The sequence below is a fragment of the Mustela erminea genome, chromosome 5 (assembly GCF_009829155.1).
Source record: "Mustela erminea isolate mMusErm1 chromosome 5, mMusErm1.Pri, whole genome shotgun sequence".
Lineage (NCBI taxonomy): Eukaryota > Metazoa > Chordata > Mammalia > Carnivora > Mustelidae > Mustela > Mustela erminea.
The window spans coordinates 30,485,873-30,770,653 of record NC_045618.1 but is presented as its reverse complement, the minus strand read 5'-3'; the positions used below and the strand labels follow the sequence as shown (position 1 = coordinate 30,770,653).

Sequence of the window (284,781 nt, the reverse complement as noted above, 5' to 3'; positions counted from 1 at the left end):
AAACTCCCCTCCCCCACCCTGAAGGCCTGGCCAGCACTTCCCCCCCCCCCGCCAACCCCCCGAGGGACCCCTGGCTGTCTGGGGTTTCCCCAGTGGGGTCGGCTCTGGAAAGAGGCTGGGGATGGCGATGCGTCCTCCCTCCTAGCTAGTCGCTCTCCACCAGCAACAGCTGCCTCTGGTTTTCTCCTTTTAAGGACCTGAGGGCAAACTTTCTTCCCTACTGGGAGGACTTCTTTCCAAAGATCCCAGAGTGGGAGTGTACCCCCCAGCTTGCTTGAGGCCCTGATTTTCCTCTGATTAAGATGACCTTGACCCTCTTCTCTGTGGACAGATCGGCCCCTCTCTGTTTTATGCTGAAGGTACCTTCTCTTCTTCCAGACCCGCTCAGTGTCCCCACGGAAGCTGAAACTGCCTCCTTCCAGCCTCTGACTGTCGGCTCCTCCAGCCCAGGGTTCCCTCTGAGAATAGGCCGCAGTGGGAGATGTGTGGGAGGGGCCGCCGCAGTCCCTAGGAGACCCTACTCAGCGGCTCCAGGCTTTGGCATCCAGAATAGGGACCATCTCCCACTGCGACACTGACTGGGGGAAATGGCAGCCGTCAAATCAGCGCAGGTTTGCCCTCCTGGAGGCGGAGATGGGTGTATCTGGAAGGGGTGATGCATTCTCCTAGGGAAGGTCACAGGAATGCTGAGGCCTTTGTGAGGTCTTGCGGGCCCTGTGACTGGGAGTGGAGCGGTGCGCAGAGGTTTGAGGGCCCGCCTTCCAGCGCTGCCCTCCCGGCTGACAGCTGAAGAGTGAGAAAAGAGGCGAGTGGCCCAAGAGGGCGCGGCGACCGAGTCAGGTCTAGAACCCAGGGCTCCCGGCCCTCTCTCAGGATAGGAGGCTGCATGGGCACGTGACAGATTCTCCCTCCACTCCTGGAAGGGCAAGGATGGGGCTTCCTGGTGTCTTACGTCAGAAAGAGCCCTCAGGGCTAATTCAAACCTTCCTCCCTTCCAAGGCCTCAAACCTAGCTGCTGCTCTTGGATTCACGAGGTCGGTTCTCAGAGATGGGCACTGGGGTCCTGGCTGGATGCCTTCTGGCTCAAGCCGAACAGTGTCACACAGGTGTATGTGTCTAGATCAGAGGGGACTGGCTGCCACCAGACAACCACCACCCTTACACTTTGCAGGCCTGGGGCAAGAGTCCATATAGAGTTCCTACCCATGGCTGGCTCCCTTTCTCTTCTGAGGCCCGTTGTGTAGCCAAAGGTGGCAGCCACAATGCATCCCAGCCCTCAGACTCTCCTCCCAATGTACTTGGACAGTTGTTGCCTTGAGTGGCAGCGTCTGTACACCCTCCCCTCTCTTGCTTCGACAGCGCAACTGATGTTATATGACTTCTGCAACTGGATCCCAAAGGACGATTCAGCTTCTGCCTGATTCTTTTTGAGACTCTTTCTTTTGGACCCACAGCTGCCACGCTATGAGAAAGCCCAGGCCTCGCCAGTGGAGGTGGAGGTCTCTGACCACAGCCAGCATATGAGCGAGCAGCTTTTGGGTTGACTGTCACCCCAGCCACAATCTCCCGGCTACCATATGAGACCCCAAAATGTCTTTCCAAGTCCTCTGCCCATTTGTAAATCAGGCTGTTGGATTTTTTGGTATTACATTGTGTTTGTTCTTGATATGTTTGGGTACTAACTCCTTACTGGATGTATGACTTGCAAATCTCGTCTCCCATTCAGTGAGTTGCCTTTTCACTCCGTCAATGGTTTCCTTCCCTATGCAAAAGCTTTTTAGTTAGATATAATCCCATTTGCTTATTTTAGCTTTTGTTGCCCTTGCCTGAGGAGACCGGTCCCAAAAATATTTTCAAAATCTATGTCAGAGGGGCGCCTGGTGGCTTAGTCGGTTGGGTGTCTGCCTTTGGCTCAGGTCATTATCCCGGGATCTTGGGATCAAGTCCCACGTCAGGCTCCCTGGTCAGCCAGGAGTCTGCTTCTCCCTCTCCCTCTGCGTCTCTCCCTGCTCATGTTCTCTCTCTCATTCTCAAATAAATAAAATATTTAAAAACAAAACAAAACAAAAAATAAAACGAATGCAGAGAACTGACTGGCTCTGGTTTCTTCTAGGAGTGTTATGGTTTCCATCTTTCATTCAGGTCTTTCATCTGAGTTTCTTTTTGTGTCTGGTGTAAGCGAGTGGTCCCGTTTCATTCCTCCCCATGCGCTGTCCAGTTTTCCCAGCACCATTTGTTGAAGAGCCTGTCTTTTCCCCATGGTGTATTCTTGCCTTCTCTGTCATGGATCAGTTGAGTGTGCATGGGTTTACTGCTGGGTTTTCTAGTCTATCACATTATTATGTGCCTGTTTTCCTGCAGTACTATACTGTTTTGATTTCTTTAACTTTGTAATGTAGTTTGAAATCAGGGAGTGATACATCCAGCTTTGTTCTTCTTTTGCAAGATCGCATTGGCTCTTTGAGGTCTTTTGTGGTACCATACAAATTTTAGGATTCTTTGCTGTAGTTTTGTGAAATGCCATTAGTGTTTTGATAGAGATTGCATTGAATCTGTAGGTTGCTTTGGGTAGTGTGGACATTTTAACAATATTAATTCTTCCAATTCATAAGCATGGTGTATCTTTCCATTAATTTGTGTTGTCATCAATTTCTTTCATCAACATCTTATAGTTTTCACAATACACTTTCCCAACAAAAACATCCAGGTGGCCAAAAAGCACATGAAAAGATGCTCCACATCACTTGTTATCAAAGAAATGCAAAGCAAAACCACAATGAGATACCCCTTCACACCCGTCAGAATGGTTAGAATCACAAAGATTAAAAAAATACCAAATGCTGGTAAGGGTGTGGAGAAGAGGGAACCCTCAGGCACTATTGTTGGGAATGCAAACTGGTGCAGCCACTGTGGAAAACATTATAGAGGTTCTTCAAAAAATTATAAGTAGAACTACCATAAGATCCAGCAGCTCAGCTCCTGGATTTTCTTTTCCTGAAGAAAAGAGATACATGCCCGCTATGTTCACTGCAGCATCATTCACTGTAGCCAAGATACGGAAGCAACCTAAGTAACCACTGATAGAGAAATGGACAAAAAAGATGTGATAGACATAAACATTACTTACAGCCTTGAAAATAAGTGCGTGGGCTCCCCAGAGCTCCTGTCCATACTCTCCCCATGTCCTCCTTACAAGCAACCACAATTGGGCACCCCTCGGGCCTAGATGTGCTGGTCTTTCTGCCTTTGGGAAGACAAGCAAGGGCTGAGGCCAGCTCAGGTCCGGGAGGTCGGCTTGAGCAGCGGACCCACAGTGTAGTCAAGAAGGGGGTTGTGGGCTCCAAAGGGGTTCTGTGCTTGGTCCCAGCAGGGTGGGGAGCAGGCGGAGAAGGACCAGAATGAGGCCCTCCAAATCATAGGGCCCAAGCAGAGGACCGCTGCCAGGTTAGGGTAGTCGTGACCAAGTATTTGTCTGCATCATCTCTCTCTCTCTCTCTCTCTCCCTCTCTCTTTTTTTTTTTTTTTTTTTTTTAAGATTTTATTTATCTACTTGAGAGACTGAGAACAAGCGGGGTAAGGGGCAGAGGGGGAAGGAGACTCCTCACTGAGCGGGGAGCCAGGAACAGGGCTCGATCCCAGGACCCCGAGATCATGAGCTGAGCTGAAGGCAACTGCTTAACGACTGAGCTACCCAGGCACCCCTGCATCATCTCTTAATCTTTCCCCAGCTCTGCCCTCCTGGGTTCATTGTCTTCACCCTGCGCTGAGAACCGAGAGGCCGAGAATAAGGCTCACGGCAAGGGCGCGTCAGCTCCAGCCAAGGCCAGGCCCTCTGCTTTACACCACAGGGCTTCCAAGGCCCTCCCTGCTCCAAATCACTTGATTGAGCCCTTCTTAGAGTCTACTTATCTTTGCTTTAAAACAAAAAAAGACTGTAACAGCTTTAGGCTGAAAGGCGAGGCCCAGGGAACCTGAAATAGGAAGACCCAGCCTTGACCATGGAGGAGGATTCTAGAACCGAGGGCTGGAGGCGTCCAGCTGCCATCCAGCCAGGAGACCGGTCATCTTGGAGGTCATCAAACAAGCGGACAGAGACTCATTTATCTCTTTAGCTCCCCACCAAGGGATCTCTTTATCGCCTGCCCAGCCTTTAAACCCAATGTCTACCCCCAAAGAGTGTCTTTTAAAACCCTTTGGCCTTGAAAGAAGCAGTCTACTCTTTATCTCTGTTTTGTTCTGTGTTGGCTTCCTGGAGGGTTATCAGGGGAGGCTCGGGTTTCTCTGTCTCCTGTTATCTCCCTGCTGTGTTTCAAAGCTGCCCTCGCAGCAGCTCCGGGCTTGAGCTGGAGCCTTACCCCGCAGAGGCCAGCGGGCCTTCTGAGTGCAGGGTCCCAGCTTCTGGGACCTCCCTGTCCCTTGCCAGCCTGGGCTTTCATCAAGGCTGTCCAGGTGTCACTTGTGGCCTCTCCAGGGAACTTTATGATACCAGGCAGAGCTTTGATTTGGAGAGTTCACAGACCACCCACTATATTTTTTAATTAGGGAAACCGACGTAGGCTTCTCACTTCACTTTTGTATGTATGTTTATCTATTTGCCAAATACGTTACAAAAAGTAGATTTTTAAATTTCTTTTTTTTTTTTTAAATATTTTGTTTATTTATTTGACAGAGAGCTGAAAGACCCCTGCCCTGGAGAGTCCCCTCCCTTAAGAGATAAATAGGATGGCTTTAGATGTCCTGACAGCAGCCCAGGGTGGCACATGTGCAATTATCAAGACAGAATGTTGTGTGTACATCCCAGACTATCACAGGACTAATAAAGGATATGAATGCCCAGATTAAGGCTCTACAAGGTCCCTCTCTCTCTTTTAGTGGTTGGTTAAGTTCCTGGCTTGGAGGAGGGCTATGGCCAAATCTCCTTCTCGGGCTTCTCATTCTTATCGCCTTATTAACCTTAATATGTTGCTTTGTTCAGTGTTTCTCTACTTGGTGCCGAGACTCCCTTGCTGCAATGACTTCACCACGGCAGATGATCCTTACCACGCACAAAGTCACTTCTTCACTGTCAGCGCTGGATTCAGCTGCCTCCGCCTTTCGTAACTCCCCTATACATTCCTCCACTGATCAATGTTGACCTGAGTAGGTAGGGACAGCTCTACGCCCCTATTCAGCGGGAAGAAGTTACAGAAGATGAGACCTTCCACCTTCAACCACCTTAAAGATTTAAGGGTCAAAATTGTTCAGGCGGAAATGATGAGGGAGCAGGAGGCTGGCTGAGGATGGAGAAGGGGCTGATGCCTTGCACCCCCTCTCCACCCACTCCCCTTGGTAATATGTGTGACATTCCTCAGGCACCCCTGACTGCCATAAAACGATAAATAGTTAACTTGCAGAGATCACAGTCCTGCAGGACAGGAGTCTCCCTTGGTTTACAAATTTCCTTGGGATTGCAACGGGGAAGTTACCTTATCAATAGCCCTAATGTCACCCTCCCCTCCATAAAAACCGAAGGAGGTGGAAGTGGAAGGAAAAGTAAATAAAGTTAAATTTCTTCTAAACCTAAATCTCATTAACAAGGATGCTTGATAGCAGGAATGTAACATTCCACCAGGAGACTCCCAATTGTCTTTACTTGATAAGTAACCAGGCCTTCAATATCCTGGTAGTGCTTTTTTCGCATGCATGGGCTAACCGGCCAGTTCTGCTTCTGTAAGATTGCTTTGTCTGCTTTTCGCGCGGGGTCCCCTGACCCAATCCACTGACGCCAAGTATGCCTGTTCAAAGGATCAATCAATCAGCCCCGTCCCCACCCAAAACTTGTTTGTACCTGTCTATATAAACCCCACTTTCCCCTCGGGTCGGTGTGCTCGGTTAGCTGGAGCTGCCGACCACCCGCCGGTACCTGCGCCCCAATAAACCTCTTGCTGTTTGCATCCAGTGGCAGTGTTGGATTCTTGGGTAAGGGGATCCGTGGGTCTTTCAGAGCGACATAGAGAGAGAGGGAACACAAGCAGGAGGAGTGGGAGAGGGAGAAGCAGGCTTCCCGCCGAGCAGGGAGCCCAAAATGGACCTGGGATCAAGACCTGAGCCGAAGGCAGATGCTTAACAACCGAGCCACCCAGGTGCCCCCAATTTTTTTTATTTCTTAAGAAAGAAGGGACACTTTAATTCCCATTGAGTGGGAAGGCTATTATGTCAGATTAAAATGATTGTGTCCCCCCCTTCCAGCCCCACCCCCTGCAATAAAGGACAGCTGGCATCCTCACATGACCCCTGAAGCCTGGGAAAACCTTGTCTGGCTGCATGGGCCCATGCGCGGGTGTTAAGGCCCAGCTCTGAGAACACAAGGCTCTGGGAGTTTCACAGAGCTGCCAGGTCCTCGCACACGTTGTGCTCTTTCATGGCCCTCACTACGGCTCACGATGCTTCCCCTGGCACGCTCACACTCATCCTTCAGACTCAGCTCAGGCACGTTCTCCTTTAGGCAAAGCCAGATGCAGGGTGGTGAGCTCTGGGCAGTCCACACAGGGCCCCATCCTGCCTGTGTTGGGTCAAGGGGTCTGCTATTTGCCATCTTGAAATCCGAACAAGGGGCCTTGAATTTTCATTGTGCCCTGGGCCATACGAATTATGTAGTGGTCCTGCGTCCAATAACATCTTTCTGACATCACCTCTCACCCTGAGTTGAGTCCACTGCCTCCCCTGGGATGGCACAACCCCTCTTCTCCCTCCCTCCCTCACACCCCAATCAGCCCTGATTCACTTATTTGTCTCCCAACTAGACTTTGAACCCCAGGAGGGCGGGGCAGAGTTTACATGGACCCCCCCCCACCACCACCACTGTATGTATTTAGCACAGAGCAGGTGCTCAGTAAATGCATGTTGAAGTGAACAGTCCTGATGGTTGAAGGCCTGGCCCACTTCCCTCTATGATTCTGGCCAGAGCTGGGCTTCAACCCATTTCTCTTGCTTTGGGGCCAAGACAATCCTCCCTGCCCTCTTGCTCTCCTGACCAGTGGCTGAAGGCCAAAACCAACCCAGACCAAAGCCAAATATAAATTTGTTTTTCTGACCTAGGACCCAAATTAATGTATTTTGTTTTTCCCAAAGGTACTCTACCCTTTTCTAAAGCAGTTAAAGTCAACTAATCCAGAACATCAGAACATCCTCAACTATCCAGCGCTCGGTGGGGTGGAGTTGGGGTGAGGACCAAAATACCACCCAAGGAGGACTGGGAGCCCTGTTGGGTCATGCGGGACTCACATTAGGCCCCAGACACGGGGAACTAGTGAGGTCCGGGCCATCCGCACTCTTGAATGTGTGAGGCAGGAGGAGTAGCCAGTGTTGAGGCCGACTTTTCCAGCAGGAGGAAAGGGAGGGTATGGCTCATACCAAGCCTGCCAGATTCACACACAATCTCCTTACAGCCTTTCATCCAGCTATCCATCCCCGTGGGGCTTTTGTTGTCTTTAATAGCAGTCCTCTCCTGGCTCTGGGACGCAGGTCCAAGTCCAGAAGCGAAGTCAGGGCCAGTGGTTATCTAAGTGTGCAAGGGGCAATACTGGGCGGTGCTCTGAACTTCCCCCATTAGACCCCAGGGTCCTTTCTCCTCCCTCTTCTGTGTTCTCACCCAGCAGGGTCTGGGCCCCATCTGACCAGTCACTAGTGGAGAGCAGACCACAGCCACCAGGTGTCCCTTGCTCATCCTGAAAGCCATGGCCACCAACAAATGCTTGAACATGGTCTGGACACCCAGCTCTGAGCTCTGTTACCCTGAGGAGGGTATATCAAGCTCCAGAAGCCAAGGGCCCTGGTCTGCCTTCTAGAGCTCTGGTCCCCCAGTATCTCAGAGCACCTGATTAGGAGTTATTGGGGAAACAAATGACCGGGCTGGGCAGATTCAAACTTCAGGATAGTTTGTGTGGTTTTTGTTTTTTTTGTTTTTTTTAAGATTTTATTTATTTATTTGACAGAGAGAAATCACAAGTAGATGGAGAGGCAGGCAGAGAGAGAGAGAGGGAAGCAGGCTCCCTGCTGAGCTGAGAGCCCGATGCAGGCCTCAATTCCAGGACCCTGAGATCATGACCTGAGCCGAAGGCAGCGGCTTAACCCACTGAGCCACCCAGGCGCCCAGTTTGTGTGTTTTTTAAGATTTTACTTATTTATCTGACAGAGATCACAAGTAGGCAGATAGGCTGGCCGAGAGAGAGGAGGAAGCAGGCTCCCTGCTGAGAGCCTGATGTGGGGCTCCCACGGAAGACCCTGAGATCATGACCTGAGCCAAAGGCAGAGGCTTAACCGACTGAGCCACCCAGGCGCCCCACTTCTGGATACTTTGAGCACAGATGATCCCTGCGTGGCTGGTCAGCAGTGGAGGGGGGGGGTTGTCGGGTGTGAAGGTCAAAATAAAAGGTTTCTATTTTCTAAATTCAAAAAAATAAAAGATTTCTGCGCCCAAGTCCCAAGATGTGGACAAAGCACTATAGATCCATTTAAAACTTGGCCCAAACAATCACAGACTTCTTCACTTGTCCCCCTGAGAGCCAGCCAACCAGTGGCAGTCTCATTCCAGTGTCCACCCCTCTGAGAGCCAGCCAATGAGCAAGAGCCTTACTCCCTAGCAGCGCCCCTTCTGAAAGTCAGCCAATCCCTAAGCTCCAAGGCTGAAAGTCAGCCAATCTGTAAACAGACCAGCTTCTGAAAGTTGGCCAATTGCTGACCAGCCTGCTCTCCCTACTCTATATAAGAACAGCTCTTGGCTTGCGGTGAGTCTGTGCTTTATTCTGAGTAGGGCGTCTGTCTGTTTTTGCAAGTTAGGAATTCCGCTTCAGTGTTTCAGATACACATTCCCAGCGAGGAGGGCTAGCACTCAGCATATGTCCCAGTGGCTCCTGGGGGCATCTGTGGTACCGTCCCCTCACCGCCACTGCACACACACCAAGGCTAGGGCAGACTCCCTAGAGGCCTGACTCGTGGTTTCAGGACCTCCTGGTCACTTCTCTAAAATCCTGTCCCCTTCTTTCCTGAGCTGTGTCCCGAGAGGGTGGGGGAGGGAGGCTGTGGCTGAGGAGGGTGTGTGGAGGGGAGTTATCTCCATAAGGTCTTCTGTGGGTGCCCAAGGCAGGAGGAGAGGTTCAGCCTAACGGGGGTCCACTGACAGGAGACAAAGCTTGCTTTTGTGTCCTCCAGGGCTGGTCTGAGAGGGACAGTGACGGATGGGAGGACACCCATGATATCACATCTGTTTGGTGTGACATGGTTTGATAGGAGAGGCAGGATACCTTAAGAGCACTCAACAAAACTCTAGAGCCCCTAGGCCACATCCAGTTAGATCCCTCTTCCCTGGACCTGTACTAAGTGCTGAGAGAAGTCAAGAAGTGAGGGTAAGTCGAGAAAGGCTTCCCAAGGGAAGTGAGGCTGAGGAGGATGTGGGACTGACCCTAGCAGGCACTTAAGGTCAAGGGAAAGAAAAGGACAACACAGCTCACCCCTTTCTGTCTTCTCCCACTCCTGTCCCCCAGTATCCTTCAGGCTAAGTCTCTGGTGGGGTGAGCGCAGAGCAGGAGATCCTTGAGGAAGAGAGCTTTTGTGGGCTGCAGGTAGGGGAGGGAGGAGGGCAGGATGGGGCATTTAGAGTGGCCATAAGCAGAATCAGCCTGCTGTGAAGTTTCTTGCCCTGTTTGCCCCTTTCTTCCCCTCCCCACAGATGCGTATCTCTGCAGCTCCCTTTACATCAGAGCCTCAGTCTTCCCATTGTGTAGTGGGCACAGCACCCGCTCTGTCCCCTTCCTGCAGTGTGGTTACTGGTGCCTTGTCACTTGGCCTCCCAACCCCCATCCCATATAAACCTCCAAGAGGTTGTTAGTCCAGAGTCTGTTCTTGAGCTGGCCACAGCTTCCCCTTCCTTGGCCCCAACCCCCTCTTGGAGGGGAAGCTGGAACAGGTAGGAAGAAAGTTTGAAGTAGGTAGGACTGTAAGATGAACCTGAGACTCAAGGAAGGGAGGGGAGCCCCCACCACATGCCAGAAACTGAAAACCATGTTGAAGGGCTCTCGTTGGTTCCTGCAGAAGGAACCAAGCTGGCCAGGCTGTGACTGGGACCAGTGCTGATGTGAAACCCAGAACTCTGAGTTGAACTTGGTCCCAGAAGGGTCTCAAGGACTCTGGGAAAGGCCAGGCTGGCTGGGAAAGGCCAGGGTTTAAATCCCAGGTCTCTGATAGGACTTAACTGTGAAAAGGGGGGCTACTGTAGAACCAGGAGAGACAAGGCAGTAGAGGTCCCCAACCAACTGTGTGTGCCCAGTGAGGGGGTGTGTGTCCCCCAGCTGTACGCCTGGGCCTCAGGACCTGGCCAGGCAGTGGGGTGACCTTGTTCCTCTCTTGGCCCTGCCTGTTCTTTGCTCTGCAGGTAGTTTTATCATTCCTGACTCCTTAGGTATCCCTCCTACTTTCAAAGTGCATCCAGAGCCCAAAACCCACTCCATGCCTGGGTCGCTATTTGTGGTCTCAGAAAGTATCTTCTGTGAGTCTGGTGGAAGGAGAGGCTGTCCCTGCTCCCTGGCCCTTCTGGCGATCAGATGGCAGGGGTCTATAAGGCAGTTGGAACCCTGCCCGTGTTGTAGGGTGAGTGCCCTTCTCTGGGGAGGTGCTGAGCCAGAGCTGGGCTGTGTGTGTGTGTGTGTGTGTGTGTGTGTGTGTGTGTGTGTGTGTAGGCGCTCCTGGATTATTCCAGGCCGGGCCTTCTGCATTCTTTGCGTGGCTGGGAGGCCTGAGCTCACTAGACAAACAGCACCTTGGCAGCTGGCCTGTAGGGTATTGTTTCCAGGAGGTGCTTCCTCACTTGGATCGGGAGAGGTGAAAAACAGACAACAAGGCTGAAGGTTCTGAGCCCCACCAACCAGAGTGTGCAGTGATCCCAAACTCTCTGCCTCCCCTATAGTTCTCCTCCCAGCTCTCCTGGGGCTGAGGAACTCCCAGGACAATCTGGACCCAAGCGGCCCCCCTGACTCTTAGGAGACTTCTGATTGGCAGGCTTGGGCCTCGCTTTGGCTTGCCTCCCTCCAGTGACGGGGAGCTCAGTGTGCCCCCAGAGAGTATGAGGGGTAAAAAAAATAGAACAGACTTTGGAAATAGGCTGAGATGATCGTCTGGGGAGGCTGGAGGAACATGTGTTTAAACCGGAACTGGTGAGGAAGACCCCACAACCCAGGCCCAGCAGCTTTGACAGTAAAGGGGAGCAACATGCCACCTTGGAATGTGCTTCAGTGTGTAGGGTATTTGAAGCTGGACATTGCGGGGTCAGCAGACTCGGGAAGGGCTTTTTACTTCCTCCTTAACTGCCTAAAACAGTTCAGAGGGGCACCTGGGTGGCTCAGTCATTAAGCCTCTGCTTTCAGCTGAGGTCATGATCCCAGGGTTCTGGGATCGAGCCCCACATTGGGTTCCTTGTTCAGTGGGGAGCCTGCATCTCCCTCTCCCCCTCCACCTGCTTGTGTTCCCTCTCTTAAAAAAAAAAAAAAGAAGAAGAAGAAGAAGAATTTAGATAGGGGCCTGTACCAAGAAGAGGGCTCTTACCAGAGATAACTTCTTTTTTTTCTTTCTTTTAAAGATTTTATTTATTTGCTTGACAGACAGAGATTACAAGTAGGCAGAGAGGCAGGTAGAGAGAGAGCGGGAAGCAGACTCCCTGCTGAGCAGAGAACCTGATGCTGGGCTTGATCCCAGGAGCCTCGGATCATGACCCAAGCCGAAGGCAGAGGCTTAACCCACTGAGCCACCCAGGCGCCCCAGAGACATAACTTCTTACATCAGAAAGAATTATCTGCAAGGCATGGCCAGCATCTGCTTACCAAATTTTTGCTCTTCCTGTCTTCCTGTGAATTGTCTTCCTCCACTTTGAAGTCCCAGAACCCTACCTACCCCCTTAGTTCAGAATAGCATATAAGCCCTGCTTATCTTACTACCATTGGGAGTCTCCTATTTTTATGGGGTTCCCATATTTATGAAATTTGTTTTTCTCATGCTAATCTGGTCTTATGTCAATTTAATTATTAGACCAGCCAAAGAAACTAGAAGGGAAGAAGAAGAAAGTTTTCTGACATTACAACAGTGTCTGGGGTCCACTGGCCAATGAGGTAGGTCCCAGGGAGAAGGGGTCCAGCTCAAAAAAAAGAAAGACCTTCTCTCAGCAGAACTGGAGGCCAGTGATCTGGGGCATTAATGAGCCTTCTGTCACTGGAGGAGTACAGGGAGAGAGTAGCCCACAGGCGGGGCTGTAAGGGCTTCCGGAAGGGCCCTTCCTGATGGGACTGGCCTCTGCTGACAGAGACAGGCCTGGTCCAAGGACCCAGAGGGGATCCAGTAGGACTAGCCAAAAAGGTCTTTGGCTTCATGCAGGAGAGAAGTCAAACACGAGCCCGGAGGAAGTGAGAGCAGAGTTTATAGTGATAGTAAGCAATAGTGTACAGCAGATGGAGGTTCTGGAGACTCAGAAAAGGAGAAGTGAGGCTCCCGGCTGCTTGGGGTTAAGTAGTTTATATTGGAAAGGGGTCCTTCAGGAACCCAGAGTAGGGTCTGATCAAAGGTGAGTGTCAGGTGAACAATAGGTGTTTTTCCATAAATCACCGAAGGTAAGGGGGGTATTGGTGCCAGTGTTTACCGAGGTTTGTTCAAAGCTACTGTCCTGGAACATGTTTGGGATCCAGTTCCTCTTAGATGTTATCAGGTATGTGGGGGCCTAGGATGAACCTTAGAGAATGGTTAACTTTCTTGTCTCCCCTTGGAGTGGGATCCTAGCTGCTTTGCTTTACTCAGATATAAAATCTAGAGCATTAGTAAATGGGACTTAGGAGAGAAACAGCAGAAGGGAAGCCTTTTTCTTTGTTAAAAAAAAAAAAAGATTTTATTTATTTATTTGACAGAGATCACAAGTAGGCAGATAGGCAGAGACAGAGAGGGGGAAGCAGGCTCTCCACCAAGCAGAGAGCCTGATACGGGGCTCAATGCAGGGCTCGATGCAAGCTTCGATGCAGGGCTCGATCCCAGGACCTTGGGATCATGATCCAAGCTGAAGGCAGAGGCTTTAACCCACTGAGCCACCCAGGCATCCCAGAAGGGAAGGCTTTCTAAAATGGAGTCCCTCTGGGGCACCTGGGTGGCTCAGTGGGTTAAAGCCTCTGCCTTCAGCTCAGGTCATGATCCCAGGGTTCTGGGATCGAGCCCCGCATTGAGCCCCATATTGGGCTCTCTGCTCGGCAGGGAGCCTGCTTCCCCCTGCCCCTCTCTGCCTACTTGTGATCTCTGTCTGTCAAATAAATAAAATCTTTTAATAAATAAATAAATAAATAAAAGGGAGTCCCTTCAGCTTCTCTATTTTACTCCTCTGGGAAGATGGTCTGGCGTATCCCAGCTGACCTGTCTGAGAGAAGGCTGGGGGCTAGAGGGATAGAGTGGGGGAACCTGGGCGTTGCCCACGTGGCCTGCTCTCAGGACAGGCCCCTCCCCCTGGGCATCAGTAGTTGGCCCTTGGCTTCCTCCCCAGGTCTGTTTCTGTCCCAGCTCCTGTCACGACTCAGCAAATTCTCACAGCCAGGTGAAGGCAGGATGGTGAAGGAAACAACCCCCTCCCCCCTCACCTCCCCCATAATGCCGGCAGGGAGCAGAGCATGCCGAGCCCTCAAGACTCTTCAGGGCTGGGCCTCACCTCCCTTTAGGACCTCTGGGACCCAGCTGGGTGAGGGGCCTCCCTTCTCAAGGCCCAGACCTGCTGTACCAGTGAAGCGTCTGGGGTCTGATTAACAGAACTTGCCCCTCTGTGCTGTCAGCCGGGCCTCTCCCAGGGAGAACTCCATCAGAGCCAGGCTCTGGGAGGGCCCGGCTGCCTCACGGACAGGCACAGGCGCTGACTGATAGGAAATGCACAGGGGAGGTTGTGGGGGCCAAAAGGGGTCCTCCTGAGTCCTAGGATCCTATAGGTGGGCCTGCTCTGGGTGTGAGGCAGCAGGGACGCATTCAAACAAGAGGCAGATCACCCCACAGTGCCCCAGCCAGTCTCAGAGCTACCCCTTCCTCTTCCTCCTGTTCTGGGAAGCCACACTGGGTCTGAGTGGCCACCAAGGAGGCTCAGAGTTGGGTCAGGCTCTTCCCCTCAGCCTCACCCTCAGGCGAGGTTCCATTCCTCCCAAAGCCTCAGTTTTCCCACATGAACCCATCTCTAAGGGAGCTTGTCTCCAGTGACCTGAGGCTTTCCAGTCAGGCCCTGGGGTGAGGTGGCATAGGGCTGGGGAGGTCTTGGAGGCCAGTGAAAGCCAGAAGCAATCTGGATCTCCAGGGCCTGACATCCTAACAATGCGGCCCGTCAGCCTCCAGCTCAAAGGTGAAAACCCATGGGCCTGGGGGTGAGCACAGTTTGTGCTAGTGGTATACAAAAATCAGGATGGTGGGAGCTGTACACCCCAACCGCAGGCAGTAAGGAGGGCCATCATATGCAGGGAATTTAAAACAATAATAAAGTCCATCTGCCTTTTAATTTCACCCTGTGCTAGCAGTTTTTAAAAAAAAATTTTTTTAATAAACATATAATGTATTATTAGCCCCAGGGGTTCAGGTCTATGAATCGCCAGGTTTACACACTTCACAGCACTCACCATAGCACATACCCTCTGTGTTAGCAGTTTTAAACCATGTCAGTGATAAAAGAAACACTCCTCTCTGGAAGGCCTTTATTGGTCAAAGTTCTAAACAATTGCTACAATTACTACTGAATTTTTATAATAAATCAAATAAGTTCAAATTAGCACCTTTGCTGCTTATTCATGAATATTGTGTCACACATCAAAGTTCACTCTGAGAATTCCCTGTTGAACACGTGCAGACCAAGCCGCCAGCAAACGTTTGCAGTTCCTGGGTTCCCACCGCCCTTTCTGGGCCATTCCTGTCTCCAGCCCCCGAGAGACAGAGTGCTGGGTGTAAACTGTGAATTCCACATAAGCAAGGGTAGCCTGATGATTGCAAAGACAAAGGAACAGACCTCGAGTGCCTTCAGTTCTGTCACTCTGGGACAGCTTAAAAGGTCTTATTTCTGTTTGAAATTTAAACTAGTTAAATTGTGCAAAGAGGTGTAATAATTTTTTTTTTTTAAGATTTTATTTATTTGAGAGAGAGCGAGAGCATGAGCAGAAGAGAGGGGCAGAGCAAGAGGGAGATGCAGGCTCCCTGCTCAGCAGGGAGTCTGATGTGGGGCTTGATCCCAGGACGCTGGGATCCTGACCTGAACCAAAAGCAGATGCTTAACCCACTAAGCCACTCAAGCGCCCCATGATTGTTGTCTGATAAAAGCAAAGTTTGGTTTATAGGGAATATATTCGTTTCATTTCATCATCTTTGTGGTATTGTTACGTCAAGGAGGAAAGTATTAAAGAATGGCCCACTCTGAGAGTCAAATGTGCTTGAGATGCCATTGGCTTTAGCAGGTCTGCAGATGGGGACACGACTGCTTCTCCACCTGGGAGACCCTGACCCCATGGGGAGGGCAGGAGCAGTGATCAGCCTCCCCAGACAGAGAAATGGCCTCTGCTGCCCTTCCCAGCCCAGCAGTAGGCACCTCCCCCGTTCCAGCTGTGGGTGAGGTTCCCCAGAGTAGCCGGAAGCCACCCCATTGCACCAGGTCAGAGGGGCAGGGAATGGAATGGCTCCAGCTTAGCCCTGAGCGAGCTCTGATAAGGGGCAAAGGCCCCAAGTGGCCCAACCTCAGCCAGGGAGGGTAGCCTGAAAGGCGTCTAGAAAACTGAAAGTTGCCCTCCCGCTTTGGCCTATATCTCCCACCCTACCCCACCTTCTCCTGTGTCTGATTGGAGGGGTGTAACATACGCCACTGGGTCATAAGGATTATTCTGAGCTGAAGATATCTGAAAATCAACACATACAGGAAGAGGCTCCCCCCCTCCAACTTCCCTTATCTGCCTAAAATCAGAACCTCCCAAAAGAATTCAAGGGTCATAAATCCCCTCCCCAGAAGTTTCACAACCACAGAAGATTGACTCCTGTCACCTGAAACCAGGATAAGGAGTCACCTAGACCAACAGTATCACAAAATGACCCTATCTCCATCTATTCTAGAGGCCCATTTATCTTCCCTGAAAGTTATTTGTTTTCCCCTCAGTGTTGTTACTCCCTTCCCCCTTCCTCTGTGGAGATGGTATCTACTATCTGGCAAGGGGCAAGTATCTGAAATACATAAAGAACTCAAGAAACTCAACAGAAAAAAAACACGAACAATCTGACTAAAAATGGGCAAAAGACCTGAATAGAGATTTTTTCCAAAGAAGACATCCAAATGGCCAACAGACACATGAAAAGATGCTCCATATCACTCATCATCAGAGAAATGCAAATCACAATGAGATGTCACCTCACACCTGTCAAAATGGCTGTCATCAAAAAGACAAATAACGATGATTGTGGGCGAGGATGTGGAGAAAAGGGAACACTCATGCACTGTTGGTGGGAATGTAAATGGGTGCAGCCACTTTGAGAAACAGTATGGAGGGTCCTCAAGACATTAAAAATGGAACTGCCGGATGGCTCAGTCGGTTAAGCTTCTGACTCTTGATCTCAGCTCAGGTCTTGATCTCAGGTTTGTGAGTTCAAGGCCCACACTGGGCTCCACGTTGGGCATGGAGCCTACTTTAAAAAAAAAATAGAATTACCATATGATTCATCAACCCCACTCCTAGGCATGGATACAAAGGGAACAAAAACGGAATCCCCGAGAAAAGCCTGTGTGCCTGTGTTCACTACAGCATAATTCAGAATAGCCAAGACACGGAAACAACGTTAAGTGTCCATCGATGGATGAAAAGATAAAGATGTGGTACATATGTATAATGGGATATTATTCAGCCATGACAACATGGGTGGATGATGAGGGCATTATGCTAAGTAAAATGTCAGGCAGAGAAAGACAGATACTGTGTGATATCACTTTATGGGGAATCTAAAAAGCGGAATTCATAGAAACAGAATGGGGTGGTGGTTGCCAGGGGCTAGGAGGATGGGGGAAATGGGTAGAGATGGTGAAAGGGTACAAATTTTGAGATATAAGATGAGTAAGTTCTGGGGATCTAATGTACAGCATGGTAATTATAGTTAATAATACTCTATTATATACTTGAAATTTGCTAAGAGAGTAAATCTTAACTGTTACCACCACAAAAAAGAAATGGTAATTATATGGCGTGATGGGAGGTGTTAGCTAACCTATGGTGGTCATCATTTTGCAATACATAATTGTATTAAAATCAGCACCTTGTACCACTTAAACTTACACAACATTGTATGTCAATTATATCTCAATAAAGCTAGAAAATAAAATAAGGTGACATATGAGCCCCCAATTTTTTTTTTAAAGATTTTATTTATTTATCTGACAGACACAGATCACAAGTAGGCAGAGAGGGAGGCAGAGAGAGAAGGAGAAGCAGGCTCCCCGCTGAGCAGAGAGCCCGATGCGGGGCTCGATCCCAGGACCCCGGGACCATGACTCGAGCCGAAGGCAGAGGCTTCAACCCACTGAGCCACCCAGGCACCCCCTTTTTTTTTTTTTAGATTTTATTTATTTATTTGACGGAGTGAGAGAGCACAAGCAAGAAGAGCAGTAGAGGGAGAGGGAGAAGCAGGCTCCCTGCTGGGATCCTGAAGTGGGGCTTGATCCCAGGACCCTGCAATCATAACCAGAGCCAAAGGCAGATGCTTCACCATCTGAGCCACCCAGATGCCCTATGAGCCTCATATTCTAACTGCTTCTTTGAGCCACATTCCCATGAGCTCCTGCCTTAGTACACAAATAAACTTTATCTTTTCTCTAGCTCATCTTGTAGCCTGTCAGTTTAATCCACAGGTCCTCAATCACTGAATCTAAGTAGGTAGAGGAAAATGTTGTCCTCCCCAATAGGATTATAATAAAAATAGTACTAGATCACATTCGTTGATCATGTACTTTATACCAGGCCCTGTCCTAAACCTTTCTTGGTGTTACCTAATTTAATCCTCTCAATATCCCTTTGAGGTGGATGCCACTGTAAGCCCCCACTTAATAAAAACAAAAATTAGGGGTGCCTGGGTGGCTCAGTCGTTAAGCCTCTGCCTTCAGCTCAGGTCATGATCCCAAGGTCCTGGGTTTGAGCCCTGCCTTGGGCTCCCTGCTCAGGGGGAAGTCTGCTTTTCCCTTTCCCGCTCCCCCTGCTTGTGTTCCCTCTCTCACTGTGTCTCTCTCTGTCAAATAATAAATAAAAATAAAAACAAAAATTAAGACATAAAGAGGTTCACTTGCTCAAGGCACAGTGGAGCTGGGATTTGAATTTAGTCATACCCAGAGGTCAAGGCTACAGAGCTGGGGCGGGGCAACACGTGCTGGAGTCCTGCTTCTGGCTCTGCCACCACTGGCTCTGTAATTGGGGCCTCAGTTTCCTTGTCTTCACAGTGGGGCAGTCATTCCCTCCTAGCTCTGAGGGTCATCAGTCCCGAGTCACTGGGGCTGACAAGGAAGACACCAGCTTGAGTGTGATCTGTCTACATGGTTCACCGAGGCAATGTCATACTACAGGAAGAAGCCAGTGGCTGCAGGGGGAGGGACTCTGGGCTGAAGCCCTAAGGCTTTTTTGTGCCACCCTTTTCTGTCCCTGCCTTGCTGTGGACCTCTGGACCACTTGCTTCTCCTCTATGATTCTCAGTGCCTTCATCTTTATCTACCTGGTCTTGAAGATCTGAAGAGAAGGTGTAAACTATGTAGAATATACTCAAAAAGTAGAGTGTATCGGTGCATAACTTAGGAGTCCCAGTGATGGTTTTTTGCTTTTGTTTTTTAAAAGAATTTATTGATTTATTTGACAAAGAGAGATCACAAGTAGGCAGAGAGGCAGGCAGAGAAAGAGGGAGAAGCAAGCTTCCTGCTGAGCAGAGAGGCCAATGCTGGGCTCGATCCCAGGACCCTGATATCATGACCTGAGCCGAAGGCAGAGGCTTAACCCACTGAGCCACCCAGGTGCCCCAGGAGTCCCAGTGATGTTTTAACCACATCTGAGCATCCACATACGATGATTGCCTAATTTGGATATTGATCAGACCTACAGCCAGATTTGAGGGATTTGTGGAGTCTGCATACGTGCCAATCCTATCAAGGGGAACACCTCAAGTTTAGCTAATTTGCATATTGCCCATCATAGTGAAGAAATGAATGGCAACTCCCTTAGGGGAACTGTGGGAAGATTAAAAAAAATTATATATGTATATGATATGTTTTATGTGATATAATATATGTAGTATGTATCTACACTATATATATTCCTGGTACAGACTTCCTAAAACTCTTGGAACTTCCTGATAGGAGTGTCTTTTGTTACTAATAACAAGCTCTTGGACTAACCTTGAATTTATACTAATGTGACTTGGGGTGGGAGGCCCCTCAAATAGTTCAGGATGGGGGCTGATCACAAGGATGGGGGAGGATCACCACCAAATATGTGCATAGAGAGTGGGAACTTTCAGCCACACCCCCACCCTGACCTCGAAGGAGGGGGAGGGCTGGCTACTGGATTATAAAAACTATTTTTTTTAAAGATTTTATTTATTTACTTGACAGAGAGTGAGAGAGCCCAAGCAGGGGGAGAAGCAGAAGGAGAGGGAGAAGCAGACTCCCCACCGAGCAGGGAGCCTGACTCGGGGATTGATCCCAGGACCCTAGGATCATGACCTGAGCCAAAGTCAGCTGCTTAACGGGCTGAGCCACCTAGGCGCCCCTTTACTGTTTCTTTATATACTTTATAATGAGCCAGTAAATTTAAGTCAAGTGTATTCCTGAGTTCTGTGAGTCATTCAAGCAAATTATTGAAGTGGGGGGATGGGGGCAATTGTGGGAACCCAAGCTCATAGCCCACCAGAAGTGTGGTGGGCTATGGTATCTGAAGTGGGGGTAGTCTTGTGGGACTGAGCCCTTTAACTTGAAAGATCGGACACCAACTCCTGGTAGACAGTGTCAGAACTGGGATGACTTGTTGAATGACAGTTGGAGAATTGGTTGTTGGTGTGGAAAGAAACTCTACACAGCAAACAATTATACAGGAAAGGAGTTCTCAGAGCACCTGGATGCCTCAGTCAGTTAAGCATCCGACTCTTGATTTCAGCTCAGGTCATGATCTCAGGATCCTGAGATGGAGCCCCGAATCCTGTGTGTGGGCTCTACACTCAGTAGGGAGTCTGCGGGGGATTCTTTCTCTCCCTCTGCCCCTCCCCCCCCTCAAATAAATAAAATCTTTAAAAAGGCAGAGAGGGAGTTCTCCGCTGCTCAGAGTAGGAACCCTGAGTTTCCTCAACCCCATGCTGGAAGCACGCTGTCTCTCAGCATCATGCACAAGAAGGTTTGAAATAAAGGGCAGATCTCCATCAGGAGACTTTCACACCAGAGCTGACGCAGAAGAACATTCTAGGCAGCCACAGTTAGTGAGAGAGAGCATCTATCCCAGCAAAGCAGGCCACCATGGGCAACCACCTCAAGCCCGCGCTCCTTTTTATTTCTGCCCTAAAGCAAGGTGTATGTGTGGCAAACGTCTTCATAGAGACTTTCCTCTAAGTAGGTGGAATGATTCTACTTTCGCATCTTTTATGTTGAATAATCATATCATAAATATGGAAAATGTAGAAATGCTGCCCATTTTGTCCTGGGGCCTCTGAAAACTATAGTTTGCTGCAAGGACCAAGGTGCTAATGCTTTATTCGGAAGATGAGGGGAAGGGAGTGAGGCCAGGAGCGCTGGGCTGCAACATAGGGCTTGTGGCTGGAGATCCCTACAGCTAGCTTCACAACCAACAGGCAGGGTGCTCTGCCTGGGGATGTGGCCAGAGGGTCACAAGGAAGAGTGGCACCTTGGAGTAGTCCAAGGAGGGACAATGGAGGGAGAAGATATCTGCCCAGCTATTCCCCAGCTCCTATTTCCCACCGGTCAAGTTTCACCTCAGTTGGAATGAAATCGCTCATAGGGGTTCATGGTGAGATCCATGCATGGGATGTGGTGTTTTATCCAGTTCTGAAAGTGGAGAGTGGCCTGGTGCTGGTGGCGCACCAGAGGAGAGGAGGAAGGCACATTGCTGAGTGAGTCGGAGTAAGCACCCGAGGTCTGCGCCTGCAGGGAGTTCCGTTTGGGTTCCCAAGCTGCTTTGAAGCCAGTAAAACGAGAGCCATGTGCCCACTGCAGGCTGACGTGCCGTGTCTCCACCTGTAAAACGAGGGACTGACTGAGGATGACCCTCATGTCCCCCTGTTCCAATTCTGACCATTTCTTGGGGAGGTAGGCGACCAGGGGCCCAGCACAGCTCACTCACACCTCTGCCTGCTGCTGCCTAAGACCACAACTCCACAAGCCCTCTCCTGGCCCAGCCCAGCCAAGGCCCAGTAACGGAATCCACATTCCCCAGTCTCACCAGAGACCCACAGGTGAATCACACCCTGTCTTCCTGTTTGATTGCTAATGATCATAATAGCCTCCCCTATTAACATCTGTTACTGTAGCAACAGCTGTGTGTCTGGCATATAAATGTGAACATACACACATGCATCTTGTTTAATCCTGACCACAACCTTGAAGATGGGCATCACTTTCTCATTTTACAGATGGAGAAACTAAGGCTTGGATAGTTCTCTGGGATTTGTCCAAGATCACTGAGGAGTAAGAGGGGCCTGGGGTAGACTCAAAACACTCCGTAGTTTGAATTTCTATGGGGAAGCCAATTGAAGAACATGCTAGAGGGGTGCCCATTTTCCCTTAATCAGACAGGTTTTCTCAAGATGCTATCAACTGGCTTGTAGCTGGTGTCCCCGCAGACACTTCAGGCTAAGGGTCCTAGGCGACTTCCTGTCTGAATGGGTGTGTGTGTGTGTGTACACGCTTGGCTGGAACAGTCTGGCCCTTTGCCCCCTCTTCAATGCAGCACAGCCGGAGAGCTTGAGAGCTGAGCTTGGGCCCCCATGGTGGGTCATCATCCAGACAGAGCTCAGGGGCACACAGCTCACAGGCTGAACTTGTGTCATCAGGCTTTGCCCATACTGTGTGGCCCTCCTCCGTGAGGAGACGCCCCCTCCAGCAGCTGGTCTGGAGCATCTGGCAACGCCTGAGAAACTGAACCCAAACCACCCTGGTCTGGGGCTAGTGTGGTATGAAGAGTGTCTCTTCCAAATCCTCTCAGTCAGGAAGTAGCTGCCTGGGACACCACGGTCATTCCCCTCAAGGGAACAAACTACCATACTTGATATGTGGAAATACTTTGTAAGCCAAGAAACTGCTGCTCTAAATTTGCTAAAACTGGGTCAATATTTGGCTTCAATCCCCAGGACAAATACCAGTATGGAAAAGGGTTTTATAGCTGTGGATGCTCTGTAGACCAATGAATGTAACCCGTCACATGTTGTCCAGATGGGCAGTGAATGGGGTGTTTGACAATGTTATCTCTCATTTGTTTAGAAGCAAAAGAAACATTTTTAGAAAGTATTTTCAGAAGGAGCAAAGCAGCACAATGCAAATGGAAAAGATGAGGCCCGGTAGCTGGGTGATCAACGTTCCATAACAAAACTGTGTCTTTGTTTGTTTAACAAGTTCTTGTCCACTTGCAATGCCCTGTGAGTGCTTTCCCAAGTGCGGAAGCTTTCTCCTAGGAGGAAGGGTTTGGGAAGCTCTTTGGCCTCTCCTCCCCTCAGGATCTCCCCAAGTATCTCCCAATTAAATAACACTGCAGTTCCTCCTGGATCCTGTGGGGGCATCCTTCCCTCGCTTGGCAAACATGCCCTCAGGGTCCGAGTTGAGGACCCATGGTTCAAGGCACTGGGGTCTATCTGCATTTAGAATTCTTCACCATTTTAGCTTTGAATTTGTGGAAGTGAACTTCCGTGGCAGTGATGGACCCGATGCAGGGGCTCACAGAAGGCCCCCACCTCCCTGCCTCCCTGGACTGAGTTGTTGGCGGTGGCTCACTTATGGTGCGGTGCACCTGCCCACCTGGGCTCCTGCTCCTCCCCACCCCGCAGCCTCTGGCCCTCCTTCTCCAGACTCCCAGCAATAACATACATCTGGTGTAGCGACAGGGACAGGGCGAGCCTCTCTCCCACTGCTATGAATATCCTGTCCTGGAGATTGGGACCTGGGTGGGGAATCCCAGGCCTTTGGGTCAGAAGATGGCCTGATTTGACTTCCTGGGGCAACTGTCTGGTGGCTGGCAGGAGGTGCGACCTCCTAGTCCGTGGGTCCCATGTGAGCGTGCCGTCTTGGGGCTCATCCACTCCCCCACCCTGCCACTGGCAGGTCTGCACTTGCCCTGTGAATATCCCCACACTGGAAGGAGTGCACCGTTCACTAAGTAAAAAGAACATTATGGTGGGTTGAGAGAAAAATCGCAGAAAGAAGGAAAAAGCTTTCCTTCTGCACTTTTTGAGCAAAGGACCCTGTAATTTCATTTCGCACTTGGCCTGGCAAATTATGGAGCCAGTGCTGTAGGCAGTGTTGTGCTGGGGCCAGCAATCACTGGCTCCCAGCTCCATGATCTGTGATGTCATGTTAGAAGCTTGAAAGAGCCACGGTGATAATACTAACAATACAGAAATCAGGCAAATGCTGCAAAACAGGACAATACAGAAATCAGGCAAATGCTGCAAAACAGGACTTTTTTTTTTTTTTTTTAAGCTGGTTGTTAAACATTTACTAGCATACTGTTGCACAGAGCATTAAATAACACAGGAAACTTCTTACTCTTGTTCTTTTCTCTGACGAAACCTGTAGGCCCAAACTTCTATGGGAACAGTGCAGAGCCAGGCAAGGAAGGCTAAGGGAGAAAATGGCTCACTCAGTGCCACGACAGACCCAAATCACTTCACTACTGTCACAGGGATGAGGAAATAAGAGAAGTAATGGGACTCACCCATGGAAACACAGCAGGATAGCTGCTGAGCTCACGTTTGGACCCGAAGTCCTAGCTGTTGGGATAGGCTCATTAAGAACCTCACAGCATCCGTCCTTGCACAGAGCTCAGCACGGGGTTCCGAGTTTCAGGGGTAAACTGGGATGAGGGTGCTCAGAAGGAGCAGGCAGGAGGGGAGCTGGGGGAAGGACCCTGAAGTCCCAACCCTGCAGTTTTGTCCTCTTCCAGGATCTTCACAGCCTGAGGCAGAGGTCTGGACAAATGAGCAACAGGACAGAACGTTCCAGCACCCACTGACTACATCAGAGGCACAAATATTTGCTAAGACCAGGGGCCTCCCAGACATGCTGGCAAGATTGGGGAAAGCAAGTGTATGGAGCCTCTCCCTCTGGGGCCAGGTAATCCAGAGAAGGGAGAAGCCCCTTGAAGGCGTGTCCCTGACTCCATTCTCTTTGTCATATTTGTATATGAGTATCTCACACCCATAAGTATGTAAAGTCCTATCACAAAACACCTCCTCAGCCATTAATGGAACAGAGAGCTGACCATTTTACAGACAAAGAAACTGAGGTCCACGAAAGGAAGAGAATATGCAAAAGGACTGGGAGATGGGAGATCCTGAAGTGGAGACAGGACCAGAGAGCTGACATCCAACCAGTAGTCTCCCACCTGCACTGGCTCTGCAGCTCCCCTACTCAAGAACTTCCCTTGAGGGGTGCCTGGGTGGCTCAGTGGGTTAAAGCCTCTGCCTTCGGCTCAGGTCATGATCCCAGGGTCCTGGGATCGAGCCTCGCATCCGGCTCTCTGCTCAGCAGGGAGTCCGCTTCCTCATCTCTCTCTGCCTGCCTCTCTGGCTGCCTCTCTGCTGACTTGTGCTCTCTGTCTGTCAAATAAATAAATAAAATCTTAAAAAAAAAAAAAAAAAAAAGAAGAAGAACTTCCCTTGAGCCTTGTGGGCTTGGACTAATTGCTAGTCACTGACTGACCCCCAGACCGTCTTCTCTGGTCAGACACCCCACCCCCCGCAACCTTGCTTCTTACAGCTCCCCTGGGCTCTCCTTTCCAGAGGAACCTCTCTTCTCTTCTGACCTCCCAGCTCAGGGAGCCCTTCCAGCCCCATACCCTCTCCCAGTCTTGACCCTCCCGCCTTGCCTCACCTTCCAGTCCGGAAGGCTGCCACGGGGCTCTTGCCCTCTCAGGAGTGGGATCATGAAGGACTGGGAAGCAAAGGTCTGGATCCCAGTTGCAGCTCTGTCACCAACTCGCCCCGTGACCTGGGGCTACCGTGCTCTCTCTGAGTCTCACTCAGATCGCTTGTCTGGACTCAGCTCTCCTGTCTCACCAGGGGAATGAGAGTCTGGGTGGGAGAATCCTGGCAATGGACAGAGGCCACAGCTGCTGGGGTTCTTGTTGGCATCTGCATTCCCCAACTTGGGGCTCCATCCAGATCCATTGTCGTCCAGCCACACCTTGTTATTGACCTCTGCCTCTTCCCAGGCCATGGGGTGGGGGGTTGGGGGGGTGGAGAGGGGTGAGGTAGAGGGATGGGTGATGCTATGTCTGGCCTGAGAGCTCAGCTGGGGTGGGTCCCTGCTCTCCTCCACTGGCCCCAAGTGAGCCAGACCTGGGCATGGGGCTGGGGGCTGGAGGTTGGGGGCAGGGTGCTACAAGCAAGAGAATTTGGAGGCCACCTTGAGTCCCAGTCCTGAGGGTTCTGCCCTTCAAAACTCCAGGTTGTTAGCAACTTTTCCCAGGCAAGAACAAACTCCCTCTTGTCCTCTTCCAAGATCTTGTCCTCTTCCAGGATCTTCACACCGGCAAAATTAGAAAAAGCCCCTGGGAAATGCTGGAGTCCCCCCCCACCCCACCCCCGCAGACTCTTGGAGGGCTCAAAGAAGTGCTCCCCACAATGCCTAGAATCAGAGACCGTCGCAGCAATGCCCTGCATTGTACAGATGAGAAAACTGAGACCAAAAGACATGAGGGGACTTGCCACCACCGCCGTGGAGACGCTGGTGTGTTCAAATGGAGGGTCCTTGTCTTGAGGCTGCGTAGGCCTTCCAAGCACCAGCTTTTTATTTAGTTCGAATTTTTTTTTTGAGGTGTTTTGGAGGCTCACGCCCTTTCGGAGTCGCCGCCGCCACTGCTCCGGGTCTTTGCATGTCTAAGGCGGAAAGAGGACCAACAGCCGCGGGCGCGAAGCGACCTCCTGGAACTGGTTCCGAGGTTTCGGACTTTCGGATCTCCCAGGTCTTGGCCGCCCTCCCAGAGCAACCGGGGCGGGCTCGGGGGCGGGGATATGGGGCGTGGCCGGCGGCCGTGACTCCACCCCCCGGGCAGGCCCCACTCGAGTAAACAGGCGGCCGCGGCGCCTGGGGGCTTCTCCTGCAAGCCAGGCGCCGAGTTACATCACAGTTCCCGGGAGTTTCCCGCCTCGGCGGCCAGGTCCCCGCGGCCCTTGCCCGCTCGTCCGCCCGCCAGCCCGCCGCCGGTGTCCGAGGAGCAAAGGGGACCAGGAACCGCAGGGCAGGGAGGCCTCTGCGCTTTCTCCGGAGGCCCCTGGGACTTCGTGGAAATCTGGCTCCGCTCGAGGGTGGGGGCTGCGCCTCAGTTTCCCCATCCGAAACCACGGGGCTGAGTTAGGACTGTGCGTCTCCCAGCTGGGGGTAGGGGGTGGGGGCGGAAGGATGCGCCCTGAACCCAGGAAGAGTGGCGGCCCCTGGGGTGGGCCGTGACTCTGGCCGGGGTTTCCATTTTGGCGGGGTGGTGGGTGCTCTCTGAGCGATGTAACCCAGAACGCAGTTTCCCCCCGCCCCGCCCCCGCCAAGGCCTTAGGCACCACTCAGCCGCGCAGGGGACGGATGACTTTGTAGTATCCTAGCATCCCCCTCTCTCCACTTGCTGCGGACACAGACCCTCTAGGTAAAATGAAAAACGTAGTCACAGCGTGCCACCTTCCTGCTTGTTCGTGCCGGCTTTGTAAAAGATACTAGATTGCACAAACAGGAGGCAGTTTTCCGTGCAACATCAACAGCTTCCCCCTTGAAGCCTGAGAGGAAAATGCTGCTTAAGGAGTCAGGGGCCCCTCGCACTTGGGAGACACTCAAGCAGAATGTGGGCCAGAGCCCACAGGAGGGTAGTAGAAAGGATGCTTGCTGTGATCTCCCCAGGCTGCAAAGTCCTGGGGCTCCAGGATTTGGTGATTCTGCAGCTGCGCTGTCCAATAAGAAAACCCCTAGCCACGTTTAGCTACTGAGCACTTGAAATATGGTCAAACCCCCAGAGCTGGCATGATTATTTTAAGACCTTTGAGAGTCAACCAATGCAGAAAACAGCTTCCCTTATCTGACCAAAAGGATCAACTTCCTGGAAGTGAGGCTACATAAACTCCCTCTTCAAGAGAGCTTTGTGGCCTGGAAGAAGACGAGAGACCATTCAGACCTATACAGACAAATATTATCACAAAATTTCTTACCTTTCTTATGTTCTCCTAAAAACCCATTTGCATTTCCTAAAGAAATCTGTTTTTCCCATTGAACGATTTCTCCCCACTCTCTCTTCCCTACTAAGGTATGTAAACCTCCGACTGTAATTAAGGAGACTGCTGCTTCCTTGGTTGGCTCTTGTATGCCCAGGAAATACCCTTTTTTCTCCAGTTAATTTTCCTTTTGTCAATTTAATCTGTAGGCCCCAGCAGCTGCACCTCTGAGGGTAGGAGAGAAGTTTTTTCCTCCCCTACAGTGGCTAGTCCACATTGATAAGTGCAAGAAGTGTAGAATACACACAGGAGTTCAAAGGCAGCATGAAATAAAAGAATGTAAAATATAGGGGTACCTGGCTGCCTCAGTGGGAAGAGGATGCAACTCTTAATCTCAGGGTCATGAGTTCAAGCCCCATGTTGGGTGTAGAGATTACATAAATAAATAAAACTTGGGGGGGGGGGGAGAATGTAAAGTGTATCATCAATAATTCCATATATTGATTACATGTGAAATCATATTTTGGATAAATTGGCTCCAATAAAACATATTATTAAACTTAGTTTCAGCTGTTTCTTTTTCCTTTTTTCCTGTCTACTAGAAAAACTTCAAAAGATATATTGGGGGGTGCCTGGGTGGCTCAGTTGTTAAGGTCTCCTTTGGCTCAGGTCATGATCCCAGAGTCCTAGGATCGAGCCCTGCATCGAGCCCCTCATCAGGCTCCCTGCTCGGCAGGATGCCTACTTCTCCCTCTCCCACTATCCCTGCTTGTGTTCCCTCTCTCACTGTGTCACTGTCAAATCAATCAATCAATCAATCAATCTTTAAAAAAAAAAAAAGGCAAAAACATATGGGGTTGGTATTATATTTCTATTGGAAAGAACTCCTAAATGTCAAGTAACCTTGTGTCTTTGGGTTTACTTTCACCAGGCAACCTCACAAGGATTTATTAACTGAATGTTCTGTGTCAGGTCCTGAGCCGCTCTGGCAGTTGCGGGGTGGAGAAGGAGGAGGCACGGTGCCAGCCCTCAGGGAAGCTGCCAAGCCCCTCTTGGCTCTCAGCTCAGCCTGGCTGGGTCCTCCTCCCCTCCTCCACACTCCACAGGACATTCAGGCCTGCCCCAGGTTGGACAGAGGGTTCTGGGGCCTGCCAGGGCTCTGGGAACTTAGGGAAGGAGCTTCACGTGGGCCAAGGGTTCAGAAGACAGTGTGGCCAGTGGCTAGGAACCATGGCTGGCCTTTGAGAGCTGTTCCCAGGCCAGGACCACAGACAAGCTGTTCAGCTGCCCAGTCCCCGGCCTCACTGCCCAGCAGCCCCCGGCCGTCTTCTCGTGGCAACAGAGCCCTCCACCTGCTGTGCCAGCACCACCGGCTCACTCATTCTCTCTGACCCCTCCTGTTCCCCCCAGGCTCTGTTCAATTAAAAGATGTTTCTGATAATTATTCATTCAGGGGTACAAGCTGCAGTCTGGGGACAGAAGATATCCTGGACTCAAAAAAAAAAAAAGAAAAAAAAAGAAATTAACATCACCAAAGCTGCAGCTGGTGTTTCTGATAGCAGCCCACACCTAGCAATTTGGAGGGACGGTCCTGCCTGGTGTGACCCAGGTTTAACCCATGCAGCTGATAGGCATGTGACAGCTTTACAGCCCTATAAAGCTACCCAGTCCTGTCCATAATTAAACAACCTTATCTAACTTTCCTGTTTCTTCTCCTATATAAACTTGCTCATACAAATAATAGCAGACACTCATCATGCTTGTAGTGTCCCAGGCTCTGTGTTAGTAGCTTACAAAGCTTAATTCATTTAATTCAGTAAATATAAATTTAAATTAGACAACAACTCTGTGATGGAAGTAGTACTATCCTCCGTCACTCATGGGTAAAGAAACTGAGGCACAGATAAGGAAGGTCACACAGCCAGAGAGGCCCAAAGTGGGATTGAAACCAGGCAGTCTGGCTTTCGTGTTTGAGCTCCAGATTACTTCGTTACACACCTTCTCCCAGGATGCTGGAGGAATTTGTTGTGTTTTGTTCTCCACAACAGGCTCCTCTGCTAACCCGTTTATGATAAACCCATGACACACACTCACAGTCTAAAAAGTCTCCGAGATTGGCTTCAACAGATGAAAAATGTTGAGATGGGGGAAAGAAATCAGACTTGTGGGGAAAGAAAAAAATATCTTTCTATATCATTCTTTGTCCATTTTCCCATGTGGGTAGCAAGGGCACCCTGACTAAGAACGGGTGAAGATGTGGGAAGGTACAACAGAAGGGTGCTCTGGCCCGGGTTCCTAGGTGCCCCCAGCTTAGCAAAACGCCTGGCCAGGCTCAGAAACCTCTGGTTTGCACATATGGGTGGGGTGGAGGGTTAAACTGCTATGAGTGAGGACAGAAGGACGAGTGTTTCAGAAGGGCCCAAACACACAGCGTGGGTCCTGGGCTTCTGCTCTAGACCCTCCAAAGTAGGAGAAAGCCCCATGGGGACTTTCCAGGCCTTCCTTATCCTGACCCTTGACTTAGTCTCCCGCTTTCTTCTGAGGCCTCCCTAGGCAACCTCCTCTGGACAGCCTGCCTGTGCAAGTGTATCCTATCTGTGGGCCCTCAAAGACTCAGAGATGGGGTAGCAATAGACTATGAGTAACAGGGGCCTCTGAGCTTGTAACTAGGGTTTCGTATTATTTTAAGAAGTTAGAGCCGCCTCAAGAGTTTGTTCATTTATTTGTTCATTTGTTCCTATTTTTTTTTAAGATTTTATTTATTATTTATTGGACAGACAGAGATCACAAGTAGGCAGAGAGGCAAGCAGAGAGAGAGGAGGAAGCAGGCTCCCTGCTGAGCAGAGAGCCTGATGCGGGGCTCCATCCCAGGACCCTGGATCATGACCCAAGCCGAAGGCAGAGGCTTTAACCCACTGAGCCACCCAGGCGCCCCTGTTCCTATTGTTTTATTGACCCGTACACCAAATACGTTGGTTTTCTAATTTAGTGTCGCAATGTATCTCTCTTGTTTGTTTTTTAAGGAGGCTCCACGTTCAGCATAGAACCCAACGCAGGGCCTGAACTCACAAGACCAGGAGCCAGACACTCAACCAACAGAACCAACACAGGTGCTCCCATATATATATTTAGGCTGTTTTTTTTTTTTTTAATTTATTTATTTGACAGACAGATCACAAGTGGGCAGAGAGGCAGGCAGAGACAGAGAGAGGGGGAAGCAGGCTCCCCGCTGAGCAGAGAGCCTGATGCGTGGCTTGATCCCAGAACCCTGGGATCATGACCTGAGCTGAAGGCAGAGGCTTTAACCCACTGAGCCACCCAGGCGCCCCAGGTATTTTTATTCCTAAATTACCGATGAGGAAATTGAGAGGCCATGGGTAGCTGGTACCCAGCCCCTGCCTGGATTCCGGCTCAGCAGGGGTGAGGCTGGGGCAGCCTGGGCTTCAACCTTGAACTGGATGAGGGAAGCTGGGTGTGCCTGTGGGCCACAGACCCACAGATGTGCCGCAGCCGGCAATGAGGGGCTTGTGAAAGAGAAGGCAGCTGGAGCTCGCACAAATATGGGAAATAGGGAGAGAGGGAGTAGGGGGCTTTTAAGGGCCTTGCAGAAGCAGATAGAGGCTAGAGGGATGAGAGGCTGGCGGGTGCCCAGTGGGAACCACCGGCAGAAGTCCCCCGGCACAAGGTGATGGGACTAACTTGAGGGTGGGTGTCTTCTCCTCTGAGCTGAGCAGGAGGGAGGGACTCCAGCTGGGTGAGATAGGCCTTCCTGCATGCTTCGGCACTGTCCATGGTGGTTGTCTGTATGGGGACCACCTCCATCCCTGGCACGTGGGAGTGGATGAGCAAGTGAGCCTCTCGCATGGCATTTTCATTCAGGATCTCCTCCCTTCCTCCCTTCCACAATAAGAACATAAGAAAGGCATAAGCAGGGATGCCCGGGTGGCTCAGTCAGTTAAGCATCTGCCTTTGGCTCAGGTCATGGTTGCATTGAGCTCCCTGCTCAGTGGGGAGCCTTCTTCTCCCTCTCCCTCTGCTCTTTACCCTGCTCATGCTCTCCTTCTCTCTCTCTCTCTCAAATAAACAAAATATTTTTAAAAAGGAAAAAGGAAGTGGGCTGACCATGTCCAGTGATGTGCTTGTGGTCACAGAATTAGGCTGGGGTCCAGTGAGGAGGCAAACTCACCTTTGCTGGTCTGGTGGAGGAACTTGGTGCAAAGCCCAGACCAGTGAGTGCCAGGAATGGGGTGGGGAGCAAAGCCAGAGAGCAGGGGGAGAGGGTGACTGAGCATCCCCACCCCAATACCCACCCTCCCAGCCCCTCCTCATTCTGAGCCAGGGCCCTTTCTTTAGGTCCCTCTTGTCTTAGGTGACCAGTGGTCTCTGTGGGCACACATGGAGGTCACGCACACCTTGGCCTCACATGCACCCTGAGAAAGCAGATGAATGGATGAGGGCAAGAATGCATGGAAAACTAGGTCTGGAGGTCTGTCTGTACACAGGGGTGCTCCTGCTTGAATGTGGCAGCCTTGTCCTTGGTCCTCTCAGCTCCTGGGAATCCTGCCTGGCCAGAAGGCCTCCATTCAGAAGGCAGGAGCCTTCTGAATGGCAGGAGCCCAGTGTTGGGAAGGAAGAACCCTACACTCACCTGTCTCCTAGATCTGCAGCTTCCTGGTGTGGGGACCTGGGGCAAGTCCCTTCGCCTTGGTTTCACCCTCTGCACTGCAGGCCTATGAAGCCGGAGCTCAGGAGAGGGCTGTGCAAGATAGTGCACTCAGCTTCGTGTGCTCTAAGTCTGCACGGGTATTCTCCTCCTTAGAAGAAGAGTCAGCGGCCCTGGATGGAGTCCACAGGCGGGGTGGGGGGAGGACAGGAAATGGGCCAGGTAGAGGAGGGAAGGCTGAGCAAGGGCTGGAGAGCAGTGCACACCCCGGGCAGGCCTGTACGGAATGGGTGCTCTCGCTCATCCCAGGCCAGACCGTCCCCCACAGGCATGAGCGCCGCCAGCTGCGTAGCCCAGTTTGGGACCCCCCGACCTCTTGGGGCACCTCCTCCAGGAGGTGAGCATTGTTGTATCCCAGCTCATGCTGGGGTCCTCATGTTCACAGCCTCACTTAGTCTGCCTGATTGTCCCATGACGGTGGTGACAGTTATCCTAATTTTATACCTGTATGAACTATGCTTCGGGAAGGTGAAGTGACTGGCCTAAGGCAAGGAAGTAGCAGATGCGGGATCTGAGCCAAGGAAAGGCCCCATCTTCCCTGGCCGCTCCAGCAGGAGCGTGGCCCCCTTCCCTCCAGTGCCCTGGCCCCAGGAGTACATTCCTGAGATGAGGGAGGGCCCTCATTCTGCTCTGCGAGGCCTGTCTTGACTTGTCACGGGGTGGGGAGAAGCACATCGGGTCACAGTGACAGTCCTGGCTCCCCAGGGTGTGGCTCCTGAGCCTGAAGCATGAGGTTAGTCCATCAGGGAGCCCCTCAAAGTCCACAGGGGTGCTGGCCACCTGAGGGGCTGCAGGAGGGGCTGCCGGAAGTGGCCCAGCTCTGGGCAGCTGCCGAGGAGGAAAGAGGGCTGTCCGTGGGGAAAGCTGTGGTGGGGTGGGCCCCCAGGGTTGGGCCAGCCTCTCCTGTCCAAGCCCAGACCCACTTCTCAGGTTTACCAGTGTTCCCTGCCACCTCCCACGGTCCCCAAAGCCCAGCAGAGTCTCCCCAGCTCCCTCAAAAGGCTTTCTGAACCCCTTGCCCTCAAGGGCTTCATGCTGCCGCTTCTGGATACAAACAGGGACCATGGTCACAGGCAGGGCTCAGGCTGACCATAGCCTCTGCTGGCTATGATTAGTGTGGCTCGAGTCAGGTCGCAGGAAGGTCGCATGACTCCTGGACAGCATTTCCCATCTCAAAGCCTTTTATCCCTATTAGGGCTGTCCTGGTGTGTTTGTTGGTTGTTGTCTCAGAATTGAGATAGGAATGGGGACAGAGCTGGGACTGGGAACCAGATGGGGCTGATGATGGGCGGGGCAGGGCTGGGGGCACCTGGGGCCAGGAGCCAGAGGCTTGAAAGCAGGAGGTTTTATTGGAAGGACTTACCTGGCCCCGCTACCCTCCAGCAGCGAGCCTTTGCAGGGTATCTGCCTCTCCTGCTGCTGGGGGAGAGGTTCCTGACTGACCACAGCCAGCCAGCGGCCCCAGGTGGCCTCCCTCTACAGCCTCAGCTTGTGGTGGGTCTGACTTCCTGATAGACTGGGTCCCCTGTGCCTTTCACACTGGTTACTCAGGCCTGACACGCCCTTCTTCCCTGGAGCCTGAGCAACGGAACCCCCATTCCCTGGGCCAGAGCTGCTCTGAGTCTGGGGGAGGGAGATGAGATGTGGCTTCTCTTGCCTCTCACCCCCTGCACAGTGCCCCTGCCACCTGCCTCCTGCTCCCTCAACGCTATTGCTCACCCCACACCCTGCCTCTTGTAATCCTTTCTGGCTCCTGCGGGCTCTTAACTTTTATTGTCCCTGTGATGGGGAAACTGAGCTCAATCAGGGGACATCTCCGCCTGCGCCTGACCCTGGAGACACTCCAGTGTCCTGTGACCCCACACACTCTGACAGCACCTCAGGACTTACCACCTCCTTTTGTCTCTTGCTGGAGGCCTTCTCTGACCCCATCAGCCACAGGCCAACCCTCACCCCCCAGCTCCCTGATGGACCCCAGCTGGTTGTACCTCCTTCCCTAGGGGAACTTGGAGACTTGGCTGTTGCCCTACCCTTCCCCACTGCCCATCTGTGTCCCCGATGCCTTAGCCAGCCAGGGGTCCCTGCATAAGCAGAGCTGGAGAGGAGGTGGGTATGGGTGCAGATATGCGATCCCAGGGGTTGCTGGGAGAAGCCCTGTCCCACCCGGGGTTCGGCTGCCTCCCAGCTGCCCTATTCCAGTCTGTGAGGGGTTGGTTCTCCAGTCGGGTCCACTGCCCTGTGCAGGGGAAACCCATACCAGTGAGTGCCAGAGGGCATCTGTAGGTGCCGGGAGACCCACAGGGGCCTTTCCGTCTGGCCCCTAGGCCTGTCAGAACTTGCCTGAGCCCTGGGCCCCTGAGGTCCCAGAGACCTCCTGAAACCCCTTCCCAGAGGGCTGTTCAAAGGCAGACAGGCCTGATGAGGTGCTAATTACGGAGCTAATTGGAGCCCTTGTGAGCTACAGATGGCCTGGCTGACAGGAGGCGGGGCCTGCGCCAGGGGAGGGGGCTGCCCACGAGGGCAAGGAGGGCAAGGAGAGAGGCCCAGGTCCAGGAGCGGGCTGTGTTTGTTCAGGAATTGTTGACTCACTAGTGCTGACCAGCTGCTTTGAAATGCAGCCCGGTCCCCTCCATCCCTTGGCCCTGGCTTTCCCTTCACAGAAGGACTCGTGTTCTGAGTTGGAAGGGTTGGAAGGGTTCTTCATGGAGCACTTTGCGGGGGCAGAGGGCCCTGCTCTGGGGCGTCCTTAAGGAGAAGGAAGGCCCACCACCCTGTCCTGGGGCCTCCAGGACCCCGGCAGCCCAGCCAGATACCGGGCTGGATGTCGTTGGAGGCTGCTTGTGAGAACAGCGGGGACATCACTGAGCTGGGTCATCCCAAGGTGTCTGGGTCTCACCCCATGCCAGCCCTGATTCTTTCTGGACTTTGGTCCAGGCCCTGCCCCAAGAGCAGGCCCGTAGAGCCTCCTGAGGGGGCTGGAGAGCCTGGGGAGATGGACTTGTGCTCCGTGACCACAGAAACCTCCCAGATCAGGGATGAGACTGACCCCCAGAGAGAGGGCAGGGGAGTCAGTGGGTCATTTTGCTGCAACCAGAAAGGCAAACAAGTAGCACCCGCCTTTCTCCCGCAGATTCCCTGCTTCAGCTCCCCTCCCCACTGCCCTGCACAGCATAGTCGATCTCAGCAACCTGGAGCTACGGGGCACTCTGGTCACTTAGGGCCAGACCCCAGCCTCAGCAGGGCTGCTTGCGGCTATCACTCGCATCGGCCTATGACTCTCAGCAGACCCCAGCTCTAGCCCTGGCTCCCCATGGCTCCTGACCACAGGCAGTATTCCCTCTGGTCTCCTGACCTTTGTTAAGGCTGTTCACCCCACCAAGCACCCCCTCTCTGCTCCCTGCTGCCTAGTTAGGTCCTCCCCACTCTGCCAGCTCTGGCTCCCTCTGGATCCCAACCTGCTCCATGACCTCCAGCTTGACCCACACCCCAGCCATTGCTCTTCCTGCTCCCCCACACCCCTCACCTGGCCCAGGACCCACACTCATGTAATTGGGAGAGAGAGCTGAGAGGATAATGGTCCCCAAACTAAAAGAGATGATGGGGGCACCTGGGTGGCTCAGCAAGTTAAGCCTCTGCCTTCAGCTCAGGTCACGATCTCAGGGTTCTGGGATCAAGCCCCACATTGGAAGCAGCAGGGAGCCTGCTTCCCCCCACCCCCTGCCTGCCTCTCTGCCTACTTGTGATCTCTGTCAAATAATAAATAAAATCTTTAAAAAATAAAGTAAAAATAAAAGAGATGATGGATATGAAAGGTAGCGATACATCTGCTCCAAGTTTCTAAGTCCCTATTTCTGGGCCACACGCTGTGCTTGGTACTTTCTGTACATTGCCTCTTACGGCAGCCCTCCAGGAGCTTTTCTTATCTTCACTTTCCAGGGAAGAAACAGAGGCTCAGAGAGGCCAAACCACTTATCCGAAGACACACAGCAACTCAGTTGACAGTCTGGCAACTCCCAAGTCATCCCCCTCACAAGGAGAGAGGGGCTGTCGTCATTTTTTTGCCAACCTGTTTCTTTGCCCTTTCCCTCTCCCTCCCTGTTATCCTCTACCTGGTGAGTTTGCATCACTACTAGGGCCCCCTGGGTCCAATTAGGGGGCCTCCCCAAGGGAGCTGACTGAGGCAATCCCTACCCCAAGGGGGCCTCCCCGAGTCAAAGTTTTAATTAGCCATCACTGCTCTTCCTGAAACTCTGACCTGCCCACGGCTACACCAGCCCAGCCTGGCTTTGCCGCAGGAGGTGGGCCTGGCATCCAAGCCAGTGGCAAAGCAAAGCAAAGCTGCCCCAGCACGGTGAGGGGGCGTGCCTGGGCTCCTGTCCCACCGCAGCTCCCCAGGCATACCTCTGCATCACCTCATTTAATCCATTACATGGATTAATAAATGGATTAAGTGACTTAATCCATTAAATGGATTAAATAAATTAATGCGCTAATATTTGTAGAGACTTAAATCAGTACCTGCTCCCTAGCAAAAGGCTATAGGAGTATTCAGTTGAAAATGCAAGGCAGCATGGACTGCTTGGGGGAATCGAGGAGTAGGGTGGGGTGCAAGGCTATTCTTGGACATGAAGATGGAACGTTCCAGGGTCACCCGACAATGGTGGCCAGTGCGAGGGCTGTAATGCTTGCCCCCTTGTAATGTGGGAAGCTTGGGGCTTGGAGGACGGGCATGGACAGGTGTGGAGAGGAGGCTCTGGGCCAGGCGCTCCTCTGATCATCTTATATACTGCACACTGCCCTATGAGACAGGGGCTAGCCTCCCATTCTACAGATGAGGCAACTGAGCCTCAGAAGAACAATTAACATGTCCAAGGCCACATAACCACGAGAGGTAGGGCATGATTTTGACCCAGTGTAACCCAGAAATACTGGGCCTGCACACTGGGAAATCTGACTTCTCATGCCCCGCCCCCCATCAGGCCACAGGGTGGTGGTAAGGTCAACAGGTCACACCCCCAGTCCCTAAAGAGGGAAGCCCGCTACCCCTCAGCTTCCCGCGACCTCCCAGAAACCTGAGGGCTCTGAGTATGGCTGTTGGTGTGGAGGGCCATGAGGGGTCATGGAGGGGCAGCTGGAGGCCCCTCTCCTGGGGCTGGGTTGTGAGGCTGAGCTTCGGTAATGACTAGGAGTTCTGAGTTTGAAGGCACCACCCCCCACCTCTCCGGGGAACATGAGGCTGTGGACCGTGACCCTGGCCTCAGCCGGCCAGGCCTCACGCCTCCCCTTCAGCAGCAGCAGACACCAGTGCCAGCCCCAGCCAGAGCCAGCCCTCCCAATGCGGTTGCCTGGTAACCGGCCCTAAGTGACGGAAACCCCAGCAGGCCACTAACGAGGGGGCAGCGCCAACCACCTGGCCCAGACCCCGCTGCCCCAGCGGCCTGAGGAAGGTTTCGATGGACAGTCCGCCTGGCCTGCCCACGGTAGGAGGGGATGCACTCTGGCACTGGGGGAGGGGGCCTGGGCAGGGCCAGGAGCAGCTGGGTTGGCAGCCCCCCCAAGACCTCTGAACTGGGGAGCTGCTGGAAGGGAACTCCCGATGGAGGCCGAAGCAAGGCAGGCACTGGGCAGGAGTCAGGGCTGTGGGCACAGCCCGCCCAGGCCCAAACCACCATCCTGGAAACAGCTGTGCTGCTCTGCCCAGGGCACAGAGGTGGGGGGAGGGGATCCCCTGAGAGAGGCCCTGGCTGGGGAAAGGGAAGGAGGTGATTAGGAAAGCTGGCAGAAGTCCAGGCTCCTGCAACACGGAGGGGAAAATGCATCAGCCTCTCCTCTCCTCACCGAGCTCCCCCTCCTCTTCTCCTCGCACCCCCAACCCCAGGCTAGGGGCCTCCAAGGAGGGACTGCAGGCAGCTGGAAGCCCAGGTGGAGCTCAGCCAGGTGTTTTTCCATCCTGGGTCTGGAGATGGAGAAGCAGTGTCAAAACAAGACGGAAGCTGGTGTGCAGACCAGACAGGTCTTCGGGAGACCTGGGTTCAAGGCATGCCTGCTCCAGCCCCTAGGCACGTGGCTACCCCTCTCAGGGCCTCGGTGTTTCCATGTTGGAATGGGCGCGGGCAGGGCAGAGGATTGGTGTCACGGGTCCTGAGAGGCTGGGGCGGGGCGGTGCAGGGGCTTTAGGGGAACTTTTGGCTATAGAGGCTTTCCTCAGGCTCTCATCTCTGGGCCAAGGCAGATTTTTCTGCCCTTCTTTCTACTCTTCAGACCAGCCGAGTCCTCCTTTTTGCCATTAATCCTTCACTCCCTCACCGTGGCCCAACTCCACCCTGTGCTGGGCCCTGAGGTGTCTGTGTTCAGGCGGGCCCAGGCCCTGCCCTGGAAGGCGTCAGTCCCCAGGCTTGTGACCCGGCCACGTTAGCACAGGGAGCTGCGGCCAGGCTGATGAGCTAACGCAGAGGGGAGTTTGGGAGGCTATAAGGCTCCAGAATAGGTGACCAAACCCAGCCTACATCTCTGGAAGTTTTCCTGGAGGAGTGGGTCTGAGCTGTCTTGAAGACAGGTTAGCAAAGAAAGAGCTGGATACGCGGCAGAGGCCAGTGCTCTTGGCCGAGGAGAGCATAATCAGGAGCACAGAGGTAATGCCCAAGTGAGGACCTCAGGCCGGCTCTGGGGGGTGAGTGGAAGGCGGCGGGAGAGAGCCAGTCAGGAGGCAGGCAGAAACCTGACCGGGAAATTGGATCCTGAGGGTACTGGAGAGCCTTGGGAGGCCACCCCACCAAGCTGAGGGTGGGGTTTGGGGATGGGTTACAGGGTGAGATATGGGCATTAGAACGACCTCCCTGGAGGTAGGAAGGTAATGTTTCCCACTGCTTCCAGCACTAAGCCAGACAGAGCCCGTGGCTTACTCCGGCATAGCCAGAATGGGGGACCCTACCCTGACTCAAGGCTCAGCACCCTAGTCCTCAGGCCTCTCTTGGGCAGCCCACCCCTACACAAGCACTCATCACCCGGAAATGCCAGGGTCCGTTTCACATTTGTTTCTTTAACTGCACTGGAAACAGCACCAGAAGCAAGGATGGGAAGGATGGTTAATCTACCCCGGCTATTCATTAATCAGAGGGCTCCTCACTCCCCTGCACTAAGGTCCCCAAATTATTGTGTCTGGGCTTTTTCTCTCTGGCCAGTAGGCTGGCAGGCATCGTCCTGCAAAGGAGCCCAGTGAAAGCCCATCTCCCTTTCCTAAACTTGGTGAGCACCCTCTGAGAGACTCTGATTTCCTCGGGAGATAGCTCTCCGAATGGTTCGGGATCACACAGCTCTTTGTGGGGAGTTTCAGCTCCTCTGTTTCTTGGCTCTGTGGGCGACCTACTACCCCCACTTCCTCTAGAGCTATCACCGCTTAAGGTCTTACTACAAAGCAAGCTGTGAACTCATTGGGTCTGCGTGAGACCTGAGATAAGTTCTCATTCTGCCCGTTGGACTGATGAGCAAACTGAGAGGTTAAGGGGCTGCCTTAAGGTCACACAGCTCAATAGGTCAAACCTCAGTTGGCCTGTTTGTCAAACCCTGACCTCATATGATTGTGTAAGAATTAAGTGAGAATTAAGAATTAAGTGACTAGCCCAGGGCCACACTCCAAGTAGGAGCTACTTGCCTAGCCCATCCACCCACACAGCTGTTCCTCTACTGAGTGGGAGCACGGAAGGGAGGAGGAAACAGAAAGGGCAGAGAGTTGCAACAGCAGTCAGAGGGCCTCCCTGGACGACACAATATATATCGCTGAGTCCGGAAGGATCAGAGAGAGGATTGCTGTGTGTCTCAAGGAAAGGGGCCTTGCTTCCCTGTTTGTCTGCCTATGCTGTGGCTGCCAGGGCCACGTCTCCCTCCTCTGGGGTGAGAAGCTCCTGGGAGGAAGGAAAGAGTTTTGTAAATAGCAAGTGTGGCCTCATTAGAGAGAACGACATTATTAATAACTGTAGGTCCAGCTGAGGTTCGGGGGGCTGACCTTTTACCTCAGCTTCCCAGAGAGTGGGGGGGGGGGAGTTGGTAATCAGTGTCTGGGGTGGGGTGGAGGAGGGCAGGCTTGGTGTGTCGGGGTGTGTGTGTGTGTGTGTGTGTGTGTGTGTGTGAAACCTCCCTTCCAGGTTTTTCTATGTGACTTTTCTTTGTTAACCCCACCCAGGAAGCCCACAGAAGGACAGACTGCTCCCTTCTCTGCTTTTGTTAACACTGTCCCTTCCAGCCACGATACCATTTCTCCTCTCCAAGATCACAGCCTAATATTACCTTTCTCCATCCGACAGATGCCTGAGAGAGCCACTTTTCTTCACAGGCTCTGCACATACATGACCCTCGGGATAGAGAAGAAAAGGACAAGGTTAGAGCCTTCAGGAGCTCCCAGCTGACACCCTACAGAGCTTTTTATCATTTGCAAGTAATTTCCCACCCAGTTCCCACGAGCAACACTCACCTCGTGGTTCCCATTCTGCAGATGAAGAAACTGAGGCTCAGAAAGTTACAAAGTGGCTCCCAAGTTCTCCTTTCTATTATAGTGCAAGGTATTTAGGTGCTGCCGAAAAGGAATGAGCAAGATGCCGATTAAGGGGGCTACTGTCTTTGTGAAGGTCCTAAGTTAAGGCAAGACTCAGAATGGGGCCGCAGACTCTTAACTGGCCCCTAGGGTCTCCACCAGGTTTATGTGGGCCTGGGTGTGTCCCATTCAGGCTCAGCGAGACTGGAGAGAACACCAGGTGACCTGAGCACACAACCTGAGAGTCCTAGGCCCTAAGAACTGAGAATACTGCCCTCTTCCCACAACCCCTCACCCCTGCCCCACAGCAGCAGCAGCAGCAGCAGCATCAGCTCAAAGGTGGGCAAAGGTGGGAGACAACGAGTGTTGTGCTAAAGAATGGAGAGGGGGAGGGCAGAGTGGTGAGGAGCAAAAGTAGGGACAAATAGCCTGTGATCTGAGCCTTGGGCATGACCACTAGTTGTCACGCACAGGTGTACTTTCCTGATGTGAAGATGTGGGAGCCAGGAGATCTGAGTTTTTATCCCAGCGTGCTGTGTAACCCTGGGAAAGCCCCAACCCTCTCTGAGTCTCTCCTCCTCAGATCACTCCAGACTCTCAAGACCCTGCAGCTCTCAATTGATACTCTCTCCCCTCCCCCCAGGTGACCTCCACTTCCTCTTCCTTTTCTTACCTGCAGGGTCCAGCCCCTCCTCCTCAGCTCCAGCTGCTGCCTGACTTTCTGAACTTAAGGCCTCCAGCCTCCTCTGCCCTCTGACTCAGGCAGCCCTGACCTTTGGGATCAGACTGGGTGGTTTTGCCCCATGAACTTGCTCTGACCCTTGGCATGTCCACCTGTCTTCCTCCTCCTCCACTGCACACACCTGTCCCTAGTCCTTGAGCAGCCCAGGAACTGCTAGGGACCAGGTTTCTTTAGAGAAGGTAGCAGCACCGAGGGCCTTCACATCCAGAATTAGATGGCCCAAGGAGTCTGGGCAGATGGAGACAGCCTGTCCACCCCTCCAGCCCCTCTCTCTGCAGCATACCATTCCTGGTTGGGAACACTCCACCCTATCCCACCTCCCAGGCTGTTCAGGCCTGTCTTAGTGAGGGAGGTTTGCCAAAAAGGTTTAGGTACCCACTGAGACCACTTACCAACCCCATTCCCGGCATACTATAGTGATGGAGAAATCACCCCTTCCTCAGACACAGGTGGTACCCTAACAGGGACTGAGATACATTTGTCTGGAATTTGCCCTCCGGGGCCGCACTGAGATGCCGGGACAGACTCAGGAGCCCTTCCCCAGCTCCCTAATGCAACTAGTACCTGCCAAGGGAGCCAGAACACCTACCGCGTGCCAGATATCTTAATACAACCTCTTCCAAGCCTTTACACCACTACCACTACGATGTAATTCCACTTTTACTAAAATAAGGAAACTGAAGCCCAACAAGGTCAAGAGGCATGCACGAGGCCACGTATCTAGAAAGTGGCAACGAATGAATGATCTAACGGAGTGAATGAAGGCGTGTGCTGGGCGCGCTGAGCCACGGCTCAGGGATGCGGTGGGTACAGACGGTGCGCAGCACGCACGGCCGTGTTCTTGTAGACTTGGCCGCCTCAGGTCCTCCGCACACCCGGGGCCCAGGGGATCGCGGGTTCCCAGAGGCGCGGCCCGGCTCAGCCTACACCGCGCCGGCCGCCCCGCCCCCGCCCCGCCCCCAGCCCGCCCCGCCCGGGACCGCAGACGGCGCCCAGCGGCGGCGCGAACGGCCGCGAGGAAGGTGGCTCCGGCCTCGGTGCTCTCCGCGACTACCCGCTCAGGGCCCGGCCCGACAAGGACCCGCCGCCTCCACAGGGCGGAGGATGCGGCCGCAGCCCACGGCAGCAGCATCGAGAAGCCTGGCGCCCTGCAGGTAGGAGCTCGCCCGCTCGGGCGCGGAAAGTTGGGCCGAGTTTGCGGGCGGCGCGTGGAGAAGGGGCGGGTGGCGCTGCCCCAGGGCGCCCCTACCGGCCGGCCGGGGCATGGAGCGCGCCGGGCCTGGGCCGAGGTGCTACTGCTCTGGGCTGCGGCGGGCCCCGGGCTGCGGCGGGCCCCGGGCTGGCGGGCTGCGGGGCGGGGGGCGCGCGGCTGCTCCGACTTTCCCCGGACTTCGAGGGCCCCGGGGCCTGGGAGCGCCCCGCAGCGTTAGCAAGGCTTTGGCGCCGGATCCCGCGAGGGACTAGCGAGAAGGAGACCGGGCTGAGCCCTCGGGCCTCCCGCGGGGCCCGGCTCACGTGGACTGCCGGGGCGGAGATGAGGGGGCGGTGGGGGGCTGGGCCTGGGGGGGCTGCGGCGGGCGCTGAGGCGCCGCGGGGCCCTGGACGCGCCCTACTGGGACCGGACGGCCCTGCGGTTTCCTTGCTACGGCTTGACTCACCCTCTGGCCGCAGCCCAGGCTGGCGGGATCGCCCCGAGGCGGTGGCTGCCCGGACACTGCGGCCAGGCCGCCCCCTGCTCCTGTCTTCCCTCCAGTCTTTGGGTGTCGGCCCTCGGGGCTGGGTGCGCGGGCCTTGCTGTGTGCACACGTGTGCTGGGCCCGAGCGAGGGAGAACGCAGTTCTGGAGGGGCGTGTGTGCAAATGTGGGCCGTGCACGTACTTGCAGGCACGGGGTTGCATGCGTGGCTGCGGCCTATGGATCAGCCTGCTGGGGTGCACGTGCGCCCAGCGCCAACGGACAGAGCTTGGGGACACCCGGAAGCGCGCGGGGTCAGGCGCGGCGGCAGCCCCAAAGCCAGGTTGGCTGAGGGCCCCAGGCACCACCGATATGGGCGGGGCGGGTGGGAGAAAGGTGGTGGAGGCCTATCCTGCGACCCTTCCCCTCCAATGGAGCCTAGGCTGCGCCAGGTTCTGTAGGGCCCAGAGCCTCAACTGGGGAAGGTATGAGTACCCCGGGAGGGGCCCTGATCCAGCGCTCTAGGGGCCGGCCCCAGCCTGGCAGGATGGCTCTCTTCTTCCTGGTCTTTCCCAACTCCCAACATCCACTGGCCTTAAGGAGAGTCGCTAGGAGATGGAAAAGCTGTTTGCTTCCCCTGATGCTTAGGGCAGGGAGGGCACAGTGGTGGTGGGCTCTTTTCCGGGACCCTGCTCTGAGCCCTGGCGGAGGTTGGTCCTCCCAGCCCTCAGCCAACAAACAGCTTGGTGGCCCAAAGGGCAATGTGACCCTGCTCCCTGGGGTCCCCCCTTCCCCAAGCAATTGCTTGCCTCTTCCTCCGTGTGTGTGTGTGTGTGTGTGTGTGTGTGTGTGTGTGTGAAGGAGGCACCTACATTTTGGCTACTGGCTTGAGTGGGGAGGGGCCTCCCTCAAGGGAGTGTACACTGGGCTTTTTCTACTGACAGGAGGTAGTAAGGTCAGCCCCATAGTCTTCCTAGTTCTCTGCTGATTCCCTAGAGCTCTGTCTCTCCCTCAGAGACTTCTGAGGGTCCCACATGGCTTCACCTCTATTGACTGGGTCCCAGGGTGGAGGGGGAGGCTGTCTCAGGAAGTCTCCAGGGCAAAGGGCTCGCAATGGGCAGAGCCTGGGGGGAAAAAGACTCCAGGGGCTGGGGTGGGTGTGGAGCAGGCTCCTAGGGGCATGTGGGGGAGGTGAGACCAGAGCCAGCACTTAATTAATCCAGAGCTCCCCGTGGTGGAGGGGGGGGGGAACACTTACTTAGCACCCCCAAAACCATACAACTCCTTCTTGCAAGGTTGCTGTGCCCCAGGATGGGGCTTTGCGTCTGGGATGCAAATCTCTGTCGTAGAGCATTGCTATCAATACTATACCCTGATGTCCCTTCTGGTCTCTCCTAGGGAGCATCCCCTTCTCTAGGCTGGCCTAAGGTGTTGGATTCTGGCCAGGAGAGCCAACTTTTTCAGAGTCCCACCTGGCTTCCGTGGTGTGGTTAGGCAGGGATGAGAGTGGGCATTGGCCCTCCTACTACCCTTGGCTTTTCTTGTCCACAAGATGTGTTGGTCTCCTTATGAGCCTGTGGTTGTCATTGGCCACCAGCCAGAAGGGAGGAGAGGGCTGGAAGAAGGGGCTGGTCATGGCTTGCACCTGACCCATGGCCTAATCATAGCAAGAGGGAGCTGATTCATCCTTTCTAAGCCACCTGAGGGTTTCGGGAACAGGGTGCTAGGGGAAGTAGAGGCAGGATGATGTGGCCTGAGAAGGCTGGCCTCAGATAACCCTTCATGGGTCATTGGGTACCTGCTGCCTTGAGAAAGCCCGGGCTTGACTTCTCTGGGCCTGGGTCCCAATCCTTGCTTTCCCTTGCTTCAGGGCCTTAGTCTTGCTCTGGCATTCAGTGTTTCAGTGGGGGTAGTAGCCCTAGCACTCTGTGGTCCTTGGGGACTCCCTCCCTGGACATTTGAATTCTCCCACCTCCCTACCTTCTTGTCCCTGGGGCCGTGCTGCTGCCCTTGCATGCCTTGAATAGCCAAGGGCAGCTGAGGGGCTGGGATGGAACACAGGCTCTCCTCCTGGACACTTTGGGAGCTTCCTGCTGGTACCACAGCACCATCTACTGGACAGCCTCGGCTCTCCTGCCGGGGGGGGGGGGGGGTGGGCAGGCCCGTGTGAAGCCATGTTGCCCACTGCTTCTCTTGGGGTATAGCCCTACCCTGTGGAAACGAGCCCGGTATCTGTGTTGCTCTGGGCCTAGAGACCTGGGTTCAAGGCTCGGCTCTGACATTTTTGCTAAGATTGGCCACTCAGACAGACCTAAAGAGTGTCTTGGGAAACCTGAATGCATAGACAATGTCCAGTTCCACATCTTGGCTGTAGTGGGCATCTTGGGATCCCTGTGGCATTGGGAGTAAGAGCTGTAGGGGGAGGTAGGAAGCCTTCCTCTTGTCCCATCTCCTTTATCAGTGACTGGGATGAATAGGTCTCCTCATCGGTGTAGGGGGAACAGGGGTAGCCAAGCGAGTGGATCTTCAGACTGCCTGCAAAGTTGGAAACCGCAGGAAAGGGGTCTGGAGAGTCACGTGGGGAGAAGCTGAACAGAAGGGGCTCCTGGAGTGGGACTAGGGGGAATGAGTTGGAAACCTCTGTGTTGTCTGACTCATGCATTCATTCATTCATAGGCTTTATCGAGCATCTACTAAGTGCCAGGTTCTGAGGTGCGGCGATGAGCCAGTGAGAGCAGCAGCCCTCACTTGCCTGTAGCCTGTTCTAACAGCCCCTACCTTTCTCTCTCTCCCAGGTCAGCAATTGAGTAGCTGGGGCCCCTGAGGGCTTGAAGCCTTCACAGTGATGGCAGAGAAGCGGCCCCTGGGGACCCTAGGGCCTGTGATATATGGCAAGCTGCCCCGCCTAGAGGCAGACTCCGGACCTGGGCACAGCCTATCCTCTTCTGTTGGTAACCAGGACCCCTGCAGCTACAAGGGTGCCTACTTCTCCTGCCCTATGGGGAGTGCTCCCAAGGCAGGGTCTGAGCGGTTGGCATCTTGGACCCCATATCCACCGTTGTACCCCACCAGCATGGCAGGACCCCCTCTTCGGACAGACAGCCTGTTGACCAGTTGCCTGCTGTACCGCCCAGCAGCAGAAAGCTCTGAGAAGGTGCAGGACCCTGGCCCTGTTGAGCTCCTGCCCTTTGGTCCCCAATCTCATTCCTACCCAGGCCCACCGTTGGCAGCACCCAAACCTGTCTACCGCAGCCCTCTGTGTTACGGGCTCTCAGCTTGCCTGGGGGATGGGGCAGCGAAGAGGCCACTGGATGTTGACTGGACGATGGTGACCGGACCCCTCTTACCCCCGGCTGACCCGTCTTGTTCTCTGACCCCAACTCCTGGCAAGGGCCAGTCCGTAGATGGCACCTTCTTGCGTGGTGTGCCAGCTGGAGGATCTGGCAAGAATTCAGTGAACTTCTCCTCGTGCCAGGCATTTCTGGAGAAGTATCAGACCATCCACAGCACAGGCTTGCTGGCCTCCAAATATGCAGGTCCTTACCCTGGGGACCCCAAGCAGGCATTGTCTGATGGACCTCCCAATCCATGGACCCAGCTGGCCCAACCCCTGGGGCCAGCCTGCCAGGATACAGTGCCTACCCACTACCCGCTCCCTCACCCTCCACAGGCCCTGCCTTGCCCACCAGCCTGTCGCCACCCGGAGAAGCAGGGGAGCTACAGCTCAGTGCTTCCCCTACAGCCTCTGGGAGCCCACAAGGGGGCTGGGTACCCAGCTGGTGGGCTGAGCAGCCCTTACCTGAGGCAGCAGGCTGCCCAGGCACCCTATATGGCCCCAGTGGGCCTGGACACCTTTTCCTATTCCTCTGCCCCACTCCCCGCACCCTCACCAGGCCTCAAGCTGGACCCACCTCTTGCTCCCCGGTGTCCAATGGACTTTGCCCCCCAGACACTGGGCTTTCCTTATGCCCGGGATGACCTCTCTCTCTATGGAGCATCCCCAGGGCTTGGAGGGACGCCGCCTTCCCAAAACAGTGTACAGGCTGTGCCTTCCAGTGTGCAGCCCAGTGCCTTCCAGCGAGCATGCCAGTCCCTGCCTGCCAGCCAGCCCTGCTCAGAGCCCGCAAGGCCTGCGGAGAAGCCAGTCCAGGAAGCAGAGGAGAAGGTGTGGCTGCCCAGCTGCAGGAAAGAGCAGCTCCAGCCCCAGCTCGATGAGCACCCTGGGGCACCCATTGTCATTGGGGATAGCCCGGTTCCACGCACCCCTCCGGCGCTCCCACCATGCGCCCAGGAGCGCCAGTCTCTGCTGCAGAACAAGGGTGCACTGCCGCCCGGCTCTCCACCGATGCCGATTATTGACAATGTCTTCAGCTTGGCCCCCTACCGTGACTATCTGGATGTGCAGGCTCCCGAGGACTCGCCTGAGCCTGACCCAGCCCCAGCCCCCAGTGAGAGCCCTGCCAAAGACTGTGGGGGGACCCTGCCTGCCCAGGAGGCCCCTTCAAAGGCTCCCTGCTCACTTAGAGAGGAGGTGGCCCTGGACTTAAGTGTGAAGAAGCCCTCGGCAGAGGCTCCTGTCCGGGTTCCTAGTCCTGAGGTGCGTGCCAGGCCCACGGCAGCCCTGGATGTGCCAGGTGTGGGGAACACAGTCTCGGATCTGCCAGAGCTGGAAAAGATAGTCACGGAAGCACCAGGGCTGCCCGGGGTGCCGGCAGCCACCGAGGCCACCACCCCAAGGACCAACTTCCACAGCTCCGTGGCCTTCATGTTCCGAAAATTCAAGATCCTCCGGCCAGCACCTCTGCCAGCAGCTGTGGCCCCATCGGCGCCCACCCCAGCCCCTGCGCCGGCCCAAGCTGTACCCACCCCCACGAGCATGCCCCTTGGTCTCCAGATTCTCACGCAGCCCTTGCCAGTGGCCTGCTTCAACGTGGCGCTGCCCAGTCCTCCCGCTATGGCCGCGGCCCCCACTCCCGCGCTGGCCCCCTTGCCTGCCCGGACCCTGGCCCCGACCCCGACTTCAGCCTCTCCCCCAGCCCCAGCAGACTCTCCAGAGCAACGCTTCACGGGCCTGCACGCATCCTTGTGCGAAGCCATCTCGGGCTCAGTGGCACACTCTCCGCCTGAGAAGCTGCGGGAGTGGCTGGAGACCGCGGGGCCCTGGGGCCGAGGGGCGTGGCAGGACTGCCAGGCTGTGCAGGGGCTGCTGGGCAAGCTGCTGTCGCAGCTGCAGAGCTTCGTGTGCACGCAGCGGTGCCCCTTCCCCCACGTGGTGCGCGCCGGCGCCATCTTTGTGCCCATCCACCTGGTGAAGGAGCGCCTCTTCCCCCGGCTGCCGCCCGCCTCCGTGGACCATGTGCTGCAAGAGCACCGCGTGGAGCTGCGACCCACCACGCTGTCTGAGGAGCGTGCGCTGCGTGAGCGGGCCCTGCACGGCTGCACCTCTCGCATGCTCAAGCTGCTGGCACTGCGCCAGCTGCCCGACATCTACCCCGACCTGCTGGGCCTGCAGTGGCGGGACTGTGTCCGCCGCCAGCTGGGTGAGCATGGGGCGGCCCCAGTAGCCACCGGAGCTGTGTGAACGAGTGACAGGTGTGTGAGCTGTCTGAGTGGTCACAGCCGGGCCAAGGGACTGCCTGGGACTCAGGGCAGGGGAGCCCAAGAACTGGTGCTGGGGAGGGGCCTGGCCATCCTCGGGGGGCCCTGTGGACTCCCACCCCCACTCTCACCCCCCATCCCTCCTCACCCCGGTACCACCAGGACCTTCATGGCCTCTTCCCTAAGCCTCTGAGCAGGCCTGCTGCTCTGTCCCTGTGGAAATGTCTCTTAACTTTCCCCGATGCTGCGGCTTTCCAGCTTCCCTCTTCTGCTGGGCCTTCTCCCACCTCAGTATAGACTTCTCCTTTGGGTTCTAGGGCTCTGATGAGGCCCTGTTCTCTATCTGAGGTCTCTTCCTCCTGTGTCTGTGTCCCACCCAGCTTCCCTTCTTCTGAGCTTGAGCCCTGAATTACTAAGTGCATGCTGGCCTTTTCCACTGAGTATCTCTCCGACCCTTAACTCCTCCCAGACCCACACTCCTAAGCTTTCCCCTAAATCCTTTGCCCCCAACCCCACCTTCTCCCCCTCAGTAAATGGTACCTGATTCCCGACAGTAGGCAGGGGTCCCCTTCTCCCTCCAAACACGGTTGCCTTTTGAATGTGCCGTGTTTCAGTTGTCCCACTATTTATAGTCACAGAAGCGCCCCCGTAAGTGGGAGCGATGTTTCTGGTTTGCTTTTCCCCTACTAAATGACGTCTCGTGCATATTGCTCTCCAGCTTGCTCTTTTTCTGTCCTGGAGCATCATGAGCTTAGGTCGCTTGGCCCTGCTCTGGGCAGCTGCTGCGTGCTGTGTGCACTCACTCCTGCCGGGACTTTGGTGATGGTGCCAGGTGTGCCCATCATGGCCTTTTGTGCATCAGTACACCTGGCACATGGAGGCCTGAGGCCTGTGACTTGCTTTATAGCCTTCCCTCGCTGCTCCGCCATCCTGCCACCAAGCCTCTGTGTCTCTGTCTCCACGGGAATGGTTTCTCGTCCCTTCACCACCTGGCAGCCTTGCCCTGGGCCCTTACCTTGTCCTGGCTCCACATCAGGGTGGGGAAGGCGCCCAAGGCAGTGAGGCATACATGTGGAACTTGGGGTCTAGGTGACAAGCATTGCTGACTCCTGAGCACTTAAGTTGGAGCATTTGCCCAAACAGGTGCAAAGAGAACGTACAAGGGAGTGTTGTTGAACCGGGGGGGTGGGGTGGAGTGGAGTGAGGGGTATCATGTGTGGCTCAGAGGCTCCAGCCCAGTCTTCTCCCTCGACAGCTGGACTGTCAAGCCCAGAGAGGACAGGGCCGTATTTTCCAGGCTGCCTGCTGGGCACTCCACAGTCCCCTCCTGCCCTGCCCAAGCTTGGAAGAGTCTGGGGCCTAGTGCAGAACTGACTGGGACCCAGGTTATTCCTGCTGCTGGCTGGATTTGGCGCCCCAGGGAGGGGCCAAATTTGGCCCCTGAGCTGTGAGTCTTCCCCCGATCCCGGGGGGGAGGTCCACCCTTCTGTGGGTGTCCTTTGTGTTCTCCCTGACAGCCTCACTTGCCATGAGGTGTGCTCTTGGTCAGAAGCCCTCTCTTGCCCCCTCTGCTGCTTCCTCTACTCCTGGGCCCTGGGGGTGGTCTGGTAGAAGGATGCCACTCTTTAGGTGTAACAGGGCCCTCCCTCTCCATGCCCCAATTTCCCAGCCTCTACAGGCCAGTGGTTCCTGTCTTGTTGGCCCTTTTCCTTTGGTTCTTGGACCAGATTCTTTGCCTGAGCGGTACTGTCATCTGATAGAGCCCTGGCGTCACCTGGGGAGAAGCATACCTTTCGGCTTCCTGCACACGTGGGGAAGTCATTATGGCCGTGACCCTGCTGGGGCCCTCCAGGCCTGAGGCAGAGTGGAACCACTGGTCTAGGTGGCTTTGGAGGTCAGGAGGTGGGACCTGAGGGTGTTGGGGTCTGCAGCCTGACTGTGTGTTCATTTTCCAGGTAACTTTGACACTGAGGCTGGATCTGTGCCCTCCTCAGAACCCACCATGGCCAGAGATGAGCCGGAGAGCCTAGCCCTGGCCTGGAAGTCACCTGTCCCCAAGGCCAGGAAGCCAGGGAGGAAGCCACCAACCCCTGGCCCGGAGAAAGCAGAGGCAACCGCTGGGGAAGGGTCCCATGGTACCTCCCCTACTCCTGCTGCCAGCACCAGACCCCCCGGCCCCACACTAAGAGCCCGCTTCCGCAGCCTCCTGGAAACCGCTTGGCTCAGTGGCCTAGCACTCCCCACTTGGGGCCACAAGGCCTCAGGGCCGGACCGGTCTGTGCCCCACCCACAGGTGCTGGGTGGCCAAAGCCATCACCTATAGCCTTGGTGGCTGTTTGGACAGCTACTGTATGGGGGTCACTTTCTGGACCCCAACCTTTTTGTAAGGCCAGCTGCCCAGGGCCAGGAGTGGACATGCCATTGGAGCTTCTCCTGCTCTGCTGCCCCCCACCCCCACCCCGCAGTGGGCTGAGAGCCCCTGAACTTTTTACTTGAGGGCCTTTATTATTAGAAAGGACTACTTCCTGTTTCTTCTTAGAGAAAATGTGTGGGCTTTGGAGCTCAACAGACTTGGGCTTGAATCCTAGCTCCTGTGTTCTTGCTGTGTAACCAGGCAAGTCACTTCCTCCCTTGAGCCCTCAGTTCTCAGTTTGTAAGATAGGACAACGCAGCCTACCTCACAGGGTTGTTGTGGGGGTGATGCCTGACACACACCCATTAAGGTTTGCTCTCTGCTCCCTCCCCAGGACGGGGGCCTAGATCCCAGCCAGGGCCTAGAATAGGAGGCTAAGGCAAGTAGAACCTTCTAGAAAGTCTTTTTGTGTCATAGGACTTGGTTATTTAGGGTGGTACAGTGTACAGTGTGTATGACTTAACACTTTCTAGAGTCATTTCCCAGGAAAGCCTGGGGCTATGCCCTAACATCTGGGGTTGGGCCCTGACCCCCCCAGCCTGGAAGCTCTCTGGGGAGCCTGCCCCTTCCCTCCTTCACTACAGGGGGTGCCCAGATACAGCCTGGGGCTGGCATCCTTGTTCTGGGCCTGCTGCTTTCACCTCTGGGAGGCCCCAGGCCTGTCCTGAATTGATACCAGTGACTTCCCTGAGCTGCCTTGTCCACCCTGGTGCATCTTCCTGAGAAAGTGGTATGTTTGCTAGAAGCCAAGCAGCTGCAGGGACTCAGGGACTAGACAAGACAGGCTGAATGACAGCTGGATCCTGGGAGGTCTCCGAAGATACGGACTGGGGACCCTGGCATTCCCCAAGCCAGAGCCCCATCAGTCACGCCTGCTATGAGTGACCTCCTTGCAGAGTACTAAACTGAGCCAGAGGCTGGCAAGCTGGGCCCTTGGCCTGGCTAAGGTTTGTAAGAAGGCTGTGGGCCCGGGAGGCAGGCCATTAAACATTAAAGCATTTGGGTTGTTTTTGGACCTGAGGCCTGGCTGTGTATTTGGGCCGGGGGGTGTGGGGTCTCAAGTTTAATAGGCCATCACCTAGTCCTTGGCAGTTCCTGCTCCCAGCCCAGAAGGTGCTGAGGCTCCCTGGCACCATTGTGCTGGCTAGCTGTGGCCAAGTGGGTCATGGTCACACGCCCGCTGGGTGGCCACTCCCCTGCTCAGGGAAAACCCCCTCCTCGCGAGACCCTTGGGGGTCCTGGTGGTCTTTGGGTCTGTGGCGCACTGTCCCAGTGAGAAGTGCTGGTCACTGCTCCCTAGCATGTGCCCCTCTCCAGCACCAAGGACGTGCTCACTAAGGCGTCCCTAGAACAGTGCTGTCACCCCACCCCCATGCTGGTGACTCCATCCTGCGGAAGGACAGTTCCTCACACCTTAGCTGGTGTGGGGAGATGCTGGGTACACCCTCCAGAGACCCTGTCTCTGCTGGGCTCTCCCTGCAGAGGTTTGTTCTCGGGGCTTGCTGGGGTGGCTTCCTGATTTCCCATCTCATCTAGACCAAGGGCCAGCCCACTAGGACGGGTCAGGCCTGCCGGGTCAACCCCAGTCTTTGTGAGCCTTCCCGGAGCTCAGTTACAGCATCCCTCCTGCGCCTGCTGACAGCTGGAGCCTGGCATTGCATGAGGCCGTTGACTTGCTGGTGACTGCCAGGATGCCGAGCAGCCGCCACCATTGCCCTGCTGCCTGTGCGGGCCCGAGGAGTCCCCCAGCCCGAGAAGGTCACAGGCCAGAAGAGCGGCAACTCCCAACATGTGGTCACCACAGTGACAGAACCTGGGGAAGCGGGCTGTGGAAGCTCGACAGGGGCCTGACCTAGCTTGGGGACAAGGAAGTGTCCCTGGATCCCAGAAGAGATGCTGCCGGTACTGGGCCTCGGAGGCAGGGAGGAAGAAGGTAAAAGCGAGGGAGAAGTGCACCAGGAGTACAGTGAACAGCGTGTGTGGAGCCCTGGGGGAATATTTGGAAAGGGGAAAGCAGCCTGCTCAGCCCTACAGCCTGGAGGCTAGGGGCTATAGGGCGCCTGTTTCCCAGAGAGCTGAAGTGAGGCCTGTCTGCTTCACTTGAGGCTACCTGAGTGGGGAGCATAGATGGGGTGACAACACGGGTCAAGTCACTGAACCTCCAGGCCCTCTGCCACCCCGTCAACTTCATCCACCTTATTGTCAAAACCTGGATTTGGCTCTGTTTCTTTTTTTTCTCTTCCTTTTTCCTTTTCTTCCTTCCCTCCCTGCCGTCTTCCTACACTTGCTTGCCCACCTACCATGCCCCTGCTCCCCGGCAGGCACACTTCTCACCGGCAGCCGCGGGCGGGCTCCAAGGCCTCGGCATAGGCAGAGCTGCTCAGCACCCAGGGGCACCTGCCTGTCCGCTGTGGCACTACAGGGCCTCCATGGTGCAGAGGCTGGGTTTCAGTGTTCTGGCCCTGGACCTTGCTGGGGGAGGGGGCTGCTTCCAGGAGATAGCTCTGGCCTGGGAGCCTTGGTCAGGTGGGGCAGGGATGGCACTGCCCAGGACCTCGCCTGTGGGAGGCTGTGCTCGCGCCCCTCAATGAGGGTTTTCACAAGGCCTATTCTGCGCCTCAGTCAGGGTGTGGACGGCTGACAGCGGAGGTTGTCAGTGGCCCTCACCTCTCAGCGAAGCTAGATCGGGCCCACTCTACCTTGGCTGATCATGGCTCTTCAGGCCCTGCAGCTCCCCTGTAACTGTCCAAGGCTTCCGAGCTGGGGTAACTCTTCTCACATGGAATCACCTGGAAAATGTTTGCCCCCCATCTGGAAAATATTCAGGTCCCGCCAAGAACCCTTCAGCAGAGCCCAGAAAGCTGGGTTTGAACCCAGCCCCAACGGTGATCCTGAGTCAGGTGTTCAGGGATCCTATTGAGTAATGCTGACAACTCTCTTCAGGTGACAGATAAGGAAACAGGTCCCCTCACTTGCTGCTGGTCACATCAAGTCAGGAGCTGTGTCAAGACGCCGCAGATCCAGTGCTGGGTTTTTGAGCCGGCCAGGAGGCCAAGAACGCTTTGCACCTGCCACTACTTCACCCTAGCAGCTGAGCTCAGACCTGCTCACCGGGCTATTCTCCGCCTCAGGTGGCCTCACTAGACAACATGTAGGTCTCTGGCCTGAGTTGAAAAAGGGAGAATAGCGCTCAGGTGGGCCTAAGGCCTGAATGAGGCCCTGTCTCCTGGTGGCCCTACTTGGCGCTTGGACCCAGTAGGAGGCAGAGGAGCCCAGCCTGCTAAATTCCCCCCAGGAATTAAGCCTCAGGCCTGCAAGGTAAGTGACACGGGGCAGCTTTGTCTCCAGCCTGTGTCAAGCCTGTGTTGGGTCACTGGGAAGGGGAAGGAAGAGTGCAAGGCTCTGCTTGACAGGGGATTATGAAGACCCCCTTGGTAACCTTCAGGTGCTTCCAGCCCTGCCTAGTTCTCACTAAGGGGGTTGGGGTGAATGGGCTGGGTCTCCCGAAATCCCCATAGGGGAAATGGAGCAGGGTCCAACCCACCTGCCTGAATGTGCCTCTTCTCACCCCATAGTCATGCCAGAGGTGGGAGTTAGTGGCTCCAGGCCCTGGGCCACCCCTCACCCATGCCTGCTGCTCCTTCCACCCCAGCCCCAGCTGAGGAAGGCCACAGGGACACCCCAGTCAGAGGGCACTGTGCCCTGCTGCTGGCTCTTGTCCTGTGTGCTCTCGAGACCCCTTTCCTGAGTACCTATCCCAGCCCAGCGGGTGCAGCCCTTCCAGGCCCCAGGGCAGGGGAAGGTGGGGTAGACCCCCTCCTCTCTCATCTCTAGCTGGACAGGCTCTCTTGCCTCTGCCTCAGTCTTGGAGGGGCCCAGCTTCCAGGCTTGGGGCAGTGAGAGCCTGGGCTCCTGGGAAGAGGGAAGAGTGCTGAGCCCCTGAGTCCCTTGAAAGACCCTCAAGAGGCCCCTCCTATGATTACTAGACTGGAGCAGAGGGTCCCTGCTGCTTTCTTCACTGGCACCAGATAAAATCTACAGACCTCTCCTCAGATGGGGGTGATGGGGACAGAGCAGGTTCCCCTCCTACCCTCCAAGCTTGGCAGTGGCTTCTCAAACCGTATAAACCTCCCAGACCCGAGCACCCTGTCAGAAGAACAGGAGCTTTGGTCTGGGGCCCCTCAGCACAGACGTCAGAGGCTTTCATCAGCCCCCGCCCTTCATCCTGAAGCATCCTTACTCCTGAGTTCCCATCCACCTTGAGTGGGCAGGAGAAAGCCCTGACTCAAAGAGGCCTGGGTCCCCCCAACAGACCTGGACCCTGCCTACCTTTCTGTGAAGCTTGGCACCTTGCTGGTATAGGAGAGCCGGGGTCGCCTTGTCCAGCCTTCACTGCCACCCCTTAGCTTGCCACCTGCTGACAGCAAGGACACATCAGGTCTCCCAGCCCTGTCTGCTACCACCCTACCACTCTGGCATCACCAAGTCAGCTACGGCAAGGGTCCCCAGCCATAAAGGACTGGTCCTCACCAGATCTGCCTGCTGCTGCCCTAACTCTGCCTTGGAGCTCAGGAGGCATTCCAGGCCTCCAGCTTCTGGTACCCCAGTCCTTTCTGGTTGTTGCCAGCTGGACGTGTTCCATCTGGAATTAGCCTAGACCTTTCTGGTCTTGTTGGTGCCTCTGATCCCAAGGGCCTGGTCTACCAGGACGAGTGAGGAGGCCTCTCCCACTTCCACTGATCCCATGCCCTGTACACCAGGCTTGCTTTCTATGTACTGCCGTTCCCTTGGGGCCTCCAGACCCCTGCCGTGTGGGCCCTAAACCTTTAGCTGGGCCCACCCCTGCAGAGGAAGTGCCGAGGCTTCTGCAATACTTCCTCTCATGGTGGGCTGTGTAAGAGGGCCTGAACCAGAGTGTTTGGGAGCTCCTCTCTGCTGACCTTCCTTTCTCCTTGGCCTCAAAGAAGGCGGTTTTCTCCATGTCCCCAGCATGTACAACACCGCCCCTGGTCTTCCCATCCCTAGAAAGCATTATCCACTTCCCTGTGCGACTGACAGCTTTGCTTTGCCCTGGGATCCTTGTGAAATGTGGTTATCCTTGCTTTCCTCGTCAGAGGGTCAGCTGAGGTGGAGAGGTGGAATGGCTCCCCCATGGCCCCAGCCCATCTCTGGGTGGTCATGTCAGGGGGTGCCAACCTTAGGGGCTTCCCTCAGCAGTCTTCTCTCAGGCATGTGCTGTCCTCACGCTCATCTTCCTAAAAGCCAAAGTCTGTTTCTAGTAAGTCTTCTTGGTTCCATGGGGTGGATGGGGCTCCAGGCCTAGGGTTAGGGCCCTGTCTGCCTCTCAAGCCCCTTTCAGATGAGGGAGAAGACGTGGGCCTCCATTGCTACTGATGTCCACTAGCTGCCTCCTCTCCACACCTATTCCCTACAGCCAGAGGTCGGGCTAGGCACAGAACTGGGTGGGGGTCTAGGGGGAGAGTCTGCCCACCAGCTCCTACCTGGGCCCTGTGGCAGCCACCAAGTGCCAGCTCATGGGCCTGGCCCCACTCAGCCCCACCAGTGAGTGGGAGGACACTCGCTATCTTCTAGGACATGACCACCACACTTCGTACCTCCTGGATTCCCTGGCAGACCTGTTACCCACCCCTCTAACTGTCCTGAGCCCCAGCTCAAATCTTCCCTGCCCACAAGAACCTTTTCCTGAAGGGTCATCCCCCCACCCGTACACCCCCTCCCTTCAGAGCTTTGGGTGAGGGTTCCTGTGAGGGTTGGACGTCAGGGATGGCCTAAAAGCATCCGGAGGAAGGCACAGATACCTGTAATTCCCACAGGGCTAGGCCCTCCTCTGCCTCCACCTCACCTTCCAGGACAGCCCATTGCCCTGCTTCCTTTGGTCATGGGCCTGCTGGGAGTTACGGTTGTCCTTGCTTGATTGAGCTTCCAAGGCAATACTGACCTCACCGTGAGACAGAAGGGAAGACTGGCCTGGCAGGAGTTGTCCTGGGTGACCACAGCGTCCTGACCAGGAAAGGGTCAGCATAGCAGGACCTGGGTATTGGCACAAGGTGGCCGGAGATTGGTGTGTGTGGGGGGGGTGCTGGGTTCAAAGTCCCAATGCCCTTCCAGTTTTGTGCCCAGCAGGGTATATCCAGAGCACCCTGAGCCCAAGAAGCTGCTCATCACCTTGGTGGTCCTAGAATCAATGCCCTGCTCATGATGAAGGCCAAACCCGCTGAGTCCTGAAAGTGGGTGGAGCCCCTCCACCTTCCACAGCCTCTGAGGTGGGAAGATGTTCCTAGAGGCATAAGGGATGGGAGCAGATTGGGAGTATGGGCTTCTCAACCTCAAGGCTCCGTAGTCTGTCCTCCCCAGGGGAAGCTTTGAGCGCCAGGGGTGGGACCTCTGAACCTAGCCCTTCTGCTGTGAGTCTCCTGGCTCCAAAAAAAGAGTGCTTGTTCAAGGTCACCATGTAGAGAGGGTGGAGTGGGACTTGGGCTCATCCTTACTCAGAAACAACTTTACGTCCCCTCCCTGTACAAGCAACAGATAACCAGGATAACCTCTCCACTGGGATTTCACCTTCATTTATATCTGGAAGGGGTGCCACCTCTTGTCCCATTGGAGGACAGATGCCCTCCGGGCTTCAGCATGAGTGGCTCATCACTGGGACTTGAGTCTTAGAGTGCTCCCATGTGCTTCTTTTTTATTATTATTATTTTTATTTTTTATTAACATATAATGTATTATTAGCCCCAGGGATACAGGTCTGTGAGTCGCTAGGCTTACACACTTCATAGCACTCACCATAGCACACACCCTCCCCAACGTCCATAACCCCACCACCCTCTCTATGCCCCCCTCCCCCCAGCAGCCCTCAGTTTGTTTTGTGAGATTAAGAGTCTCTTATGGTTTGTCTCCCTCCCAATCCCATCTTGTTTCATATTTTCCTTCCCTACCCCCAACCCCCCCAACATTGCCTCTCAAATTCCTCATATCAGGGAGATAAAATGATAATTGTCTTTCTCTGTTTGACTTATTTAGCTCAGCATAATACCCTCAAGTTCCATACACGTCGTCGCAAATGGCAAGATTTCATTTCTTTTGATGGCTGCATAGTATTCCATTTTGTGTGTGTGTGTGTGTGTGTGTGTGTGTGTGTGTGTGTGTGTATCACATCTTCTTTATCCATTCATCTGTTGATGGACATCTATATTCTTTCCATAGTTTGGTTATTGTGGACATTTGCTGCTATAAACATTCAGGTACATGTGCCCCTTCAGATCACTACATTTATATCTTTAGGGTAAATACCCAGTAGTGCGATTGCTGGGTTGTAGTGTAGCTCTATTTTCAACTTTTTCAGGAACCTCCATGCTGTTTTCCAGAGTGGCTGCACCAGCTTGTAGGTGCACGGTTGGTGTACCACCCACAGTGTAGGAGGGTTCCCTTTTCTCCGCATCCTCGCCAGCATCTGTTGTTTCCTGACTTGTTAATTTTAGCCAGTCTGACTGGCGTAAGGTGCTATCTCATTGTGGTTTTGATTTGTATTTCCCTGATGCTGAGTGATGTGGAGCACTTTTTCATGTGTCTGTTGGCCATCTGGATGTCTTCTTTGCAGAAATGTCTGTTCATGTCCTCTGCCCATTTCTTGATTGGATTATTTGTTCTTTGGGTGTTGAGTTTGATAAGTTCTTTATAGATTTTGGACACTAGCCCTTTATCTAATATATCGCTTGCAAATATCTTCTCCCATTCTGTCAGTTGTCTTTTGGTTTTGTTGACTATTTCCTTTGCTGTGCAAAAGCTTTTGATCTTGATGAAGTCCCAATAGTTCATTTTGCCCTTGCTTCCCTTGCCTTTGGTGATGTTTCTAGGAAGAAGTTGCTGTGGCTAAAGTCAAAGAGTTTGCTGCCTGTGTTCTCCTCAAGAATGGATTCCTTTCTCACATTGAGGTCTTTCATCCATTTTGAGTCTATTTTCATGTGTGGTGTAAGGGAATGGTCCAGTTTCATTTTTCTGCATGTGGCTGTCCAATTTTCCCAACACCATTTGTCGAAGAGAGTCTTTTTTCCATTGAACGTCCTTTCCTGCTTTGTCAAAGACCATAGAGTTGAGGGTCTATTTCTGGGCTCTCTATTCTGTTCCACTGATCTCTGTGTCTATTTTTATGCTAGTATCATACTGTCTTACAAAGATGACAGCTTTGTAATAGAGCTTGAAATCTGGATTTGTGATGCCACCAACTTTGGCTTTCTTTTTCAACATTCCTCTGGCTATCTGAGGTCTTTTCTGGTTCCATATAAATTTTAGGATAATTTTTTCCATTTCTTTGAAAAAAAAAATGGGTGGTATTTTGATAGGGATTGCATTAAATGTGTAGATTGCTTTAGGTAGCATAGACATTTTGACAATATTTGTTCTTCCAATCCATAAGCATGGAACACTTTTCCATTTCTTTGTGTCTTCTTCAATTTCTTTCATGAGTACTTTATAGTTTTCTGAGTACAGATTCTTTGCCTCTTTGTTTAGGTTTATTCCTAGGTATCTTATGGTTTCGGGTGCAATTGTAAATGGGATGGACTCCTAATTTCTCTTTCTTCTGTCTTGTTGTTGGTGTATAGAAATGCAGCTGATTTCTGTGCATTGATTTTATATCCTGACACTTTACTGAATTTATGTACAAGTTCAAGCAGATTTGGAGTGGAGTCTTTTGGGTTTCCCACATAAAGTATCATATTGTCTGCAAAGAGTGATAGTTTGACTTCTTCTTTGCTGATTTGGATGCCTTTAATTTCTTTTTGTTGTCTGGTTGCTGAGGCTAGTACTTCTAGTATTATGTTGAATAGCAGCGGTGATAATGGATATCCCTGCCGTGTTCTTGACCTTAGCGGAAAAGCTCTCAGTTTTTCTCCATTGAGAATGATATTCGCTGTGGGTTCTTCATAGATGGCTTTGATGATATTGAGGTATGTACTGTCTGTCCCTATACTTTGAAGAGTTTTGATCAAGAAAAGATGCTGTACTTTGTCAAATGCTTTTTCAGCATCTGTTGAGAGTATCATATGGTTCTTGTTCTTTCTTTATTAACATGTTGTATCACATTGATTGATTTGTAGATGTTGAACCAACCTTGCAGCCCTGGAATAAATCCCACTTGGTCATGGTGAATAATCATTTTAATGTACTGTTGGATCCTATTGACTAGTATTTTGGTGAGAATTTTCACATCTGTGTTCATTAAGGATATTGGTCTGTAATTCTCTTTTTTGATGGGGTCTTTGTCTGGTTTTGGGATCAAGGTAACGCTGGCCTTATAAAATGAGTTTGGAAGTTTTCCTTCCTTTTCTATTTTTTGGAAGAGTTTCAGGAGAATAGGAATTAATTCTTCTCTAAATGCTTGGTAGAATTCCCCTAGGAAACTGTCTGGCCCTGAGCTCTTGTTTGTTGGGAGATTTTTTTTTAAAGATTTTATTTATTTATTTTACAGAGAGAGATCATAGGTAGGCAGAGAGTCAGGCAGAGAGAGAGGGGGAAGCAGGCTCCGCGCTGAGCAGAGAGCCCAATGCGGGGCTCAATCCCAGGACCCTGAGATCATGATCCGAGCTGAAGGCAGTGGCCTAATCCACTGAGCCACCCATGCACCCCTGTTGGGAGATTTTTTGATGACTGTTTCAATCTCCTTACTGGTTATGGGTTTGTTCAGGTTTCTATGTCTTCCTGGTTCAGTTGTGTTAGTTTATATGTCTCTAGGAATGCATCCATTTCTTCCAGATTGTCAAATTTGCTGGCATATAGTTGCTCATAATATGTTCTTATCGTTGTTTGTATTTCTTTGATGTTGGTTGTGATCTCTCCTCGTTCATTCATGATTTTATTTATTTGGGTCCTTTCTCTTTTCTTTTTTGATAAGTCTGGTCAGGGGTTTATCAATCTTATTAATAAGGTCCTAGTTTCGTTGATTTGTTTTTTTGGTTTGATTGTTTTTTTGGTTTCTATTTCATTGATTTCTGCTCTGATCTTTATTATTTCTCTTCTCCTGCTGGGTTTAGGTTTTCTTTGATGTTCTTTCTCCAGCTCATTTAGGTGTAGGGTTAGGTTGTGTATGTGAGACCTTTCTTTTTTCTTGAGAAAAGTTTGTATCACTATATATTTTCCTCTCAGGACTGCCTTTGCTGTGTCCCACAGATTTTGAATGGTTGTGTTTTCATTATCATTTGTTTCCATGAGTTTTTTCAATTCTTCTTTAATTTCCTGGTTGACCCATTCATTTTTTAGTAAGATGCTCTTTAGCCTCCATGTATTTGGGTTCTTTCCAGATTTCCTCTTGTGATTGAGTTCTAGCTTCAGAGCATTGTGGTCTGAAAATATGCGGGGAATGATCCCAAACTTTTGTTACTGGTTGAGACCTGATTTGTGGCCCAGGATGTGATCGATTCTGGAAAATGTTCCATGTGCACTAGAGAAGGATGTGTATTCTGTTGCTTTGGGATGGAATGTTCTGAATATATCTGTGATGTCTATCTGGTCCAGTGTGTCATTTTCTAATCCCTCACTTTAAATCTGGAGGTGTCTTTGGGTCTAAAATGAGTTTCTTGCACACAGCATATTAATGATTTTTTAAAATCCATTCTGATACCCTGTGTCTTTTGATTGGGGCATTTAGGCCATTTACATTCAGGGTAACTATTGAAAGATATGAATTTAGTACCATTGTATTGCCTGTAATCTGTCTGTTACTGTATATTGTCTCTGTTCCTTTCTGGTCCACTATTTTTAGCCTCTCTTTTTGCTTAGAGGCCCCCTTTCAATATTTCCTGTAGAGCTGGTTTGGTGTTTACAAATTCTTTTAGTTTTTGTTTGTCCTGCAGGCTTTTTATCTCTCCGTCTATTTTCAATGATAGCGTAGCTGGATATAGTATTCTTGGATGCATGTTTTTCTCATTTAGTGCTCTAAATATATCATGCCAGTTCTTTCTGGCCTGCCAGGTCTCTGTGGATAAGTCTGCTGCCAATCTAGTCTTTTTACCATTGTATGTTACAGACTTCCTGTCCCAGGCTGCTTTCAGGATTTTCCCTTTGTCACTAAGACTTATAAGTTTTACTATTAGATGACAGGGTGTGGACCTATTCTTATTGATTTTGAGGGGGATTCTCTGCACCTCCTTGATGCTTTGCCGTGTTAGGGAAATTCTCTACAATAATTCGCTCCAATATACCTTCTGCCCCCCCCCTTCTTCTTATGGAATCCCAATTATCCTAATATTGTTTCATCTTATGGTATCACTTACCTCAAATTCTTCGTTCATGGTTCAGTAGCTGTTTGTCTCTCTTTTGTTCAGATTCTTTATTCTCCATGATTTGGTCTTCCATATCACTAATTCTCTCTTCTGCCTCATTTATCCTAGCAGTAAGAGCCTCCATTTTTTATTGTACCTCATTGATAGCTTCTTTTTTATTTTAGCTTGGTTAGATTTTAGTTCTTTTATTTCTCCAGAAAGGGCTTTTATTTCTCCAGACAGTTTTCTCTAATATCTTCCATGCCTTTTTTGAGCCCAGCTAGCACCTTAAGAATCATCATTCTGAACTCTAGAGCTGACATATTCCCAATGTCCATATTGATTAGGTCCCTAGCCTTCTGTACTGTCTCTTATTCTTTTTTTTTTTTATGGTGAGTTTTTCCACCTTGTCATTTTATCCAGATAAGAATATTAGAACAAGAAAATAAAATACATAAAAGGTGGCAAAGAGCCCAGAAAAATGTGTGTTAACCAACTCAGAAGAGACCTTACAAATCATAGGGAGAAGAAAGGGGGTAAAAAGAAGTTCAAAAAAATTTTTTTTAATTGAATAAAATATATATATATAGAGAGAGAGCCACCCACTTGATTTGGGGTGTATTTTGGTCTCTTGAAGGAACTACCTCCCAAAATTTTAAAGAAAGAAAAAAAAAATATATATATATATATAAACACACACACATAAAAAATATAAGGGTAAACACAATGAAGGGATAAAATATGACTGTGAATATGAAAATTTTAAAAAATTCTAAAAAAGGTGTTGATAAGATAAGTTGGTTGGGGAAAGAAAGAAAAAGAGTGGAGAGAATTTGCTCAGGCTGGAGACTATAACAAAGCCCTGTGCTAGATTTAGTTTATATTTTGATCTACTAGAAGAAGTATCCCAAAATTTCTTAGAAGAAAAAACCCTATATGTATACAAAAAATAATGTTAGATATAATATAGGATAAAATATGACTATAATAATAAAGGTTCAAAAAGATTTTTTTTAAAGAAAGGTATTGTAAAATAAACTAGTTAAAAACATTAAAAGAAGAATGAGTAAAAGTTTTTAAAAAATTAGAATAAGAAAAAAAATAAAATTAAAAAAATTTTAATTAACTTTGCAAGACTAGAGAATCATGAGGCGAAAGCCACGAATTCCATGCTTTGCTTTCCCCTCCTCTGGGATTCTGCTTTTCTCTCTGATCAGTGAGCTTGTTCTTGGCTGGATGTTCTTGCTGATCTTCTAGGGGAGGAGCCTGTTGTAGTGATTCTCAAGTGTCTTTGCCTGAGGCGGAATTGCATGTCCTTGCCAGGGGCTGGGCTAAGTAATCTTCTCAGTTTGCTCTTAGGAGCTTTTGTTCCCTAATTGCTGCCGGTAGAGTTGTGAAGGACGGGAATGAAAATGGCGGCCTCCCAATCTCCCGCCCAGAGTAGCCAAGAGCTCAGGGCCCCACTCTTCAGTGTGCCCTTGTAGAAAGGCACTCAATCACTCCCATCTCCCTGGTCTCCTGCCATGCTCTGAGCTCACCTGACCTGTGACCAAGCATCTCTGTCTTGGGCACACAGCCCTGTTTGGAGTCTCCAAACCCAGCAGATTCCTGCCTCCAGAGAAGGAAGGTGAGTCTCCCCGGATCTGCCACTGTGGCATCCCTGCTCAAAGAGCAGTGGCCTGACTGTGCCACGGATCACGATAAGGTAATCCCAAACTCAGAGCTCACTCCTTGGCTCCATCTCTTAGCTGGCTTCCCCACTCTAATACCTGCGAGCTCTGCTACACTCAGACACCCCTGATCTTTCTGTGACCCTGTGGGACCTGAGACCACCCTGTCCCCACGAGGGCACCACCCCCGCTCAGCCTCTGGAGCGATGTCCCTCAGTGGAACAGACTTTTAAAAGTTCTGATTTTATGCTTCGCTGCTCTGCCACTTGCCAGGAGCCGGCCCCTCCCCCCATGGTCTATCTTCCCGTCGCTTCGGATTCACTTCTCCACACGTCCTACCTTTCAGAAAGTGGTGATTTTCTGTTTCTAGAATTGCTGTTCTTCTCTTTGATCTCCTCTTGGGTTTGTAGGTGTTTGGAATGGTTTGAGAACTATCTAGCTAAACTCCTGCAACTTGATGTCATCTCAGCCTGCTACTTTTCCACCATCTTGACTCCTCCCCTGCTTTTTTTTTTTTTTAAAGATTTTATTTATTTTATTTGACAGAGAGAGACACAGTGGGAGAGGGAACACAAGGAGGGGAAGTGGGAGAGGAAGAAGTAGGCTTCCCGCTGATCAGGGAGCCTGATGCAGGGCTTGATCCCAGGACCCGGTGGTCAGGACCCGAGCTGAAGGCGGATGCCCAAAAACCAAGCCATCCATGTGCCCCTCATGTGCTTCTTCATCCAGGTGTCCAGGACCTTGAATCTGTCTCACTAGAGTTTCTCATGCCCCCAGCCTTGGGGCCTTCTCCACTCCCAGTCCTGGAGGATCTCAGAGCATAGCCATCCCCATGGCTCCAACACCAAGACAGGCTTTGGCCACTGTAGTTCCCCCTGGAGCCTTAGGCCATTGCCCTGCCACTGTCCAGCCCCTGGAGGGACACTTGGCTATAGCTCCTGGGCCCTGGACCAGATCTGTACATCCTTCTGTCCCGGATGAATCATCTTGGCAGATTGGACACAGCTTTGCTGGATGTCCTGGGCTGGGCTAGGCCCCTCCCCACCGTGGTGAATCTTTGCCTTGAGGCCCCAGCAGGCTCTGAGCTGAAGGTGGGGTGGGATCTGATGTCAGTGGATGAGATGTCCCAGGACACCTGCTTCAGTTCTTGGCCCCTGTGGTCTCTTTTGGGCATTACACCTTATCCCGTGCAATTTCCTGCTCTGGCCACAAAAGCCTTCCCTAGCACCCTCCCTACCTCAGGCCAGTGTCAGGACATCTGCCATCCCAGGCAGAAGCCCAAGGACAGAGCCAGGCTTTGGGAATTGTCCCCGGGTGCTGACGGCCCTGGCCAACCAGCCATGGGTCCACGCTCCCTCATTGTGGCTGGTGAGTGACACCCACTGCCCTTCCCCAGCCTGCTGTCCCCCTAGGGGGGCCAGGTTTGACCCCACCAGATTTTTGTCCGCTTTTAGCCTCTTCTCTGCCCACCAAGTTCTCAGGTGAATGTAACCGTCCTGCCTATTTCCTTGACTGTCCTCAACAGGAAATGTATAGAGCCACTCAGAAATCACATCTTTTGTCAACCAGGCCCTTGCCAGAAACGTGACCTCCTCAATAGGCCTGGGGTCAGGCTCAAGGTATCCAGAGGTCATGTTCTCCTTCTGGGACCTAGCCCCAGTGGCTCCCATAGACCTTTCTCTATCCAAGCAATGTCTTGATGGGCAGCTTCCCCTTTTCCAGTGCAGAGCGCCTTACAAGGGCAGGAGAGTGGGGAGGAAGGTCAGGCAAGAGCTCTGTTCCTGCCTCCCCCATTTAAAGTTCATTGGAATTGAGGTGTCCATCCCTGTCTACCTCCCCCTCCCTGGCCTACTGTAGGTTCCATTTTGAGGTTCCTAGTGAGTGTCAGAAGTATGGGCGGTGGTCCTCGGCCTCAGCATTCCTCCTGACCTTCTGGGCCTGGGCAACCACTGGCCCAAGAGAGCCTTGGCCAGCTTGTTTCCCACACTGCCACCTCCCAATGCGTGGGCTACATGCTTTGTCCTCTGGGTGAGCAGAAAGAAGTTGCAGAGTTCCTACCTTTTAGGTTCAGATCCTAGTAAATTCCCTGCCATGGGAATGTGGTGCTGAAGAATGCAGGTTCTGGGGTCATTCAGACAGTTGGGGTTTGAGCCCACCCCAGCCACTTTGTGACCTTGGGCAAGACACTTCATTCCTATGCCTCCCCTTCTTCAGCCATTCTATGGGGACCAGAGCGCCAGATTCACAGGTACTTGGGGAGTACTAGGCTTTTGGCAAGAAAGGAACTCTGGAGGAGATGGCAGGCAGAGTGACTGAGCCTCTTATCAGTCTGGAGAATGAGGTTGCATGGTGCCAGGATTGCTGCGAGAATGTTCTGTGTGCTGCTGGCAGTAAGCCATGGGAAGTGATCCTGCAGCCCCATCCTGCCCAATGGGGAAATCCCACTTAGGAAAGACCCCTCATGTGTATGGGGGACCTGGTATTCCCAGCCCCAGGCCAGACCCCTCCACTGACCTCTAATGGCCCATCCAGCTGACCCTAGTGGTGGCTGTCCCACTCGATGGCCATCTGGGTGACTCACCTGTCCAGGTGGACCCTTCCCCCTTACACATTGCAGGTAATATCATGTCACCTCCAGAGAAGCCAGGCCTCTCTGAAATGAAACAAATTGAAGATGACACAAATAAGAAGATGTACCCATGCCCACGATTGGATTTTAACAGTAGTATTTATTGTTAAAATGTCCATACTACCCAAAACGATCTGTAGATTAATGCAATCACTATCAAAACACCAATAGCTTTTTTTACAGGACTAGAACAAGTAATACTAACATTTGTAGGCACCATAAAACATTTGTATGAACAATCAGAGCAATCTTGAGAAAGAACAAAGTGGGAAGTATCACAATTCCAGATTGTAAGATACACTACAAAGCTATAATAATCAAAACAGTATGACACTGACACAAGAATAGACATACAGATCAATGGAACAGGATAGAGAGCCCAGAAATAAACCCACAATTATATAGTCAATTAATCTACGACAAAGAGGGCAAGAATATACAATGGAGAAAAGACAATTTCTTTAACAAGAGGTGCTGGGAAAACTGGACAGCTACATGCAGAAGAATGAAGCTGGGGCAGTTCCTTGCTCCCCCCAATAAATAAATACCTAAATGTGTGACCTAAAACAATAAAACTCTTAGAAGAAAACATTAGCAGTAATCTCTTTGACATTGGTCTTAACAACATTGTTCTAGATATGTTTCCTCAGGCAAGGGAAACAAAGGCAAAAAAAAAACAACTGGGACTAAAAAAGATCGCACAGTGAAGAAAACCATTAACAAAATGAAAAGGCAACCTACAGAATGGGAGAATGTATTTGTAAATGATATATCTAAAAAGGAGTTAATATCTAAAATATATAAGGAACTTCTACAAACCAAATCAAAACAAAACCAGCTCAATTTAAAAATGGACAGAGGAACCAAATAGACACTTTTCCAAAGAAGACATACAGATAGCAACAAGCATGTGAAAAACTATTCAATGTCTCTAATCATTAGGGAAGTGCATATCAAACCCACAGTGAGATGTCACCTCACACCATTTAGAATGGCTAGTACCAAAAAAAAACAAGAAATATCAAGTGTCGGTGAGGATATGGAAAAAAAAAAAAAAAAAAAAGGAACCCTCGTGCACTGTTGGTGGGAATGCAAACTGGAGGAGCCACTGTGAAAAACAGTACGGCTGTTCCTCAAAAATTTTAAACTAAAAATATCGGGACACCTGGGTGGCTCAGTGGGGTAAGCCTCTGCCTTCAGCTCATGTCTTGGTATCAGGATCCTGGGATCTAGCCCTGCATCAGGCTCTGCTTCCCCCTCTCTCTCTGCCTGCCTCTCTGCCTACTTGTGATCTCTCTCTCTCTGTCAAATAAATAAATAAAATCTTTAAAAAAAAGAAATACAATATGATCCCATAATTCCATTACTAGGTATTTACCCAAAGATGGGTACCTGGGTGACTCAGTCAGTTAAGTATCTGTCTTCAGCTCAGGTCATGATCCCAGAGTCCTGGGATCAAGCCCGGAGTTGAGCTCCCTGCCTCAGCAGAGAGTCTAGTTCTCCCTCTCCCTCTACCCCTACCCCCCTACTCATGCTGTCTCTCTCTCACACACACACTCTCTCTCTCTCTTAAATAAATCTTTAAAAAAAGAGAATGAAAACCCTAATTTGAAAAGATACATGCTCCCCTATGTTTATTGCAACACTATTTATAATAGCCAAGTTTTGGAAGCAGCCTGAGTGTCCACTGGTAAGTGAATGGATAAAGATGTGTATATAGACACGATGGAATATTACTCAGCCATGAAAAGAATAAGATCGTGCCATTTGCAACAATGTTGATGAGACTAGAGGGCATTATACTAAGCAAAATAAGTCGGAGAAAGGAAAAACCAGGCCTGTGAAATCTAAAAAACAAAGCAGAAGCAGACCCATAAATACAGATGAGTATTTTGGTAGTTGCCAGATGAGTTGGGGGGAATAGCCAAAATAGATGCAGGAAAGGGGGAGATACAGGCTTCCAGTGGTGGGATGTGTAAGTCATGGGGGTGAAAGGTGCAGCATAACAAATAGAGCCAGTGATACTGTAACAGTGTATGGTGACAGATTGTAGCTAAATTTGCTATGGGAATAGCACAACACCGTAGTTGAATCACTATGTCATACAGCTGAATCTAATGTAATATTGTGTGTCAACTCCCATTTTTTTGAAAAATTTTTTTCATTTATTTGGCAGAGACAAAGGAGAAGAAGGGACACAAGCAGGGGAAGTGGGAGAGAGAGAAGCAGGCTTCCCATTGAGCAGGGAGCCTGATGTGATACTTATTCCCAGGACCCTGGGATCATGACCTGAGCTGAAGGCAGATGCTTAATGACTGAGCTACCCAGGTGCCCTCAACTGTCTTTTTTTTTTCTTTTTCTTTTAAAGGTTCTATGAATGTGGTCACTCTGTCTCTCAAAATATCATATTATATTTTATCACCCTTCTTGTGATGACATGAGATGATAAAATGCCTATATAATGACACGAAATGAGGTGAACATCTTGGACACTGTGAGGTAGCATTAAACTACTAGTGACTGACATATGGCACGATCATCTGCTTCCAGTTTATGCTTGACTACAGGTCAAACTGCAGAAAGTGAAAGACATACACACACACAATGAAACTGCAGATGGTGAGGGAGAACTGTATGCAGTTCATACATACAGCACATTCATGTATGCAGCACACCCAACCATCTAAATGAGGATTTATACTTTTTTAACTTTTCTTTTTATGGAAATTTTCTATCTATATAGAGATAGAGAAAATAATGATCCCATCACTCATTTTCAAGCATTACCAAATACAAGTAATCTTGCTCCCTCTATACTCTCCATAACCAGATTCTACTGAATTATCTGAAGCAAATCCCAAGCTTCATATAACATCGTCTATAAATTCTTCAGTATGTGTATCTTCAAGATAATGATTATTTATTTATTTATTTATTTTTTATTTTTTAAAGATTTTATTTATTTATTTGACAGAGAGAAATCACAAGTAGATGGAGAGGCAGGCAGAGAGAGAGAGAGAGGGAAGCAGGTTCCCTGCCCAGCAGAGAGCCCGATGCAGGACTCGATCCCAGGACCCTGAGATCATGACCTGAGCCGAAGGCAGCGGCTTAACCCACTGAGCCACCCAGGCGCCCGATGATTATTTATTTTTTTAAGATTTTATTTATTTGCTTGACAGAGAGAGAGCACAAGCAGGGGGAGCAGCAGGCAGAGGGAGGGAAGAAGCAAGCTCCCCACTGAGCAGAGAGCCCGATGCAGGACTTGATCCCAGGATCCTGATATCATGACCTGAGCCAAAGGCAGATGCTTAACCAACTGAAATGGTCAGGTGTCCCGATAATGATTCTTTTTAAACAAAATAAACAAAAGTATATGACTATTATTAGACCTAAAAGGTGAAATTAACAATTCCTTAAAATTATCAAATGTCCAGTAAGTCTATCATGCAAAGTTTCTAATTTTTGTCTCTTTTTGCTCCAGATGAATATTCAAATCAAGATTCTTTTTTTAAAAAGATTTTATTTATTTATTTGACAGGCAGGGATCACAAGTAGGCAGAGAAGCAGGCAGAGAGAGGAGCAAGCAGGCTCTCCACTGAGCAGAGAGCCTGATGTGGGGCTTGATCCTAGGAACCTGATATCATGACCTGAGCCAAAGGCAGAGGTTTTAACCCACTTAGCCACCCAGGTGCCCCTCAAATCAAGATTCTTAAAATATTCTTAAAATATCCTTAAAGATATCCTTTATATAAATATATACAATGGACTATTACTCAGCCTATCCTTTTATTGTATAAAAGGATATTTTAAGAATCTTGATTACCACTGTACTTTTTGTTTTCTACCCACTTTGAGAGACTTACATTTACGAAAAAAAACCCACAATTATTAGTGTAAAAGCTAGTGTGTTATAACTTTGGGTGGCTGACTGAGCCACCCAAGCTCCACTAAACAATACACTTTTAGACAATCAATAGATCAAAGACAAAATCATAATGGAAATTAGAAAATACTTAGAAGTGAATGAAACTGAATACCCAAACTTACTAGATGAAGCAGAAGTGGAGCTAAAGGGGAATTTGTAGCTATAAATACTTACACTAAACAAGAAAGATCTCAAATCAACAACCTAATTAACAAACAAATGAACTAAGTCCATAACTAGTACAAGGAAGAAAGAATAAAGACTAGAGCTAAGAAAAATGAAACAGAGACTAGAAAACAGAAAAATTAATGAAACCAAAAGGAGGTTCTTCATAAAAATCAAGAAAGTTGAGGGACTCCTGGGTTGCACAGTTGGTTATGCATCTAACTCTTAATTTTGGCTCAGGTTGTGATATCAGGGTTGTGAGATCAAGCCCTGCATTGGGCTCCATGCTCAGCAACGAGTCTGCTTCTCTCCCTCTCCACCTCCCACTCACCTGTGTGTGCATACTCTCTTTCTCAAATAAATAAATAGATCTCTTTTAAAAAGGTGACAAACTTGGGGGCGCCTGGGTGGCTCAGTCTGTTAAGCGGCTGCCTTCGGCTCAGGTCATGATCCCAGGCTCCTGGGATTGAGCCCTGAATCGGGCTTCCTGCTTGGTGGAGAGCCTGCTTCTCCCTCTCCCTCTGCCTGCCACTCTGTCTACTTATGCTCCCTCTCTCTGTCCAATAAATAAATAATATCTTAAAAAAAAAAAAAGACACTTATCTTTAAAAAAAAAAAGTTGACAAACTTTAACTAGATGGACTAAGAAAATAAGAAATAAGACTCAGATTTCTAAAATCAGAAATGTAAATGGCGGGGGGAATGCCTGGGTGGCTCAGTCTTTTAAGCATCTGCCTTTGGCTCTGGTCATGATCTCAAGGTCCTGGGATCCAGCCTCATGGATCCAATTTAGATGCCTTTTAGTTCTTTTTCTTGGCTGATTGCTGTGGCTAGGACTTTCCAGTAGTATGTCGAGTAGAAGTGGAGAAAGTGGAAATATATGTTTTGTTCCTGATCTTAGAGGAAAAGCTGTTTGTCTTTCACCATTGAGTATTATATTTCTTGTGGGTTTTTAATATGTCACTTTTATTATATAGAGGTAATTTCCTTTCATTCCTATTTTGTTGAGTGTTTTTTATAATGAAAAGGTGTTGAATTTTCTCAAATGCTTTTTCTGAATCAACTGAAACAATCAAGTGTTTCCCCCTTCATTTTGTTGATGTGACATATTGATCAAGTTTCATGTATTGAACCATCCTTGCATTCCAGGAATAAATCCCACTTGGTCTTGGGGATATATCCTTTTAATATGCTTGCTGACTTCTGCTTGTTAGCATTTTGCTGAGAATTTTTGGATCAATGTTTGTGAGGGATGTGGGTCTGTAGTTTTATTACAGTGTCTTTTTCTGGCTTTAGTGCCAAGGTATGCTGGTTTCAGAGAATGTGTTAGGAAGGGTCTCTCCTTTTCCATTTTTTGGGAAATGTTTGAGAAGTATTGATATTAATTCTTATTTAAGGTTTTGGTTGAATTCAGCAGTGAAGCCATCAAGTCTGGGACTTTTCTTTGATGAGAGATTTTTTACTCCCGATTTAAGGTCTTTACAATTTATAGGCCTATTCAGATTTTCTATTTCTTCATTAATTAGTCTTGGTAGGTTTTGTGTTTCTAGGACTTCTTCCATTTCATCAAGGTTATCCAATTTGTTAACATACAGTTGTTCACCATACTCTTACAAACCTCTTTATTTCTGTAGAATTGATAGTAATGTCCCCATTTACATTTCTTTTTTTAAGATTATTTATCTATCTATTTATTTATTTATTTATTTGAAAGAGAGAAAGAGAGAGAGAGCATAAGCAGGGAGAGGGACAAGGGGGAGAGAGAGAAGCAGACTTCCTGCTGAGCAGGGAGCCCAACATGGATAGACAGACTGGATTCATGAAAATTAAGAGATTTTATGCTTCAAAAGACTACTATCCACAGAGTAAAAATTCAATCCACAGAATGGAGAAAAGATTTGCAAATCATGCATCTGACAAGGGATTAACATCTCAAATACACATTCTAAACTCCTAAAAGTTTAGGAACTCCTAAAACTCAACAAAAAAACAACCTGGTTCAGAAGTGGGCAAATTACCTGAGTAGACATTTCTCCAAAGAAAACATACAAATGGCCTATAAACACATGAAAATATGCCCAATATCACTAACCATTAGGGAAAATGTAACTCTAATCTACAATGAGATATCACTTTTTTACTTATTAGGATGGCTACTATAGAAAAACAAACAAACAACCAGAAAACAAGCGTTAGCAAAGATGTGAAGAAATTGGAGCCCTTGTGAACTGTTGGTGGGAATGTAAAAGTGATACCACTGGTGTGGAAAGAATATGAGGATTCTCAAAAAATTTAAAAGAGAATTACCATATGATCTAGCAATTCTACTTCTGGGTATATATTCAAAAGAATTCAAAGCAGGATCTTGAAGAGATATTTGTACTCCCATGTTACAAACTAGCAGCATTATGCCCAGTTGCTAAAACATGGAAGCAACTCAAGTGTCTGTGGACAGATGAGTGGGTAAGCAAAATGCAGTATATACATACAATGGACTATTACACAGCCTTAAAAAGGAATGGAATTCTGCAATATACTATACCATGTGAACCTTAAGGGCATGATTCTAAGTGACATCCACTCTCCTATTTGGTAATGCTAAAGTATAATTTATACAGGAGGCAGGAAAAAAATACTTGATTCTTTCCATTTTATTTACCAGTTTTTACAATAAAAGTTGGTTCACTAGAATACTCCAAAGTCAACCAACTTACTTTTTTCTAAATAAATAGAATGGCAGACTTAGTCAACTATCAATTCAGAGCAGTCATAGATTCTTGACATATTTTATGTGTTTCAATTCATTGAATTTATTTTTAATGCTTGAAATAGTCTTTCTTTTAGGACGCCTGGGTGGCTCAGTCAGTTAAGTGTCTGCCTTCAGCTCAGGTCATGATCCCAGGGTCCTGGGAGTCTTGCATCATGCTCCTTGCTTGGTGGAGAGATTGCTTCTCCCTCTGCCTGCTGCTCCCCCTGCTTGTGCTCCCTCTCTCTCTCTTTCTCTTTCTCTGACAAATAAGTAAGTAAATAAATAAATAAAAGAAATATCCTCTCTTTTGCTAGTGAGAGGCCATTCATAGCCAAAGATAGGTTTTATTTATTATTTTTTAAGACTTTACCTTTTATTTAAGAGAGAAAGAGAAAGAGGGAAAGCCAAGGGAGAGTGACATGGAGATGCAGAATACCTGGTGAGCAGGGAGCCCCACACGGGGCTCAATCCCAGGACTCTGAGATCATCACCTGAGCCAAAGGCATACACTTAACTGACTGAGCCACCCAGGTGCCCCCTAAGACAGGATTTAAAGAAACTCTCTTCTCCCACCCCTGGAGAGTAGACTGAGTAGGAAATTGGCACAGAAATGAATCATAAGTATGGCAGAACTGCAACAGAAACTGAATGATCAACTGTAATGGGTCTCCTATCCTCGATTCATTTTGGATACCTTCTATTTAAGTTCACTGCCTTCAGGTTCACTGATCTTTTTTTCCTGCAGTGACTAATCTGTTAATCCCACACATGTGTTGACATTTTCTTGTCTCTAGAAATGACTTTTTAAATATCTTCCATTTATCTCTTCTCATCATGTTCAGATTTTTCCTTGCCTTCTTGAACACATGCAATATATTTATAACCACTGTTTTTAAATGTCCCTATCTGCTAATTACATCACCTTTATCATTTCAGGGTCTGTTTCCATGGATTGATTTTTCCCCTTGTTATGGCTCCTATTATCTTCCTTTTTTGCATTCCTGGTAATTTTTGACTAGGTGGTAGACACTGTGATTCTGATGTTGTAGAAACTGAATTTAGTCATTTTCTTTCAAATAGTTTTGAACTTTGTTCCCACATCATTTAAGTTACTTTTAAAAAATTAGATCTATTCAAGGCTTGCTTTCAAGCTTTGTTAGGAAAGTTTCAGACCAGCCTTTATCCCAGTGCTATTTGAGCACCCCTGTTAAGACAAAAATTTTTAAGGATTCTGTTCAAAGTCCTGTGTATTAGGAGGTGTTCCTATTCTGGCTAGAGAAAATAGGAATTATTTCTAGTCTCTTGTAAGCTCTGGGAATTGTTTGGTCTTCTGCTTTCCAGTTTTCCCCTCCATACTTGTTTTCTTTCACATGTGTATATATCAGTACTGAGCCAAATACTTCAGGCATCTTCTGTAATTTTCCAGAATGTGCTCATTCATGCTCTCTCTCTGAAGTGTCCTCCTCTCTGGTATTCTGCCTCAGATTCTATCTGCCTTGATCTTCCTAAACTCCATTCTCCCATCTCAACTCAGCAAGAGAGCTGGGCTTTATTTGGATTCCCCTTCCCAGGGTTGCAGGCTGTTGGTTGCTTATAGCAGTAAAATGAGGAAGATGTAAGTTTCACCTTCTTTTAGAAATCATAATTCTGCTCTACCTACTTTCTAATGTAGGTAGAGCAGGATTATGATTTGATCATATGATCATTTGATCATATGATCTGAGAGCTGTTTTGTCCAGTTTTTCTAGTGGTTCAAGGGGAGATGTAAATCTAGTCCTTATTAATCCATAATGGCCATAAATAGAAGTTTCTCCATTTAGTCTTTTTAAAAAAATATTTTATTTATTTATTTGACAAACAGAGATCACAAGTAGGCAGAGAAGCAGGCAGAGAGGGGGGTGGGGGAAGCAGGCTTCCCACTGAGCAGAGAGCCCGATGTGGGGCTCAATTCCAGGACCCTGGGATCATGACCTGAGCCGAAGGCAGAGGCTTTAACACACCTAGCCACCCAGGCACCCTCCATTTAGTCTTAATCTGTATTTTTTTAAATCAGGGAGACTGAGCATCTTTTTCTATGTGTCAGGAGAATTGGCATTTTTTTCCTTTAAACTTTTATATGTCTTTCCCATTTTTCTTTGAATTGTTGGTCTTTATTTTCTTTTTTAAAATGGAATGAATAACAGTACTTCTGATTGTGACCATGATAGAATATTGATTATAGCCTCCCATCATAAGACTAAAAAGATGAACAACATGTATAAAGACATGCTCTTCAGGCATTGGGCAATAGACAGTGCAAGGTTACAATCTCTGAGAGAAGGCAATAATATGAAGTGGGTTTCACATATTTTTGCCCAGAAGACATTTCCAAGCCCCAAATGATGGCACAAGAAGGTGGAGTTCAGGTAGATAGCATCAATCCTGCTTGATAGAAGAAATAGAGATATTTCTGGAATTCAGGGCTGCCAAAATGTGTATGGTAGAGTGCCAGAAAGAAGTTACAAAGAAGGAACCCCAGAAATCTTTCAGGGATTCTCCTCAGCCCTTTGGTCAAATTCTAAAGAGTGAATATGTGACCCAAGACTCTGTGAGGCTTAGCAGAAAACAGTTCCCAGGTAGCTGAGAGTGAAACAGAGTGAAACAGGATCCTGTTCACAAAGAGTGAAACAGGATCCTGGGGAGACACTGGAATTCTGACCCAGCTGGAGTGGAGAGGTCTTGGTGAACATCCCAGACATTCACATGAGGGTCTAGAAGGCTATGCTTTTGGAGTAAGGAAGATTCCCTAGGAATAAGGGTAAAATGGAAAAAGACACACCCTAACAAACCTAAAACCAAGCCTTGATATACATGATCAAATTAATCCATCAGTAATTTAATTGCCTTCCAAAACAAAATTCAACACTATTTAGAGGAAGATAACATAATCTAAATTTTTATAATGTATAGTCACAATGTTCAACATATTAAGAAATATTTACTAGACATGTGAAGAAGAAAATGTATCCAAAAATTAAGAGAAAAACTAATCAACACAAGCAGACCCATAAAATAGCTGAGTGTCCTACCATTAATTAAATTCTGACACTGTATACTGAGTTAGCATCCGAACACATAGGTTAAGGTCTCAGTCCCACAAGACTGCACCCACTTCAGACAGCAACTGAAGTAGTGGGTTTCATGGTTACCTGCATTCCTGTCTGGTTGGCTACGAATCAAGGTTTCTACAATCCCCTCAAGTGAATTTGCCACAACAGATGACAGAAATTAGGGCAAACATGCTCACTGATTTACTATATAATAAAGGGTGTAAGTGAACAGCCCAATGAAGAGATACATAGGGCAAGATCTGGAAGGGTCCCAAAAGCAGGAACTTCTGTCTCCATTGAGTTGAGATAAGCTACCACCCAGCACCTGGAAGCTCTGTGTGGTTCAGATATTTTTATGGAAGCTTTGTCATGAAGGCACTACCAATCATTAACTCAATCTCTAGCCCCTTTCCAAGCTTCTCATCATGGTTTGGTATTCGTGACCAGTCCCCATCCCAAAACTATCCAGGAGCCCACTACGAAATCACCTCATTAGAACAAAAAGGCTCCTATTACCTATGAAACTTTAAGGGATTTAGTTGCTCTCTGTCAGGAACTGAGAGCAGAGACCAAATATCTATTTCTTATTATGTCACAGTTGCATGTGCATGGGGGGAAGAACCCAGAAAGTGTTGTTAGAGCAGGTATTTGGGGAGAGAAGAAGTTTACTAATTTTTTGTTTGTTTATTTAACTTTTCTATATTTTGTGACTCTTTAAAAAGATTTTATTTATTTATTTGACAGAGAGAGACACAGTGAGCGAAGGAACACAAGCAGGGGAAATGGGAGAGGAAGAAGCAGGCTTCCTGCTGAGCAGGGAGCCCAATGTGGGGCTTGATCCCAGGTCCCTGGGATCATGACCTGAGCCAAAGGCAGCCATTTAAGGACTGAGCCACCCAGGTGCCCCTATTTTGTGATTTTTAATGACTTTTTATTTCAAAATGAAAAATTTTTTAGGTTTTAATTTTATTTATTTTTTTAAAAGATTTTATTTATTTATTTGACGGGGAGAGAGAGCGATCACAAGTAGGCAGAGAGAGGGGAGAAGCAGGCTCCCTGCTGAGCAGAGAGCCCGATGTGGGGCTCAATCCTAGGACCCTGAGATCATGACCTGAGCTGAAGGCAGAGGCTTAAACCTCTGAGCCACCCAGGTGCCCCTAGACTTTTGTTTTAATCTCCCACTATTCATCACAACAAATGCACTCCTTAATCCCCATTACCTTTTTTACCCAGACCCCAACTTTCCCTCTGGTAACTATCATTTGTTCTCTGTAGTTAAGAGTCTGTTTCTTGACAAACCATAAGTGACTCTTAATCTCACAAAACAAACTGAGGGTTGCTGGGGGGAGAGGGTTGGGAGAAGGGAGGTGGGTTATGGACATTGGGGAGGGTATGTGCTATGGTGAGTGCTGTGAAGTGTGTAAACCTGGCAATTCACAGACCTGTACCCCTGGGGATAAAAATATATTATATGTTTATAAAAAATAAAAATTTTTAAAAAAAGAGTATTTCTTGGTTTGTCTCTCTTTTTCTCCCTTTGCTTACTTGTTTTGTTTCTTAAATTCCACGTACAAATGAAATCATATGGTATTTTTCTTCCTCTGACTAACTTATTGCACTTAACATTACACTCTCTAGCTCCGTCTGTGTCATTGCAAATAGCAAGATTCATTATTTTGTATTGCTAAGTAATATTCCATTATATATATATATATATATATATATATATATATATATATATATATATAATGTCACATCGTTTTTTAAGATTTTTTTAAGTAATCTCTACATCCAAAGTGGAGCTTGAACTCGTAACCCAAAATCAAGAGCCATTCTTCACTGACTGAGCCAGCCAGGCACCCCTTCTCATCTTCTTTATCCATTCACTAATTGATGGACGTCTGGGCTGCTTTGGTAATTTGGCTATTATAAATAATGCTGCTATAAACATAGGGGTGCATATATTTCTTTGAATTAGTGTTTTTGTATTCTTTGTATAAATACCCAGTAGTGCAATTATTGGATCATAGGATAGTTTCATTTTTTCTTAAAGATTTTATTTATTGATCTGACAGAGAGACAGCGAGAGAGGGAACACAAGCAGGGGGAGAGGGAGAGGGAGAAGCAAGTTTCCTGTTGAGCAGGAAGCCCAACACGGGGCTGGATCCCAGGACACTGGGATCATGACTTGAGTGGAAGGCAAAAGCTTAATGACTGAGCCACCCTGGTGCCCTGATAGTTCTATTTTTAACTTTAGAATAAAACCTCCATACTGTTTACACCATGATTACACCAGTTTGCATTCCCACCAACAGTGCAAGAGGGATGCTTTTTCCATCTTCACCAGCACTTGTTTTTTCTGGTGTTTTTTATTTTAACCATTCTGACAGGTATAAGGTGATATCTCACTGTGTATTTGATTTGCATTTCCCTGATGATGAGTGATGATGAATATCTTTTCATGTATCTGCTGGCCATCTGTATGTCTTCAATGGAGAAATGTCCATTTATGTCTTCTACCCATTTTTAATTGGATTATTTGTTTTTTGAGTGTTGAGCTGTATAAGTGCTTTACATATTTTTGATATGAAGCCTCTGCTGGTTATGTCATTTGCAGATATCTTCTCCCATACTCTGGGTTGCCTTTTAGTTGTATTTTGTGATTTTTATTATGATATTCATGTTTAGTTATATAATTTTATTTTTATTTCATTTTTAAAAAATTTTATTTATTTATTTGAGAGACAGAGATCACAAGTAGGCAGAGAGGCAGGCAGAGGGAGAGAGGAGGAAGCAGACTCCCCGAGGAGAAGAGAGCCTGATGCGGGGCTCGATCCCAGGACCCTGGGTTAAGCCGAAGGCAGCGGCTTAACCCACTGAGCCACCCAGGCGCCCCTTTATTGCATTTTAAATATTTTATTTTTAAGTAATCTCTACACCCAATGTGGTGCTTGAACTCCCAACCCCGAAACTGAGTCACATGCTCTACTAAGCCAGCCAGGCACCCTTAGTTATATAATTTTAACGTATTAAATATCATTTTTAAGAAACGTGAAGCCTTTCCTTGTGATCTAGCCAAGACTGACTATAGTTGGAAGAATCAGGAAGGCTTCCACGCATAAGCTGGGCTCTCTGCCTGGACACCCTCACCCTAAGTTTGCTCCCACTGCCCCCTCCACATTCACACCCACCATCGTCATCTCCTATGAGTAAGCGCCCCCCTTTCCCCCAGCCCTGGGTGCCCACTCTCCAGTGGCTCTGGTTGACCCAGAGCCTGGCATTGAGAAGTGATCAGTGGGTATGTGGTGAGTGAGTGAGTGAGTGAAGGAAGGAAGGAAGGAGGGGCTAATCCTGAAAGAGGTGACTGCCTATGACCTTTCCCCAACAGATGGAACCAGTTCCCCTTTCAGCAGCCCCCTGGGGAAGGACCCCAGAGTAAGAGTTGGAGTGGATACAAAGCTCAGTGTTTTCTGCAGTGGGTCTGGGGGTGGTCCTGCTGCTGTGCACAGCAAGGAGGTAGAAGTCTCAGGAAGCGCTCATCCCTGAAATCCCCCCAGGACCCCCCAGAACCCTAGAGCACCCTTGCCCCCAGACATGGCTCTGTGGTCCAGGAAGGCCCAGCTGATGGTGAAGGTGCACTGGAGCTAGTTTGTGACTGGCCATCTAGTCCAGCCCAAGGAGCTGACCTGGCCCCGGTGCTCCCAGTCCCCCAGAGCTAAGGGAGACACTCACGGTTGATGTGGGGGTGCTTAACTGTGGAAGCCAGCTGAGATAAAAGGGAAAGGTGAGGTGGGGTTTGGAGTTAGAAGCCAAAAACTCATCCTGGCCAGAGGCTGGAATGGCTTTCGACCGCCATCTGTGAACCAATTGAATAGGGTCTTCAGCTAGTCTCAGGGTTCCTGGGTTCTGGTTGGAGTCCTCCCCTCATGGGCTCAATGGTTTGGACTGACCCTGCCCCTCCTCCAGCCTCACTTTCATAAGGCAAACCAGAACTGGGCCAGGGCTCTCAAGACCTTTCAGTTGGACCTCTGGTTTCCTCGCAGGCTGATAGGAAGTCAGACAGATATGGCCTGGGCTCCCCTGCTTGCATCTAGCTCTCCACCTGTGAGGTGGATGGGGCTAGGACAAGTGAGTGCTTACCTGTGGGTTTCTGACTCTCCTCTGCCCCAGGTAGGCCTGGAAAGCCTCACGCAATGCTCCACCTCACACTGCTCCCCCCTCCAACCCCCCCCCCCCGGCCCTCCCGTTCCCCCTGCCGTCCCAACCTCCCCCCCGGGCAACTGGCATTCTGTGACTTCTAGTTTTTCTTCAGGTGCTTCTTTTGATTTTTCAGATAGACTGTCATCTGCAAATACGAGTTTTTTTTCTTTTCTTTTCTTTTTAAAGATTTTATTTATTTATTTGACAGAGAAAGATCACAAGTAGACAGAGAGAGAGAGAGAGAGGGAAGCAGACTCCCTGCTGAGCGGAGAGCCTGATGCGGGACTCGATCCCAGAACCCTGAGATCATGATCTGAGCCGAAGGTAGTGGCTTAACCCACTGAGCCACCCAGGTGCCCCACGAGTTTTTTTCTTTTCCAACATTTATGCTAGTGGTTTTCCCATGTTTTATTTATCTAGAATAGAGTTTCTTAACACCAGCACTATTGACATTTTTGGCTAGATAATTCTTCATTATGGGGGACTGTCCTGAGCCGTGCAGAATGTTTAGGAGATCTCTGGCCTCTGTCTTCTGGAGCCCAGCAGCACCCCCTAGTGGTAACAACGAAAAATATCGCCAGACAATACCAAATACCCCTGAGAGGCAAAATCACCCCCAGTTGAGAACCACTGGCCTAAGCATCTAGAATAATGTTGGATCACAGTAATGCCGGCACATAACTGCTCCAGACTTTAATGGGTCCCGTCTAGTATTGAATTATACGAGTATTTCCTGTTCAGGGCTAGTATACTTTCTCAAAGTTTAATCTGCAAAAAGTAAAAAGCATGACTGTCATTCAAATAAAGAAAGAATGAGTGTTGAATATTTAATCATTGAAGGCTCAGGGGGGCGCCTGGGTGGCTCAATGGGTTAAAGCCTCTGTCTTCAGCTCTGGTCATGGTCTCAGGGTCCTGGGATGGAGCCCCGCATCGAACTCTCTGTTCAGCAGGGAGCCTGTTTCCCCCACCCCCCTGCCTGCCTCTCTGCCTGCTTGTGATCTATCTCTGTCAAATAAATAAATAAAAATCTTTAAATAATAATAATTTTAAAAAGAAGGACTCAGTAAGATGGTAAGGCAAGTTCAAGTAACATTTTGAGAAGCATTTCTAGTGTGCCCAATCAGAAAATCTGTTGATGTCTTACAGGGCGATAACTGTACTCTTTGGGATTTTCTCCTAGACAGAAATCTATAAATGATCACATCATAACGTTTCAGGTATGTTTTCCTACATTAGTGGTTTTCAAAGTATAGTCCTCAAAGTGGAAGCATCAGCATCACGTGGGAACTTGTGGAAATCGCACGTTTTCGTTTCCTATCCCAGGCTTATTTAATTAAAAACGTTGAGGGTGGGACACACCTCTGTCTCCCCAATCCCTCCTGGTGATTTTGACACACTGAAAAGTCAGAGAACCACTGCTCCAAAGAGTCAATCTCTATTTATGAAACAAATCTGTGAGACAATGTTTCAGTATGACATTAAAAGGACACCCTTTTGCCTGGTTTCCAGATTTAAATACTTTGATGTTAAGTCTCATGTTTGGTCTTTTATTTTTCAAATACTCTGATCAACTTAAGACAGCTTCCACCTATTCCCAATTTTTCTTTTTTCTCCCTTTGAATCAAAACTGGTTTTCCAAGTCTTATCAACTATTAGTATAATGAAACAGAAGTTGGGCCAGTCTTATAATTCTTAAGATGAAGTTTTTCTTTGACATAGTGTAGTATTTTAACACATTGTTGACTTCAACATGCTGATATTTATGATTTTTAAAAAGCTTTTTATAAATGAGATCGATTTTGGCATGGATTGGGAAGCTTTCATCTTTTTCTATTTATGGAGCAGTTTAATTGCGATGGGTTCTGTCCTTTGAAAGCCTGAAAGGCTGCAACAATAAAACCAGCTGGGCCCGGTTTATGGGGGGCTAGGATGTGTAATCGAAAAGAGATTGTTCAATTTCTTCTTTGGTTTTTTTAGTCTATTCTCTAGGGTATTTTTTGGTGCTGTTGCTGGTTTGTGGGTTTTTTTTTTTTTAACCTCTTTAAGTGAATATTGGAAACTTAGTTTTCCTAGTCCATCTTCTGTTCAAACTCACCAGTAAGCAGGATAATACCACTTAAAACAGCCTATTTTTCTCCTATTCCATTGAGAAAAACTAAGATAAAGATCTAATGTTGGTGAAGCCACAGGCAGAGTTCTGGGCATGTCAATTGTTACAGCCAACTGTAACTAAGGCAACTAAGGGGAATTCATCAAAATGAAATCAAATACTCAGGCACTCGAAGGAGCTATGCGGCTTACTGGTAATGTTTCCTTATATGTGTGCTGGAGATGTGGGCTGTACAGTTTATGAAAATTCATTTAAGCTTTATACTTACAATACGTCCAATTTTCTGTATGTGTATCATATTTCAGGAAAATTTTTAAAACGCCTTTTGCCACAGTCCATAGGTATCGATTAAGGGCACGGCTTACTGGCGGGGACCGACCTGAATACCCCTTCACAGGGGAATCATTCCAAGTGCTCCGGGGTCCGGACTCCTCTCTTAAGTCGAACACATTCAATGACTCGCACGCCCTCTTTTCTAACTAAACCGGGTCGGGGAGGGGGAATTGACGCCGGTCACCTCCGGGAAGGGGTTCTGGGGAGACACTGAATTCATCAGCCTTCCCCGCGAGCTCCAGCCGCGGCCACCCGCGCTCGCCCTGGTCCCGCTCCCGCCCCCGCCCCCGCCCCCGCCCCCGCCCCCTCCCCCTCCCCCTCCCCCTCCCCCGAACCGGCCCTGCCTGCTCTCGGCCCGCCCCCGGCCCGAAGGCCCCGCCCACACCACGTGACCGTCGCGTCAGCAGTGCGCGCGCGTCGGAGAAGAAGGCGGGTCGGCTTGCTGGCGCGATGGTGAGGGCCGCGCGGTGACGGTGCGCCGGGGCGGGCTGGGGGGGCCCCGACTCTCGCCTTTGCTGCCACCGGAGACTGAGCGCCGGGACGGGGAGCTGGAGGCAGTCCCGGCCCCTCGGCAGACACCTGGGTGCGGTCGTCCGGCTGGCAGGACGGGCGGGCTGGGGGGCCGCGAGCTTGGAGTCCCGGTGCCTCCTCCGCGGGAAGGAAGGGCCCGCACCCCCCAGGGCTGGAAGTGGATGCTGCCTGGAACGGGTGCGCTTCCAGGGCTTCCTCGCCCCCGGACGACCTCCCAGAGGTGCCCTCTTCCCGGCCCTCCTGTGTGACCTGGAGAACAACTTGCATAGAATTAGGCTCAGTCTTACGCCCAGTTCGGAAGTCTTTCCATCCTTACCATAGCCAGAAAGGAGTAGACGTGGGGTTGGGACTTCTCAACAGCTCCATCCATTTATTCCTTCAACAGACTTTGAGTGCCTACTCTCCACCATCCAGCGTGCCAGGCACTGAGGCTTAAGCTGCAGGAGGCTTGACTTGGCAGGCATAATTAAGACTTGAGGGGAGGGGACCTAACTGTGCCTTGTGTGTACCGTTAGGAAGGCTTCCTGAGGGTGACAGCAACCGGAGGGCGTGAGGGCAGGGAAGAGAACTGGCCGGCTGCAGTGCAGATTGTGTACCAGGGGTTAGGAGGCTTGGGAGGGGGCCCTCTATCTTCAGAGAACAGCATTCAGGTGAGAGAGAGCATGGCTCACTAGGATGCACGTAACCTAGCTGGAAGGGTATCACCTGGACGTTAGTGAAACATGAGGCTTAACAGGTAACAAAGACCCAAATCCTGCTGGGTCCTGAGAGCACTGAAAGGAGTTTAGACTTTAAGAAGAGGGTCCTGGGAAGCTAGGAAAATCCTCTTGGCTGACTTGTGGAGGGAGCAGGAGGGGAGCAGACCCCCAGGGGATGGTGGTGACCTGAGTTAGGGCGGAGAGAGTGGAGATAGAAGTGGGGAAAGGCAAGAGGGAAGAGGGAGAGCGGGGTGACTGGGGTTGGCTCCTGGGTGGTGGTGCTTCAGTGGGGTGGAAAACATAGGAAGGGGAGCAGGTTTCAGTGCGAAGACCAAAAGTTAACTTTGATGGGCGGCTCTGTGTGAGGTTTCTGCTAGCCATCAGGTGCAGCTGGCTAGAAGACAGTCTAGATTTAAGGGTCTAAGACTCAGAAGAGAAGCTACAATGCAATTATAAATTGGGGAGTCAGCACAAAGATGATCCTTGTAAGCCTAAAAACATGTAACATCTCAGTGATGTGAATTGGGAACAGAGGACCCAGCGCAGAACCTAGAGAAATGCCAGCATTTTAAGAAATTACACAAGGAACACATTCTTGTAAAAACTGTAGATAACGCAGAGATGGTAGATGACTTCTGTGAGTAGAAGTCGGGGCCCATGAACTTAGGAAAAACCTCACATCTTAATTTTCACTAACTTCAAACTGAAATTTAGCATTTCCTTCCATTATGAATGTTGGCAGCTAACCCCAGTTATTCATAGCACCTCTGACTTTGTCACCAATAGAAATTAGTTATTTTCGTATCATATTACAGCTGGTGACATTGTTCACATATTTATGCAGATCATTTTAAGTTACGGGTATTAGACTTGAAACATCACATCACCAATTTGACTGTCTTGACTTAGTTTAACTTAGTTTCCTTTGCAATCCTGTGTATTTTATGCATTTAAAAACATGGTTTTGAGAAAGTCCTATAAGGCTCCACCAGATGCCAGATGAGGCTATGGCAGAAAAAGGTGAAAAACTCCTGAAATAGAGACAGAAGTGCAAGACTATCCTTAATGCCCTGTCACCTCATCAGTTGTCCCAGGCCCCTGCCCCAGAGTAATGATGCAGGCAGTGTGCAGAGATCACCATTTGGGGGCTGGGGGAAGGAGGGTGAGCCAGCAAATGAGACCGAGGCAAGGACAGGGAACAATACTCTCCTGTATGCTGCTTCACCAGGGAGGACAGGTTCATGTGGGATGCTGCTGGGGAGTTGGGAAGAGGAAGGCCAGATTTAGTGACAGTCATTTGGGACCACGGCTAGAGGACTTTGTGGGAAGCCCACATACAAGCACCAGTGCTGGGGGTTCAGGCGAAAAACAGCAAGAGAGCTGGTGGTTGAAGGATCGTGGAGCAGGTCTGACATGACCGAGGTGACTGGTTGGGGCAAGTAGGGGACATGGTGTTGCCAGGCTACTGAGGGCCCAGCAGAACCAGGAGAATGTGGGTGTCCTTGGTTTGCAGGGTTTTGTTCCCAGCATTTGTAAGCAGCCTGAATGTAAGAGGTGTGGGAAGCTGGCCATGTATGTTGCTGTGCTCTGGAGCTTTGCCGGGCACATAGGCCAAAGGACAGTTGATCCAGGGAACGGAGAATATTGGCAAGATGTGGCCAGCATTCTAACAGGAGACAGACCTCGAGGAAATAATAAATGTGATGTCTTCTGTGGAGATCAAGAAAGAAGGTTAGGGACTAAAGCATGATGGAGAAGAGCTATTTTATTTTTGAACAGTTTTACTGAGATAAAATCAGTAATAACACACGTTTATAAATGCTGAATAAGTTCTGAAATGTATATGTTCCCACGATCAAGATAATGAACATACCCACTGGCCTCTGAAACTCCTTTGTACAAGGGGCTGTTTTAGAACAGGGGTGGGCAGGGGTGCCTGGTGGCTCAGTTGGTTAAGTGTCCAACTCTTGGTTTCAGCTGAGGTCATGATCTTCAGAGTCCTGGGACTGAGCCCTGGGTCAGGCTCTGCGCTCAGTGCAGAGTCCGCTTGAGATTCTCCTTCTCCCTCTGCCCCTCCCATTGGTGTTCTTGTGCTGTCTCAAATAAATAAGTAAATCTTAAGAAAAGAAAGAAAAAAGAAGGAAGGAAGGAAGGTCAGAGAAGGCCCATCTGAGCGGAGACCAGAAGGAGGTGAGAGAGCAGGGTGTGCAGAGGGGCAGCAAGGACAGGATGGAGAGTGCCTGGTGTAGCCGGAATAGCAGGGAGGCCAGTGTGGCTGGAGCTGGCGGGGGGAAGTGATAGGTCTCTGACGTCATGACAAGGACATTGTTCTGTTCTGTACTCCCAGCGCTTAGAGTGGGGTCTGCCACAGAGAAGTTTGCCACAGTCAGTGTTTCCTGAGCACATGAATGCCTAGGATAGGCAACAAAGCAAGGTTTGGTGGCAGGTGGGTCTGTGAGGGGGTTCTCTAAACAGCCTAGTAATAGGAAAGAACAAGTGGCCAGAGGCATCCATCTTGGACAGGAAGCATGGATCCCTGAAGAGCAGTAATGTGGGAGACCCCTGGCCACACTTGAGCCCTGAATCCTGACCGCCTGCCTCACTCCTGTGCAGAGGTTCCGGTTCTGTGGTGATCTGGACTGTCCTGACTGGGTCCTGGCGGAGATCAGCACGCTGGCCAAGATTGTTGAGTGCACGGGGTCTTCTAGGGTGGGAGGCGGGGATTGAGGGTAGGGGCTCTGGGGAGGGAGGGTGGTGAGGCTCCTCTGAAGTTGGGGCCTCAGTGCCCTCAGCTTGTCCTAGCCTGCTGTGTGACTCTAATATGTGGCCAGCCCCCCAGCATGGAGGGGTGGGGTGGGCCAGTTTGGCTCATGCAAGGCCTTCCCCTCCAGTCCTCCGTGAAGCTGAGGTTGCTGTGTAGCCAGGTGCTGAAGGAGCTTCTGGGACAGGGGATTGACGTGAGTGCAGGGCCCAGCACCCCACTGTTTCATGACCCTCTGATCCTTACTGCCCTGAAAGTGCATCAGAACCGGGGGTGGTGGCAGGGAGGGCAATCAGGATGCAGACTGGGGTGCAGGTGGGGCCTGGCACCCCCTGAGGGCCTCCTTTCCCCATAGTACGAGAAGATCCTGAAGCTCACCGCTGATGCCAGGTTTGGTGAGTACCCGCTCAGTCCGCAGAATTTTGGGCCGCAGTGGATGCTCAGCGGGGCTTAGCACAGAGGCCCCTCCTCCCAGCAGCCTGTCCTGCTGCACTTGCCTCAGCAGAGGAGCCCCAGGGAAGGAGCTGTGTTGTCAATCCCGCCCTCTGCCTGTTCCTGGGGAGGCAGTAGCTGTGCTCATGGCTCAAGGAGGCCCGGGCGCTGGGAGCTGAAGATAGTGGGGCAATAAGAAGGTGGCCAAGGCCACAGTGACATTCCCCTACCCCACCCACGGGTTCCCCCAGAGTCGGGCGATGTCAAGGCCACGGTGGCAGTGCTGAGTTTCATCCTCTCCAGTGCGGCCAAGCATAGCGTGGATGGCGAGTCCTTGTCTAGTGAACTGCAGCAGCTGGGGCTCCCCAAAGGTACGGGTATGCAGGCAGGCGGGCGGGGGACCTGTGTGCCCGGGGTGCTGGGCAGCAGGCCAGGCCGAGTGGCTTTGAGATATGCCCTGCCCTCCGGGAACCTGACCAGCCCTGTGAGCAGTCTGAGCTCCCACCGGCTACATCAAGGGGCCTCCATTCTGTCCCCAGAGCACGCGGCCAGCCTGTGTCGCTGTTATGAGGAGAAGCAAAGCCCGCTACAGGAGCATCTGCGGGCCTGCAGCCTGCGTGGTGAGTGTGGCAGGGGCCAGGGTGGAGTTTGGGCTCCGATCTGGAAGATGTATGCTGCGTGGGAGGTGCTGGTCCTCAGAAAGGAGACTTAACCCTGGTCACATGTCAGGCAGTCACGGAGCCAGGACTCCTGACTCCAGCCCAGATTTCTTTCCTCTGAGACCTGCTGTGGATAATCTCGCTACTGATTATTGAGCCCCTTCCCTAGGTCAGAGGGAGGGGAGAGGTTCTTAAAGCCACAAAGCCTTGAAGGGTTGAGAACGGAGCCGGGTGTGGGCTGAGGGCTGTGTAGCCCAGCAGCCTGTGGTCCTGACAGCCACCCCGTTTCACAGTGAACAGGCTGGCAGGTGTGGGCTGGCGGGTGGACTACACCCTGAGCTCCAGCTTGCTTCGGGCTGTGGCAGAGCCCATGGTGCACCTGAAGCTGGAGGTGGCAGCTGCCTCGGGTGCCGCAGCCCAGCCTGTGGCCATGTCGCTCTCAGCTGACAAGTTCCAGGTCCTCCTTGCAGGTGAGACTCAGCTGTCCCTGGAAGGGGAAGGGGCCTTCCCAGATCCCACCGGACTGCCACCCACCTGCTCACCTCTTCCCTCTGCAGAACTGAAGCAGGCTCAGACCCTGATGAGTTCCCTGGCCTGAGGAGAAGGGTGTTTGGGGCTTGTGTTGCATCGCTGCCCTCCAAACTCCTCTTCTTGGGTGGCCGCAACTCCAGGACCCTGGAGGCCTAGCCTCCCAGATGTCTGACTTGCTAGGTTCCCACATGAGAATTCAGCATAAGGATTCTGAGGACTTCTCGAGCATTGCCTTCCCTGCCTCGCGAAGGGGACTTGTCAGCAGTTCTGATGAGCCGGAAGAATAAACTGAAGTGTAAAGGAGTGCGTGCACAGGTTTCTTTTTGGCTCAGATGAAAGGTTTTTGTGAGAGGAACCAAGTGACATCCCAATCTCCCTGGCCCATTACTCGCTCTCTCTTTTCAGCTGCTGGTTGAGGCAGGTCAGGGGTGAGGCAGAATGAGGACTGAAATGAAACACCTTGTCTGTAGATCAGGAAGTCAGGGTTCTAGCTCCCAGTCCTGCAGTGTTTGTGGCTCTGCCTCCTGTGCTGGCCATGTCTGCAGGCTGAGAGCAAGCTCACGGCCCCAGGGCAAGATGCCCCGAGTAGAGAAAGGAGAGAGCCTCGCTCTTCCTGCCATCTTCGTTTGGAAGAGAGGAGGGCCCGTGCCTGAACCACTCCTCGGCAAGAGGAGTGGGGTTAGGGGCTGCATGTGTGTGTCCACCCCCTATTCCTTGTTGAAGCTCTAACCCTTCAGTGAGATGGTTTTAGGAGATGGGGTTTTGGACAGTACTTAGTTTTAACCCACTGAGCCACCCAGGTACCCCGGACAGTAATTAGTTTTAGATGAAGTTATGAGAGTGGGACCTTCATGAAGGGATTAGTGCCCTTAGAAGAAGAGAAAGGCTCTCTCCACAATTGAGTACCAAGAAAAGGCCACATGAGAACAGCAAAGCAGGAGAAGGCCCTCACTAAGAACCAAATCTGCCAGCTCCTTGACCTTGGACTTCCCAGCCTCTGGAACTATGAGAAATAAATGTCTGCTGTTTAAGCCACCCAGTCTATGGGGTTTTGTGACAGTACCCTGAGCTAAGACAAGTGACCTGAGAACATCTTGGGGTGCAGGGAAGCTACCAAACAACGAGAGCCCTCAGGAGGAGCCAGCTCGTTCCATTGGCCAAAGATGTGACAGTTGTAAGCATCAAAAAGTTAAGGACTGACTCCAGTCCTGACCTCTGCTTCTGGAAAAATGGGGCAGATGCGCTTTCCCCTGTTCCTCCCACTAAGTACAGCTGAAAACCTTGGACAGAAGACTCTACAAGGTGAAGAGAAGGCAGATTCTCTGAGATCCTCGGGAATTGGAGAACAGCAGAGCAGAGCCATCCTTAGGTTTTCTTTTTGCTCCATGTGTCCTGGGCTGGGTGCCAGAGACTGGCAACCCAAGAAACCCCAGCATACCGAAAGCCCCAACCGCAGCATGCTCTCTTGAGCCAGGGGATCAGGAAAGGGGCCGCCATCTGATGAGACGGGAGACTTAGAGATGGCAGCTGCTGTCCTCCAGTCACACCGCAGAGAAACTGCAGCCCCTCTTCCACCCCCCTGGCATACATGCATATATATTATATATATGTATATACATCTACAAAATATAAAATATATAATTTTTTGCATGCAAGTAAGGGAGGGGGAGAGAGGGAATCAAGCAGATAAGAGCTCGATCTCATGACCCTGAGATCATGACCTGGGTTGAAATGAAGACTCGGATGTTCAACCAATTGAACCCCCCAAGTGCTCCAAGAAGATTTAAATAAGATGCAGAGTCTCAATACCCCAAATGTCCAGGATTCAAAAAAACAAACAAACAAACCGAGAGCTAAGATCTCAACTTTAATGAGAAAACAACAGATGCCAACACTAAGATAACTCCTGACTTGTATGACAGGGATTTTAAAGTAGCCGTAATAAAAATGCCTCAGGTCTTAACAAGGAAATAGGAGATACAAAGAATGAGAAGTTTTAGAAAAATCTGCAATCGAAGTAAAAATAAGCTGGACTGAACAACAGAAGAAAGAATCCATAAATTTGAAGATAATCATAGAAATTACCCAATCTGGACAACAGAAATTAGTTTGGGAAATAAACACACAGAAAATCAAACAGAGCCTCGGAGCCTGCAGGCTGTAACATCAGATCTAATATTCATGTCATCAGAGTCCCAGAAGGTGAGGAGAAAGAGGGCAGAACAGAAAAAGCATGCACAGAAATCATGGCTGCAAATTTCCCCCATATGGCAGAAGACCCAAGCCTACAGAATCAAGAAGCTGAATGAATCCCATATGAGTTAAACCCAAAGAAATCCATGCCGAGGTACAACATTAAAACAAACTTCTGAAAACTAAAGGAAACAATCTTGAAAGCAAGCAAGAGAGGAATGACATGTTACCTTATGGGGGGAAACACAAGAGTGGATTTCTTGTCAGAAACCATAGAGGCCAAAAGGGAGAAGCACATTTTTCAGGTCTGAAAGAAAAGTGTCAACTGAAAATTCTGTATTCCACAAAAACTACCTCAAGAGTAAAAGGGGAAAATCAAGATATTCTCAGACAAAGGATAACTAATATGATTTGTCACCAGCAGACCTAACCTAAAAATAAAAAGGCGAAAGGAGGACCTCTGATCAGGAAGGAAATGAAAAGGAATCTTGGAACATCAGGGAGGAGGAATGATGGAAGGTGTGAAGCTGTGGATACAGTTAGACTTTCCTTGAGCATTTCAAGTTATGTTCAGCAGCTGGAGCAAAACATAAAACATTGTTGGATGTGGTATGTAGAGGAAACACGCAAGGTTATTATAAACAGGAAAGGGGGAAAGGAGGTGAGATTCCTACATTTAGAATGTTAACACCAGTGAACTGTGGCAAGTACGTGTGCGTAATATCTAGAACAGCTACTTCAAAGGCCGTGCAATGTATTGCACTTGAAACCCATACTGATAAGTCAAACTGGAGTTCTGAAAATTCAGGTCACCCACAGGAGGGCAGGAGGAAGACCAAAGAGAAATGGATTAAACAAAAAGCAGCAGGCGGAAGTCATAGGAAATTCTAAGTTTCCTCAAATGTTTCACATTTGCTTGATTTCCCAGGTTGCATTCCCTCTTCTGTGCTGTCACAGAATCCCACAGGTGCATCTCTCACTCCTGTGGTAATAAGGGATTGTCATTTTGTATTTACTCATTTGCCTCATTTACCCTTCTGAATTTCTTAAGGATGGGAATTATGTTCCTGTGTGTGTATAGTTTTGGTGCCTGATAAGTACTCCATTAAATGGGGGAGAAGATAAAGACGGCAATGGATTTACTTGTGTTGAATGTAAAAAAAAAATAAATCCATGAATCAATAATAGGAAAGAGTCTATAAAAGACAAAGTCCCTCACCACCTCCAAAAAACCCCAAATGAGTCCTAATCTGTCACCATTAGATGTTAGTGCACCAGATTCTTAGTCTGAAAATTGATCATTAAAGGGAAGGAATACAGAATTTATCCTGTCTTTTTAACATTTCAGGACAATCAAATGGCCTTAGTCAAAGAGGCAAAGCTCTTCTTTACAGAAGAATTCCCACTAAGGTACAAGGAGTGAGAGAAAAACCACCACTTTATAAATCCTGCTTAAATACTTGATTGAGGCAGGGATCCTTGGAGATGGTAGAGCCATTAGGTGAAAAGTTTATGTGATGTGAAACGGTATTTGCGGGGTGCTAAGGAATGCTTTCACACAGTCCAGCGCCCCTCAGCTGGAAACTCGATAAACACTGGATAAACACGGACTACTACTCCGCAGTTGAAAGAAAACAGCTGATGAGCATAACATGGATGGTCTCAATGCATCATGCTGAGAAGCCAGACTCGGAAGGCTACGTACTGACGATTCCGTTCATGTGGTAGCATGGAGAAGGCCAAAACATAGGGACTGAAAGCGGGTCAGGGGTTGCCAGCAGGTGGGGTGGAAGTGGAAACTGCCAGGTTGGCGGGGGGTGAGGGGAATGTATTCTTTTGATTGTGGCCATAGTTATGTGAGTGTATATATTTGTCAAAACGCATTCCACACAGTGAGTTTTACCTTAATTTAAACAAAACAACAAGATACCAACCAGCAGAGAAATCACCCCATCGGTTACTTAGTAGTCACGAGGTGTGAAACATCTTTATAAAGCAGAGACGGGCTGTCACAACCTCACCCGTGATTGGTTTCAGCCTCACTGACGTGGGACAGCCAGATGTTGGGTGTCTCCTACAGAGAAGCAGCTTGGAGTGCAGTGCATCTGAGTAAACATTCGGACAAATCCAGAGTGTGAAGGGGCCTCTCAGAAAACAACTGGGTTGGACTCCAGAAAGGTCAGTTTCATGAAGACCAAAAAGGAGGGGTGGGGTGAGTGGGAAGATGGACGGGGTGGTTCCATCTGAATCAAAAAAATGATTGAAGAAACCTGTAACCCTTGGCAGAACTCTGAACAGACCAGCCATAAAAGACATTTTGGGGACAATTAAGGAAATTCGAACGTGGACTAGGTATTAGATGGCATTTTATTAGGTATGATAAATGTGGCTTTGTAGGATACCGCCTTTTAGAGATGAATGTTGAAGTATTAGGGATGAAATGTGGTAGTTTGTTGTAGTTTGCCTAGTTTACTTCAGAATACTTCGGCCTCAAGAAATGAGGAAGCAGAAGTAGTATGAAGGGGCAGATCCGGGCTATGGGTCAGGCAGGCACCTGTGCCACCCGCACTTAGGACAGAATGCAAGCGCATTACAGAGGCCCCTTGAGACCACACTTACCATCTGAAGTCTGTTCTGCTTCTCCGCCCACTTTTTGTTGCTTGGCTACACTTGCCAACCTGCAGGTGGTGATGGTGCTTCTGTGTATGTGTTACGTCTGACTGTGCCTGGATGTTTAGCGGCCACCACCGGGTCCCCAGGGCCTGCGTTTTTCACGCACCTGCGCCCCCCCCCCGTCACTACCCCCCACCCTGCGCCACGGAGACAGCTGCAACCCAGGACCTCAGACCTGACCCCAATCCCGGCGGCTCCGAGCAGCAGGAAGCCAGGGTTCCTCCATCACCTCCCGGACAGGTGACTGCCCCCAAAGCCTTTTCCACACCTGGGGCCCCCAGCCCATCCTAGCCAAGCACCGCCGCCTGCTCGAGAAACTACACTTCCCAGCAGGCGCCAGAGCAGCGACCTCAGCTCCCAGCATGCTCTTAGGCGCGGCTGGCCCCCCCCACGTTAACCCCTCAGTGGCTGCAGGCTGGCGGGGAGCTGCGTGGGGAGCAGGTTATTGGGCGGGGGGAAGGAAGCGGCAGAGCTGAGGAGGGGATCTTGGGGAGGAAGGGACCTGGGATTAGCCGAGGACGGGCAGCAGGGCCGGTGGTGAAAGGGAAGCGAGCAATGGGGTGCCCGCCCTGTGGAAGTTAAGAATCTGGACTTTCACCTTTTACCGGAAAACGAACTCTTTTGGTGCCAGGCCCCAGACGGCGCAGAAGAGGGGTTGGGGGTAAGGGAGTCTGCCCTCCCTGGCTAAATCCCCCCTCTGCCCCACACAAAACCTGGCCTTGATCTTGGCAGGTCCTGGAGGAGAGTGGAAACTCCTCCCCAGCCAGGTGTCGGGGGTGTTTGATTCCCATGGGCTGGCGCTTGGTGCTGATGCGGGCATTTCCTCTACCCCCTTGGACCTTGGCCTGGAGCTCAGGAGCCCTTCCTGTCACCCCTGTCCTCCTCCCTCAAGAGTCGTGGGCACCTGGTTCCAGCGCATATGCGCCTGGAGACACCTGCCTTCCCTCCCCCTTGTCCCAGGTCTGGTCCTGAGCAATGGGTGGTGACAGGCTGGTCCTTGCTGCAGGCAGAGTCTCTGGCAGAGTAGCATGGTTCCGAGTTCTCATTCCCCAGGTGGGGTTAGGGTCGCTCCATCAGTTGTTCCGGACCAGGTGTCGGCGGGGTCCTAAGAAGTGGAGTCGTGCCCTCTGAGGTGGGAGTGGAGGTAGAGGCAGACAACAAACAAGATGATTTCAGATTCTGGGGATGCCATGAAGAAAACTCAGTGGTGGTGGGGGGCTGCTACCTCAGAGAGGGTGGTCAGGGAAGGCCTCTCTCCAATGTCCCAGACTGAAGGGACAGCAGGGACAAAGACGTGGCAATGGGGAGACTGTGCCTGGAGCCAGTGAGTGAGGAAATGAGAGGACCCTGTGGGCCCAGGAGGGATCTGGGCTTCATTCTGAAAGCAGTGGGGGCTCCTGAAAGCCCCGTGGAGAGTGTTAAATAAGGCAGAGTCTTGCTTCCCCAAAGCTATGGGGCTATGAGCCCCATAGCGCCCTGGGTTTTCTGAGCACTGTCAGCTGGGGACCAGGGCCTGTGGCCAGGCTGGCTGATTTGTCCACCCATTGCAGCTAGTAGTGGCCCCCTCCGACCCTCAGGGTTCTCCTTTATAAAATGGGGTAATAATTCTATGTCACAAGGTGATGCTTGGCCCCACCTGCTGTCATCCTGCCTTCCCCCCCTACAGGCCCAGCCACCCCTTGCCCAGAATGCCCGAGGGCCCCGAGCTGCATCTGGCCAGTCTCTATGTGAACGAGGCGTGCAAGGGACTGGTGTTTGCCGGGTGTGTGGAGAAGTCACCTGTCAGCCGCAACCCCGAGGTGCCGTTTGAGAGCAGCGCGTACTGCATCTCCTCCTCGGCCCGTGGCAAGGAGCTGCGCCTGACTCTGAGCCCCCTGCCTGGGGCCCAGCCCCCACAGGAGCCACTGGCCTTGGTCTTCCGCTTTGGCATGTCTGGCTCCTTCCAGCTGGCGCCCCGGGACGCACTGCCGGCCCATGCCCACCTGCGCTTTTACACAGCTCCCCCTGGCCCCCCACTCGCCCTCTGCTTCGTGGACATCCGCCGCTTTGGCCATTGGGACCTCGGGGGCGAGTGGCAGCCCGGCCGCGGGCCTTGTGTCTTGCTGGAGTATGAGCAGTTCAGGTAGGCCCGGTACCAGGCGTGATGAGCACAGTCTTAGGCTCCCATCCTGGCTCTGTTAGTGCCTCGCTGGCCAGTGAGGAACAAGTCTAGTCCCCTCTGGTTCCTCAGTCCCTTCATGTGTTAACAAAAAGTCTCATTTCCTGGGGAGCTAATGGATGTGGAGCCCCAAAACAACTAATGTGGGGGGGCAAGAGGAGGATGGGCAGGCCTGTCCCGAGGACACATGGCTAGCTCGTGTCAGAGCTGGGGATCAGCATTCCACTGTGCTTCTCTGAGGCTAAGAAAGGTGACAGGGCTTTAACAACCTGGCAAGAACGGTTCCTGCTCAGGTTCCCTTCCCTGAGCAGGAAGAAATTGCTTCGAGGTGGTGGGCTGCCTCATGCCACAGTTTCTGAAATGAGTTTGCGGTCTCCCACTTCTGCCTGCCCACTGGTCTGTGACCATCTGCCGGAGGGGTCACCGCCCCACCTGGGATATGATGTGTGTCGCGGAGGATTGCATGGTGCCAGCCACTTCCCTTCCCTGAAACATGAAACGTGTGTGGGTTTCTTTTTTGTGCGAAGCCCTCTTCCAGGTGTTGGGTGGGTACTGCAGTGAGCAAGATGGATGTGGTCCCTCTCCCACAGGCTGAAGTTCAGGTAGGGCAGGGGGAACAAGGAAACAAAGTGGGTGACTTCAAATAGAAGAAAAATCCAAGAAGTAGAGGACTCTTGGCCAGGGGGCTGGGGGTGGGGGATTAGGAAAAGACCACTCCAGGTGATTTGAGCCAAGGCCCGCCTGATAAAAAGGACCCAGCCTTTGCAAAGTCCTAGAGGGAAAGCGCTGTAGGGACAGAATCACGGACTCAAGGCCTGCAGTGGACTTGGCGAGTCCTCCCTTGGGGCTGGCAATTGGGCCTTAGACTCAGTGGCCCGTCAGGGTTGGTCAGGGTGTCTTGAGCACAACAGAAGCCACTTGATTCCTGGCCTTCCCAGGCACAACCCTGAGTTCACCCCAGGGTCCTGGATTCCTCCCACCTTAACCTTCCTGGGAAGTCATTACATGTCAGCTGGCTCTGAAGTTTCTCTCAAGTGAATTTTGGCGGTTTTTTTTGGTCCCACTACTGAGGAGCATGCAGGGGTCTGCCGCCTAGTGCTCTGACCACTTAGGCTAGTGTTCCCCACTTGGCCCCAAACTGTGTCTTACGGCCCCTACTTCATATGCTCCTTGTGCCTGTTACTGAGTAAGTCTCTCCAGGATCCTTTCCCACAAAGAAACAAGGTGCATTTCCTCTTCATGGGGATGAGGAGAGACCTGGGACCCCTGGAGGTGAAGGCTGCCGGGACACTCTCTAACCACAACTTGTCAGCACACATCTCCTGCACAGTCAGCTCCGGCTTCCTTGAAGATCTTCAGGGTCTTCAGAAAAGTTGACCCCACCAGTGTCAGACCCACATTCTAGTCCATCAGAAGTTCCAGACAGGGAGCTCAGGCTCTTGGGACACCACGTGAGCTCTTGGGATCACCTTGTTCTCCAAAAGGTCTTGAAGTCTTGAATCTGAGGGTCTTTGGTGATAGACCACAATATCTACGGACTCGTGTGCTTCCTTGAATACATTGCCTTTTTAAAAAAGATTTATTTGAGAGACAGTGAGCACAAGCAGTGGGAGGGGCAAAGGGAGAGGGAGAAGCACGCTCCCTGCTGAGCAGGGAGCCCGACCACTCAGGGCTCAATCCCAGGACCCCAGGATCATGACCTGAGCCAAAGACAAGACACCCAGGGCCCCGAACACATTGCTTTTGATTGGTATCTTTCACCATTCATAATGAATTCAAATCTCATATTGGTGTTCCCAATTAACAGGAAAATGGAGGAGCCCCTGAGGGGCTCAGATGGTTAAGCATCTGCCTTTGGCTCAGGTCGCTCAGGTCATGATCCTGGGGTCCTGGGGTGGAGCCCCACACCTGGCTCCCAGCTCAGCAGGGAGTCAGCTTCTCCCTCTGCCTCTCTGAAACGAATGAGCAAAATATTGAAAAAAAGGGAAAATGGAGGTTTTCATGGCCAATATAGCACCAAGGCTGGGAAAGGGGAACAGAGACTCCCACATTCCTTACCCTTGCATCCAGGTACAGGTACTGCTGGCCCCTCTCCCCTATCATGTGTCAAGCCCTCAGGAATGGGGGCAGAGAAGGGGGTCTTCATGTGCCCGGCTGGCTGTGTTCCTCCAGGGAGAACGTGTTACGAAACCTAGCGGACAAGGTCTTTGACCAGCCCATCTGCGAGGCCCTCTTGGACCAGAGGTTCTTCAATGGCATTGGCAACTATCTGCGGGCAGAGATCCTGTACCGGTCAGCAGGTGGACTGGGAGGACTAGGAAGGGCTGGGTGTGCCCGCATTCTCCACTGCTTAGCATGGCTCCCTCTCTCCACCCCAATGCAGGCTGAGGATACCCCCTTTTGAGAAGGCCCGTAAGGTTCTAGAGGAGCTGCAGCAGCGCAGGCCGGTGAGGGTGCAGGGAGCAATGCGGCCATCGACAACTAAGGCTGGGTTAGGTGTCTCTAGCTTTGGGCCCATTTCCCTTTCTCTGCAGTGTCCGGGGTGGGGGCAGATGGATTGTCTCTTGAGCCCAGCTAAGCTCTTGGGGTTCTGCACCCCGGGACTCATCTGCCTTCTGAGTGGCCCTGCCTCACGCTGCCAGCCAGTTCCTGCCTCTGCCCCTTCTCCAGAGCCCGGAGCTGACCCTGAGCCAGAAGATCAGGGCTAAGCTGCAGAACCCAGACCTGCTGGAACTGTGTCACTCCGTGCCCAAGGAAGTGGTCCGGCTGGGTGAGCCCTGGGAGCCAAAGATGGCTCTACCTCTGCTTCAGAATACTGTGGAACCCCAGGGCTGTTCCTGCCCTCCTTGGGGTGTGGATGTCTATAGACTTAGTTGTTGTTACCTGGATCAAGCCTCCTCACTTGTTAGGCATCTATGTCCTCTGTGCAGCCCAGGAGGTGGGCAGGACAAGGGTTAATCACCCCACCCCAGGATGGAAAAGCCGTGGCCCAGAGCCAGGGAGCCCCCAGCCTGAGGGCACACAGCTGCAGGAGGGAGAGCCTCGGTCCCCTGACGCAGTACCTCAGCTGTGTGGCTGAGGTCCGAGCCAGGTCGACCAGGCTCCCCCTCCTCACAGCCCGAGTCTGCCTTCCGACTCCGGCCCGGTTCCTCTGTCCCACAGGGGGCAAAGGATACGGGCCGGAGCACGGGGAGGAGGACTTTGCTGCCTTCCGAGCATGGCTGCAGTGCTATGGCGTGCCTGGCATGAGCTCCCTGCGGGACCGGCGTGGACGGACCATCTGGTTCCAGGTTTGGGCCCTAACCTCACACAGGCAAATGGAAATCCTGAGGAAGCTAGTGGGGTGGATAGGCCTGGGGTCCCAGTAGGGCAGGAGCTGGGGTCTCCTAGGAGCAGATGTCTAGGGCCTGTAGACACCCCCAGGGGTCACACTGTTCCCAATGGTATAGGATTTCCTATACCATTTCCATACCATGCTTTACTCCTCCTCTCCTTAGCCCCAGGGTCCCAGCCAGTGGAGCAGCCCAAGGCAGGGTGGCCTTGATGTGGGGTCCCACCTGGGGAGGATGGGGCTATCCAAGAGGCCTCTTAGGGGAGAAGCCCCACTGATTTGGAAGGATAGTTGTGAACTCTGCTTTTCCAAGGAAAACTACCCCTGCTCTAGCCAGGTTGATTCCTGAGTTCTCATTCCATTTTAGGGGGATCCTGGACCCCTGGCCCCGAAAGGTAAGCCACTCTCAATGTAATAAGCTAGGAGAGCAGGAAGGACTAAGGTGCTTGCAAAAGCTACATCGCCCTTCTCCATCCCAGTCCCCACTCCACCCCCGGGAGTCATCCCAGAGCGGGAGTCTGCAGAAAGGGGGCTGAGGGCACAGGATCCTCCCCCCGCCTAGTGTCAGTGTCCTGTAGGAGGCAAGTCCCGTAAGAAGAAATCCAAAGGAGCACAGCAGGGGCCTGAGCACAGACTGGAGGTATGTCTCCTCCCTTCATTCTCTCCTGCCCCAGCCGCACCCCCCAGGAGCCCTCCCTTGACAATGGGGGGCAAATGATGGGTCCTCACCAACCTCTGAACTGCTCACAGAGCCCCCTGGGGACTATCTCCTCTACTCAGGACCCTCTCGTTCCAAGCACAGCCCCTTCCAGGACACGTGGGACACCCAGAGGCCCTCCTGGTCAAAGTACAGCCCAGCAGCCAGAGGGGACCAGCCTCCAGCAGGACCCAGAGGTCCCGCCAGTCCCTGGGAAGGCAAAAAGGAGAAGGAGACCAGCAACCTCAGGTGGGCCTTGCCAGAAGGCTCTGTAAGAAGTGGTAGTGCTGGTGGGAAGACTGCGGACAGAGGCGGAGGGGAGGCCATCAGGGCAGTCCTGAGCCTCACCTGTCCTCGTCCCAGGCCACCGCAGACCCCGAAGGATCAAAGCTGACACCCCATCCTTGGATAATGAGGGGACGGCAGCCTCTTAGCAGGAAGGCCTCCTTGCTCTGCCAAGCCCTGCGGAGCCTGGGTGGCTCAGCTGAAGCAGGCTGGAGCTGCTGGGGGCCAGGTGTCCCAGTTCTGTGGCTATTCCCTACACAACTATGATGTTTTTAATTGTACCCCATTCCCCATTTTTTAAACCCACATGAAAAATGCTATCATTTTTAATAAACGAATACACTTGAATTTCTTGGCACTTCTTGGGCTGGCTGTAGAAGGTCTGGGAAGCCCAACTTGGGACAAGCTGTTGCCTGACCTTGGAAACAGGAGAGCCACCCAGGCAAGGCCGACTGAGCCCCTCCACCCGTCTTCCAGGCCCTGGCTCTTAGAGGACTGCCTGCCTCTGCAGGTACAGCCGCTTGGAGGTGGTGTAGAGACCCGGGCCCCAGGCAGCAGGGGGCCCCCCCAGTTCCTCGCGACCAGAATTCCCAGCACTGCCATTCGCCCATGCTTCCTCTTGCTCCTCTTCTAGAGGGCAGCCAGCTGGAATCCACCCTCCTGGCCTCCTCCCCATGGGAGGAGCTTCTTAGCCCGTCTCTTAGCCAGGTTGTGGTCCCTGATATCCCAAATCCCAGGGGGCGCAGCAACCCAGACCCTGCACAAATGCCTGGGGAAAAGTCTTCCTCCTTGAGGCTAGGCCCCGAGGGGAGTGAGCAGGGACTACTGCTAGCAGGTTCCTGAGTCGAGGATTTATTGTTCAATACATGAGGGGCTCTTGCTTCAGGCTGGGGAGGCAGAAGTGAGGAGGGAAGCCTTCCACACAGAAAGCCCCACCAGTTGGGGCTCAGTTGGGAGGGGGCTGCAGCACCAGCAACAGGGACCGAACTTGGAAGGGAGAAAAGGTAAGCTTCAGGCGGGAGTCCTTAAGGGGCAGGTGGCCGTCAGGGTCGCGCTGCTCCAGGAAGTTGCAGCTGGAGAACAGGAGGGGTTACGAGAGCCCTGCGAGGGCAGGACTCCCGCCTCCCTCTGTGCCCCCCACTCACAGGACGGCCTCCTGAATCGGCAGCGACGTGTACAGCCAGCAGTCGACGTGGCTTCCGTGGGCCTCGTACAGCCTGAGCACCAGCGTACGGCCCTGGAGGCTGGCCTCTGCCTGCGGAGGGAGGCAGGTGGTGGGCAGGGTAGGGGCAGGCTCAGCTGAGGCCCCGCCCCCTGCCGCCCCGCCCCCTGCCGCCCCGCCCCCATCTCTTGCCTGCTTGACTGTCTCCAACACGACTGCGGGCGAGGACACAGAGAAGGCGCTCCAGGACGCCGCGGGCGCCGGGCCTGGGGCAGGCAGTGCCAACAGGGGGAAGTTGAGGTTGTAGGCAGCTCGGATAACGCCAGCTTCCTGGAAGGAGCCTGGTAATGGGGGTGGGAGCATGGGCGCGCTGGTGTTTGGGAGAAACCGAGGCTCAGAGCAGGGCAGAGAGGCATGCCGGGCCGCGGCACTCACCCTTGTGCGGCATCAGCGCGTAGGTGAACTCGTGGCGACCCATGTCAGCAGTGGCGTCGGGGGCCTTTGGTGCCCGCAAGCTGGGGTGGGAAGGGCGGGAATGGGCCGGGCTGGAACTGTGGGGGTTCCGGCCCGGTAGGACGTGCGCCCCCATGCCAGCCCTCGCGGCCTGGCGGGCCCTCCACTCACAGAGAGAGGCTGAGGACGTTGCCGCGGACCGAGGCGCCATACTTGCAGTCGTTGAGCAGAGCCAGCCCAAAGCCGTGCTCTGACAGGTCCATCCAGCGGTGGGCCCACACCTGGAGGGCGGATGCCAGACCCGCTTGGTGGCCCCGCCCCCTCCCCAGCCCGAAGCTCCCACCACTACTGGGAGGTCCCTCTCTGGGACCACAGGATGGAACTCCAGCTCTCACCACTGGAGGTGCTTGGTACACCATCCAACCTGTCTAGGCCTCAGCTCCTCATCTGTAAAATGGGGACAACAGAATTCACCCCACCCAACAGGCATGTGGGTCAAAGTAAACACAGCATTTAGCACAAGGTCCAGCCCAAACGTCCAGCATGGTGATCACGGTGATCACCGTCCTACTCCTGACCCCACACCACACAGGTCTCTTCCCAGCCCGGCAGGCTGCAAACCCCACCCCACCCCATGTCAGACCTCAAATCGAGCCCAGTCCCAAGAGGTGTTGTGGTGCGTGGGCCGCTGCAGATGTCCGAACTGGACCTCATAGGTGGCTTGGAGGCTCCGCACGCGGGTGGGGAACTCCACCTTCAGGAACTTGTGGGCCTCATGCCAGTGCACCTATGATGGAAGGACGCACACACACACACAGAGGCCTGGGCGACTCCCTCCTTCCCAGCCGCCCAGGGAGAATGCCCACCACCCCGCTGCCTGCTACCTCGGTGTGGAAGCGGACATAGGGACAGCCAACGTCCAGCACCACCTCCTGGCTAAGCCGACTATTGGGGCTGATCTGCAGCAGGAACCAGGCGCTGCCCCGCATGCCGCCCTCAGTGCCCACTGCCAAGGTTCCTGCCTGGCCCAGCACTGGCTTCCTGCGGGGTGGGGTAGCTAAGCTGAGCCAGGGCAAGCTGATGGAGAGGGCCCACCACCACCCCGGGCCTGTCCACACTTTACCGTGTCTCCAAATGGTAGTCCATGACGTCCCATGCATCCCAGTACAGAGGGACATCATCAAACAACACAAACTGGTTCCCCACCGTGCCCTCAGCAATGGCCTCCCTAGAAGGATTAGAACTTTATGACCTTGGTCTCTCCAGCTGCCTGAGGTGGGGTGGGGGCTGGGAGAACAGGCCCATGGGACAAGGGGACTCTTCCTAGCCCAGCCTGCCCTGCCCTGTGTGGGTCCAGAGCCCCTGATGGGCTGCCATGGGCAGAGCTGGGGCCAGGGGACAGAGGGAACGGGCTCTGGGAGCCACCTGCCAAGCAATGGAAGAGGGCAATGAGGAGTTGGCACCTGCCGGAGGCCACGAGCACCAGGGATGTCAGGCAGCCAGTTGGGTCCAGCCTCACCCGGATGATGCCATTGTCCAGAGTCACAGAACCGTCGGTCTTGGTGGGAAGCATCCTTGAAGCTGAGTCTGCAGGGACTTCCCACCACCAATGGCACCCCCAGCCCAGCCGCCCACCACTTGCTCCAGCTGGAGAGCGTAATTACAATCCCCACATTGTTAGGGATGGCCCAGGAGGGGCCCCGCACACCCGCTTGTGCCAACACTTACCTCTTGCACCACAAACACAGGCTGCTGGGTCTGCAGGGGCTGCACTGAGGTGGGGGTGGAGGCAGGAGCATAGCCCATGCTGGGCACAGTCACCAGGGCTGGAGATGAGGCCCGGGCATCAGTGCGGCCTCCCTGACCTTCTGGGAGCCTCACCCGAGGGTTGGGTGGCTGCTTCTCCTACTGCCCTCCAGCTGGGGGCAACCCAGGGCAGCGCCCCCTCCCCTGGGGCAATGTCCCTCCCATTGCAGTAGCAGCCTCTCCCCCCAGCTCCTACCGAGGCTGTGGGCCCCACCAGGCCTGGGCAGGGCCAATACTTCAGTGCGTTTCCACGGCAGCGTGTTGACGATGAGGAGGCCCTCGGGGCCTGGCTCCCCGGCACACAGAGCAGCCACCGCAGCACTCAGCAGCGTGTTGCCATGGGAACGGATGTCTGAGAAGAGACGGGCTGGTCATGGGTGGGCGGTGGGTTTGGGAGGACCCCTGAGTAGCCCACAGGCCACTCTCCGGGCTCCACCCCGCCCGGGGACAGTGGCAGGCAGGCCATCCAGCTCACCTTCATAGTGGCACATGGCCTCTTCCGCCACCAGCTGGATACAGCTTCCGGTCAGCACGTCATGGAACTGGTTCAGGAGCAGCAGCCTGCAGGAGCCCGGAGCAGGGATGGAGAAGGCTAGAGGGGCAGCCACAGAGCTGGCGGGGGGAGGCTGGGGCGGTGGCAGGGCTGGGCAGAAGCAGGCCTGACCTCCAGAGGTCCTGCAGCTGGGCTGCCGGGTACAGGAACTGGGTGCTGCGGGCCATGGCCAGGCTGCTGAGCAGCTCCACGTCGTGCAGGATCCGCTCACACTCCCGGTTCCCCTTCTTGAGCTGAGCACAGTTGTTGGGGGTGGGGGGGATCTGTCCCAGGCCACCTCCCAAAGCCCTCCGTGCTCAGAACCCGAGGCTCCCCAGGGCCTCCCAGCTAAAGCCTCTAGTGCCTGACCTGTCCCTTCCCTCCCCAGCCTGAGGCCTGCCGTCTTCAGGAATACTCAGCCCTGCCACCTCCAGGTCCCTGGCCCACCCGGCTCTGGTACTTCTCTCCCCTCAGTGCCTCCCTGGAACACGAGCCTCATTCCCACAGGTCTGGACTAGACTCTGCCCCTGCAGACCCAGGGCACATGCTCCCTGCTGGGCTCAGGGACCAGCACCTGACCTGAGCCTGCGTGGTGTAGGTGCCATTGTGTAGCTCCAGGAAGAGCTCCCCGACCCACGTGCACAGCTGCCCTGAGTGGTTCTCCAGTGCGGAGAAGAGTCGCCCCGGAGAAGACAGCTGCACCCTGAGGGAGACACAGCCTGGGTCGCCCAGCCTTGGGGGTACTGTGTGGCTCACCCTTCCCTCTGCCAGAGCAGATGAGAGATCCAGTCCCAACAGAAAGGAGCATCCCCACCGCCCATCTCCAGAATGCTCCCTGTCCAGGCAAAGCCAGTTCCAAACACACGGGGAGGGTTCTGTCTCTAGCAGATTTAAGCCTCTTCCCACCCGCAGCTTTTGCCCCACCCCCAGGGTGGAAGCTGGGAAGAGCCGAGGTCAGGGACTGGAATGGGACAAGGTCCAGAGGAGGAGCTAGATGGAATGTCTGAGCAGAAAGCAGGGCTGCAGGCAAGGGCAAAGGGAGCTCCCGAGGGCTGCTGGAGGGCCAGGGTGCACCTGGGCAGCCCGTCTGTGTTGTGCAGCCGCTTCAGGCGGTCCAGCATGGTCTGGGTGGGGCCCCCGCCCCCATCCCCAAAGCCAAAGAGGAAGGCACTGTGGTTGGTCCGCCCCTTGTCCCTGTTGTTGACCACGGTCTTCAGAACCTGGATAGGCAGAGCAGGGCAACCCGGGTAAGCCTAGGACCGGACACCCAGCCCTCTCCAGCCCACTCCCCTGCATCTCAGCCACTGGGTGCCCCCTCACCTCCTCCACACTGCCCTGCATCCCATATGAGTCTCCAGGTGGGAAGTGAGCCAGCACACGGGAGCCATCCAGCCCCTCCCAGAAAAAAGTATGGTGCTGCAGGCAGGGAGACAGGAGAGGGGCCAGAGTCAGGCCTAAGGCCTGTTGTGACCCCTGGGCTTGGGGTCGGGGGGAAGAGACTCTCTGGGTGGAGTTGGGTGGTTGGTTCATCACCCCTGAGTAAGCCAGGTGGGAGCTGAAACGGGCCAGGTGGGGACCCTGGCCCCCTGCTTCTGCTCACCGGGAAGGAGTTCACCAAGTTCCAGCTCAGTTTTTGGGTCAGGAAGTGCCTGATGCCGCAGCTGCGCATGATCTGGGGCAACTGGGCTGAGTAGCCAAACGTGTCTGGGAGCCAGAACTGTGAGGAAAGGGGCTCCTGGTGAAGCAGCCCCAGCCCCTCAGCCTTCCCTGGCTCAAGGTCAAGCTCGAGCCCCATGTACCCACAGGCACAGCGGCTTCCAGCCTACCTCCGAGCACATTTTCCCAAACTCCTGCAGGAAGAAGTTCTGGCCCTGCAGGAACTGCCTCACCATGGCCTCTCCGCTGGGAAGGTTCCCGTCCTGGCAGCAAGTGAGGACAAAGGCAGCTAGCATCAGCGTCCCTGGGGACTGGGCGGGAGCTTGGGCCACACCCACCCCGCACAGGAGTAGCCAGGGCTCTGATGGAGAGGGCTCATGCCCAGCGCCCAGAGGTGTTCCTCTCTTGGCTTCGCTCTGCTGTCTACCAGGGGAAGGGGAGGCTTGCAGGGTGGGGACAGGCCTGCAGCCTCCCACCCTTCTTGAGTCCCTCCACCCCCTGGAGGTCCCAGGCCTTGGGAGTCCAGGACCCCACAGGAGGGGTATGAAGGTCCTACAGAAAGCCAACTACCCACAAAGCCAGAGGGGAGGCCTGAGGCTGAGGGGTTGCAGATGGCACTTACCATTTCCACCCAGGTGCCCCCGACAGGCACGAACTGCCCTCGGCAGGCGAACTCCTGGAGCCGGGCATGCAGGCCAGGGTAGTGGTCCTTTACCCACTGAAACTGCTGTGCCTGTGGGGCAATGGGACCCATATTGGGGCAGGAATGACAGGGATCCCCCCCCGCCCCCCGGCCTAAGCACCTGGGGCCAGCGGGCAGCTGAGGGTGGGGAAAAGCCCTCTTCCTCAGGTGTGAGAAGGCCCTGGACCTCATCCAGGTCCCCACACGGCTGTCCCTCTGACCTGGGAGCAGGCAAAGATGAAGTCCGGGTTCTGTTCCATGAGCTGCACGGCTGTCGCCCAGCTCCGGGCACATTTTCGCACAGTCTCCTTGAAGGGCCAAAGCCAGGCTGGACGGAAAGGGGTCAGAGGTGGAGGGAGAGCAGCACGGTGGCCGGCTCCCCACAGATCTCCAGCCTCGCTCCTGCCCCCCAGCACCCTGGGCCTCCGGAGGGCTGTCCTCCTCCATACTAGGCTCCTTTCCCTGTAAGGCCCTCCGGCATCCCTCCTGAGCTTTCACTTCAAGACCCTGTCTCGAGGTGGGAGTAGGGGGTGGGGAAAGGAGGCTGTCAGTTTCACAAGTCAGGAACTGGAGGCCCCGTGCCCTGCAACAGCCTCACTCTGAGGCTGTGGCCCCCAACCCCTGAAAGGACCCTATAGAAGGTGGCAGAGGTTAACACATCGGTGGGTGCCGCAGAAGAGGGGGCGCGGCATCCCGACATGGATCTGCCTGGGCCAGCCCCACTGTGTGAGGCACTACAGCCTCTCCTGCCCTCTAGGCCCGGTTCCTTGCTCGCCAGTCCAGAGCTCTCACACTCCACCGCGAACCACGACACAGCACAGAAAGCCTTGTTCTATGCTTCCGAAACATTAGCTGCTTCAGATTCAGTACCTCGGGGAGCTTGTTAAAAATGCAGATTTCCTGGGGCGCCTGTGTGGCTCAGTCAGTTAAGCGTCTCCCTTTGATTTGGGCCATGATCCCAGGGTCCCAGGATCCAGCCGTGTGGCGCTCCCTGCTCAGAGAGCGGTCTGCTTCTTCCTCTCCCTCTGCCCCTCCTCCCGCTGGCCCGCGTGCAAGCACATACTCTCAAACAATAAAATAATCTTTTAAAAAAATGCAGATTTCCCATAAGCCTTACAGACACTGCAGACTCATCAAGTTCAAAGCTGAACTCATGACTCCCCCCCGCCCTATCCCTCACCCCCTCTACCCATCCACCCCCCGCCCCAAACCTGCCCCTGTGCATGAGTCCCTATCTCCCTTACTTCTACATCACTCCTCCCTGAGGACTGGGACACCCTTGTCAAACTCTTACTTGGTCTCACTTGGTTAAAAGGTCACCTCCTCTAGGAAGCCTCTCTGAGCCCTCCTGACCCATCAGGGTTAAGTGCCTCCATCGTGGCGCCAACCCTGTCTGCCTACTTTACAGCCATCATTCTCTAGGAACCTACCTCCCCACATCTAGCAAGGGCCACGTGGGGCCTCAGGTTTTGTCAAGAGAATAAACGAAGCCACACCTAGCGAAGCCCATTTTACAAATGGGGAAAACTAAGGCCATGGTGAGCCAAGAGCTCACTGGGCACGACACAGTGTTTCTAGGGCATAGCCAGGGCTTCAAGGGCACCCCTGCCTTGCCCAGCCAACCCGGCCAGCTGCTGCCCTACCTGTATCAATGTGGCAATGACCCATGGCATGGATGGTATGCTGGCTTTCTCCTCCACGTTGGCCAAAGAACCTGGAGGCCAGGGCCTGGGCCACCGGGAAAGTCTGTGGCTGGGCAGGGTCACACACGTTCACCATCTGGTTGGCTGTGTACAGGGCCTGGAAGCTGCGCTGGTTGTCTTCCCCAAGGCCCTGCAGCAGGGTTCTGCCCCTTAATTCCCATCCGGAGCAAGGTGGGTCTCCAGAACTCGGCCCCAAATGACCTCTCAGAGCTCCTTCCTACCTCCAGCCCTTTGCTCCTTCTGGTTCCCCCTGCTTAGTACCGCCTCCCTCCTCCCCCTTATAGAGGGAAATCCTTTCAATACTCAAGCACGCAGAAACACTCACCCTCTTTGGATTCCCAGACTCCCAACTCTCCGACCCAAGACACAACCGGTCCCCGGTGGGGCTGGGAAGGTCCCTAGAGCAAGCAGCTGGGGTAGGGGTGTCGCTTACCTTGGCTATGCCCAGCAGCAGCTCCAGATCCACCAGGAGTCTGTGGACATCCCGGCAGAACACAGCCAGTTCAGCCCGGCTCACCTGGAACATCTTCTCTGGGTCTGGGGCTGCGATCATGCTTCCCTTCCCGGCCCCCAGGAGCCCATTGCAGGCTACTTCCACATACAAGGTCAGGCTACAAATGTGGGGAGGCAGCCTCAGGCTAACAGACTGGCAGAAGATGCTGGGGGCTGGGGGAGGGAGGACCAAGGAGGCAGCCACTGCCCAGGCCCTGTTTGCCTCCAGGGTTCACCCCCCCCACCCCCGGGAGATCCCACAGTAGGTCAGGGGTCTGTGTGAGAGGGTCCTGTTCTGCTGGTGAGCGTTCTACCCCGGGCAGGGGCAGTAAGCCAGCCAAGTTGGGAACTGTGTGAATGAATTACGCTGCTGCTCAGCCTTTTATTCCCATTTCCACAACTGACTTTACAAACACTGCCTTGGTCTCCGAACCCTTTCTGCATATTAAAACTGTGTTTGGATCCCCCAGGTCCAATCTTTCAGAGCAAAGATCCAGCAGCCAGCACAGGGCGGGTTGTTCTCTAGAGTGGCACGGTAGTCTCTGGGGCTGTTCTGCTGTCTTCAGAGAGCAAATGGGACTTTGGTGGAGAAGCCTTCCCCCACCCTCCTGCCACCTCTCCCAAGTCTGGGACCACCCTCCATACTGAGCTCCTGGTGTTTGCTCTCAGAGCCCCCATTGGTTTTGTAATTATGTAAGTGTCCCTGAGTCCCCCTTGCTGTCAAGGACCATACTACTCACTATCACAGTGCTAGGCTCCGGAAGCATCAGCTACAGTGCTCAATAAATATTAGAAAATACATTAATACTATGTCTGAGTTCTGAACGGTGTCATAAAATGCCCATGTTATATTAAGGGACAAAAAGATATCAGGATGCAAATCATCAAAGAAATACAACCTTAGCCAGGAGGAACTACACCTGAATGAGTTCCTGAGCTGAGTGCTGAAATGTTAATGATGGTCATCTCTAGGTGGCAGGGTAATGGGAGTCACTGACTTCTTTGTGCTTGCCTGTATTTACCACAAGAAGGCAGACAGTATCTTTCTAGCCAGGGGGAAAAAACCAAAACAACCCCCCATCCCCCTGTTTAAAAAGAAGCTGTGAGATCTGAGGATGCCAGTGTTGGAGGTGGGCAATTCGGGTCATTCTGAGCCTCAGCTCCTCCTTACCCCCTGGTCCCCCCCACCCCCCAGCACGGTCCACCAGGGCATGGGGACTACCTCACCTCCGGGGGTCCCCTTCTTCCAGCCTGTTGGTCAGGACATAGCTGGTCTTCTCCCCCTCTGTGGTCAAACCCTGGTGGGGAGTGGAATGAGAGAGACAGGGCCAGAGGCTTTTCCACAGTTTAGGGGAAATGTAAGCTGAGGGAGGCCAGGCCCCTCCACTTAGTCCCCAGCTGTGGCTCCTCTCGCCTACACAAAGCCAACATTGGCAAATCAGGGAGCCCTGGAGGCCGGTGCCCAACACCCATGGCAGCCCGAGTGCCCTGATCACCAAATGGCTCCTGTTTAGTCTAGTTGGAATGGAAGCTGAGCAAGTGAACTGACCACTGTATATTTTAGTTTTTTTATCTGTAAATAGGCATAAAGACCCACCACAAGCAATCATAAAAATTAAATCTGATACGGATACTTAGTTGTTCATTCTGGGGAACTGGGGATGCTGTGATAGGGAGAGATCCATTACTTCAGGGAAGAGGACTTGAATTTTTCCTTTATGCCATCCAGAACTGCTTGAAAGTTTCCCCCCATAAGTATAGGCTACATATAATAAAAACTGGTGTACTGAAACTAAAACTACGGGTGCCTGGGGGGCTCAGTCAGTTAAGCGACTGACTCTTGACTCTGCTCAGGTCATGTTCTCAGGGTTGTGAGACTGAGCCCCACGTTGCCCTCAACACTCAGCACAGAATCTCTGCTAGAGATTCTTTCTCTCCCTCTTCCCCTCCCCACCTCTAAAAAACAAAACAGAACAATGAAAACCACTAAAAATAAAAAGTGGTATGGTCTGCAAAGCCACTACTCTGATACCCAGCACCCAGTAGAGGGTTAATAAATGAATCTACTGTACTGTTATTATTGTACTTGATTAGCAATTATTTTCAGGCCAGAATGAGAAAATGGCCAGTCACTGGCAGGGTTGGCTTAGTACTAATTATCTTAGGACCCAAAACCCATCCATTGAACGTCCCAGTGTGAGAGGGACCGATCACACTAGGGCCTAAATGGCAACTTCCCCAGCCCTGCAATTCTTTTACCCACAGGCACAGCCGCTAAGCAGTACCTTCTTCACAGACCTGGGCTGAAATGGGGCCCAACCTACCCCCAGGGCAGGGCTGCTCACCTGGATGGGTTCTCCCTCTCGCCATAGCAGGCCTTCTCCATCACTTTCCCATCGAAGGTGAACTTCTTGACCCACCCATGCCTCTGGGATGGTGAGCTCTACCCGAAACCAGCAGGTCCACCACCTGCAAGACAGCCAACAGCATGGGCCTAAGGGTCCACGCCCTTGTCCTTTTGCCAGATTCCCTTGGACGAAGGGTCAGAGGGACTTTTCTCCAAGGATCCGCGGCATCACAAGCTGTTCAGCTCGGAGCCACAAGAAAGGGGCAACACGATGTGCAGCGAGGGGAGGGAAAAGGCGGGCAAGTCAGGGGTCCGTGATCCGTCCTAGAGGGTCTTCCTGAGAAGGTGTCGAGGTCCTGGGAGAAGGCAGGGGCGGGGGATGAAAACTCTCGCAGGAAAACGGAGGCAGCAGGGAGCTGCTTCCAGCAGAGGGTGCTGCTTCGCCCCGAGAGGCTGTTTAGGAGCCGGGGCGGCCGTGGAGGTGTGGCCCTTCGAGCAGCCGCGCGAGGGAGAGGGGCTGCCCGCGGCTCCGCCCCCTCCAAGCGTTACCCACGTGGGTCCAAAGCTGTCCCCGATCTGCGCGGGGCGGAACTCCTGCTGCACAGCCTGCTGGTAGGAAAGCCTCTCGGGCGTCTGGAAGCTGGAGAGCGCGGTCACCGGGCAGCTGTCTCTGAAGAGCCTGGGCGGGAGGAGCCGGTGGGCGCGCGCTCGAGGCCGCTCCCGTTCGGCCCGCGGGCGAGTCGGCGGATGGGGCCGCGCCTTCCCTTGACCCTCCGCCGAGAAGGCTGCCCCCCAGCACAACTTTTCCCGAGCCCTCCTCCCGGGCCCCTGCCCTGTCCGCGGCAGGCACTTCGTCCCTCGGCCCGGGTGGCCGCGGCTTGGGTTTCCCCCCGGAAGGGAAGACTGGGGCGCGCGGAGGCGGCCGGCCGGCGCCCGGGGCGAGGGGGCCCCCACCTGCCGCGGAGGTTACAGTCCGTGAAATAGAGCGGCGACACGAATTTCTCTACCCGCTCCAGAGTAGTGCGCCAGTGCTTCAGGGCCGGCGCCGCCGCCATCGCCATCGCCATCGCCGCGCGCTCGCTGCTCTCCCCGGAAGGCCTCTGCCGCTGCCGGCACGGCCCACGGCCGGGAACCAAAGGTTCCGGCGTCCGAAGGGCGCCTTTCGGCCCCGGGCAGCTTTTCGTGGAACACTGGCGGCCCGCCGCGCGGAACTCAGAGCGAGCCGCTGAGCCGAGAGCGCGGCTTCCGAGGCTCTCCACCCGCTCTTCCGAACCCGCGGGCCACTGGGCAAATCCCTCAGTAGAACGGCAGCTTTGACGCTTAGAGTCTCCGGAAGTCCCTACACCGAAACGGGGGCTGTAGGCGCGACGGGCGGGAGCCCCCGCTGGTGCAGACGTGGGTCACCCGGGCTTAGAAGCCACGCGCGGCAACCGGCTAGTTCTCCCGGCCAGCCAGACCTCTAGTGCTCGCTAGCCGGAAAACCTACTTAACGTGGGAAGAGCCAGGCGCCGGGCCCGTGCTTTGAAGCTGATCGGCAGATCTGTGTTAAACAGGGAGGGCTTTGCGCCGCGATAACCGGAGCTTCCTCCAACATATTGTGTGTATAGCCGTCAGTTATCCCCAGAAACCCTGGATATATTTTGATGTGATGGCAGATCAGTCATAGCATTCAAGATCCCACCTGAATAACGTTATTTCACCACATAGGGCTGGAGAGTTCAGAAAAGCCACAATGCCAGAAACCTCTCCAATTTCATCCTTACCCTAGTCCATCGGCAGTTTCTTTTTCCCCCTTTTAGGATTGCCAAGCAGTGCGCTTGTCTATAAAATCATTACTAAGAAAAATATATACACGTTAGCCCTGATACTTTAATGGAAATACTGACCAAGTTCACATTTCAAGTGCAAATCACAGGGAAAGGGGACTAGTACAGAACACCACACATGATTTTAACTAAAGAGAACTCACCGCTATAACAAAGACTGGGTTTAGAACTTGGGAGTTCAGTTTTCAGAGGGCAGGAGGGCTAAAGATGGTGCTTGTAAAAACACTGGCTGTAGGTGAAGCTCCCACTTCTCTGGGTTGCCCTGATGGATTCCATTTTCTCCTGAACTTGGCCCTGAAGCCAGATCCTGACCTGCAGGGAGGTAAATCTGGACATAACAGTGCTACCACAGCCAACAGATGGGGTGCCCCTGGTAAGACCAGATCATTTCCCCCATAATTTCAAGTCAGCCTGCCTGTTCTTAAGCAGAGGGGGATAAGTGGGGAAACCTGAAGATCTTTCCCCTCAATCAATAACGCATCACTGTACCTCCAAGTCAGGCACTGCCTTAGCTTCACCCTACTATCTTCTCCCACAAGGCTCTATTACCACCCCCTACATTTTGGGGCTCAGAGTCTCCTGTTCCCTCTGCAACAACAAAAGTCTAAAATAGAAGTCTATACCATGTGTTTTTAAAGTTCAGAAGCCCCCAAACTTGTAGTCTTCGGTGGCAGTGTTGGGGGTTTTTAAGCAAACAAAAACCACACAAAACACTACTGCTTACTTAACGACTGAGACTAGGGTAATGGTTGATGGAGAATAAATCTACCAGAGTACTGGGAGGGGTTCAGTTGGTCTTTGTTCAGAAACTCCAGGCTAAAGACCTATAAAACAACTACTCACTCAGTTTAAATGTCTGGTCTACCAGTCTAAATTTATGTCATTAAAAAAATATATATTCCATTTGCAGTTGCTAATAATGTAGCAAATCTCTCTCCCAACCCCATTTATACCACACGCCTTGTACGCATTTCCTTCAAATACTGCTTTGGTATTTAAGTCGTTCACCCCCATTTCCAATTAAGGATAAGAAAAACAACACAGAAATGCAAACTAAATAGCCAGACAACTGCCCAAATAGAAAATATTTCCAAACAGTTGAAATAAGGAGAAAAACATGTACTAAAAGAATGAAGTATTCTATTTTAAAAATTTGGAATATTTTGATTTGAGACAAGTGCAATGAACTGCTAACTATTTAAAGCAAATTCTCGTTTGTGCCGAGGGTAAGGAACTGAAGCCCAAATCCCTGTTCCACAGTAGTTCTCTGGTGAGGAGAAGGGACTTGGGTTGAGAGTTCATTCCTTAAGTAAGAACCAAGCTTTATTTATTTACAAAAAAAAGAAGAAGAAGAAGAAAGAAAAGAAAAGAAAAAAAGGGAAAAAAATGAAAGGGAAAAAAGGAAAAAAGAAAAAAAGTTGGGGCAAGGGGGAGACAAGTTTTACACAAAAGTACTACAACGGTAACTCCCTTTGGTAAAAAGTGTAATAAATGTCTTGTACATCTGTTCACAGGTACTAAATCTGAGCCACATAGAACTATGGTACACAAGAAGCTAGAGCAGTTATGCTAGCACATCAAAGCATATTTCTTTTAATAAAAAATCGACAGTATGTACATTATTTACAAAAAAAAAGAAAAAGAAAAACCAAGTTAAAATTGTGTGTGTGTGTGTGTGTGTGTGTGTCAGAGAGTAAAGCTGGTGGATGGCACTAGGGTAGACTAGTAAAGAAGCAGGTACAAAACAGTTCCACGGGAGCTAAAAAGGACGACGGATTTGAACTTGCTGAGGTTGAGAACCAGAGGAGAGTGTAAAGGGTGGGCAGCGAGGGATTCGTCAGGAAAAACCCACAAGATGATCAATCCCAAAGCCAAACTGCAGGTCCCAGATAAAATCTAATGGGTGATCTAGATGTGCTCGAGTGACCAGGAAGAAAAAGAAAAAGAAAAAAAAAATCAAATCCAGTTTTTTTTTCCTTTTGGGGGGAGGAGAGGAGCAGTGACCATCAGAGTTACAATCCATCTGAGCGGTGAGTCCTTCCCCAGTCTGTCAGTGCACGCCCATCCAGTCAAGGTGTGAACAGCGTCTGGCTCCTTCATCGAAGGTCAGGCCCCAGGAGACTCCAGTCTTAGCTCTGCTGGTGTGTGCAAGCGAGCTGCGCGTCTCTGTGCTTGCACGGATTTCCTTCCCCTCCAGGGCAGGCTAACACCCCAAACCCCTTGGGAAAAGTTCCAGCTCCGGCTTCGTATGGTATCCACGTTCCTTCTATGCAGCTCACTTGGTGCCAGGTTAAACCAGCCACACACTGATCGGGTGGCCATGTCCCAGAGAGGCCCAGTGAGGCTTGAAAGGCATCTTCCTTGTTCTTCAGTGTGCGTGAGTGCGCGCGCTCCCCACACACACCCCCTCAGTTACCTGCTCCGGCTCTGCGGTTACGGGGCTTTGAACGCTGCGCCGTATTTGACACGGTACTTGTTTATGCTTACAAAGTGCAGGGTCTCTGTGTCACAGGTGGTGGTACAGGGCACCAGGCCCTCCAGCCCCTCACCCATGAGCCACTTGCTGGTCTCTGCTGCCATCTCACGGGGCACGTGTTCCTTGGTCCATTTGTCCACCCAGGCCTGGAACCTCTGATGTAGCCGCTTGCTTACACGCTCATGGGACTGCGAAAGAGAACAAGAAAAAAACCATGAACTAAAACAAAAAACAAACAAATAAAACCAAAAAAACCCCTCTTCAAATACAAAGCCTAATTTTCTCCTAAAGTAGCAGGGGAAAAGATGTGTGGTCAAGCCTTTGATACTACTGGTTAGTTAGGAGTCTCTGTTTAAAGAAGAAAACTGAAAAGAGGCTAAGAACACAGAGTAGGTGAAGAGTTGGAGCCCATAAAGCCCCTAAAGAAATGTCGACACAGGGTCTTAGCAGAACGAGCTCAGTAGTTCTCATTTTTAGCATTCATTAGTACCAACTAGGTAACCTGATAAAAATACAGATTTCCTCGTTTTCATCAATCTGAATTTTTTTTTTTTAAAGATTTTACTTATTTGACAGAGATCACAAGTAGGCAGAGAGGCGGGGGGGGGGGAGCAGGCTCCCCGCTGAGCAGAGAGACCGATGTGGGGCTTGATCCCAGGACCCCAGAATCATGACCGGAGCTGAAGGCAGAGGCTCTAACCCACTGAGCCACCCAGGCGCCCCAATCTGAGTTTTTAAACTAGCAGCCCAGATGCCTCTAATGTACCCGAATGAGACACAACTAGTCGCAGCTATGAGGTCCTTCTGTCAGCGTGACAATCCACTTCTAAGTAAGACGGCACAAGGCAAAGGGCTTAAAACCCGCTTTCCCTTCACGGTATTACCCTGCCCTGCCCAGCAGGGCATGGGGCACAGCAGATCTCCAGGGGAGGTGTATGGTCCTACCTACCCAGCCACCAAATATTTACCGATGCCTATGTGTGAGGCAGAGGAGGAATGCCAAGATGAATTCCGTGCTACCCAGCTCCTGGAATAATCTGCACCAGACCCACAACACACAGCGTCATGAGGGAAATCTACTGAATCACCCATCCAACTTCTCTCACTTGAATGACCTCTAGTCCTTTCACACTTCACCAGTCCAAAACACAGTGCTTGATGTGCCCCCAACCCCCTTCCTATCAACAGATTATGCCCCTAAACTGCCCACTTTCTCAAGCAGAAACAAAACCAAAAACCAACACAAGACCAGGCATCATCCTTGATGTTCTCTTTTCTCTTACACACTCACATCTATCTGATCATTACTGCATCCTGACAACTCTATACCCAAATTGTACCTCTGACCTAATTCTTAGAATTCCCGCTAGCCCGGGTCACCGTCACATCTCACTTGGACAAGAGCAGTCTTTTGAGCATTCTTTGCCTTTCCAACTTCATGCCCCAAATCATCCCCACTGGGATGAACAGCAGTCCAAGCCATTCTGTCAACAACGTCCCCCAGTACTGCAAACAAAATCCAAACCATGCTCTACAAGACTAGTGATGATGTCTCTGCCCACCCTCCCTTTGGCTCAAGCCATGCTGATGCTTCTAGTTTCTCACACATGCTGAGTCCTTTCCTCCCTTCTGGCATTGCATTTGCTGGTTTCCTTCATCTAGAAAGCACTATCCCTCAACTCCTCACCAAGCTGCATCCTGGTCATTGTTCCAACCTCAAGGGTCACCTCCTAAGGGAAGTCTGCCCCCACACAAACAGGGCCTGCATGCCAGCTACCCACCCAATCGCCTCACCTAGTTTCTCTCCTTCATTGTGCGTATCACACCATTTCATACGCTCTACTTCATGGCTGTGCCCCAGGGCCCGGCACAATCCTGCTCCAAAACTATACCAGAAAGCTTTCACAATCGGGATGGCATGCAAGAACAGACAGAATTCATAAGCAATACCCCGTGAAATGCCAAAACTGGGTGGAGCTTTGCTGAGGTGCCACTGGCTGCTGTGGGTTGAACTGTGTCCCCTGCAAATCACTGTGTTAGTCCTCCTGTCTGTACCTCAGATTGTGAACTAACTTAGAAATAAAGTTGTTGCAGATGTAATCAGTTAAGATGCAGTCAGACGATAGGAAGGTAGACCTAGAGTCCAGTATGACCACGCCCTGAAAGGGGGACACTGGACACAAGCACACAGGGAAAAAATGCTGTGTGAAGCAGATGAGGGCATGGGAAAGATTCTCCCTCCCAGCCCTGGTTCGAACCAACCCTGCCACACGTCAATTTTTGACTTTTAGCCTCCAGAACTGTAGGACAATAAATTTCTGTTGTTTGAGGCACACAGTCTGCGGACCTTCATTCTGACATCTTTAACAGCCTAATACATCTGCTAACTCAACAACTCACCACTCACAACAAGCGGTGGTTCTCAGAAAGGGAGAGAAACAACCAGGACCCCGTGGTAGCCCTGGGCCCAGCCGGGGAGGAAGGGCGCAGAGACATTCTGCGACTGGTTCTTACCTGATGAGCCCGGAGCAAGGCTGTTCTCCGGTACATGTAGTCCTCTGACTTGATCACGTACACCATCTTGTAGGAGTTCAGCTTGAATCTACACTCCAGTTTATCCAGGCTATCCACATTCTCCATGGTCTTCTTGCTGTTTCCTTCCTTCCCTTCCTTTTCCTGCTGTTCCCGACCACGCTGACATTTCCGGATTCGCCTCAGATTCCTACGGAGCAGAGAAGCCCTACAGAATCAGAGCTCGCCCAGATGCGACTTCCCATGAGTCCCCTCAAAGGGGTTCTCCTTGTCATATGCCTTTTTAGCACTTATCATAATTTTAGTTACATAACCAGATACACACACACACACACACACACTTTTCAGTTACATATACTTTTATATTTTAAAATATATATATACTTTATATATACTTTTAGTGCGTGTGTGTGTGTGTGTGTGTGTGTATACGGTCTAACTTAGCTATATATATTAACTATACATCTCTCTCCCCAATGGTTTCATTGTTTAAAAAAAAAAAAAAAGTTTCAAATGCAGAGATACACAGAATAAAAGGCAGAAATCTTCAACCTCTCCTACCCCAGATTCTCTGAATCCCACATGCCCCAGAAGAGGTAGGCACTGAGAACAGTTTTGATTTTAAACCTCCTAAGCCTCTCGGAATTCACATACATAATCACTCACTATAGTTCTGCTTTGGGATGTTTTTAAAGACTAAAGATCATACTATATATTGTATTATTCTCCGTTTTTCACTTAATGCGAAAATTTCTTTCGTCACATTCTCTTGATCTGCTCCCTTAACTGAACCATCCCTTAAAAGGAACCACTAAGGGCTCCTCACCTGAACCACGGAGCAAAGATGGTTATTCGAATGCCTATTTTTTCAATTCCCCCCAAAGATGGTACATAACTCCTGTATCTTATATATACAGTTAAGAGGACAATTCACATGAATGGATGCCCTGGAAGGTATTTAAAGCTGAATTCTCTCCAAAAGCAAGCAGAAGAAAGCTTGTCAGCCAGACAGTTACACTGTTGCTAACACTTTGCTATGGCAACAAACATTGCTTAGTGAGTATCTCGTATACATGTATTTCTGTAGGCCTGCAGTTCTTTGGTCCAAGGACCCCTGGGGGCCCCCAAGCCCCTTTTCAGGAGATCTACTATTTTCATAATAATACTAAAACATAAAAATACTGAAACATATATTAAAAAAACATGTTTTCCTATGTTAACATTTACACTGGCAGTGCAAAAGTAATGGTGAATAAAAATGCCGGTGGCACCAAAATGTCCTTAGAAACCTTTATATTCTTCTCAGGCCATGTTCTGGCAATTAAAAGAGGAAAGCTGAGGGTGCCTGGGTGGCTCAGTCAGTTAAGCATCTGCCTTTGGCTAATGTCATGATCCCAGGGTCCTGGAGATTGAGCCCCAAGTTAGGCTCCCTGCTCAGCTAGGAGTCTGCTTCTTCCTCTGCTCCTCACCCTGCTCATGCTTTCTCTCTCTAAATAAATAAATCTTTAAAAAATGTTACCTGATATAATCCACATTAAAAACTTTCTGGAATATTCAGTCTCCAAGAAAAACTTAAAAAAAAAATGAGGAAAGCTGGTTTCATTTAAGAATGTACATGATGGGGGTGCCTGGGTGGCTCAGTGGGTTAAAGCCTCTGCCTTCGGCTCAGGTCATGATCTCAGGGTCCTGGGATCGAGCCCCGCATCGGGCTCTCTGCTCAGTGGGGAGCCAGCTTCCCCTCTGTCTCTCTCTGCCTGCCTCTCTGCCTACCTATGATCTCTCTGTCAAATAAATAAATAAAATCTTAAAAAAAAAATATGCATGATGTGGATGCCTGGGTGGCTCAGTCAGTTAAGTGTTCAACTCTTGGTTTCAGCTCAAGTCATGATCTCAGGGTGAACCAGCGCAGAGTCTGTTTAAGTTTCCTTCTCCCTCTGCTTCAGCTCCTCCCCGCTGCCCTCTCTCTCAAATAAAAAAACTTTTTTAAAAAAAAGACTTTATTTACTTTTTTGCCAGACAGAGAGAGCACAAGCAGGGGGAGCCGCAGGCAGAGGGAGAAGCAGGCCTCCTGCTGAGCAGGGAGCCTGATGTGGGACTCGATCCCATGACCCTGAGCAGAAGGCAGACATGTAACCAACTGAGCAACGCAGGCATCCCTAAAAAAATAAATTTAAATCTTCAAAAAAAAAAAAAAAATCCTTGATGAAGCAATAAACATATTTTGTCAAATCCTAGCCCCTTAGTATACATCCTTTTAATATGCTGTGTGGTAAAATGGGAACTACACATACAGCACCGTAGTGTGCCAAAGCATTGCCCGAATGGGAAATGGGTCACTATTTTTACCTGAAGGAACAACGGACTAACCATCCTGGGGTACTGTCAGCTATTTTTTCAAAAAATGAACAATGAAGGGGGTGCCTGAGTGGCTCAGTCGGTTGAGTGTGGGACTACATGGTTTTGGCTCAGGTCATGACTAAGGGTCATGGGATGGAGCCCGGAGACCAGGGCTGGGGCTCCATACTCAGCAGGGAGTCTGCCTGACAGTCTCTTCCTCTCCCTATTCCCCTCCCTTGTTCATGCACTCCCCTTTCCTGTAAATAATTAAATCTTCAAAAAAAAGTGTTACCTGATATAACCCACATAAACAAAAGCTTTTTGAAATATTCAGTCTCTAAAAATGTAAGGGATCTCCAGGCCAAAAAGACTAAGAACTCAGTTCCAATAGCTGTTAAGGCAAATTATTAGAAACCAAAGTTATAAGGTAAAGTTCCCATATATTTTTATTGCCCTGGCCCCAGAATGATGGTATCAATTTATATTTTCCCCACAGAATATGAAGTGCTTTCCTAGCCCACACCCTCTACAGCACAGGTTATAAATCTTTTAAAAACGTGGCCAACCTGGTGAGAAATACATGGTATGCTTATTGTACTATTCCATAACCCTAGAGACTAAGCCTGTTTTGTTGAAGAGAGGCCTGGCACAGAACAGCTGCTCCAATGTCTGCCAAATGAATCAAGGAATGAAGAGGCTGGCAGGACCCTTTTGGCTCACACCCCCCTTTTCCCATGTTCTGATTAGAACTCACTGATTAGAACAACACAGATCTTCCTGGACTTAGGGGTTACAGCCTGATGAGATGTTGGAAATATTTTAAGTCAAAAGTGCATTTTATCCCTAACCTACTGACTGAGCATCACAGCCTAGGCTAGCCCACTTCAAAGTGCTCGGAACACACTTTAGCCTACTACTGGTCAACATCCTCTACCACAAAGCCTATTTTATAATAAAGTGCTGCATGTCATGTAATTTATTGACTACTAACTGGAATATGCAAACAAAGTGGCTGGATGGGCAGAGCACGGTGCTAAGCATGTCAGCTCTTGCCCCTTGTGCTCCTGAGGCTGACTGGGAGCTGCAGCCCCTGCCCAGCATCGTAAGAGGACCACACCACAGATCGCTAGCCTGGGAAGACCCAATTCCAAATTCAAAATGGCTTCTAGTGAGTGTGCCTTGCTTTTGTACCATTGTAAATCCAAAAATCATTTAAGTCCAACTATCCTAAGTGGGGGACCATCTGTATTGGGATAATACCTTTCTGGAAACCTAAGACTTGGGATTACAATTCTGAGCTTCTGGGAAGGAAGAAAGCTACTCTACTACAGCACAACCTTTTTTCTACTTCTGCAACTCCATTTTCATCCTCACAGGACCAACAATACACTGCCCATAAATAGGGAGGACATTTTTAAAATTCTGTGAAGTGAATATAGCAGACCTAAGCCTGCTATCTTTTATGGGTTCTTTCTACTATCTTCAAAAGAGAGCTCTACTTCATTATTTTTTAAAAATGTAATTCTAGTATAGTTAACTACACAGTGTTGTATTAGTTGCAAGTATACAATATAGTGATTCAACACTTCCAGACATCACCCAGTGCTCATTGTGACAAGTGCCCTCCTTAATCCCCATCACCTATGTCACCACCACCCCCCACCTCTGGTGACCATCATCAGTTTGTTCTCTATAGTTAAATGAGTCTGTTTCTTGGTTTGTCTCTTCCTTTCCCAGTGTCTGGTTTCTTCAATTCCACAGATGAGTGATATCATATGGTACTTCTTTTTCTCTGACTGACTTACTTCACTTGGCATAAAACTCTAGAATACTCTCTACCTACACTCATGTTGTTGCAAATGCCGAGATTTCACTGCTTCTTATGGCTGAGTAATATTCCATTGTATATCACACCACATCTTCTTTATCCATTCATCTACTGATGGACACTAAGGCTACTTCTGTATCTTGGCTATTAGAGATAATGCTGCTCTAAACATAGGGGTGCATGTAGCCCTCTGACCTTTTTGGATTCTATGGGGTAAATTCCCAGTAGTGCAATTCCTGAATCATAGGGTAGTTCTATTTTTAACTTTCTGAGGAACCTCCATACTGTCTTCCACAGTGGCTGTACAGTTTGCATTCCCACCAACAGTGCAAGAGGGTTCCTTTTTCTCCACATCCTTGCCAGCATGATGTTTCTTCTGTTTTTGATGTTAGCCATTCTGACAGGTGTTAAGGCAATGTCTTATTGTAGTTTGGATTTGCATTTCCCTGATGATCAGTGATGTTAAGTACCTTTTCATGTTACCTGTCGGCAACCTACAGGTCTTCTCTGGAGCAATGTCTGTTCGTGTCTTCTGCCTTTTTTTTTTTTTTTTTTAGATTTGAGAGAGGAAGACCGAGCAAGCCAGTGCACCCATGTGTTGGGGCGGGGGGAAGGCAGAAGGAGAGAGAAAAATCTCAAAGGAGAATCCCTGCTAAGTGTGGAGCCAGACACAGGGCTTGATCTCATGACCCGATGATCATGACCTGAGCCGAAATCAAGAGTTGGACGCTTTACATACTGAGCCATCCAGGTGCCTCCTGCTCATTTTTAACTGGATTATTTGGTTTTGGGAGGTATTGTGTAAGTACTTTATATATTTTGGATACTAACTCTTTATCAGATACATCATTTGCAAATATCTTCTCCCAAAACAGCATGAAGGTTCCTCAAAAAGTTGAAAATAAAGCTACCCTATGACCCAGCAATTGCACTATTGGGTATTTACCCTAAAAACACAAATGTAGTGATCCGAAGGGGCACGTGCACCTGAATGTTTATAGTAGCAATGTCCAAAATAGCCAAACCGTGGAAAGAACCTAGATATCCATCAACAGATGAATGCATAAAGAAGATGTGGTGTATATATATACAATGGAATACTATGCAGCCTTCAAAAGAAATGAAATTTTGTCATTTGCGATGATGGGGATGGAACTAGAGGGTATTATGTTTAGCGAAATAAGTCAATTGAAGAAAGACAACTATCATATGATCTCTCTGATATAGGAATTTGAGAGGCAGGGCGGGGAGTCATAGGGGGTAGGGAAGGAAAAATGAAACAAGATGGGACCGGGAGGGAGAAATCCGTAAGAGACTCTTAATCTCACGAAAAAAACCTGAGGGTTGCCGGCTGGAGGGGGTAGGGAGAAGGTGGACGGGTTATGGACATTGGGGAGGGTATGTGCTATGGTGAGTGCTGTGAAGTGTGTAAGCCTGACGATTCACAGACCTGTACCCCTGGGGCAAATAATACACTAATAATACATTATATGTTAATAAAAAAAATTTTTAAGTTAAAAAAAAAAAATATTTTCTCCCATTCTATAGTTGCCTTTTAGCTTTGTTGATTATTTCCTTTGCTGTGCAGAGCTTTTTATTTTGATATAGTCCCAAGAATTTATGTTTCCCTTGCCTCAGGAAACTTATCTTAAAAATGTTGCTACAGCCGATGCCAAAGAAATTACTGCCTTTGCTCTAGGATTTTTATGGTTCCAGGTCTCACCATGTAGGTCTTTAAAACCCATTTTGAATTTATTTTTGTATGTGGTATACAAGTGGTCCAGTTTCATTCTTTTGCATATAGCTGACCAGTTTTCCCAACACCATTTGTTGAAGAGACTGTCTTATTCCCATTGGATAATCATTCTTGTTTTATCAAAAATTAACTGACCACATGAATCGTGGTCAGTTTTCTGTTCTGACTGGGTTTTCTATTTTGTTCTATTGATCTACGTGTCTACTTTTGTGCCAGTACCATGCTGTTTTCATTACTACAGCTTTATAACATAACTTCAAGTCCAGAGTTGTGATGCCTCCAGGTTGCTTTTTTTTTTTTTTTTCAATATTTGGCTATTGGGGGTCTTCTGTGGTTCCATACAAATTTTAGGATTATTTGCTCTAGCTTTGTGAAGAATCCTGGTGGTTTATTGGTAGGTATTGCATTAAATGTGTTGACTGCACTGGGTAGCGTAAACATTACAATATTTCTGTTTCCAATCCATGAGCATGGAATGTATTTCCATTTCTTTGTTTTAATTTTTATCATCAGTGTTTTATAGTTTCCAGAGTACAGGTCTTTCACCTCTTCAGTTACATTTATTCCTCGGTATCTTATTATTTTTGGTAAGACTGCTATCAAGGTTGTCACTTAGCTGGGTTCTGGAATCTTGGATTTTGCAAGTTTCCACCATTCCCTAAGCATTAAAAGAGGCTCAATGTACCTAAACTGTTCACAGAAATATGTGGTTTCATCTGAAAACCTGCTTTCTTTCTGGGAGTCTGGAATTTTGGTATGTGCTAGACAGACAGTGCCTACATGACTATCACCCAATAAAAAACCCAGCACTGAGTCTCCTAATGAGCTTCCCTGGTAGACAGAGTTTCGAACATACTGTCATTTGTTGCTTGGAGGAAATTAGGAGTGTCCCGTGCAACTGCAATGGAAGACGGCTCCTGGAAGCTTGCACCGGGTTTCCTCTGACTTCGTCACACACACCTTTTCCCCATGCTGATTTAGCTCTGTACTCTTTCGCTATAACAAGTCATCACTGTGAGTACGACTACATGCTGAGTCCTGTGAGGATTCCTCATGAATCATCAAGATTTGGAGACCAACACACACTCCTATCCAACCCAGGAAAGTTACCACTGATTCTCAAAAGCTCTCACTTCTCTGATGCCTTGGGGCACATGCTGCAGGTAAGCTCATGCATGAACAGCCACAGAAACCTTGAATCAGTGTCACCCTCAGTGTCCTTGCTGATCAGCAGACAGAACAACAAACTGAGCAAGCGAAAACCAAGGATCTGAAAGTCATTTAACTTTGTGTTCCTCATCCCTGTGCTGCTAATGTGTGATTCAGTTCACTCACCTTGGGAGAAATACTGGTTTCCGTGCCAGGTGCTCACGAAGCTCGGGAGAGGTAGTATCAGAATTCATGTATCGCTCCACATAGTCTGACCAGCGCTAGGGTTATAAACACAAGATGGGGGTGGAGAGAGAGTACAAATACCAGACTCCATCCTCCTCAGGTAGTCTAGCAAATTCTAGGACTAAATTGTCAGACACCCTTAAATTTTAACATCAAAAAGATCTTTCCATAATGACATGCTGTTACTTGGTATTGACATACAGCTTCAAATTCCTGTTATGGAACAAAACCCAAAGTTTGTCTGAGATACTTTAAAAGTTACCAGAAGTTGTAAATGGGTAGAAACTGGCTCACTGACAAATTTTATTTCCCCACAGATGGTTTTGTTAAAGAATAAAACATACAGTGGCAAACGTCTGAAAATCAGTATCTTTCACATTAAAATCTGGATTTCTGGCATCTCAAAAATTTTTTTTTAAAAGATCTGGCAACCAGTAGCCAATATTCCCACAGAACAACCATCTCCCTTCCATGGCCCCTCAACATCACACACAGGGCTTCCCTCTCTTGTTAACTTTACCTGCTAGGCCAGGCTATGGTAACCACTCTATGGGGCCGAGAACTCTTGGCTTCATCAATCCCAATAAAGAGTAAACATGACACAAAATCAACATGATACTGGCCAATGACCTCATCTGTTGTTTCTTATACTTTACAAAAAACAGGAAAGGTGCCAACCATGAGATGTCCTGAGAGATGGCTTAACTGACGGCTAAAAGAGATGGCCATCAACCCTAAGTACCTACCACTAGGTAGCCCTTCCCTTCCGCTGAATACATACATGGCTGGAATGGCCTGTACTTGAAGCATCAGGTTCTGACCTGTAACAGGCCTGAGACTGTCCTGACCTAAGACCATCACTAGGCAGTCTCAGTATAGGATGGCTCTCTAAGCACACAGTTTCTACAATATACTTGTCCATACCTCTGCTTCTACAGGGTCATCCGAGTTCTCCTCTTCTGTGTCCAGGAGCTCAATGGTCAGCTGAACCTGGCCCTGGCTCTGAATAAACATAAGCTGCAAATAAGAAACCAGGATGTAAACAAAAGACCATCTCCTCCAAAACTATAACCTAGCAGCTAAGGGTTGGGAGGTTGGGAGGCAATAAAGTTATAAAGCTTCATTCACTCTAATTGAAGAGATGAGGCAGGTACTCCAAAGTTTAGGAGGCAGGTGATAAAAAAGGCCAAAGTCCAATCTTGCTACCAGCGCAATGAAAGGCTAGAGCAAAAAGTATGATTTCATGTCTCACACCTCCTGTATGAGCTGAGCAATAATCAATATAAGAGTGTTTCAAACTTACTTTGTTCAGTGGAAAGAAATATGACATAAAGCCAGAACCATAAAATGTCAATGTCATTTTACCTGATACCCTCATTTCTGGAACTTAATACAAAAAACGTTAAGCCAATAGCATGAAAGAAAAAAGAGAAGGGAAGGAAAGGAAAGGAGGAAGGAAGAGAAACTTCTTTAACTACCGTGAAGCAGAAAACATCAAACCCAACAGAGAGCAGCAATCAATTCTAATGCCATAAAGATTACTACCCAAAGGGGCACCTGGCTGGCTCAGTTGTAGAGCATGTGACAGTCGATCTCTAGACTTCAAGTCTGAGCCTCACATTAGATGCACAGATTATTTAAAAATAACATAACATAACATAACATAACATAACATAACATAACATAACATAACATAACATAACATAACATAACATGACTACCCAAACCATCATACACACTGTGGCCTAAGGAACACAAAGCATCAACATATTAACAAAGTTATCTGCTATAACGGTTATCAATCATATTAAAGGTTCTTAAAATTCTGAGTTCCAACATTTGTATGATTTTTTTAAAAAATCGTATTAAAAAAAAAAAAATTCGTATTTAGAAGCAACACACCAGGGCACCTAGGTGGCTCAGTGGGTTGAGCCTCTGCCTTCGCCTCAGGTCATGGTCTCAGGGTCCTGGGGATGGAGCCCCACACTGGGTGGTGGGGGTGGTCTAAGCTCAGTGGGGAGCCTGCTTCCCCCACCCGTGTCTGCCTCTCTGCCAACTTGTGATCTTTGTCTGTCAAATAAATAAATAAAATCTTAAAAAAAAAAAAAAAAGGCAGTACACTGATTAGAGGCAAAAACAAGTCATGCTTTGCATAAAAGAACTATCAAATGGTGGTGGCACATGTGACTTACCCTGTCAGTATCCCAAGATTTTCAATGCCCTTATCCTAACGACTTACTACAGATAAGATCACTGTCCAAATCACATGGAGAAGACCAAAGCTTACAAGAGGGCTTGAGAATCATCTATTTCAACCTTTTGCATTTTACACAGGAAAAAATTTAGAGTTCTCACTTCTCAAAGCCACACAGTCAATAAGTAAATAGGACCAGAAGCCAATTCTGGTTCCCAGTATTCCTCCAGAGAAGGTTTAAAAATTCCTACCTGCTAGTAAAATGTAAAACATGACAAGAGCGTAATACATGCAACATAAATACAAATATAGTTACTTCCACAACAGATCTGAAAAAACTGTCCCTAGGAGTTTGCTTTTTCCCACCCAATCCAGGATGACCTAGAGTGTCAAGATTTATCCTACTGCTTAAGAAATAAAAATTAAGGAAATCAAATTAAAGTGATACTGAGAAGACTGTCTCCTCTCTACCTTTTTTTTTTTTTTAAAGATTTTATTTATTTATTTGACAGACAGATCACAAGTAGGCAGAGAAGCAGGCAGAGATAAAGGAAGGGAAGCAGGCTCCCCGCTGAGCAGAGCCCGATGTGGGGCTCGATCCCAGGACCCTGAGATCATGACCCGAGCCGAAGGCAGAGGCTTCAACCCACTGAGCCAACCAGGCGCCCCGGTCTCCTCTCTACTTAAAACTGAACTTAATTGCACCCCCAAGAGCTCTTAGAGCCTGATGCAGGGCTCAATCCCAGGACCCTGGGATCATGACCTGAGCCAAAGGCAGAGGCTTTTAATCCACTGAGCCACCCAAGCCCCCCAGAGAAAACCCTATTTTTAAAAGTACCTAAAAGAGGGGCGCCTGGGTGGCTCAGTGGGTTAAGCCGCTGCCTTCGGCTCAGGTCATGATCTCAAGGTCCTGGGATCGAGTCCCGCATCGGGCTCTCTGCTCGGCAGGGAGCCTGCTTCCTTCCCTTCCTCTCTCTCTGCCCGCCTCTCTGCCTACTTGTGATCTCTCGCTGTCAAATAAATAAATAAAATCTTTAAAAAAATAAAAAATAAAAAATAAATAAAAGTACCTAAAAGAACCAAACACCCCTCCCAAACACAGGGTGAAGGATATGAATAAGCAATATGGAGCCCGCTCAAGAATTTCTCTCCATGGGGGCGCCTGGGTGGCTCAGTGGGTTAAAGCCTCTGCCTTCGGCTCCGATCATGATCCCAGGGTCCTGGGATCGAGCCCCACTTCGGGTTCTCTGCTCAGCGGGGAGCCTGCTTCCTCCTCTCTCTGCCTGCCTCTCTGCCTACTTGTGATCTCCATCTGTCAAATAAATAAATAAAATCTTAAAAAAAAAAAAAAATTTCTGTCCAGGATGCTTGGGTGGCTCAGTTGGTTGGGCGTCTGCCTTCGGCTCAGGTCATGATCTCAGGGTCCTGGGATCGAGTCCCACACCGGGCTTCCTGCTTGGCTGGGAGTCTGCTTCTCCTCCCTCTCCTCCTCACCTCTGCTTATGCACACTCTCTCTCTCTGACAAATAAATAAATCTTAAAAAAAAAAAAAAAGACTCTCTCTCTCCCCCTCTGCCCTTGCCACCACTACGTGCTCTCTCAAAATACATACATACATACATACATAAAATCTTTAAGAAAAGACAAGATGAGTATGCTAGTATATATAGCCTATGGCTGGAGACAGTGAAATGGCATTCTCCATTAAAATGTAACATTCAGGGATGCCTGGGTGGCTCAGTCGTTAAGCATCTGCCCTCGGCTCAGGTCATGATCCCAGGGCCCTGGGATTGAGCCTCACACTGGGCTCCCTGCTCAGCAGGAAGCCTGTTTCTCCCTCTTCTGCTTCCCCTCCTTGTACTCCCTCTCTCACTTTCTCTTTCTCTGTCAAATAAATAAATAAAATCTTTAAAATATAAAATAAAATAATGTAACATTCAGGGATACTTGGCCGGCTCAGTTGGTGGAGTGTGCGACTTGTGATCTCAGGGTCCTGAGTTCATGCCCCACACTGGGTGGAGCCTCCTTATAAAAAAAATTGAAATAATATATATATATTTGGTTAGTTATTTAAAATGTAAAATACGCACATCCTTTGACCCAGTGATTTCATTTCTTGGTCTCCACCTCAAATTCTAACATATGTGCACTAGGATAGAAGCAGTAGATATAGCACTATATGAGAAAGTAAAAAATGGAAATTGTTTAATGTTCACCCTGAAGGGAATGATTTTTTTTTTTAAGATTTTATTGATCTAGGGGCGCCTGGGTGGCTCAGTGGGTTAAAGCCTCTGCCTTCGGCTCAGGTCATAATCCCAGGGTCCTGGGATCGAGCCCCGCATCGGGCTCTCTGCTCAGCGGGGAGCCTGCTTCCTCCTCTCTCTCTGCCTGTCTCTCTGCCTCCTTGTGATCTCTGTCTGTCAAATAAATAAATAAAATCTTTAAAAAGAAAAAAAAAGATTTTATTGATCTAAGAAACAGAGAAAAAGGGTGAGCATGGGAAGGGCAGAGGGAGAGAGAGAATCTCAAGCAGACTCCGCACTGAGTGTGAGACAGATATGGGACTCAATCTCACGACCCCAAGATCAGGACCTGAGCTGAAACCAAAAGTCATGTGCTTAATTAACTGAGCCACCCGGGTGTCCCAGGAATGACTGTTTTTAAACCTATGGTACATTTTTAAATTATGGCACATTTTTACTCTTAAGTACAACAAAGCAGTTGAAAAAATGAGCTTGGTCTATATAAACCAAAACAGAGAAATTCTAAGTCATACTAAGTAAAAAAAACACAATGTAGAATATATAGCCTAATGTCATTTATTTCATATATATACACGTAGGTATGTAAAGGCACAGAAGAGGGTCTGAATGGATATGAGTTTTAAGAACTCATTGCTGAGTTCTTAAAAAGCAGTGTACAATGTACAGAGAAACAAAATGGAGAGGAGGCTGGGACTCAGGGTTGGGCAGGGGATCTGAAGGGCTGCTTATGCTTAATGTTAATCATATCAAATTTTATTCTCCACATGCACATTTTAAAAAATCACTGACATGATATAATTTTTTTGGTTACTAAGTCTTTGTTTTCGCTATTCCGTCTGCTACTCTGAAAACTATTCTTATCCATATGGTGAGTCTATCCATCCCTCACAGGCCTTCACCACGCAATGTAATCCATTGTTAAGTCACTGTGCTTGGGAATGGTAATTCTGCTCCCCACGAAACAACACACACTGAATCTCTAACAAACATTTATAGGTTTAAAACTCAGAAGAAAAAAAGAAAAACCCTGAAAAGCTTAGGAAATGTCCTCTGTCCTGCGAAGAGTGCAGGTGATGGATTAGAAACTACAGAAATAGCTGATAAAGTAGAAGCAGACAACAAGTGGACAATCTGGGGTCGGATCAGTCAAGTACATGGAACACACCCAGTAAGGATATGTTAGCTCTCTCTGCTCGGCCAACTACAAACCTTATTCTGGGCCCCTGGAACCTGCCCTTCTTATGTAAATACATACAAGTTTTGTTCATTACAGCTCTGCAGTCACAGTACACATAGTTTTATTTCCTTTCACCTGATGTAGTATTTTTATAATTTATGATTAACTATTACTGGCTGCAAAATATGCCACCTGGCATTCACACAATGGGCTGCTCATAACCATTCCCACAGTGGGCTGTATGTCTAGGTCATTCCCAACTATTTGCTTTACTAACTAGCAACAACAGTGCGGTAACGGTGGAAAATGGAAACAACCTAATGCAGCAAGATAGTCATAATCCTCCATAAAATAGTCAGGAAAAGATGAAGACCCAAGTGTTGCTAAGTGAGCAAAATAAGTTACAGACCATTCTGCCCAGTATACTCTCTTTCAAATCCAATAAAAGCACAGAAAAGTCTACAAATGTCATCATCATCTACAAACCATGAAACACTACAGGTGATGATTTTTTTCTCTGCATTTCCTATCTTTTCTACAAGGATCATGGATTATGTGTATTAGCATATTTATTTATTTAAATTTTTTTGGTGGTCTCTACTCCTTATGTGGGGCTCGAACTCATGACCCTGAGATCAAAAGTTATATGCTCTTCCAAATGCACCAGCCAGGTGCCCTTCTGTACTAGTATTTTTAAACAAAGCATTATAGTATTTACAAAGCATTATACTACTAAAAATATTCAGAGAGAAAAGGACAGAATACAAAATTGTAAAAATCATACATAACAACTTTTTAAAATATAAGAAAGTAATAGATCGTCCATGGGAGAATTTACTTCCACTTTTCCATGTTTTTCATTCCTTCCAGTAGGCTCAGAGGAACTCTAAGAAGCTCCAGGAGTGGCATCACTGCATCAAAGCATCCTGAAACGGCTTTGATTTCTGATGGAGATAGTTCCAACAACTTAAACAGTCACCAGCATGGCCCTGGGGTACATGAGTAACTCTCACCTTAAAGCAATTCTCATCCGACATGAGTTGCTCAGCCTTCCGCTGGTATGTTGACTCCAAAAGACTTCTGGATGTCTGCGTGTTCAGTTGGCCTCCGGTGGCCCCATTATTGTTTTCTGCCAGGTAAAGGTCAGTCACCTGCACACAGATTTCATCACTCACGATGTGCTGCAGCTGGAATCAAGCAAAGGCAAGTCATCAGTGAACCAAGAAAATATTTCTCCCTTTCATACAGTCAATCTTCCTTTGACAGTTCCAGTCACTCAGCTCAGAAAGGTTTTCTGGTTGGTTACTTTAGAAAATTAAACATGCAAAACCAGTATTTCATATTCTTGGAGAATAACTAAGCCTAAATCTTCAACAGTATCACTGGTCTTTGAGTAAAGCTTTCCTATCTATTTAAACGTAAAACTGGGGCACCTAGGTAGCTCAGTTGCTTACATGTCTATGTTAGGTTCAGGTCATGATCCCAGGGTCCTAGGATCAAGTCCCATGTGGAGTTCCCTGCTCAGTGGGGAGTCTGCTTTTCCCTCTCCCTCCGCTTGTGCTCTGTCAAATAAATAAAATCTTAAAAAAAAAAAAAAAAAAGGCAAAAGCATAAGCTGCTCATATTACTGTGCTGCTTATTTCAAGTTCTAAGGAACTGTAAAACAATTTTACATGAAAGAAAATTCTCATGGATTCCTGTTTTTATGGTGCTTCTTTACCATTTACAATTTGCTTTCACTCTCATTCTCATTTGATCTACACAACTACCCTGGGAAGGAGGCTGAAGGGGGTGCCCTGTTACACAGGAGACAAATTTCCATTTTAGATGAGAACACTCACTGTGTGCCAAGGTGAGGACAGGAGCTGTGGAGAACCATGAAAGCAAGATCCCTCTCTATATTCTCAGCCTGAGTACAAAGTCTGACACTCACTGGGTATTCAAGAACCGGTTGCTGAATCACTTACCCAGGGGTTATCAGCTGAAGGAACAGAGTTAGGACTAATTTCAAGCTTCCTGACCCCTAGGCCAATATTCTTTCTAATACATTACTTATTTTTCTACATCAGATAAAAAATATAGTACTTAAATTGTAAATGTTAATTGACTCAATTTCAACAAAGGTCAATCACTACTGACTGCTGGTAATTATTAAGAATATGTTGTTGTTCTTTTCTTTTTCTTGAAGATTTTATTTGTCAGAGAGAGAGAGTGAGCACAAGCAGGGGGAGCGGCAGGCAGAGGGAGAAGCAGGCTCTCTGCCAAACAAGGAGCCCAATGTGGGACTTGATCCCAGGAAACTGAGATTGTGACCTGAGCCGAAGGCAGGTGCTCAAGCAACTGAGCCACCCAGACACCCCATGGCTCTGTTCTTAAACTATCTGATGACTAGAAAGTTGAACCGTTTAGAATTTCCATTTTCACAGGTCATGACTATATTTTTTTCTTTCTTTCTTTTTTTTTTTTTTTAAAGATTTTATTTATTTGACAGAGATCACAAGTAGGCAGAGAGAGAGGAAAGGAAGCAGGCTCCCTGCTGAGCAGAGAGCCCAAAGCGGGGCTCAATCCCAGGACCCTGGGATCATGACCTGAGCAGAAGGCAGAGGCTTTAACCCACTGAGCCAGCCAGGCGCCGCCCATGACTATATTTCTATTGTGGAATAAAAATTCCCTCAAATGAAACTTCACTCATAAAAAAATGCCAGAGAATGTGAAAAAACATACACAAGAAAAAAGCAAAATGTTAACTGCAATATCAATTTGTCTATTTTACTTTAAAATTCTCAAAAACCACTAAGCCGTTCTATTTTTAGGAAGATACATCCTTTTTGAAGTGCTAGTAACTATGACAACTACTTATTTTTAACATTTAAAAAAGTCTTAAATGACAAGTATGTGTATTTGTAGATAAATGGACAGAGTACAAGGTCAGAAGGGTGACTGATCTGACAGTGGTAGAAAGGCCACCAACTAGAGATGGTTACATTATAATTGGTCCACACAATGGGCTCTCAGGTGGCCAATAAAATAATGCCTATGATAACCTGATAACATAGGGAGTAGCTTAAGATTACACTGTTTGGGGGGTAGGCAGTATAAAAAAAAGTGCATCTAAAGCATGGTCCATACCACGTAGACACTTCTGGTTAAGACCTTCTTGCTGAAATAGACCATGTCACTGACTCCCTCCCCATCCACACCCTCTTCTTGGCTATCTGGCCCCTCCTAGAATCTTTGAAAAGGGCAGCCCTATAAAATCAGGGACAAATGGAGAGCTCACGCTCTCAAGCTAGGCTGCTAAGATTCTCCCTCTTGCTAAACTGAAATGACACAGTGAATGTGTTTGGTAGACTTTTTACAGACGAGCATCTAGATGGAAAGGTCAAGCAATGCTGGGGCCAGAGGCACTGCCATGGCAAGCCAAAGCCCCAGGGGGCTGGAGAAGCCTTGAGTACATGGCCAAATGTCCATCTGCAGAGAGAAGCATGAGAATGAAGCAGATTTCCAGAAAGAAGGCATGCAGAAGAAAAAAAACCAAAAGCAAAAAAAAAAAAAACCCCACTAAAACCCAAAAAACTTCCCAGTATAATCCCTGTATTGGCCATTTCCTGAGTTCTGTACTAAGGAATCTGTGAGACCACCTACTGTGTTCTTAAGACAAATCTCTATTAAACTATAGCTGATCCTTGAATAACATGAGGGGTGGGACACCAACCCTCCACACAACTGAAAATCTGCATATAACTTTTGAACCTGCCTCAAACCTAAATAGTCACATACTGTGGCTGATAAGCCTCACCGATAGCAAAAACAGTCAATGAACAAATATTTTTAATGTTGTATGTATCATATACCATATTTTTACAATAAAGCTAGAAAGTATTAGGAAAATCTCTAAGAGAAAATGCATTTACAGTGCTACGCTGTACTTATTGAGAAGAATCCAAGTGTTAGTGGACCACGCAGTTCAAAGGCCTGCTGTTCAAGCAGCAGCTGTACTCTGGAAAAGGTAAACATATGGCTTAACCTTGAAATATATGTTCTACCTCCGGTCAGCAATGAACTCTGGGGGAACATCAAACAGGATAAGGAGAATGAGAGGAAATATGCCTCCAACTGAGGAGTAAAGTGAGAAGCATGAACATATGTTTTAAAAACACTGGATTTGGGGGCGCCTGGGTGGCTCAGTCAGTTAAGCATTAGACTCTTGATTTTGGTTCAGGTTGTGATCGCACGGTTGTGGGACTGAGCCCCACACGTCAGGCTCTGTACTCAGCATGGAGTCTGCTTGAGATTCTCTCCCTCTGCCTCTCCCCACATGCGTGCGTGTGTACACGTGCATGCGTGCTCTCTCTCTCTCTAATAAAACCATAAAAAACAACAACACTGTATTTGGGTTTCTGGACAAAAACTATTTCTTAAAAAGATTAGACATTATGCATTACTGACTCAAAATCATAACCAGGTGCTTTTAATAAATGGATAATTATATCTATTGTTTCAGAAACCAATCTCAAGCTTATGAAAGTTAATTCTACTGGATTTTTAAAGTTTCTGTGTTGCCAGTGTGAGAGACTTTACGTCCACACTGGGATGCAGAAGCACATGATAACTGGAGTCTTTATTTTACATATATCCAGATTTTCCATATATTTAGATTTGTTTGTACCCATATAATGATTTCCATCAGGAAGGCCTCTTAACGTCTGCAACTTCCAGGAAAAAAACTGAATACCTGACAACCTTCACGAAGATGCCAAGATTCAGTTATGCGAAGTGTTCTTCCTTGACTCTGAGCAGATCCTGTGAAAGGGCGCAGAGCCATGCGTCCTTCCAAAATCAAGGCAAAAAAAAAAGCCTGGGTACTTGTAAAGAATTCCATATTTTACTCCAAGAAAACACTGAGTAACAAGTTTTTACTCCTCATAGTGGCAGTGAGGACTCAAGAACTTTGTCAAGTTTTCACTTTAAAAAAGTGACACACCAACAACATACTCTGATCCCTTCGGAAATTCAGAAGTCAAGGCAAAAGTGGAAATATGACTATGTGCTATAAATGATCACAGCTGTAAAGAACATATTCAAAGCTCCTAGGGTGCCACAGGAACACACCACAAAACCAATCACGAATCTAAGTCAAGTGGAACCTCAGATGGGGATAGTATTACAGAACATGTATGGAACCATTCCCACAGAAGAACTTCAAAAGTTAAGTGAGCAAAGTACACAGAATCACCAACACCTCAGACATGGAAGCACTCCCCGCTGAGAGCTCCCCACTAGGCGATCAGGTAAGAGCTGGGCCAGGACTAGGGCTCGCTCTACAGGTAGACAGCAGGAGAGGGGCAGCACACCAGGGCAGTGCTAGGCTCTTTCAACTGTGAAGGGCATACTGAGCAGAGCCAAGGACTCCATTAAGCGGCTGAAGCACTCCCACTCTGTTAACATGAGCGATCCAACATCACGTTAACCTCCCCCTTTCTGCTAGAAAGCCATACGTCCATAAACATTGCTTGAGCAAACTGACCTTTTTTCTCCAAGAGAAATCTTGCCTTTTCTCTTTGCCTTATCCATCTTTAGGTAAGGACCTCTTCCCTCACCAAACCTAGCATCCACCGTGCCCTCACCTGTCTGACAATGCTCTGGATTAGTTTGTCCATGGTGAAGGCAATGTAGGCATGAATGGTGAACATCTCTCTCAGCGAATCTTCATATTGCGACGAGTCTATGTTGCCATCGAGCAGGCTCCGCACCATGTCCAGAAAAGCTGGGTAATAATCTTCCACGTCAACATCCACTGTGGGAGAGATGGGAGAGGTAAGGCCTTACCCTGCTATGAAGCGGTCAGGAGAGACGTCAGGGTCAAACCCCAAGATGGCCTAAGGTGCCTCTGATGGAAGAAGCCTGGGTAGTCAAACATACACACCACATCAGCTGTAGGCAGAAGTGCCATCTGACAGGTGCTACAATGGCCAGTGCTATCAGAGGACAGTGACACTGCAACTTTAACGGGGGCTTTAACACTCTATCCACGCCAGAGAAACACTTCATTATAGTACAGCGGGCTCTGCTGGACAGGAGAGCAGAATGTCCCAGGGAAGAAGTTTCTTCAAAAAGTTGCTGGCTCTCATGCTGAGAGAAGAACCTGCCCTTCCAGCCTGCAAAGCATTCCTCACACGGGTCACTTGCTCATAAAGCTATTTCAATGAAGCATGAAGTGCAGATGAGAAAAGGCAGACAGCACCACACTCGAGCCCTGGGAAACCCCTCAGGAACAGAAAAATAGGAGCGCAAATTAAATCCCCTATGAATAATGAAGTAACCTGCATTTGTCAAAGTCCTTCTGTTTAAAAATGGATTCCCAATTTGTACTTCACAATTTACATTAAATGATCTGTGCTCACTGCACATGAATCACTTCAACCAGCAGCTAGAATCTTATCAGTTGTTACAGAGACATTCACGTGGCAACTTGCAGAGTGCAAAATGAAGCATAAAAGGACTGTGTCTTTAACTTATACAAGACTGATTTACTGATCTCTGGAGCTGGCAATCAAGATGGTGGCACGAGGGGGTCACTGGGGTGTTGATTATACTGGTTCTTGATCCAGAGGCTGATTACACAGGTGTGTTCATTTTGTAAAAATTCACTGAGGTACACAATTTGAATTTGTATCTTTTTCTATATGTATGTTGCACTTTAATAAAAAGTTCACTAAACTGAAAAAAAAAAAAAATCACAAGAACTCTTTTGTCCCTGACATCTGGTTACCCATTTTTAAGTCTATACAGAGAAAACAGGTGGGGAGCTAAAGCTAAGTCCGTCTCCATTTATCTGAAGTGTGATGGGCTCATCAAAGACATGCAAAACAGAGCATACGGTTTAAAAGCAACTGGCTTAACTTTCACCAAGGAACTTCACCTTGTTCAGACCCAAAGCACAGGCACGGGCTGTGCTACCGAGAGGCAGATGCTTTCACGCCAGAATAATGCTGGGAGCACAAGCCAGACTTGTGCCCACGAGCTATGAATGGTGCAAGGCTTGCTGTTACCGCTCAAGACCCAACAACATAAGCCTCAAACCAGGTTAAGTCAGTGATTGAGACAGGATTAGACTATTTGCTCCCTGATTTCTACCCAAGCAGATGGTATCACCACTCTTGAGATCCAAAAGTTGTCTCTCTCAAGCTAGGACTGCCAGAGAAAGGGTTTTAACATTAATACCCAGGGTCGTTAGCTCTTCAACAGATAGAACCACATGTGGGCTTCTTACAGCAGCAACAGTTTAGAAATTTTTTAAAAAGATAATTCACTCCACAGACTGGCTATTTCTTCAAGAGTACAGAAGAAAGGCTCCACGGAAAAAGTTTTTGGCTCACAGCTCAAAAACCTCATTTATGAAAGGAATAGTTCTCTAGAAGCCAGCAACAGAGAATCACGTAAAGCACATGACAGCTTCCTCGGCCCGCATTTACTTTTCCTTCTCCTGTGTTCTCTATCTTCATTATTGTTCTGTCTGGTCCACTGTCTCACACCGACTCTTGACTTCCAATCTCCTTTCCATAAACTATTTCTATTTATTACAGAATGAGCCATGAACCTCACTGGCCAAGAAGCCCTGCCCACACATACCTGAGAAAATTCGCATCTGCCTGAGGCATGAATAACTCAGAATTTGTATTCCGTCATGGAACAGAATGGACTGTGACATTCTAGCCCCACCCTGTCCTTTAACACACTGCAATACCCCAGGGATCTGCCATTGGGGAAACTGATGGTGAGTGACACCTGCTCCCCAGGTGACCACAGCAGCAGCTACTGAATGGCCACAATCCTAGCACCACACAGGGAGCTCCCCTACTCAGCTCAAGCCTCCCAACAATTCTACAAAGTATTAAGAAGCACCTCCATTTCGCAGGTACACAGGTTTGGGGAGCTGAAGGAAGGTCACACAACCAGTCAACTGCAGAGCTAGGATCCAAACCCCAGTCAGATTCCCCGCTCTAAGGCCTGCCTGCCTCTGCCTGATGTGTGAAAGGTGGCAGTCTTGTGTCTAATTCAGCTCTGAGGTCCCCCAACCCCTCACATCGTCCAGAAACCAACAGTCTAAGCACTCACTAGGTTCTTTGAGACGTAGCTGGATGGCAGGGCTGTCGCTCTTGTCTCGTTTTATGCCCAGCACTTCCCGTTCCCACTCTCTCTCTCGGTTTTCTTCTTCAATCTGCCGTTCGGCCTGGGAGCAAATCCGCAGCAGGCGCGAGCAGAGGATCTGGTGTAGCCGCATGAAGATATACCAGTTGTTATTTACATAGAAGAGGTTGTACACTTCATCCATCCCCCTTAGCTTCTGAGCTGCTGTGTTACTAAACAGTAGCTTGGACTTAGGGGGACTGCCCCCGACACCATTGTGCTTCTTAGCTGCCCCTGTGGCTTCATCTACATCCATCTCTTCTTCTTCCTCTTCCTCCACATCCGAAAGATCACCTCTCTGAGCGAAGAGCAGATCTGGAATGAAATGATGCATGATTTGCTTGATTTTGTACTTGTCCTCCTTCTGAATGCCTGTCTGCCTCTTCACGTGGTGGATAATCAAAGCAGCAGCATCTTCCAGGATCTGTTTGTCTTCGTAGGCAAGGGAGAGGTGTGGGCCAACGGGTATACCGGCATTGTCTTCTGTAGCTTGCTCTTGCCTCTAACAGGAGAGAGACGCAAAGTATTATGTGACATGTGTCCAGCAACAACAAACAGACCTATGAGACCACGCCAGCAGTCCAGGCCACTACTAACCACAGTGGCAACCGTCTTCCAACCCGCAACTTGCAGAAACAGACACAGATAATGCGGGAGGTGGTCTGACACCAAGATACTGCTATTTTCTAGACTGTGAAGACTTACTGGGGACAATGGGACAAAACTGGGACCATCTTTGAAAATTCTATGTTAGTGTTTATGGAGAGTACCACAGGAGGTCCAGGATCTGAGGTTTCCAATCTGGGGTAGGGGTGCGGAAGGTGACAACTCTAACAAAACTGGCAGAACAGGGATGCTTACTGAAGGTTACTTAAGAGCTTATTCTACCACTCTCTTCCCCCTTCCATCTATGTTTGACATTATCATGATACAACACTTTTTAAAAATTCAAGATCATGTAACTTTTAGGAATTCTCAATCATACTGTATTTATAACTCTATCCATACCCCATAACTGTGAGCCCAAGAGAGCAGGATTAATTTCTTAATCATCACTATATCCTGCCTCCCAGTACTATATACACTCCTGGTACGTATGCCAAATAAAGATTAGAAAGTATCTGGGGATTAATGATGAGTGTTTCAGTTGTGGGAAGCTGACAGGGCTACACTCAGTTGTGTGAATGAAGACGAGGTACGGTTTTGAGGGAAACAGACAGGACAGTGGTAGAGGGAGACAGCAGGCACAGACAAAGCCAGGATGGTAAACCAGGAAACCAGTATAGCAGCTCGGGAGTAAAGGTGAGGTTTACAGTGACAGAATCAGGAAGAGAAGTCTGGGACAAGTCTAAAGCAAGAATCAACATGTCTCAGAGGGTCTTGCTTTCATACGCCAAAGGTAATTTCCAGGAGTCCAAGTCACACTGAGCATAAAGACTGGGTCCTCTCACAGATATAAAACATCCAGCTCACCTCATCATAGATGCTCTCAATCTCGTTAAGCAAGCTCTTGGACCTCAGGACCTTGGTGTCATTCTGTTTAAAGTTGATGCCCTGGTGGTCCAGTGACTTCAGGTAGTATTTCTCATTTTGCTCTCTCCAGACCTTGTTAAAGCCTCTCTGGGCTTCTCGCCATTCTTCCTCTTTCATCTTCAACCTGGGTGGGGGTGGGGGGGGGTAGAAACAACAAGACATGGGAATCCAGATGTGGGAATTTTAAGGGAGAGAGTTAAAGTCCTTGGATTTGAATCCTCCCTCTGCCACACTAGACTGTTTCCTTATCGAGGAAATAGGGATAACAATCCCTACTCTCTAAGGGTTTGTTTTTTATTTTTTTAAAAGACTTTCTTTACTTATTTGAGAGAGATGGAGAGTGAGTAGAGACAAAGCACCAGCAGGGAGACAGGGAGAGGCAGAAGTAGACACCCAGCTGAGCAGAGAGCCCAAGGAGGGCTCGAACCCAGAGCCCCAGGATCTTGACCTGATCTGAAGGTGCATGCTTAACCAACTAAGCCACCCAGGTGCCTGTCTTAAGGGTTCAGAAGTGAGAAATGTGGGGCGCCTGGGTGGCTCAGTGGGTTAAGCCGCTGCCTTCAGCTCAGGTCATGATCTCAGGGTCCTGGGATCGAGTCCCACATCGGGCTCTCTGCTCAGCGGGAGGCCTGCTTCCCTTCCTCTCTCTGCCTGCTTCTCTACTTGTAATCTCTGTCTGTCAAATAAATAAATAAATAAAATCTTAAAAAAAAAAAAAAAAGAAGTGAGAAATGTGTCAGACTTACTTTATTTCAAAAGTCAAAAGACACAATAGGTCAAAACTGTTGGCAACTTGGGATACTGTTATTCAAACTGTTATTCAACCCAGGCTTGAACTCTGTTACCTGAGGAACTGACTTATCCAGGACTTATTTTGGGGAGGTAATTTGTCCCAAAGTCAGAAATTTTACCTAGAATAGTTATTTCTCAACAGCATTCCACAGAATACACTTGAAAAGGGGGTTGACTTCCTTGGCCAGCTGAAACAAGCACATCTCTTTGCAGCACGACTTCTAAGAACATTCACTATGCTAATGTAAATGCAAAAGTCCAAGAGCAGAGAACTTGCACAGTAATGCTCCTTTGCACACAGTTTGGGAATTTCTGATGGCAACAACTGATCTTAACACTCCAAAAGCGAGGAGAGTAAAATCAAAACCAGCACTGGAACTGCAGAGTATCCTACATCTCAAAGCCAAAAGTTAAATGCTGCTGGCACGGCAGGAAGAGGAACAGCCTGTGCCACCTCTTGAGCGGAAGACTAGGGAGGGACAATAAAAGTCAGGCAGCTATGAGCCACACAGCACACAAGAATCCCGTCATCACCGTTGCAGGTGATACTGAGAGATGGTCCAGCTGGCATTCACAGATGTTGGCTGGCATTCACAGTGTGGTTTGAAGTGCCACGGCCTTGAAGGAGCCTGCGGCTCATTGGCTCTAGCTCTAGCCTCCTTGATACCTGGTCTTAGGTGGATACAAGAGCCCCTCTACACTTCAGGCTGAAGCCTTGACAGGAGGAAAAAGGAAGACCTTCTTGGTACAAATGGCAAGCTAGACTTTTTAAATAAAACATCTATTTTACAAAGACAAAAGGGTGATTTTCCTTATTAAAAAACAAAGATGTTAACAAAGGTTAGTACTGAGTGGCAGGAATGTGGGAGGTTGTATTCTACTTTGTTCTTTTCTGTATTTTAAAGTATACCCTTAAAAACACAGCTTTCCTCTATGGACTTTCAAGGTATGTTCTCTACTGCTGGTTACACAGAACCCTATCAAGAAGCTCCATTATCCCATGGTCCACCTAATTTCCAACAACCAGTGCTGGGGCAAGATGGATGTCTCATGGGATAGCAACCAGGTTGAAAATGAGGGCCTTGGGGCGTCTGGGTGTCTGCCTTCGGCTCTGGTCATGATCCCAGGGTCCTGGATCGAGCCCTGCATTAGGCTCCCTGCTCAGCAGGAAGCCTGCTTCTCCCTCTCCCACTCCTCCTGCTTGTGTTCCCTCTCTTGCTGGGTCTCCTTCTGTCAAATAAATACATAAAATCTTAAAAAAAAAAAAAAAGAAAGAAAGAAAATGGGGGCCTTATCTATTGGGACACTGAATCGATCATGAAGCACACTAAAGCACAAAAGGCACATTCAGTCAGTTACCTTTTAAGGACAATTGGGACAGCAATGGAAGGGTTCTTCCTCAGACCATCAATGATGTCAGCTGCTTTATCAGCATATATCCTCTGGAGTGCTTTTCGATGAATAACTTCCGATGTGCCCCCGAGGGTGTTGTCCAAGCGAAATTTGGCTTGTTCCTCAGCAGACAAGCGAGAAAGCTTCTTCTGTATTGCTTCCAGAACCCGGATCGTTGCCAGATTGGTCTCTAAAACTACATCAAGCTAAAGCAAAAGACAAAGTGTGCTCAGGACCCAAACCAGAATGGAACAGCAATCAAAAGTATGAAGTAGGGAGCCAACTTCCTTGGATTTGAATCCCACCTCTGCCATAGTAGCCACACATGATTCTATTTCCTTATCAAAAGAATAGGGATAACCTCACATACTCTCAAAGGCTGTTTTCTAGATCAGATGATATAATCCTAATAAAGGGTTTAGTGCAAGGCCTGGCACAAAACATCCAATAAATGATAGATAAGTGGTAGTTGTTACTTCCAACACCACCAGTGTGCTTTGCTTAGTACTACTGACCCCAGACCACAGGGACCTCACGTAAGGCAACCTTACTGACACTTTCCCCTGAACTTTCCTGGATTGCTGAAATCTGTCAGGAATGATAAAATGAACAAAACAAACACACAACAATCAGAAGACCGTTCAAAGATGATAAATCAGTCTTATATGTGAGGTGTTTCAGGTTAACCTGAAATATTTAAATATTTAAAAGCATTGTTGTAAATCCAGTAATAATAAGAGCAGTGACTACCATTCCTTGAGGACTTCAATGTCATATCTGTGGGTAAGCATTTAAATTCTAATAGAACTCCTGCCGCTTACTTTCTGGCAAGGGCCTAGCCAGACCTGGTGAAGGGTAGGACTGGCAACCTTTGAGTAACTCTTTTGCTAGGCTCCATACAACATTCTCTATATGAGAAACAGAAAACGAAGTAAACGAGAAGTCTCAGGGTCCTGTGACCAAATGTCTGTGGAGGAGTTCCCAGGGTGGCACCATGGGTTGAGCATCCGACTCTTGGTTTCAGCTCAGGTCAGGATCTCAGGGTTCTGAGATGGAGCCCCCCAGGGGGCTCAGTGCAGAGTCCACTTGCTATGTCTCTCTCTCTCTCCCCCCGCCCCTCCCCTGCTCAGGCACACGTGCATGCACATGTACTCTTTCAAGCAAATAAATTAAAAAAAAAAAAAAAAGAAAGGAAGTGTCCCAAAGTAATTCTGATGAGCAGGATCCCCTGCTAACCATCAATGCACAGGTAGTGTGATCAAGAAATAAATGTTTTTATTCAAGCCACTGAAATCTGGGGGTTGTCTGCACTGCAGGTTCACTAACCTATCCTGATGTATAAAGGAATGCTCCTTCAAACTAGCCCATCCCACCCAATCCTAAGCACATGCACACACAACTTCATCATCACGCCTATAATCGCAGATGGGAAATGCGGATGCTGCCTTTTATAGGCACACCAGTTGAGAATAGGAACATCCTGTCAGAAAAAGATGCCAATCTCTGCTTTCTAACTCCTCATCTAACCTTACTAAACGTAGGTAACAAGGAAATGCTTTCTTCACCCTGATACAACTTTCCATGGAAGTTAGCATCTGTCATGATCTTGTTTTGTGCAAATGGTGGAAACTCCTCATGAACACTGAGGCCAGTCACCTGCAAGCGGCCAAGAAACATGCGGCCCTTCATTCAAGACATGTCAGAAACAGCCGAATCACGTGGGAAAGGGGAATGGCTGGCAGAGCCTAATCAGCATGGGTTTGAAAAAAGAGCAAGCCCTCGCCCATCTATATGAATAAGCAGGGCCAGTCACTTTCATATAATACCTTAAATAGGATGCAAATCATTTTACCTCTTCCAACACACTGAACATTCCCTTTTTGTTGATGAGATCCATGAGCTAGACATTTTAACACACCGGGGATTCTGAGCCCACTCACCGTACTCCTACTCCTGGTACGGGGGCTCTACCAGCTCACTTATTTACTCCAGCTCTTCCTTTCCCAACTGCTTCAAAATAAAACCCTAATTTCACTTTCTTTCACAAGGAGCCAAGTAACAGATTTGGAGAGAAAAATTCCAGTTCTCACAGGAGAGCTGGTTTGCTAACCACGTCAAGATACCTGCTAAGAGTAACAATACACACTTTAAATAATTAAACCTCTTTAAGAAAGCCCAGTCAGTCTTGAGATACTCTTTTGTATACCCTGTAAAACACAATACCCTTTAAAATGCTGTTAAAAATTCAAGGAATTATTATTCAGCCATCAATGGATAACTTCAAAAGGGTTCAAGTGGCCTAGATAGGTCACACTTGCCCTAAAATATTATTAGTGTATTTGACGAACTCAAAAACATTCTAAGTAGGACAATAAGCATTTACCAGTGAAGAACATGAGACTTTGGCTCTCCAGTCTCAAAAAGCCAAGCCTCACAGACAGATATTTAAAATATCTTAGCATTTAGTGCCTCCCATTTCCACAACCTCCAAATGATAAAGGAGCTTGTACCTCAAAGCGTTCATCTTCACAACGATAGATGTGTTCTTCATACTGGGTTTTCTTGGAACTAACGAAGGTGGAGTCCTCAGACCAGGAAGGGAAGGAAACCCAAGTATCATTTAGAACCTTTGGGTAAAAGAAGATAAACTGAAGCTAAAGTGTAACAAAGCTTTCTGGTAATCAATCATTCTTAGTAAAAGGACAGACACAACTCTAGGGGATGAGAGAAAGCACCAACACTACAGCTTTCACCTTTAACAAGTTTGCAAAGATTGGAAAGGTTCTGGACAGAAGTATAAAACATTTTCTTCTGAGAAAAGACAGAGAAGGGTATTGATTTCCTTATTCACATAGATTCTCAATCCCTGGTGTTACTCCCTTCTGGAGGAAGGAAAGACTCAGAGTTGCCCCTTTCTAGGGAAGGCCTTACCTCTTTACAGAGAGGGGTCCGTCCTGTACACTTGGGCTGCTGGTAACTCTTCGGTAGGGCTCGGTAGCTGGAGCCCAACCGTTTACAAGAGGCATAATCTATCTCCATGGCAATGCCCTCTGTGGCTCGTTCCTTTGGAAAGGTTTCCAGATGTACAGACTCCTTATAGCCCAGAAAGTTTTTAAACCAATTAAACAATTCAGGGAATTTCCTGAAGAATCAAACCAAAAACTGGTGAGCAATCAGAAGCATGATGCAATTATCCTGAGGTATAGCTACTACTATTTGGTGTTGGGTCAGAACTTAACTACCAGGGACAAATTCCAATGACAATTATTATTTCCTGCCTAAGAAGTTCTGCTTCTGAGAATCTGGCTTCCCCTTTTCTTGTAGAGCGCTCCAAGACTGGTTAGGGTACTGCTGGAAGAGCTACACTGAAACTAAGCAATAACCAGCTGTTCTTCTAGTCAAGAAGACCACGTGAATGCTCAGATCATTCTTAGGTTGTCAAATACAGTCAAGATTCTAGAACCCCAGTGGAGACTGGTCTCTATAAACATCCAACACTGGTCAGCACACTGTGTCAGCACACATTAGTCTTGGCCAATGCCCTCTCTGCCTACTTTTTCATCTGTAGTTAAACAAGAAGAATTCCCAGAGGACTCCCATGACACTGACATTTTAGGAGTCAACCAACTGACATACCATGATCAAATTATGGTTGCCCATCACATACCTGCACCTCCACAGCACCCATCAGCGCTGAGTCCCTCACTCCACTTACCCCAGGAAAGGAGAGACCAGCTGCACAAGTTCAGCCCGAGAGATCACCTCCTGGTTAAAGATAACAAGACAGCGCAGGAAATTCTCATAGGCCTCTGCACTCCGCAGAGCCTTTCGGACCTTATGGAGACAACCAGAAGAGAAATAGATGGGAATCAAGAGATCCTGGATTGCTTTTAAAAGACTGGGGAAATTTAAACAGTTATTTGATGATACTAAAGGAGCTGATGTTAGTTTTTTTAGATGTGATAATGACTATGTTTGAGAAAAGTGTTACTTTAAAAGGACACTTAGTACTTATGGATGAAATAATAAAATATCTGGAATTGGTCTCCAAATAAGCCAGGGTGGGTAAGAGTACATATGAAACAAGAACACTGGCTAGTAGGAGGGAACCTCCAGCAGAGGCTGGTGGATGGGTACATAGGAGTCATTCCACTCGGCTCGTCATTTCACATGTTTAAAATGTTTCACAATAAAAAAAATTTAAATGAGATCCTAGAGTAAATATTACATTTACCTTCTTATATGCTTGATTTTCCAACCATATCAGAATTCCCCTAGTTTTTGTTGCTTCTCCTGACAGATGTTTACAGCAAGAATCCTTCGTCAACACTGTTTTTAAACTCTGGTAATCCTGAATAATTTTTAAGTAAGACACTTCTGTCCTCTGAACTGATCCTTTTCCTTCCTCCACTTATAATACTGAACACTTCTAACATCCAAAACCCTAAAAATGTTCAATGGCATAAGCCAGGTAAAACTAGCCTGGCTAGATGAGCAATCTGGAATTTTAATTTTAAAAGTAAATTTTTAGGAGTGCCTGGGTGGCTCAGTCATTAAGCATCTGCCTTCGGCTCAGGTCATGATCCCGTGGTCCTGGGTGAGTCCCGGGGATGAGTCCCTGCTGAGCAGGGAGCCTGCTTCTCCCTCTGCCTGCTGCTCCCCCTACTTATGCTCTCTCTCTCTCTGACCAATAAGTAAATAAAATCTTTTTAAAAAGTAAATATTTAGCATTATGGTTCTTTAGTGAAGACTATAGACAGATCCTCACCAAACCAAGCAGTTAAGACAACCCCTTCTCCAGGTTCCTGTATACTTTTATAACTATTAGTCGGTAGATATTACATGGACTATGTATTTTCAAAGCCAAAGATGAAAGAGAACTGTACTTTTTGTACTATACATAGTATCGACTGACTTTTAATTTTTTATTAGCCTTTAAACATGCACAAAAGTAGACCGAATAGTCTAATGAACCCCATGTACCTGCCCAGCCTCAATGATCAATATACAGTAAATTCTATTTCATCTACAACCATGTCCTCCACCACTGAATTTTTAAAGCAAATTTCAGGCATTTCAGCTATACAGCTGACCTTTGAACAACATGGGTTTGAACTGTGTCCACTTACACGTAGATTTTGATACATACAGCACTGTAAATATATGTTCTCTTCCTTATGATTTTAATAACATTTTCTTTTTTCTAGCTTATTTATTATACAGTATACCATACACATAACATACAAAATATGTGTTACTCAACTATTAAATATTATTGGTAAAGCTTCTGGTCAACAGTAAGTTGTTTTTTTTTTTTTTTTTTTTTTTTGGTCTTGTTTTGTTTTGTTTTTCTAAGATTTTATTTATTTATTTGACAGACAGAAATCACAAGTAGGCAGAGAGGCAGGCAGAGAGAGAGAGAGAGAGAGGAGGAAGCAGGCTCCCCGCTGAGCGGAGAGCCCGATGCGGGGCTCGATCCCAGGACCCTGAGATCATGACCTGAGTCGAAGGCAGAGGCTTAACCCACTGAGCCACCCAGGCGCCACCTCAACAGTAAGTTTTGGGGAGTCACAATTCTACTCAGATTTTCAACCCCCATTGTTCAAGGGTCAACTATGTACCAGTATGTGTCTCTAAGAAATAAGTACTCCAAAGACAAACAAAAAAATACCATCACTCCTACAAAATTAACTTATTCACACCCCACCCCTTCACTCTCTCATCGTCATTTGTTGGTTGTGAGCATTTCCACATTTCCCTTAAAGGCACCAAATGCTGAGGCAGCCCTCACAAGTGGTTCAAGCCAGAGGGAGACAACCATTCAGCAGGACAGCACACACAGCAGGGCAGGCTAGAGAGAGATCAGGAGGCACCAATCACGTGAATGCTAAAACACCTGCCCTTTTGCAAAAACCCAAAGGTGCAAGACAGGGTAAATCTGCACCAGATCATCCCAGGCTGGTTCCTGCAGGTGAGAAGTCTGACAGTTACCAATTACCCTGATGAAAGCAGCCTGCTAATCATCAAGTCTACTCCAAGGAGGAAGTCAGACGTAGGAGGAGAGGTAAACCAATATACCACACAACCCTGTTTACACCAGTAATCTCAACGCTGGCTACATATCAGGTTCACCCAGGGAACTTTGAAAACATACAGTTAAATGTGAACTCCCACAAACCCTACATGCGATACATTTAAGTACTATGAGCAATCAAGATTACAAGCCATCTCAAGTCCTCAACAACTGGTGCACACCTGGATATCTACAATGAGGAGCTCCAAATATCTCTCAAGAGTAACATCACGCATTTTTTAAAAGCAGTCTTCCGCCATGGGAAATGCTGTAAACTACTTCCAAAACCAAAACAGACAATGCTACTGCTTCCCTAGCTGTGCTAATGGTTTTGGTAGCCTGAAAGGACCAACAACTTAGAAACCATGTCAAGACGCAGAAAGTCCTAATCAACTAAAACAAACTCCTCTTGGGGATAGGGAGATTTTTTTCTTTTGGCATTAATAATAAATCTAATTCAATCACTACTCACCTTATCAAAAAATAATGATTCAGTTCCTACACCATGCTTGCTGGCATCTGCCATGGAAGAATCCTTTAGGCTAAGCAGTTTAGGTTTCTTCTGCAAAAGAAGGAAAAACACAAACACATAAGATCCAAAGAGGAGAGTTCTTGGAGTTTTATTTTCATCTGTGTTCGATGGGTCTGTCACTGACCACTGCTGTCAATAATCTGCAATGAATGAGAGAATTCTCATTTACGTTAACTCATTAACTTTTACACCCTGAAAGATTTCCAACCATCTCCTCCATCTCAGTTTGCCTCCACCCTGAGGTTCACAGATCATTCTACTTACCGAATATTTTCTCACTTCATTACTGCGGTAACAGAATATCCTCACTTTTTCCATTAGCCAAAAGTAACTTAACTTGGAACCTAGTGCCACCACCTCATCTTCTTAGAGATGGAGGTAAAGAGTTGCAGCACACTACCAGGAGAGGGTAGAAATCAACCTTCAACCTTTTAGTTATAATTCAACTTAAAAATTCATGAAAAGGGATGCCTGGGTGGCTCACTTGGTTAAGCAGCTGCCTTTGGCTCAGGTCATGATCCCAGCGTCCTGGGATCGAGTCCCACATTGGGCTCCTTGCTCCACAGGGAGCCTGCTTCTCCCTCTGACTCTGCCTTCCACTCTGTCTGCCTGTGCTCGCTCTCGCTCGCTCTCTGACAAATAAATAAATAAAATCTTAAAAAAAAAAAATTTCATGAAAAGAGGCGCCTGGGTGGCTCAGTTGTTTAGGCGACTGCCTTTGGCTCAAGTTATGATCCTGGGGTCCGAGGATCAAGTCCCTCATCAGTCTCCCTGCTCGGCAGGGAGTCTGCTTTTCCCACTGACCTCTCTCTTCTCATGCTCTCTCTCACATAAATAAATAAAAATCTTTAAAAAAATACAAAAATAAGAAAAAATTCATGAAAAAAAGCACAGTTTATTTTCCTAATAGAAGGAATGACTCTTGTCAGCAATATCTACTTGGATCAATTTAAGATTACGTTTTCAAAGGGAATGAATACGCCGTAACATTACTGTCAGGCAAGAATTCCCTTTTATAAAGTCATCTCCCAACCACCTGTGAAGAAATGCACAAACTCTGAGGGAAGCAGCACATTTACCTTCACCGCCTCAGAGTGCACTCTCAAGAGCCAAAGCCTCTGCTGCGTAGGCTGCCTGAGGAGGAAAGGAGGTGGGGACTCTAATCCCCCTTTCTAGTGTTTCCACCTGAGGGTAATCAAGTGTGGGAGGGGACCGAAGCAAGAGCAGAGCTGAACTGCCAAGCTGATTCTTGCTACCCATAGAACTCCTCACTGAAGTGAAGAAACAGAAAGTATTTCTACGTTCAGTTTGCTTTCAAAAGGAAAAGCCAGGAGACACTAAAAAAGTCTTTCAAGTGTGAGCAACACCTAACGTGTCAGCAATCATCTGCTTGTTCACCAGTCACTGCCTACTGTTAGAAATTCCACTGTTAGAATAGTGAAAAAATAACATGATTCATTAATTAGATTCTGCAGACATGTCCCATTTTTTTCCATATTAAATACTGCTCTAGAATTCACTGAAGCAACATTCAGTACGTACACCTAGCTCTCTCCCCGGCACAGCTGCACGACAGGCTTGGCCTTCTGCAGGCAGACCATCACGTGTTTACTCTAATGAGAAGCATCATGTGATAGGTCACTAACAAACTGAAGATCCCCCTCTGCTACAGCCCAATGGTCCGGCCTTGGAGACAACAATGATACAAACGAGACCTGGCAGCTGAACAAAGAAACCTGGGCAGGATAGGCCTCTAGACCAAAGAGATCTCACAAAGTATAGATACTTTACACACAGGAGGACCTTAGAGGCCACTGACTTATTTCTGAAACAAGTAACTCAAAAATCTTCTTTCTTCTTATCACAAGGCAGGTTGAAGGCATCAAGTAAGTCAGAGGAAGGGAAAAATTAGTTAAGTCTCAGAAACCTTTGGCACCAAACAAAAAAAGACATGATGGCTAAAAGCAAAGAAGAGAGAAAGTATAGAGAAAACAACACAAACTCCAAAAGTACAGTAATTTGTGTAATCAGTGATAGTCTAACATTCTTTTGCAAGCCAGATGATAAGCTTTGCATTGAGTTTCTGTGACATACACCAACTCACTCTGAGTATCCATGATCCAACTTTCAACACTCTTGGATAAGAACACGTGAACAACCCTGGAGTACTTGTCCGTGAGGACTGCTCCCGAAAGTCAAACTGCGCAGGTGCCGGCCATCCTCACCTTTACCGGAGGGGTAGTTCCCGTTCCCGAGTGCCTACGGATCTGGCAGCCGTTCTGGTTGGGCCTCTGTGGCTTGTTGTTCAGCTGGGGCTTCTTCACAGTGCCTCCATGGTCATTTCTCACGGAATCAACCTTCTCAGCCGTTGTTTTGCTTAAAAGCTAAGTAAGACAAGGGTAGAGATTAATTCTCTTACCAAGTAGGCATATCATTCATATCAACAGAAAAGATTCTGTTTCCAGCTTCCTAACTTAAATTTTAAGATAATAATTCTAAATAGTATAGCTCTTTCTAAATAAAACTTACCACAGAGCTGTTGGCATCTGGTAGGAACTGTCCAAACTCTGACAACAGATCTTCCTGATTTTTAAAAAGACGAGCCACCTGGGCATATACTTCCTGCTCAGTCAATGCTGGAGTGTAGTTTCCTCCAGCTTCCTTGGCATTTCGTTGCTCTTTCTGACAGGAAATTTCAAATGGGAAGGTATCATTTAAGAGGGCCACTGCTTTGAACAACTGACTCCCTTTTGCATACTTTCTGGGATGTTACCTACTTGGGCTGTACCTAAGAAGAAAAGTCTATGTTCTTAGCACTTCTTTTAACTGCACGGTTTTAAGGTAAGAAATGAGTGGAAGATGGTGGCTGACAATTTTTTTAAAACTAGGACAGGGCACCTGGCTGACTAGGTTGGAAGAGTGTGTAACTCTTGATTTTGGGGTCATAAGTTCAAGCCCCATGCTGGGAACAGGTCAAATAAACAAATAAAATAACCTTTAAAAAATAAAATAATAAATAAAAGAGAGTATATGTGAATGCTCAGGGGACCACTACCAACCAATAAAACACAAGATAATAGAGAAATATGTCCTCCTTCTACTGTAGATGAACTACACTACACAAATCATCCTCTAAACCCCCCAGATAATAAGAATCTGCTTCACAGGGCAGTAACTTCAAAGTCCTATTGTTATAAGGCAATTAAAGTCAGGCAAATCAAACTAGCTTTATAAGCACACATCACAGTTTCTAACCTGTTGACTTCCAGTAACAATTAGAGACCACAGTAACGGTTATTCAAGTCCTTCTCTGGTCAGATGCCCTCAGCGTGTGACCTGGCTAAGGCGGGCTAAAGAGCGGATCTCTTACCTGGTATGTGTGCAAAATCTCCAGGAACGCTTTGTAGATGTCTGGTTGGCCCTGGAACCTGTTCTTGATTTTATTAACATAGTTGATGGCATGATTAAACTCCACAGGCTGATTGTTCTGCAAGGATGGGGCCGTTCCCAACGAGATTGTCACTGGTGTATGAGGCTGGACAGGTGGAGAGCGCGGGGACGCATATGGTGGGAGAGGGGGAGTCTGCTGACTGGCTGGAGTATGTGCTTGTAGTTGGGAAGGCTAAAAAGAAAAAAGTCATAGCCTCCTCAGGAACACAGATGGTCTGACATAGGAAAAAAAGGTCAAACTAAAGAGAAACAAGATGTCTGATCAACAAACGTCCTTAATTCACTCTGGCCAGGCCATTTTAGGCCAACTCAAATCATACTGGGCAGGGGTGAGGAGTGCAAAGGGCTCACACATTCTAATACAGATTAATTTTAGTCTCAAATTTTCTAAATACAACCTGAAAAGTGGCTACATCTCTAATTACAGGGCAGAATTTTTCTAATGCAATTTTTAAGCTCACTCAACAGGTGCAAACAGAAGAGGGAGGAAAAAAAAAACCACAACCCTCACTCTCTATAGATCTTTAATGTCAGAAGACACTTGTTGCAGAAATCCACATAAAAATCTTCTAAACTACCTCTGTCCAATAGAACTGAGGTGACAGCAATGTTCTTTCACACTGCACTGTCCTACAGAATACAGCCACTAACCCACCCGGGGTTACTGAGCACTTGAAACATAGCCATTAAAACTGAGAAACTGAATTTAATTAGTTTAAATTTAAACTCAGCCATATGTGGCTAGTGGCTACAGTATCAGACAGTGCAGTTCTAGAACAAGAACATTCCACCACCATCATTACCACCATCAGTAGGGTCTTCTGCTCGGCTTGATATGACCTAATCTGGTAAACAGAGTGGCTTTTGTAAGATGACCCCATGGGCAACAGCATAATCTGATCATGAGATGACCGTTTCTGCCATACTGTCAAAGTACTACTATTCAAAATAAGTGGCCATCTGTTGGGATGTTCATGGTTCACTAGGACAGGAGGTGGGGACAAAAACAAGTCCTCATAGGTTACTGATATGTTGATTTAAACAGACATCTAAATATGTGGAAGGTAAATGTAAACCATCTTACAGGGAAGTGACTATGGATCTACTCTGATGAAATCACTACAACTGATGTCTCTAAGTCTTACATAAAGGGGACATGTCAAAGGAGGGTGCTCTCTAGGGATGCATTTCACATGATGCAAAGTATTCCAAGTGCTCACCTTGCTGACTTTGGCAGGTGGGGGCTGAGGAGCTGGCTGGGCAGGAGCTGGGGCTGACTGGGCTGAAGGCTGGGAAGGATGTTGGGGTGGTGGCTGAGGCTGGGGCTGGATGCCATGGGTGGGGATCTGATGAACCTGGCCAGGAGTTGTCACGTTCACCATGTCATTGGTTTGCACCTCAATCTTGTAGCCAGGGGGCAAGAAGGTATTGAAGCCCATAATCAGGTCGGGGTGGCCTTTGAACAGCTGGGACACACGACTAATCACTCCTGGGGTGTCAATGCTGATTAAAACAAAAAACAAAACACACACACACACACACACACACACACACACACACACACACACAAAACAAACCACAAAAATTAAAGTGGCAAGCTTGACCAACAGCCTAGTAAGAAAAAAATAACACATTCCACTAGGTTCTTTCAACAGGAAAATGTAAAAATCAACCTGCATATTATAAAATCAACAAAACAGAAAGAATTCTGAAATTCCAAAGCAATTTTAGCATCATATTCATAGAGGTTTGGTCACAATTTTGAACAGAACCTACGTTCATGATTAACAGTCCTAACAAGCAGATATTCTCATCAGTAAATCTAAAGCAGCAATTCCCATTCAAGACCCACCCTCTGACACACCAGCATTAATCATTACGTGTCTACATTTTTTACGAATTACTCTAACAGTGAACCATGCCAGAATATTAGTGTATCTTAAGTCAACTCAAAGAGCAGGTAACCTAATCATTTCCAGTTTACTTCCCTGATTGAGGTGAAGTAGTAAGAAAAATTTTAATGAAGAAAAATTAACCAACAGGGAGAATACAAAGGTCTAGGGCCGCCTGTAATTTTCATCAATAAGCCATACATAAACTAAAAGCATGACCCTAAAAATTAAACCCCCCAAAAGAAGGCACCCTTTATCTCTCAGCATATGAGAACGAGCCATATCCTCCCCCTCCAAAATCAACATTTCAAGCACAAAACTTGAATACAACCACCAGATCTTTTACCTCTGAGATTTAAATTCCTTCATGATGTCAAGGAAATCATTGTAGACCTGAGGCTGACTACCAAACTGCAGCTTCACCTGGTCGAGATAGGACAGCGCGTCCTCCACCTGAGGCAGGGATAAATCTCAAGGTTATAAAAAGAACGTAAACCAAGATTCTTATTAAAAAACAAATGATTTGGGCGCCTGGGTGGCTCAGTGGGTTAAGCCGCTGCCTTCGGCTCAGGTCATGATCTCAGGGTCCTGGGATCGAGTCCCGCATCGGGCTCTCTGCTCAGCAGGGAGCCTGCTTCCCTCTCTCTCTCTCTCTGCCTGCCTCTCCATCTACTTGTGATTTCTCTCTGTCAAATAAATAAATAAAATCTTAAAAAAAAACAAACAAACAAACAAACAAACAAACAAATGATTTATGCCTAAATAAAATTAATGTAATAAACGAAATTAAAACATACAGTAAAGATACACGAGAGTATCAAAATAGTAGTATGGGGGCGCTTGGGCAGCTCAGTGGGTTAAAGCCTCTGCCTTCGGCTCAGGTCATGATCTCAGGGTCCTGGGATAGATCCCCACATCAGGCTCTCCGCTCAGCGGGGATCCTGCTTCCCCCCACCCCGCCTGCCTCTCTGCCTACTTGTGATCTCTGTCTGTTAAATAAATAAACAAAATCTTTTTAAAAATAAATAAATAAAATAAAATAGTAGTATGGATGCCAATAATAAGACTCAAGCTTAAAATAAGAATCAACTCATAAAATTTGTAGCCTTGCCTTGGATAATTTTCCGGAGAACCATGAGTGAAAAACCATCACATTAATGTACTGTTCACTTATTCATTCATTCATCCATTTCACAAATATCTACTAAGCCACAACATACCACAGCAGGCCAAACATGAGGTACTAAGGAATCAAACAAATATGTCACAGTCCCTGCTCTATAGAAGTTCATTCACATCTCATTTGGTGTTCTAATACAGTAGGGTAAATGGGGAATCATTGAATGCCCAGAGAGCACATCGGATGGGCACTTCTGCACTAAGAAAAATCCATGGGCACATAAGGAAGGGCTTCCCCAAGAAGTGATGTTTAAACTGAGTCCTAAGGATGAGTACAAGTTAGTGAAAGTGAAGACAGACCTACAAAGAAAGAGGAAGCAGCATCAGCAAAATCCCAGACAGGACACCATCTGGTACACTGGGAAAACTGCAAACACTTTAGTTCAGCTGAAGGAGCTATGGTGAAAAGGAAGAAGAGTGGCAGGAAGAGTGACAAGAGAGAAGATAGGAGAGGAAGCAGGACCTTGTAAATCTTATTAAAAAGCAGTTTAGGGGTGGGGTGTGTGGGTAGTTCAGTCAATTAAATGTCTGACCTTGGCTCAGGTCACAATCTCAGGGTCCTAAGATCAAGCCTCTAGTCTGGCTCTACACTCACCTGGGAGTCAGCTTGTCCCTCTGCCCCTCCCCTCGTGCTCCCTGCCCCCCCCCCAATAAATAAAATGTTTAAAAACAAAACAAAGACCAAAAAAAAGCAGTTTAGAGGCGCCTATGTGGCTCAATAAGTTAAGCGTCCAACTTTTGATCTTGGCTCAAGTCATGATCCAGGGTGGTGAGATCAAACCCTGTAGTAGGACCTGGAAAGAGCCTGCTTAAGATTCTCTCTCCCCTTCTCCCTTTACCCATTCTTGCACTCCCACGCTTGCTTGCTCTCTCAAAAAAAAAGCAGTTTAGATTTTTAGTATCTGCATTTTAGTGTACTCAATTTGCCTACAGTGTTGTGAACAAATTGGTACAAAGGACAGACTGAAAGGAGACAGGAAGCCAATTATGCTATAAGGCTAAATTCAATGTGAGAAAAAAAGTGGCTTGAACTGTAGTGCCAAAGGAAAAGAGAGAACAGTATAGACTGAAAAGCTTTACAGAAGGTAGAAGTGATACAGTTTCAGGACTGACAGGATATGGGAGATAAAGGAAAGGGAACAGTCACTAAATTATATAAATTCTGTGACCATTCACAAAGGAACAAGACTGAAGGTCTACAAAGTTATGAGTCTGATTTAGGAAGACTTAATTTTTTTAGTCACTCAGGAAAAATCCAAGGGAATTACCTACTAGGTGTTTCCTATATACACTGGGATTATTTTAAATCATACAAAATATCAACTATAGGGAAGTTTCAGAAATAAACATATGACTTGACAAACTTGTGATATATTATGATACAGAACAATAATGTTCAAATAAACCATGAAATTATATTTTAAAGAGTTGCCCAAACTTCTCTTATGGGAAGCTCCATCGTGGGAACCATCATGCCATTGTTAATCTGAGTATTTTAGCTTTGCTAGAGCAGTATGTATACTTCATCAATACCCACTCATTTCATGGTTGGATCTTCTGTACTTTAGAAATAACAGGACAATTTCTGTTGAAATTCAATGGATGATTTAATTCATATTCAGAACTTTCCATATTGAAATGTCTCATTAATGACTAGACTGATGGAACATAAAACTCATTAAGTTTGCAGAAGAAACAAAGACTTTGGAAGATATTTAAGAATAGCATTCACAACCACGTGACAAAGGAGGAATTGTCAAAAAAAAAAAAGCCACAAAACTGGGGCACCTGAGTGGCTCAGTCGTTAAGCGTCTGCCTTCGGCTTGGGTCATAACCCCAGGGTCCTGGGATCAAGTTCAACATTGACATCGATCAGGCTCTCTGCTCAGCAGGGAGTCTGCTTCTCCCCCTCCCACTCCCTCTGCTTGTGTTCCCTCTCTTGCTGTGTCTCTGTCAAATAAATAAATAAAAATCTTTTGAAAAAATTTTAAAAAATAGGGGTGCCTGGGGTAGCTCAGTGGAATAAGCCTCTGCCTTCAGCTCAGGTCATGATCTCAGGGTCCTGCGATCGAGCCCCCCTCATCAGGCTCTCTGCTCTGCAGGGAGCCTGCTCCCCAAACCCCCACCTGCCTCTCTGCCTACTTGTGATCTCTCTCTCTCTGTCAAATAAATAAATAAAATCTTTTTAAAAATAAAATTAAAGGGTGCCTGGGTGGCTCAGTGGGTTAAGCCGCTGCCTTCGGCTCAGGTCATGATCTCAGGGTCCTGGGATCGAGTCCCGCATCGGGCTCTCTGCTCAGTGGGGAGCCTGCTTTCTCCTCTCTCTGTCTGCCTCTCTGCCTACTTGTGATCTCTCTCTGTCAAATAAATAAATAAATAAATCTTAAAAAAAATAAAAATTAAAAATAAAAATAAAATTAAAAAATTAAAAAATTTTTAGAATTTAAAATTTTTTAAAAAGGGGCCACAAAATTTTGAATAAAAAAGTAAGCATGCTATGGTATAATAAATAATAATACTGAGAGAAAAAATGCAGATGCCTGAGTCAAAGAAATTATGTGATGTATTCAAGTCTAGAGAAAAAAAGGTACTGGTCATGGTGAACTGCTATGTAAATTAGTTATAAAATAACACTATGCTTAAAAAACACCCAGCATGATAACCACATTATAAATGAACTATCTGGGGGCCTGGGTGGCTCAGGCCATGATCTCAGGATTGTGAGATTGAGCCCCATGTCAGACTCTGTGCTAGGCGTGGAGCCTGCTTCAGGCACCTGGGTGGCTCAGTGGGTTAAGCCTCTGCCTTCAGCTCAGGTCATGATCTCAGGGTCCTGGGATTGAGCCCCGCATCGGGCTCTCTGCTCAGCAGAAGCCTGCTTCACCCCACCTTTCTCTGCCTCTCTGCCTACTTGTGATCTCTCTCTCTGTTAAATACATAAATCTTTAAAAAAAAAAAAGATTCTTCCTCTGCCCCTCCACTCCAATAAACAAATAAACAAACAAACATACTATTTGTATGTAAACATAATGAGGAGATTCTCTCATTACCTAAAGTATAGCTCAACTCTTTATAAAAGCATGTATGCAGCTCGAAGAAAACAACTTACAGCTGGTCCTTCTGAAGCTACAGGTCTAGGGAAACACTTGGGGAGGCCCTGAGTCTGCTGATGTATTTTCTTGGTTCGCTTCAACAGGCATTTATTATTGAGGTCCCTAACCTCTTAGGGTTCACAATCTTGTTGGGGAAACAAACACGAACAACTGTAAAGAGAACTCGCTCAAGAAGTGCCAAATATCTATGCTGCTAGCATTCAACAAGTAGCTAGATCACACTAAACACTGAAATTATCCAAATTTCCTTGTCATCAATCTGCCAAAGACAAAAAAGAAAGTATAGACAATGCTGATTCTTGAAATAACCTATGTATTTTCACTGAACACTTCCTTATTATAGAATATAAATGGTTTATTGAAGTTGATTCCAATGCTTGTAAAGCATTCTAAGACTGATCCAAAAATGGCAGGCAGTGTGGGAAAACTGAAGTTACAATGGAGGCACAAGAAAGCATTTTACCCCTCCTCATCAGAACACGAATTCACATCACCGCATCCAGGAATCATATACAAGAGTGAGAAGAGAAGGAACAGAGAAACTGACTCCACCTGTGACTCACTCTAAAACCCCAATTCCAGAACCCTTTCTTGCTTCCTTGACAATTTCTGTAAAACACACAAAAGACAACTGTATACTTATACCTAAGTGAAGGAGAGGAGCAGGTGCTGTGCTTTGATAGGACTGGCTGAAAAAGCCTATAGAAATATACATTTTTGTTAGTTTAACAGCAAGTTTAGAAGCTCTTTGGCATCATTAAGGTATTAATTAACTGCTGAATACAGTATTAATATGAATTAAGTCATACCAAAACAACTTAAAAAAGTATTTTCAGGACTTTGTGAAGTGCTAAGTTCATGGCACTGATACAGTTTGGTACACAGCCACCACTCTGTGAGCAGACAGGCAAAATGTTTTAAGAAAAACATCAAGATAGCTTACACAAATTTTCCCAAAGACAGAGCCCAGAGTGAAGTTTCAAGGCAAAATAATTTCTATTCTCTTTAAACACTATGCTTACTCATAGTCAATTTTTTTTAACTATAGTCAACTCTTAATTACTTAATATAGACAAAATAAATTTTACAAAATCCCTCTATAAAGCTTAGCGTTGGTATGCTTCATATTTATGTAGCATTTAGTTTCCTTAGGCCAAAATTAAACAAGTTCCTGAGAACCCAAACCGATGTGCGCAGGGATCAGGGAGAACTAGATTAAGCATCAAGGAAAACAGAAGGTGGAAATGTTTGCTACACATGGATTTGTCCTTCAAGGGTATACCGTTCACTCCTACCTGGAAACTATTTAATTAGGCCGACAGGACCAAATTAAGACCCAACATCCCATTTCTTTACAGTTCTTTAAAATTATATTTCTTGTCTTTGATTTGAAATTTTATATAAATGTAAAATTTAAAAACCTGAAATCTGAAACACTTACTGCAACAATCTCTTATTTTGAAAAGTAACACTCAAGTAAGCAGAGAGAGGGTTAGCTGGGAACACAAGCTCTACTTCTCCACAGATGCCTCATGAATTTCAAAGGCACTGAAAACCTACAGCACATACTCAGCAGAACAGATGAAAATACTGACACTTCATTCACAATTATAGTCTTCCCCAATCTTTATAAAGGTTCCCAAAAAAGGAGCATGTGTTTTACTAAGGATGGACTTGAAGATGCCAGCCCATTCAGCTATTTATAAGCAGGGATAAAAAGATTAAATCGTAAGGTAATACTGGACCCAGTTACCGTACAGGACCGTAGCCAACCATGTGGACGCTCTAGAAAACCTTCTGCCATGCTAAGAACTGAGAGTTCAAAAGGAGGTATCCCAAAAAAATGGACTTTGTTTATTTCGTATGAAAACAGTCCCTGTATCCTGACACATTTCAGTACCATGCATTTATACATTCCAAAAACATTTCTTAAATGTAATTTTCTGGATAAGGCACTGATGGTAAGATGGGAAATCTAAGTAGGTTTCAAAACAAAAACAAAGTAGAACTCCTTGTGATTTAATTCCTAGTTTAGCTAGCATGTTAAGTTATAATGCCAGGGCGCCTGGGTGGCTCAGTCATTGGGTGTCTGCCTTCAACTCGGGTCATGATCCCAGGGTCCTGGGATTGAGCCCTGCCTCGGGCTCCCTGCTCGGTGGGAAGCCTGCTTCTCCCTCTCCCAATCCCCCTCCTTGTGTTCTCTCTCTCTGTGTTAAATAAATAAATAAAATTAAAAAAAAAAATAAGTTATAATGCCACTAGTAATAGGCTGAAGCCAATGCTTCCTGCTGAGAGAGAAAACTTTTTAATGGAAGAAGAGGTGCTGAAGATCACCTTAAGCCTCTGAAATTGCTGTTGTCCCTGTACTGGTGCAACTGGTGGGGCGGGATGAGCATGACTCTGAACCACCTGGCCTCCATGGGGCTGCACAGCGGCTGGGTGATGATGACTGCTATGAACCGCCGCGATGGTGGGCCCGTGACTGCCAGAGCTCTGTGGTACTGCTGACACCTGAGGAGGACAAAATGCAGACAAGAAACTTCAAGGATTTTGCGTTCTTCCCCAGATGCATCTAAAAGATGTGCATGCATATCTTTGCACACACACAGAGAACTACAGATCTTCCTTGGCTTACAATGGTGTTACATCCCAATAAACCCATTTTAGGCTAAAAATATCCAACATCGAAAATGCATTTAATACAGCTACCCTATTGAAAATCATAGCTCAGCTTAGCCTACCTTAATTGTGCTTAGTATACTTACAGTAGCCACAGTTGGGCAAAATAATCTTGTACAAAGCCTACTTTATATGAAAGTGCCAAGTATCTCATAGAATGTGTCGACTAGTATCCTGAGAGAAAAACTGGAATGGCATAAGGGTCTTGGTTATTTACCCTCATGATCGTGTATGGGACCAGGAGCTGAGGCTGCCACCGCCCAGCACCAGAAGAGTAAAGCACTTCATACTGCTAGCCTAAGAAAAGGTCCAGATTCAAAATTCCAAGTATGGTTTCTACTGTGTATCACTTTCACATTATCATAAAGGTGAAAAATTGAAAGTCAAGCTATCCTAAGTCAGGTACTGTCAGTAATTAGTAGCCCAAATTTCCCATAAAAAGGAACTGGTGAAATGAAATCACCCATATTACAACAGAATTCTCTGCCACTATTAAAATTATATGGCTCAATACTTCTCAAACTATCTATGGCAAAGGACCTGTTTTTTCTTTTCTTAAATTCCAGTCCATCACGGGCCACTACTTTTATAAAATACAATAAAAATTAATTACTACAGAAGTGAAATGAAAAATACGTAAGCCTGTAATTTCCATTCCCACATTTTACAGATATATTACAAAATTATTATGTCCAAATCGCTGTGTCTAAATATTCTCAATTTCTGTACACATGTCATTATAGACTATTAAGAAAATATATACATCAGCCATCTGTGGACCACACTTAGAAGAGCTCTGATATGGATACATATCTTAACATTATAAAATGTTCATAATCTTTAAATTGAATGTATTCATGTGTTGCATACAGATTTAAACTTTTAAACATTTCTTTAGAAAAGCACATTACAAAGCAGTATCTATAAATCAATAAAAAGATTTTAAGTATTTTTTTTTTAAGATTTTATTTATTTATTGGACAAAGAGAGAGATCACAAGTAGGCAGAGAGGCAGGCAGAGAGAGAGGAGGAAGCAGGCTCCCCGCTGAGCAGAGAGCCCGATGTGGGGCTCGATCCCAGCACCCTGGGATCATGACCTGAGAAGAAGGCAGAGGCTTAACCCACTGAGCCACCCAGGCGCCCAATAAAAAGATTTTAAACCTTGGAGTTTAAAAAGGCAAAATGTTAGCCTTTTATCTTGTGATAATGGGATTAGAGAAGACTTTTATTTTGCTTTATTTTGCTTACCCTTATTTTCTACTTCTATCCCCATTTGTTTATTTTGCTTATCCTCATCTGCTAAACAAAACTTTCTTCCAAACTGTTAGTGGTTTGGTCTCAGACATAATTATTTTCTACTCTTTCTCTCATCCTCTTATAAGCTTAGAGTGAAATAAAGCACAAGCTTCTTTCCTTCCATTTCTATTGCAAAAATGCTACGTAAAATTTCCAAAGCTTTTTTTATTTCCTATTTCAGAATTGTTAATCACCACAGAAGACAACTAAGGACAATATCCTTGATTTGCACTCTCCAAAATAAGGAGACGAAACAACATGAAACTTAATCTAAGCAGTGGAAGTTGTATACTACCATGTACGAGAGGATTCGTTTTTTTTCAAGTCCCCACAAATTTATAAAGATTCCCCTGGACATGGGGCACCTGGGTGGCTCAGTGGGTTAAAGCCTCTGCCTTCAGCTCAGGTTATGATTCCAGGGTCCTGGGATCGAGCCCCACACTGGGCTCTCTGCTCGGCAGGGAGCCTGCTTCCCCCTTCCTCTCTCTGCCTGCCTCTCTGCCTACTTGTGGTCTCTGTTTCTGTCAAATAAATAAATAAAATCTTTAAAAAGAAAAAAAAAAAGATTCTCCTGGACAGGGGAGAATGGGAAATAGACAACTACTTACAAATCCACACAAAGTATAGTTACACATTAGGAGTAAAAAGAAACTATTTAGACAATTCTGAAAGCTATAATATATCTCTAGCAAGAAGAGTTATTATTCTGAGCTTCTATATTCCAACATGTATGTTTTGAACAGTTTTTTAAAAGGCTTAATTGGAGCTTATACATACTTGAGATGACTGGTTTTATGTGAACACATTATAGTTTCTAGTATATGAATAGATGCAACTATCCCAAGTACAGGAAACAGTCATCAATCTGTTCAGATACAAGTAATCACCCAAGGATAACAGCCTTTCTTTCTTCCAAGATCTAACTTAAAGATTCAATCTGCAACAGTCCTCTGACTGCAACCCTCAGTCCCAAAGGAGGGCATGGTATTACTTCAAGGGGGATCCTTGAGAAAGAATGACACCTAAAGAATCACCATTTCCTACTTCACGTGGATTTCCCTCTTCTTTGTTTTTCTTATAATAAATTCTGAGAAATTTATGAAGTTATGGAACTGCTAGATCAAACCGTAATTAAAGAATCTGCCACAAGTGTCAAACTGCTCTCAAAAAAGGTTACACTAGGGGCGCCTGAGTGGCTCAGTGGGTTAGGCCTCTGCCTTTGGCTCAGGTCATGATCCGGGGATTCTGGGAGCCCGCATCAGGCTCTCTGCTCTGCGGGGAGCTTGCTTCCCCCTCTCTTTGCCTGCCTCTCTGCCTACTTGTGATCTCTGTCAAATAAATAAATAAAATACATTTTAAAAAAAGAAAGGTTAAACTAATTGATGTTTCCAGTAACAGCCAGAACTTTTAAAAAGTCACTAATGAGGTGGTTGAAGGTCTCTCCAGACCAGGTAAATAAATTATGATTCAGACTGACCTAGATTGGAATATTAAAAAGGTAGTGATTTCTTAAAAATTACCTAGATCTACACATATGTATTCAAGTGCAAAGCTGTCCACTATATATTAAGTGAAAAGAGCAAAGAGCAGAACAGTATATACTGTATCATTTATATTACATAAAAAGAGAAGTGTAGTTAGGCAGGTGAATATAGGTAACCTAAAAAATCACGAATGGGTTGAAGTCTGAAGGGGCAGATAAAGTAGGATCATTAAAAAAGGATCATAGAAAGAGGATCATTAAAAAAAAACAAACAAACCATGGTGATATTTACTTTCACAATTAAAAAGGACAGAAAACAAATTTCTTCCATTTCTACAAAACAGTAAACAGATAAGAGATGAAAGATCAGCACTGGTCAGGATATGGAATAAAACTCTTCCTCATATGCCCTCAAACCTGTTGAGTGATCTGCAATAAGATAAGGAGTTTACACCTGGATGTAAACTAATTGCTTCACTTACTAATAAGCACACTATTTAATTTAGCTGCCTTTGTTTCCCCATGGCCAGACTTTTTTTTAAATAAAAAAAAAGTAGTACATTGCTTTAAATTCTGGTGCAAGGTTATCTTGTCACGGATTGCCACTGTGAGTACCACTGCACTAGGAGAGACACTCACACAGAACCTTTACAACAGTAAAAATCTGGTAATAGCCTAAGAGTCCAGCAAAAGAAAAATGGGTAAGTAGCTAGGATATAGTCATGTAATTCACTAAAGAGTGAAAATGACTCAAATATTTACACACAAAAATATGGGTAAGTCTTGGGAACCGCACTGAGTGAAAAAAAGTGAGTTAAAGAAAAAAAATATAAGGGTGCCTGCCTGGCTCAGTGGGCAGAGCATGTGACTCTTCATCTCAGGGTTGAAAGTTTGCATCCCAAGGTGGGTGTGGAGATTACTTAAATAAAATCTTTAAGGGGCACCTGGCTAGCTCAGTCGGTGGAGTATGCAACTCTTGATCTTGGGGTTATGAGTCTGAGTTCCACACAGGGTGTAGAGATTACTTAAACGTTTAAAAAAAAAAATAACTAAATAAAAAATTAAAAACCTGGGTGGTACCCAAGTATACACTGTTTTTGTTATTTGCTGTATCTTACTTACAGATATCCCATATACATAATTTTGTATCTAACTGGATGCTTAATCCAATATTTTTTTCATTGGACGAAATCACCAATGCTCCTCCCTTACACTCAGTCCCCGGCTGCGCTCCAGCTCACCTGATAGCTTGGTGTCACGGAGTACTGAATTCCCGTGGCTGACTGCATGGTCTCAGACACTGCTTCATACACAGGAGGGGCAGGGGCAAGCACCCGGTGCTGGTGAGGAAAAGCCTCTGTGCTACCAGGGATCCGACGCTGCTGGGCCGCATACACCGGTGACTCCTGGTCATCCAAACGTCGCTTCATTCTGCGCTCATGCTCAGGGATGCACCACAAAACCTGCAGAAACCAAAAGCACCGACATGCAAACTAGTTCACACATCAATGTGATGTGTACAACAGAGGACTGGGCACCCAAATTTATTAAAAGCTCAATTCCCAAAACCAACTATTGACTTCATCCTGGAGATGATCACTGGCTAGTTTAGGTGCATGCTTGCACACACAGCTCCCACAGTGGATGGTGTTATCACAACTCAAAGACAGAAGTTTAAATAATAACACACTCTGAATTAACTTGGGACTACAGAGTCAAAAAATAATCTCCAACTTAAAAACATGAAAATATACCTTTCTTTTCTTTATTCTCTAGTTTTCTCCTCAAATGCCACCACTCCTAACATCAATGACATATTCACATGCTACAAAAACATTCAAGTGCTTCTAATTCCTCTCAAAACCTAGTACTATAACTGTGGTCTAATTTTTAAAATATCAATAGTTTCAACAATTAAATACAATCATGAAAGAGCAGTAGGCCACAAGTAAGAGAACAATGGTTCTAGACTTGCCAATTTAAAGAGCTAGGTACATTTCAACAACTTCCTCATTCCATGAGTTTGTTTCTCCAACTATAAAATGACAGGGTTGGAAAAGATCTTTAGGTTACTTCCGACTCTAACATTCCTTAACACTAAGGAGATTCCAGAATCCCTTCTTAATAATATTCCTCTGTGGAGGCAGATGCAAAAAGGCTAGTAATATTCTGGGAGGGAATCCAGTCTGGTCTTTTTGGGGCTTTTCCAATAGCCAAAGCTTCTTCAAGGTAGGGTTCTCTACAACTTTGCATTCCCCACAGTCCTACCACTTCACACACTCAAATACTGACCATGCAGAAGGGAAAGAATGAGAGTAATCATTAATATAATAATATTTAGCATATAATGAATCCTAAACACCATTCTACACAATTTATAAATATTACTACAATTCCCACAACAACCCTATAAGCAAGGTGCTGTTATTCTCTATTTTATAAGTGAGGAAACAAACCTAATGACTAAGTAAACTGCCCAAGGCTGCACAGCTAACAGGCGAATTTTATTTGATCAACAGGTGAATTTGGTGAATTGATATTCCAGTTTTGGCTGCAGAGCTAACAGGTAAAGGTGGAATATAAATTCACCAAATCTACCTCCAGAGCCTGAATTTTTTTTTTAAGATTTTTATTTATTTGACAGAGAGAGAGATCACAAGTAGGCAGAGAAGCAGGCAGAGAGAGAGGAGGAAGCAGGCTCCCAGCCAAGCAGAGAGCCCGATTCGGGGCTTGATCCCAGGGCACTGGGATTATGACTTGAGCGGAAGGCAGAGGCTTTTAACCCACTGAGCCACCCAGGAGCCCCTTGAGCCTGAATTCCTAATCACCTCAGTATCACCTACCTCTCACAGTGTAAGAAATAAAGGGAGAAGAGTCCCTTTACTTAATTAAGACACACATGCACTGAGCAACTTCAGCTTTCTTTGATCTCTCCCACACTTAGCTCACTCATCCTTTCAGGCTCAACCCAACAAAGCAGGAAGGCTTGGCAACATTCACTCTTTAAATTAGCAAATATTCAGGGAGCAGAAATGAAGGAGGTAGGTGTCCTATAAAAGCTTAAAAAAACTATTTGGGAAGACCATATACAGCCTCACTAGAAGTCAAAGAAATATAAAGTAACATGACACTTACCCAAAAGCGACAGGCAGAAATTAAAAGAGAATGATGATACTGAGTGTGGGTGAGGGTATACGGAAATACTACTGGCAGAAGTTTTAACTGGCAGAGACTATGGGTTGGCAACTTATAGTATCCATTAAATTTTTAAAGATTTTATTTGTTTATTTGACAGACTGAAATCACAAGTAGGCAGAGAGGCAGGCAGTAGGTGGGGAAGCAGGCTCCTGCCAAGCAGAAAGCCCAACACAGGGCTCGATCCCAGGACCCTGGGATCATGACCAGAGCTGAAGGCAGAGGCTTTAACCCACTGAGCCACCCAGGCGCCCCTCCATTAAATTTTTAAAGTTAAAATGGTCATACCCTTTCACATAGCAATTCCACTTTCAGGTCTGTCCTATACATCTGCCAAGTGTATTTACTGCAACAAAGTATGGAAAATCTAAATGCCTACCCATAAATGAATGAACTTAATATATCTATATTGGGTAAACTATGTAGCAATTAGAAAGACAGGGGTTCCTCTATAAAGAAAGCCCTCCAAAACATACGATTAAGTGAAAAGAACAAGCTACAGAATATATACAGTGTGATTTCAACACTCACACAGAATGTATTCGTTAACTTTGTGCTTCTCATTGTAAATTTTGCATCATCAGAAGGAAAAAGCTATAAACAAATACTGAACTCTGGATAAGGATACACATGCTCAAATACTTAAGTGAAAGTGTACTAATGTTTGAAATTTACTTTGAAATACATTGAGAAATTAGTCTGAATTAATAGATGGAAGAACGGATATATGACAAAGCAAGTACTATAAAATGGTAATGTAAAATCTAGTGTGCACAGGAATATTCACTGTAAAATTCTACCAACTTTGCTGTGTATCAGAAATTGTTCTTTTTTTTTTTTTTAAGATTTTATTTATTTATTTGACACACAGAGATCACAAGTAGGCAGAGAGGCACGTGGAGGGGGGGCGAGCAGGCTCCCGGCTGAGTAGAGAGCCCGATGCGGGGCTCGATCCCAGGACCCTGGGATCATGACCCGAGCTGAAGGCAGAGGCTTTAACCCACTGAGCTACCCAGGCACCCCTGAAATTGTTCTTAATAAAATGTTGGGAGGAAGGGCTAACAATACAAATAAGGTCATGAGCAGTAAGTACAAGTAAGTACTATAAATTTGGTAAGGAGTAGAAATGTGTATACTGGAAAAAACTCTATAGAGAAGGTAAATGTTTGGTTATATCCTGAAAATCGGAAATGAATTAGGGCATGGGGGTACACAGGATGAGATTAAAATATTACAGTAACTTTGGACGTATAGGTGATAACAAGCCTTTTACAGTCTTTGCCAATTCATTTACTCCACAAATAATTCCCAAGAATCTACACATGCCAGACTCTGTGCTTTATGCGGGGGACCAGTACTGAACAGGACAGATTTCCTGCCCCACAACAAAGTCTTCCAAAAATGACTGTTGTTAAGTCAATGTGCTCCTCCCAAGAGTCCTGTCAGATGGGCACACCCAGAACTTTTATTTAGAGGGAAAGTGATACTCAAAAGAAATTAAGTGACTTGTTCAAGGTCACATGGCAAGGAGCTAGACACTCTCTCCTTGGAATGCATAACCAATCTGGAGTAGAAATACTGGACAGACAATAGTATCCTTGCTTGCAGAGAGGTCAGTGAAATTCCAGACTATCAGTATTCGAATGCCAAATAATGGAGCCACAAGAGTCAGACACAAAGCTACTTTCAAGCCCTGCTTCAGCTGACAGGTTTTCATCCGCCACTATGGCCTCCAACTGTTTCAGATTTGGAGCTTACACTGTTATCAGAATTTTAGTCCATGAAGATAGAATTTAAAACAAGGAAACAAGAGGGAAAAAAGCACTTTGAGGGACAGAAATTAGTGAAGAAGGACTAACGTGAACAAATAATGGCAGCGGAACACTTAAAAAGTCATCTGGCCATGTGTTATAATAAAAAGTGGGAATAGCTCCAATTCATCATGCAAAGAAATCATAATTCCCAAATAAAGCAAGCAGAGCAGGATAATTCTGATATTGCAGGGCAGTCTTCTGGAATAGGACAGAACAACCAGTAAGCCACTGTGTCACATTTCAGACAAATTTTAGAAGGGCAGAAGTAAAAGCTAACCCTTTCAGAATGATAAATATAAAAACCAATTTTCTAGTTCTACACCTAAATTGTCTTTCATTACAGTAAAAATTTGGCCTCTTAGAAATCCAGACGGTTCTCCATGCTTATTAAAATCCAAACAGAAAATCCAACTTTCAAGAATCTTATCTTTTCATTTAGATTAAATTTTACAAATTAGGGGCAGCACCTGGGTGGCTCAGTAGGTTAAGCAACTGACACGATCTCAGCTCAGGTCCTGATCTCAGGGTTGTGAAATCAACCCTGCTTTATCTGTTTATAAAAGTAAGGAATAAATAACAAATAAATTCCATAAACTGGCTTAAACAGAGATGACAGAATTAAAGAAGTAAGAGTGTATGAACAAACTAAATTGCTCTATTATGGAGGCTTTTATGAATACAACTTTCTTTTTGAAATGCATTTAATTTATGGTTGATCCTTTATAATGCCCCTTAATTTTGTACTGTTATCCTGAATTAGACACATTTTTAAGTTCCTTTATTTATGTAATTTAAAAAATCCTCCAAAATTGTTCTTATTGGTGGTCAGCATCACATAAAACCACATTAAAGTGTCAGTTTTAATGGTCAGTTTATGTCAATAAATACTGTGGAAAGACGGAAAGTTTCTCTTCAAAAGCAAATAAATTCTTATCAAAGCATATACTGAAATGTAATCATGTACTTTAATCCAGTGTAAGTGCCCACCAGTCAACCTCAAAACCTGTCCAAAAAACCACTTTTGGAGGGGCACCTGGGTGGTGCAGTCAGTTAAGCATTTAATTCTTGGTTTCAGCTCAGGTCCTGATTTCAGAGTTGTGAGGTCAAGCCCTGCATCAGGCTCTGCACTCAGCAATGAGTCTGCTTAAGACCCTCTCTCCCTCTCCCTCTGCCCCGCCCCTGTGTGCCCTCACACACTCTCCCTCTTAAATAAAAATCTTAAAAAAAAAAAAAAAAAAAACCACTTCAGGATTTAAATCTGCTAGAAAAGGAAAAGTATCCCAAAATAAATGAAAATGTAATCTATTTCATTTTCCATTTTATACAAAATAATAGCTCCACGAAATAAACAACCCGTTCTTCTTAAAACACAAGGTCTAATAATACCCAAGCACCCTGCATCAGTTTTACATTCTTCTAATGAAGTGGGCCTTAACCAGGAGAGTTTGCCAGAACCCCCCACCCCCCCACCACATCTGTCAGCACATCTGTCAATGTCAGAAGCCATTTTGGGTTGTCACAGTTAGGGGACAGGAGTACGACTGACATCTCATGAATTCCCAAACATCCTAAAATGCACAGAATAATCCCCCACAACAAAGAATTATTTGGCCAAAACCTAATATAATGCTACCCCCATTAGGTACAAACCTTTTGTGAGCTTTGGTGGGATTATATCATACTGTGGTATGACAACAATTTTTGCCAAAGTAGCTCAGAACAGTCCTCTTGGTTGTTCAAAGTATATCACTGTCTTTTTTTCCTTCCGGTTTTATATATTTATTTGACACAGTGAGAGAGATCACAAGTAGGAAGAGAGACAGGGGGATGCAGGCTTCCTGCTGAGCTGAGAGCCCGATTATGGGGCTTAATCCCAGGGCCCTGAGATCATGACCTGAGCGGAAGGCAGAGGCTTAACTCAATGAGCCACCCCATCACTGCTTTTTTTTATGACATGTGATTTACCCTGAACCCTTGCTATATCAGAAAAACTTATTTACCATTTGGGTGAAAAACAACTTTATTAGAAACTTTAGTAAGAATTTAAATAGCATGGGCACCTAGGTGCATCCAGGTGGCTCAGTCGGTTGGGCACTGGACTCCGATTTCTGCTCAGGTTGTGATCACCCAGTGGTGGTGGGATCAAGCCTTGCATTGGGCTCCACTCTCCATGGAGTAGGTTGGATCTCTCTCCCTCTGCCCCTTCTGCCTGACCCCCCCCCCATTCACACAAGCGCCTATGCACACTCTCTCTCTAAATTAAATAAATAAATCTAAAAAAAAAAAAAAAAAAAAAGGGTGACTGGGTGGTTCAGTTGGTTAACCATCTGACTCTTGATTTCAACTGGGGCCATGATCTTAGGGTTGTGAGATCAAGCCCCAGGTTGACCTCCACACTCAGCAGGGAATCTGCTTGAGATTCTCTCTTTCTCCCCCTGCCCGTCTACCCCTCCCCCATCTCTAAAATAAAAATAAATAACTTTTCTTAAAGAGAATTTATATAGGGGTACTGAGTGGCTCAGTTGGTTAGTGTCTGCCTTTGGCTCAGGTCATAATCCCAGGGTCCTGGGATCAAGTCCCACACAGAGCTCCCTTCTTAGCAGGGAACCTATTTCTCCCTCTCCCTTTCCCCCTGCTGTGCTCTCTGTCAAATAAATAAATAAAATCTTAAAAAAAAAAAAAGAACTTAAATAGCAAATCCTAATTTTTATTTCCGACTTCCCTGGTTTTGGATGTATAAATACCCAAAACAGTTAATATCCTTAAAAATGCAACTGACTGGGGTACCTAGGTGGCTCAGTGGGTTAAGCCTCTGCCTTTGGCTCAGGTCATAATCCCAGGGTCCTGGGACTGAGCCCCACATTGGGCTCTCTGCTCAGCAGGGAGTCTGCTTCTCCCTCTTCCTCTGCTCCTCTCCCTGCTCATGCTCTCTTCTCAAATAAATCAATACACTCTTTTAAAAAAATGAATCACCAGTAGCTTGTAATGAATAAAGCTACGTCTGTTGCAAAAATATCTGTAAGAAGAAGAAATGACAAGGACAGAAAATTTCAACTGAGGGGCGCCTGAGTGACTCAGTGGGTTAAGCTCAGGTCATGATCCCAGGGTCCTGGGATTGCATGCGGCTCTCTGTTCAGCAGGGAGCCTGCTTCCCTCCTCTCTCTGCCTGCCTCTCTGCCTACTTGTGATCTCTGTCAAATAAATAAATAAAACCTTTAAAAATAAAAAATAAAAAAAATAAAATGCAACTGACAAGTCACCAAATATCACACATGAGGTTGGAACATAGTCATTCTGTAAATTCTGATTTCAGATACATCTCTATTAAAGTTCTAACTTATAACCACTTTGGGATTTTTTTTTTCTTTTTTTGTATCACCACACACAATACTTTGAAAATTTAATTCTTAATTTTATTGTCAAGGACAATCATCTTCTTTGCTCTACAGCTGCAAGCATTCTCAGTTTTAGGCTAATAAACGCCAATTAGAATGATCTATCCAATGTTTTTTCATTTCTATATCCTGTTTCCTTCCAATCACTTCTGTACACCTGCCTTTAGTAAATGTCCACTCAAAAGTCAGTTTCAGTGCATAAACATCCTAGAAGATGAAAGAACACAATCATATACCCTTTTAGCAAATTCAAATGGTTTTGATCCACGTTAAAACACTTCATTCTGAAGTTCTTCCTACTGAACAACTACCTGGATGATATCATTATTTCTTACCCACCTCTCAAAAATACGTGGTGTACATGTTACGTTCTTCATTCTGAAAAAATGCATCATACTGTCACCTAAAGACTACACAGTCTGCGAAGAGGCACACAGTTTCACCACCATCGCCCCAGTCTAGCCGGCTGCTGTCTGCTGGACTGTGTCTCTCTACTAGCTCCTCTGATACCTGTGAAGGGTTTTCCTCTGTTTTTATTTCTCTTTGCCATTACAGGAGGCAAAAAAATGAAAGATTACCAAATACGTTCCCTGAAAGCTTAAAAAAGTTGTAAAAATAGTATAAAAAATGGTCATATACCTTTCACTCAGATTCCCCAGCTGCTAATGTCTTACAGATTGTTTAAGATGGTATCTCCCAACTTTTTGTACACCATCTTGGAAGATGCTGTAATGCTTCAGGCAAAGCAGTAAGAAAACTGAAGTGTACAGTGATGATCTATTTTACCACTGCATTATCCTTCTAGGCAATGCCATCATTCTTCCCTTTTCTTATTATTTTACTCTTTTTTAGTATAATAGGGAATAAGTGATGAGCAATGATGAAATAATTCATAGGATGATGAAATACCAAAATGTTTCAAGCTATAGAAAACTAAGATCATTAAGATCCCATAATATAGGGACACCTGGGTGGCTTAGTCAGTTAAGAGTCTGTCTTTGGGGGCCCCTAAGTGGCTCAGTGCACTGAACCATTTGCCTTCGGCTCAGGTCATGATCCCAGTGTCCTGGGATCAAGCCCCGCATCGGGCTCTCTGCTCAGCAGGGAGCCTGCTTCCCTTCCTCTCTCTGCCTGCCTCTCTGCCTATTTGTGATCTATCTGTCAAATAAATAAATAAATAAAATTTAAAAAAAAAAAAGTCTGTCTTCAGCTTGGGTAGTGATACTGAGGTCCTGGGAGTCCCAAGTCCCATGTTGGGATCCCTGCTCAGTGGGGAGTCTGCTTCTCCCTCTGCCGCTCCCCCTGCTTGTGCTCTGGCAAATCAGTAAAAAGTTTTAAAGATCCCATAATATAGTTCAGATGTATAAGTGGTAATAGCTAAAATGAGTTTATCTCATTAAAATGAAAATAAGTAAATTCTCTCTTTGGTATAAAACAGACTGAACATAAATAACAGAAGATAAGCTAGCTACAGCTATGAAGAAAGCATTGTAATTATGACCTGAGGAGTGCTTGGGTAGCTCAGTCAGTTAAGCATCCAATTCCTAATTTTGGCTCAGGTCATGATTGCAGGATCATGAGATCAAGCCCCCACCTTGGGCCCCATGCTGAGTGTGGAGCCTGCTTACAATTCTCTCTCTTGCCCTCTCCCTATGCCCCTCTCCACCTCACACTCTCTTGTTCTCTCTTGAAAAAGAATAGGACTTGAGACAGTTAACAGGACAGGTAGATGTGTCACTTAACCTCATCCTGTATTTACTCTATTAGCTATCTGCCCCCACACAGGCCTGGGCACATACATCTTTAACCAACTTTGTATTCTCCCCTGTGCATAACATACAGTCTTGCCTATGGCAAAATTCAAATCACTCACTCATTCATACATGCACCCTCTAATATTTATTGAGTCCACAGTACGTCCCAGGCATTCTTCTTGGAGCTAGGGAAATAGCAGTAAACCAAAAAGTCTCCTCCTTCATGAAGTTTACATGAAGAGGGAGAAAAAGACAGTACACAAGGTGTTCAGAACACTAGACAGTGACAAGCACTAAGAAGAAAAAGAGAAGGGTTTTTGAAATTTTACATAAGAGTGACTAAAGAATACCTCACTGATATAGTAACTTTTGGGTAAAAGAAGTGGAGAGCTAACCATGTGGAAATCAGTGAGGAAGAATTACAGGCAGAAGGAAAAGGAAATGCAAAGACCCTGATGCATATATGTGCTTAATATTTTCCAAAAACAGCAAAAAGGCTGTATAACTGGAACAGAATGAAGGAAAAAACAGACTGATAGAAAATGTAGAGGTAATGGGGTTGGGGACAGTGGGTAAAGAGCATACTGTGTTTGCTCTCAGAAGTCATAATGAGGATTCAAGCTTAATCACCAGACTGACCTGGGAAGCCACTGGTGGGTTTCAAGCAGAAAAGTGACATGGTCTGAATAAGGTTTTAAAAGACTCACTTGGACTGCTGTGCTAAGAACAGCCCAAGAGGAGCTGAATAACAAAGCAGAGGGAACACTTAAGGTAACTGAAACAATTCAAGTTAGAGATGTACTTACATTCACTGCTACAGTTGGGAGTAGGGTGGTGGTGGTGGTGGTATTTAGTGATCAAATTCTGAGTAGTATTTTCAATATAGAGCAAAAAGGACTTACTGAAGATTAAATACAAGTAAGACAGAAAAAAAGAGGTCAAAATGCCTATTAAATATCCAAGAAGAAATATGAAGAAATAAGAAGTGGGCCACGGGTTATGCTCATCTCTAGTACAGGGGAGAGGTCCGCAATTAAAGAAAGCTGGGAGTTATCAGCATTGTTTGGATTTTACCAAATACGATGGTAAGCAGGTGAGAATATACAAGGTAACTCTCCTTAATTAAGCACATTCACATCTCTGCACCACGTGAGACAGTCTAGACCCGGCTGGTGGCTATTAATCAGTTGTGGAACCAAATTTACCAAACAAACAAACAAGAAATTCTTACGCTTCAGAACTGCAGATAGGGATTACAGACATATATGTATCTTTCATTAGCCCACCAGTCTGCAAGGATATCATATCAGCAGGACTGAGGAAGTACCCACAGCCATGATGCTCTAAGTACAAATAACATGCAGACACACAAGACAGAAAGGTGATGAGTAGTACAAAAACAAAAGAAGGGAAGGGCAAAAAAAGAGACGTATGCCTTCGAAATTGCTACTAATAAATGCTTAACTCTGAAGCCATTTGCAACTAAAGAGATGTAGTTAACAAACTTTAAAATGCAATTTGAGTTCAGTTCGTATACTTTTTATTACCTATTACGTGCCAATATTATTCTAGGCACAGAGGCTATCACAAAAATTAAGTTCCAGCCTAGATGGTCTAAGTTAGTGGTACAGCTCTTGCTAAGGAAAACCAGTTGCCCCACAAATGTATAGGGGGGCAAAAACCTCTATACGTTTGATTATATTTGACAACAATTCTCACTAGGCATGTCTTCTGAAGAGAGACCCCAAAATAAAATTACATAATTAAAGGAAGCCAAGGTTTTCTGGTATTTTTAATATGTCGTTAAAAGACAATTAAGACAGGGGCGCCTGGGTGGCTCAGTGGGTTAAGCCGCTGCCTTCGGCTCGGGTCATGATCTCAGGGTCCTGGGATCGAGTCCCGCATCGGGCTCTCTGCTCAGCGGGGAGTCTGCTTCCTCCTCTCTCTCTCTGCCTGCCTCTCTGCCTACTTGTGATCTCTCTCTGTCAAATAAATAAATAAAATCTTTAAAAAAAAAAAAAAAAAAAAAAGACAATTAAGACAGATAACTGTCTAAATACAATTAGAATTTACACTTAGGGGTGCCTGGGTGGCTCACTTGGTTACACATCGGACTCTGGATTTTGGCTCAGGTCATGATCTCAGGATCATGAGATCAAGCCCCACATTGGGCTCTGTGCTGAGCAGTGTCTCCTTGTCCTTCTCCCTCTGCTCCTCCCTCACCCACCCTGCTTTTTCTCTCTCAAATAAATAAAATCTTAAAACAAAAAAGTGGCAGGAGGCACCTTGGTGGCTCAGTCAGTTAAACATTCAACTCTTGATCACAGCTCAGGTCTTGATCTCCAGGTCCTGAGTTCACAACCCACGTCAGAGGGAACCCACCTTTAAAAAAAAAAAAAAAAATGACACAAACCCCAAATTCTTTGAAATGTTTGTAAATAAGATAAAGCAATAATGGCAGAATACACTATCCTGCTGGGTACGCTGCTAAATAACCTTAACCTTAACAAAAAAAAGTATCCAGAAGTATTACTTGAGCTGTAACCAGAAAAAGATAAAAATCCCAAGATATTACTTCTACTACTCACTTAACTGAAGTAGAACTAGGAAGGCACGTGAAGGAAAGGAAGTATTAGGAAACAATAGCTGGCCATATTAGCGTATCTAGAGCTTCACATGGTAGCAGTAACATATGTGCCAAGTCCATAATTTCTTCACTATGATTCTTATTCTTAAACACCTTCCAAAGCAGTAAAAGCAATCAGGTCTATAAACTGAAGAGAGAACAAGATTCACAAACTCTAGAAGAGACTACAATTCATGTGTGAATTTCAACATAATGCCACTCTTTCTAAAAGACACTCTCCCAAAACACTCTCTAGGGGTACTCTGAGATGTCTAAGTTCATACATTCAACAACCTGCTTCAACTGGATCTATGATTTCAAGCTTCATCCTACTGCTGCTCATTCAGTGTCATCTCCTCCTCCACCCCAAAAGTAGGGTCTCCCTCCTCTGAATTCCTTTCAGCTCTCTATAGTTGACTCTTACAGCACTCAATCTCCACTGATGTGTGATAAAATCATCATGTAAATATCTGCCTTTCCTTCTAAGAATGTAAACTTTTCTGGGACAAAGATTCTTCCTGTGTCAGACCAGGGCTACTTAAGAAGGTGGTCAAGAAATGGGTGTTGACCCAGTTCCCCTTTAGAATCAGAGTTCCAGTCTTTTCCCTCAGAGCTGCTTTCAAAAGCACAATGCTGGGTCCTCAAAAAATTAAACACAGAATTATCATTTGATCCAGCAAATCCACTTCTGAGTATATACCCAAAAGAATTCAAAGCACGTACTTGAAGAGGTATTTATATATCCATGTTCTTCACATTATTCACAATAGCCAAGAGGTGGAAACAAACCAAATGCCCACCGATGTGAATCACTAAAGAGTGATATATACATATAATGGAATATTATTCACCGTTAAAAAGGAAGGTAATTCTGACAAATGCTACAACATGGATAAACCCTTGAGCACATTATTCTAAGTGAAGTAAGCCAGACACAAAAGGACAATTATGTAGGACTCCACTTAAATATCAAGAACCTAGAGTAGTCAAACTCACACAAACATAAAGTAGAATGGCTGTTGCTAGGGGCTGGGGAGAGATTTAAAGGGCCTGTTGGGGTGTTGAGTTTGGGGTGCCTGGGTGGTTCAGTCAATTAAGCAACCAACTCTTGATTTCAGTTCAGGTCATGATCTCAGGGTCCTGAGATCGAGCCCCACAGAGGGCTCTGCACTCAGTGGGGAATCTGCCTCTCTCTTTCCCTTCCTCTCCCTCTGCCCCCCTACTTCATGCACACACTCATGAGCTAAAATTATAAAATGCTTAAAGATAGATAGATAGATAGATAAAGGAGCTGTTGTTTGATGGGTACAGAGTTTCAGTTTGGAAAGATGAAAAAGTTCTGGATGGATAGTTGTAATGGTTGCACAACAAAGTGAGTGTACTTAATGCCACTAAATTGTACACTTAAAAATAGTTGAAACGGTAAATTTTGTCACATATGTTTTACCTCATATGTTTACATATGTTTTACCTCAATAGTTTTTAAAAGCACACTGCTCCTTCACTGTTTACTATCCTTAGACCAGACACAAATGAAGTGTAGAATTAAGAGCAGGGACTCTGGAACCAGAACACCAGGGTTCATACTTATCATGGCCACTTACCACAGTTTTAACCTCTCTGTATCGCTGTTTCTTCATCTTTAAAACATGGACTTCAGAGTACCCACTAGACAGGGTTATCATGAAAATTAAATGCATTAATAAATGTACAGTGCCAGGGGCACCTGGGTGGCTCATTGGGTTAAGCCTCTGCCTTCAGCTCAGGTCATGGTCTCAGGGTCCTGGGATCCAGCCCCGCATCAGGCCCTCTCCTCTGCTCAGCGGGGAGCCTGCTTCCTCCTCCCTCTCTGCTTACCTCTCTGCCTACTTGTGATCTCTTTCTCTCTCTGTCAAAAAAGTAAATAAAATCTTTAAAAAAAAAATAATAAATAAATGTACTGCCTAACTCAGTGCCTGGGACATAATGGCTCAATAAATCGAAGTTCTTACTGGGGTGTGTGGGTGGCATAGTTGGTTAAGACTCCCACTCCTGGGGCACCTGGGTGGCTCAGTCGTTGACTGTCTGCCTTCGGCTCAAGTCAAGATCCCGGGATCCTGGATCGAGCCCCACATTGGGCTCCCTGCTCAGAGGGAAGCCTGCTTCTCCCTCTCCCACTCCCCCTGCTTGTGTTCCCTCTCTCGCCGTCTCGCTCTCTCTGTCAAATAAATAAATAAATCTTAAAAAAAAAAAAGCCTCCCACTCTTGGTTTCAGCTCAGGTCCTAATCTCAACCTGAGCTGGTGCACAGTCTGCTTGAGATTCTCTCTCCCTCCCCCTTTGCCCCCTCAGCTTGTGTGTGCGTGCTCTCTCTTTCTAGGATAAATAAATCTTTATTTTTTTAATTTTTTTTAAAGATTTTATTTATTTATTTGTCAGAGAGAGAGAGGAGCGAAAGTGAGCACAGACAGAGTGGTAGGCAGAGGCAGAGGGAGAAGCAGGCTCCCCGCCGAGCAAGGAGCATGATGTGGGACTCGATCCCAGGATGCCAGGATCATGATCTGAGCTGAAGGCAGCGGCTTAACCCACTGAGCCACCCAGGTGTCCCTATTTTTTTAATTTTTAAAAAAATAAGTCTTTAGGGGTACCTGGGTGGCTCAGTGGGTTAAGCCTCTGCCTTCGGCTGAGGTCATGATCTCAGGGTCCTGGGATCGAGCCCCGCATCGTGCTCTCTGCTCAGCGGGGAGCCTGCTTCCCTCTCTCCTGCCTGCCTCTCTGCCTACTTGTGATCTCTCTGTCAAATAAATAAATAAAATCTTAAAAAAAAAAAAATAAATCTTTGGAAAAAAATGAAAGTCATTTTTCAAGCAGACAGAGGTTACAGTTCTAAAAAGCATGTTAATAGAGCGCCTGGGTGGCTCAGTTGGTTAACAGGCTGGCTCTTGACTGCAGCTCAGGTTATGAGCTCAGGGTCCTGGGATGGAGCCCCAGCATTGGGTGGTTCTGTGCTCAGGGGTGAGTCTGCTTGAGGATTCTCTCTCTCCCTCTACACCTGCCCCCACTGCACTCCCCCACCCACCTTGAGCATGCACATTCTCTCAAATAAATCTCTTTTTTAAAAAATAAAAAGTGGGGAGCCTGGGTGGCTCAGTGGGTTAAGCCTCTGCCTTCAACTCAGGTCATGATCTCAGGGTCCTGGGATCGAGCCCCACATCAGGCTCTCTGCTCAGCAGGGAGCCTGCTTCCCCTCCTTCCTGCCTGCCTCTCTGACTACTTGTGATCTCTGTCAAATAAATAAATAAATCTTTAAAAAAATTTCTTTTTAATTAAAAAACTAAAAAGCATGTTAACTATCATTTTTAGGAGAATCTACAGAAAGTAAAGCTTAACAACTCTTAGTAGTATTACTCAGAAGAGGAAGAAAGCCTTTTAATTTTTTTTAAAGACTTTATTTATTTGTCAGAGAGAGTGAGCAAGAGCAAGAGAGGGCAAGCAGCAGGCAGAGGGAAAGGCAGGCTCCCTGCCCAGGAAGGAGCCTGGTGCCAGACTCGATCCCATGATCCTAGGATCATGACCTGAGCCAAAAACAGACCCCCAACTGAGCTATGCAGGCAGCTCCAGAAAGCCTTTTAAAGCCCTTCACTAGGGGGGCCCAAGTGGCTCAGTTTTGCTCAGGTCATGATGCCAGGGTCCTGGCTGTACCACACGTAGGGCTCCCTGCTCAGCCAGAAACCTGCTTCTCCCTCTCCCACTTCCCCTGCTTGTGTTCCTCTCCTGCTGTCAAATAAATAAATAAAATCTTTAAAAATAAATAAATAAATAAAGCACGTAACTAGATTACTGAATGACAGGGACATAATCTTTTAATTCGACTAAAATTCGCAGCCATTAACATCTGCCTTGAAAAGATCTCCAGTTATCTTGTCTGTATTTCAGATGTAAACAGACTAAGCTTTGCCAATAATCTTATCAAATTACTACATACCTCTTTGCTTAACAAATAAGAAAAACACTCTTACTCCACGGTAAAACCGTCTTAATTACAAAATGCCAATCTATCATCTAGAGTCTTAACTCTGACAAAACTATAGTATCTATCATACTGATATTTGGAGAGCTAAGAAGCATTTATAAAAACTTTCCTAATATAGTATAACCAGGTTCTTACTTGAATCCTTAAAGCATATCTGGGACTTCTGATCCTGGTGCCCCAAGAGACAACATATTAAGGGCATGACTTAGGTCTTCCATGTTTCCCAGCAGACAGCACTGCAAATGGTGGGAACAACTATGTGTTGACCAAATCTTCCTCAGTGGTAGACTGTACTATCATCACTATCTTTGGCAATCTATACGTCAGAAAAAACACCCAGGCTTTCTGTCTCCACACCAATTCTACCACAGTCACAACTGCTCAAATGAAAAAGCTATCTTTGCCATTGCTACTTCCTTAACTGAGATGGGACTTACTCTCTTCTCATGAATATGGGCCAGGAAATCAAGCTCTCAGTCCCAACTGAACAAAGCACAAATCCAGAATTTAACTTCAGTTCAGGTATCAGCCAGAGGGCTTACTCAGATTTTCGTCTATAAATATATTCCTTTGCATTTATTTTCTCATGAAAAAATATAAAAAACAATAATTTCTCTTAAGAAAAAAGAATGTTATCAATTCAAAGCAAAAAACTGATTTAAAATCATTCATTATGGGGCACTTTGCTGGCTCAGCCAGAAGACCATGCGACTCTTGTCTCCTGAGCTCGATCCCCATGTTGGGTGTAGAGCTTACTTTAAAAAAAAAAAAAAAAATTTAAACAGTTCATTAAACATAAACGTCGTAAGGCAACTCCCCAAAACAGGTCGGAGGGCAATGCTACAAGTCACATACAAGTCCTCGACTTCACCCTCTGTTAACAAAACGGCAAGAACGCTGTTTTATAGAATATAAAAAGAAATAGTCTTGATGTTCTAACAGAATTATACAAAACCATAAGAGGAGGCTTTTCAAGAATACCTGTAGTTACCTAAATTGCAACTTATTTCTTTGTGAAATTAAGCTCACATAGCAGAACCACCTGTATATACAATGAAAGCATTCAAAAATGTAACAGCCAAAGAAATCAGAGTATTTTATTCAGAATTTTTTTAAATCACCATCTTTTATGAACACATCGTTTTAAATAGTAAAATGTAAATCCAACCCTTCCTTTCCTATATCTCCGCCTAGTTAAAGACTTTTTCTGGCTAACTGGATTTGAAGTCCTAAGGCACCTAACTGTGGCCAAGTCCAACTACCCACTACCCTATTGGCTCAAAGGAAACCCCGCCCCGAACAGCCACAGTAACTGAACATCAAGGGAACTCCAAGAAAGGTTGTCCCCGGCTACATTTCTAGTCTCTGATGACTCTCCGCCCCTCCCCCCCACAATCACCGCTGCGGAAGCATGGTCACAGCACGAGCAGCCACTCCACCGCAAGACTCCAACGAAAGGACCTTGAGCACCTCGCCCCAATAATTACAATTCGGGGAGGGGGGAGTGGCAGTGATCATGCTCCCAATCTCCAAGGCTGAGCGGTGCCATCGACGCTGCGTGGAGCTAAGCAGAAACAACAGCTCTGGCACCCAGTTCTCCTGCCCCAGGCAAAAGGCATGGCCGAGCCACAGGAGTAAGTACTGACACCTCCGCAGATCAGAGTCGGCGGGAGCCCCTCCCATCCCACCGAGACGTAGGGCGGGGCAGATCTGGGCGCCGCGACTCCAAGCCAGACCGGACAGCGGGCTTTCCCGAACCCCGCCTCACTTGCCAAGGAGGCGGAAACCGGGGGGAAGGGGAGGACGGCCTGGGGGAGTGGCATCGCCGCTCCGTACGGCCCCTCCGGCCAACCGGATCCCGAGAAGGCGGAGGAAAGCCGACTTCACGCCCCTTCCCAGCCGCGCCCCGAAGCCACACGCGGGAGACCCCTTGCCCGTCCCCCAACCCCAGCATGCCAGTGCGCGGCTGCCCAGCCGAGACCCCGCCCACCTCGGGAAGACAGGAGGGGTGGTCGACCGCAAACAGCACTTAGCCAGGGCCGCCCCGCCCCTTTCTCCACAATCGCACGCGCGCGCCGGCCCCGCCCCTGAACGGCGGCGCGAGAGCCCGCCCCCTCCGCGCGCACCGGGACTACGCTCTCCTCCCCCTCCCGCACGAAGAGCTACCCCGCTCCGCCCCCCACCCCCCTCACACATCCACACACCTCCCGCCCGCCTGCTCTACGGGAAGCCGAGGAGGTCAGCCCCCCCCTAAAAATACACACCCTCGAGTCCAGCGTTACCCTCCACCAGGCTCCCCGCCCCGACCCAGGCCCGGCGTGCTCTCACCGCAAAGCTGCTCCGGCCGCTCCTCTCTGCGTGTCCCTCTCGGCGTGAGCCTTGGGCTCAGCAGGGAGGCCCCGAGAACGGCGCAGGCACAGGCCCGCCGAAGCGGACTGGCAGCCTCCTCTCCGCTAACGAAACGGTCACAGGCCCCGGTGCCCAGACTGGGAAGGAGGGAGGGAGGGAGGGAGGGAAACTCCGAGGGGGGAAGGGGAGGGGGGGAAAGATGGAGAAACCGTCTCCGCCGCCTCTACCGCCGCGGCCGCTTCTCTGTTACCCGGGAAATCCCGCCCACTCCCCCGGCCCGCCCCGCAGAGGGAAGACTCAACTTCGCTCCACCACAGGCCGCATTATCCGCCCGTCAAAGGTTTAACCAATCGCTGTGCCCTGCCTGCCGGCTGCCCGCCCCTTCCCCCTCGGCTGGGAGGGGAGGGGGAGCCGCTCACCTTCTCCACGCCCCTATTGGCGGGGAGCTTCCCTAACTCAACCCCGCCTATTGGAGACGAATTGCAGAATCCCACCCCCACGCCTCAACACTATTGGAGGAAGCAGGGGAGCTCTTCACATCTCATTGGAGGACTCCACATATCCCGCCCCGTGCGGTCTCAGCCACAGGCCCAACAAGTCGGCTCCCGCCCTCGCCGGTCATCGCATTGGAAGGTAAGTAACCGATGTGGGGTAAAATGTCCGTAAGTGAGACAAGCTCCGCCTCCAACCACCCGATTGGAGATCTCGGCGCCGGTAGCAGCCTCCATTGGCCAGGACGCCCGTCTAGAAAGGACCTGACTCCGCCCCGCGCGAGGAGGCTGAACCTTAGCAGTCCTTTTGTGGAATGTTTACACTAGAGACTGAAGTGCAGAGAGTTCCAGGGCCCGAAACAGGAGGGGGCGCGGAGCTCAGCAAGCTGAGATCCGAAGCCCTGGGATTTGAAAGGGAGAGGCACCAGCACTACCACCGTGGAGGATCCCTTACAAGAAAAAAAAAAAAAAAAAGAAAGAAAAAGGAAAAGAACCTCATTCTATCCAGTTCTCTCTACAATTTACATTTCCGCACTCTGCCTCCTTGTAAACACAAATATCCAGAGCAACCGGATCCGTACAGCTCCTATCAGTACGTACAGAATTAAGAGCTGAAGACCAAAGCCGAAAAATAGCCCCAGTGGTTGCCAGCGCTCTGCTAGGGGTGGCTGCACACCTCTAACACCAACAATCCCTAAACTTGAGTATGCAGTCCTAAGAGGGCGGAGATAACCAAAAAGAAGGCAGGGCCCTAACAGCCACCGCCCTGGCAAGCCTCCGGAAGGCGGAGCATGAGGTGGAAGGCGTTTGCGATCTCCCGGATAGATCTGGAGGCATACTCCAACTCGAACTGAATCAGAAAACCAAACAGGCCACAGTATAAATGAACCTTCACCCCACGCTTCATACAAAGAATAAAAATTCCACAGTTGATGACAAAAGAATAGAATGGCTGTTCACCTACTCCTTTAGCCAACAAGTGTTAATGGCTGTCCCTAAGCCTTCTCTGTGTAGGTTATAGTGCTTCAACCGCACAGAGACAAAGTGCTTGCAATGCCTAGGTTGCTTTTATTTATTCACCAAATGAGGCGGAGAACTGACGCTGGCCCTGCTTTGGGGGGCGCTCAAGGAGCGCCAGGAAAGGAGGGGGCGGGACTAGAATTTTCCCGCTCTCCGGCAAAAAGGCTACTCCCCCGAGAGCCCTGTCAGTCCCCAAGTGGCAGGCCCCAGGGAACCCGCTCCCAGGTCCTATCTTGTCCTCCCTCTGCAATCCACCGGAGACCGCAACGAAACCAGCGCTGGCAACAGGTGGGTCTGACTCCAAGGATGGCTTCCAGCCGCAAGGACAAGGCACTGAACTGTGAACTCCATGAGTAGGTAACTGATGAAAGACAAGCCCTGCCCAAAGACGGAGCTCTAAAAATAAGTCACACCAACGAAAGCGACCCTCGAGTCAAACCTCTCCGAGGTTAGGAAGAAGCGACACTTATACAGAACTTATGGAAGGTACCTTTCACTCTGGGCCGTCCCCTGCTCCCTAGACTGGGTGCCACACGACGCTCCACCTGGACGTCAAGAACCACTTCGAATCCAAGCAGGATTGGGCCGCCCCCGACTCCTCTGCCCAGTAGGGGGTGAACCACCCCGGACCTTGCTTAAAGCACCCAGGCCAAGCTTAGGGTGCTCAGAGTTTTAGATAAAGCCACCTACGGACAAGCTGCCAGCGTCCGCGGCGCTCTCAAGTGAAATTCAGGGCGATCTCGTGGAAGTCAAGAGGCGCGGGAACGGCCAGGCCACAGGGTCAGAACTTTAGTAATTGGCCCGGAAGGCCAGATCCACCCCTCCTCCCCAACCGTGCAGAACCTCTGGAGCCGAGGCCCCCGAAATCCACTCAAGCCGTTAACCCCTAACTTCATCGCAAAGCTACCAGATCTCGAGCCTTAGAGGAATCATTGTGTGCCTTTCAGCTCTCTTCGCCCCCCTACCCGCCCCCCCCCCGCCAAGAACTCCAAACCCGGGACTTCCGGGCGGGAGCACAGTTCGAAGGAGCAAGGCGGGACTCACATGTGCGGAGCGCGCACACAGGCTAGGGGAGGGGGCGGAGTACAGGGGGTGGACTTCCCCCTCCCAGCTCGCTCGGGCGGAGGGGGCGGAGACTATCTATTTCACCAACCAGGAGTGGGGGCGGGACCTTGCGCCTCACGTAAGCCGCAGGAATCCTCCCTCCGCCCTTCACGGAAAAAAATCCTAGCAACTTAAACTCCAGCCCGGCCTCCGATAGGCGGAGCTCTGGAGAATGTCATCCAGTCGAGAACCGAGAAGGAAAAAAGGGAGTCTCGTCCAGCCAGTGGAAGACAAGAGAAGGCGGGCCCTCTGGAAGAGCCCGAGGTGGGTGGAAGAGAGAGGGAAAGGCCCCGCCCCTCAGCTCCCCTCCGGGCGGGTTGCACAAGCGGCCACTGGAGTAGATAGTAAACAGGCTAGGCCGAGGAGTGGAGGCAGGGGCAGCTCAGCGCTCCGTGGGCCGCGGCCCCGGCGCCTCCTCTCCCCGCGTCGCCCCACCCGACCCCGGCGGTTAGCGCCGGCGCCCCGCCTTCCAGCCCGCGGCCGCCATCCCGGCTGACAGGCGCGCCCCCCGCGCCCCTCCCCGCCCGCTGATGCATTTCCTTTTCCCGATTCCGAGCGTGGAGACTGTTTTCCCAGTTTCCGACCTTCACTGCCCCTTTCAGGCCACCCCCTCGTGGGCGCGCTCACACGCCCGCGCCCCCGCCCCCGCACCTTCAGCGGGCGAGCCGCACGGCCGGGGGAGGGGAAGGGAGCCGCCGCCGCCGCGGCCGCCCTGGGGTGGGCGGGGAAGGAGGCAGCTCCATGTTTGCAAGGGGATCAGCTGGGGCCGCGGGTCGAAGCCGCCACCGAGTTCCTGGAGGTTTTCCGCACCCCCGGGCCGAGTTCCGCGCGGGCTCGCGGCCTGGCGGGTTCCGGCACCGAATGCAGGCTCTACTGCCACGGCCCGGGAGTTCGGAGAACACAGACCGGCGCTCCGCGGAGCCGGTGCCCAGGCGCGGGGGGCTCTTTCCGGTGCCCTCCCCCGCCGCCGGTCGCCCCTCCCGCAAGTCCGGCATTGCCCCCGCCCCCAGAGTCCATAACAACCGCGGCCCACGGCGCCCGCGCCTCTCGGATCGCGCCCACCGCCCCCTCCGCCAAGTTTGCGGACCGAAACAAAACCTTCCGGGCGGCTGCCGCCCTCACCCAGCACGGTTAGCGGGGAAAGCTGCGGGCTCCGGCTCGCTCGCGAACTCCAGCTCTCAACCAACTCCGGGCGCCGCGGGCTCAGTGGGCCTGGCCCGCCGGGCTCAGGCCGCCGCCCCCTGCCGAGCCCGCGCGCCGCAGCCCGGGCTCGGTTCCAGTCGGCGTACGGAATATCCCCTATTTTCTTCTTTACAATAATTTTTTTAAAGGCATTCCAGGAGCGAGTGGGGGGGGAGGGAATCTCCCCCTGCCCGCCCCTTACCCAGTCCGCCTTCGAAACCTACCGAAACCGACTGCTCGGTGAAATAAACTAGGCAGCACGGCCGGCGCACTGGCGACCCGGGCCGGCCGACCCCCTCCCCACGAATCCGGCCCGGCTTGGAAATACACACACTGGCGAGCGGGCGGCGCCAAGAGCTCTCCTTCCTGGCCTGCCCCGCGCCTCCCTCGGCCGCCGGACTCCGAGCCTCCCCTAGCTCCGTCCCGGGGCCCACGGCGCCCGCACCGTGGCGGACCGGCCAGAGCCACTGGCCGGCGAGCTAGCCCCCCAAACGCCCGAGATTGGGGAGACCAAATTAAAAGCAGCTGTTTAACATACCTTCCGAGCCAGGCGAGGAGTCCTGAATGGGGAGGAACGCCTCCCACGGGCCATTGGCTCCCCGGCGCTAGCGTCAGTCAGCCTGGGCCCGCCTCCTCCTCTCGCTCCACCTCTTCCCCTTCATTGAACGCTCCCTCCCTCCAAAAAACATTAAATAAATAAATTAAACTCGCCGCGAGTGGGAAGCGCATCCGTGGCAGAGACCCCCATCTCTCCGGTCCCGCCCCCTCATTTCTTGAGACCCGTGGACTGGAAGGAGACCTGAGACTCAGAGATCCGCAGGGTGGACTCGGAGGAGGAGCCAGCGGGGCTACCCGGCCCCACTTCCTTCGCACTCACACCCCATTTGGAGCTGGTAGGGGAGGCTGGCGGGGACATCCTAGCGACTGGCTGGAATGGCCCCACTCCCCAGGCTGTGTAACCTAGTCCGGTCCGGCCCATTCTGTTAGGCGGCTACCTAAACGAGTGGTGTGAGCGGTTAAGTCCCGCGTTCAGGCAACCGGCGCTGGTCTGAGCACCTACCCTGGGTGAGGCAAACACATTCATACTGCACCTGCTTCTGAGTGCGAATACAGAGGCTGGATGAGATGCTCTCTCTGTACCCTGCAAGGGCTCCAGACCTACCCGAGTTGATGTTACAGCAAGAGCTAAGTAAGGTAAGGCAGAAATGTCTATATAAATAAACATAGAAGCTCAGAGCAGGGAGATTCTTCCTAGCTGAGGAAAACTGGGAAAGTCTTCGTGGAGGAGATGGCTGGCACTCAAGGAGGGTCTTTATGCTTTCATCAGGCAGAAATGAAGGGGGTCAAGTCATTTTTAGCAAAGGGCACAAAGGGGCAAGTGGAAAATATTGGTAAGGACCTTCAAATGTGGCTGTAGTAATGAAAATCAGGATTGGAGAGATGGAATCAAACAGCAGAAAACTTTAATACCTGGTTAAAATTCTTAGTCTTGCACAACATAATGTGCTAGCAGCATTGTTGCAGGACTACAGCCTCAGAGCTGTGGTTTAAGATGCTCGACATCTCAGGAGCTGGATTGGTTCTGAGAGTGGTTGAGGAGTTCTGAGTGAGGAGTGCCTATAAGCAGCAAGGTGAGGCACAAAGGCTATTGTAATACTGGGTTTGTAGACTACAGACATACATCTTCTGGTGGGAGCCATAATACATGGTGGAACCAAGGGAAATTTTATTTTCTCTTTCCCAGCCACCCAATCCAGAAGGCCTTGTCTTCTGTATCTCTCAAGTCAAAAACTCTCAGATCCTTCCATGAATCATTTGCTGTGCTTGTCCTGACTTCCAACCAGAAGTTGAAAGAGGCTACCCTACATCTCTGTGTTCAACAGAGCTAAGCCTGGGGACAGAGCACATGGAGTGAACAAGAAAGACCTGTGGATTGAGGCATCCAGAAAAGGAAGTTCATGTGGTCAATGTGGGATGTGCAGAATGTGAAAGGCTTTAGAGTCCTGTGGGCAGAGTGGGGCCTGATACTAGTTAGGCTGTCCCAACAATTCAGATGAGATGTAATGAGCACTTGACTAGAGCAGTGGCAGTGGGAAGCAAAAAGAATTAAAAAGGAGAGATGTATTTGAGAGAGACTTAAGGGGCCTGGGTGACTAATTCAGTTTTGTTGATGGAGGGAAAGGAGTCAGTGGTCTGGTAGGTGAAGAGGTAGTAGAGTTTGAGGCTAGTGGCTGGGTAATCTGGGTTCTAGACATAGCCTGGCCAGTGACTGGTGATATATTTTTAGGCAAGTACTTCTTCCCCTGGGCCTGTTTCCCTCCTGTAAAAGGAGGGTGGAAATTGGAGTAGAAGGGAAGGCTCTAAGCAACCTTCCCTCACTCAGCATCTATAGGGAAGGGGATTATCTAATGGGGAGGGAAGCTTGCCATTAAGGAGAGAGGACAGGTTGGAAGAAATACTGATTTGGGAAGGACAGTGGATCATCTCATGTGAAATGGGGACTAGAATTTGGGAGGTAGCTTGATTGATGGAATCATTGAAGGAGAGGGTGTGGAGCAGGGAAGACCAGGAGATGTGGACTGTGTAGTTAGTGGGAGGCCCAGTACCTAGCAGGGCCACGGAGGTCAAGGTTCATTCTCAGACCAGGGGGCTCCCTAGGGTCAGAACCAAGTTTTTCTGATTCAGAATAGAAATCCCCTGATGTCTGGAGGCCCATCTCAGATTTCTGCTTTTTTTCCCAAGAGGTTCTGCCCTAGATGAAGGCATAACAGATACTGTGTGAATATGAGATGAGACATAGTAGTAGACCAGAAAGAACATTAGTCTGGAAGTTGAATCCCATGTTCTTACTTAGTCTCTTTTTATTATCCATAGACCATCCTCCTGTCCGGTACAAGAGTGTAACAGTAATCCTTGCCCTGTTATGAAGATCAGATGTGATGATTAAATGTGCTTTAATACACCTAGTAAAATTCTGAGCTGCTGTGGAGGGCAAAGGCCCAAGCATTTGACTGTAAGCCTAAACAGCAAGTGGTATACTGTGGAGGAAGTAATGGAACATTTGCACCCGGAGTAGTTGCTCCACTCAGAGAACCAGATTTCGCTGATTTCTCTACCCCCTGAAGTGCAACGGCCTGTGGCAGTCCCCGCCTGAACAGCGCTCCTAGACGGAGCTCCTTGAGGATAGCTGCTCTACCTAATTCACCTCTGAGCACCCAGTGCCCATAGTAATCAGGCACAGGATGCCCCTTGGAAGGGGTCCAGGGATTATTGTTTCTGATTCAGTACACTGATGACTACATAGGAGAAGGAGTCCCAGACTCTTTGGGAAAGTAATCATTTGTTTTGGTAACACTGACCCTCCAGCTGCATTGGTTACATCCACCCTACCCCTCCCCTACTCAGTCAGGACAAAACAGTGAATGGATACTGATGAGGGCCTGCCTTCGAGAAGTCACATTGGGAAGCCAGGTTCTGCCTCCTAGGAGGCCACTTCTGTGTGAGTTAGGGGTTATTTTCCTAATTATAGTTGAGTAAACAGAGCAGTAGTGTGACTTGCCCAAGTCAAGCCTGTCTGGACCCAAAGCCTGAGCTTTGTCCACTCCCCCATGTGCTGTCTCTATACACACTAGGGCCCATGATCCAGTTGGAACTTGTGGAGAAAAACAGCCTCCCTCCTACCACCTTACCTTACCACCCTAATTCCAAGGGCAGTTTGTCCCCCAGATAGTTCCAAATGATTTCTGGCCCTTTCCAAAAAAATTATATTCCAAGAGGCAAGATATTTCTCCCAACCACATACATACATGCGTCCTTACCTCACACCACCACTCAGAACTAGGACACCTAGGACACCCTGTCTCACAGGCATCGTGCATGTGCGTGTGTGTACACCCTCATTCACAGAAAAGACTGATTTAGTTCTTTAGGGTGCTTATGGTAGGTGTGATTAAGACATTTAAGGCCCGCACTTCAGTGACTCTGCCGAAAAAGTGTCAGTGCCAGTACCCTGCTGACAGAACCCCTGCCAGCTGTAGAGGACCGTTGCCAGTGTGGGAATACCCAGGTGAGGGGCATTTGAGGCTTGCTCTCCACTCCCCATCCACACCTCCCTATAGGTTCAAGGGGAAAAGCTCAAACTATTGGTCAGAATCCCAGTTTAGTCACCTCCTAGCTGGATGTCATTTGCAAGTTATCTTCTCATTTTCCTTTGTCTATAAACTAAGAATAAGAATACCTACTTCAGTGGGCTGTTGTGAGATGAAAAATAAAGTGTGCCTGCGGTGCTTGGCTAGCTCAGTCTGTGGAGCATGGGGCGCTTGATCCTGGGATTGTGAGTTCAAGCCTTGTATCAGGCATAGAGAGTACTTAAAAAAAAAAAAAAAAAAAAAAAAAAAAAGTATGCCTAGCATTTAGGCAGGGCTTCACAAACCTTCTTCTCCTTCATCTCCTCACCATCCCCTCTCATCCTGGCCTTTTACACCCAAATTCCCTCCTTTTGCAGTCTGAGAGAAGAGCCCAGGACTGGCCTAAAAGACCCCGCAGTGGGATTCTACTGTGTGAAAACCATTTCTCTGGCAAACAACTGCCTTAGTTTGTACTACTCTATATTTCTAATTTCTGGGTGGTTTGGAGGCTTGGAATTTTTTAGTGGGTTTCAAGATTGCTACTTACAGCCATGAAATGTCTTCCCTTCACTGAGCATTAATAAAAAATAAGTAGAACATTATGTTCCCTAGTTTACCTGGCTTTACATTTTCAAAAAAAAAAAATTTTTTTTTTTTGTATGTCAGTTGTTTGGTGACTTCTTTTTTTTTTTTTTGTAAAGCAGCAGGTTCCTTTGCTTGCAACCTTACTCAGAGTCCTAATATGGAAGAGAGAAACGTGGCCCTTGCTGTGGTTGGAGACAGCCCAAGCACTGCAGTCTCCACTCTTTTACCTCCCATTCATACCACCTCCCTTTCAGCCCCTGCCCCGCGAAACCACGAGTGAACCTACATTTCCAAATCCTGTTCATTCATCTTAACTGCTCCCTTCCACTGACCAGGCTGGGAGACTACAACCTGGCCATGTCCTCTGTTACTTGTCTATTAATCAGAATTGTTCACAGGCTTTTTATCCTCTCCTTAACATTGGTAACTCCAAATGTCTCTCTTCTCTTCTTGCCCTCCTCCTTCTGTTCTCACTCACTTCCAAGACCTCCAGCTTTTATCTAAACTAAGGCCCGGGGCGCCTGGGTGGCTCAGTGGGTTAAGCCGCTGCCTTCGGCTCAGGTCATGATCTCAGGATCCTGGGATCGAGTCCCACATCGGGCTCTCTGCTTAGCAGGGAGCCTGCTTCCTCCTCTCTCTCTCTCTGCCTGCCTCTCTGCCTACTTGTGATCTCTCTCTGTCAAATAAATAAAATCTTTAAAAAAAAAATAAAAATAAAAAAAATAAACTAAGTCCCCAGGTGACATCTCCAGCCTAGTATCTGTCCTGAACGTCAGACTCCATACATTCACTGGCTGCTGCCATAGAATAAGGTATTCATTCAAGGTCAGTGAAGCAAAGGAGACCCCACGGGATGAAATGACTGACCTAAGCTCAGTTGAGCATAGGGCCAATTTTGAGGCTTTAGACAACTACATTAGCTTAGAGAAGTAGCCAGCTTCTGATGTCGGGGGAGGGGTGGAAGTGAACCTGGAGTTGGAAGGGGCACTGTGCCTGTTTTGACTACCTTCTAACTACATCTGTCTTTCTTTTCTACTTTTTTTCATCTCCATCTGAGTCTTAACAACCATGAGGGACATATTACCCTGAACAGGTGAAAAAGGATCATTGCTCCCAACCTCCATTCAACACTTCTAGCTAGGATTCTGGTGTAGCTAGTATGTCCACCTTGGCCTTGGCTGGAAAAAATGTGGGTGCTTAAGACTGCAGTATGCCAGTGTAACTTAAAGAGAAGTTGAATCACTGTTGTACACCTGCAACTAATGTAACATCATCATGTGTCTGCTATACTCAATGAAAAAAAAAAAAGGCTGCAGCATGCCAGATTTAGCTTATAAATAGATTTTTATAAAAGTGATGGTAAGTGGTGGAGGGAGAATAAACAGGTTTCTGAGAGTGCTGTCCTTCCTTCTGTAGTGAAGACCCAGTCTCCTCTGTGGTCAGTTAAGAGTAACAATCCACAACACTTGATATTCACAACTGTTTTGATGGTAACTATAGGGCAGATACCGCCCTCCCCCAAGAGAAAATCTGTTTCCCACCCTAGTGGGAGCTTTTAGTTCCTGCCCTTGTTAAGAGAACGATGGTCTGTGGGTAGTGACCAAGGACTAAGGCAAATGTAAGAACCTCAGCAGGGAACTCTGGGACCTTGGCTGGTTCATTCCTCGACTCTGACTCACCCTGTCAGCTCCACATGCAGTAGCACAGAAACCTTCAAGGCCTAGGCCTTGGCCTGGGGACTATCTGCTTTCCAAGTTGTGGGCCAAGTGGGATGGGACCTAAGACAATGCAGGGAAGGGGCAGCAGCTTGAAAGAAGAGACTTTGAAAACAAGCTTAAAACTAGGGATTGGGAGTCAGAGCTGACCCCACCAAAGAAGGGCCTGATGGTTCCTCTATAGGAACTCACATTGTCCATCAAAGAATTAGCCCCTTAAAGAGTTGGAAGGCCTGTGGTAGTATCATCTGATGCAGCTGCTTCTTTTACAAAAAGGAAGCTAGGAGTTGGCTTGGGTTGAGTGGTGAGACCTCAAAACTACTAAAGAGCTCAGTCACTCTAGGAAGGCTTTCTTCCTGTCCCACTTCCCCCCAGGTCTCTGAACTGTGAGTTTCTGTGTGCATATCTGCTTTTAAGAGTCTCATCTCCCTCAAGCTACAAAGCTAAATAGTCCAGTCTCCCAAGAATTGGTCCCAATCTGTCATTTACCTGCATATGTGGTGACATGGAGATTGACAGTGGTAGGCCTCCTAAGCTGAGGGTGTCAGGGCACACTACTGCAGGAGTGCCATCCTAGCTGACAGGGACAGGCACGATGAAGGGACCAATGCTAGAGACAATAAGTTAGATGAAAAAAATAGCACTCAAATGGGAAAAAGCCTGAGTTGGCCCACAGTGCTCTTCCCTGCCCCCCTGCCCAAACACTTTTTCTTTATCTTACGTTCTCAGCTATATAGTCCACCATTTGATAGTGGATTCTCTTGCTTTGTTCACCAACCTCCTGTGTGAGAGTCTTGACTTCCTTAACAGATCGAGGCTCTTTCTTTCTTGGTCTTCCCCTTTCTTTCCCTCTTCAAACACCTAGCTCAGGTAGGCTCACATTTTGAGAAGTCACTCTTCACAATGGTAAAAGCTACAAGTAAACTATGGCAGTAGGGGAAAGCTATGGATCCCTTGCTCTCAGATTTAGGAAACATCCGTTTGTTAACCTTCCTTAGAGTCAGGAACACAAACTAAGACAGTGTTTCTGGCCTGGCTCATCCTGTCACTCAACCACCTACCAGGCAGGACCCAGGAATCTGCGCTTTTATGGAGCTCTTACAAGTCATAACCTCACCAATCCTCAAATGTGCAACTCATGTATAACTTCTGAATTTGCAGAACACTTTGGTTACAGCCTCTTCAAACAAAAAACAGTTCAAGGCCAACTCCTCCAGATCTCTTATCATTAATCTCGTTTCCTCCACATTTTCCCAAACCCCTCTAATTTCTCAGATTTCGCTGTTCACCTCTTATGCTTGCTTGCTCCCTACAGAACATACTCATCCAGGGAAAGGGTTGGCTTAATCTTTTGTTCTACACTTTGGCTCTTGATTAAAGTAAAAAGCTTGAAAAATCTGTTGGGAGATCAGGAGATGGATCCTTAGAGGTAATCTAGTATAAGAGTTAACAACAGGTGGTTTCAAATCAGATGACTGGGGTTCTTGATTGGTTAATTAAAATTTTCCTGTACCTCAGTTTTGTTTGTTTGTTTTATCAATACCTACCTCAAAAAATTGTTCTGAGGGTGGTGAGTAGTATCTAGAAAGCACTTTGAACAGTTTGTGGAACAGAATTAAGGACCCAGTAGACATTAGCTATCACTTTTATTTAAAAACACCCCAATATTTGCACACTCTCCAGGCCAGAACTGCCCCAACTGGGCAGGCTGTCACTGGTCAACAGGGAGTAGCTACATGGCATGGGGCATGGTGCTACATGGACAAAGCTTCTGGTTCCATTCTGAGAGAGAGATGCAAATGAATGACTCAAGATCTTCCCACAAAGACCAGTGTACCCCTATGTATGGTGTTTCCTACAAGAATGATCCCTTTGGTACTCTGCAGACCTCAGGATCCTACATCAGGAGGTCCTACCTGGGAGTACCAGTCACCAACTCTGTCACCCTATATGCAGCATGGGCTCAGGATCAACCACCTGGAATTTAGGAACAGCTCATACTCTGAAAGGAGAGCTAAAAAAAATTCCCTCTGGTTTCCAAGGACAAAACACTACCCTGATCTTTGAAAGAGAGCAACACAGTGAAGAGGCCACCAGCAAACCAACCTGAACTCCAGTTCTACAGCAAATCACTATAATCTTCCAAACCTTACCTTCCACATCTATATAGAAATAGAAGGGAGTGAACATACGAATCTTGCTCAATTATTTTCAGGTTTGAATGAGGTAATGGGGGGAAAAGCACCAAGCACAGAGACTGGCACCCAGCAAGCCCTCAACTGGTGGTTTCCTTTGCCTGCCCAGAGCTAGGGCTGTGGTCTATGGATAAAGCAAATGGCTCTTAGAACTGAAAGTCTCAGATACCTAGGTCCCTCCCTGCCTCCCCAACCCTCCCAGATCAGCTCTTGGACCCCCTTCTCACCTTCCCGGCCCAGAATGCTACTAAACTGATGAAGCTAAAAGGGTTTGATCATGTTGGTATATTTATATGTAAATACAAAACTGTATCGCTATAAGATATTGATATGAACATTTACAATTATTTTCTGAATCTGACTCAGTCCATTGATGTTAAATACAAAATGAAAAGATTGTAAAAATAAGAATATATACATTCAAAGAGCTTATTATTACAGTATAAAATTATTGAGGTCTGATCAGCTGCCAACCTCATCTGGGATAGAAGGTTTAGGGGTTCCTGGGATTTTCTTGGGAATGTGGAACACTGGGGACTCTTGATTCCATCCCTGGCACATCAGGCTGGGCAGGCTGGGAGCAGACAGGGACAGGATGGGTGAATAGGGGGCAAACAGTGATTGCAGGCAACTGCCCTAGCCAACCAGGGGTTAAGCATTATATTGACACAGAGCCCACCCAGCCTAAGCTCCAGGTTAGGCTGCTAGGCAGGAGGAGATGGGCATTTAAGTGGACAGGGCCAAGTTACATAAGAAAAGGAACTGGGGCCCCAGTTCATTCTCCTAAGGAGGGATTCTCATAGTAGTTTTCTCTCTCTCACACCTGGGCTCCCTCTCCTTTCTTCTAAGACTTCGTACCAATTGCTCTTGGCTCTGACTGCTCATCTTTACTCCCAGACCCCAAGCTCCAAGGGACAGAAAGAGTGAAGAGGGGTCTGGAGTCACAGTGGAGGTCTAGTCCTCAAATTGGCAAAGTAAACAGTAAAATCATTAGATAAGGTAATTCATGCTGAGTTAAACCAGTGTCACCACAAATCAGAATTCTCAGCTCCAATATCCTGGAAAGAGATAAGTCATTATGTAAGAATGAGGGCCTGTGGCAGGAGCATGAGGGGTGAATATATGTATGTGTCCTCTTTACCACTCTGGCGTCTGACAAGAGACATGATCCCCAGCCCCAGCTCATCCAGGATAAACAGTAGGGTCCAAGAAGCAAAGAGTCCTGAACTGCAACACGGAGCCCCAGGAAAGTCTACAAAGGAGTATCTCTGTGTATATGTATTTATAGAATACCACCATATTATCACATACAATATATATTATATACACACATACATATGGACCCATACACATAAGTGCGTGCGCACACGCGCATACACACACACATACACACAGAATGACAGAAAAGACTGGAATACACGCCCTATGTATAAACGTGCTTGGCACTCGGGACGTTCTCTAGAGTATGTAACTTGGTCAAGCTCTCTGGGAAGGAAGGTGGATGCTCACCAAACCTCCCCATCAAATCCTAGCAAAGGGAAGGAATGGGAAAGAGACCTTGAGAAGGGGAACGGCACTGGGAAAGGGGGGAGGGAGTTTCCTTCCCCACTTACCTCGGGGCCCCTGGCAAAAACCAATAGCCACAATTTGGTTTTAATAAGGCACAGTTCGATAGCAGGTGCTGGGAATTAAGAACACATTGCTGCTGGACCCTTCTAGTGGCAATTTCACCACAACTATCTAGCCAAAGGGAAAGGCTGCCTTGCGTGCACGAGTGCGCCAGGAGACACGAGGAAGAGGTTGGTCCATTGCTTCAGCATAACTGATGGCAACCTATAGGCTCAGCGGTGTCCAGGGTAGTTTAAGGAAGGCTGGCCAGCACGTAGGAGGATCGTGGGACAGTTACTGACCCTCCATGGCCAGGAGGTTGTGACTGGAGGGCACCATGCCCTCCCTCTCTGCAAACTCCAGGATTGCCTTGTAGCAAAAATAGTACTGCTCAGGGGTCTGGATGCTGAAGGCCCTCTGGGTCCTCATGCGGGACACCGTCTGGAACACGTTAAGGGTGCCAAGCTCCTCCAGCTGTGCCAGGCAGATGTCCAGTGAGCAGAAGGTACCTGAAGGAAGGAAAGAAGTGGTCATAACTGGTCTGTCTCTCCTGTCTATCCTTCCCTCTACCAAATGACCCAGACAGGCTGGATGAATGAATTCAAGGGCAAGGTGCCTCACGGTACATAGCCAGGTGGCCTTAGACCTGAAAGGATTCAAGGAGGGGGTCACTTTGGAGTGTTGGGGGTCCAGAGGAATGAGAAGCCTCTTGACTAAAGACAGTACTGCAGGTAATAGGAAGAGAAGGTGGGAAGGTGACATAGTAGAACTACCTGCTTCAATCTTAGACAAGACAGAATGACAGCATTCCTACACCTGGGCCCTAATTTTTCAGAGACTCCACAACTCTTCCACAAAGACCTAACAGAAACCTATTCTTTCTGACTTTCTCCTAAAGTGACCTCTGAACTACAAAGACCAGCAATCCCTGCAATGTACATCCCTTAAGGTAAAAGCTGCTAACTAACTCTGGAATGACAGCACAGCTCCAGGGTGGGGATCTCTTTAAGGAGGGGGATGAGAAGGAAGCAACAGCCCAGCTGAGCTCTCTGAACATCCAGGTGACAGTGATGGGGCCAGAAGATAATCATGCTGATGGGATGTGTAAAGCATCAAGCCCTAGTGGCCCTGGCCTCTGAAGTATATATTTTGGCTAGCACAGCTGGTGCCGGGGATACCAAAAGGACATTAAAGAGGAATTTTTCATGGCAGTTCACTACTGATAGATCAAATTCTCACAAATTAGCATCTAAGAGCTTTGTTATTTCTCTCCCATCTTTACTACCCCTGGATGCTCTGTAAGCTGCCATGTCATCAGGTATATTACCTGTCCTGCCTATGCCTGCGCTGCAGTGGACGACAATGGGTGGCTCAGGGCACTGCCCTTTGGAGCGCGCTCCCATGCTGCTGACAGCCAGCCTCTGCTGCTTCCTGACTACTCTCAAGAAGTCGATGAGAGAAGCTGCCGAGGAAGGGACACCATAATCTGGCCAGCTCAGGAACTGAAAGTGGGTCACCTGGCGTTTCTGCCGCTCCTTGGATGAGAAAAGAAGCAAAAGTTAATGAGGTCATTTCAGCTTACCCCTGACTACATTAGGCTTTTCTAGTTTCCCAATTCCCTGGTATCCTCACCAAGGTTCCTGCCTACCACCCTCAACTTTCTCCACAATTGCTTTTCCACAAGCCTAAAGGAAAGGCTAACTGTCTGAAGAGGACAGAATTCCCTATGTAGGACCCAGATTTCTTTTAAGTTTTGTTCCTAAGTAATGCCACTGTTGTGCTGAGACAACATGGGTATATTGGCTCTGAGTTGAATATCCATATCCTGTTCCCAGGAAAAAGAAATTAACTTATAAGCTGCCTGGATTTCTGCCTATTCCCTCTGGAAATTTCCTTTACCATAAAAGTTCTCCCCCAGCTTAAAAACCTCCCCCAGCTAAAAATAGAAACTGGGATTTACCTCTATGTTGTGAATTTCTAGCGTTGTTTTTTTGTAATGGTTCATGTTCTCCACGCCTAGATTGGTCACCGTGAGGAAGCCAAATTTGATCCGAGAGTCTCTTTCTAATGGCCAGTACTGGCCACACTTTCTCCTGCCACCCTCCTCAAACCTGAAGACAACACAGAGCAAGGTAAGCCTTCCATCCTTCCTTTCCACAGCAGAAAGCTATGATCTGCTGTACCCCGAAGAGCAATGTCATCTCTTGCATAGCTTCTAACTTACACCTTTGCTTCTTGGCAGAAAACGTGGGAAACCTTCATTCTAAACAGAGGTAGCAACAGCTAACGTTCTTGCATATACTCATTTAGCAGACATTTATTGGGTGCCTGTTATACCATTTGGTGCCTTTCCTGATACCTCTTGCTACTCCTCATATATCCAGGATAAATACTGGGTGGACAAAAAAAGAGAGCAGAGAAAATACGGTAAGCCAGATGAAACTCCCTGCCCTGTATCTCAGCCACCATTCATTCTCTTCCCCAATAGGGGTACTTGGCTGAGAGAAGTGGGAAAGGCCCAGCTCCTGGGAGGCTAGCAGGAGGTTTATGTGAAGGCCTAAAATCCACCTCACTACCCTTTTAAAACAAACAAACAAAAAAAAATTTTTTTTTAAGATTTTTATTTATTTACTTGACAGAGATTATAGCAGGCAGAGGCAGGCAGAGAGGGAGGGGGAAGCAGATCCCCAGCTGAACAGAGAGCACGATGAAGGGCTTGATCCCAGGACCCTGGGATCATGACCTGATTCAAAGGCAGAGGCTTTAACCCACTGAGCAACCCAGGCCCCCGCTCACTGCCCTGTAGTGGCTCAAATGCTCCAAGGTGGTATTTCTTGTACTACCACCTCTCCGAAGCAAAGGTGGTTGTGACTGTGCCATGAGAAAGGGAACTGAGCAAAGATTTTCATTAACATTTTTCTCCTCATCTGAAATAGGTTCTAATTATCATAATGATAATGATGATACTAATGAATTTGTAATTCCTCAAGTTTTGGCAGATATGTAGACCAAAATTTCAGAAGGATTCCTTTCATCAAGAGCTTCCTGCCTGACCAACTATGTTTCATCTCTCTTTTTACAATTCTTTTACAGGTGGAAATACGAATGAGCAGAAAAACTGCCAAAAGTAGTAGGGAAGGAGAGAATAAAGGGGAACTGGTAATTTAGAAGCCAGGAAGACTGCTGCCCTTTGGAAGTAGGGAGCAGGTTAAAAGTGAATTGCCCCACGTTTGCTTACACTTCCTTTAGTGGATAAGGCCAGGACCTCAGAATAGCCTATAACTGGCACAAGGTCACCAGAGCCAGGGATTAAAATTTTGAAAAGTTAGATCAAAACTGTGACAAGTTAGATCTATCAATTCCCACCATACCCTGGCTTTGTTAATTCTGGGTCAACTAAGACAAAGCTAAAACATCTCAAGACCTTTGCCATGGCTTTCCTAATCCTCATTGTTCTATGAGCTAAACTCCGCTCTTGAATCTCCGATGTTTGGGAACAGGGTGGAGGCAGAATGCAGAGGGAGGAAAGGGGAAGAACTCACCGGGTGGTCATGACGATCACTAGGACTTTTTGCTCCCATACCATGAGCCAGAAATCACGATAGGTATTCTCCAAAGGGCCTGGAATGGAAGGATAAGACAAGGAACATTACCCTGGAAGCCCTTCTTTCCTTCTCAGGAATTTCTGGGTTTTTTCTTTATCTTTTTTTTTTTTCCAAAGATTTATCTTATTTATTTTATTTTTTATTTATTTATTTTTTTAAAGATTTTATTTATTTATTTGACAGACAGAGATCACAAGTAGGCAGAGAGGCAGTCAGAGTGAGGAGGAAGCAGGCTCACTGCTGAGCAGAGAGCCGGACATGGGGCTCGATCCCAGGACCCTGGGATCATGACCCGAGCCGAAGGCAGAGGCCTCAACCCACTGAGCCACCCAGGCGCCCCTATCTTATTTATTTTACAGAGGGAGAGAATGCATGGGGGAGGGGCAGAAGGAGAGGGAGAGATAAATTTTTTTTTTTTTTAAAGATTTTATTTGTTTGACAGAGAGAGAGAGATCACAAGTAGGCTGAGAGGCAGGCGGGGGCGGGGGTCGGTGGGGAGAAGCAGACTCGCTGCGGAGCAGAGAGCCCGACTGGGGCTCGTTCCCAGGACCCTGGGATCATGACCTGAGCCGAAGGCGAGGCTTTAACCCATTGAGCCACCCCAGGCACCCCATGGGTTTTTTATTTTTAAAGATATTTAATCATTTATCTGAGAGATCACAAGTAGGCAGAGAGGCAGGCAGAGACAGAGGGGAAGCAGGCTCCCTGCTGAGCAGAGAGCCTGATGTGGGGCTTGATCCCAGGACCCTGAGATCATGATCTGAGCCAAAGGCAGAGGCTTAACCCACTAAGCCACTCAGGCGCCCCAGGAATTGCTGGTTTTTTTCCCTCAACTAATAACTCCAAAGCACAGACGCTGGCTTCCCTGCTCTTCTTGGGGCATCCCTGCTATTCAGGGTGGTCCGTGAACCACCAGCACCAGCATTGTATGAGAGAGTATTAGAAATTAGAAATCTGCGGGCTCCTGGGTGGCTCAGCTTAAGGTTAAAGCCTCTGCCTTCGGCTCGGGTCATGATCTCAGGGTTCTGGGATCAAGTCCCACATCGGGCTCTCTGCTCAGGGAGCCTGCTTCCTCCTCTCTCTCTCTGCCTGCCTCTCTGCCTACTTGTGACCTCTGTCAAATAAAGAAATAAAATCTTTTTTTGAAAGAAAGAAAGAAATGTGCAATCTGCATTTTAACAAGATCCCAAGTGAAGTTGTAGGTTAAGTTACAGTTTGAGAAATACTGTTATGTACCTTCCCAAGAGTCTTTTTTTTTTTTTAAAGATTTTATTTATTTATCAGAGAGAGAGGGGGGGAGAGAGTGAGCACAGGCAGACAGAATGGCAGGCAGAGGGAGAAACAGGCTCCCAGCTGAGTAAGGAGCCCGATGTGGGACTCGATCCCAGGACGCCGGATCATGACCTGAGCCGAAGGCAGCTGCTCAACCAACTGAGCCACCCAGGCGTCCCCCTTCCCAAGAGTCTTACCATCAGGGTTTGAACTGGCACGTACACACAGACAGTGTCAACTGTGTACATGCCTCTAGCTGTTTCCATCTCCCTAAAGCCTTGTCATCATCAGTAGCCTACTGAACCAATCCCCTTCCATGTCCTGTCATGGGTCTCCTTAGGCCCAACATGCTTGCGAATCAATCTCTTTCTTCAAAATTAGCCTTCTCTCTCTCCTTTCCCATCTCTGTTTAAAAAAGTATTGGCATTCTTAAATCACTCAGTCTTAAAAAGTTGCAGTCAACTCTGACTTCCCATTTCCTTTATCTTCTAGAAGCAGTCACTAAGTTCTAGAGACTTTTTTTTTGTCTTTGGATTCTTTTTGGCTTTTATCATGCCCTCCCGACCCAACTTCAAAGCCACAAGGACCACACATCATCTTTTGTCTGAGTTACTGTAGTACTGTTTTGGTTTATTTTTCTGAATAGGACTCCTCTTTCAGTCTATTCTGGATACCCCTGCCAGCTGAATCTTTCTAAAAATTTGCTTCATCACAGGGGTGCCTGGGTGGCTCAGTTGGTTAAGCACTGACTCTCAATTTTGGCTCTGGTCATGATCTCAAGGTTGTGAGGTCAAACCCCCTTTCTAATACTCAGTGTAGAGACTGCTTAAGAGTCTCTCTCTTCCTGGAGTGCCTGGGTGGCTCAGTGGGCTAAATCCTCTGCCTTCCACTCAGGTCATGACCCTAGGTTCCTGGGATCAAGCCCCACATCAGGCTCTCTGCTCAGCGGGGAGCCTGCCTCCCCCTCTCTCTCTGTTGACTTGTGATCTCTGTCTGTCCAATAAATAAAATCTTTAAAAAAAAAAAAAAAGAGTCTCTCTCTTCCTCTTCTGTCCCTTCCCTGTTCTTTGTCTCTCTCTCTCTCTCTCTCTCTCTTTCAAAAATAAATAAATAAATAAAAACGAATTAAAAATAAAAAACTTGCTTCATCACAACATAGACAGCTCTTGATGACACAGCTGGATCCAAACAGCTTAACCAGGGGAGCCTGGGTAGCTCAGTAGGTTGAGCCTCTGCCTTCAGCTCAGGACATGATCTCAGGATCCTGGGATCAAGCCCCGCATCCAGCTCTCTGCACAGCGGGGAGTCTGCTTCCCCCACCCCACCCCAACCCCTGCCTCTCTGCCTGCCTCTCTGCTGACTTGTGATCTCCCTTTGTCAAATAAATAAATAAAATCTTAAAACAAAACCCCCCAGCTTAACCATTTAATGTATGGGTCTTATATGAATCACTTTAGTTTGTAAGAAAAATCTCATCTCAGCAAACACGGTGCCGAGGGTAATAGCCACATTGTCGAGTTCTCCTTTTAGAGTTAGAACCTTCACAGGGCTGGGCACTCAGGGGAAACTCTGAACATACTTGTGGGCCAACAATTCCCTTTAAATCAAGGAAGTAACAACTTGGGATAATTCCCTGTACTTTCCCAGTCCTTCTTCCTCCTCTGCTTTCAGAGAAGAAGGGCAGTATCAAGGGTTGATTTTGTCCTGGAAGTCTGCTGGTTTTACTACCATTTTTGCTAAAGCCTTTTAGTAGCATTAATATTTTATCACACTAGAATTCCCTCTTGGCAGAAATGAACACTGCCAAAAGCATGTGAGGTTTTGGAAGCAAGCTAAATGTCTACCAAGAGAGGGCTGTTAAATTACAGCATATCCATGGTTGAAGTAGTTCATAAAGGTGATGTTGTAAGATCTATTATTTTTGCTCTGGAAAGGTATTCACAAGATACCATCAAATGAAATTTTGTTCACTTGTTACCTTTTTAGGTAACAAGTAGATAGAATCCATCTTGTTAGATATTTTATATGTCTACATCTATTTGTACAGAAAACAGTTTGGGGGCACCTGGGTGGCTCAGTGGGTTAAAGCCTCTGCCTTCGGCTCAGGTCATGATCTCACAGTCCTGGGTTGGAGCCCCTGCACTGGGCTCTGTGCTCAGCAGGGAGCCTGCTTCCCCTCCTCTCTCTATGCCTGCCTCTCTGGCTACTTGTGATCTCTGCCTATCAAATAAATACATAAAAAAAGAAAGAAAGAAAGAGAGAAAGGGAGGGAGGGAGGGAGGAAGGAAGAAAGAAGGAAAACGGTTTGGAAGGAGACACTATAGAATGTTAACATTATCTCTGGGTCTCAGGGTTATGAGTGAATTTCATTTCTATCTTTTAAATTTTCTACAATGCACTTACATTACCATAGTATGCATGTGAAGAAGATAGTGAGAACTCCCTTTCCATATCACTAATCCTGGCCTTGTCCACATCCTACTATCCTGCACCACAGCAGCACTCCTATGCTTTATTTTACACCTTCAAATCACTGGCAAAAATGCTGTTGACTGGGGCGCCTGGGTGGCTCAGTGGATTGGGCCGCTGCCTTCGGCTCAGGTCAGGATCTCAGGGTCCTGGGATGGAGTCCCGCATCGGGCTCTCTGCTCAGCAGGGAGCCTGCTTCCCTCTCTCTCTCTCTGCCTGCCTGCCTGCCTCTCCGACTACTTGTGATTTCTCTCTGTCAAATAAATAAATAAAATCTTAAAAAAAAAAAAATGCTGTTGCCAATCAGAGCACCTAACAACCCAGATCCCACTCAGACTCGGGCTTGGCAAAGAGGGGTCATAATTTCTTCCAAGGCACAAGAGAGATTTAGAAGAGAATGCTGCACTTCCCAGATTACTCTTTAACAGTCAACTTTTCTAAAGAACTCAAGTTAGTGGTTTATGCTGACATGGGCACAACAATCCTTTGGCTTGGCTTACAAGGACTTCTGAATCAGACACACTCTCAAATCCTGGCTCTGCCACTTACTAGCGGTGTGATCCAAGATCGCCAAACCTCTTTGGGTTTGTTCATGGGTTAATAAATCCTCTTTGCAGAGTCTGTAATAATTAGATGAAGATTATAAGCCTGATATATAATAGATACTCTCAATAGATAACAGATATTATTAGTAGAAATGTATTATCAGAATCAAAATACTGAATATAGCCAAGAAAGTTAGCCAAGGAAATCAAATTAGCCTTTTCCACATCACAGGACCCCATCTTCCAGTCCTAAAAGAGTACTGATGCTGTCTAAAGGTGATCTGTGCTTGATTCAAAATGTCTCTCTCGGGGGACCTGGGTGGCTCAGTGGGTTAAAGTCTCTGCCTTCGGGGGGCGCCTGTGTGGCTCAGTGGGTTAGGCCACTGCCTTCGGCTCAGGTCATGATCTCAGGGTCCTGGGATCGAGCCCCACATTGGGCTCTCTGCTCAGCGGGGAGCCTGCTTCCTTCTCTCTCTGCCTGCCTCTCTGCCTGCTTGTGATCTCTCTCTGTCAAATAAATAAATAAAATCTTAAAAAAAAAAAAAAAAGTCTCTGCCTTCGGTTCAGGTCATGATCCTGGGGTCCTGATCGAGCCCCACATCAGGCTCTTTGCTCAGTGGGGAGCCTGCTTCCCCCTCTCTGCCTGCCTCTTTGCCTATTTGTGATCTCTGTCTGTCAAATAAATAAAATAAAATCTTAAAAAAAAAAAAGTCTCTCTCATACTCTTAGGGGAGTTTCTTCGGGATAGGGCCTTCAAAGCCACCCTAAAGAATCCAATTCCTGCAACTCCGAGTGGTAGCTTTGCCTTCTAAACCTGGAGGAGGAAGCATTCTGGGGTACCCTTGAGCCAATCCTTATCCACCATAAGTCCAATCTGCCAAAGCCATCCTCCTCAACAAAGCCCCTACTCTCAGGCAGATCATATCATGTTGTATATGTCAAAAATTTGTCCTGGTAATTCTAATTTCTTCTTAGGGTCTTGAAAGGATTCCTTTTGGAGGGAGTGGTCTCTCCTGGGGGGGAAATATAAGCCTGTAACCATCAGACCAATTAACAATATATCAAATTTGAAAAATTTGAAACCAATGAAAAACTGGAAGAATATGAGTACAATGTACTCATAAATTCTTGAGCTTTAAAGCTATGATTTTTGGGGCGCTTGGGTGGCTCAGTGGGTTGAGGCCTCTGCTTTCAGCTCGGGTCATGATCCTGGGGTCCTGGGATCGAGTCCCGCGTTGGGCTCTCTGCTCGGCAGGGAGCCTGCTTCCTCCCCTCTCTCTCTGCCTGCCTCTCTGCCTGCTTGTGGTCTCTCTCTGTCAAACAAATAAAATCTTAAAAAAAAAAAAAAAAAAAAAAAAAAGCTATGATTTTTAGCTATCATTACAAGATTACAAGAGAAATCTCTCTCTCTATATATATATATAAATACACATACTTTTTATTTTGTAACTATTTAATAATTAGTTCCAGAAATTATGACCTTTTATTCCTAAATACTTGGGCACATATTTAGAAGAACAAGGACTTTCTCCTAGAGAACAATACCATTGTCACACTGAACCAATTAAACACTGATACAGTAATATTATCTAACATATAGTCTCCATGTATCCCAAGTTTGTCCTTGATAGTCTTCTTCTCTAAACTGAAGTTCCAGTAATGGGCACATACCTTTGGTTATCATATCTCTTTGGTATCCTTTAATCTAGAACAGTTCCCTGCTTTTGTTTTTCATGGCTTTAACTTTGAAGAGTCTAAGCCAGTTTTCTAATAGTATGTCCCACCATCCCATCTGGATTTGTCTGGTTTACTTTTCACGATTCAGACTTCAACACTGACCACAAACAATGAAGGTTGTTGTATAGTTCTCACTATATCACAACAGAGGCATAATACCTACCTATTATTGGTGATACTAAGTTTTATCACTTGCTAAGGAGGTATCTGCCAGATCTTTTGCTGGTCATGCTCTGCAATGGCCAAAGCCTCTTATGTCCTCCTGTGTTGTGATCTCTCCCCACCCTCTTTGAAGACAACTTGGTATTCTCCTTCAGATGGCCGAGGCCAGGTTAGGAGGAATTGGGGCCTACAGAAGCATTTGTAGAAACTCTGTCTGAAATCTTCACTGTTAGACCTAGTATAGACTATCCATGTCAGAAGACTTCTGGGTGCTCCCTGATTTACAAGAACAAGCAAAAGTCACTTAGGACAGCAACACCCTTTCACAGACAGGACTCAATCTCTGAGAATTCCCACTGCCACTCCTGGCCTCCTATTGGACATAAAGAACATTTCAGGGGCGCCTGGGTGGCTCAGTGGATTAAGAACATTTCACAGGCCAGTGAGTTCTGATGTCCCAGTCCCATAGGTTGGCAATGCATAATCCTAAAACTTGTAGTAGTGTTGTATGTTCAAATCTCTAGTTTATCTCTATGCAGTGAGTTTCCAGGCATATCTGGTACAGAAACTCTATACCCCTCCTCTGCCTTCCTCAATAACCCCCAATCATTATGAAAGGCCGGGATCTAGTGGCCATAACATCACCTCAAGTTACCATAGCCTTCAAAAGGTATGCAATCATCAGGTACAAGAAATCATAGGTAGATGACATAAAACCAACTTGTAAGGAGCATCCTAACTTACCTTGCGTACCAATGTAAGCATTCTTCTGCTTGTAGCCATCCATGAAACTGGCATTGATGTAATCTGTCTAATGATAAAAAGGAAATATCATTGCAGCTGTGTGAAATACACCATTTGGGTGGGAAAAATGATGTACAAGGTAAATAAAACCCAAGGTGTAGATATTCTCTTCCTGTCAGGAAGACAGTGAGGAGCAAAAGGATCAATTCAAAACTTTGCTTCTACAGGGGTGCCTGGGTGGCTCAGTCGTTAAGCCTCTGCCTTTGGCTCAGGTCATGATCTCAGGGTCCTGGGATCGAGTCCTGCATTCAGCTATCTGCTTGGCAGGGAGTCTGCTTCCTCCTCTCTCTCTTTCTCTGCCTGCCTCTCTGTCTACTTGTGATCTCTCTCTGTCAAATAAATAAATAAATTCTTAAAACACACACACACACACACACACACACACACACACACACAACTGAAAAGTCAAAAACATGAGGAGATACCACTTCATACCCATTAGGATGGTTACAGGTACAAGATGGATAATAACAAATGTTGACAAAGATGTATAAAAACTAGTACCCTCAGGGACGCCTGGGTGGCTCAGTTGGTTAAGCAGCTGCCTTCGGCTCAGGTCATGATCCCGGCGTCCTGGGATCGAGTCCCACATCGGGCTCCTTGCCCTCCGCAGGGAGCCTGCTTCTCCCTCTGACTCTGCCTTCCACTCTGTCTGCCTATGCTCGCTCTCGCTCACTCTCTCTCTGACAAATAAATAAATTAAAAATCTTAAAAAAAAAAAAACCAAAAAACTAGTACCCTCATATATCCCTAGCAGGAATGTAAAATGGTCCAGTCATGTTGGAAAACAGTCTGGCAATTCTTCAAAAGGTTAAACACAGAGTTACCATATGACCCAGCAATTTCACTCCTAAGGGAAATGAAAATACATGTCCACAGAAAAACTTGCACACAAATATTCATAGCAGCATTATTTATAATAGCCAAAAATGGAAACAACTCAAATGGTATTCACTTGATGAATGGAGAAATAAAGGTGACTAGCCATATAAAAGAGTATTTTTTAGCAATAAAATGGAGTGAAGCACTGACACATGCTACAACATGGACGAACCTTGAAAACATGCTAAGTGAAAGAAGCCAGACACAAAGGCTATATATTGTATGATTCCATTGATACGAAACATCCAAAATAGGCAAATCCATAGAGACAGAAAGCACACAGACTGGGAGAAAATGGGGTTTGACTGCCAAGGGTATGGAGTTCCTTTTTCAGGTGATAAGAATGTTCTCAAGTTGACTGTGGTGGTGAATATATTAAATATTCACTGCGAATATATTTAAAAAGAACTGAACTAGGGGCACCTGGGTGGCTCAGTCAGTTAAGTGTCCAACTCTTGCTTTCAGCTCAGGTCATGATCTCATAGTCAAGAAATGAGCCCCACTGGGGGCTCCACGCTCAGGAGGGGGTCTATGGGAGAGTCTCTCCCTCTGCTCCTCCCCCCACTTGCAAGCACCTGTGCTCTCTAAATAAATAAATAATCTATCTTTTTAAAAAGGACAAAAACCAAACTACTGAATAATATACTTTTTTTTAATAAAGATTTTATTTATTTGACACAGAGAGAGAGATCACAAGCAGACAGAGAGGCAGGCGGAGAGAGAGCGTGGGAAGGAGGCTCCCTGCTGAGCAGAGAGCCTGATGTGGGACTCGATCCCAGGACCCTGAGATCATGACCTGAGCTGAAGGCAGAGGCTTAACCCACTAAGCCACCCAGGTGCCCCCAATATACTTTTTAATAAAAAAGATTTTATTTATTTATTAGAGAGAGAGAGAGCATGTGTACACTTGAATAGGGTGAGAGGCAGAGGAAAAAGGAGAGAAAAAATCCCAAGAAGAAACACCCCACCCCTCCGCCAAGTGCAAACCCAGACGTGGGGCTCAATCCAAGAACCCTGAGATCATGACCTGAGCTGAAATCAGGAGTTGGATGCTCGACCAACTAAGCCACCTGGGTGCCCCTATATACTTTAAATGCGCAAATTGTATGGTATGTGAATTACATCTCAATAAAGCTCTTATTTACCAAAAAAGGAGTCCATTAAGATTTGCAGCATTGGTTCAAATCCAAAAGGGAGGCAAGCCAAGCACCTTGAGCAGGAACATCCTGTCTATGCTGTCACACACAAAAGGCAAAGTGTGACTGGAGAAGGAAGAAAGCTCTACGTCATATCTAGCACCATCAACAGCATTGGCCAAACTCCCAGGCTCCTTTACTACCTGAACTGACACAAAGCAACAGCCAGACAGATTTAGAGAAGCCTCAGTGAACAGATCTTGACTCACTGTCTTCCGGGAGACTTGTCTCATCTCCTAGTGTCCTCAGTCTTAATTCAACATCATTAGCTATCAGGAAATTAAACAGGATTTTAACTTTTATTATTTTTATTATACCTTCTCACAAGATCTCTGCCACACTCTTGCTGATAATCCAAGCTGATAGAAGAGAACCACAGATGCAGCCACAGTATCAAGTCACAGTATAACTAGTTGAGAGTATCTAAAGGTACTATGAATAGCAGACCATGTGGAGGGGCATAGGAGGACAAAGATAAAGTTTCAATGTCAAACTAGAGAAAATTCATAGTCCACTCCACTCTAGGAAGTCAGAGTGACTCCCTAAACCTGTCACCTTCTCTGGAACTCCACTGAGTTCCATCGCTTGGGGAAGGCAGTCTGAATTGTCAGTATCCACAGCCACCCTCAGAAGGCTTCTCCACGTCATGGTCAAACCCACATTACTCGGATATGTGTCTGTTAGCCAGTCAGTCTACCAACTTATCCTATCACTAGTTATTTATTCATTTTTAAAGATTTTTATTATTTATTTGACAGACAGTGAGAGAGGGAACACAAGCAAAGGGAATGGAAGAGGGAGAAGCAGACTCTCCACTGAGCAGGGAACCCCAAGCGGGGCTTGATCCCAGGACCCTGGGATCATGACCTGAGCTGAAGGCAGATGCTTAAGGACTGAGCCACCCAGGTTCCCCTATTACTAATTATTTAGGCAAGAGTTTCTTGCTTTCTCCTTCCACAGCAGTTGATACTGACCTCATACTACTAGTGTTCTACTGACTAAGACATCTTCACTGAGCTAAGGAACCACCTGCAGCAGACCCAGCAAGCTAAAAGCCTCAATCACTCCCAACCAGGCTGCGTATCCAGGGCCCACGATAGTCCGCCCAGGCTATCTTCGGCTCAGCCTGGCACATTCAAGTGCTATACCCTGTAGGACCCAGGCAAGAAGGCACAGAAAAATACAAAGGATTTACCTGGTACAAGCCAGTCGACACTATTCTGTAAGTAATGTATAAGTTGTTACTCTTGGAGCTACCTTCACACTTTGAAAAGAAATATCACTAGTTTACTACTTTAATGGAGACTTACTATTTCTTTACAACTAAGGATACAAGCTTTCAGTATCCTCATCTTTGAGAGCACTGGGAATTAAAATCAGCCATTTCAGAAGAATCATCAGAAATTAAAACTGAAAATGACCTCAGACATAAAGCATAGACTAGGGGGAAAACTGAAATAGCAGAGAATCAAACCAAGTACTCTATGTTATAGGCTACGTTCAATAGAAACTGTGACTAATAGCTTTATAATTCCAGAAGCAAATCTGGTGACCAATTCAATAATAAACCTGAATCCACCATTTATTGTAGAAATAAAGCTTCTGCCAATGTTTGCAGTAATGAAAGGAGTTTAATTCAAGTGATGATCTTTAGATTAATCATAGGAGGACTGGAACAGTCTGGTGGTATACTGGGATTCACTAATTCCTTCAGAAATAATTTACTGAAGGCCTGATATGTACTGTTCTAGGTACTGGAAACACAGCAGTCAAGAAGACAGATAAATACCTCTATCTGACTCCAGAGTCCCAACTCGACCATTATACTCCACTCATTCAGAGTATATATTTGATGATCTCAGTAATAGTCATGAATTTGCCCTAAGCTGGCCAGACACTGAGCTAATGCTCCTGCAGGAAAACCCTTTCGTAAGGGTCCTGGGCAGGGCTATGAATTCAGTTTACACATGATCTTAGCCAAAAGGCCAAGAAGCAATTGAATTCAGTTTATATACTGGAAACGTAGGGTCAAAAGGGTTAAAACCATGATCCTAGGGTCTCAATCCACGTATCATATATACCCAAATACTAGGCAATAATTTTCCCAAAAATTATCCCCCAGAAAAAAAGAGACGGGATGTAACAAGCTCCTATAGTGTGTGGCCATGTTAAACGGGCACTATTTAAATTCCTTTCTTTGAACAATGGCCTCAATCAATGCTGTTTTTTTGATGCATATGGAAGGCACCAGACAGAACTGGCATATCCAAAGGAAAAAGAAGAAATGTAACACATACTTGGTTGCTGACCTCAAAATTCTAAGTGTTGGATGTTGCTGTGAAGAGGACTTTAAAAAACAGTAAGTGAATAATCATGCTACAGAAAATACATGGGATACAGGATGGATGGAAGGATAAACTGTGTTAATGTTATGCTAATAGACTTTCCTTGTTTAGGATAAATTTTTCAGTGACAATACCATATACTTAAAAGAAGTAAAAACTGTGTGCTCTGGAAAACTGTTAGATTGACTCAGGAAATGGCTCAAATGAGGACAAAGACATTGATGTTAAAGGTGCATGTGAGGAGTTTCACTAAATATCTATACTAGTATAAACATATGTGATTTTTAATATGAACAGATATGATCAAATTAGTATATTAAATAACATAATCACTTGACCATTTCAGCTCTATCCCTAGATACTTACGCGTACACTAGTTGTCCAATATTATTTTTAGATCTTCTAGGTGGAAAAATCACAGGTCACTTTAATTAGAGTTGCCCTGTATTGATACATATACATTCACTAATATGGTGGACAATAGGACTATAATTTTACAACTAGGAGTGAAAGGAGAAATAATTGACATTTATCAAGCACCTATGATATACCAGACCTTGCGCTATCAGCATTTACATAAATTTTTCCATTTAACTTCCACTTCGTCCTGTGAGATGGACTTACAGGGACTTGCTTATGGTAACAGACTAACTCATACATAGCAAAGTTAAAACTCCAACCTGATCTCTCTGGTGTAGAGTTCATGTTCTTTCTACTATGGCATTAGTAAGCTTCACTTTGGAAAATTTCCCTCAGTGCTCCTGAAAAGATAGCACTTATCTGTGTACCTGAGTGTGACCACTTCGTTTGGTCAATTTCACTCTAGTTTGGTCCAGGCAGGGTACATCCCCATAGCGGTTCTTCTCTAGGTTTCCTGGAGACCTGAAGAAAATGAAACAGACAAACTAAAACAAAGACAGAAAAGGCAGAAGGAGTGTATATGTGTACATACAAAGTCCAGCGACGCAAAGGTGGGTGACCGTTACCATTGGTGTTGAAGACATGAAGCAATGATCCAATCTATCCATATTCTGTATCATTTAACTTTTTTTTTTTTTGAAGATTTTACTTATTTATTTGACAGAGAAAGTGACAGGGAGAGAGGGAACACAAGCAGGGGGAGTGGGAGAGGGAGAAGCAGTGAGCAGGGAGCCTGATGCTGGGCTCTGGGATCATGACCTGAGCCAAAGGCAGATGCTTAATGACTGAGTCACCCAGGTGCCCCTCATTTAACATTTTTAATATGTGTGTATTCCTGGGCAAATAAAGATATTTTCATTCAAAAGAGAAAATGAGGGGTGCCTGGGTGGCTCAGTAGGTTGGGCCTCTGCCTTAGGCTCAGGTCGTGATCCCAGGGTCCTGGGATTGAGCCCTGAGTCTGGCTCCTTGCTCGGTGGGGAGTCTGCTTCCCCCTTCTGTCTCTCTGCCTGCCTCTGCCTACTTGTGATCTCTGTGTGCCAAATAAATATGTAAAATCTTAAAAAAAAAAAAAAAAAAAGAGAAAGAGAAAATGAGAGGGAGATAGGGGTATAGACAGCACCAAAAACAAATCTGGCTTCTAAGAAACCTAAGTTCCAGTTTAATATGGTAGGTTGACAGCATATGTTTGACTCCACTTCATCTAGTAAAATCACAATAAAGGCACTAATCAGTACAAACCCCGAAATGATGGCAGAGACATTCGCAAACAAAGAGTGAAATCCATTTGGCAGAGAGAAAACAGATGGAGGAATATTGGCTGCCTTGGTCAAATGCAGAAAACTAGGACCCACAGAGGTATCTACAGAGAGACACAATGACTCACTCTCACCACTCCCACATCCTGGAAAGCAAGGTGAGACACAGGGTTAAAAACAGAGAAATAAATGAAAATCTGAATGATAGTGAGAATTCCCTGCCCTGTCCTCTCCTGTCCTATATTTATATCAAGCTTGGACCCTCCCAAGCAAGAAAGTAGAAAATTCCTCTCTGGAGAAAGTGAATAGCCCTATATGAAAGAATTCTATCACTTGGAGTACATCAACAACAAGCTAGCTGATCATTTACATTTGCAGATCACTCACAGAAAGAGCATTTCCAAGCAGCTTTTAAGGACGCCCCCCATAATGTAAATTAACAGCCAGAGACCTCCAGATAATTACAGAAAGCTCCAACACAAAAAAAGAGACCAATCAAACACATAGTAAGGAAAAAGCACAAGAGAGAGTCAGTAAGAAAAAGTACTAAAAGACTCTAATTAAGGGCGCCTGGGTGGCTCAGTGGGTTGGGCCTCTGCCTTTGGCTCAGGTCATGATCTCAGGGTCCTGGGATCGAGTCCCACGTCGGGCTCTCTGCTTGGTAGGGAGCCTGCTTCCTCCTCTCTCTCTCTCTCTCTCTCTCTCTCTCTACCTGCCTCTCTGCCTACTTATGATCTCGCTCTGTCAAATAAATAAATAAAATCTTAAAAAAATAAATAAATAAAAGACTATAATTAATACCCTCAGAGAGAAAAAGGTACTATATCTATGAAATAAGAGCAGGATGCTATAAGAAAGGAACAGAGAAGAAAAGCTCTTGGAAAATAAGTATCCTAACCAAAGTAAAAACTTTAATAAAAGAGATGGAAAAGAAAGCTGAAGAAATTTTCCAGAGTAAAACGAAAAGTCAAAGTGATGAAAAATGTGAGAAAAAAATTAAGAAAATAAGACAATCATTCTAGAGCATGAGTCAGCAACTACAGCCTGGCCAACTTGTTTTTGTAAATACAAGTTTTACTGAAACACAACTAAGCCTGTCAGTTTAGTACTGTCCATGACTTCTTTTACGCTATAATGGCAGAGTTGATTATACTTGCAATAAAGATTGCAAAGGTGGGCGCCTGGGTGGCTCAGTGGGTTAAGCCTCTGCCTTCGGCTCAGGTCATGATCTCAGAATCCTGGGATCAAGCCCCACATCGGGCTCCCTGCTTGGTGGGGAGTCTGCTTCTCCCTCTCCCTCTGTGCTCTCTCCCTCTTAAATACATACATAAAATCTTTTTAAAAAATTAGGTAATTAACTCTAGAAGAAACAAAAAATTGAATTGATAAAACTTAATTTTATTTTATAGAAGCCGCCCATCTAGTTCTGTAGTGGAAAAAATTTACATAGTCATAATAATGTAAACAGTGACTACTGATTTAATTAAAAATATGACATTATTTTATTGGAAAAACAGTCAAAAGTGAACCGGAGACAAGGTATAAGCACCAAATGCCTACCTAACATAAAAATCAATGAAGAGTATTACAAGCATTTTATTTAGAATCACAGAAGAAATATCAGAAGAAACAGCTATTAAGAAAGAGTTGAGGGAAGCCTGGGTGGCTCAGTGGGTTAAAGCCTCTGCCTTCGGCTCAGGTCATGATCCCAGGGTCCTGGGATCGAGTCCCGCATGGGGCTCTCTGCTCAGCAGGGAGCCTGCTTCCTCCTCTCTCTGCCTGCCTCTCTGCCTCCTTGTGATTTCTGTCTATCAAATAAATAAATAAATCTTTAAAAAAAAAAAAAAGAAAAGAAAGAGTTGAAAATGGATACCTGGAGGAACCAAGAGTAAGGCAGAGGACTGCCATTAATTTTATCATTCCTATTCTTCAGTACTATTTTGTTTTGGGGGGGGAGTATATATATTGATGAAGCAAAAAATTACTAAAATATAAATATTATCTAATATAAAATAATATTCTATTATTCATAGCTACCAACAAATATGTGACAGAATAAACAAAATAGTCTGGAAGGAAAAGGCACCATATTCATAGTAGTTGTAGCTTCTGGCGAACAGGGGAGAACTGAGGGTGAGGATTGGAAGGCATTTACAATGAATTCTTTCTTTTCTATAACAAAGAAAGATAGAGCAAATATGACAAAATATTAAAAATTGTCAGTATTAATTCTGGTGACAGGAACATAGTTGTTTATCATGTTATACTCTGTACTTTTCCATATTTTAAAAAATTCCCTCTTCCCACACAAATAAGTCCAACTGATATTTTACAAAATCCCAAGAACAATTCAAGGGAGGAAGGATTTTTTTCAGCAAATGGTGCTGGAGCAACTGGGTATCTACAAGCACATAAAAGTGCATGTGCGCATACACACACACAACATCAACATCAACCTAAATCTTACACCTTATACAAAAATTAATTCAAACAGATCACAGACTTAAATAAATGTGAAATATAACACCATAAAATGTTTAGGAAAAAAAGGAGAAAATCTTTGGGATTTAGGGTTAGGTGTTCTTAGATTTGGCATCAAGAGTGTGATCCATACAAAGGAACCCTGATTAAAGGATTTCATCAGAATAAAACTTGTGCTTCACCAGGGGCCGTGTTAAGAGGATAAAGAGAAGCTACAGACAAAAAACAAAACAAAACAAAAAAAACCCCACAGGGGCGCCTGGGTATCTCAGTGGGTTGAGCTGCTGCCTTCAGCTCAGGTCATGATCTCAGGGTCCTGGGATCGAGTCCCACATCGGGCTCTCTGCTCAGCAGGGAGCCTGCTTCCTCCTCTCTCTTTCTCTCTCCGCCTGCCTCTCTGCCTACTTGTGATCTCTCTCTGTCAAATAAATAAATAAAATCTTTAAAAAAAAAACAAAAAACTAAAAACCCACAAACCATGCATCCAACCAAGAACCCGTATCTAGACTATATTTAAAAACTCAAATCTTGGGCGCCTGGGTGGCTCAGTGGGTTAAGCCACTGCCTTCGGCTCAGGTCATGATCTCAGGGTCCTGGGATCGAGTCCCGCATCGGGCTCTCTGCTCAGCAGGGAGCCTGCTTCCCTCTCTCTCTCTCTCTGCCTGCCTCTCCATCTACTTGTGATTTCTCTCTGTCAAATAAATAAATAAAATCTTTAAAAAAAAAAAAAAAACTCAAATCTCAATAGTTTAATAAAAAGTCCAAATTGAGGGGAGCCTGGGTGGCTCAGTCATTGGGTGTCTGCCTTCGGCTCAGGTCACGATCCTGGGGTCCTGGGATCAAGCCCCACATCCGGCTCCCTCCTCGGCAGGAAGCCTGCTTCTCTCTCTCCCATTCCCCTTGCTTGTGCTCCCTCTTATGCTGTGTGGCTCTCTCTTGTTAAATAAATAAATAAAATCTTTAAAAAAAAAAAAAAGGGAAAAAAGCATGACATTTTGCGAAGAGAATATACAGATGGTAAATAAGCACATGAAAGATGCTTGATATCATTAACTATTAGGGAAATGTAAATTATACCAACCTATTACACACCTATTATGACAACTAAAATAAAAAACGGTGGTGGCAAGAGCAAATGCTGATGAGGATGCTAAGAAACTTGATCATTCAGACATTGCTAGGGGGTACATCGAATGGTACACCTGGGCAGTTTCTCATCAAACTAAACATCTAATTACCATATGCCCATCACACCCTTGGACATTTGTCCCAGAGCAATGCAAACATATGTTCATACAAAACCTAGATACAATCATTCATAGCAGCTTTACTTGTAGGTGCCAGAAACTCTAAATAACCTAGATGTCCTTCAACAGGTGAACAGTTAAACAAACCACTCATACCATGGAGTAGTACTTGGCAATAAAAAGGATAAACTATTGATACATGAAACAATAACTTGGGTGAATCTCCAAGGAATTATACTGAGGGAAAAAGGCCAATCCTAAAAGGTTACATATGGTATGATTCTACTTATATAAGAACATTCTTGAAATGAAAAGACTATAGTAACAGAGACCAGAGTAGTGGTTGTAAGGGTTAGGGATGGGGAGGGGTGGGACTGAGGTATGTGATGATGTAATTTGTCTATATCTTGACTGTGGTGATAGATATACAAACAAACATGTGGGCTAAAAATCACCCGGAACTAAATACACACACACACACTCTAAAACTGGGGAAATCTGAATAAGACTGGTGGATAATAATAGCAATATCCTAGTTGTGATACTACATGATCCTATATTTATAAAAGAAGACACCATGGGAAAACTCTGGAAAGGGTACATGTGATCTCTCTGTATTATTTCTTACAACTTCATGGGAATCTACAATTATAATAAAAAGATAAATTTTAAAATATCATTTTCAAAACATGGTGTAGGGGAGAAGAAAAAAGAGAAAGAAAGTTTCTTGGTCCATGGGCATCCTGACAACAATGAGTACTCTGATATCTACTTCATAATCCAGAAGTCCAAAGGAGAAATAGTTTGTTCTGTATAAGCAGTTTTACTGGAACTTAGTATAAGACAGAGACCTCGAGCTAATTTGGATTCTGGATTCTAGCTCCTGAAGTGGGAGACTCATTCATTCAACAAGGGACAAGACTAGCAAGTCTTTCAATAGGACTGAAAAGTATTCTCTGTCTATAACATGATGGCCGGTTTGGATGATGCCAAGAGGACAATCCAAACCTGATTTTTTAATGGAGGGAAGGGGGAAATAGTAGAAATGACATCTCAAGGACCTCACAGCAGAAGCCCCCAGAACAAAGTTAGGAATCCCCAAGACAAGTATGCATCCTCTTGGAGCAGCCCAGTACTCCTCTCAGCTCCATAATACTTCCTTGATTCAAAAGTAGAGGGGGAAGAACTGATTGGGACAAAGACTGGATGCATATCGAGGCTGTGAACTGGTAAGAAAGAAATAGCTGTGTGGGAGAAAAGGATACTCTGTTCCACTTTGATATATGCTCTGCTTTCTTGCTGTTTTTTTTTTCCTTCCCTTTGCATTTTCCTCTATTGACTTTCTTCTCAACTGTTTCTTCTTTCTTCTCTTATCCGTTTCATTCTTTTCCCTCTTTCCTTTGTCTAAGCCTCTCTCCCTGCATCTTCTTTACAGTACACTGACCAAGCTGGACAGGAATTACAAGGGGGAAGAGGTATTCACAGAATCAAGGATTCTTAAAACATTTAAGCTACACAAACAGGTTGATATCAGAGTTGAATATCATATATTACATACAGGAAAACTGGGGTGCAGCCAAGGGAAATAACCTGCATAAATCACAGAAGGGATTTTGGGCTATGCTGGAACTTGAGCCTGGGACAGTTTCCCTAGTTTTCAACACAGAAACAGAAATTTCTGCAGCAGCCAGGGACAACAGGGTAAAATGAGAGCAGTTAAGAGAAATGATCTATGCCCTATGGCCAACAATAGTTACCAAGTAATTATGAACCAGTTATAAACTAGCCACGTAGCTCTGTAGATAGATAGATACAAGGAAAATCCCAAAGGCCAAATTCCTAAGAGTTAATTCTTTTCTCTTACTGACTGTAGATTATTTTAAATGCACCAGAACCCCTCCTAAGAAAGTAATGTTATACTATAAATGCTCTAGAAAGAAACTGCCCAAATAAAAGGACCAGAGATCACAATGAAAACAGGAATTGAGAGCCTACATTTTTGTTGTTTCCCCCAAACAAGTGCATTTCAGAAAAATATCTTAAAATGCCTCCATTATTACATGTTTCTCCGGATGGTACTAAAGACCTCCAGAAATTCAGAATATAGGGTATTGGCATCAGGCACCAGAGTAGGAGGTGCCTGTTTCTGGATGAGAGAACCACCATCTGAGTAAGAGTCATGCTCCTAACACAAGCAAGAGCCTCTGTTAAGGAAATGAGATGTGGATGGAGCTGCTGCCAACACGCACCAGTAGCATGTTGGTGACCCACTGTCAGTCCAAACCTTTCTTACTTACATAGAACAGTGGAAAGTCCCAACAGGGTTCTCGCGGCGAATGTCTTCATACTCCTCATATATCCCTCGCTTTTGCCTGGTGCTAACATAGTCCATCAGCTCTTGGATGGTCATGGCATGGGGGCCTGGAACATGTACTGAGTCCCAGTCTAAGGCAGGAGGGAGGGAGAACAGGATGATCTCATCGAAGGGGTCTGGGTGGCCGTTCATCTGGGGCAGAAACTGGAAATTCCAAGACGCGAGGTCAATTTTGACGTACCCACCCAGGTTTTCTGGAAGGCACTCCCTGGGCAGGTGCTGGGTGACCTCAGATGTCTTTAATATCTGAATCTGCAAAGCCAGGAAGAACCACATGAGTATGGACAGGAACAAAAAACATAGACAGTGAAGATAAAGAACAAATGTGTTTATATTAGGTTTGAAGAATAGGATGAGATTTGCTTGAAATACATGGTATACTTGTAAAAGAAGTAGACTACATTTCATCTGCCTGGGATTAAAGTCCTATAACTTCCCCAAAGGTCTGACTTCCCAGAATGTATATCAAATACACTCCTGTAATTTGCCCCTGCATTTTTTAAGATTTTATTTTTAATCTCTATACCCAACATGGGGCTCAAACTCACAACCCCAAGATCAAGAGTCATGCACTCTACTGACTAAGCCAGGCAGGTGTCCTGGGAGCCCTTTTATATACCTCAAAAGGAAAGTACACTGAACAAAGCCTTTATACTATTAACAATGCTTCCCAGTGACATCTCATGCAGGTATTTGCCTTTTTGATTATTAAGAATGCACAGGTAGTGATTTTTTTTGGTCAACCCCATAGTAAGGTAACCAACTCTAAGTCTAGCGCTTTACTCACACACAGTTCAGTATGGATGTTCTCAAAGGTAGTTTTCTATGAAAGTAACACTAGACCCAGACACAGGATAGCCCAGGAAAACTGCCAGAAAAGTAATCCTAATTCTGCTCTCTGCTTAGACACAACCTTACTGAACAAAACGGGCCTAGTTGACATAAAGTTTGTGTGAAATGGGAATGCTTGTCACTCTTGCTGTTGTCTCTTCTTAGAATGCCCTCTTTTCCTCCTTGCCCTCTTCATGGACAAGCTACAAAGCTCACCTCTTCTGTGAAGCCCTCCCTGACTGCTCAATACAATATTCTCAACTCTGTGTCTACCTCATGTCTACCTGTGTGTTCCCTATCAGGAACATGAGCTCTCAAGTCTCCCTCCATTTTTTATTCCCAGGGCCCAGAACCTGGACTGTAAAGGTGCTCATATATTTTAAGTTTATATACACATTAATACTTACATATAACAAGTGCAAGAATTTGCCTGAGGAGTCCTATCAAAGAGTACCTTGGAAAAGATTTCTCCTACTCTCAGTCTCTAGGTCCCTAAGTATTTCCACAAAGCCAAACGTCTTCAGTTTCCCCTCTCCAACACAAGTCTCCCCCACTATAAAGATCCACATTGTTGTTGATATAATCTCATAATTCTATACTACAAAAATCTCTAATAATATTTCATAACAACTATAATCAAATTACATCAATGTTTCATATGCCCTTTCTTTCAAGGGTGAGAAATGAATGAATGAATAAAACCAAAACCTTTCAGTCCTGGAACACTCGGGAGATAGTAACAGAATTAAGATCATTTTAGACAACACCTTTTTTTTTTTAAGACAACATTTCTGAAGTTAGGAAGCAACAAGGTGTTTTAAGAGAAAAATGCCAGGAATGGAAATAGACATATAAAGAATTATATTGAGAGATTCTCCTCCACCACACTGGTGGTCAAACGACAGATTAGTATTTCCAGCTGAACAAATTCAAACATCAGTTCAATTAATGCAATTCTATTAGAGATTGTTAAATACACAGGTATAGCACTAGGCTAAATTCTGGAAGGAGTAGTTATTCCTAAGTTATCCTGGGACACACTCCTTCACTGTGATCTTTATGCAAGATACTATTGAGGGAGAGTGCCAGACAAATTATTTCTACCTCCTAACTTCAAGGAACTTGCAGTACAGTGGGAAAGGAAGCCTGTACTAACCTGAGTAAAGAATAAGGCAGAAAATATAAAATGGATGCACTAATAGAAGTAGAAAGCACTTTAGGAGACAGCCCAGACAAATTCTATTGAAGGTAAAAAATTAATTGGCAGGTTTCAACAGCAGAAATGGGAAGTTTGTCACCTCCTTCAAATAACCACCTCCACCTACAAATAAAATAAAGCTTGCCTTACCCTTTCCCGGACTTTGTCCTTCAGGAGGAGGCTGATGATGGAATAGGGCACTCGGAACCATATTGGCGCTCCCACAATCAGTACTTTTTTCAAACGAGCAGGAAACGCTCCCTGTGGAGGACACACATGAAAATTTAAAGATAACAATTAAGGCACTGGAATCTATGACTGTTCAAACCCAGAGTGTAGGTTTTCTGCTCCCCATCCTTACCCAGCAGGGGGAGTCTAAAGCCTAATTCAGGTTTCATTTCAGTAACTACAGAAGTGGTTAAAAATTTTAAAATTATACACCTGAAACTAATAGAACACTCTATGTTAACTATACTGGAATTAAAATGAAAAGCTTAATAAAAAATTAAAAGATGATGGGGGCGCCTGGGTGGCTCAGTGGGTTAAGCCGCTGCCTTCGGCTTGGGTCATGGTCTCAGGGTCCTGGGATCGAGTCCCGCATCGGGCTCTCTGCTGGGTGGAGAGCCTGCTTTCCTCTCTCTCTCTCTCTCTGCCTGTCTCTCTGTCTACTTGTGCTCTCTCTCTCTGTCAAATAAATAAATAAAATCTTTATAAAAAAAAAAATTAAAAGATGATTTACTTTTTTAAAAAAATTTATTTATTTGACAGAGAGAGAGCTAGCACAAGCAGGGAAAGCAGCAGGCAGAGGGAAAGGGAAATCAGAGGGAAAAGCAGGCTCCCCGCTGAGCAGAGAGCCTGACATGGGGCTCAATCTCAGGACCCTGGGATCATGACCTGAGCCAAAGGTAGATGCTTGACCAACTGAGCCACACAGGTGCCCCAAAAGGTGATTTACTTTTAAAAGTTATAATGTTTGGGCGCCTGGGTGGCTCAGTGGGTTAAGCCGCTGCCTTCGGCTCGGGTCGTGATCTCAGGGTCCTGGGATCGAGGCCCGCGTCGGGCTCTCTGCTCAGCGGGGAGCCTGCTTCCCTCTCTCTCTCTCTGCCTGCCTCTCCATCTACTTGTGATTTCTCTCTGTCAAATAAATAAATAAAATCTTTAAATAAAATAAAATAAAATAAAATAAAAGTTATAATGTTATATCTTCTTGTCAACAATAAGCTTTATGGATCAAAAATTGATACTGACTTTTGTCAGCATAAATGTGTATGCATCTTTAAGTTCTGCTTATTTAAACTTTAAGAAAGGGGTGCCTGGCTGGCTCAGTCCATGGAACCTGCAACTCTTTATCTTGGGGCATGTGAGTTCAAGTTCCATGTTGTGTGTAGTAAAAGTAAAAATCTTGGGGCGCTTCTGTGGTGCAGTTGGTTAAGCATCCAACATTTGGTTTCGGCTCACGTTGTGATCTCAGGGTTGGAAGATCAGCCCCATGTCGGGCTCTGCACTCAGAGCAGAGTGTGTTTAAGACCCTCTCTTTCTCGGGCACCTGGGTGGCTCAGTGGGTTAAGCCGCTGCCTTCGTCTCAGGTCATGATCTCAGGGTCCTGGGATCGAGTCCCACATCGGGCTCTCTGCTCAGCAGGGAGCCTGCTTCCTTCTCTCACTCTCCATCTGCCTGCCTCTCTGCCTACTTGTGATCTCTGTCTGTCAAATAAATAAAAAATCTTAAAAAAAAAAAAAAAAAAAGTTAAAAAAAAAAAAAGACCCTCTCTTTCTCTCCAAGGCCCGACCCCCTGCACTCCCTCTCAAATAATTAAATAAATCTTAAAAAATATATATATATTTTTTTTAAACTTAAAAAAAAAATCAGATCATGAATAAACAATATGAAAGAAACATCTCTCTTAAAACCTTTGATTCTGACTTCTGCGTGTTTATAATTATTTTTTACCCATCTCTTCATCTAGTCATGAATTCATTTATTCAGTTGATAAATATAATCTAGTGGGCACAATGAAATCTAAAGGGAAGGAGACACCCTGATCCGTACAAAGCATAAAAAATAAAAAATTATTCTTTCCTAATTCACAGCTCTTGGTTTCATTTAGTTTAACATCCCGGATCTTCTCATGGGCAGGGATACCAAGTAATACTGGCACTCTAACTGGAAGAAATTATTCCCAAGGCATAAAAAAAAAAAAAAAAAAAAAAAAAAAAAAAAAAAAAAAGAGGAAATTGTAGCTAAGTATCTTCTACCATTTTCTCCCTATTCTTTTTCAAATTCTCAATTTGACTTGTCACTCTCCGGCTACTCTTCCACTGATTTGGGGGGTCCACAAACATACCCCATAGAGAATATACAGTATTCAGAAAATCCTCCATATTCCTCTTCACTAAAGTCTGAGAGACAATAATTTCAGGGTGCCTGGATGCCTCAGTTGATTAAGCGCCTCTTATTTCAGCTCAGGTCGTGAGATGGAGCCCCGCATTGGACTCTGGGCTCCATGCAGACTTGTGCAGAGTCGACTTGAGATCCTCTCTCGCCCTCTCTCTCTGCCCCTCCCTGTGCTTGCACATGTGTGCTCACATGCATACTCTCTCTCTCTCTCTCTCAAATAAACAAATAAAATGTTTAATAATAAAACCTTTAAATAACAACCACAACAATTTATTTCAGGACCCAAAGAGCCAAGGCACCTGCCAGGTCAAAAAAACAGTCTGGAGAAATACCTAAATCTCCACAAAATGATAAATTAAAAAATGGAAGCCTTGGGTGCCTGGGTGGCTCAGTGGGTTAAAGCCTCTGCCTTCAGCTCAGGTCATAATCCCGGGGTCCTGGGATCAAGCCCCACGTCGGGCTCTCTGCTTGGCAGGGAGCCTGCTTCCCCCACTCTCTCTGCCTGCCTCTCTGCCTACTTGTGATCTCTATCTGTCAAATAAATAAATAAAATCTTAAAAAAAAAAATGGAAGCCTTTATATCTACTTCTTCAGAGCGAAGAACTACACACTCAGGCTTGTTCCATTTAAATGACTGTATGGCATCCACATATACTGTTGATGGGAAATGGTTACATCTTCTAGAAGGCATCTAGCATTATATATCCTTAAAAATGTGCATATTCTCTGATCAAGTAATTCCATTTCTGACATTCTACCCTAAGGAAATAACCAGAAACACAAAAATTTATGAACAGAAATGTTTACTGCACCTTTTTTCTCCCCCAAAGATTTTATTTATTTACCCGACAGAGATCACAAGTAGGCAGAGAAGAAGGCAGAGAGTGAGGAGGAAGCAGGCTCGCTGCTGAGCAGAGAGCCTGATGCGGGGCTCGATTCCAGGACCCCGGGACCACTACCCATGCCAAAGGCAGAGGCCCCAACCCACTGAGCCACCCAGGCGCCCCTTGCACCTTTCTTTTTGGTGTTTAAAAACAGTACTTTAAAACTGGAAAGAAGGGGTACCTGGGTGGCTCAGTCATTAATCGTCTGCCTTTGGCTCAGGTCATGATCCCAGGGTCCTGGGATCAAGCCCCCTGTCACTCTCCCTGCTCAGCAGAGAGCCTGCTTCCCCCTCTCCCCCTGCTTGTGTCCCCTCTCTCACTGTGTCTCTCTCTGTCAAGTAAAATCTTTAAGATAGATAGATAGATAGATGAAGATAGATAAAACTGGAAAGAATGTATGTGTCTGAAAAGGGATAGGGCTTAATAAAATTGTATTATCCTATAATAAGATTATTATACAGGGGCGCCTGGGTGGCTCAGTGGGTTAAAGCCTCTGCTTTCGGCTCAGGTCATGATCTCAGGGTCCTGGGATCAAGCCCGTATGGGGCTCTCTGCTCGGCAGGGAGCCTGCTTCCCCCTCCCTCTCTGCCTGCCTCTCTGCCTACTGGTGATCTCTGTCTTTGTCAAATAAATAAATAAAATCCTTAAAATTGACTAAAAAAAAGAGATTATTATACAACCATTAATATTAAAATTTCAAAGACTTTTTTGCGACTATGGAAAATGTTCATAATATAATCCTAATTAAACTAAACAGGACCAAAACTATAACCTTTTGTTTTAAAAATTATACAATTTATACTTTCACAGAGAAAAAAGATAAGAATTATATCAAAAGTTCAACAGTTTATCTCTGAAAAAATTATGAGTTAATTTTACTCTTTTATTTTCTGTAATACTTTGTATTACTTTTACTTTTTACAACCTTATTTAAAGTATTTATATCCTGGGGGGCACCTGGGTGGTTCAATGGGTTAAAGCCTCTGCCTTCCACTCAGGTCATGATCCCAGGGTCCTGAGATCAAGCCCCGCATCGGGCTCTCTGCTTGGCAGGGAGCCTTGCTTCCCTTCCTCTCTGCCTACTTGTGATCTCTGTCAAATAAATAAATAAAATAATTTTTAAAAAATTTATATCCTGGGACACCTGGGTGGCTCAGTTGGTTAACCATCTGCCTTTGGCTCAGGTCATGCTCCCTGGGTCATGGAATCGAGTCCCATGTCTGGCTCCCTGAAGCCTGCTTCTCTCTCCTCTGCTCATGCTCTCTCTCTCAAATAAATAAAATATTTTTTTAAAAGATATGAATATAAAAGTGTTGAAAACTTGGGGCACCTGGGTGGCTCAGTGGGTTAAAGCCTCTGCCTTCGGCTCAGGTCATGATCCCAGGGTCCTGGGATCGAGCCCCGCATCTGGCTCTCTGCTCAGCAGGGAGCCTGCTTTCTCCTCTCTCTCTCTGCCTACTTGTGATTTCTGTCAAATAAATACATAAAATCTTTAAAAAAAAGTTTTGAAAAACTGTTTATTATAATAGATTGGAAAACATATCCAACAACACAGAAATGTTTAAATAAATTATAGTAAATACAGGATAGACTATTATTTAGCAATTCTAAATATTCATAAAATAAACTTTTTGGAGCTTATTGTATATTGAAATTAAACAAACATAATTAAGATCATATTGAGGAACATCTAGAAGTGCCATACGCCAAAATGTCAACAGTGTTTATTTATGCATAATATAAATCTTGATGTGAGCTGTCCAAAATTTTCTACGATAAAAATTTTTTTCTGATTATAACAGTATTTTAAGTATAAAAGATAAATTATGAAAAAATTAGCCACCCTATAAATAATAATTTATATTTTTATTATAGTAATATAATATAATATAATTTATATTATTTATTATAATTTATGATTTATAGTAACACTTGAACACATATACACTATCTCTTTCCCTCTCTTTTTCTCCCTGTAAGTTATTGGTATTACAAAAAGATAATTTATCCTTGTTGTCTTCTGTGTTTTTAATACTTGAATATATTTTTTTAGCCTAGGAATAAACTACATAAGACACATAGATAAAATAACTTTAAAACTTTGTTGAAAGACATAACAAGGAGCACCTGGGTGGCTTTAGTAGGCTGAGTGTCAGACTCTTGTTTTCAGTTCAGGTCATGATCCTCAGCCCCTCCCCAGCTCGTTCTTTCTCTAAAATAAATAAATCTTTAAAAAAAAATTTTTTTTTCTCATTGGATTTAGATTTAAAATTTTGAAAAAGTGCAAAGGCACTGGGGTATCTGAGGGAGAGGGTCAGAGACTTTTTCTTGAATTGCTTTTTAATTGCTTTTATAATAAAAAAAAGAAATAGGAGGTGTCTGGCTGGCTTAGTCAGTAGAGCATGCAACTCCCCCGGCCCTTTTCAAGTAATCACTACATTCTACACGGGACTCAAACTCACAACCCTAAGATACAGAATCTCACCCCCCATTTACTGAACCAGCCAGGCATCCCTGAGCATGTGACTCTTGATCTCACAGTTGTGAGTTTAGAGATTACTTAAAAATAAAATAAGGGTCACCTGGGTGGCTCAGTGGGCTAAGCATCTGCCTTAACTCAGGTTATGATTCCAAGGATTTTGGGATCCAGCCCAGTGAAGGACTCCCTGCTCAGTAGAGACTCTGCTTCTCTCTCTCCCTTTGCCTCTTCCCACACCTCGTGCTCTCTCTCACTTGTTCTCTCTCTCTCAAATAAAATCTTAAAAAAAAAAGGGGGGGGGTCGCCTGGGTGGCTCAGTGGGTTAAAGCCTCTGCCTTCAGCTCAGGTCATGATCTCAGGGTCCTGGGATCGAGCCCCACATCGGGCTCTCTGCTCAGCGGGGAGCCTGCTTCCTCCTCTCTCTCTGCCTGCTTCTCTGCCTGCTTGTGATCTATCAAATAAATAAATAAAATCTTTAAAAAAAAAATTAAAAGTACACAAATTGTGTCCATGTAAAAAGAATAAAAATGCAAAAAATATAGCCAAACAACTTTCAGAAAAAAACAGTGTGACAGGAAGCTTGACCTATGATATTAAACTTTAGAAGTATAATAAATAAAACCATGCTTTTATTGGTCTAGATGGGCTAGATCAATAGCATAGAGTGTCAGAAGAGACATGCCTACCGTATGGGAATTTAGTGTAATATAAAGGTATTATCTCAAGTGAGTAGGGAAAAAATGTAGTAGTTAGTAAATGTTGCCCGGATAGCTGTTTAAAAGCAAATTATTTGATCTGTAATACTATATATTATATATGATATATATTATTGAATAAAGCATATATAGTATATTAAAATCATTATGAAAAATAATGAAAACATAGCAGTATGAGAAAAGACACTGTAAAATTGAGTAAGATACTACAAAAAATGCTGGTAACACATACTTAATATTATTTAATAGCAACTCTTATAAATTAGTAAGAGATAAACATGCTGGTAAAAAATTGGGTAAAGTATATGCAGGGTGCCTGGATGGCTCAGTAGGTTGAGCAACTCACTCCTGGTTTTGGCTCAGGTCATGATCTCAGAGTGGTGCCCCAGGCTCTGTGCTCAGAGGGGCCTCTGAGATTCTGTCTCTATCTCTCCCTCTGCCCTTCTCCCCCAACTTGTGTGTACTCGCTCTTGTGCACACTCTTCTCTAAAACAAATCTAAAAATCTTTTTAAAAAATTAAGTAAAGTATATGAGAAGAAAAAAAAATTTGTAAATACCTCTTGGCAATAAACATGAAAACACGCTGAAGCTCATCAGTAATAAAAGAAACACCACAAAAACACGAACATAATTAGAATCCAAACAACAAATCAATATTGATAAGACCGGTGAAAAAGGCTGTTAATGGGAGTGTAAATCTGAACTAAGTTTTTAGAGGGCTACTTGGCAATATTTGCCAAAATTTAAATGTGTGAATTCTTTGACCCTACAAATCTGTTTATAGCAATTTATCCTGAAGAAATGATTGGTCAAACAGATAAAAATATCTAAAACAATACTCACTGAAGCCTTTATAATAACACAAAAAAATAGCATGAACTTCATTTTTTCTGCTTGATATATCCACAAAAAGAATACTCTGCTGCCCTTAGAAAAAGTGAGGAAAGGGGTGCCTGGCCCGCTCAGTTGCTAGAGCACGCAGCCCTTGATCTCAGGGTTGGGAGTTCAAGCTCCACAACTGGGTGTAGAGCTTAAAAAAAAAAAAAAAAAAAAAGTGAGAGAGAAAAGAAATAAGTAATAGCTATAGGTACTGACATAGAAGGATGACAAAGACACAACTGTTAAGTAAAAAATGGCAAGTTATAATCACTGGCCATACTACTATGCCATATTTGTAAAGAAAAAAAAAATCATATATCATCCTTATCAGTAAAAAGAACTGAATCACAGCTAAATGCCATAATAGTGACTTTAGTAATATAATGAGTGACCAATGAACTACCAGAAAACAACACAAAATAATAATACCTCCTTTGTATACTGTTATAAAGCTCTAATAGCACTTCTAAAAATCTATTTCCACAGCAATGTCAAGTTAGATCCTAGAACAAAGCATGCATAGACTCATAGATCAATGATTTTCAAATTGCAAGTTGGCACATTTCAATGGGTCTTCAAATTGATTTGGTAGCTTACAACTAACTTTTTAAAAATAATGTTCAGAAAAATCAAAGTGAACATAGTAAGGGGTAATGCTTGTTTTGTGAAGCTTTTTTGTTTTGTGTAAACATCTACACCCTTCATCCTGGGACTCTGAAATATAAACAGCTCTGAAAACCTGAAGTTTCTTCTGAAGCTTAGTGCAAGAATTTATGGAGCAGGGGTGCCTGGGTGGCTCAGTGGGTTAAGCGTCTGCCTTCAGCTCAGGTCATGATCTCAGGGTCCTGAGATCAAACCCCGCATAGGGCTCTCTGCTCAGCAGGGAGCCTGCTTCCCCCTCTCTCCACCTGTCTCTCTGCCTACTTGTGATCTCTCTCTCTCTCTGTCAAATAAATAAATAAAATCTTAAAAAAAAAAAAAAAATTCATGGAGCAGCAAGATCTGACCCGAAATGCCATAGGCTATTCATAGCCTTTATTCTTCTCCACTCATTATGAATAATACGTTTCATTGCAAAAATATTTATGTGTTTGATTATAAAGTGGTATATATACTATATTATCTCTTAAAGTTCACAAGATTACAAAAGACCTCTGGACTTCTGGGAGTTTGGGATAAGAGTGTAGGAACTTATCTATACATAGACCTCCACATGTATGTGTATAGGTTAGTATACACATACTTTTGTGTATGAAGTCAACATGTAAACATGTAAAACCTATTTCCGACTAGACTGAGACAAAAAGTCTGAAAGTCACTGGCTAGGTGACATTTTTCAGACACTGGACATACCTAGGACTTCATTAATTCTTATTCTACACACCTCCAGGAAAGGGGCAACACTCCTTTATGACTCAGAATGTTCCTGTGCATTTCCTTTTTTAATTCCTCCCACTTCACTTTTAAGACCATTTTGTATTCTGGGGAAGCACATATTAGTCATCATTTACAGGTGACCTTTACACTGAACATAAGGTCTGAAGTTTACATCATTCCTAAGTCTCCCAAAGAATAAAGTATCCTGGCCAGGGAAGGAAACTTGAGGGGCCTTCTCACAGCCTTACCTTCAGCAGGTTGAGAACTTTCTTGCCAAGATCCAGCTCAAAGTTGGTATAATTAGAACCACACATGTCATAGATAAACACCAGTCCGTTCCTCTGAGTTTCAAAGCTGTAAACCAACCATTGAACAAAAACATTTATAAGTAATAAAATGGATGAGAGAGGTTGAAAGCCTAGGGCACAAAAACAGAGTTATGGGACACATGAGAGACCAAAATAACTCTCTCCCTGAACACTGGTCTTACAAAAATATGATTCATCTTTGGTATCTGCTATACTTCTTATGATACTGTGATTTTACAATAAAAAATATATATATTTAGTCTTCAACCTGATTGGTGGCACTGAGCTCCTTTAAAACTCTAGGAATTTCCTAAGTGCAGAGAGAGTCAAAGGTGTCTTTTGTGATGTTAATGAGACAACAACTGCAATGCCCTTGGGTCCCAGAAAGAAGAGGGTGGTTGCCAGGGGAACCAACCTTGTGATTACAGAGGGTTGGTACTTTCACCCCACACTGCCTCCCCTCCCCTCCCCCCTAGAGAAAGGGACTAGAGATTGAGTTCAATCTCAAATGCCCAATGATTTGGTCAATTATGCTCATGTAATGAAGCATCCATAAAAGCCCAAAAGGATAGGGTTTGGAGCTCTCAGATGGAGGTAGTGAAAGAGGGCCCTCTCAGAAAAGGCATGGAAGCTCTAGGGCTCTTTCACCATACCTTTTCTTATGCATCCCTTCCATCTAGCTATTTTGAGTTATATTCTTTTATAATAAATTGGTAACCTAGTAAGTAAAATGTTTCTCTGAGTTCTGTGAGCCACTGTAGTAAATTTCACCTACCCAAGTAGAGAAACTTCAAGCTATATAGCCTGTTGATAAAAAGTACAGGTGACAAACTGAACTTGCTACTGGCATCTTGTGTGGGAGTTGGGGTCGGACAGGACTAGTCTTATAGGATTGAAAACCTTTAACCTGTGGGATCTATCAGGCAGTGTCAGAATTGAGTTGGACCGTAAAACAGTTGGTGTCAGAGAACTGATGAGAGGTGTGGCCAAAAAACCCCACACGTAGGAACTGGAATTATGCTTACTGATGCGTACTTATCAAGTGCCAAACTCCTAGATTGAGAATATTCCAGAACATCTAGGTTATCAAAATTTGAACTGTTTCCTCCCAGGTTTCTGAATCTGCCTATCCAAACTTCCTAACATTTCATCTTCAACTCAAAAGCTTCCTGTTCCATGAAGACCTCCCTGATAACCATGATCAAATGTACTGCTATCCTTAAGTCCCTTGTAGCCCCATAAACCTTCCTGTGGGATTTCCTTGTGGTTCTTAAAGCATTTCAACTTTGTTTTGTTTTTGTTGTTTTAAAGATTTTATTTAATTAATTAATTTATTAATTTATTTATTTGAGAGAGAGACAGAGACAGAAAGAATACAAGTGCAGGGACAGGCAAAGGGAGAGAGAGATCATGATCTGACCTGAAGTCAGACACTTAACCCACTGACCCCCCAGGTCCCCCAAAGCACTCTGTGTAGCCATCTGATTCTCTCCTGGGAACAAAAACGTGTTTTGTTCATCTCATTACTCCCAAGAGTCCCTAGCAAAATCCTTGCAAATAGGTTCATGATAAATGGTTACTGAATAGAATTCAGTGGGACTGGAAGTCCACTGCTAAGAAAATACTTCAGACCTGTGGCAAACTATGAAACAAATTCTAAGCTCAATAACGGTGAATGTAACTCGTAGGACTTGGAGAGAGAGAAACCCATACATGGTCTTAGGAAAGCATCTAGAGGGAGCCTGGCTGGCTCAGTCGGTTAATCGTCTGTCTTAGGCTCGGGTCCTGATGCCGGGGTCCTGGGATGGAATCCCGTATCACGCTCCCTGCTCAAAATGGGGGGGCCTGCCTATCTCTCTGCCTGCCTCTCGCTCTGTCTGTTGCTCCCTCTGCTTGTGTTCTCTCTTTTCTCTGTCAAATAAATGAATAAAAAAAGGGGGGAGGGGGGAGAAGAATCCTGAAAAGTAAGAGCTTATTACCATACTGAGGTTAAGTGCATGTGAAGAGGGGCACCTAGGTGGCTCAGTTGGTTAAGCACCTGACTCTTGATTTTGGCTCAGGTTTTATCTCAGAGTCATGAGATCTAGCCTTGTGTTGAGCCCCCTGCTGTGTGTCGAGCCTGCTTAAGATTCTCTCTCCCTCTCCCCCTCTCTGGCTGCATGCACATGGGCTCTCTCTAAAAACAAAAATAAACAAACAAAAAACATGTGAAGATATGAAAAGTATTCCTCATAAGGTGCCTGGGTGACTCAGTCATTAGGCGTATGCCTTTGGCTCAGGTCATGATCCCAGGGTCCTGGGATCAAGCCCCACATCGGACTCTCTGCTCAACAGGAAGCCTGCTTCTCCTTCTCCCACTCCCCCTGCTATATTTCCTCTCTTGCTATGTCTCTCTCTGTCAAATAAATAAATAAAATCTTAAAAAAAAAAGTATTCCTCAGTTGAATCTCCTTACTGCCTAAAGACTTCACAAAGTTGTACTCTTCCAAGACAGATCCTTACCTATTTCAATCTGCAGCCTAAAAGATCATTACGAATAAATTTTTCATTTGGATTACTCACAGATGATAGCAATAGCTTTCCTACCTACTAAAAATTAGAAAATTTTTTGGCACAAAAGAATCCTGAAATCAGAGATCTCAATGTTATTTTGTATCCTAAATTTTTGGCATGGAGGAAGTACCCACCCATGAAGTAGCAATTTTAAAAATCTCTAATTCTAGGACACACGCAAGTTTTCCATCAGTTTCTGAGTTTCAGATGGTCTCGACAGATTATAGTTAATACTAAATATTGACTCCTTTTTTCATGATTCCAGAGAGACACTGATTCACCAAGATCAAAGATGATGTTACAAGAGTAGCGCAATTACTGAGTAGACTATCCAGGTCTAGAAGCTTCCCATTTCTCCACAAGGTCATCAAGGGCCAAATTCAAAGAACTATAGATTTTCCCCTCACAGCACCAGCCTATGGCAGAGGACTGAAACAAAGAGAAGTCAGTGCCAAGGGAAACAGAATTTAATAAAAAGAGGCTACGGTTAGTAATGATGCAGATTCTATATTCCTAAAAATTGCTCATCCTGTAAAGGCACATGAAATAAATACAAATGTGGTAGGATCTTTGTTTTTCTGGGTACAGAATATGAGGTTTACAATGACAGCTAATTCCTTACCAGGAATAATTGTTTTCCTACTGAGTTTGATTTCCTGAGCTGGATGCTACCAGGGAACAACAAGATGCTTAAACCACAGTCCCTGACATTTGTTTCAAAATAATTGAGAGTAGGGGATGGTGAAAGGCTATCAATGAAACAAGATTCATTATAGATCACTCTGAAGACAGATGATGTGTGGAAGTTTATGATACCATTTCCATGCCACCCACAGAGATCTGAGGATTTTCTATTATATAATATGAAAAAGAAGGTTCCCTGCCCTTAAAAAGCTTACAATCTAGTGGTAAACATAGAAAACAATAGTATAAGATAAATTATATCATAAACCTGTGTAAAATTCAATACAAAGTAATTGGTATTATTAATAACCAATAACCAGGTTGGGGCACCTGGGTGGCTTAGTCAGTTAAGCATCTGCCTTTGGCTCAGGTCATGATCTCAAGGTTCTAAGATGGAGCCCTGTGTTGGGCTCCCTGCTCAGCGGGGAGTGTGCTTCTCCCTCTGCCCCTTCCCAGCTACTCATGTTCTCAGTGAAAGTTAACACAGGAAAAAAAGAATTTCTACTCACTAGTGAGAATATTTTGCTTGGAGAAAATGTTTCACGTTTATCTATCTTATATGCACCTTCTGAATAATGAGGAGTCACTAAGCGTTTTTTTTTTTTTAAAGATTTTTATTTTATTTATTTGACAGACAGAGATCACAAGTAGGCAGAGAGGCAGGCAGAGAGAGAGAGGAGGAAGCAGGCTCCCTGCTGAGCAGAGAGCCCGATGTGGGGCTCGATCCCAGGACTCTGGGATCATGACCTGAGCCGAAGGCAGAGGCTTTAACCCACTGAGCCACCCAGGCGCCCCACTAAGCGTTTTTAAGAAGAGGGTGGACATCATGAAAACAGTTTAAAGTATGTTTACCTGTTTGATCTCCTGTGGGATCACGCGGATTGGGAAGAGCAAACTTTGGCCACTGCCATACCTACAGGAGTGCTCTGACTGTAAGCTGCCTATGAAGGAAGGCCAGTGAAATTTCTGATAAAGGAGTCTTTCATTTATTTCTCCTGAACTAAAGCATTTCAAAGAAACCTATGTTCTGGAAATTACACCTGAAGACCAATCACAGGAAAGAATTCAGAAATTTCACACTTCTGATTGGGCAGTACAGTGACTCTGAAACCACTGGTCCTCTCTCCTTACCTTAGTAAACTTCTCTTTTTCAGAATGGTTAGCACAAAAGCAGAAGCTAAATACTATGGAAGTAACATTAACAAGGCAGTAACAAGTGAATCAGAGAGGCCCACTTTAGACAGCCATTTGGCTGTCCGCATCCTCTAAGTCCACGGTGTGACTGGAGTTGTGCATAGATGTCTTTACTATCTTAGGTTTCAGCCCTCAATACATCACTTCTAGCCCAGAGGATTAGCCAATGACATCCAGCACAACAACAAACTGCAAATGGCATTCACCAGGGAAAAAAAGAAGTAAAGCAAAAGGACAACATAGTAGGGTACAATTAGCTCTGGCCAAGAGCAAATAAACTAGGATCCTAGCCCTAACCTGACTGCGATGAGATGTGATGACTGTAAATGAGTCACGTAACTTCTTGGGGCTTCAGTTTCTTTGCCTAAAATAGTCAAATTACCAATTACCTTGGAAAGGGAAGGAGAAATGACCCGAGCTGATTCTTTTTGCTCCTGAACCTGTTCATAAAGATGATTTTGCTTAACTTTGTACTTTTGGACTCTTCTCTCCTGAATGCTGATTCTCAAAATCCTGAGCTAAATGGCATTATTCCTGTTTTACAAGGAAAGTGAGGCCCCAGATTGTTTTGAAAATCAATATTCAAAAAAAAAAAAAGAAAGAAAGAAAGAAAAGAAAATCAATATTCAGAGCAAATGAGCAGCAGGTCAACACAAGTCATTTCCCCTTCACATTCTCTCAGTAAGTAATTCTCACAATGAGGATAACTAGTTATTGGCTTTCTCAGCTTTTATAATCCTAAAATAGAGTCAAGCAGGTAAAAATACAAAGAATACCCTCGATCTGGATAGTACCTGGAAAGATGCCACACCCTTAAGGACATGGAATGTTTTCCATTTACAGCACTTTCCAGGGCATATTCTAGGAGCACAGTGAAGGTACTATTGAGTTAATCAACTTAGTCAAGGACTATCACTGCCCCATCTGGATACGGATCAACTAAAAGATAATCTTCATGCTCACCTATCCACAGCTCTGTCTAGCAAGTAAAACAGAGCCTGAAGTACCACATGTTGGACTGACTTGTGGGGGTGATGCAATCTGGCAGTGAAGAGGGCAATGGAGGCTCCTGTTGGGTCCCGAACATTCTAGAAGCAAATAAAATGAGAAATATTTAGAAACTAAATAGAAAATCACCACAATCACTTAGGCTTCTTATATCCTAGTCAAAAATTTCTTATGAAAAGAAGAGATGCTGGCAATACTTCTCTGACTTGCATCAGTTACCCCAGGAAGAGAAGAATATTTATCTCATCCCATACCTGATTCTTAGCAGTCCCTGGATCTTATTTGTGTGATAGGGAAAAACTATATTCCCTTAATTTGTCAATGGCAGAGAGATTAAAGGATGGTCTACACTGGCTGCCTAGCTAATTTCTCCAACAGGATAGCAAAAGAAACACATATCAAGGGAAAACCACAGAATACAACCATGGTTTCCATGCTCTGCCTTAAAAGTACCATTGTATACTTATTCAAAAGGCTGTGATCTCTAGGTGGAGAAAGCTAAAATCCAGTAAGGATGGGCCTCTGAACCACTGTGTACCCACCCAAAGACCTCAACTAACTGTAATGGACCAATGAAGAAACTCTGCTTGACCTACTGTATAAATGATTCTCAATAATTTCACTTATCACTAGGATTATTTTGTGCAAACTGCATAGCTGTTTCATGTTTGCTCCTGAATGTTGAGACTTTCAGACTCAGGAAAAGTTATCTAGGAACAAAATCCAAAGAGGACAATGGCTACAAAAGGAAGCACTGAGACACTACAAAAAGGGTTCATAAAGACTCACTAAGATGGTGAATTTCCCACTAAGGATCTCAGAACGGAGAGGTTCCTCATGAGGTTTCAGCTTCACAATGCCTTCCTTCCTTCGTGTTTCCTAAGAATAAAGCACAGCAAGATAAATTAATATGAAAATACTGTATATCCAGAAGAGCTTTATGTAAACATCAAAACTCAGAGATAAGGGACTTTAAGAAGTCAACTAATTGACTCACAAATTCCTTTGTAACACCCTTTAGGCCAACTGAGTGCTATCTGAATTTTCCTCCAATGCCACCTTATCAGCCTCTTATGTATGATATTTTCCTTTAAATTAGTGCCAGTGCCGGGGCGCCTGGGTGGCTCAGTGGGTTAAGCCTCTGCCTTGGGCTCAGGTCATGATCCCAGAGTCCTGGGATCGAACCCCACATTGGGCTCTCTGCTCAGCAGGGAGCCTGCTTCCTTACCGCTCCCACCCCCCGCCTGCCTCTCTGCCAACTGTGATCTCTGTCAAAGAAATAAAGAAAATATTTTTTTAAAAATAAATAAATAAATAAATAAGTGCCGATCCTAACCCCAAAGACCAACTAAAATGTATTGTTAGAGTGTAGTTCTTAAACATACTTTAAAAGTTCTTAAACATACATCAGCAGTGATAATGCAGCAAGATATTAAATATGCACCCCAAAAATGTCTGGAAACAGACATCGTCACACATCCTCACCATCAGTCCCCTCAATAGGTTCTCCAACAAGACCTACCATGACCTCATTTTTCTTATCTCCTCAGCAAGATTCTTTAAGCTCATCCTCAGTTTCCTTATACTCAGTCTGCTACATTCTCATTGTCCCCAATCTAACTACCGTACCGAGAGCTGCCGCTCCATGGCCAGGACCTTTCTTCCTGTCAGAGAACCTAGCAGGCATTTCAGCTGTCCTTTTACATGACAAGGTTGACCATTCACCTTCCCTTTCCCCTGAGACAGTCTCTATCAGAGACAGAAAATACTCTCTCAGTTCTCCTATTTCTTCAACTACTGCTGCTAAGTCTCCTTTTTTTTTTTTTTTTAAGAGAGAGTGACGGGGGAGGGACAGGGAGTGACACGGGGCCTGAGATCATGACCGGAGTTGGACACTTAACCCACTGAGCCACCTAGGTGGCTACCCACCCTTGTGGGGTTTTTTGTTCACTTGCATTCATTTACTCACTCAGTTCATTCACTGGCTCATTCAATTATTCTGCAAATATCTGTAGAATTATTATGTGCCAGGCACTGAGCTAAGTGCAAGGAACACATTGGTGAATGGAACTCACTAGGTCTTTGTTTACATTCTTGCCCAATCCATCCCTAAAATCAAATTCAAATGCCTTCAGAGGCAGGGCAGCAAGTGAAGACAGTATTTGTACTAGGATTACAGAAAAGTACATGCCTTACCTAAAGCACTCAAGTTCAACTTTTAAGATAATACTGAACCAAAGATAGCAAAAAGTCTGAAGTGACATTCAGCCCTACATATCTTCTCCTTACATTTTCCTAGAATGACCTCACTTTTTCTCATGGCTCCAATATTCAGCTCTACTTTGGTCACTCAAAATCTCTACTTCTGGTCCAGATTTCTTTTCTGAATCCCATTCCAAGTTCTTGGAGAACAAGTCTATTTGGGTATACCAAGGACACTTCAGACTTAACATAATCAAAATGAACTCAGGACCCTGCCTCCCACACACCTGCACTATTTCAGTGCCCGCTAAAATTAGTGAATGCTACTACCACCCAAGTTAAAGACCTGGGACACCTGACTCTTCTTTCCTTGTACATCAGTTTAAGCAATCCTGTTTTACCAATTTCATTTCTAGGATCTGCCCATTTTTTCCTCTATCTCCGCTGACACTACACTTAATGACACCAAAATCATTTCGCTCCCTGTACCCTGTAAATACAATGGCCTTCTATTGGTCTGTTTCCAGTACAGCCCTTCTGATCCATTCTCTAAAGCACACTGAGAAAATAGAATGCAAATCTGATCAACTTATTCTGCTGTATTTAACCTTCATTGAATTTCTCTGCCCTTAAAAACAAAACAAAAAAAACAGATACTCTATGATCTGGTCTTGTTTACTTTCACTGCTCAATCTCTTGACATGTCCCCTCTCCCAGTGAGCATTTCTGCTCAGCTCAATTTCTCTACTGTCAACTAGGAATCTAACTTGCTATTCTCTCTGCTATATTCCCCTATCTGTCCAATTCTTACTCCATTCTTCAGATCTTAATTTAGAAATAAATTCCTTCAAGAAGGCTTCTATGATCCTTCTAAGTAAATGTGCACGTAAATGTACATCTGCACAACCAAGTAGTGCCCTATCATAACTTTCTATAACTGTCTGTCTACTTTTTCTTTCTTTCTTTTTTTTTCTTTTAAAGATTTTATTTATTTATTTGACAGGCAGAGATTACAAGTAGGCAGAGAGGCAGGCAGAGAGAGAGGAGGAAGCAGGCTCCCTGCGGAGCAGAGAGCCTGATGCGGGGCTCAATCCCAGGACCCTGGGATCATGACCTGAGCCGAAGGCAGAGGCTTTAATCCACTGAGCCACCCAGGCGCCCCTACTTTTTCTTTCTAAATAATAATCTCTGGGGGCATCTGAGTGGCTCAGTGGGTTAAAGCCTGTCTTTGGCTCGGGTCATGATGCCAGATCCTGGGATAGAGCCCCACCTCAGGATCTCTGCTCAGCGGGGAGCCTGCTTCCTCTTCTCTCTCTCTGCCTGCCTCTGCCTACTTGTGATCTCTGTCAAATAAATAAATAAAATTAAAAAAAAAAAATCTCTGCACCTGGAACATAGTACATATATAATAAACATCTGTTGAAAAAATGAGTTAATATTGTAGGAGATGACCCACAAGATAGGCATAAGTGAGCTTTTAGTCTTGAACTAATCCTGGCACACTTTATCCTCCTTTTTCAATTTAGAGAGATTCTATAGCTCTTTAGGATTTTCTGACTTCAAGGTAGGGTGCCTAGATACTGATCTGCTTTTTTTTTATATGAGAGTGGGGAGAAGACTCAGAGAACCACTTCGTGGAATATGTGACACAGTAAACAGCAACACAGAGAGCCCAACTGCCACAGTGCCGGTACCTCCCCCCAAGCTACGTACTCTGTAGGAGTGGAACAACTCTATGGCACGTAGCACATCAAACTTCCGGGCCATGAGGAACTTGACAGCCACATTCCAAGAGAGGGGGGAAACATTGTACTGAACTGTCCACTTGTTAATCTCTTCAAGAAACTGCTTGGTTGCCTGTTTGACAAAGAAAATAAAGAAAATTTAGTTATTAGGGAACATATTTATGGAAACAACAAACAAGCAAGAAAAAAATATCATCCCTTCCTCAAGCAAGTCTGAACCCAATGTTTCCTACAGGGAGCAAGGAAAGATAAAAGCTGGAAAACCGATCTGAAAGCAGAAATAGTTAAAATTCATACTATGAAATGAAGCCAGAAGCCAGAGCCAGGTTGAGACAGCAGGGCTTAACACAGGGATGCATGAAGAAAAAAATGAAGGGGGAGACCAAGGCACCCAAATGGAATGCAAATTACTGGCCCCAAAGCAAAAAACCCTGCAGTCTTTTTTGTTTTTTTGTTTGTTGTTGTCTTTTTCCTTTTTTTTTTTTAAAGATAAAAGGTAGATGGGCCCCTAGAAGGGATATTGCATAAGGTGCACGATAGTACAGCAACCGCAGCTGCTGTTTTGGGTCCCAACAAGCCAACTCCATAGAGAAAAACCATAAGAAAATGGTTTTGGCTTTGGAATTAGCAATACTATTTGAGAGTAGCAAAACTATTAAGAATTTAACAAATCAAGGGGCGCCTGGGTGGCTCAGTGGGTTAAGCCGCTGCCTTCGGCTCGGGTCATGATCTCAGGGTCCTGGGATCGAGTCCCGCATGGGGCTCTCTGCTCAGCGGGGAGCCTGCTTCCCTCTCTCTCTGCCTGCCTCTCCGACTACTTGTGATTTCTCTCTGTCAAATAAATAAATAAAATATTTAAAAAAAAAAAAAAAAAGAATTTAACAAATCAAAAGGCCAACTGTTCTTTGCGCTGACTGACCCCACAGGACCTCTTCATGTTTCCCGTGGCAGCCCAAAAACCAGACACTAGTGCCCAGAGTCACTAATAGCCCCTCTGGATAGTGGTTGCTGGGGGAAGGGTGGAGGACCTCATATTGGTGGGGAGGAGTAGGAAATTTTCATTTTCACTGTCTGATCCCAAGCTGGCAAGATGCCTGTTTTTAGAATTGTCCCTATCTCTTGATTAACCCTATCTCTCTTCTACACCCTTTCAACTATTTCTCTTTACATTTATAACCAGTTTCTGCTCTAGCCAAACTACTCTTCTGTTTCTTCAGTTTTTGAATAGGATTTACATCAGGATTTCTTTCTTAAGACTTTTTATTTTTTTAAGTAATCTTTACACCCAATGTGGAGCTCGAACTCATAACCCCAGGACCAAAAGTTACACACTTCACGGACTGAGCCAGCCAAGCACCACTACATTGGGATTTTTTTTTTTTTAAGATTATTTATTTATTTATTTGACAGACAGAGATCACAAGTAGGCAGAGACGCAGGCAGAGAGAGAGGAAGGGAACCAGGCTCCCTGCCAAGCCGAGAGCCTGATGCAGGGCTCGATCCCAGGACCCTAGGATCATGACCTGAGCCGAAGGCAGAGGCTTTAACCCACTGAGCCACCCAGGCGCCCATACATTGGGATTTTTTGCATGTATATTCTCAATCGCTAAACACTTTCTGCATGGCTATCTGGTCCCTTCCACCCAGAAACTTTTCTCACATGTTGGTCCAAAATGTGACCAACTTGATGAGAATTCTGAAACTTAATTGATCAACCAATCAACCCAGAGTTAAGATGTATGTATAAAGACTGTACTTATTTATTTGACAGAGAAAGTGAACATAAGCAGGGGAAGTGGCAGCCTGAAGGAGAGAGAGAAGCAGGTTCCTGGCTAAACAGGAAGCCCAATGTGATGCAGGGGCTCTATCCCAGGAGCCCAGGATTATGACATGAGGCAAAGGCAGATGCTTACCTGGGTGAGCCACCCAGGTGCCCCATTAAGATGTATTTATTTTATTTTATTTTTTTAAAGATTTTATTCACTTGACAGAGATCATAAGTAGGCAGAAAGGCAGACACACAGAGAGAGAGAGAGAGGAAAGCAGGCCCCCCACTGAGCAGAGCCTGAGGGACTTGATCTCAGGACTCCGGGATCATGACCTGAGCTGAAGGCAGAGGCTTAACCCACTGAGCCACCCAGGCGCCCCAAGATGTATTTATTTTATTATTTTTTTAAGATTTTATTTATTTGACAGAGAGTGAGAAAGGAGAGAGAGAGAACAAGCAGGGGGGATGGCAAGCAGAGAGAGAGAGAGAGAAGCAGACTCCTGCTGAGCAGGAAGCCCAATGCGGGGTTGATTCCAGGACCCTGGGACCATGACCTGGGCTGAAGGCAGCCACTTAACTGACTGAGCCACCCAGGCGCCCCAATTAAGATATATTTATTAGGGGCACCTAGGTGGCTCAGTGGGTTAAGCCTCTGCCTTCAGCTCAGGTCATGATTTCAGGGTCCTGGGATTGAGTCCCACATTGGGCTCTCTGCTCAGCAGGGAGCCTGCTTCCCCCTCTCTCTCTGCCTGCCTCTCTGCCTACTTATGACCTCAAATAAATAAACAAAATCTTTTTTAAAAAAGATGTATTTATTAAACTATTACATATTTATTAACTACTTTTTAATATCTGTGCTAAGAAATACAAGGAATGCAAAAATAAGGTTTGCTTTAAAAGGTGTGATACTGGGGCACCTGGGTGGTTCAGTCATTAAACATCTGCCTTTGGTTCAGGTCATGATCCCAGCGTCCTGGGATTGAGCCACATATGGGCTCCCTGCTCAGCGGGGAGCCTGCCTCTCCCTCGCTCCTCGCTCTTTTTCTGTCATAAAAAAAAAAAAAAAAAAAAAAACTTAAAAAAAAAAAAAAAGGTGTGATACCAACCTACTGTGTGGCCATGAACAAGGTAATTCTCTCTTCATGTCTAATTTTTCAATTGAAGAACAAGGGGAGGGATACCTGCGTGGCTCACTTGGTTAAGCATCTGCCTTCATCTCAGGTCCTGGAATGGAGGCCCAGGTCAGGTACCCTGCTCAGTGGCGAGTCTGCTGCTCCCTCTCCCTTTGCCACTCTCCCACCACTCATGCTCTCTCTCTCAAATGAATAAATAAAATCTTAAATAAGGAAGGAAGGGAGAGAGGGAGGAAAGAAGGAGAAAGAGAGAAAGACAAGGGGAGAGAGAGTAACAAGCAACTGACCTACTTCAGAATCTTGGCAGCAGATACAATTCAAATTGCAAATACAATTCAAATTGCTATGTAGTAGTATTTAAACAACTAGCAAATTAGAGTCCCAGGAATACCTTATAAGAGAGCACCTGATTATTCCCCAATTTCTAGGAAAGAAAAAAGATACTTTATAAACCATAGTAAAATCTAAGAGGCCTAACTGCACCTGAGCTTTAGAACCTTCCAACTGAGGCAATATAACTTACACCTCTGGAAAAGGAGAGAACCAGCAAATCTGATCAGGCAAGCGCATAAAAAAAGCCAAGAAATAAAGGTCATGAAGAAAAGCTTTCAGATGATCACTTTGGCCCAGAACCAGTTTAAGTCTGACCAGAGCAATGAGTCCCAGAGAAGACAACAGGACAAACTTAGAATGCTCCACCAGAAAACAGTTTGAGTTGCCTCTATGGGGTGAGTGGCCAGCATCAGAATGAGGAAAGATGGAAGGGAAGAGAAGAGAAGTGGGCACAGAAAGATCCCAGAAACAAAACTTCAGCCAGCCCAGAAGGTCCCCAGGAGATTCTATAAAGAGTTATTTGTTTTTTAATTAACATATCATCTTTAAATCTGGTCCTCTCCTGGACCTGGCTGAAGCTGCCTATAGAATAAAACACCAAGTAAGAGCAGAATATAACTTTTCCCCCTTTCTAGTAAAAATAATAGACAAATCAATATGCAGTTAGGAGGAGGAAATATAGTTAAATAACTGGGGGGTGATATGAACTCTTAACACATCCAATTACTAAGATGATTTTTCATTTTTCATAAATTAGCCATGCCTCAAAGAGACTTGCAGATTTCACACACTTCCTTCAAAGTAGGTACATATTGTCTTCCTTCTTATTAAACTCAGCTCTTTCAAAGTTCTTAATGTCCTGTAGCTCCCAAGGGCTGTTGCCTTGAGCTGACCTCTGTCCCCTGCTGGTCAGGATGTTATTCTTGGCTTTAAGCACGGGAACAATTCCTCCTGATTTGGCCTGACTAGGCCTTGCATGAAGAGAGTCCAGTGTACTATAAACAGTGATGTGATATTTACAAATGCACATATACACACATAACATCTGTTATGTTCAGCCTCAGATTCACCATCCTGTATCCCTAGCCCTCTTGAGGAAGAGACAAACCTCTTAAAGAATTCAGAAAAAATGGCCTCAGCTTCAACAGCCTTTCTCTAGAAAGTTAGTAAGATTGCCTCCTCTGTTTACACATGAATTCAGCACAACCACTAAGTATAGACCAATTTGTGGTCCTGTTGGTACCAGAGAAACAAGTCCCAGCAATTTTAATGAGCAACACACTCTTCATAAGGGATAATCGAAATTCCTGAAATTAATATTGTGTTATTTCCTGGTGAACAGAGTTAGCCAAAAGATGAGTCACAGCTTATAAAATACTTTAACTCAAGGTCTATGGTTTGAATCTATCTAGGTTTATGAGTTAACAGTAAGTTGTTAACACCTGGCAGCTAAGGCATGGTCACAGTTCAAACAGCTTTGGTCTTCTTTTGGGAAAAAGGTCTGAACTAAAGTACAGAAAAACTAACATTACCACTTACAACCTTCTTCAACCCACTTTTCAGGTACAGGTAAGATTTGTTTCAGCATTGGGCACCTGCGTGGCTCAATCGGTTAAGTGTCTGCCTTCAGCTTGGATCATGATCCCAAGGTCCTGCGATCAAGCCCCGTATCCCGCTCCCAGCTTGGCGGGAGGTCTGCTTCTCCCTCTCCTGCTCCCCCTGCTTTTGTTCCTTCTCTCTCTCTCTCTCTCTGTCGAATTAAATAAGTAAAATCTTTAAAAAATTAAAAAAAAAAAAGATTTGTTTCAGCATTGTCAAAAGCTTACTATAATTACATACTATTCCCATAATGATGTTTAAATAGATAAAAACAAGTTTTTTGACTACAGCCATGAGGATAAAAAGATTCTTGAGAACATGCTATAAAATGGCTGAGATATTGGTCAATTAAGTGGACTGTACCCTAGACACTAACCACTAAATATGTTACTGGAAAGAACAAAATCAAAAGTCTTCATGTTAATTCAAATTTCTAAGAGCATGAGATTATGATTTTGAGATGAGCTCTAGACAAAGGACTAGCCAACTAAAAGATCAAGAAAAAGGTGTTGGCATGCTCGGTTCCACAGCATCTTAAATCCCGTGTTCCAACACAAAGGGTAGAGAATGAAGAGCCAGACCTATAACTAACCTATTTTGAAAGAAACAGAAAACTTCTGCCTCCTGAGATATCAGCCACAGAACCACCAAAAGAATAAATCTACTAGCCTAGTGGGTTTGGGAGTCAGAAAGAACCCATCCTCTCATTCATCGCTGTGTGATATTTGGTAGGTATTTTAACCTCTCTGAGCCTCAATGTCCTCATCTGTAAAGATAAGGCATGAATAAGAAAACAGAAAAGCACCACAGTATCTGGCAAGTAGTAGATACCACAGTATCTGAATGGATGCTCATTCTCTTTTTCTTTACTACAGTCATTTTACATTAAAATTTATTTCAATAGTCAGGAGTTCTGCAGATTCAAGTGATCTGTTTCTCTTTAGCCTTTACCAATTCAATCTCTCTAATCCACTTTATCCAAAAGCATAAATTTAAATTCGAAACCTCCAATGTGTATTCAACTGCAAGACAAAGTCTCTAAAGGAACAACTTCTTCTCATTCAGGTCTGCACAATACAGAAGAAGCTGGGTCGGGAAGTACTTATACCAGCACCACCACCCCCCCCCCACCCCCGCCCCCATCTCTAAATCCTTTTGTCCCTACTTTCAGACTCCACTGGCAGCTCTGGGGATTAACACTACCATCCCAAGCATTAAACTGACTAGAGGCTATTTCTTGTTAAAATAAAGGAACAACTTAGTGCAGGACACACGCCATGGAAAAAACGCAGCTACCCTGCACTGAATACCTGAATAAGCACAGTGATTCAATAGAAGACTCTGCGACTGCCTGTTACCTCCAACATGTTTTTTGTTTGTTTGTTTTTAATATTTTATTTATTTGACAGAGAGCTAGAGAGAGAGCACAAGTAAGCAGAGTGGCAGGGAGAGGGGGAGAGAGAGAAGCAGGCTCTCTGCTGAGCAGGGAGCCCGATGCAGGGCTCGATCCCAGGACCCTGGAATCATGACCTGAGCCAAAGGCAGCCACTTAACCAGCTGAGCCACCCGGGCACCCCTCCAACATGTTTTTGATGTTATCTCTGTATTTCATCAAATACACTTTTTTCTCATTAGGATCAGTGACAGACGCATTTTTTTTTAAAGATTTTATTTATTTATTTGACAGAGAGAAATTACAAGTACACTGAGAGGCAGGCAGAGAGAGAGAGAAGGAAGCAGGCTCCCTGCTGAGCAGAGAGCCCGACGCGGGACTCGATCCCAGGACCCTGAGATCATGACCTGAGCCGAAGGCAGCGGCTTAACCCACTGAGCCACCCAGGTGCCCCAACAGACGCATTTTAAACTATCTTTATCTTATGCCTGTTTTCCTATCTTTCCTTCATTGCAAACAGTTGTATTTTGTTTTTTCTTTAAATATTTCATTTATTTGACAGGGAGAGAGAGAGAAAAAGAGAGAGCGAGCGAGCATGTGCACAGGAGCAGGGGGAGTGGCAGGCAGAGGGAGAGGGAGAGAGAGAAGCAGGCTCCCCACTAAAAAGGGAGCCCAATGTGGGGCTCAACTGGAATCATGACCTGAGCTAAAGGGCAGACACGACAGTTAACTGACTGAGCCAACCAGGCGCCCCACGACTGTTGTTTATTGTTAAACCTAAACTCTAATTCATATCAATCTGCTGGGAAACAGAATCTGAGCTAAGACACAGTAGCTTGCTACCATGAAGCAAGGTGATATTTGTTCCATTTCTAAACTGAAAACTATAATCTTTCCATTAGTCGTTATTGTGCCAAATATGGAAATAAACCAAGTTCCTTTCAATTAATATTTACTTATTATCTCAAATATCTTCACTTTACCAGGAAAGATTTGCTTTCCCTTAAAATCTAATTTTGGGGCACCTGGGTAGCTCAGTCAGTTAAGTGTCTGCCCTTCAGCTTGAGTAGTGATCTCAGGGTCCTGGGATCCAGCCCCACATGGGGCTCCCTGCTCTCCCACCACTTGTACAGTGGGTGGGGGGATGGAGGGGGAATTACATTTTTTTTTTTAAAGATTTTTTCTTTATTTATCTGACAGAGATCACAAGTAGGCAGAGAGGCAGGCAGAGAGAGAGGAGGAAGCAGGCTCCCCGCAGAGCAGAAAGCCCGATGCGGGGCTCGATCCCAGGACCCTGGGATCATGACCCGAGCCGAAGGCAGAGGCTCAACCCACTGAGCCACCCAGGTGCCCCGGGAATTACATTTTTTTAAAAGATTTTATTTATGCATTTTAGAGAGAGGGAAAGACGCAGCAGGGAGGGACAGAGAGAAAAAGAAGCAGACTCCCCGCTGAGCAGGAAGCCCAACTTGAGGCTGGATCCAAGGACCCAGAGATCATGACCCAAACTGAGGGCAGAAGCTCGAACAACTAAGCAACCCAGTGATCGTAAAATTACAAGAAAATGTAATTTTAGAAGAGCCAATGCCTTCCTTTTTCTAAATTTTAATTCCAGTATAATTAACATAGTGTTAGGTTAGTTTCAGGCATACGATATACTGATTCAATTCTATATATTATTACTCAGAGCTCATCAAGATAAGTTCACTCTGAGCTAATGCTTTCTTCCAAAATTTATTTACCTAGAGGCATCTGGGTGACTCAGTTTTTACGCGTCTGCCTGAAGATCAGGTCATGATCCCAGAGTCCTGGAATCTAGACTCCCCACACCCAGTTGGGCTCCCTGCTTCTCCCTCTCCCACTCTCCCTGCTTGTATTCCCTCTCTTGCTGTCTCTCTCTCTCTGTGTCAAATAAATAAATAAAATCTTTAAAATAAATAAAACTTTTTTATTTATTTTAGAGAGAGCACACCCAAGTTGGGGGTGGGGCAGAGGGAGAGACTCTTCAAGTAGACTCCCTGCTAAGCATGGAGCCCATCACCAATGGGGGTGGAAGGGGGCAGGGAATCTCACAACCCAGGAGATCATGACCTGAACCAAAACCAAGAGTCCAATGCTTAACTGCCTGAGCCGCCCAGGCACCTGGAGCCAGTGCTTTCGTAAATAGGATTTTACTGCATCTGGGAAGGGAAAAGTTTTGAGAAAAATTTCTGCTTCTATCTTATTTTAAAACAAAGTAATAACGGAAATTTGCAAAAAAAGGGAAAATGTTATCCATGATCCCATCTTCTTTTTTTTTTTTTTTTAAAACATTACTTGGTATTACTGGAAATGTATTTTTTTTTTTAAGATTTTATTTGTTTATTTGACAGAGAGAGATCACAAGTAGGCAGAGAGAGAAGGGGAAGAAGGCTCTCCGCTGAGCAGAGAGCCTGATGCGGGGCTCGATCCCAGGACACTGAGATCATGACCTGAGCCGAAGGCAGCAGCTTAATCCACTGAGCCACCCAGGCGCCCCTGATCCCATCCTCTTATACAGTTATTTCATATTTTTAATAATTTAAAAATTAATGTCAACAGAAAAATACCAATAAATATATAATTTTGTAAATATACATTCCACAACCTTCACCCCCCAACAGACACAACTCTTGGGGGGTGGAAAGAAAGAGGGACTATTCAAGTGTGTATTATTCTAGTTGAGGGACTCCTGGCCTCTCTGGCAAGTTGCCATAACTAGCAGCAATAGTATTCCCTTCAAGTCTACTGAACAGTAGAACTCTTTCAGGCAGGCAGTCAAGTAGTCAAGCAAACATTCAAAAGTATTTGCTGAGGACCTACTCTGTGCTAAGTGGTATGGTAGCTGTAGAGGAGACACAATTTAGAGAGATAAAGACCCTATTCTGAGCAGTTTACAGTCATTTAAATATGGAGACAGATTATAAATAATCATTGTCATATAATTCTATACATTCTAGGACATATCTACAGAGTGCTATGGAATTCAAACTATCTCTAGGACAATATATGGATTTTTTTAACCTTTTTAGAGGTGTGCCTTGAAGGATGAGTAGGAATTTTCCAGAAGGACATAAGCATTCTAGTTGGAAGAAAACAAAACGTGCAGAGACAGTCTCTAGAAATAATAGGAATTATTGGGGACACAGTGTAGCTGGTGTGTCCTGTTTGTACGACAGAGAATGGAGGGAAGGAGCTGACTTGGAGACTAAGCCACAACTGGAAGGCCCTCATATACTGTTCTCCAGATTCCAGGCACAATCTTATAGGTACGAAGGAGTCAAGAGAGATCCTGTTAAGCAAAGGGCAGAGATGATAACTTTGGTCCTCCTGCCCGCCCCCCACAGAATTGATAGCGATAAGAAAGCCAAACTGGAAAAGGAAAATCTAGCAGTAGGGAAGCAAGTCTATGAAGGCAGGAATCATTGTCTATTTTATTCACTAGTTCCTAGCACTATGCCTGGCACAAATAAACATCTCTAATAGCGTCTCCTAACAAATATGTTTGACAAGTGAATGATGAACAGAATTCTGAAGAACATTAACACTGAAGAAAGAGGAGGAAGAACCAAGAAACTTTTCAGATTTACATTTAAAAATACCAGTGATTACCTCTGAAACCAGTAATACATTATATGTTAACTGATTTTAAACTTTTTTTTTTTTAAGACTTTAAAGGTCACAAGCAGGCCGAGAGGCAGGCAGAGGGAGGGGTGGGGGGGGAAGCAGGCTCCCTGCTGACCAGAGAGCCAGATGCTGGGCTCCTAGGACCTTGAGACCATGACCTGAGCCGAAGGCAGAGGCTTAACCCACTGAGCCACCCAGGCACCCGTTAACTGTATTTAAATAAAAATTTTTAAAAATTAAAAAATACCGGGAGCCCGGGTGGCTCAGTGGGTTAAGCCGCTGCCTTCGGCTCAGGTCATGATCTCAGGGTCCTGGGATCGAGTCCCACATCGGGCTCTCTGCTCAGCAGGGAGCCTGCTTCCCTCTCTCTCTCTCTCTGCCTGCCTCACTGTCTACTTGTAATCTCTCTCTGTCAAATAAATAAATAAAATCTTTAAAAAAAATTTTTTAAAATACCAATGACCACTGAGTATCAAAGAAATGTAAATTATTATTTTTTAAAAGATTTTATTTTTATTAATTTGATAGTGAGATAAGGAGAGAGCATAAGCTGGGTGGAGAGGGAGAAGCAGGCTCCCCACTGAATAAGAAGCACTATGTGGGACTCATCCCAGGACCCAGAGGGGATCAAAGAAATGTAAATTTCTTTGTGCCCAAAGAAATGCAAATTAAAAAACAAGAGGGGTGGGGCACCTGGGTGGCTCAGTGGGTTAAGGCCTCTGCTTTCATCTCTGGTCATGATCCCAGGGTCTTGGGATGGAGCCCCGAGTTGGGCTCTCTGCTCAGCAGGGAGCCTGCTTCCTCCTCTCTCTCTGCCTGCCTCTCTGCCTACTTGTGATCTCTGTCTGTCAAATAAATAATAAATAAAATCTTCAAAAAAAAAAAAAAAAAAAACAAGAGGGGTAAGAGGGGTTCCTGGGTGGCTCAGTCCTTAAGCATCTGCCTTCAGTTCAGGTCATGATCCCACGGTCCTTCGATGAGCCCCACTTCAGGCTTCCTGCTTGGTCCAAAGCCTGCTTCTCCCTCTCCCACTCCCCCTGCTTGTGTTCCCTCTCTCACTGTCTCTCTCTCTCTCTCTCTCTCTGTCAAATCAATAAAATCTTTTAAATAATTAAAAATAAAATAAAAAACAAGAGTTATCAAATATCCACTATTTTTTTAAAAATACCAAAAGACTCAGATTAGTTTTAAATAATGTTCTCTTGGGGAGCCTGGATGGCTCAGTGGGTTAAAGCCTCTGCCTTTGGCTCAGGTCATGATCTCAGGGTCTAGGGATTAAGCCCCAAGTCGGGCTCTCTGCTCAGTGGGGAGCCTGCTTTCTCCTCTGTCTCTCTCTCTATCTCTCTGGCCTGCCTCTCTGCCTACTTGTGATCTCTGTCAAATAAATAAATAAAATCTTTAAAAATAAATAAACAAATAAATAAATAAAGTTATCTTAAACCTTCATGGGACAAATAGCTCTCATGTTACATAAAGTGCAGTATAATAGAGTAACTACATATCATAACCAAAGAAGGCATATCCCAGGAATGAAAAAGCAATTTAACATCAAGAGATCTATCAAAGCAATTTTCATATTAACAGATACTAAAGGAGAAACAGTATATAATCTTCTCAACAGATGATGAAAATGATGGGATAAAATTCAACACCTATTTATGATTTTACTTTTTAATGTAACAAACTAGGAATAGAGGGAATTACCTTAATTTGGTAAGGGTTATCTAATGGAAACTTAAGCAATCATCACATTAAATAATAAAACATTAGAAGTATTTTTTTTTTCTGTTAAAGATTGAAAGACCAGGAAGCTGTGTACCTACCCCTACTATGCAACATTGTACAGAAGGTCATATACTGCAACTAAGACAAAAGAAATCTGGTGCATAAATAAAGGAATTTTAAAGAACAGAATAAAATTCAGAAATAAGCATATATATATATATACACACACACACACACACACACAGGATTTTTGAAATCCATCCTTTGAATATGTATGATAAAATAATATGCCGATTAATTAAATGTATATATTTTTAAGATTTTATTTATTTATTTGACAGAGAGAGATCACAAGCAGGCAGAGAGGCAGGCAGAGAGAGAGGAGGAAGCAGGTTCCCCGCTGAGCAGAGAGCCTGATGCGGGGCTCGATCCCAGGATCCTGAGATCATGACCTGAGCCGAAGGCAGCAGCTTAACTCACTGAGCCACCCAGGTGCCCCTAAAAGTATATTTTTAAAAAGCACATTATATGAATTTGTTCATTTAGATGCATTAATACCTAAAGAAGGATACACAAAAACCTAATAATATTGATCACCTCTGGGGAGAGGAACTGAATTGAAGCTGGGAAACAGGCTAGAAAAATAGAAACATTCATGTCTTTTCAATTTTAAGCCATGTCCATGCATAATCAAGTCAAAAGCTAAATAAAATGTATAGATTTAAAAAGACATACTTTAAAAAGATGCCATTTGTCTACCAATTAACAAAAAAAAAAAAGGACTGAAACCACAGTATAGGCAATAATATGGGAAATAGATAAATACAATGTGGCAACTATATAAAATTCATGCTACTTCTTTGTAACAATTTGGCACTGACCAAGCAGTTTTAAAAGTGCAAACAGGGGGCCTGGGTGGCTCAGTAGGTTAAACCTCTGCCTTCTGCTCAGGTCATGATCCGGGGGTCCTGGGATAGTGCTGGGTTCTCTGCTCGGCAAGGAGCCTGCTTCCCCTTCTCTCTCCCTGCCTCTCTGCCTAGTTGTGATCTCTGTCTGTCAAATAAATAAATAAAAATCTTAAAAAAATAAAATAAAAGTGCAAACCCTATGACCCTCACCATCCTCTCCAGGAATCTGGTAAACAGAAATATAAGCATGAGGTACAAGGCAGACAAACGTACATACACAGGTATGGGTTCATGTTTCTAGTATTTTGCCTTTAGAAACAATGTTGCCATGAATACTGGATATGTGGATATTCACTGTAGCTTTTTTCTTCCTTTAAGATTTATTTATAAGAGAGAACATGAGCAGAGGGGAAGGACAGAGGAAAAGAGACACAATCCTGAAGCAGACTCCTTGATGAGCAGGGAGCCTGACCTGAACAGAAATCAAGAGTTCGCCACCCAATCTACTGAGTCACCCAGGCACCTCTGTAGCATTGTTTCTAATGATAAAATGTTAGAAATAACCTAAATGACCAACTATAAATAAGAAAAGTCCATGTAATAGACCACTATGCAGCTAAAACGCTTTTTTGTTGTTGTTGTTAAAAACACTAAGACACTCCAATATGGCATTAATCTGTAAAACACTGAAACAAAACCTTTTGTTTCCACATTTTTAAATTTTCTTCTAGAAGGAATAAAATGGAAAAATACACATGAATTTCAACTTCAATCCAAAACAGTTCTATTTGCTTAAATTACTATCAATATACTTAAATTATACTATAATTACCACTACCACTAGAGACTTTCTAAAACTGAAAAAAAAAAAATCAAAACCTTCATGGATAGCCCTCCAAATTTCTAACAACAACAACAAAAAGCTGGAAATTAAAACCAAATAACCAAATCTGTACAGCCATTTCTAACTATAAATTGTTCTCATTTTAATGGTAATAACTGACTTTTTCATTTATTTTCCTTTTTAAAAATTTTTTATTCCAATTAACATTGTTATATTAGTTTCAGGTGTATTATAGAGTGATTTAATTCCATGTTACTCAGCGCTCTTCATAAGTGTACTCTTAATCCCCATCACCTAGGTCACCCACCCCCTCATCCACCTCCCCCCTGGTAACCATCTATTTGTTCTCTATAGTTCTGAGTCTGGTTTTGGGGGGTTTTTTGTTTTGGTTTGGTTTGTCTCTTTTTTTTTTTTTTGCCTTTGGTTGTTTCTTAAATTCTAAATATGAGTGAAATTATATGGTATTTGTCTTTCTCTGACTGGCTTATTTCACTTAGCATTATAATTCACATACAGCATTATAACTCACATACATCATTATAACTCTCTAGATCCATTTGTGTTGCTGCAAATGCCAAGATTTCATTCTTTTTTATGTCTGAATAATATTCCACGCATCTTTATCCATTCATCAACTGATGGACACTTGGACTGATTCCATATCTTGACTATTGTATACAATGATGCAATAACCATAAGGGTACCATTTATTCCTTTGAATCAGTGTTTTTATAGGCTCTGGGTAAGGACCCAATAATGTGATAACTGGATCACAGGGTTGTTCTGTATTTTTTAATTTTATTTTATTTGAGCGAGCAAGCAAGCACAGCAGGGTGGGGGGGGGTGCAGACAACACTGAGTGAGGGGGAGAAGCAGGCTCCCTGCTGAGCAGAGAGCCCAATGCGGGGCTCTATCCCAGGACCCTGAGATCATGACCTGAGCCAAAGGTTTAACCCTCTGAACCACCCAGGCTTCCCTATAGTATCCTGTACTACGAGAGATATAAAATCTCTATAAAACCTCTTTCTTTTACACATGAAGAGACCAAGTGAACGTCAAACTTAAAGCCACAAATCCATTCAAAAATACTAAGGCCAGGGACATCTGGCTGGCTCAGTAGGTCAAGCATGTGACTCTTGATCTTAGGGTCGAGCTGGAGCTCCACACTGGGTGCAGAGATTACCTAAAAACAAACAAATAAATAAATAAATAAAATGAAATTACAGTTTACTTAAAAAAAATGCTAAAGCCACGGGCGCCTGGGTGGCTCAGTGGGTTAAAGCCTCTGCCTTCAGCTCAGGTCATGATCCCAGGTCCTGGAATCGAGCCCTGCATCGGGCTCTCTGCTCGGCAGGAGCCTGCTTTCTCCTCTCTCTGCCTGCCTCTCTGCCTACTCATGATCTCTGTCAAATAAATAAATACAATCTTAAAAAAAAAAATGCTAAGGCCATGAAGAAAGGCCCAACACCAACCTCCTGTTGAAATAAAATGGGAATGGTACTAAAACTCCAAACTCTTCCATCTACTACATCGAGCTCTGTGTAAGAACCAAAAAGAAAAAAAGCTAAATGCTATTAAAGGACTAACATCACACCAGGAACTGGACAGCAGGAAACTCAAAGTAGGGCTGACCAAGTTTTAAGCTTCCCACAAGAGTTCAAAGCTTCAGGAAATACAGAAGGGCCAGAATTAATTGAGCTAGTAAACGTGAAAATCTCCCCAGTGTTAAAAACTTCCTAACAAGTGGAGTGAAGGGCTAGGGTTTATCAGCACTCCAACAGTGAAGTGTGAAGGCCCCAGATCAGAAATAGCCAGTTTTCAACTGAGAAGTAAAAGATGTTCTATTCCTTTCAAAATGCGATTTCTGTCTCTGCTGGCTCATGATTCCCATCCACATGCAAAAGAGCATTTATCACTTATTACAGTAAAGAAAATAATTTAAATCCATTCACTTCTTGCTTCTCTCAGTTCACATAGGCCAAAGAGTATGGTCCAGCAAGAAATAACAAAGGTACCACCCAGGTGTGAAACATTTAACATGCACCAAAGAAGGAAATGTACCACACCACACTGAACAACCTTGGCAAACTAAGTATTATTAACCACATGAAGAAAGCATACAGAGCTTAAGCAAGCTGTCCAAAGTCACTCAATTAATAAATGACAGAGCTAAGGTGTTTAGGTTTGAATCGAAGTCTTTTCAAATCCTTACCACAGTAGAGAAATACAAGACACATCTTTAGTCATCGGCTCCGAACCTCCTCACCCCACCAAACCTGACTTAGGTTCTGGGACTTCATCAATATCATTCATCTAATCAGATAATATATATGTCATATGTTTGCCTAGCCACAAAATTACTCTGGAAGGATAGATATGTAAGAAACTGGTACCACTGGTCATCTCTGTGGGGGAAGAATACCTTACTCTGCCCTTCAAGGTCCTTCTAGATGGACTGAGAATCAAATTGACATTAGACAGATTAATAGGAGAAAATCAAATTTAATGAAGTATGTATGGGGAATCCACAGAGACAAGAAATTCCAAAGGCAATGAGACAACAAGAAGTTTACAGGGGCTAAGGAGAGGGGTAGGTCTGAGGATACAAAGGGGAAGAAAGCCATTAGCAGGAAGGTGAAAAGAGACACTGTGAAAAACAAAGGTTGCCCTACTATGCAGATAAGTTTCTTAGGTAAAGGGGAGCCTGTGTTAATAGCTCTCTTCTTCCTCATTTAGGCTATTCTTTCCAATGTAAATTTAGGCAACAGAGGACCGAGAAGAGAGCTTTTCCTCAATGGAGAGCATCCACTGGGTTTTGATTATTTTAACCCAAAATAACGCTCTTGCCAAAGTGGCCTCTCTTGGAGCAGCCTACATCTCAAAGAAGAACTAGGTGGCTGAAACACACGGCAAGAGAAGGGAATATTTACCATTTTCTCTTCTGCACCTTTTTAAGTTTAAATCATGTGGTTTCATTTACTAAAAAAAAAAAACCTAAAATGTATTAATTTTATATAGCTTTCAACTAAAATATATATAATAGGGATATTTGAACATAATGCTTTAAGAAGTATTTTAAACTATGCCACCCAATGGTAAGTTTGTTGATAGTCTTCACATCAGGGCAAAAAAGAATGAGATAGGGAGCTCTACAAAGGGATAAACGATTAGAGCTGCTTTTAGGAACTCCTAGCCCTAAACACCAGGATGCTCCAAAGTACTGCAGGAACTGTGCCACGCTTTCTTGCTAGAGGCATGTTTAGTAAACACAAGCTGGCATCTCTCCTCTCAGGCTTAAAAACCTGACTCTCCAGATAAAAGTTATCAAAGAGGACAAAGAACTCTCAGAGACAATGGAGGAAATGATTCAACAAGAAAGCAAGGAAGTAAACATTTCTAAATTGTCTTAAGAGAAAATTCACATGAAGAAGTTGAGGGGTAGAAGACTATAACACAGAGGAGAAAAAGAAGAAAACAGAAATCTGGAGAATAAACAGAAAGCTCCTCACCATCCGCAAAAGCACAATCATCCAGGTTTCCAGATGGAGTCAAGGGGAATAGCGGGGGGAGGGGACAAATAGTTGATCATTCTCCATAAAGAAAAACCTGAAGGCAGCTTGCCAGCTGCTACCCATTCCGGTTAATGAAGGAACGAACTTAACAACCAGAAGACAGGTGCCTGCATGGCTCAGTCCGTTAAGCATCTGCCTTCAACTCAGGTCATGATCTTAGGCTTGCTGCTCCCTCCCGCCTCCTTCTCTCCTGTGCCCCTGTGCACGTGAGCGCTCTCTCTCAAATAAAATCTTTAAAAAATAAACAACCAGGGACGCCTGGGTGGCTCAGTTGGTTGGACGACTGCCTTTGGCTAAGGTCATGATCCTGGAGTCTCGGGATCGAGTCCTGTATCGGGATGGAGTCCCGCATCGGGCTCCCAGCTCCACGGGACGTCTGCTTCTCTCTCTGACCTTCTCCTCACTCATGCTCTCTCTCATTGTCTCTCTCTCAAATAAATAAATAAAATCTTAAAAATAAAAAATAAACAACCAGAAGAAACCTGAAAAGCCATTCTATGAGAAAAAAATTCTAAAGGACATGGAGGACCTGCTGGGTCAGGGAGGCCTTTGGTAACAATGTTTATCTCCTTTTCCAATTGATAGTTGAGACCTTAAAAAAGAAAGGAGAAATGTTAATGTCTGTCAATAGATTGGAGTTGAGGGGCATCTGGGGTGGCTCAGTCTGTTGAGTTTCAGCCTTCCACTTGTGTCATGATCTCATGATCTCGGGGTCCTGGGATAGAGCCCTATGTCAGGCTCCCTGCTTGGCAGGGAGTCTGCTTCTCCCTCTGCTCATCACCCTGCTTGTGCTCTCTCTCAAGTAAATAATTTTTTTTTTAATCTATAAATAGGGGCGCCTGGGTGGCTCAGTGGGTTGGGCCTCTGCCTTGGGCTGGGGTCGTGATCTCAGGGTCCTGGGATCGAGACCCGCATCGGGCTCTCTGCTCCGCGGGGAGCCTGCTTCCCTCTCTCTCTATGCCTGCCTCTCTGCCTACTTATGATCTCTGTCAAATAAATAAATAAAACTTTAAAATAAAATAAAATAAAATAAAAATCTATAAATAAATAAATAGGAGTTGACTTTCCAGATCATACTAGAACATTCTTCCTCCCTTTCACCCAAAACTGGTTTACTCCTTATCACTCTTTAGGAGGTGTCAGTTCTAAATCCAATTTTTTAAAATTTATTATTTATTTATTTGTCAGAAAGCGCATGCAAGAGTGAGCACAAGCAGAGGGAACAGCAGGCAGAGGGAGAAGCAGGCTCCCTGCTGAGCAAGAAGCCCAATATGGGACCTGATCCCAGGAACCTGAGATCATGACCTGAGCTAAAGGCAGATGCTTACATGACTGAGAGTCCCTAAATCCTGCTTCTTTATCCTGGAAGTTTTTCCTGCCTTCCAGCCAGGCACACCGAGTAAAAGCTTATGCTGTTATCTTATCTGCTCCCATTACACTATAAGCTTAGGGAAGTGCAGGGACCACGTCTTCCAAGCTCACAACTGCACACTCAATACCAAGCACAGTGCTTGGCACCATTCGGAGGAGTAAACATATAAAAGATTATACAAAGTGCTGTTCACAGGGAGTAGAAAGAATATGCTTCCCTGAACACTTACCAAGCTGATTATGAGAGCTCAAACTGAAAATAAAGGAACAGAGAAACATCCCAGGATAAAATGGGACCAAAAAATCAGGAATGATAAGAGGAAAAAAGCAATAGAGGTGACTCTGAAGTCACAAAAGAAAATATCCAAGAATTAAGTTGCCAACATTGAAAGATATCTATAACAGAGATTTCCAAAATAAAGTTTACAAATTTTATAAAATGATCCCTATCGGTGAAAATCTTGAGTTAATGGATTTGTGAAAGCAGTATGCCAATAAATGGGCAAATCTCATTCAAATCTTAAGAAAAGAAGGAAGATGGCACTATGTCTCAAAGTGATATTCCAGTAGAAATCCACAGGTCACACTGGAGAATTTCTGAACGAGGATACAAAAGTATTGGATCTAACGGTTAGAGTACCCTTCAGTCTGTTAGATGACTTAGAATACAGGTTTTTTTTTTTAAAGTTTGTATTTATTTATTTGACAGAGAGAGCACAAGCAGGGGAGCAGCAGGCAGAGGGAGAGAAGCAGGCTCCCCACTGGGCTGGGAGCCCAATGCAAGGCCTGATCCGGGGACCCTGAGATCATGACCTGAGTGAAACGCAGGCACCTAACCGAATGAGCCACCCAGGTGCCCTGCATTGGGATTCATTCATCCTCTCTTTCCTTCTTTTTCTTCCTTCCTTTCTTTTGACTCAGATTGAAAAACTGGCATGATAATAAGGATATTAGAGATAGGGAACTTCAAGTACCTCATCATTTGCTGAATAGCATGTTGATTTTAAAAGGGGAGAAGGGGGCCCCTGGGTGGTTCAGTGGGTTAAAGCCTCTGCCTTCAGTTCAGGTCATGATCTCAGGGTCCTGGGATCAAGGCCCGCCTTCGGCTCTCTACTCAGCGGGGAGCCTGCTTCGTCCTCCCTCTCTCTCTCTCTGCCTCATTCTCTGCCTACTTGTGATCTCTGTCTGTCAAATAAATAAATAAAGTCTTTTAAAAAAATAAAAATTAAAAAAAATAAATAAATAAAAGGGGAGAGGGGGTAAGAAGTCTGATAAATTCTTGCTGACAGTTTTATCCTAAAAGGATGAAATACTAAACTGGATTTATTAATCCAAGCCAAGGAGACTAGTTGAAAAAGAGAAAGTAACCATGTAATCTCTGAAAGTGTAACAGCCTAAGTGACAATTAAGGGTAGTCAGAGGAAGCAGTAGTTAATAGAGCAAGTCCTAGATGTGGCACCAGTAATCCTGGATTAAAGACCCAGTTCTGCCACAGCCATGCACCCTGGGACCAATCCACACTCTTAGTGCCATAGTTTCCTCATCCAAAAAGGACAATACCTGCCTACCTCACATAAACAAATAATTGGCTGTTGAAGGCATTATGTAAACCTTACCACAGTGACTTAAATTACACTAGACCTTTAAAAAAATTAGCTAAAACTTAAGGGGCACTGAATTCTAACCACCAATCAGACACTGAGTTTTACAAGGATTGTCCAGTCCTCTCAATGGCCCTAGAAGGTTGATACTCTTATTATTCTCTTAGCAAGATTAGAAAATTAAGATTTCCAACTGTTAACTTGCCCAGGGTCCCAAAATGATTAAAGCCATGTAGCTTGACTCAGAACCCAGGTTTTCTGACTCTGGAGAGCCCAGCCCACATTTTTTCCATTGTGTCATATTGATTTAAAATCAAAGATTTCATGAAATTAAAATTTCAAAATCTAAAATTCTTTTTTTAGGGGCGCCTGGGTGGCTCAGTTGGTTGGACGACTGCCTTCGGCTCAGGTCATGATCCTGGAGTCCCGGGATCGAGTCCCGCATCGGGTTCCCAGCTCCATGGGGAGTCTGCTTCTCCCTCTGACCTTCTCCTCACTCATGTTCTCTCTCACTGTCTCTCTCTCAAATAAATAAATAAAATCTTTAAAAAAAAAATTCTTTTTTTAGAAGATTTTATTTATTTATTTGAGAGAGACACAGTGAGAGAGGGAACACAAGCAGGGGGACTGTGAGAAGGAGAAACAGGCTTCCTGCCCAGCAGGGAGCCTGATGCAGTCCCGATCCAGGGTCTCCGGGATCATAACCTGAGCAGAAGGCAGACACTTAAGGGCTGAGCCACCCAGGCGCCCCTCAAAATCTAAAATTCTAAAGAGAATATCAATGCTAGTATTTTTTAAAGAAAACTTCAAAAGTGAGATTCTGACAATTATTCAATTAATTACAAGTTATACCAATATGAATTTAAAAAGAGAGCAATCGGAAGAGACTGGTTGCACAGCATACTCTGTTGAGTACAGATGTTAACAGAACATCCACTAACATATACATGGACAAAGGAAGACCGCACAGTCAAAAACATAACAGAATGGTGTTTCTGATCTAAAGGAAAAGTGTCAGGAAAGTCACTGCCCAGAATGAAGGAAGGCTAGTTAATAAATGTAAGGCTAACAAAAAAGGGCTCTGTTAGAACTGTCTAGATCAACTCTTCTTCCATTTCTCTATCAACAAGTATAATCTTCAACTTGAAGAGGGGAAGAATAAGCCTTCTGGAAAGCTCAAAAGAACAGAGCCCCCAATTATTCCAAATCAGTTTAAGCCTCCAGACCTGCAAAATCTAACAATCCTGAAAACGCCAGGGGAGCCTGATGAACATCTGCTGCAGAACTTTAAGGATGAACAAGGTATTAAAACTTGAGTATGAACAAACACAGTCCTAATTTCAAAGAGGGGATGTCTACTGAGGGTTACAAAAGTTCTAACAGAACTGGCATCAATCTGGCAAACTGCACAACTTATCTTTCTTCCACATACATGCAGACACACCTAGCCCTGGCCAATGGTTTTTTTGGGTTTTGTTTTCAAAAAGGTGAACTTTGAGCTTTTAGAAAGGGGGCTAGCAATTACAAGAAGTGATTTTCTAAAAACAAGTCTTTCAAAAAAGAATTCAAGTAGACTGAAAAACAAAGAACTGGAATACATTAACAGTGCTACTCAAAGTTAAGTCTGCAGCACTCGCCTCACCTGTGAGCTTGTCACACATACAGATTCTCAGGCTTCACCACAAACATACTGAATCAGAATCTGCATTTTAACAAGATACCTAGGCAATTTTTAAAATATTTATTTATTTTATTTATTTGGAAAGAGAGAGACAGTGCACACAGGGGGAGGGATATGGAGGTGGGGACATGGCAAAAGGAGAGAGAGAAAATCTTAAGCAGGCCCCTCGCTGGGTGTGGCTCAATTCAACGTGGCTCAGTGAGCCAAAGTCCCTGAAGACATGACTTGAGCCAAAATCAAGAGTTGGACACTTAACCACCTGAGCCACCCAGGCACCCCCTCAAATAAAAAGATTTTAAAGGAATTCCCTGGCAGCACCTGGGTGGCTCAGTCAGTGAAGTATCTGCCTATGGCTTGGGTCATGTTCCCAGGGTCCTGGAATTGAGCCCCTCGTCAGGCTCCCTGCTCAGCAGGAAGCCTGATTCTCCCTCTCCTGCTTGTGTTCCCTCTCTTGCTGTGTCTCTTTGTCAAATAAATGAATAAAATCTGAAAAATAAATAAATAAATAAATAAAAATAAAGGAATTCCCTGAAAGGAGGGAGACAAGTAGACTAATGCTTACTCAAAGCCTACAGTATGCTAGGATGGGACATAACCTAAAGTACCTTGCATCCCTGTTTGATTTACCCTTTCCAACAGGCCCATTTGTGGATATTAAGGTGTTTACATATAAGGAAACAGAGGCCCAGACAAGTCAAGGACCTTGCCATGTCATAGCACAGGTTGATAATAACAACCAAGATTCCAAAACCAAATCTGACTCTAAAGGCCATGCTCTTTCCCTTGATTTGCCCTGCATCCATCTCGGGCCTGGTCCCACTGCTATAAATGACTGACTGACTTAACAGCACTGGGTCAAGCTGACCATATGAGAGGGCCTTTAGCCTTGAGAACAAGTATATTTAAAACAGATCACAGATCTAAAAGATCAAAACAGGATCTAACAAAGGCAAAGGATGATATTCAAAAGCAAGAGGCTTTGGAGTCAGTCAGATGGATCTGAATACCAGATTCTATCACTTCATTTTTTTTGTTTGTTTTTAATTTTTCATTAACCTATAATGTATTATTAGCCCTAGGAGTACAGGTCTGTGAATCACCAGGTTTACACACTTCACAGCACTCACCATAGCATATACCTTCCCCAATGTCTATAACCCAACCACCTTCTCTCCCTACCCACCCCTCCTCACTTCATTGTTTTGAATGTAAGCAAATTATTTAACTTCTTTGAGCCTTAATTTCTATTTTATAAAAGTGGAATTATACCTCATAATTGTTGTAAGATGGGAGAAAAGGTAATATTTGTAAAGTTCTGGCATATTAGGCTTAACAAAAATGTTCACAAAATGTTCAGTGAACATTATAATCTAACAAAATTAATTAAAATTATAAAATAAGTGCAAGAAAATCAATTTTAGAAGCACCAGAAGAAACTTAACAGTAACACATTAAGAAAAGAGTTAGGGATCTCAGTTGACTTGAACCTATGAGTCAACAGTCTGCTTAAGACTGCCAAAAATTATTGCAAATTTGGAACACATTACAGAAGCACAGTGTCCAAAACAAGTAAGCCCAAAACAAGGAGGCCTACCAGACTTTATTTGTAAGACCGTCTTCAATCCTAAAGTACTAAATTTTAAGGTCACTGGTAAATTATAATCAATTCAGGAAAAGATCAGAATGTTGAGAAGCTTTGAAAACATAGTAACTAGGAAAAAAAAAAAAAAGAAAGAAAGAAAGAAAAAGAAAACAGAGTAACTAGTTCCTTCCTTCCCTGTTCTCTATTTCCTCCACTTCACACAAGTGAAGTAACCCTTCAAGGGCTTCTGTTTCTCAATAACTAAAACATTTCTTCCTTCATCTTCATCTCCTTTTCTCCATCTTTCTCTCCCCCACCCCCTCTAACTTCTCCCCACATGCACCTCAAATTCAACTTTGCCAATATCGCATGGAAATGACAGGAGTGACCCAATGACTTCTACCTTAAAACTCTAGAGCCTGGCATGTCAGACCTGTTGCTAATCTGGACCTGACCTGTAGATTAGAGCTGCTACTGCTTATCTACACCAAATTTAACTAGTCCCTTGCTTTTTTCCTGAGATAAGGCCCACAACTTGTGCCTTAGGTAACTGAATCCTGCGTCTTCATCACATAATCAAGAAACTGGGACTCTTCCTACATGTCTCCATAACCTACAGCTCCATCACCCCTGAAAGGGATACAGCTGGCCAGAGACTGCATTAGGCAACATCAGCCATCTCAGACCTCAGCCATTTCAAACTTACTGGATCCATACCTCCCAAACTAAGGAAGCTGTCAGATCAACTCGGGGCAAACCTACGCAGGCTCATAAAACAGTAAGAGTAGAACAGTTTACTATACCTAAGGGGCCATTTACAAACATACAAAGAAGGAGGCCTGGAAAAACTAACTGCAATCTGGCTGTCCTCACTACAGCACCCCATTTTCAAATCCAATTAGACTAGGCTCAGCTCCCTGGCAGGACCTGAAAAATAAAATCTGGCAACTCCTAGGTCCAGATTATCGGGGCAACTGACATTGCAGTAACACGAGCTTCCCTATGCAATAGCCTTGTCAAAGTTGGCAGGTATTCCTGGCTGAATCAGAACAGCCTGTGTCTCCTTTCATTCAGTACTCCCTTGGAAGCCAAGCATCTCTCTAGGGAATGCCATCTGCAATGGACATCAGGTGTCTCAATGCCCTGCTGTATTAAACAAGTACACAGTGTGGTTCCATTTCTGTTTTTCAAGTAGATAGATGCTCTACTCTTTCTTTGGATGAGAGAAACCATGGTAAATGCTTATCTTTTGAGAGCTTCCTCTTACTGTTCCTTTACCAGGGACCAGTATAGTTCTAGTCCAAAATCAGATACCTCTTGGAGCTCTCATCCAGTTCAAACTAGTTCTATACCTACAGTTCTAGACTCAATTTGTAAATCTAGGTCTTCCCTTCCTGAAGTGAGCCTAGGTATCTAAACACATTTTTAAATGATTCACCCACCAATGAAAGAGCACTCTACTTATTCTCTAGATCACTAGTTCTCAAACTTGAGTGAAAACCATTGAAATGCGGATTGTTATACCTTACTGATTTAGTAGGTATGAGGTGAAACAAATATCTCCATTTTTAACAAGCTCCCAGGGGCTGGTCTGGAGACTTGCCCTGTTCCTACTCTCTCTGACAAATAAGAAAATAAAATATTTTTTCTTTTTTAAGATTATTTATTTATTTAAGAGAGAGAGAATGAGAGCGAGCATGAGAGGTGATAGGTCAGAGGGAGAAACAGACGCCCCGCTGAGCAGGGAGCCCAATGTGGGACAAAATCTTGAGACTCCAGGATCACGATCTGAGCCCAAGGCAGCCGCCAACCAACTGAGCCACCCAGGTGCCCCAAATAAATAAAATTTTAAAGAAATATATTTTGTCAGAGAGAGAGAAAGAAAGAAAGCACAAGCAGGGGGAGTGACAGGCAGAGGGAGAAGCAAGTACCCTGCTAAGCAAGGAGCCCATATAGGACTCAATCCCAGGACCCTGAGATCAAGACCTGAGCTGAAGGCAGATGCTTAACTGTCTGAGCAACCCATGCATCCCTAAGATTTTATTCTTAAGTATTCTCTACATTCAATGTGGGGCTTAAACTTATAACCCTAAGATAAGAGTCACATGCTCCATCAGCTCAGCTAGCCAGGTGCCCCAATAAGCATAGTGTTTTTAAGGTTCATCTACATTATAGAATATATGTATTCCTCTTTGCATTCCTCTTTGAGGCTAATAGTCCACTGTATGTACATACCCCATTTTGTTTATCCATCTGTCGATGGACACTCAAGTTGCTTCTACCTTTGGATTACTGTGAATAATGTTGCTATGACATGGACATACGGCTAGCAGTAAAATTGCTGGGTCATATGGTACTTGCATGCTTAATCTTCTAAGAGTCACCAAACTGTTTTCCATAGTGGCTGCACCATTCTATATTCCCAACAGTGCCAGTACTTGTTGTTTTCTTTCTCTTTTAAAACAAATTATGGGGGTGCCTGGGTGGCTCAGTTGTTAAGCGTCTGCCTTTGGCTCAGTCGGGCTCCCTGCTTGGTGGGAAGCCTGTTTCTCCCTCTCCCACTTCCCCTGCTTCTGTTCATTCTCTCGCTGTGTCTCTCTCTCTGTCAAATAAATAAATAAATAAATAAAATCTTTAAAAAAAAAAAAAAAAAAAAAGAGGGGCACCTGGGTAGCTCAGTGGGTTAAAGCCTCTGCTTTCGGCTCAGGTCATGATCCCAGGGTCCTGGGATGGAGCCCCACATCAGGTTCTCTGCTCAGCAGGGAGCCTGCTTCCCCCTCTCTCTCCCTGCCGGCCTCTCTGCCTACTTGTGATCTGTCTGTCAAATAAATAAATAAAATCTTAAAAAATAATACTAAAATAAAATAAAACAAATTATAGCCATCCTAGTAGGTAATGCTCAGCCACTGTTACTATCTCAAGTTTTGATGTGGACTTTTACCAGTATCTAAAGCACCATAAGGATGGAACTACAACAATAAGAGGTTCTAAATAGAGTTCCAAGCATTTTTATTCAAAACACAAATTTCCAGTTGCTTCTTTCTCAAAAATCATCTCCAAACCTAGTATTTCCTTAGTTTGATATCAGTCAAGAAAGAAAATAATGCTTTGGTGGCACCTGGATGGCTCAGTCAGTTAAGCGGCTGCCTTTGGCTTACAGTCCTGGGATTGAGCCCCTCATTGGGCTCCCTGCTCAATAGGGAGCCTGCTTCTCCCTCTGCCTGCTGCTCCCCCTGCTCTCTCCCCCTGTCAAATAAATAAATAAAATCATACAAACAAATAAATAAATAATTTAAAATTTTTATTTAAAAAAAAAACTTTTTTTTTTTTTTAAAGAAAAATGGTGCTTTAGGTAGCCAAAGGAAAAAGGGATGGGTGGTTACGTTTTTTAAAACAAAAGTATAGTGGAAATCCTGTATATTTTAATCTTGCTAGCTATATCAATTTGAAGTCCCTAACCTCATTAGAAATATCATTTTCTCTTCACTTTGGGGGTTTTCCTGGCATGGAAGACCTAAACTCTCAGTGAAACAAACAATTTAAAAAAAAAAACAAAAAAACATAAAAACAAACACCTTTTTCTTGTGCTCATGTATTATGTTCAAGGTTTCAGGACTTCCTCTCAGCAACTCTTTTTTTTTTTCCCTTTATGAATCCAAGAAAGAGAAAATCTGTGCATACAGAAAGTAAAAATAAGGGGCACCTGGCTGGCTCAGTCAGTTAAGCATCTACCTTTGGCCCATGTTACAATCCTGGAGTTCTGGGATTCAGCCCTGCAATGGGCTTCCTGCTCAGCAGAAAAGTCAGCTTCTCCCTCTGCCCCTCACCCTACTTGTGTTCTCTCTCTCTTGCTCTCTCTCTCAAATAAATAAAATATTTTTAGAAAAAGTAAAAACAAGGAGAAAAAAATCTCTTTTTTCTTTTTAGAAAAATTTTCCTCTACTTTTACACTTGGCAAGAATTGAGAAATAAACTCCAGTAGGAACTTAAGTACAGCCAAAAAAACAGGCAATGTGAAGGTATCCTGGGGAAAACAATTTAAAAAGCTGTAGTTTCATCCTAGTTATTAGTAAGCAAGTATACTATATATGCTTCCCCATTATGCGGATGATCATATACAAAAGATTAAACTCTACATATAGAAAACTAAAAACTGGCATTATAAAGACAAAGAAGAGACCTATGACATTCTGAGAGGTACAGCCAGAAGCCTACGTGAACCCCCAAGCTCACTAACCCCATTAAGGCATATAATTCTGTTCATAAATAAATGTATAATTAGGAGTGCCTGGGTGGTTCTGTCAGTTGGGCGTCTGCCTTTGGCTCAGGTCATGATCTCAGGGACCTAGAATTGAGCCCCAGATCAAGGTCTCTGCTCAGCGGGGAGCCTGCTTCTCCCTCTCTGCCTGCCTCTCTGCCTACTTGTGCTCTCTCTAATAAATAAAATCTTAAAAGGAAGTAAGTGTACAATAAGCAGCTAGCAACAATGTAGCCCCATCTCTGTAGGAAAACTTGCAAATGGCAGAAACTAGGGATGTTCAATCCCCAAAGGCCAAGAGAGCTAGTTTTGGTGTATATGTATATAGGTAGGTCATACATAGAAACATGCAGGTAAAACAAATGATGTTTACTAGAAAGAGTGTTGCATTTAAGCAGAGCTTGAGTCCCAGTGCTGCCTCCTTGTAAATTACTGAAAGCTTCTGAACATCATCCGTATTATCACAAAGGCAATCATCCTGAGCGAAACAATACCAGCTTCCTGGGTTGTGTGAGGAATAAATAATTTCAATATAGTTTCAGTTATTCTTTAGTAAATGTATTTTGAACCCTCACAATCTACAAGGATGCAGAGAAGATTGAGTATAAGTATTTCTACATATAAGGTATAGGTCCTCTTCCTTGGTGGGTACCCCACAATTCAAGAACTGCTTAGAGAGAACTAGAGGGCAATTCCTCACAAGACAGAGAGCTCCTTGTCCACGTTTAAGAACTTGGTACATAGTGGACAATAAATGACTGCTGAATGAACATACTGTATTTTGTTTATAATCTTCCTCTCCGTTAACATTAACATGAAAAGGAGGAGACTGATACATAATAATCACCTCACTCACCTGAGAAACAGAAACTCGGAAAAAAAAATTTTAAATACTGGGATCTCAGCAATGAAATAATATAATCCCAATTTGTATAGAGCATGCAACACTTTTTACAAGATGTAATTGATTTTAATTATAAAAGAAATATATGGTCATTGCAAAGAGTCTAGAAGACTATTTTTAAAGGATTATTTTAATAATGATACATATCATCTAATAATGGCATATATAAAAGCAAAGGTAAAGATTACCCAGTTGTTCAAGGAATAAACAAGCAATTCACAGAAACTTCAGTACTAAAGAGATGTACTCAGTACTTTAGAGAGATGGCTCTCTCTAAAATCTGCCTAGCAGGGCACCTGGGTGGCTCAGTGGGTTAAAGCCTCTGCCTTCAGCTCAGGTCATGATCTCGGGGTCCTGGGATCGAGCCCTACAACAGGCTCTCTGTTTGGTGGAGAGCCTGCTTCCCCCTCTCTCTCTGCCTCTCTGCCTACTTGTGATCTCACTCTCTCTGTCAAATAAATAAAAAAAAAAATAGGGTGCCTGGGTGGCTCAGTGGGTTAAGCCGCTGCCTTCGGCTCAGGTCATGATTTCAGGGTCCTGGGATCGAGTCCCGCATCGGGCTCTCTGCTCAGCAGGGAGCCTACTTCGCTCTCTCTCTGCCTGCCTCTCCATCTACTTGTGATTTCTCTCTGTCAAATAAATAAATAAAATCTTTTAAATAAATAAATAAATAAAATAAAATCTGAGAATAAATTCTGGTTTCATCATAATTCCTTAAGCCTAGTCAGATCTGGGCCACCCATGATGGATAAAAAGACAAGAACTATTGGGCGCCTGGGTGGCTCAGTGGGTTAAGCCGCTGCCTTCGGCTCGGGTCATGATCTCAGGTCCTGGGATCGAGTCCCGCGTCGGGCTCTCTGCTCAGCAGGGAGCCTGCTTCCTCCTCTCTCTCTGCCTGCCTCACTGCCTACTTGTGTTCTCTGTCAAATAAATAAATAAAATCTTTAAAAAAAAATAAAAATAAAAATTAAAATTAAAATTAAAAAAAAAAAAGAACTATGCCTGCGTGTTTTGGATGGGTTTGGTATTTCATTGGAAACGAATACGTAAAACAGAAACTTTCTTAGAGAAAAATGGAATCCTTTTCTTAGAAGCAGAAACTAAAAAAAAGTCACTTCTAATCTACTGTTTTGGTCTATTTTATAATCTGGATCTAAAAGATAACCAATCTTTAATAAAAACTCTTCCCATGGGCTCTAGAGCCTCTCAGACTACCACCCCTATCCTGCTGCCTATCCCATACCATCTCAGTTAGGTACTCAAGAGATCTTTCCAAATTCAGATATGAAAGTATCCATTCCAATAGGTACAGGCCCTCCAGCACTGAAGAGTGCAGATTAAATACCAGTCTGAAGAACATCTACCCTTACTCCAGAGGAAGAGGAATAAAAAACAGTGACTATTCCAGGGGCTCCTGGGTGGCGCAGGTCGTTAAGCATCCAGCTGTCAGTTTCCACTCAGCTCATGATCAGAGTCATGATCTTCGGGTCGTAGGATCAACCCCCACATGGAACCCTCCATGATGCCCTCTCACTCAGTGCAGATTCTGCTTGAGATTTTCTCCCTTTGCCCCTCCCCCTGCTCAGTCATGTGGGCTCATTACCCACCCCCCCATGCAAATAAATCTTAAAAAACAAACAAACAAAAACAGTGACCTATGCCAGTGGCCGGGAAAAGCAACCAAGGAGGTCTGGTACAGAAGTATGCATAGGGGGCAAATGTGATAATGATTGATTTGGAAAAAGAAAATGCCCCCAATTACGTGAGACATCAAGGGAAAATGGTAGAACAAGTGTGACATGGCTGAAATTGCACTACAGGTTTTTAGTATCTGAACAAATAATCAGAGTCCGGCGACGGCGTCTAATCTTGACACTGCAGTGGACCAGCCGTTCTGTTCTTGGGCATAAATGAGGAACCTGGCTGGCTCAGTCGGTAGAGCATGTGACTCTTGACCTCTGATTTATGAGTTCAAACCCACATAGAGAGTAGAGCTTACTCAAAAAAATAAAAGAAAAACATTTTTAATAAAATGAGGGTTAATATTTAGAAGACAGAATTACTAAGTCTTCCAATATAATAAAGGTATACAGGTCAGAGAAGGAGACTCAAATATACTGACCTACCAGTCTTAACTTTTTTTTTTTTTTCCGAGTTTTAACTTTTACTTCTGTGAAATAGTTCTGCTCCTTTCCCAAGCAGGGTCTGTCTTACTTTTCAAGTCATTAATAAGTACTAAAGGTCAGGTTCCTTTGAGAAAACCTCCAGGTTCCTTTTTTTTTTTTTTTTTTTTTTTAAGATTTTATTTATGGGGAGCCTGGGTGGCTCAGTGGTTAAGCATCTGCCTTGGGCTCAGGTCATGATCCTGGAGTCCTGGGATCGAGCCCCACATTGGGCTCCTTGCTCAGTGGGAAGTCTGCTTCTCCCTCTCCCACTCCCCCTGCTAGTGTTCTCTCTCTCACTGTGTTTCTCTCTGTCAAGTTTAAAAAATATATATATATATATTTATTTATTTGACAGAGAGACATCGAGAGAGGGAACACAAGCAAGGGGGAGTGGGAGACGGAGAAGCAGGCTTCCCACTGAGCAGGGAGCCCGATGTGGAGCTCGATCCCAGGACTCCAGGATCATGACCCGAGCCCAAGGCAGATGCTTAACCACTGAGCCACCCAGGTGCCCCTCCAGGTTCCCTAATATTCACAAAAGCGAAGTCCAAGACCCTTGATATGCTCAGAAATTTTAAGAATAAAATTCTCACATCCAGATGAGATTTTACCTGATTGTTAATTACAGTATCAGTAGTTACTGGCAATAACAAAAATAATGAGAATTCTTCACCTTTCGAAACCTCATCTTCTTTGCCTCTCTGGAAGGCCCCTACTTAATACTATGAATCATCTGGTCCTTGACGTATGGTTACTTCTGGGGGGAGAGATGACATTTAGCACAGGACATGTGAGGCTGTGGGAAAAGGGAAGTTCTTGGCCACAAGAACCAGGACAAAACCCTTGTCCTTGGGAAAAATGCCAAAAATCTTTGAAGTCCACTGCAAGGCAGTTAAAATTTTAACTTTACTTGATCCGTGTTATAAGAACATAAACCACAGCACAGAATTAGGTTTTGAAACCACATTATAAAGTTCCAAGATAACTATTTTTTCAATTTTATTATTTTTTTCAGATTTTATTTATTTATTTGAGAGAGAGAGAGAGGGAGAGAGAGCAAGCAGGGTGAGTGACAGGCAGAGGGAGAGGGTGAAGCAGATTCTCTGCAGAGCAGGGAGCCTGATGCAGGGCTTGATCCCAGGACTCCGTGATCATGACCTGAGCCAAAGGCAGATGCTTAACTGAATGAGACATCCAGGCATGCCTATTCACTTTTTTTTTTTTTTTTTTTTAAAGTAGGCTCTATGCTGGGCCTCAGGTTCCTGAGATCAAGACCTGAGCTGAAATCAAGAGGGGACATGCAACAGGCTGAGTGACCCAGGGCCCCACAAGATTATTACTCTCTGGCATTTACATATAAGAATCCATGCTAAGTGATGGTCCGTTGGGTGAATATAAATATTTTCCCCCTTGGGATTAGTTTAACCTAACTTAACTCTTAAGTCTTTCACTATTCAAAGATAGAGAATATATGGGACGCCTGGGTGGCTCAGTTGGTAGAGCAGCTGCCTTCGGCCGGGGTCATGATTCCAGCATCCTGGGATCGAGTCCCACATCAGGCTCCTTGCTCAGCGGAAGAGCCTGCTCCTCCCTCTGCCTTTGCCTGCCTGTGCTCGCTCTCTCTCTCTCTCTCTCTCTCACAAATAAATAAATAAAATCTTTAAAACAAAACAAAGATGGAGAATATCATGATAATGGCTAACTTTACCGAATGCTTACTAGGTAACTACATGCACTAGCTTATTAATCCTTACAATAATGTTCTAAACAACATTAACTCTAAAATAGAAATTTTCTTTAGAGGTTCTTAAAGTAAATATTATTTGTTACAGCAACTTTAAAGAAATTCATGAATTTTTTTTTTTTAAAGATTTTGCTTATTTATTTGACAGAGAGAGATTACAAGTAGACAGAGAGGCAGGCAGAGAAAAAGAGAGAGAGAGAGAGGGAAGCAGGCTTTCTGCTGAGCAGAGAGCCCGATGCGGGACTCAATCCCAGGACCCTGAGATCATGACCTGAGCTGAAGGCAGCGGCTTAACCCGCTGAGCCACCCAAGCGCCCTCATGAATTATTTTTAATGTGAGAGAAGCACTATACAAGTTATTAAAATCGCCTTTGGTCTAAAATGAAAACATATATAAATGCATAAGCATTTTAGAAAACTAATTATTCTATCCTATCAATCACTACTGGGAAATCCATGCAAAATCAAAAGACCCTAAAAATCTATTGCAGAATTTGAATATCCTTAGAATCCTAGCTGAATCTTTATTTTATGGTTTATTACAAAGAGGGAGTTCTCACAACTTATGTTCAAACAGATATAACCAGGGAGCCCCACTCAACTTTCTGTAGGTTTTAGACATAAAACAGACAAATTAAGAAATACTTAATAATCCTTTATGGTCAAGTTAATTATAATTACATAGCAAATTCAATAAAATTACCTACTTGAGGTCCACTTACAAATATATGTATATGCTCTGGGAAAATAAAATTAAGACAATAACAAAATAAGAATGGAGGTAAAACATCGCGGCAGTGGTGACTGCTGTGTCCCCACTGTCTGCGCTGCTAGGTCCAGGGGACAGCTGGGGTAGTCCATGTCAAGTGGTGCCCACAGGGAAGAGGGCTCAGTTCAGCATGTGGAAGGCCCTCCCCTACTTTGTAGCGCTCCCCTACATGGGAGTGACCATGCTGAATGTCTTCCTGAGGTCGAGGTTGAGGTCGCATCATGGGAGACCTGAGTTCCTCGCCTAGCCCCTTCTCCACATCAGGGCCAAGCCCCTTCCCTGGGGAGATGGTAATCATACTCTATTCTATAACTCTCACGTGAATCCACTTCCAACCAGTATGAAGATGAATAAAGAGAACCTGGACCACCACCCAGTGTGGACCACAGCACTGGTTTGGACCATGACTCTGCACACAGACCAGAGAAGTCTATGGGACCAGGGTGCCTAAGTGGCTCAGTCATTAAGCATGTGCCTTCAGCTCAAATCATGATCCCAGGGTCCGGGGATTGAGTCCCATGTCAGTCTCCCTACTCAGTGGGGAATCTGCTTCTCCCTCTCCAGCTTCCCTTCCTTGTGTTCCCTCTTTGTCCGTCAATGAATAAATAAAACCTTTAAAAAGAAAATAAAAGTCTACAGGACCTTAAGCACACTTTCCTCACTTGTATCAAATGATGACCAATATACTGATCTTCCATCCCTTTGCTTATAACAGGAGATGGCTTAAATAAATAACTTAGATGGTCCATGGAAAAGGAAAAAAAAAATTAAGAATGAACATGAGTGGGGTACCTGGGTGGCTCAGTGGGTTAAAGCCTCTGCCTTTGGCTTGGGTCATGATCCCAGGGGTCCTGGGATAGAGTCCCGCATGGGGATCTCTGCTCAGCGGGGAGCCTGCTTCCCCCTCTCTCTCTGCCTGTCTCTCTGCCTGCTTGTGATCTCTGTCAAATAAATAAATAAGTAAAATCAAAAAGAATGAACATGAGTACTGATATGTAGAAATTACCCTTCATACTGCCAGATTTACAATTTTGCCAGCCCACTAAGAAAGGCTTTTATATTTACACATAAAATATAAAAAATGCATTCCAGACACAAAACATCTGGCTTTTTAAAGTCTGGAGAGATAATACTCTTTATATTTTGCTCCATGAATAGTTATTTCTCTTGTACAAAAGATAAAGAAAGGGGCGCCTGGGTGGCTCAATGGGTTAAACCGCTGCCTTCAGCTCAGGTCATGATCTCAGAGTCCTGGGATCGAGCCCCGCATCGGGCTCTCTGCTCAGCGGGGGGCCTGCTTCCTCCTCTCTCTCTGCCTGCCTCTCTGCCTGCTTGTGATCTCTGTCAAATAAATAAATAAAATCTTAAAAAAAAAAATAAAGAAATTAAAAAATTAAATTTTTATTGTGACCACACCTCAAAATGGAGAACAGACAACTCTATCTTAAGGAAAACATTTTGGGGGAGCACCTAGATGGCTCAGAAGGTTAAGCATCTGCCTTCAGCTCAAGTCAAGATCCCAGGACCAGCCTCAGGCTCCCTGCTCAGTGGGGAACCTGCTTCTCCCTCTCCCTCTGCTGTTGCCCCTGCTCGCACACTCTCTCACTCTATCTGAAATAAATAAATAAAATCTTTAAAAAACAACAACAACACATTTTCCCACAGAGTACTTTCATCACATATTCTTGCATAGACTGGATAATATGTCTCTATTGACAGTACCTAGGGCTGAATAAAGGTTTTCCAAAATTTTTCTTCCGTTCATCTTTTTAAAAAGATTTTATTTATTTATTTGAGAGTGAGCGAGTGAGAGAGCACAAGCAGGGGTAGAGAGGGAGAAGCAGACTCCCCACTGAGCAAGGAGCCAGACACCAGGCTCTATCCCAGGACCCCAAGATCAAGACCTGAACTAAAGGCAGAGGCTTAACCTTCTGAGCCACCCAGGCACCCCTCTCTTCTGTGCATTTTTCAAACCATATTTTAAGCATCATCATCAAAACTAAATATACACATATCAAACAAAAACCAACAAAACTGGCTACTATATGTCCATGCAGACATCTTAGTAAATTGACTAACTGCTTCATGAGAGGTTATGTAGTATAATGGAATATTTCGCACTGGAGGCAGAATAACACAGATCTGGGTGGAAATCATGGTTCCATCACTTGCTAGCTATGTGACCTTGGGCAACTTCCTTCTCTTAGTCGGAGTTTTCTTATTTGCAAAATGAGGTAATAATTCCAACCTTATGAGGATTAATTGTATGTGAAATGCCCAGCACAGAGTCTGACTCAAAGCAGGAGCTCAGGAAACAGTTACTGTTATTACCCCGTTATTCATGTAAGCCCCTTAAAGGCAAAGCATACTTGTTCTTGTAACTCAACTGCAGGCTCTCTAATTGCTGAGGACTGAAAAAATAAAGGCAAGGAACATCAAAGTTACAAATGAAGATGTGGGGGGGGGGGCGCCTGGGTGGCTCAGGTGGTTAAGCATCTGCCTTCAGCTCAGCTCATGATCCCAGGGTCCTAGAATGGAGCCCCACATCGGGCTCCCTGCTCAGTGGGGAGTCTTTTTCTCCCTCTCCCTCTGGTTCTCCTTCCTCCACCCCCAACCCTGGCTTGTGTTCTCTCCTCTCTCACTCACTGTCTCAAAAAAATAAATAAAATAATCTTTTTTTTTTTTTTTTTTTTTTTTTAATATTTTATTTATTTATTTGACAGACAGAGATCACAAGTAGGCAGAGAGGCAGGCAGAGAGTGAGAGAGGGGAGCAGGCTCCCTGCTGAGCAGAGAGCCCGATGCGGGACTCGATCCCAGGACCCCGAGATCATGACCTGAGCCGAAGGCAGCGGCTTAACCCACTGAGCCACCCAGGCGCCCAAATAATCTTTTTTTTTTTTAATGAGAATTTGGTATAATATCAGTTTAACACATGCCGAGACAAGACACTATGAAGCAAAAATGATGACCTTCAGACTTTACGTGTCAAAATGAACAATATTCTTACCATATCAAAATAAACAATGTCTTGGGGCGCCTGGGTGGCTCAGTGGGTTGAGCCTCTGCCTTCAGCTCAGGTCATGATTTCAGGGTGCTGGGATCAAGCCCTGCACCCGGCTCTCTGCTCAGAGGGGAGTTTGCTCCCCCCCACTCTCTGCCTGCCTCTCTGCCTACTTGTGATCTCTCTCTGTCAAATAAATAAAATCTTTAAACAACAACAACAAAAAACAAAATAAACAATGTCCTTATTTTTATAAGCCCCTCAAAAAGGAGATGCTGCTGCCTATATACAATCCACGTTCAGAATCACTCTTCATTCCACAAGTACTTCCAGAATGTCCACAGGCTAACTGCCAGTCATTAGGCAAGGTACATAGGACAGTAAGCAAAAGCAGACACAGTTCTGATCCTCATGGAGCTTCTAATCATGTAATCCCACAAATACTGTAAACTTGTGAAAAGTGAATATAAAGGACAGTACATGGTACTCTAAGGGCCAGTAACACAGATCTAACCTAACTGGGGAAATCAAGGAAGGCCTTCCTGAGGAAGCAAAAGCTAAGAGCTGAAGGCTGAAGAGGGAGTTAACAGTGGAGGGTGTTTCCAGACAGGGGAAAGCCGTGGGTGCAAAGACCCAGTAGCAGGAGAAAATAGCAAGAATAGGCAACCAAAAGGCAAGTGTGTTTGGAGGAAAGATGAGGTGTGAGAATTAGCTAGGGCTCTAGACCACAGAGGGGTTGAGGCACTATAGATCATGTTCAAGAGTTGGAACATCCTGGGATGCCAGGGTGGCTCAGTCTGTTGGGTGTCTGCCTTTGACTCAGGTCATGATCCCAGGATCCTGAGATTGAGCCCTGCTTCAGGCTCCCTGCTCAGGGGGGAGCCTGCTTCTCCCTTTCCATCTGCCTGCTGCTCTGCCTACTTGCACTCTCTCTGGCAAATAAATTAATAAAATCTTAAAAAGAAAAAAGAGTTGTAACATCCCAAGAGAAATGAAAAGCCACTGAAAGGTTTTATAAATGCTTATTTTAGGGGCAGAGAGGGTAAAGGGAAGATGCAATTAGATGTGCAATTTGTCTTTGTCTTCTGGAAGAAGAGTAAAGGAATGCAAATGGATCAGGCAGGAAACAAAAAGCCCTGTCAGGATATGACAATAGCTTGGGGACTAGGGTGATGGTGGTAGTGGAATTAGTAGATAAATTCAAGAGTGTTCAGGAAAATCTGATGATGTGTCAGGCTCAGGGGCTGAGGTAGAGCAAACTGTCTAAGAAGACTTCTGGGTTTCTGATCCACATGACTGTAGAGAAGGATACCTATATTCAGGAGAGATCTGCTCCAGAAACATCTTTAAGGTTGACACTTACACACCCTCAAAAGGACCTAAATGCATAAATGCACTGCACTTTTGCCTGAACCTGTGTTAACCCAGTGTGATCCCCTACTTTACTTATGATATGGGGTTCCAAAAGTCAAATTGACTATCAAAGCAAAATGTTTCCAACACTGAAGATACTTCAAAGATTCTACCACAAGCTTTGAGATCAACTCCAAATGAGTTCTAAAACTGGTTTGAGCAATGGGACAGCATTATGGAATGAATGTGTCATTTCCCATGATGACTACTTAGATAGGACTAATTTGAATTTGATGCTGCTTAAGGTAAACATTTTAAATAAATCTTCACAGTGAAGAGTGCTCTTCTGTGATATTAAACTAAAACATGAAATTTTATCAGGCATTAATTACTATTGAAATTATTCTTTTATGTTTGTTTCAACATTTTGAAATGCCTATAGAAAATCTGACATTTTGTAGGTAAAAGTATGATTTTTAAAACCCCACATTCGGGTCGACTGGGTGGCTCAGTGGGTTAAAGCTTCTGCCTTCAGCTCAGGTCATGATCCCAGGGTCCTGGGATCAAGCCCCAGCATTGGGCTCTCTGCTCAGCAGGGAGTCTGCTTCCCTTTCTCTCTGCCTGCCTCTCTGCCCACTTGTGATCTCTGTCAAATAAATAAATAAAAATCTTAAAAAAAAAAAAAAAACCCACATCCCTTGTTGATCTTAATATATATTTTACTGTTCCCATCCAGTCCTCGTTAATGCCCATCACATTATTCACTGTAAAAGATTTTTACTAAACACACTGGTACATGTATATAGTCTACGCAGAGTAAAGCACTGACTTTATCAATACTTCAATACTTAAAAATTTACTTTCCTTGGTTTTAATTTTTTAATGTGTACCCTCCTGCCATCTTCATAGTGGAATAGTAATGCTTTGAAGTATTAGAAACATAGAAACTCTAAATCAGACCAATTCAAGGAAAAGAAGTGAAGAAGTTTTGCCTCTTTAAAATCAACCTAACAGGGGCACCTGGGTGGCTCAGTTGGTTAAGCAGTTGCCTTCAGCTCATGTCATGATGCTGGAGTCCTTGGATCGAGTCCTGCATCCGGCTCCCTGCTCAGCAGAGAGCCTGCTTCTCCCTCTCCCTCTGCCTGCTGCTCTGCCTACTTGTGATCTCTCTCTCTGTTAAATAATAAATAAAATGTTGGGCGCCTGAGTGGCTCAGTGGGTTAAGCCGCTGCCTTCGGCTCGGGTCATGATCTCGGGGTCCTGGGATCGAGTCCCGCGTCGGGTTCTCTGCTCCGCGGGGAGCCTGCTTCCTCCTCTCTCTCTCTCTGCCTGCCTCTCTGCCTACTTGTGATCTCTCTGTGTCAAATGAATAAATAAAATCTTTAAAAAAAAAAAAATAAAAAAAAATAATAATAAATAAAATGTTAAAATAAAATAAAATCAACCTAACACATCATACCTTAGTACTGAAATTTCCCTAATTCTAGAGTGAGAGGGGCTCCTTGGCCACCTGCTTACACTAGGCCCTGACAAGCATTTTATTAACACTCAAATGCAGTTACCAGGATGTTACCACTGCTTGTACAGAACAGAATTCTATTTTTTCTCCCGTGCTGATTTTATCTCAAGGCGTGAAAGGGCAAGACAGTGGTCTGAGGCCAAATGTGAAAAATGTCATCTCCACAAATGAGGAGAAAAGTCAAGAGCTTCTTAAAAACTAGTTTGTAAAACCAGACTGTCTCCACCCTAGAGACTGCGCTACCAAAAGTGGTCCTTAGGAACAAGGGCTGAAGAGCTTGAAACGAGTTACCAATATGGTTCATCTTTTTCTTATTTCAGGGTTATTTTTGCTTTTTTTGTTTTTTTAATATGAAATCAGACTATGACTATATTTGAGCATAGCTAAGGCCGGGTATGGGCAGTGCCAAGGAAGAGACAGCGCAAAGGCTTTAGGGTACCCCAATCTCAGTAGCAGACTTACCGATCTTCGGGGGAGGGAAAGTTACAACACCCCTGGCCTTTTCCCTTACCCAAACCCCCAGAATGACACCGCAAACAACTTCCTTCTGGGAACTGAAGGTCATAAGCTTTAAGGGACAATGGAGCTCCATGTAGGCTCCAGAAAGATGGAGACAGCGAGATGAGATGGGGGGCAGGGAAGTGGGGGTGAAGGCATGCGCCCATTCTCAAAGAGTGAATAGGGCGATCCAGGCCAGGGACTTCGGGAGGATGAAAAGGCCTGGATCTTCCAGAATCTGCCTAAGTAGGCCTGTCACAGCCCTCTGAGCAGCCCGAGGTGCTCGTCTGGAAATCTAGGGCATCTATGTAGCCAGTGCCTGTAACCGCTCTGCTCGGGAGGGGGGATGGTACCCGAAGGAGCCCTCCCCCCAAACTGGGGCTTTGCCTGTCCTTTAAAAAACCCCACAAACCCTTAAGGAAATAACCTGAACATTTATAGGGGTGGAGGGACCAGAGGAAAAGTAAGGCGTCCGGCAAATGTTGCGGGTTGGGGGTGGTGAGAGGGACAGGGAGGCCCCCCCAGTACGTGGAACTTGAATTACCACCGGAATGGGGGGAGGGGGCGATGTGAGGCCCGCAAGCCTCAAGAACAGAAGAGGCCGGGAGCCGCGTCCAGCCGCGTCCCCCGTGTGGGGGGCTGACGGCCTTGGGCGCGGTCGCCGGGGGAAGGGGCACCAGGGACCGGGGGGAGGGGGGCGGCGCGCGGCCTCGAGGCCGACCTAGGCCTCGGGGGTCCGGACACACCCACTGCCGCGCCGGGGCCCCACTTACCTGCTCCTCCTCCGGGGTCAGCTCCGGCGCCATGTCGGGCTGGGGCGCGGTCGTGGGCTCCATCCCGCCGCCGCCGCCGCCGCCCGGCCGACCGAACGCGCCCGGGAGCGCGGGGAGCCGGGAGCAGCCGGCCGCCGCTTCCGCGTCTCCGCGCCTCAGCAGCCCGAGGCTGGCTCGCTCATGCTGGGGCCGGCGGGGCCGGGCGGCCGCGAACGCCGCTTCTGTCTCCTCAGGGAAAAGCTCTCACAACTGTCGCTCTTTTCAGGGCGGAAATCCTTTTTTATTTTCTTCGCTCCTTTCCCCGCACTCCCCCTCCTCTCCCGGAAAAAAACAAAACAAAACAAACAAAACCGAGGTGCCGGCGAGGAGCTAACAGCCGAGCGGGATTTCAAAAGGAAATAAGGAACTCAAGAACTTTCTGCGCCCGGAGCGGGGGCTCGCGGCGGAAATTTCCCGAAGGCCGCCGGCCTCCTCGGCGTCTAGCCTTCCTCGGCCGCGCTCCCGCTCCTCCGGAGCGTAACGAGGAGTCCTCGGCGACGCGGGCCCCGGCGACCTGCGCGGCGGCGGCCTCCCAACCCCGTTCCTCAAAAGCCGCGGCGGCGGGAGGGAGGGAAGGGGAGAAGGAGCGAGGAAGAGGCGCCCCCCTCCGGGCTCAGGGCCAGCGCTGCGGCCGCGCCGCGTCCGCCCGAGCCCCCCGCGGCTCCATTGAGAAACCGAGCGTCTCATTCACAAACAGGCGGCGGAGAGGGCCGGCGGCGGGCGGACGCTGTCCGGGAGGGGGAGACAGAGAGGAGCCCGGGCTGGGGAAGCAGTGGGCGGGGGAGGGGAGACCGCAGGGACCCGCGCGGGGAGGGGCTTGGGCTACTCGGGGCTGCGGGGACGCGGAACCCGGGAGGAAGGGCCGTGAGCTTAACGCTTCAGCCCCGTGGAGGAGGAAGAGAATGCATTCGTCTGAAAACGCCGCCTGGGTGACTTGCTGCCCCCGGGCGTCTGAGCGACCCACAATGCTCCTCTAGCTCCGTGTTGCTTGCTGACTGAAAGACCCTGCCTGTGAGCGCTGCCTGGAGGTGTAGGCTTCTGGTGAAGGAACAGACCCTGCTAAATCGAGACGCGCACGCCCTCCTTCTCTTTGCCGGCGGTGTCCTGTTCTTCCTGGCCAGTACGGCTGGATTTTAGTCCCTCACAAAAGCAGCAACCGGTTTCAAACGTCATTCAAGGAATCACGCAACCTTTGCAAACCTTAGATTTTCACTCTGGCAATCACAGCAAAGAGCTTGTGGGTGTTACAGAATACACTCTTGGAGTCAGTTTGAGAGGCGCAGGGAAGGCCGGGCTGGTCAGTTCCGTTGTTGCACCATTTCAGACCAAAAAGAAATATTCCAGCAGGGTTCCAGCTAACAAGCAACAGCTAGTCCCAAGGGCTAGAGCCCTGGAGAGCTAGGAGAGAGACCCAAGGGAGAGGTCTACAGACAACCAAGGAAGAAGGTGCTCTCGCTTCCCATGCGCCTTCTAGGACTTCAGAAGTAACCTCTGACTTCACTTCATTTCTGCATCATTGCAATAGGAACTTCAGGTTGTCCTTGGCTAGGAAAGTATTGTAAAAGGACTTGTCACGATTTCAAATCCATGTTTTTGAAAGTTTGTTTTGGACAAAGTTATTTGTGGTTTGAATTTGTTGTGATGACATTGTTTTGAGGTTGAGTTTTAGGACTTTCTTATCGAACTATTGCACCTGGAGTGGAGAGGAACATTACGTCACTGCCACCATAGTAACAGCAGTGGTGTCCATCATGTGATGGCCTTTTAAACTTTAAAAACTAGGAGCTTTGACAAGTAACTCTGGAGTGTTCAGTCTGGGCAAGGCTACTCTTTGCTCAGCTAAATGGCTCTCCAAAGATCTTGAAACACTTTGCTCCTACTGTGGCCAGGCTACTCATGGTTAGCAGTGGTGTTAAGGGTACAGCAGTCTGAGGAAGAGAAGAGATATCTGCTCCGGCCTTGGCCAGGCTACTGCTGTAGGCAGTGGCACAAGACATGTAAATATTCCTGGAGTGATAACCTTCCTGGCAGTCCATTTGGTTGGCCAGCACTGGTGCTGTGGTCTGCTAGCCACATTCCCCAAGCAGAGAGGGACCAAACCTGGCAGCTGATAGCTCACTTTTATTTGGAAGGGCTGACTCTACCAAGAACCAACTGGTAGAAATGTACACATCATCTGAATATGGACTTTCTTTTATCCTCCCTTTGCCTGAAACAATAGTGTAATTAACCTATCATTGGTTTAAGGTATGTTATTTCCTTATTGACTTATTAAGAGACATTATCCTATATGCTACTGGCTTGTGAAATATAACTGTAAGTTATAATTCCTGCAGTGAAACTGTGTTAAATTATTGGCAAAGATAATGTCAGGCGCTGAGCATAATTTGCTATGAATAAAACAAGTAAGCTCTGGTACTTGGATCTGTTTCTATCTCAGGTAGGCCATCATCCCAACAGTCTATTTAGTAAACAAGTACAATTTTATGCCATGCACTGGGCTATCCAATGCGGTTACAACAATGAAAAAGACATGGTCTCTTCCACACGTGAGGATATGGAATGATCCTTGAGTTGTATTTTAAAGTGGAAACAGCAAGACTCAAATAGTACACATAATGATGACACTTGTACAAAGAAAGAAAAAGAACATATAAACTTATTAAACTTATTTATACATAGAAAAGTTTTGGTAGGGTACACTAGGAAGGTCACTGAGTGTCTTTCGAGAGGGGAAGGAAGGGAAAGACTTCCTCCTATATGGTCTTTTGTACATTTTAAGTTGTTGGGTTTTTTTTTTTTTTTAAGATTATTTATTTATTTATTTGACAGACAGAAATCACAAGTAGGCAGAGAGGCAGATAGAGAGGAGAAAGCAGGCTCCTTGCTGAGCAGAAAGCCCGATGGGGGCCTCGATCCCAAGACCCTGAGATCATGACCTGAGCCGAAGGCAGAGGCTTAACCCACTGAGCCATCCAGGCATCCTTTTTTTTTTTTTTAAACTTTTTATTGAAATGTAATATACATACAGAAAGGAGAAAATGTAAGTATACACCATGATGACTTTTCACCCATGTGACCAGCACACAGATCAAGAAATAGAACATTCCTGACTTGCCAAAGTCCCCCTTATGTCCTCTCCTAGTCCCTACTCTTCTCGAGAGTAACCACTATTTTGGCTTCTAATAGCCTAGTGTATCTGTGTTTAAATTTTGCATGTGGATATATAACCTTTCCCCCAAACTTTTAATAATAACTTAAATATAATTTTTCTCCTGGAGCAGGCAGATGGCTCTAGGACTAAGCTAGAGTGGGGCACCTGAGTGGCTCAGTCGGTTAACAGTCTGTCTGCCTTTAGCTCAGGTCATGATCCCGGGGTCCCAGGATGGAGCACCACTTCTCCCTCTCCCATACTCCTCCCTTTTTCAAATAAATAAATAAATAAGATCTTTAAAAAAAAAAAAAAAAGGATGAAGCTGAAGTAGGAAATGGCAGGACCTGAGCAGTACATACCGCTGACCAAGGAGAGTTTTGCCTGGTGATCCTAAGGACACCAGGGGTCAGTGATTTATTCAAAGTCACAGCTAATTGAGCAGTATTGAGCTAGAACTCAGATCCAGGCATTCAAACTCCTAGTACAGAGATTTGGTGAAGAGAGTTAATAAAGGGAAAGGTTTAACAGAGTGAGCTAGGAAAGAGAACTCAGCAGTGTTTTCAGAGGCACAGCTGTGCATGTGGGCGTGTGGGTGT

At 46.4% G+C, this 284,781-nt stretch overlaps 6 protein-coding genes and 2 long non-coding RNA genes across 26 annotated transcripts; 5 read left to right on the top strand and 3 right to left on the bottom strand.

Annotated features, from left to right (window-relative positions):
- Positions 1-40,238: 40,238 nt before the first annotated feature.
- C5H15orf39 (chromosome 5 C15orf39 homolog) lies at positions 40,239-52,129 on the top strand. Of its 4 annotated transcripts, XR_004285637.1 has the most exons (4): positions 40,239-42,578; positions 45,894-48,638; positions 49,952-50,143; positions 50,652-50,736. XR_004285637.1 is itself a non-coding variant. In XM_032342407.1 (3 exons), the coding sequence occupies exons 2-3, from the start codon at positions 45,944-45,946 to the stop codon at positions 50,068-50,070; spliced, it is 2,814 nt and encodes a 937-aa protein (XP_032198298.1). In that variant the 5' UTR covers positions 40,239-42,578; positions 45,894-45,943; the 3' UTR covers positions 50,071-50,746. The 4 variants fall into 4 exon arrangements, 3 of the variants coding, with proteins under 3 accessions (XP_032198298.1, XP_032198299.1, XP_032198297.1); XM_032342407.1 differs by having other exon boundaries at positions 49,952-50,746; XM_032342408.1 differs by lacking the exon at positions 49,952-50,143 and having other exon boundaries at positions 40,245-42,578; positions 45,894-48,690; positions 50,652-50,750.
- A 31,517-nt stretch (positions 52,130-83,646) lies between these two features.
- Positions 83,647-93,225, top strand: COMMD4 (COMM domain containing 4). 5 transcript variants are annotated; one of them, XM_032342402.1, is made up of 8 exons: positions 83,647-83,711; positions 87,101-87,172; positions 87,379-87,444; positions 87,604-87,643; positions 87,932-88,051; positions 88,220-88,300; positions 88,633-88,809; positions 88,897-89,173. In XM_032342402.1, the coding sequence occupies exons 1-8, from the start codon at positions 83,709-83,711 to the stop codon at positions 88,935-88,937; spliced, it is 600 nt and encodes a 199-aa protein (XP_032198293.1). In that variant the 5' UTR covers positions 83,647-83,708; the 3' UTR covers positions 88,938-89,173. The 5 variants fall into 5 exon arrangements, with proteins under 5 accessions (XP_032198293.1, XP_032198296.1, XP_032198295.1 ...); XM_032342405.1 differs by lacking the exons at positions 88,633-88,809; positions 88,897-89,173 and adding an exon at positions 93,101-93,225; XM_032342404.1 differs by lacking the exon at positions 88,633-88,809 and having other exon boundaries at positions 88,810-89,173.
- Positions 93,154-128,254, top strand: NEIL1 (nei like DNA glycosylase 1). Of its 11 annotated transcripts, none has more exons than XM_032342396.1 (10): positions 93,154-93,241; positions 95,403-95,858; positions 98,067-98,186; positions 98,278-98,341; positions 98,565-98,664; positions 99,057-99,184; positions 99,593-99,620; positions 99,804-99,865; positions 100,006-100,171; positions 100,585-101,051. In XM_032342396.1, exons 2-10 carry the CDS (start codon positions 95,425-95,427, stop codon positions 100,839-100,841), a joined length of 1,359 nt encoding a protein of 452 aa, XP_032198287.1. In that variant the 5' UTR covers positions 93,154-93,241; positions 95,403-95,424; the 3' UTR covers positions 100,842-101,051. The 11 variants fall into 11 exon arrangements, with proteins under 11 accessions (XP_032198287.1, XP_032198285.1, XP_032198289.1 ...); XM_032342394.1 differs by lacking the exon at positions 93,154-93,241 and adding an exon at positions 93,897-93,976; XM_032342398.1 differs by lacking the exons at positions 93,154-93,241; positions 100,585-101,051 and adding exons at positions 107,026-107,028; positions 127,096-127,134 and having other exon boundaries at positions 94,112-95,858; positions 100,006-100,212.
- MAN2C1 (mannosidase alpha class 2C member 1) lies at positions 101,095-112,158 on the bottom strand. Its single transcript, XM_032342388.1, has 26 exons — positions 111,995-112,158; positions 111,594-111,719; positions 111,039-111,162; positions 109,921-109,991; positions 108,635-108,812; positions 108,142-108,331; positions 106,720-106,826; positions 106,439-106,549; positions 105,987-106,079; positions 105,761-105,877; positions 105,481-105,576; positions 105,235-105,380; positions 104,740-104,863; positions 104,293-104,414; positions 104,104-104,189; positions 103,825-103,980; positions 103,551-103,648; positions 103,286-103,380; positions 102,946-103,050; positions 102,707-102,863; positions 102,466-102,609; positions 101,994-102,103; positions 101,805-101,884; positions 101,562-101,710; positions 101,353-101,462; positions 101,095-101,280 (listed from the first exon to the last, which is right to left on the bottom strand). The coding sequence occupies exons 1-26, from the start codon at positions 112,105-112,107 to the stop codon at positions 101,154-101,156; spliced, it is 3,135 nt and encodes a 1,044-aa protein (XP_032198279.1). The 5' UTR covers positions 112,108-112,158; the 3' UTR covers positions 101,095-101,153.
- On the bottom strand, positions 112,890-187,997 carry SIN3A (SIN3 transcription regulator family member A). 2 transcript variants are annotated; one of them, XM_032342385.1, is made up of 21 exons: positions 187,909-187,997; positions 165,671-165,892; positions 161,306-161,482; positions 155,026-155,132; positions 154,008-154,290; positions 152,708-152,959; positions 151,867-152,019; positions 151,563-151,721; positions 149,278-149,367; positions 146,448-146,566; positions 145,664-145,874; positions 145,243-145,359; positions 142,700-142,938; positions 140,489-140,672; positions 138,944-139,517; positions 136,453-136,622; positions 131,839-132,012; positions 126,115-126,207; positions 125,131-125,225; positions 117,857-118,064; positions 112,890-115,530 (listed from the first exon to the last, which is right to left on the bottom strand). In XM_032342385.1, the coding sequence occupies exons 1-21, from the start codon at positions 187,960-187,962 to the stop codon at positions 115,300-115,302; spliced, it is 3,912 nt and encodes a 1,303-aa protein (XP_032198276.1). In that variant the 5' UTR covers positions 187,963-187,997; the 3' UTR covers positions 112,890-115,299. The 2 variants fall into 2 exon arrangements, with proteins under 2 accessions (XP_032198276.1, XP_032198277.1); XM_032342386.1 differs by lacking the exon at positions 187,909-187,997 and adding an exon at positions 183,553-183,849.
- LOC116590526 lies at positions 182,608-198,985 on the top strand. The gene is made up of 3 exons (XR_004285635.1): positions 182,608-182,858; positions 198,499-198,549; positions 198,904-198,985. It is a non-coding gene; the product is annotated as an uncharacterized LOC116590526 (long non-coding RNA).
- PTPN9 (protein tyrosine phosphatase non-receptor type 9) lies at positions 193,118-281,786 on the bottom strand. Its single transcript, XM_032342389.1, has 13 exons — positions 280,993-281,786; positions 240,820-240,963; positions 237,694-237,783; positions 236,860-236,984; positions 231,406-231,511; positions 222,575-222,685; positions 220,319-220,647; positions 213,406-213,499; positions 208,135-208,201; positions 201,143-201,221; positions 199,561-199,711; positions 198,928-199,135; positions 193,118-198,109 (listed from the first exon to the last, which is right to left on the bottom strand). The coding sequence occupies exons 1-13, from the start codon at positions 281,053-281,055 to the stop codon at positions 197,895-197,897; spliced, it is 1,782 nt and encodes a 593-aa protein (XP_032198280.1). The 5' UTR covers positions 281,056-281,786; the 3' UTR covers positions 193,118-197,894.
- Positions 199,634-212,819, top strand: LOC116590527. Its single transcript, XR_004285636.1, has 3 exons — positions 199,634-199,732; positions 211,233-211,494; positions 212,517-212,819. It is a non-coding gene; the product is annotated as an uncharacterized LOC116590527 (long non-coding RNA).
- Positions 281,787-284,781: the final 2,995 nt, after the last annotated feature.

What these genes read in the sequence shown, in the direction of transcription:
- C5H15orf39 (XM_032342406.1), top strand. Translation starts at nt 45,944, where the DNA reads ATGGCAGAGAAGCGGCCCCTGGGGACCCTAGGGCCTGTGATATATGGC. An exon ending in CTGTGTCCGCCGCCAGCTGG is followed by an intron (nt 48,639 to 50,651) that starts GTGAGCATGGGG and finishes TTCATTTTCCAG; the next exon opens with GTAACTTTGACACTGAGGCT.
- COMMD4 (XM_032342401.1), top strand. An exon ending in TCAGCACGCTGGCCAAGATT is followed by an intron (nt 87,173 to 87,378) that starts GTTGAGTGCACG and finishes CTTCCCCTCCAG; the next exon opens with TCCTCCGTGAAGCTGAGGTT. An exon ending in GCAGCTGGGGCTCCCCAAAG is followed by an intron (nt 88,052 to 88,219) that starts GTACGGGTATGC and finishes TTCTGTCCCCAG; the next exon opens with AGCACGCGGCCAGCCTGTGT.
- NEIL1 (XM_032342390.1), top strand. Translation starts at nt 95,359, where the DNA reads ATGCTTGGCCCCACCTGCTGTCATCCTGCCTTCCCCCCCTACAGGCCC. An exon ending in CTGGAGTATGAGCAGTTCAG is followed by an intron (nt 95,859 to 98,066) that starts GTAGGCCCGGTA and finishes GTGTTCCTCCAG; the next exon opens with GGAGAACGTGTTACGAAACC. An exon ending in GGCCTGAGCACAGACTGGAG is followed by an intron (nt 99,866 to 100,005) that starts GTATGTCTCCTC and finishes TCCTCTACTCAG; the next exon opens with GACCCTCTCGTTCCAAGCAC.
- MAN2C1 (XM_032342388.1), bottom strand. Translation starts at nt 112,107, where the DNA reads ATGGCGATGGCGATGGCGGCGGCGCCGGCCCTGAAGCACTGGCGCACT. An exon ending in GACTGTAACCTCCGCGGCAG is followed by an intron (nt 111,720 to 111,994) that starts GTGGGGGCCCCC and finishes CCTCCCGCCCAG; the next exon opens with GCTCTTCAGAGACAGCTGCC. An exon ending in ACTTGGTGAACTCCTTCCCG is followed by an intron (nt 105,577 to 105,760) that starts GTGAGCAGAAGC and finishes CCCTGCCTGCAG; the next exon opens with CACCATACTTTTTTCTGGGA.
- SIN3A (XM_032342385.1), bottom strand. Translation starts at nt 187,962, where the DNA reads ATGGCCCGTGGGAGGCGTTCCTCCCCATTCAGGACTCCTCGCCTGGCT. An exon ending in CAGATGCCAACAGCTCTGTG is followed by an intron (nt 151,722 to 151,866) that starts GTAAGTTTTATT and finishes TGTCTTACTTAG; the next exon opens with CTTTTAAGCAAAACAACGGC. An exon ending in CCTTGCTCCGGGCTCATCAG is followed by an intron (nt 115,531 to 117,856) that starts GTAAGAACCAGT and finishes TCTCTTTCGCAG; the next exon opens with TCCCATGAGCGTGTAAGCAA.
- PTPN9 (XM_032342389.1), bottom strand. Translation starts at nt 281,055, where the DNA reads ATGGAGCCCACGACCGCGCCCCAGCCCGACATGGCGCCGGAGCTGACC. An exon ending in CTAGACAGAGCTGTGGATAG is followed by an intron (nt 231,512 to 236,859) that starts GTGAGCATGAAG and finishes GTTGGTTTACAG; the next exon opens with CTTTGAAACTCAGAGGAACG. An exon ending in AACGAAGTGGTCACACTCAG is followed by an intron (nt 208,202 to 213,405) that starts GTACACAGATAA and finishes TTTTATCATTAG; the next exon opens with ACAGATTACATCAATGCCAG.